At 41.1% G+C, this 260,098-nt stretch overlaps 3 protein-coding genes across 4 annotated transcripts; all 3 read left to right on the top strand.

The window, feature by feature from the left end:
- Positions 1–38,983: 38,983 nt before the first annotated feature.
- Positions 38,984–184,751, top strand: ADGRG4 (adhesion G protein-coupled receptor G4). Its single transcript, XM_027535470.1, is given in 40 exon segments — positions 38,984–39,053; positions 57,088–57,143; positions 57,146–57,704; positions 74,650–74,799; positions 75,058–75,767; positions 75,855–75,913; positions 76,175–76,721; positions 76,723–77,035; positions 77,038–77,087; positions 77,090–78,083; positions 78,086–78,130; positions 78,133–79,325; positions 79,327–79,598; positions 82,727–83,341; positions 84,478–84,577; positions 86,843–86,907; positions 88,411–88,468; positions 89,806–89,849; positions 91,529–91,692; positions 92,698–92,830; positions 94,591–94,687; positions 94,689–94,716; positions 106,950–107,052; positions 107,054–107,164; positions 109,262–109,424; positions 121,125–121,229; positions 121,231–121,260; positions 126,966–127,085; positions 128,556–128,601; positions 131,127–131,230; positions 134,311–134,432; positions 135,361–135,509; positions 135,512–135,626; positions 143,891–143,971; positions 147,305–147,585; positions 152,370–152,468; positions 153,364–153,436; positions 153,438–153,498; positions 155,850–155,930; positions 184,728–184,751. Coding segments are annotated over 40 exon segments (8,190 nt in total).
- Positions 184,752–218,227: 33,476 nt separating this feature from the next.
- On the top strand, positions 218,228–224,114 carry BRS3 (bombesin receptor subtype 3). Its single transcript, XM_027533331.1, has 3 exons — positions 218,228–218,927; positions 220,509–220,860; positions 222,344–224,114. Exons 1-3 carry the CDS (start codon positions 218,494–218,496, stop codon positions 222,755–222,757), a joined length of 1,200 nt encoding a protein of 399 aa, XP_027389132.1. The 5' UTR covers positions 218,228–218,493; the 3' UTR covers positions 222,758–224,114.
- Positions 224,115–226,468: 2,354 nt separating this feature from the next.
- On the top strand, positions 226,469–243,966 carry HTATSF1 (HIV-1 Tat specific factor 1). 2 transcript variants are annotated; one of them, XM_027533328.1, is made up of 10 exons: positions 226,469–226,933; positions 227,135–227,375; positions 228,989–229,169; positions 229,836–229,883; positions 230,364–230,518; positions 232,892–233,055; positions 234,222–234,321; positions 240,178–240,267; positions 241,029–241,166; positions 241,694–243,966. In XM_027533328.1, exons 2-10 carry the CDS (start codon positions 227,190–227,192, stop codon positions 242,951–242,953), a joined length of 2,322 nt encoding a protein of 773 aa, XP_027389129.1. In that variant the 5' UTR covers positions 226,469–226,933; positions 227,135–227,189; the 3' UTR covers positions 242,954–243,966. The 2 variants fall into 2 exon arrangements, with proteins under 2 accessions (XP_027389129.1, XP_027389131.1); XM_027533330.1 differs by lacking the exon at positions 226,469–226,933 and having other exon boundaries at positions 227,068–227,375.
- Positions 243,967–260,098: the final 16,132 nt, after the last annotated feature.

Here is a 260,098-nt window from a genome sequence, read left to right as displayed (position 1 = left end):
CCCCATAGGATAGTTCATCCATATCACACAGTCATATCTACATTTGAAAAGGAGCTAACACAGGTATTGGGAAGGTAAAGAAAGCCAGATCACACACAGGAAGTGAAATGCACAAGAATCTCCTCTCCAAAGAAAGCCAGATCACACATAGGAAGTGAAATGCACAAGAATCTCCTCTCCTTGCCACCCAAGAAGGAAAAGTTTCCCAGGGTCAGCAAAAGGACTAAACAATTCTGTCCCTAACTCTGGCTCTTCTTGAGAATCCCTTTGCAAAACTCAATTGTTTGTCACTAGGCTGATATCCTTGGGGAGTCAAAAGCTTGCACTGTAAGCCTCATTGTTTTTTCTTGGCCAGCTCACAGATCTCTTTAGAGAATATGTACTCTTAGAGACAAAAGGGCCTGACAGGGCAAAGGGGAACTTCTGTGCACATGCTTTGAGGCACGTGGGTCTGTGGGGATGCACACGTGGGCAGCCAAGAGGCGAAGCAGGCTTCCAACGGGTTGTCATCTCTCTATGCAGCTGGGCTGAAAGATTCAGTAACATAGAAAAAAACTTAAGAGTCAGCCGGACATCCAAGCGAAAAGAAAATTCTCCAGAATTTTCAAAGTGTTGGGATAGATGGAGGGTGGGGGGGAGAGGAAAGGAAAAGAGCATTATCTCTGAGGCCAAGTAAATAGAACATCTTTCCCTGCTCTCAGGAAAAACATATTCCCTTGACATTGCTTTTCTTTAGTTTCTAGATATTAGTGTCGAGGACAGATCACAGAATGTGAGAGCTGAGAAGGAACATCAAGGCCACTACACTGAGTCCTCTTATTCTCCCCTGAGGCTCAGAGAGGCTTGCTGATGCAAGTTCCCACAGCTGATGGAACCCAGGTCTCCCAGCACCCTATCTAATGAACTTTCCTCTGCACACCCGTGAAAGGCTGTCCACACAATCTTTTAGAAGAAGAAGGAAAAAAAGTGAGAATTGCTGACCCAGTGCTAGGAACAACTATGTAATCCAGCTGGAATTTGACCTATATCCTCCCAATGAAACTGAAACGGACATGGGAGGGAAACAGATGGAGATCCCGCTGAGTTATGAAAGACATACTTAAAGGATGTTGAACAACAGTTATTATTGTGAAGGAACCAGTGAACTGGCTCCTACCTGCTGCTCCACATAATTCTCACTACATCCTCACAGGAACCCTATTCTGTCTGCAACAGCAAAACCAGACAAACATTTGGGCTCAAGCCGATCTCTTGATCTCTACTCTTACCCCCACCCTCATCCCACCTCACAGAAGCATGATTCGAATTCAGGATAATCTAACTCTAGAGTTCTCTAGAGTTTTCCAAAGGTATTAGGAACCAGAACAGGAGAGAGCCACCCAAAACAGTGCCTGGTGGTCTATGCTGGGGCTTAAGGAGTGGCCAAGCATGCATGCTAAGTTGCTTCACTTGTGTCCGACTCTTTGCGACCCCAAGGACAGTAGCCCTCCAGGCTCCTCTGTCCATAGGATTCTCCAGGCAAGAACACAAGTGGGTTGCCATGCCCTTCTCCAGGGGATCTTCCTGACCCAGGGATTGAACCCATGTCTCTTATGTCTCCTGCATTGGCAGCAGGTTCTTTACCACTGAGCCACCTAGGAATCCCAAAAGAGTGGCCATATCCAGCTGTTACTTGAATCTGGAGGTGGGGATGGAGGAGATGATCAAGTACCAGCCAAGCCAGAGAGGCTTCATGGAAGAAGTGGCTTTTAAAACCAGGCTTTATAAATAGTGACTATTTATTGGATAGTAAATTCATATATGTGTTACCCTCAGAACCCTGCGCAGTGCTCTGTGGAGGGTTTGTGTTCAATTTGTTTTTGTTGTTGTCAATATTATTATGCCTGGAGATAATTCAACTGAAATATACCCAGGAGGAATTGTTCAGTCATCTGGATCTACCCAGTTCTTTTCTTTCTCTGGGAGGAGGAGCCTGGATGCCAAATTCTGGTTCCTTCTGGATGTGCCTACCCTGGGAAACTGCTGAAGAGGCTGACTTGAGAAAGAAAGTGAGAAATAAAGCACTGATTTCAATTTCAGTTCTGTAGAAATATTTGGGCAGTCTGCTTGATGGTGTTTTCATGATTAAAAATGACCCCGTGTGTGCACTTAACAGGAACATGGGCCACAGCAGGCCTGACATATGCTTTTCCCATCTCCATATGTTTCACTTATATCTTAATCCTCAGCCTGCTGGGAAAGAACTGGGTAAGATGGCACTTTGGGGACCGCTTTCAGTTGGTCTCGTGTGATTTTCTTAGCCTATGGTATTCACACATCCTCCACTGTGAGTTGGAATCTGGCCCCAGACCTGTGGAATTGCCATAGGGCTGACTGCAGGGGAAAGAAAATTCTAAATGTGAAAGGACTTTGTTCACATGTGAGTCAGGGATGTGTTTGCTCTGTTTAAAGAAGGGGGAATGATATTTGAAGCAAATTCGTTCAGGGAGAAATGCTGCCATTATATATAAACATTCGAAATTTAGTGACTGGCTGGCTACCATCTTGCCTTTTGCCCACTGTCACCTGGTCGTTCATCAGTAGAGAATCTGCCTACAATGCAGGATTCCCAGGGAAATGCAAGTTCGATCCCTAGGTTGGGAAGATCCCCTGAAAAGGGCATGGCAACCCACTCCAGTATTCTTGCCTGGAGATTCCAATGGACAGAGGAGACTGAAGGGCTACAGTCTATGGGGTTGCAAAGAGCTGGACACAACTGAAGCAACTTAACACGCATGCACGTGTGGTAAAAAGAGCATGGGCTTTGGAGCTCAAAATATCTGGGCTTGCTTCCCAGTCCTGCCACCTAAAGACTCATTGACCCTGCGCTTAGGTTTCCTCATCTGTAAAATGAGGAAACAATTGCTTAAAACTGTTTTATAAATCTTGAAATCACTTGATGTAAAGCATCAGATGTTCAGTATACAGTATGAGCTAGATATAAAGTAGTAGTAATAATAGCTAATATTAGTAATAATAACAATAGCTATAATAGTAATAACAATAGCTAAAATTTCAGAGGCACGCATTATGTGCCAGGCTTTGAGTTACGCATCTTTTCCCCACGTTGATCCACTTAGTTTGACAATAATTCTACGAGGTTAGAAGAATTATCCCCTAAAATGCCTAATACTATTAATCATGACGATATACAATACAGCTCAGATCAGGATAATCCCACACTTTCTAATCCTGCTTTTTCTCCCTCATCTGCCCTCACACCTCCCCATCCTCCTCCGCACAGAGTTTCCATTTGAGTCCAGAGCGCTGGAGTTGTCTCACCAGGTAACAGACAGGGGAATGAACATAGAAGGCCAAGAGCACAAACATTTTGCAACCCAAATGCTTTGCAGTTAGAGATAAGAGATCAAATTTTCATGCAAAGAGTACTAATTGTGTGGAACTATCTAACAAAAGGGCTTATTTGCGGGGGAGCGGGGTGGGGAACAAACATGAGGGTCATTCAGAAATCTCCTTTTAAATCAGAATACTGGAGCTTCACAGAAGGCCGAGACTCTTTGTGTTCCTGCTACCACCCTCCTTCCGTCTCCGCTTCCCTCAGCTGTTGGGGGGGGGGGCGGGGAAGCGGGGTCAAGGTAGGGCCTTTTCCCTTCAGGTGGCAAGAATCCAGCCGTCCCCTCCCCCAGACCCCTCTTCCGGTGGGGAACGCACAAGGCGGGAGCAGATACAGTCCAAACACATAGATGGCTGTCACTAGGATGCTTGTGACACTCTTCTTACAAATGGAAACGGCCTGGTTGGAAGTTAGCACTTGCAAGAAGAGAGGATCTCCCCTGAGGGTAATCTAAAGCTAAAGCAGCCTCAGATGAGAATCCGCCTCGGAAGCTCATACTCAGCCTCAGCAGTTTATCGCAAAGAGGGAAGCACATTGGCCTTGAAGGTCTAGAAGGGGTTAACCCAGTCACGTGGCTAAACACACCGCCCCGCCCACCTCCGCTGGCCGGGCAGACACCCGCGGGAAGTGCTGCCTCCGGCGTGAGAGGCTTATTTAAATGCTAACTGAAGACAAAGCAGAATCTATTTTCCCTTTGGCTTCCAGGAAGCCACAGCAGAGAATTTCAACATTTTTCCCTAACACTGTCTGAGCCTGGTCCCAAATTCTTTTCCGACTACGTCTCCCCCTCCCTGCCACTTCTGCCAAATTTCTGGGTGTGTGTGGTCGAAAAGAAGCACAGTCAGCCGGGTCCCCAGAATTCATGGAAATATGACAGAGAGTAATGTAACATTTTGTATTATGTCTAGTTTTAAAATAAAAAAAGCCCTGTTTTTCTCCAGTGACATTTTACATCACACTCCAAGACAATCTGTTGTGAAGGGACACTTTGGGGAAAGGCCAAAGATGGAAAAACTCAAACTGGGACTCTTTGGATACCTCGAAGACACTCAATATCCGGAGCTTAGAGATTTAGTCCGCTGTCCTCTCCCATCTTACAAAGGAAGCCACTTGGAGAGACTGACTTGTCCAAGGTCACACAGCTAGTAAACGGCAGAGCTCTATATGGTAAAGTTTTCAAAATGCTGTTATACACAATCCAAATTATCACCACAGCAGGGGGCATTTTTGTGTGTTGAAATTAGCTGATGAGTTGTCAGGAGGATTAAAATAACATCTGCAAAGTGGCATGCACAGTTGCTAAGGCAAATGAAATCAAAAGGTTCTATGCATTACACATTTTCTTTCCTTGATATTTATGTCCACATACATTTTGAGTTTACAGAGTTGTAATGTTTGTGTCTATATCACATCTTGATCTCTTTTTTTCACTTAACACAGACCCCATACTTACTATTTTAATGCTTAAAGAACATTCCATCTGGTCCATACTCTACTTTTTTTTTTTTTTTAACACGCTACCATTATTGAACATTTGGGTGGTTTCTAGCGTTTCACCATTATATATAGCGAGGCTTGGAACAACCTTATACAGCTTGCCACCCTCCCACCCACTGCGGTCCTTTTTAGCTGGTTTCTTTGGAAAATGTTCTCAAAAACAGAATGAGGCATATAAAGAGCTTTCAAAGCAGATTGCTCTCTAGAGAAATAGCACCAGTTTACTGTGTTTGTGTGTCATCAGTGATGGCACGCTATGGCAGTCAGAAAAAAAAAGTGGTTTAACTCTTCTGTCTGGGCATAGAAAAGGAACTTGGGAGTTCTTGGCTGAAACTTCCTAGCCTGGCCTTGCGCACTCCACCCTTCAGTCCTTGGCAGTGTTAGTGCTTTTCTGGCCTTTTCCTAACTTCCTGCTTCTGCACAGAGTCTTGGAGCAGAAGTGAGCATGCTAATACAGAAGAGGATGAACAGTTCTGTATCAGTAAGTGGCAAAAACCTAAGAAAAGCAACATACAGAAGTTGACCGCCTCAAGGGCTTCACCAAATGAAAGGTGATTCACTTGTAAATTTCCATCACGGACAAAAAGGTGATTTTGGTTTCAAAGATTAGTTGGTAAGAAAAGCCTGCCATTTCAGAGAGAAAAATCTCACTGTAGACCTATGTTGCATGTGTTTGATTTGACCATTTGGCCCAGTGGACTTGAGATATCTGTTCTGACTTCTGTCACAAATTACCAGTTATTTAACAATCACAGGTTAAATATTTTGAGTGTTAAAGACTTTGGCTTCCATGCATCATCTCATTTAATCGTCATAACTACCACGATCATCCTCCTTTTACAGATGAGGAAACTGAAGCTTAGAAAGATTACCTTGCCCAAAGTCACACACCTAGGAAGTACAAGAGCTGTGATAAGAACTCAGGTCTGATTCTAAGGTCTTTTTGTGCTTGATCTCGTCCTGCCTCTTATATTCTCATTTATGAGATGGGGACTTACCTGCCATACTTACTCCAGTGTTGTTTCAAGGATCAAATGAGAGAAAAACCCCAAAGTGCTTTGCAAAGAGTAAACAAAACATTGTATAGATGTGTAGGCATTTTATAAATGTGAGGCGTGGTCATCACTTGGATTTAATTCGGCTACTGTGATGCTCTGGGCTTCCCTGGTGGCACAGACAGTAAAGCGTCTGCCTGCAATGCGGGATACTTCGGTTTGATCCCTTTGTTGGGAAGATCCTCTGGAGAAGGAAATGGCACCCCACTCCACTACTCTTGCCTGTAAAATCCCATGGACAGAGGAGCCTGGTAGGCTACAGTCCATGGGGTCGCAGAGTCAGACACAACTGAGCGACTTCACATGGTCATGGTGATGCTCTAGGACTCTAACCTGGCACAGCTCTAGGCTTTTGGGAGAGACTCAGTCGTTTCTATTTTAAGAACAGTTTCTGGGAAGTGGGTCCCTGATTTCAGTTACACTGTGATATTTGCAAATGCAGTGCTCCCCCTCGATAGAACTATCAGGAGAAAGACTTACCGCTGCCGGTGCCATTGCTCCTGATTATGGAGTGATCCATGTTTCAAAAGTAGTTCGGTGGACTAGATGGGGTTGTGGTCCTCACCTGGTTCAGGTTTTATTGGCGTGGATGAATCATGAAGCTGGCAAGTAAGTGAAGGAGTGGCTGTGTCCCTGAGGGAGAAACCAAGAGTTAGGCACAGTTCACCTTAATACCTGAGCCAGAGACCAACCATTGAGAGGATGTTAGCCCTGAAAGAGGCTAATTGAGTTTTATTGTTTTTGTTTAAAAGGTATGCACTGTCCCTATGGGGAAAAGACAAGGAACACTGTGTAAGTCATATATTGTATTAGACTCTTATGGGAAATTGTGGAACAAGATGCCTTTGGGCATACCTGCTTGTGGCACACCTGTGTGACACACTTGCCTGTCTGTGACATGCCTCCCTGAGTGTGCTGTGCCTCCTGGTCTCTTACATACATGGTCTCTAATTCTAGTAAAACTCTACGAAGTAGATACTATTATTATGACCATATTACAGATGAGGAACTCAATCTGCCCCAGGATACACAGCTTCTAAATGAAACTAACAGCATACTGACCTCCCAAAAGAAGGAAAGAAGACCTGGGAACTGTGACTCAGGAGACTTGAGTTCTAGTTCTTAAGGTGCCACTACCTACCTGGGTGACCTCACCCAAGTCACTCCAGTTCTGTTCCATCCTCTACAAATTAAAGGATCCTACTCCCTTGTGGCTTTAGTTCTTTCCTAGCTTTACATTTTGTGTTTTTTAGAATCTGTGCCATTATTGATGATTACTTATAATTGAAATGAGACGTGTTTAGTTGCTCAGGAAAGTAGAACTATAAATACTAAGTATCAAGGTCCCAGATCCAACATATAGATAAGAGTGAGCATGGCAGAAATGACAACAGAAAAGACACTATTTGGCAAGGCTGAGTGTTGATGCCATCTAGTGGGGAAAAGGAGCATGGCTTCCAGGCAAGGCCCTCTCCTGTGCTGCTGCTGCTGCTGCTGCTAAGTCGCTTCAGTCGTGTCCGACTCTGTGCGACCCCATAGACAGCAGCCCACCAGGCTCCCCCGTCCCTGGGATTCTCCAGGCAAGAACACTGGAGTGGGTTGCCATTTCCTTCTCCAATGCAGGAAGTGAAAAGTGAAAGTGAAGTCGCTCAGTCGTGTTTGACTCTTAGCAACCCCATGGACTGCAGCCTACCAGGCTCCTCCGTCCATAGGGGAAAACCAGCAGAAATCATCCAATTGACCAGTACAAGGGATTTCACAGATATGTTAAATCTTACAAGGTTTATAAAAGTCAATTACTTTTCTTTTGACCAAATTGATATTGGAAAAATTGCTTTTCTGGGCATTATTATTAAATAGATGTGATATTGGGTGTATACTGGGTCCTTTCCCATGATCCTCTCTCTCTCTCAGTTGGAATCCCAGAACCCTAGAAGGTTTGAGAAGGAAGGAAGCATCCTCAGAGAATTTCTAGGGTAACCCATTTCATTGTACAGAAAAAATGTTTTGATCAAGGCACACAGGTAGTTGACATAAGCAGGGTGACATCAGGCTGGTCCCAGAACTCTAAAAATTGATCTGATAAAATCCACTCTCAGGAAATTAAAAGACGCTTGCTCCTTGGAAGAAAAGTTATGACCAACCTAGACAGCATATTAAAAAGCAGAGAAATTACTTTGCCAACAAAGGTCTCTCTAGTCAACGCTATGGTTTTTCCAGTAGTCATATACTGATGTGAGAGTTGGACTATAAGGAAAGCTGAGCGCCAAAGAACTGATGCTTTTGAACTGTGGTTTTGGAGAAGACTCTTGAGAGTCCCTTGGACTGCAAGTAGATCCAACCAGTCAATCCTAAAGGAAATCAGTCCTGAATATTCATTGGAAGGACTGATGCTGAAGCTGAAATTCCAATACTTTGGCCACCTGATGCGAAGAGCTGACTCATTTGAAAAGACTCTGATGCTGGGAGGGATTGGGGGCAGGAGGAGAAGGGGACGACAGAGGATGAGATGGCTGGATGGCATCACCGACTCGATGGACATGAGTTTGAGTGAATTATAGGAGTTGGTGAAGGACAGGGAGGCCTGGGGTGCTGCGATTCATGTGGTCGCAAAGAGTCGGACACAACTGACCAACTGAACTGAACTGAACTGAACTGAAATGATAGCTCCCATGCCTGGAGCAAGATTAGGAGACCTAATCAATGATATGAACAGTATGAAAAGGCAAAATGATAGGATACTGAAAGAGGAACTCCCAAGGTCAGTAGGTGCCCAATATGCTACTGGAGATCAGTGGAGAAATAACTCCAGAAAGAATGAAGGGATGGAGCCAAAGCAAAAACAATACCCAGCTGTGGATGTGACTGGTGATAGAAGCAAGGTCCAATGCTGTAAAGAGCAATATTGCATAGGAACCTGGAATGTCAGGTCCATGAATCAAGGCAAATTGGAAGTGGTCAAACAGGAGATGGCAAGAGTGAATGTCAACATTCTAGGAATCAGCGAACTGAAATGGACTGGAATGGGTGAATTTAACTCAGATGACCATTATATCTACTACTGTGGGCAGGAATCCCTCAGAAGAAATGGAGTGGCCATCATGGTCAACGAGAGTCCGAAAGGCAGTACTTGGATACAATCTCAAAAACGACAGAATGATCTCTGTTCGTTTCCAAGGCAAACCATTCAATATCACAGTAATCCAAGCCTATGCCCCAACCACCAACGCTGAAGAAGCTGAAGTTGAATGGTTCTATGAAGACCTACAAGACCTTTTAGAACTAACACCCAAAAAAGATGTCCTTTTCATTATAGGGGACTGGAATGCAAAGGTAGGAAGTCAAGAAACACCTGGGGTAACAGGCAAATTTGGCCTTAGAATACGGAATGAAGCAGGGCAAAGGCTAATAGAGTTTTGCCAAGAGAACGCACTGGTCATAGCAAACACCCTCTTCTAACAATACAGGAGAAGACTCTACATGGACATCACCAGATGGTCAACACCGAAATCAGGTTGATTATATTCTTTGCAGCCAAAGATGGAGAAGCTCTATACAGTCAGCAAAAACAAGACCAGGAGCTGACTGTGGCTCAGATCATGAGCTCCTTATGGCTAAATTCAGACTTAAATTGAAGAAAGTAGGGAAAACCACTAGACCATTCAGGTATGAACTAACTCAAATCCCTTATGATTATACAGTGGAAGTGAGAAATAGATTTAAGGGACTAGATTTGATAGACAGAGTACCTGATGAACTATGGACTGAGGTTCATGACATTGTACAGGAGACAGGGAACAAGACCATCCCCATGGAAAAGAAATGCAAAAAAGCAAAATGGCTGTCTGGGGAGGCCTTACAAATAGCTGTGAAAAGAAGAGAAGTGAAAGGCAAAGAGAAAAGGAAAGATATACGCATCTGAATGCAGAGTTCCAAAGAATAGCAAGGAGAGATAATAAAGCTTTCCTCAGCGATCAATGCAAATAGAGGGAAACAACAGAATGGGAAAGACTAGAGATCTCTTCAAGAAAATCAGAGATACCAAGGGAACATTTCATGCAAAGATGGGCTCGATAAAGGTCAGAACTGGTATGGACCTAACAGAAGCAGAAGATATTAAGAAGAGGTGGCAAGAATACACAGAAGAACTGTACAAAAAAGATCTTCACGACCCAGATAATCACGATGGTGTGATCACCCACCTAGAGCCAGACATCCTGGAATGTGAAGTCAAGTGGGCCTTAGAAAGCATCACTACGAACAAAGCTAGTGGAGGTGATGGAATTCCAGTTGAGCTATTTCAAATCCTGAAAGATGATGCTGTGAAAGTGCTGCACTCAATATGCCAGCAAAGTTGGAAAACTTAGCAGTGGCCACAGGACTGGAAAAGGTCAGTTTTCATTCCAATCCCAAAGAAAGGCAATGCCAAAGAATGCTCAAACTACCGCACAATTGCACTCATCTCACACGCTAGTAAAGTAATGCTCAAAATTCTCCAAGCTAGGCTTCAGCAGTATGTGCACCATGAACTTCCAGATGTTCAAGCTGGTTTTAGAAAAAGCAGAAGAACCAGAGATCAAATTGCAAACATCCACTGGATCATGGAAAAAGCAAGAGAGTTCCAGAAAAACATCTATTTCTGCTTTATTGACTATGCCAAAGCCTTTGACTGTGTGGATCACAATAAACTGTGGAAAATTCTGAAAGAGAGGGGAATACCAGACCACCTGACCTGCCTCTTGAGAAACCCATATGCAGGTCAGGAAGCACAGTTAGAACTGGATATGGAACAACAGACTGGTTCCAAATAGGAAAAGAGTACGTCAAGGCTGTATATTGTCACCCTGCTTATTTAACTTATATGCAGAGTACATCATGAGAAACTCTAGGCTAGAAGAAGCACAAGCTGGAATCAAGATTGCCGGGAGAAATATCGATAACCTCAGATAAGCAGATGACACCACCCTTATGGCAGAAAGTGAAGAGGAACTAGAAAGCCTCTTAATGAGAGTTAAAGAGGAGAGTCAAAAAGTTGGCTTAAAGCTCAACATTCAGAAAACGAAGATCATGGCATCTGGTCCCATCCCTTCATGCGGTATAGAGGGGGAAACAGTAGAAACAGTGTCAGACTTTATTTTTTTGGGTTCCAAAGTCACTGCAGATGGTGATTGCCACCGTGAAATTACAAGATGCTTATTCCTTGGAAGAAAAGTTATGACCAACCTAGATAGCATATTGAAAAGCAGAGACATTACTTTTCCAACAAAGGTCCATCTAGTCAAGGATATGGTTTTTCCAGTGGTCATGTATGGATGTGAGAGTTGGACTGTGAAGAAAGCTGAGAGCTAAAGAATCGATGCTTTTGAACTGTAGTGTTGGAGAAGACCCTTGAGAGTCCCTTGGACTGCAAGGAGATCCAACCAGTCCATTCTAAAGGAGATCCAACCAGTCCATTCCTTTAGAAGATCAGTCCTGGGTGTCTTTCGAAGAACTGATGCTAAAGCTGAAACTCCTAATACTTTGGCCACCTCATGTGAAGACTTGACTCATTGGAAAAGACTCTGATGCTGGGAGGGATTGGGGGCAGGAGGAGAAGGGGACAACAGAGGATGAGATGGCTGGATAGCATCACTGACTCGATGGACGTGAGTCTGAGTGAACTCCGGGAGTTGGTGATGGACAGGGAGGCCTGGCGTGCTGCGATTCATGGGGTCGCAAAGAGTAGGACAGAACTGAGTGACTGAACTGAACTGAACTGAATCAATGATATTTGCATATTTGAAGAAAGCCTGACGGTTCTGATGGGAAGGAATGGGTGTCTGACAAAAACCAGAAGGCACAGACCCTGAGTGGAGCTTTAGGCACTAGAAGGCGCTCTTACTGCAGGGAGAGAGGGAAGGCTGTCTCTCTAGGGTTCCTGCTGCTGCTGCTAAGTCACTTCAGTCATGTCCGACTCTGTGTGACCCCATAGACGGCAGCCACCAGGCTCCCCCGTCCCTGGGATTCTCCAGGCAAGAACACCTGAGTGGGTTGCCATTTCCTTCTCCAGTGCATGAAAGTGAAAAGTGAAAGTGAAGTCGCTCAGTCGTGTCCGACTCTTCGTGACCCCATGGACTGCAGCCTACCAGGCTCCTCCATCCATGGGATTTTCCAGGCAAGAGTACTGGAGTGGGGTGCCACTGCCTTCTCCCTAGGGTTCCTAGAAGCCCCCAGTGAAGGATCTCATCTTCCAGAGAGGCAGTCCCATCCTTGGGGGAGCGACCATAGCTCCCAGTGGGCTAGGTGTAATCTTACCTTTTCCGCTGCTTGCAGGAAAGAATATCAGAAGTGAGCATAAAAGCAAAGGTGGTTGCTGGATAACTTGCTTCTGCTAGAATGTATTTTTTAAAAAGTCGACTTGCAACAAACTCATAGCCCCTAATTCTAGTGGTCCACATAGTCTTGTAATTATCCTCTGCACAGTCAACCACATTTAATCATGATGATGACAACGATGATGGCTGACATCACCAAGTGTATTCATTGAGTCAGGGCCTTTGCCTTTATCGTATCATTTAGATCTGGCAAAAGCCCCATGAGGTACTAATTACGATCCTCATTTCACAACAGAGTAAGCTGACGCTCACAGAGCAGTTTACCCAGAGTCCCAAGGCTCCCCTGACTACTTCAGCCCTTAATCACAACCCTATACCACCTCTTCCGTGAGAACTTGGATAGGAGTCCCTTCTCAACACGTAGACCCCATTGTAAACGTGAGCAGAGTAATCCAGCAATTCTCTTCCGGGAATTGGTCCAGCTGCTTGGTAGGCTATTTGCCTGTAGGGGGAGAGATTACCTTGGGAAAACATTTCCTAATTTCTAACAAATTGCTTGCTGGTTGGAAGTGGAGGGGGAGATCTATGCAGGAAGATAGGTAAATAAGGGGAAGAACTTTTGATTGTCTGTTGTTCAGTTCATCAGAACAATTGCTTAACACAGACTGTTATGAACTGACTGTATAGTTAAGTGATTCAAACCTTCCTTCCTCTCTCATAAAAAGTCCCTTCAGTAATCAACAAGCATGCACAGTTATTCACGAAAAGGGATGGACTTCCTTCCAGTGTTTGTTGTCAAATATGAGCCCGTCTTCCTCCCATTAAATTATCAATTGGGTGAAGACTTTCTATGAAGAAGAATCTATCATCTATTGTCCCACCTCTTCCCACTTTTGGTCTTTTTTTTATTTGTTTTTTATGCTAAGAATAGATGCAAGAGCTTATATAACATTTTATGCTGCCTCTCTACAGTTTTTTGCTTTTAAGGCAGATAATAATAAACAAGCACATTTAGAAAAGGTCAACAGGAAACGGTTGAACACAAGCTGAGAAGGCTCTTAAAAAAGAGGAAGTGAGCTGGGGACTATAGAAACTTTGTGTCAGGAGGGTCATCAAAAAAGAAAAGGCTTTAAAAAAAGAGGCCACACCTCTTGCCTGGTCTCCACAAAGCAAGTCTAGACTATCAGCGGAATTTTCAGCTGTTTCCTGAAATAAGCCCAAGCTGCCAGTAGACTGACCACAAGTTGCCTCCAGGGCTAAAGATTGTGTCTTTTATAATCAGTAAATTCCCCCAAATTGCCTAGGCCAGTTTTGGTGTGTTTTAGATACTCAGTAAATACTTAATGAGTCAAAATGGACTTTGTAATCAGATTACAGGCTTCAAGAATCAGGGTGCTTTTATTGGTGAAACAGCAAAAGAAATAAGAAACTACAGACTTCCTTTCGGAGTATGAAGGGGAGATTATATGGTAGTAAATGCACTCATCTCCTTGTATATGAATGATAATTGTAAAAATGCAGCCAGCAGGGCATATGGAAAGTTTTTCAGGACTTCTCACAGCTGCCTTCAAATTTTGCTGTCTACTTTCACTGTACAATTCACTGAAATAATTATTTGATTAAAAAAAAAACCCATGGTGTGTGTGTTGTTTAATCCAAAGAAGCTAGTATTGAAAATAATTTTTAGGATGTGGCCAATTCTTACCACCAGAAGTCTGAAGTCACTTATATGGTGTGATGTGTGAGAAATTCTCAAAGACATCCGTTTCTCTTCCTAGGTCTCCCAAGCTTTTCTCCTCAAGCTTGTGACTGCTACCTAAAATCCTGAGCGGGGGAGGTAAAGTCTTGTCTCTGGATGACATCTGTTAAAATCATGTATTTGGGGAAAAGGGAGGAGAAACCATCTTGGAAGGGAGCAATTATTATGTGCCAGGCATAATGCTGGCAAATATGCACATGAAAAGGTGCTCAAGCCTCATTAGTCATTAGGGACATTCAGATTAAAGCCATAGTGAGATACTACTATGTACGGATCAGGATGGCTAAAACAAAAAGCAAAACTAAAAACTGATACACTCAGGGAATTCACTGGCAGTCCAGTGGTTAAGATTCCACATGCCACGTGGCCAAAAAAAAAGTCAGGATCCCTTGCCTTCTGTAACTATCCAAAAAGAAATAAATATTTAAAACTAAGCAAAACTGATACTATCAAATGCTGAGAGGGATTCAGAGTATCTGTACTGCTTGTATATTGCTGATGAGATGAGATATCTTTGAGGAAGCAGGATGAAAATGTGGAATAATTTGGTCTCTTGTCTAGAATGGAGGTTTTTGTGTTGTTGTTGGGGGCTACCATGAAGTATTGTTATAAGCAGAGGCAGCAGCTCTGAACAGCAGTGACCAAGTGTTATGTGGTGACAAAAATCATTCTTAAGGAAAATGAAGAACCCTAGAGAAAGACTAAGCTCATGATCTTAGCCTGAAGCCTGGTCCAAAGAGGGGGCATTTATTTGACTTTTTTTTTTCTATTAAAATTACATGGTCTCCAGAGGTTAGCCTAATTCAGTGCTCCCTCTAAGGAATGCATCACACTGCCTTTTAATCCTCAGGTTTATGTATGGATTTGCTGTGTCCTGAATTAGTCCCAGCACCCTAACTTCCCAGGACTGGTGAAGGTTGGAGAACATCTCTTGACAAGGGGATGCATGTGATCACAGGATTTACAGTACCTTTCACTATCAGGACTAATTACTTCCCCTCATTGATGGCTTTGGCTTTCATTTGAGCAAGAGTAGGGTACTTCCACGTCCAAGGTAAAAGAAACTCAAGTAAGACGGTAGGTGTTGCAAGAGGGCATCAGAGGGCAGACACACTGAAACCATAATCACAGAAAACTAGCCAATCTAATCACATGGACCACAGCCTTGTCTAACTCAATGAAACTAAGCCATGCCGTGTGGGGCCACCCAAGATGGGCGGGTCATGCTGGAGAGGTCTGACAGAATGTGGTCCACTGGAGAAGGGCATGGCAAACCACTTCAGTATTCTTGCCTTGAGAACCCCATGAACAGTATGAAAAGGCAAAATGATAGGATACTGAAAGAGGAACTCCCCAGGTCAGTGGTGCCCAATATGCTACTGGAGATCAGTGGAGAAATAACTCCAGAAAGAATGAAGGGATGGAGCCAAAGCAAAAACAATACCCAGCTGTGGATGTGACTGGTGATAGAAGCAAAGTCCGATGCTGTAAAGAGCAATAGTGCATAGGAACCTGGAATGTCAGGTCCATGAATCAAGGCAAATTGGAAGTGGTCAAACAGGAGATGGCAAGAGTGAATGTCGACCTTCTAGGAATCAGCGAACTAAAATGGACTGGAATGGGTGAATTTAACTCAGATGACCATTATATCTGCTACTGCAGGCAGGAATCCCTCAGAAGAAATGGAGTGGCCATCATGGTCAACAAAAGAGTAGGAAATGCAGTATTTGGATGCAATCTCAAAAACGACAGAATGATCTCTGTTCGTTTCCAAGGCAAACCATTCAATATCACAGTAATCCAAGTCTATGCCCCAACTATTAACGCTGAAGAAGCTGAAGTTGAACGGTTCTATGAAGACCTACAAGACCTTTTAGAACTAACACCCAAAAAAGATGTCCTTTTCATTATAGGGGACTAGAATGCAAAGGTAGGAAGTCAAGAAACACCTGGGGTAACAGGAAAATTTGGCCTTAGAATACGGAATGAAACAGGGCAAAGACTAATAGAGTTTTGTGAAGAGAACGCACTGGTCATAGCAAACACCCTCTTCCAACAACACAGGAGAAGACTCTACACATGGACATCACCAGATGGTCAACACTGAAATCAGATTGATTATATTCTTTGCAGCCAAAGATGGAGAAGCTCTATACAGTCAGCAAAAACAAGACTAGGAGCTGACTGTGGCTCAGATCATGAACTCATTGCAAATTCAGACTTAAATTGAAGAAAGTAGGGAAAACCACTAGACCATTCAGGTATGACCTAACTCAAATCCCTTATGATTATACAGTGGAAGTGAGAAATAGATTTAAGGGCCTAGATCTGATAGAGTACTGGATGAACTATGGACAGAGGTTTGTGACACTGTACAGGAGACAGGGATCAAGACCATCCCCATGGAATGCAAAAAAGCAAAATGGCTGTCTGAGGAGGCCTTACAAATAGCTGTGAAAAGAAGAGAAGTGAAAAGCAAAGGAGAAAAGGAAAGATATAAGCATCTGAATGCAGAGTTCCAAAGAATAGCAAGGCGAGATAATACAGCTTTCCTCAGCAATCAATGCAAAGAAATAGAGGAAAACAACAGATTGGGAAAGATTAGAGATCTCTTCAAGAAAATTAGAGGTACCAAGGGAACATTTCATGCAAAGATGGGCTCGATAAAGGACAGAACTAGTATGGACCTAACAGAAGCAGAAGATATTAAGAAGAGGCGTCAAGAATACAGAGGAGAACTGTACAAAAAAGAGCTTCACGACCCAGATAATCATGATGGTGTGATGACTCACCTAGAGCTAGACATCTTGGAATGTGAAGTCAAGTGGGCCTTAGAAAGCATCACTACGAACAAAGCTAGTGGAGGTGATGGAATTCCAGTTGAACTCTTTCAAATCCTGAAAGAGATTGCTATGAAAGTGCTGCACTCAGTATGCCAGCAAATTTGGAAAACTCTTCAGTGGCCACAGGCCTGGAAAAGATCAGTTTTCATTCCAATCCCAAAGAAAGGCAATACCAAAGAATGCTCAAACTACCACACAATTGTACTCATCTCACATGATAGTAAAGTAATGCTCAAAATTCTCCAAGCCAGGCTTCGGCAATACAGGAACCGTGAACTTCTAGATGTTCAAGCTGGTTTTAGAAAAGGCAGAGGAACCAGAGATCAAATTGCCAACATCCACTGGATCATGGAAAAAGCAAGAGAGTTCCAGAAAAACATCTATTTCTGCTTTATTGGCTATGCCAAAACCTTTGACTGTGTGGATCACAATAAACTGTGGAAAATTCTGAAAGAGATGGGAATACCAGACCACCTGACCTGCCTCTTTAGAAACCTGTATGCAGATCAGGAAGCAACCGTTAGAACTGAATATGGAACAACAGACTGGTTCCAAATAGGAAAAGAGTACGTCAAGGCTGTATATTGTCACCCTGCTTATTTAACTTATATGCAGAGTACATCATGAGAAACCCTGGGCTAGAAGAAGCACAAGCTGGAATCAAGATTGCCGGGAGAAATATCAATAACCTCAGATATGCAGACGACACCACCCTTATGGCAGAAAGTGAAGAGGAACTAAAAAGCCTCTTGATGAGAGTTAAAGAGGAGAGTCAAAAAGTTGGCTTAAAGCTCAACATTCAGAAAACGAAGATCATGGCATCTGGTCCCATCACTTCATGGGAAATAGATGGGGAAACAGTGTCAGACTTTATTTTTGGGGGCTCCAAAATCACTGTAGATGGTGACTGCAGCCATGAAATTAAAAGACGCTTACTCCTTGGAAGCAAAGTTATGACCAACTTAGATAGCATGTTGAAAAGCAGAGACATTACTTTGCCAACAAAGGTCCGTCTAGTCAAGGATATGGTTTTTCCAGTGGTCATGTATGGATGTGAGAGTTGGACTGTTAAGAAAGCTGAGTGCTGAAGAATTGATGCTTTTGAACTGTGGTGTTGGAGAAGACTCTTGAGAGTCCCTTGGACTGCAAGGAGATCCAACCAGTCCATTCTAAAGGAAATCGGTCCTGGGTGTCCTGGAATGATGCTAAAGCTGAAACTCCAGTACTTTGGCCACCTCGTGCGAGGAGTTGACTCATTGGAAAAGACCCTGATGCTGGGAGGGATTCGGGGCAGGAGGAGAAGGGGTCGACAGAGGATGAGATGGCTGGATGGCATCACTGACTCGATGGACATGAGTTTGGTTGAACTCCAGGAGTTGGTGATGGACAGGGAGGCCTGGTGTGCTGCAATTCATGGGGTCGCAAAGAGTCGGACACGACTGAGGGACTGAACTGAACTGAGGGTACTTCCCTGGTTCTGTAATTTCCCTGACAACTAAGAAGGTTGTCAAGGTTACCCACTTATCTCCACCTGACTCAAATCACCCTCCTGGCCTGGGAGCTCTGGGTAGTTTACTAGACAGATGTTGTCACAGTTGCCTGACTACCTGCCAATATGGTGAAAGCAAGCAAATAAATATGCTCTCTGCCTTTTACCTCTGGAAGGAACCTGTCCGGAGGTAATTGAAGTAGAGAGCATCAAATAATCTCAATAAATACACATTGTGTTATACAGAGCAACTAAATCAAGCTGAAGAGTACTCTGAAGTGGCGTCTGTGTTATGACATGCCTGGATTGTTCATGTGGAGATCATTTCCTTGGAATGGAAAATGGCAGATGATTGTACAATCAATGGGATTGCCATCTGGTTGATTTTATTCCAGGTACTTTGGCTGAATACCATTGATCAGAAAACAATTCATCTGACTGTGGTCATTTCTAATTGTTCTGACAGAACTGAGGACTTTTTCAGCCATGGAAACAGACTTGTTTTTGTATGGTTTTGATATTTAGGAATTTGGAACCCCTTCCCTTTATAAAGTATTCAAAAGTTCCATCCTTTTTCTAAAAATAAAACATATATCTGCATAAAGGCTGAAAGTTTATTACCTATTTATACAACGAAATCAGTAAACACTCTGAAAATGATCTTCCTTTTCACCTCAAATTTTGTATCATCTTGTGAAGTGAAGTGAAAGTCACTCAGTTGTGTCCAACTCTTTGTGACCCCATGGACTATACAGTCCATGGAATTCTCTAGGCCAGAATACTGGAGTGGGTAGCCGTTCCCTTCTCCAGTGTATCTTCCCAACCCAGGGATTGAACCCAGGTCTCCAGCATTGCAGGTGGATTCTTTACCAGCTGAGCCACAAGGGTAATATTTTGGGAGTGACTTTAATATCTATATCCTGTCTCCATCTAGAACATTCTATAACTCACAGTATCTTATAGGGGCTTGTTCAAATGAGGGGCCCTGACATTTACTGGAAGCTTTATTAGCTTCTTCTAGCTTTATGGTAAAAATCACTCTACAGAGCACCTATCTTAGCCTCGAGTTATTAAATCATTAAGGTGTGAATTAGTATCTCTCTCTCCTAGTAGACTGAGTTCTGAGAGAACAGAGACTATGTCTAATTTTGCTGACCATCAAATCTTTAGTATTTAGTGTGGTGTCTGGAGTAGGAACAGGTTCTCACTAAATATCTGTTTGTCCAGCACAGTGCCTCATGGGACCTGAGGCAGGGCTGAATGAAACAGCAGAAAGAAGCCCTAGCCTTCTCAAACTTGCTGTAGGCAAAACGCCAACCCCCAAATAGCTGAGGTAATCAATGGGATCTGGGCAGATTTCTGAGTGGGGGAATGAGGAAGGAAGCAAGTCACATGCTTAGGTTGGACTAGACTGGCCTAGACTAGGAAGCCAGGGGTATTATGTGAGTGGGGCGGTACCTGTCACACACTAGTGCCTCCCTCTAAGCCTCATCAGGGATGAGCAGGAGGCTGTTCCTCACAGCAAATAAAAGGGAAAAGGCACAAGGACTCGGAAAGCAGTCAGAGAGCATCACTACAATGGCCTAAGTAATAGTCATAAGAACTGCCATTTACCAAGCTTCAGGCAAATGCTCAATATTTTCCCAGATAGTATCTCATGTCTTCCTCTAAGAGGGATCTCATCTACGTTTCATGCTGTGGAAACTAAGGCTCAAGTTGGTCTGGAATGCAGCAGCATTCCCAAGCAAGTTCAAGTCCCTCTATGCCTGGTCTTTCTGAGTTCAGAGCCAGAACTCTGTTTGAACCACTATTCACTGGAAGAAGAATCTAGAAACACATAGAGCCTCCCGTGAGTGAGGGTGAAAGTAGCTGCCAGAGTACACTTGGGTCAGCTGCTGGAGAACCAGACAGACAGGTTTCTTGCCATGTGGGAGCAGGGTTTGGTTTGAGTAGTAACTAGGGCTGGAAGCAGGGTGTTACTGGGGAAGGACTGCTGTTGCTAAGTTGCTTCAGTCGTGTCCGACTCTGTGCGACCCCATAGACGGCAGCCCACCAGGCTCCCCTTGTCCCTGGGATTCTCCAGGCAAGGACACTGGAGTGGGTTGCCATTTCCTTCTCCAATGCATGAAAGTGGAAAGTGAAAGTGAAGTCGCTCAGTCGTGTCAGACTTTTTGCGACCCCATGGACTGTAGCCTACCAGGCTCCTCCGCCCATGGGATTTTCCAGGCAAGAGTACTGGAGTGGGGTGCCATTGCCTTCTCCCAGGGAAGGACTAGGCCAAGACAATTAAAGGAAAATATCCAGAACCTAGGAGAGCTCCCGGTTTGCTTCTCAGTGGGGTAAAGCTGGACATGGCAGTGCTACTGGCTCTCTCATTGGCTCAAAGAGTTTCCCTAGGTCAAGCAATCTATTCAGTGTGGGAACTGGGTGGCCTGAGCTGCCACTGTGCGCAGCTCATAAGTGGGAGCTCTGTGTTAAGATGGGACATGAGCCCAACTTCTAAGTTGTAGCCCTCTGAACCCGGTCCTTGCCCTGAATTCTTGAGCAATGGAAACAGCAGTGACAGCTGTGGAAACAAGCAACCTTGCTCATCTTGGCATTGAGTTATAGAGTACATCATCATTACAGAGGGAATCAGTAACATCTGTCTTTCCTGGCCCTTATTTAACTTATTCTAGTTGTGAAACCTCTCCATGTTCCCACTCTCTAACTACTGTAAATGATGCAAAAGGGGAGCAAGAGACTGAAAGAGGGAAGGAGAATTAATTTACCACTGGGTGAAATGAAAATGTACTGAAGTGTAATGGAATTTCATTAACTTTGGAAACTATGATGAATGCTGTCCAAATAATTCTTACTAATGCATAATTCACAGCTGAAAATAGAGCCAAACTCTCCTAAAAAGCACATCCACTTATGCCCCCAAATTAATTTGGTGTGTTATTCAGAATGGTTGACAGGATAAAAGATCTACTATGAAATGTAATCATCTATTAAGATTGGGAATCTATGAACCTTTCTAGTTTAGGAGAAGATGGTAGCTGATAACAAGTGGCATCTTGAGAGGCAGACACCCACAGTCCTCATTCTCATAATTTGACTCTCCCCAAAGACATCATTTTAGACATAACGAGAGAGAAGATAGGATGAGCTTTGAGATCTCCATAGCAACCATGGCCCAATTCATATATATCCCCAAAGCAAATTAAAATCAATTTCAAAAGATTCAAATGGGGTCAGGAAAAGGCCTATACCTTTTCTGACTGGAAATGCTTTTACATTATATGTTTATAGAGTATATAAATTATATAGACCATATAGTATATGCATTTACATATAACTACACAGAAAGATTTAAAAATTCCTTTCCCATTTTATGTAATAGTATCTATCCTGTTCCATAAACTCTCAACTGACATTTATCTCTTAACATCTTAAGACATAATAATCCCTTCATTAAAACTCGCTTATGCTTTTCGTATACTCAGGAGAGTGGTAATGGGAGAGAGACCTTTTCACCTTTAGATCTAACACAAACCCCCACGTGGTTGGCAAAGAGTAACTCTTATTAAGTAGGAGGGCAGTTATTGGTCCAGCTCCCACCAATGGGAATACGTAGATTCAAAGGCCAGTTGACATCTGACAATGGAGGCATCATAGCTTCCCCCCCTCCTCTATGGGTCCCTTCAGCCAATTAGAGAGAACCTTGGTCAGACACGTGCATAGTAATGTCAGCAATGGCTTCTGGAACCCTCTGAACTCCTTTCCCAAGGTAGACTGCACTAGAGGTGGAGGTATAATGAAGGAGCACTGCTTCCAAGATCATCTCTATTTGTCTTAAAGGCCAAATCTTATGATTTGGGCTGCTGGAGTGGTAAATAAGCACAGGGACTGCTGATACAGAGTATGTGACTAAGTAGGAGGCAGCTTTTGGGCCAGCTTCCACCAATGGGAGATCTTAGTTTGAGAGGTCAACAACGCTTCACATTGGAGGCTACATGGCTCCTCCCCCTCCCATAGCTCCCTTCGACCACTCAGAGAGTACCCTAGACTTGACGTTTGGGGATAATTTCTCCTACCTCTCAACTCCTTCCCATAGGGCAGGGTGCAGAGTATGGAAGTGGAGATGTCATGAAGGTAGCACTATCTTCTAAGGCCAACCCTAGTTCTTCTCAAAGATCAGAAACTATGATCTGAAATTCTAGTAAGATGCCAGCACATGGCTGCTGATAAAAAGACTGTGAAGACAAGGAGGGTAGCCATTGGGCAAGCTTCCACCAATAGGAGACCTTAGTTTGAGAGGTCTTGGAAGATTGGCCTTGGAAGATGGTTGTCCCCCAAGACACACCCACTTTCACTCTCCAGACCTAGTGCTAGGAAAAGAACGTGAAAGGGTAGCAGAAAATATTCCTGATATCACTATTCACATGTGAACACAAGGTGCTCTCTGATTGGCTGAGGGACTCAAGGGGTGTGGGGAGGAGCCTTGACACCTCCATTGTGAGGCATTGATGGCCTCTCAAACTAAGGTCTGTCAATGGTGGAAGCTGACCAATGGATGACTCTTACTTAATAGCAAACTCTGTATCAACAGCCAAGCTGCTCGATTTGATGGCAGCACCCCATGTGACAGGCTATTAGTAGAAATAGTGTTGGCCTTGGAAAGTAGTAGTCCACCTGGACACCCACTTTCATTCTCCAGACCTAGCCCTAGGAAAAGGACTTGACAGGGTAGCAGAAGCCATCCTTGACATCACTATTCATATGTCAGCACAAGGTGCCCTCTGATTGGCTAAGGAACCCACAGAGAGGGAGGGAGGAGGAGGACAGAGGAGCCATGATGCTCCCATTGTGAGGCTTTAATTGTCTCACAAACCAAAATCTCCCATTAGTGGAAGCTGGCCAATGCCTATCTCCTACTTAATCACGTGTTCATATTAGAAATCAGTGTTCTTGCTTCCCACCTCGGTGCCCATACCACAGAAACTAGCTGTACCTAGAAGTTAGTACTCCCCCATAACACTTCCATCTTCACACAGTGCTCCCTACCCCAGGGGAAGGGAGCATTGTGTGAAGATGGAGGGTTGTATTAGTCATCCCTGACATCACTGTTCACGTGTCAGCAGAAGGTGCTCCCTGATTGACTAAAAGGCCCCATGTGGGGAAGACAAATCATACCTCCATTGTGTGGCATCATGGCTCCTCCCCACTCCCTCTCCACTCCACCTCATCATGGGCCCCTCAGCCACTCAGACACATGAATAGATATGTCAGGGAATGTATCTCTTTTCTGAACAACCTTCCTTGGGGCACAAGTGCAAAAAGTAGTTATTTACTAGGGGGTCTCTGAAATCTCTCATGGCCCCATTTTCTCACCCTCCATCCTTTCACATCCCCACCCATCCTCCCCGCTGCTATTTTGTGATGTCACAGTCTCCCTAAGTTACAGTAACCAGGCAACCCTTGGTAAAGACAACTCTGCCCATTCCCATACCTAGGTGCACTCACATTGAGACACTACATTTACCTCATTATCCAATGTATTTTCTAAGGCCCATCTAAGTTTCCCCTACTTCAGAACCTTGAAAACTTTTGAGTGATGGAAAAGCAGGCATTCATTAAACTCTCTGTGTGATTTGTCGCTTGTTCTCCCTCTAGCCTCATCCATCTCCCAAGGCTCCTCCCCATCATCTTTGCTCTAGGTGCTTTACCCAGACCTAGTGTAGGTGTTAGAGCTCAACCTCGGCCTGAAATGGCTGTTAACTTCATCTCCACCCACACAAAGTCACTTATCTTTCAAAGTCCAAGTCCATTATTTCCTTTGAAGCCTACTGCTGCTGCTGCTGCTGCTGCTAAGTTGCTTCAGTCGTGTCCGACTCTGTGTGACCCCAAAGACGGCAGCCCACCAGGCTCCCCCGTCCCTGGGATTCTCCAGGCAAGAACACTGGAGTGGGTTGCCATTTCCTTCTCCAACACGTGAAAGTGAAGTCGCTCAGTCGTGCCCGACTCTTAGCGACCCCATGGACTGCAGCCCACCAGGCTCCTCCGTCCATGGGATTTTCCAGGCAAGAGTACTGGAGTGGGGTGCCATTGCCTTCTACTCTAGTTCAAATTCTGTCTTTGCTGCTGGTTTGAATTGAGACCCAGCAGCATAATTGCATCTTTACCTTGCTCCTGGACTAGATTACCTGCTTTGTCCCTTTAGTCTTTTGTGCTCTATCTTACTCGATTTAAAATTTGTTTGGATGACTCTATTGAATGAATCTTTATAAGCTGTCTCCAACTCTTCTTGCAGCAAATAGAATAAATTAATAGTAAATACAGTCTTGGAGAGTTTCACCTCGAAACCTTAGCTCTGCTGCTTCTTCCATGTACCCCATTCACTTTCTCTCCTACCTTGTTCTTTTTCAGGCAAGTCTGCTTCTGATGGGACTTGATAGATGTCAACTGCAACCCCAGGTGAGTGGATAGATGTTAGTGATTCTCTGGATGTGAGCCTAGCCACGAAGGTGGGCTTCTGATGTCTTCATCTAGGCCCTTCTCCAGAGTCTGAGCTCTCACAAGGAGTGACCCTGTATTTATACCCTGACCCTGCCCAGATTGATTGTGTGCTAATCAACTATTATGACCCGGCCTTAACTGTGATGTACGCAGACCAGGACCAGGTTATATGTGAATGTGTTTTAATGACTGAGTACTTTTCAAGGTAGAAGAAACATATTATTAGATAAGCACAAAGACTGATACAATAACTGTTAACCACAAAATGTTTTCAAGAATTCTATAGCTTCACAAGCCTAGAAGTAGGCTTGTTCATAAAGAGTGTGAACAGGTACTAGGATACTGCCTTAGCTTCTAGGCACTAATCAGAGCCCTGGGGCTTATTTCAGCCTTTGATTAGACTCCGGAGCCAAGACATATCCCACTTCCTTAAGAACTGGAACAGCAGTAGCAAAACATGTGAAAACCTTACTGAGTTTAGTTCTAAGTAAACTTTATGGTTCTCCATGCTGTAAAACCTCTTGTATTAAAAAAAATAGTGCTCACCATTTTTTAGCTTGTTACCTACTTCCTGTAAAGTGCTGTTGCTTTCCTCTTCAAATATCACTGTCCATTGCTGCAATGCTATAAGCCCAGCCTCTTTGCTTTGCTTAAAAAAAGAAACCCCATACCCTCTGTTGAAACAAAAAATCCAACAGCAAAAAAGTATCCATTGGGGCCCAGAGCAGGCTACCTCAAAATATGCTTTAATGACATATTAAATATTTTTAATAAAAGTTACTTAGACATTGTCAGTATAAGAGGGACACCCTGATGTCCTTTCTGTCTCCCCGAAAGAAGGAAATAAATCTCCTGTGAAAGGTACACATCTGCATCTGGAGGTAGGATGCTCTTAACACCAGAGGTGGGGAATTTAGGCTATCTATGGTTTGTATAAACAAACTTTGTAGCTTCTTTCATTGATTACCCCAAGCTTATACTCTGTTTAGATTCCTCTTTAACTGAGCACCCAAAATCTGTATTTCTTTGTCCTGTCAATTCCTTACAAATGTATTTCTTCTTTGTCTAAAAAGTATAAAAGCTGCCTGCTTTGGCTACTTCTTAGATCCTATTTCTATGACACTTTTGTACACACAAATTAAAATTTATTTCTTTTCCTCCTTTTAATCTGTCTTGTATCAATTTTATTATTAGTCCAGCCACAAGAATGTAAGATGGAGAGAGGGAGAAATTTCCCCCTCCCCAACACCATATACTGTAGAGAACTTCTAGAACCCTCTTTGAGTAATGTTAATATAATTGTTAATTGTTCATATATAAAAAGTAAAACAAAAGTTGACATACAGAATATACAATCACAGACTTATATTTACTTTTAGAATATAAACCTCTCATATAAATTAAATCTATTCAGGTGGCTTAATTGGTTGCCCTCACTTAGACTTACCAATTGACAAAGGATAAAAGAAAATATTTATATTGGTTGTAAGTATATGGCTTTAGGTTAATCTGACTTCAAAATGCTTTGAAACACAGAGGTTTTCTGACCTCAACAGAAACACTTGTAAAAATGGACAAATTAAAGAACTTTTAGATGCTATTAACTTAAAGAAATAGTTACAATAAAAGTGGAGCATCATTCAAAGTGCAAGGACCCAGCATCTCATGATAAAACCTTAGCTGATCATTTTCGCCACTAAATAAGCAGCTTTTACTAAGATAATTGCTCCTGTAATGACTCCGAAAGGAGAGGCCTTAATATTAATAAACTCCTCTAAGTTTGTTGTTTGCTGTTGTTTATTGTCAGATAGAAGCTTCTAATTTGGAAAAAAAATATATCTGGAAAAGTTTGAAGGCTCATTTCATAAAGACAATATTTGGTACTCTTGGTATGGCTAACCGGTTATGTCAAATTCTTTAAAATGGGTGTTAGCCAGAATTCTTCATGATATTAACCATAATAGCAGAGATAAATTTGCCATGATGTTATACTTAATATTGTTGGGTTGGGGTAATTTTAGAGGCATGTTCCCAAAACATGCTCTACCTTCTAACAACATAAACCTGGTTAAACTGTAAAGTTGGGTTGTGGACAGGAATAGAAGCTTGAAGGGCCATTTGAATACCTCCAAGTTAATTTCTACAAATATCTCCTCACGAGGCTATAAGTAGGCTTCCCAGGTGGCTCATTGGTAAAGAATCTGCCTGCAATGCGGAAGACACGGGAGACACAGGTTCGATCCCTGGGTTGGGAAGATCCCCTGGAGGAGGAAATGGCAACCCATTCTAGTAGTCTTGCCTGGGAAATCACATGGATAGAGGAGCCCGGTGGGGCTATAGTCCATGGGGTCACAAAAGAGTTTGACACAACTGAGTGACTAAACAACAGTAACAAGGCTGTGAGTATCTGGTTGTTGTTTATTTGCAGGGTGGTTAAAACGTTTTCTGGCAGAGGGTTACAGCCCTGGATTAGTTTGCTTGGGCTGCCATAATAAAGCACCACAGACTAGGTGGCGCCAACAACAGGAATTGACGGTCTCACAGTTCTGGAGGCTAGAAGTCCAAGATCAAGGTGTGGGCAGGGTTGGCTTCTTCTGGGACTGTGAGGCCTTTCTCCTTGGCTCGTGGATGGCTATCAATTTCCCTGTTTATGTGCCTGTTTCTGTGTCCAAATTTCTCTTTTTATAAGAATGCTAGTCATACCGGACTAGGGCTAACACTGATGACCTTTCAACTTAACTAACTACATCTGCAAAGATTCTACTTCCAAAAAATCACTTTCTGAAGTTCTGAGGGTTAGGACTTCAACATATGAATTTGGGTGGCACACAATTAAACATGCAGTAGGTTCTAACTGGGAAAAATAAAATCTTAATCTCATTTTTTTCCGTTGTGAGGCATTCTAACTTATGCCTGTAAGTCATAGTGAAACTCATTTTACCAACGCCATTATTAAGAAGCTCAGTAAACTTTTCCTCTTTTACCCAGAAACTTCCATTGTCCTTATCAACCAGCATCCTCATAAAAAATAGAGAGAACTAATTAGTATAAACTAGTAATGCTGTCAGAAACCCTAAATCTTGTATGACCTAAAGTAGTGCCATTAACTTTAATGTCTGTAAGGTCAATTGCCTCTGGGACCTACAAACTAGCTTATGAATTACTGAAGGTTAATGAAATAATAAGCTCTATGTGTTTGGGAATCTCACCCTCAGCCTTCAATTCTACTCTGTTAATGCAAGGGATTCAGACAATACCTCTGGCTTTATCACCTATGTGTACAGTCACATTGCCAAAATATCTAACCTGAACAGCCTTGACGTGCTCTGGCAACCAGGAGATTCATCTTCTGGAAAAGATAGTGGAGAAAAACTGCTCTTGAGCCTCAAAAGAGAAGACCTTATCAGGTACTGTTAACACATGTCACAGCTGTATGGCTCCAATATATTGATCCTTGGGTTCATGGTTCTCACCTCAAAAGATACATGTGAGTTCATCCTGATTACAAGACATCCACTCTACTTGGAGACCTGAAACTTTGGATTCTTAGGAATCCTCCAAAGTCTGTTGACTTCAGAGGTAGACAGCTTCTATCCAAGATGACAGGACAAGTTTCTGACCTCTAAGGTGAACAGCATTTGCCCCAGATGACAGAACAAGATGAATTTTCTGATTCTTCTACCTTCTTTTCTATTCCTTTCCTCTTTCACTAAACCTCCCTATTATTCTACTTGATGCCTTTTAGAACACTAATGGGACATCCCTTATCTCCATCCCATGATTTTTGTCACCCTATGTCTCCTTCTATCACTTAAGAAAAAGCAAGACTTTCTTATGTGTTTTCCCTGTAACCAGTGCTCTGAATTTAACTGACTGCGGACTCTGTTACCCCCTACCTAACTCTGCTGGCAACAATTTAATAGCTATTCCTTGAAACACTTCAGGAGGTAGATTCCCTTTTACAAGTCCCTTCTGGTACCTGTTTTCCTCACAGCGTTAACCTCAACCTTTAGTCTTATGAAAATTGGACCTTGATCTCACATCAACAAAATGTTTCTGCTGAAGTTGTTATAATCCTATCAGCAAGGCCTGGTCAATCAGGAGTAGATGCTAATATTGAGCATATTTTGATTGCAGTGGTCTGTTTGTTCTCTTCAACCTGCTTTGTGGGAAATATTTAACTCCACTAAAGAGATATGTCCACCTTGAGAGACACAAATTGGCTCACTTCTATTGTAGTAAGTGATAGTTGCAGTCCTAACATTGCATAATATAATCTGTGCTCCACTAGGGTACCACTTCTTATGTGGACGTCAGCCTTCTACCTTGAGAAGGATGCCCAGAAGCCTCGAAAGTGAGGCAAACGCAAGTCATTCAGGAGCACTTCCAAGAAGGAGAATTGATTTCCTTTCTACATCTGCACTATGAGCTGAAATTCCCATAATGAGGATAATTCAACTAGAATAGGAGTCTGAAATTTGTCTCTGCCACTAATGGAAGTTGTAACAGGTATGCTTCTGCTCTGGAGGCTCAACAAACTCATCTAAACTTATTAGCCAGAGTTGTCCTGGGCAATCACATTGCCCTTGATTTCCTCTTAGCCAGCCAAGGGGAAGTTTGTGCTAGAGCAATGTTACTTGTTATACTTATGTAAGCACTACAGGGCAAGCAGAAGAGTTTGTGACTAGGCTAAAAGAAAAAGCCACCTGCTTATCTAAAACAAACCTGACTGAATTCTGAAACATGTTTTCATTATCTGGGTTTTATATTCTAGACTTCTGACTTCAAGACCTATTACTGGTCATTGATTCTGATGATTGCTTGTGTTACAGTTGGCTGATGCAAAATACCCAAAGTCCTTTTATATTGACTTCTTATTGTGCAGTCATTTTCATATCAGAGCATGCAGCAACTCACTCTGCAGAAAGCAGGAGAGAAAAATCCCAGTCCCAGTACAGACTGTGATTTCAAAACAACTTCCCAATCTGTAGCGGGGAAATCTGGCTACCCAAGAGTAATGACCAGCAGCCTGACTTCACCTGCCTTGGGCCAAAGGAGAAAGAAAAGAAGCAGTCCCTGACAACCAGGAAATTGTCTGATGCTTACATCTGAGCCTCGGTGTTGGTATAGGTTGGACTGGTACTCACAGCTAGACCATGGTCTTCTCCTGTGAGACATAATTTTACAGAACACCAGTGTCAGATAGGGCTTTCCAGGTGGCATGAGTAGTAAAGAACCCACCTGCCAATGCAGGAGATGTAAGAGACAAGGGTTCGATCCCTGGGTTGGGAAGATCCCCTGGAGGAGGGCATGGCAACCCACTCCAGTATTCTTGCCTGGAGAATCCTGTGGACAGAGAAGCCTGGCTGGCTACAGTCCATAGGGTCGCAGAGTCGGACATGACTGAAGTGACTTGGCATGCAGTGTCAGATAAGATTACTCCAAGACTACAGTCAAGTCAGACAAAACAAGGTCACTTCATAATTTTGTCTAAGCACAAACAAAAACAAGGTCACGGTGCAACCAACACACTGCCAAACATCACCTTCTCCTCGCTAATCTCAGTGACTGCTGGTTACCCACCAATGCTAGCTTCAGCCTTTCCCAATTCTAACTTTAGCCTCACTCTAGTCAGATTTACTGAGATACCCAACGATACACTGGTTCCCGCTTTCTGACAGCACCTTATCTACAGCAAACCCTTTCTTTCATGATTTTATTTATTTTTGGCTGTGCTGGGTCTTCCGTGCTGAGCGGACTACTTTCTAGTTGTGTGCGGGGACTTCTCATTGCGGTGACTTCTATTGCAGAGCGTGGGCTCTACGGCGTGGGCTCAGTAGCTGTGGCGCACAGGCTTAGTTGCTCCACTGCCTGTGGGATCTTCCCAGATTAGGGATGGAACCCATTTTTCCTGCAGGGACAAGTGCATTCTTTACCACTGAGCCACCAGGGAAGCCTTCCTTGCTTTCTTAAACTCTCTCCAAATTACCCAACCAAAACCCAAACCCTGTAATTAGTCCTTTCTAACTCCCTCTGACTGAGACACCTTATGGTTCCTCATGGTGTGTATTCTCCTTCGTGGCAACAAGTAATAAAAGCTCAACTGCGACTGTGATCCTGGTGGCCTGTGGCTGGAGGGCATTGACATTAGAGCACTTTGATAGGGACCCAAGACCTGCTCATGAGACTCATCTCTAAGACCCTGAAGGAAGTATTTCAGAAAGCTAGATCTTTGCAGGAGGACTAACTTGAAGCATTTTACAGTTTTCCAGCTGGTTTAAAGGCTGTGATCTGACCTACTTGGATGACCGTAACTCATTGTCAGATAACAAGAGGAATAACGTTATTGCTGGGCTTCAGTAAGATTTGGAGGGCACTAAGAAAAGGGCTTCCATCTGAAGGGACTTCCCTGGTGGTCCAGTGGTTAAGAATCCACCTGCCAATGCAGGGGACATGGGTTCGATCCCTGGTCCAGGAGGATTGCACATGCCACGGAGCAACTAAACCCATACCACAACTACTGAGCCTGAGTTCTAGAGCCTGGGAGCCACAACCACTGAAGCCTGGGAGCCTAGAGCCCATGCTCTGCAACAAGAGAAGCCACTGCCAGGAGAAGCCCGTGCAGCACGGCCAGAGCAGCCCCTGCTCACTGCAACTAGAGAAAGGCCTGTGCGGCAACAAAGACCCAGTACAGCCAAAAATAAGTAAAACAATACATTAATTAAAGAAAATGAAAACAGAGTATGAACAGAGGGAATAAACAGGGAAAAACTCAACTGAATTATTTCTCCTAATTAGTCAATTACTTCCCTCTTCCCTGTGCCCCAGGCTCCTTTGAATTCTGGCCTACCCATCTTCCTAGGGTTGTCTGTGCAGGGCTGTGCTCTCCTGAAAGTCCTATTACCTCTGTTTAATCTCAAGGATTCCAGCCTTGGGGCTTCACTTGTACTATGGGGCCAGGGTCTAGTGAATCTGAGCTTCCGAAGGCCTCACACCCGAGGGCCAATCATTATAGTTGATAAATTGGGACAAAAGGAACCTGAAAAGGTGACTTTTCTCCCTTCCAGAGTCTAGAAATTTGACTGAAGGAAAGGCACTATCTCACGATGGCCTGAATGATCATTTGTACCTAGGATGGGATGCAAGTAGAGGGAATTGCTCAGGGAAGGCTACACACAGGAAAAAGATAGCTGTACTGGGGCTTCCCTGGTGGTCCAGTGGTTAAGAATCTGCCTGCCAATGCAGGGAACTTGGGTTTGATTCCCTGTCTGGGAAGATCCCATGTGCGTTGGAGCAAATAAGCCCCACAACTAGAGAGTAGCCCCCCACTCTCAGCAACTAGAGAAAAGTCCTCAGCAATCAAGACCCAGCGCGGCCAAAAATAAATATATATATATTTTTAATTGGTGTGTTGAGTCTTGAAGGATGAGTGGGAAAATCGTTAGATAATTAAATGATAATGATATTATTTGTTGAAAAATTTTGGCAGAAGAGTCACATACTCAGACTGGCACTGCAGAGAAAGAAGTCTACTCTGTCAGCACCAATGCGTCTTCCTGCTTTCTCCCTCATCCCCTTAGAGTCAATTGTTAGCACGGCATGCTGAGTGATCCTTTTAAAACATGTCAAATCATGTTATTCTTCAACTCAAAAGTCTGTCATGACCCAGATCTTGGCTTCTAGACATTATTATCCATTAAATGGAACCAGGGGTCCTAAAAGAATGGCAGACTGTAAGTCTGAGGCAGGGGAAATACAAGATAAACCTGGAGTACCTTGTACAAGAAGGTAAGAAGTTCTCAGAGAATCACAGGCATGTGTTGGAACTTCTCTGGTGGTTCAGTGGCTAAGACTCCATGTTTCCAATGCAGGGGGCCCAGGTTCCGTATCTGGTCAGGGAACTAGATCCCACATGCCACAACTAAGACCCAGAATAGCCAAATAAATAAATATCAAAAAAAAGAATCACAGGGATGTGTCAAAAGGACACAGAGCCCAGCTTGAAAGAGTTCCTACTGGCAATTTGTTCCATTTAGGACTATGTGAACATCAAAATAATAACAGATTATAAACCACTCAATAAAGTAAGAATCCATGAGTTCATACTGATAAAAATGAATGAATGAATGAATGAATATGGGAGAAGGGAAAGCTCTTCCTTTCTGTAGAAAACTTACTAATAAGTGAAGGACAAATGATGGAAATAGAAAACTGGCATTTGGCAAACATTAGGCAAAAATTAGCAATGACTGCTAAAACTATTGATTGAAGGTTTAAGGAGTGCTATACACTGAATGTTTGTGTCTCTCATTCATATGTTGAAGCCTAGTCTACAATGTGATAGTACTAGGGGGTGAGGCTTTGGGAGGTGATTGGGTCAGGAGGATGGATTCCTAATGAATTGGTTTAGTGCCCTTTTAAGAGGCCCCAGAGAGCTCCCTAATTCCTTCTGCCTTGTGAGGACACGGCAAGAATACAGCTGTCTATGAACCTGGAGGTGGGCCATCACCAGACACCAGATCTTCTGGTGCCTTGATCTTGGACTTCCCAGTCTCCAGAACTGTGAGAAATAAAGGTCTCTTGTCTATAAGTCACCCAGTCTCTGGTAATTTTTTATAGCATCTTGAGTGAACTAAGACAATGAGGAATAGGATATTTACACAGACTAAGTATAAGGAGAAGTTATGACCAACCTAGACAGCATATTCAAAAGGAGAGACATTACTTTGCCAACAAAGGCCCATCTAGTCAAGGCTATGGTTTTTCCAGTGGTCATGTATGGATGTGAGAGTTGGACTGTGAAGAAGGCTGAGCACCGAAGAATTGATGCTTTTGAACTGTGGTGTTGGAGAAGACTCTTGAGAGTCCCTTGGACTGCAAGGAGATCCAACCCCAGTCCATTCTGAAGGAGATCAGCCCTGGGATTTCTTTGGAAGGAATGATGCTAAGGCTGAAACTCCAGTACTTTGGCCACCTCATGCGAAGAGTTGACTCATTAGAAAAGACTCTGATGCTGGGAGGGATTGGGGGAAGGAGGAGAAGAGGACGACAGAGGATGAGATGGCTGGATGGCATCACTGACTTGATGGACGTGAGTCTGAGTGAACTCTGGGAGTTGGTGATGGACAGGGAGGCCTGGCGTGATGCAAGTCATGGGGTCACAAGGAGTCAGACACAACTGAGCGACTGAACTGAACTGAACTGAACTGAAGTATTTTCTTACAGATCACTTACAAATTACAAATGGAATAACTTTAACATGGAGAAATCTGTCAGACATCATCTTAACCAAGTGATCACAGTTAACATCCTCAATAATGGGACAAAATAACATCATGTGTGTCCTGTGTGATGCACTGAGAAGGACACATCACTTTTGTGCTATTCCTGCCAAAAATATATAACCTGAACTATGAGCAAAGATTATGCAAAACCAAACTGAGGGACATTCTGCACAATAGCTGCCTGTACACTTCAAAAATGTCAATGTGATTAAAGTCCAGTACAGGTTGAGGGAATATTTCCAGATTAAAGGATACTGAAAACTAATAACAGCTAAAAGCAATGTGTCATCCTAGACTGGACCCTGGATCAGAGGGCAAAACTTCAATAAAGGACATTAGTGAAACAGTTGGTTAAATATGAATATGAACTGTATGGGAGATAATAGTACATCAAGGTAAGTCTCCTAATTTCAATAAGTGTACTGTGGTTATGTAAGAACACTTTACCGCAAATAGCTAAGCTGGCCTTTTGTTAGAAATAGTATTACATGTTGTCGAGGGATGCCTACATATAAAGCAAAAGTATGAAGGTACGCACAGAAACCACTACCAGCAGGGAGTTGGTGGGATGGTAGGTAGCATTTGAGGTGTGTCTGTGTTAATCACTCAGTCATGTCTGACTCTTTGTGACGCCATGGACTGCCAGACTCCTCTGTCCATGGAATTCTCCAGGCAAGAATACTGGAGTGGGCTGCCATGCCCTTCTCCAGGGGATCCTCCTGCCCAGAGATTGAACCTGGGTCTCCTGCATTGCAGGCAGATTCTTTACCATTTGAGGTACCCGGGAAGACCCCAGTGTTTTTGGTAGCAATCAAATATAATCAAGATTGTCCTTGGAAATCCCTTAGGAAGTCACCCATTCGGATGGTTTTTCCTCCAGCATTGGACTCTTCCACTGTTTCTATATGGTTCAGCCCTGAATTCAGTAGCATGCTTGTGTTTGGGGGGCCATGTTGTATGGAAACCATCAGACTCCTAACTGGCCTGGTGGGATGCTCATTGCAGGAAAGGGAAGAGGGAATGATGACAGCCTGGACCTTCACCAGATTAAGAGTCTATTGTATTGTCCAAAACAGGGACAAAGTGTCACCAAGCTCAGCACTTTGTGTGGGAGGACACTTCAATCAGCAGAGCCATATGGCTCTCTAGACCTTCGAGTTTCCAGGAATGGATGGCTCATAACATCCTGTGATAGCTTTTTCTGGTGTTTATCAACCCCTATTGTCAATAATAACTTATTTATATTTAACTCATATCTCCCACTGCAGTTTCAATCCGTTTCCTATTACTATATAGATATGGAGAACATTCTCCTAATAACCTTCCTGAGAATGGAAGGTAGCCATGAAAGCTCTTCCTCCTCAGGTGGCATTTTTTTTCCTTGACCAAAAGGTTCCAACTTCTTTATTTTTTTTCCACATTTCATTTTCTAGTCAATTATTTCATTTGCGCTACAACCAAATAAACTAAGCCTCAGTGTTTTTCTTTGAAAAAGCAATACATGCAGATGATTAAAATCCTACGAGTACAAAAGGGGTGATTCTATACACCCCTTCTTCCCCCTTCCCCCATGGAAAACCTACAGATGATAGGTTGACTCAGCCTCTTTTTAGATGGTCTTTTCCCATTTACGGTGTGAGGTGGAAAGGAAAATGCACTGGTCTGGGAGTCAGGAGCCTCAGTTTTCATTCCTGCTCTGCCTCTCCTAAGCTCCATGACCTTAAGCAATTCATTCTACCCTGTGGACCTCAGGGTTCCGATCTTGGAAATGCAGAGGGTGGCAGGAATCATCTCTGGATGGTTGATGGGATTTAGTATTTCCATCATCCCCAAAGGTCTTCACTGACACCTCCTGGGGCAAAAGCTACCTCCTCCATCTTGAGAATGACTCCAACAAACAAGTTCTGGAAGTTTACTTCTTTTCAAGGCAATTTGAAGGCTGGATCTGCAGCGAGAGTAAACAGCTGGCTTCCCTTTACTGACAGTGTGAGATGTGAACAAGTTAATACTTCCTTGGCCTCTGCTTTCTGCTTCTAGTTCTGAACATCATTGCCCCTTCCTCCCCATTGTCTTAATAAAATGAAACGAGCTTAAGTGAACAAGTGTCTATTTAATAGATTCAGTTTACCAAAGCCATAATCAACTGGCAACTGAAGATAATCGTTACTGAAAACTGGGAAAGAGTCCTCAAATTAATGGGTTATTGCAAGTGTGTGTGATACACCTGAGAACTTTACTCCTGCTGATTTCCTGCTTGGGAGAGCAGCCCCATGACGTGCTACGAGCCACAAAAAGGGGATGTGCCCAATCAACAAGCCCCATAAAGCTAAGAGCAGAGAGGCTGATCTGATCCACAGAAGAAGGTGACTGAGGCATGGCCAGCAGATAATGAACCTCCTGCTTTGTTATTTTTATTTTTTGCTTGTCTCATTTCACATCAAATGTAGGGATTCAGAAACCAGATCTAGTCATTGGAAAAACAAACTCATCTTCTGGACTCCACAGTGACACAGGGGTGGGAGGCTAAGGGAGTCTAGTCCTCAGGTAAGTGTCTTCCTTCCTTCTTTCTCTTTCACCTTCCTTTAAATTTCTTTAAACTACAAAAGTAACAGATATTCATCATAAAAACCAAATGGCATGTAATTGTATGAGACATAAAAGTCTTTCATTTCTACCCTCTCTTCTCTCTTGCCTTTTTCTTCCTTTCCTTCATTTTTTTTTAAATTATGAAAGTAATGCAGGATCACTGTAAAGTAAATAGTACAAAATGGTATGAGGCATACAGGAAACCCCTTTCATTCCCATTCTTCCTTCCTATCTCTGTTGTCCCCTTCCTTCCTGTTTCCCCTCCCTTCCTCTCTCCCTCCCTCCTTTTCTTTCTCCTTTCCTTCATGTTTCAAAATTATGTAGGTAATGTATGCTAATTATGAAAGAATTAAGCAGTACAGAATTGTATGGTATACAGAGGAAAAATCCTCAGTCATCAGCCCCCCTCCTCCAACCCACCTTTCATGCCTAATAAACATAGAGACTTACCTTATTCCTTTTAATGACTGCATAGTATTCTGTAGTATGAATGTTCCAGCGTTTATTTATGGGGTGCGAGGTAAGTTTCTGAAATATACCTTGAAATTGTTATAAAAGTTAAGAGGAAATGCAAGGAAGGTATAAATTGGATTGTTTGCTGCTGAAAATTCCATTTTATAGATAGCAATCATATCCATTTCTATAGCACTTTATACTTTGAAAATTGCCTTTGAAATATCACCTCATTTGATCCTCTTTTGTAGCAGCTCTGGGAAATAGGCAGATTATTATCTCCATTTTTACAGATAAGGAAACTGAGGCCCAGGAAAATGAAGGAACGGCAATAAGCAATACAGTCTCAAAGCTAGTTACGGATTCTCAGTCAGATCCTCTTCCAGCACTGGAAATTTAACCTGCATTTCATCTCGCAAGTCATAAAAGATTTAGACAGCCCCTTACTTCTAAGCTTGTAGTTTAGAAAATCCATCCAAGTCATACAAATTTCCTTATTATTCTAATGAGAATAGCAGTAGCACACTTGGTAAATATGAAGAGCTTTATTAATGGCTGGTGCTCATAGCACGCCCAAGACTCATTTGGTTTCCTAATTGGCTTCTGTTACTTTAAATATAAAGTGAGTCAATTCACTCCAAACCCTGCTTAGAAGTGGAAAGAAATACAATATGTTGCCTTATTCTATAGAAAAAAATGTGAAAATCAGTGGTAAATCATTCAGAAGTGTATTTTGTTTAAAATCAGAAAATACCCACCCGTGCCTTACTGCCAAGCTTCTGTAATAGTTTCCATAGGATTTGTAGTTTTAATACCGCTTTTGGTTGGAACAAGGGGGACTTCCAGTATGTTTCCCAAATAAGCAGCTTTAGTTATGATTATTTAAGGAGAGAAGGTGGGTCAACATAAGAAAATAGTCAGGTTTCTCTAAACAGATGTGCTTTTAGAAATAGCAATGATTTGATGAGTTACTTTTGTCTATCAGATCTTGCATAATGCTTCCTCCAAAAAGTTTAGCATCATTAAAATGGCAAGTTGGGTTGAAGTTATGCGCATTAAGGTTGAATGCGCAAATGGAGGGTGGGGGTGGCTCAAGAGGGAGGGGATATATGTATACATATAGTTGATTCACTTTGTTATACAGCAGAAAATAACATTGTACAGCAACTATACTCCAATTAAAAAAAAAACAACAGTTTCTGCCATTTAAAGGAAAAAGGCTGAATACATCACCTTTTGTAATTATACATTTAATGACTGAGTTGCCCTCTGGGCTAACTGCCCCATGAAAGCAGGTATCTCTGTCTTGTCTTTCCAGCACTGTATTCCCAGTGTGTAAAACAGTATTTGACACATAGTAGGCACTCAATAAAATGTGTTAGGTGGATATGCAAATAAATCTGTCGATGGGGTGGCAGCCAAGCTGCATAACTCACAAGCATCTATATTGTGGCTGACTATGTCAGCTTTGGGTCTTCTCTAGTGGCTCAGTGGTAAAGAACTCCCTTGCCAATGCAGGAGACACAGGTTTGATTCCTGGGGCAGGATCCTTGAGAAGGAAATGGCTACCTACTCCAGTATTCTTGCCTAGGAAATCCCATAGACAGAGGAGCTTGGAGGGCTACAGTCCATGGGGTCACAAGAGTTAGACACGACTGAGCACTAAACAGCAACAATAAATGTTGTCTTTAAGCAACAGGAAAAGTCTTGTGTGGGATCCGAAGGGCAAGTATAGTCACATGCACTTGGAAATCGTTTCTTCTGACTGAGCTCAGCTTATTTCTGATTTTTCATTGCAGGTTTAAACAATGAAAGAACACATTATATATCAGAAGCTTTATGGAACCATTCTCATGTCGAGTTTTATCTTTCTCTCAGGTAAGAAAATGTATTCTTATTAACCCTTTTAATATCTCATGGACAGTAGGTTATCGAAATAAAGTATTTGAAAAATTGTTGGGTTGCCTCTTAATGGCTTCCTGTTAGTTCATATGGCTAGAGGACAAGTTGGAGCTTCAGCAAGTGAATCCACTCACTCAGGATTACCTGTGATAGATGGAGAACTGGCCTCAAGTAGATAATAGCTTGGACTACTGCTGTCTTTGACATTTCTTAATGAAACTCTGAAATGCCATTTGGGGGCCAATCAGCACTTAACTGAAGCTTTGGTTTTACTTTTAGACTGTTTTCTTTTATGCATAATGCTTTATTTAAAGCTCCCTGGAGCATTATGATATCATCTTCCTATCGCTATTATATACATATATAGCAACAATCGTAGAAAACACATGGGAAAGCTGAGGTGTGATGAAAGCTGGTCACTGATTCATGGTGAGGAACATGTATCTGATCTGGGAGGCCCAACCCTTGACTGGACTGTGATCAAAACAAAGACAGATTCTGTCTTTGTTTCTATTCTGCAGCAAATAGATGATTGAGAAAGTTGAACTGCAGTAGCTGGTAATTTGGAAACTTGAGAATGAGATCGTTTTGGAAGACTGCAATGTCATCCATGTTAAGTGAATTCAGTAAGATAACATTGCTCATTTAGCACATCAGTCTTTAGCTAAAAGGCCATACATGCCAATGAGTGACAATTCCTTGATGAAATATACTTCGGGTTTAATTGGAATGGCCCTCAGATTTGAGAGCTGATCTTCTGGAAAAATACCAAATCATCATCACCATCAGCAACAAACACTGACTGTGTGCAGGGCCTGATGGGAAACTCTGTTTCTTATAATGAAGCTTGAAATTGGATCTAGGGGTCACAGTGGCAACTCTGTCGCCTGGCCTTGACTACTTGCTAAGATGTTGACTTATCTTTTCCCAGTTTCCTCAAAGGCAGGATGTTTGTCCTGTTTCTTTATCCAAAGCATCCAGCATAGGTCTTGACACACAGCTGAGGCAGTCAGTACATATTTGTTGATTTAATAAATTAATGCAGTTTGAAATTATAAAACTTTGAACACCTGTACGGTGGTGGTGTGTGTGACACAAACTCTAAGTGGATTTTGTGTGTGTGGTGGGTAAAGAGGGATCTGGGAATAGAGGGACCTAGAAGTCTTTAGTGAAGTCATGGAAGAAAAAGTTGAAGATTAAAATGCGTTTTGTGAGGAATGTCATTGATCAATAAAAATTACAATAGATGAATTGATTTTAAGCCTTAAAATTAATGAATCAAGACAATGTTTCTTTTAGGTTCAGTTCAGTTGCTCAGTCGTGTCTGACCCTTTGCACCCCATGAACCACAGCACGCTAGGCCTCCCTGTCCATCACCAACTCCCGGAGTCCACCCAAACCCATGTCCGTTGTGTCGGTGATGCCATCGAACCATCTCATCCTCTGTTGTCCCCGTCTCCTCCTGCCCTCAATCTTTCCCAGCATCAGGGTCTTTTCAAATGACTTAGCTCTCCGCACCAGGTGGCCAAAATATTGGAGTTTCAGCTTCAACATCAGTCCCTCCAATGAACACCCAGGACTAATCTCCTTTAGGATGGACTGCTTGGATCTCCTTGCAGTCCAAGGGACTCTCAAGAGTCTTCTCCAACACCACAGTTCAAAGCATCAATTCTTCTGCACATAGCTTTCTTTATAGTTCAACTCTCACATCCATACATGACTACTGAAGAAACCATAGCCTTGACTAGATGGACCTTTGTTGGCAAAATAATGTCTCTGCTTTTCAATATGCTGTCTAGGTTGGTCATAACTTTCCTTCCAAGGAGCAAGCGTCTTTTAATTTCATGGCTGCAATCACCATCTGCAGTGATTTTGGAGCCCAGAAAAATAAAGTCAGCCACTGTTTCCCCATCTATTTGCCATGAGGTGATGGGACCGGATGCCATGATCTTAGTTTTCTGAATGTCGAGCTTTAAGCCAACTTTTTCACTCTCCTCTTTCACTTTCATCAAGAGGCTCTTTAGTTCTTCTTCACTTTCTGCCATAAGGGTGGTGTCATCTGCATATCTGAGGTGATTGATATTTCTCCCGGCAATCTTGATTCCAGCTTGTGCTTCTTCCAGCCCAGCGTTTCTCATGATGTACTCTGCATAGAAGTTAAATAAGCAGGGTGACAATATACAGCCTTGACGTACTCCTTTTCCTATTTGGAACCAGTCTGTTGTTCCATGTCCTGTTCTAACTGTTGCTTCCTGACCTGTATACAGGTTTCTCAAGAAGTAGATCAGGTGGTCTGGTATTCCCATCCTTTTCAGAATTTTTCACAGTTTATTGTGATCCACACAGTCAAAGGCTTTGGCATAGTCAATAAAGCAGAAATAGATGTCTTTCTGGAACTCTCTTGCTTTTTCAATGATCCAGCGGATGTTGGCAATTCAATGTCCAGTTCCTCTGCCTTTTCTAAAACCAGCTTGAACACCTGGAAGTTCACAGTTCACGTATTGCTGAAGCCTGGCTTGGAGAATTTTGAGCATTACTTTACTAGCGTGTGAGATGAGTGCAATTGTGCAGTAGTTTGAGCATTCTTTGTCATTACCTTTCTTTGGGATTGGAATGAAAACTGACCTTTTCCAGTCCTGTGGCCACTGCTGAGTTTTCCAACTTTGCTGGCATATTGAGTGCAGCACTTTCACAGCATCATCTTTCAGGATTTGAAATAGCTCAACTGGAATTCCATCACCTCCACTAGCTTTGTTCATAGTGATGCTTTCTAAGGCCCACCTGACTTCACATTCCAGCATGTCTGACTCTAGATGAGTGTGAGTGATCACACCTTAGTGATTATCTGGGTTGTGAAGATCTTTTTTGTATAGTTCTTCTGTGTATTCTTGCCACATCTTCTTAATATCTTCTGCTTCTGTTAGGTCCATACCATTTCTGTCCTTTATCGAGCCCATCTTTGCATGAAATGTTCCCTTGGTATCTCTAATTTTCTTGAAGAGATCTCTAGTCTTTCCCATCCTATGTTTTCCTCTATTTCTTTGTATTGATCACTGAGGAAGGCTTTCTAATCTCTCCTTGCTATTCTTTGGAACTCTGCATTCAGATGCTTATATCTTTCCTTTTCTCCTTTGCTTCTCTTCTTTTTGCAGCTATTTGTAAGGCCTCCTCAGACAGCTATTTTGCTGTTTTGCATTTCTTTTTCTTGGGGATGCTCTTGCTCTCTGTCTCCTGTACAATGTCACAAATGTCTGTCCATAGTTCATCAGGCACTCTGTGTATCAGGTCTAGTCCCTTAAATCTATTTCTCACTTCCACTGTATAGTCATAAGGGATTTGATTTAGGTCATACCTGAATGGTCTAGTGGTTTTCCCCACTTTCTTCAATTTCAGTCTGAATTTGGCAATAAGGAGTTCACAATCTGAGCCACAGTCAGCTCCCGGTCTTGTTTTTGCTGACTGTATAGAGCTTCTCCATCTTTGGCTGCAATGGATATAATCAATCTGATTTCGGTGTTGACCATCTGGTGATGTCCATGTGTAGAGTCTTCTCCTGTGTTGTTGGAAGAGGGTGTTTGCTATGACCAGTGCAGTCTCTTGGCAAAACTCTATTAGCTTTTGCCCTGCTTCATTCTGTACGCCAAGGCCAAATTTGCCTGTTACTCCAGGTGTTTCTTTTAGGTTATCCAACAATTAGTTTTCATTGTCCTTCAATTGGTGAGAAATTCATCATTTTTCCTGGAAAAAAAAATTGGTTCTTGAAACAGTCCCCATTGAACTTCAGATGAGTCTCCAGATTCCCAACTATAAGGGTCTGCGTGGGAGACAGAGTGAGGTCAAGCCTAGATCGGGCAGAAGGTGATTCAGATGCCATCATTGGATGAGGCCAGAGTACGGAGGAAAACCATGTCCATGGAAAGAATATCAAGGGTCAAGAAGAAGAAACCAAATCTGTCATAAGGCCTGAACGGTGAGAGCAGCACCAGCAAGGAGCGGGTGAAGACTGAGGTCAGGAACTGAATAGCTGCAGAATGGAGGGGAAGGGGAAAGAGAAGGGAAAGAATAAAGCATAAATAGCTGCTGGGCTCCCTGCTTTTTAAAAACAATTTTTTATTTTTTTAAAATTGGAGTATAATTGCTTTACAATGTTGTATTAGTTTGTGCTGTACAATGAAGTGAATCAGCCATAAGTATACATCTATCCCCTCCCTCCTGAACCTCCCTCCCACCATCCCCCATCCCACCCTTCTAGGTCAACACAGCTGAGCTCCCTGTGCTGTCCAGCTGTTTCCCAGTGGCTATCTATTTGCAGGGCAGGAATAGAGATGCAGACACAGGGAACGGACTCGTGGATCCCAGCTTTTACTTTTGCTCTTTAATAGCCTATTCTCAACAGAGCAATCAGAGAACTCCTTTAAGGTACTAAGTCAGTCGCTCTTTTACTCAAAATTTGTCAGTACATCTCCATCACAATTAGGATACTCTGTAATTAGCCCTAAAAAGCACTGCATGGTCTGGTTTCCCAGTGCCTCTTGGGCCTCATTTCCTACCACACTTCCTCTCTCTCACTCCAGACACACCTTCCTAGTCCTCGAGTGTGGCAGGCACAGTCCCATCTCAAGACCTTTGCACATACTATTACCCATGTCTGGGTCGCTCTTATTTCACATCTTTGTGACCCTAGCTCTTTTTTATCCCCTAGGACTAAAGTGACTCTTCTTCACAGAGGTTGTCCTTAACTATCTGATTGAATGTAGACATTCCTGACCCCCCCCCCGCCATTTTCTAGCTCATCAGCCTTTTAATTTCCTTCAGAGCACAGTTCAGAGTTCGTAATTCTTCTCTTGTTGAGTGACTGCCTCTCTCTCTCTGGAATGTTAAGGCCAGGGACCTGGTGTGGACATGTGTTCACTCTATCACTGTATTCCAATACTGCCACATGATCAGGGCTCAATGACCATCATTGTTCAGTAAATGAATGTTCCAGGATGCTTTTGGCTTTATGAATAAGAACATCTATTTTGTTGAGTGAGACATGGCCTTGGATGCAAGATTTGAAGGGACAATCTCATTACCTTTGTGAAGGTGATTCCTCTGCCTCCTATTCCAAGAACTCTTGGCAAGCCACATACATGATCTGGAGGAGAGGCCATGTTGGATAACTCTGTGACTGGACTGGTGAGAGAAATGAGGCTCAAAGTTGGGTGCTTCTATATACAGAAGATCTGTTTTTTTCATTTTTGTTTTTACATTTGTAGGGGGCAAATTTATTCATTGATGGTATAGGAATTTTTTTTCTATATGTAAAGTTCCAGGTTAGTATACCATCTGTTTTAATTAGTTAAAATTTATTGAAGTATAATTGATTTACAATATTATACTAGTTTCAGCTGTACAGCATAGTGACAATATTTTTACAGATTATAATCCACTCAAAGTTATTACAAGATAATGACTAGAATTGCCTGTGCTATGTAATATAGCCTTGTAGCTTATTTTGTACATAATAACATGTAATTCTTAATCCCCTACTCCTATATTATCCCTTCCTCCACTGCTTATTTATTTCCTATATCTGTGAGTCTGTTTTGCATATACATTCATTTGTGTTACTTTTTAGAGTCCATGTATAAATGATATCATACTGTATCTCTCTCTGTCTGACTTATTTCACTAAACATAATATTCTCTAGGTCCATCTGAGTTGCTGCAAGTGGCTGAATTTCATTCTTTTTATGGATGCATAATATTCCATTGTGTGTATATGTGTGTGTATATATAAATCTTTTAAAAATGTTAATACTTATACAAAATATTATTGTCAATAATATAAAAATATTAGTAATACCAACATTGTCAGGATACCTTTGCCTTATTAAGCTGTATCAGTATTAAGGTTCAGTTTGGAAATAGTACAATAAGTAGCACATCTTCTTTATCTGTTCATCTGTTAGCGGACACTTCGGTTCCTTCCATATTTTGGCTTTGTGAATAGTGCTACTTTGATCACTGGTGCATGTATCTTTTCTAATCAGTGTTTTCATTTTTTCCAAATATATACTAGATGGTGGAATTGCTGGGTCATATGGTAACTCTATTTTTAGTTTTTTGAGGAGCTCCACACTGTTTTCCATAGTGACTGCACCAATTTGCAATCTCACAAACAGTGTACAAGGGTTTATCTAAAGAATAGTTGGTTACTCACAAGACCAGAGAGAAGTATAGGCAGTGGATGGCAGTAGCCATCATCATGTGGATGGTTATCTATATGATGGCCACACTGATGTGGGTAATGGAGCTCCCCAGTATAAAGCGTGTATCTACTATATCTACTTAGACAGCCAAGGCTGGTCTACTAAATTTTTCAACGCTCTTGGATATTCTTTTGCAAAGATTTGTGTACTAAGAGCCAGAAGAGCCCTTTTATGAGTAATGACTTTTCCTTCATTGAGGCAGGCATGGTATACACTTGGCAGAATGTTCACCTTCAGAATTGGCAGATTCTTTACAGGATTGGTACAGCCAATGACTCTAGGGAGCCCCTTCCCTCAAATCAGCTCTGATTTCTCTCCTTCCTTGGACAGGAGGTATTGCCAGGTGGTTAGCTGGGCTTTGAGCCTTATGCAGTATTATGAGTTGAACTCTATCCCGCCCACAATTCATATGTTGAAGTCTTAACCCTCAGCACCTGAGAATGTGACCATGTTTGGAAATAGGGTCATTACAAACGTAATTAGTACATTATTAAAAAGATGAAGTTACACTGTAGTAGTATGGACCCCTAATCCAATATGACTGGTGGTCCTTATACAAAGGGGACATTTGGACACAGATAGGCACACAAGAAGAAGGCCATGTGAGGATAAAGGCAGAAATTAGGGTGATGTAGCAGAAGCCACAGAACACCCCATATTGTCCATAAACCACCAGAAACTAGGAGGCCAGAAACAGATTTTTCCCTCAGGGGCCCCATAAGGAAACGACCCTGCCTACACTTTGACCTCAGACTTCTAGCCTCCGGAACTGTGAGACAATACATTTCTGTTGTTTGTGGTTCTTTGCTTACAGCTCCCTGGCAACTTATTCCACTCAGACACTCGGTCAGGGTCTCTGGATCAGAGCTCTTGCATAAAGTAGAGGAAAGCAGGTTACTTTATAGGGGAGAAACAGAGACCAGGTCATGCCCACAGTGCCTGGCCAGGAAGGAACCCCATTTGTTCACTCCTCCTAAGATGGTGCAGAGCAGCGCTCCTGAAATCTCAGTCCCCTAACCTTTGAAACACTTTAACATTTCAAGGAGAATCTTTACCAAGAGATGACAGAAAAGCTAGTATAGAATATATCTGATGATTACTAATCCTGTCTTCAGAAAACAAAGGGATTTTGTTGAAAAAAAATCATTCTGATTATCTACCTCTTAGGGTTCTAATTTTGTGTGTGTGTGGCCACATGGCATGTAGGATCTTGCTCCCCAACCCAGGATCTAACCCGTGCCCCCTGCAGTGGAAGTGTGGATTCTCAGCCACTGGGCCACCAGGAAAGTCCCTAGAATCCTAAATTTTTTATTTACTGACTTTTACTTATTTTATTTTTGAAAATTTGTCTATCTATCTATCATCTATTTATTTTTGGCTGTGCTACTTGCAAGATCTTAATTCCTCGACCAGGGATTAAACCTGGGTCACACACAGCAGTGACAGGGCCAAGTCCTAACCACTGGTATGCCAAGGAATCCCCTCACTGACTTTTACAATGAATGTATTTGTTACTTTTGGGGTCTGATAGGGAGAGTGAACTCTCTCCTGATATTTTGCCAAAGATTTTCTAAAACAGAGGGCAGGGCGCACAAGTTCAGTTTGTAGTTCAGAATTTGTCATCCTATGCCAGATGCTTCACCCACATCGCTGATAACTTTTGCACAATGGACAGCCCTCCATCAACCCACTTGTTAGTCTCCAACTCAGTGGCCTAATACAGTGCACAACCATTATATATTCAGCATGTAGCAATAAAGGACCTACTATGTGCCAGCTGTTATGCTGGGCACTGGAAACTGGCAGTAGGGGCCAAGGCTCCAGTTATACTCCTGCCCTGAAAATCAGATAATAAAAAGCAGGAGCCTTCCGGGGGAAAGTGGCATTGTTTAATACTCAGTGAATTCAATTCTGCTTAAAAATTGCTTAAACTTGGCATCATCAGGCAAACGGCTTTGGAATTTAGCAAAAAACAAAATTACATACTGAGTAACAGACCTGGGGCATGAACTTGCTGTATCAATCTGCTAGAGTTTAAAAATGGTGCTGATAGATAAAGACATCCTGAGAAAAGAAAAATACAAATCAATATCCCATATGAATTTTAATGCAAAAATTCTTTCTTTTAATTAATTAATTTATTTTAATTGGAGGCTAATTACTTTACAATATTGTAGTGGTTTTTGCCATACATTGACTTGAATCCACCATGGGTGTACATGTGTTCCCTATCCTGAACCCTGCTCCCACCTCCCTCCCCATCTCATCCCTCAGGGTCATCCCAGTGCTCCGGCCCTGAGCACCCTGTCTCAGATGCAAAAATTCTTAACAAAATACTAACAGACAAAATCCAGTAGCATATTAAGAGGATTATCTACCCTGACCAAGTAGAATTTATGTCAGGAATGCAAAGGTGGTTCAACATATAAAAATTAATGTGTCAATACAATACACTGCATGAATAGATTGAAGGGGAAAGACACATGATCATATTAATTGATGTAGAAAAAGTATTTGACAAAATCCAACACCTTTTCATGATAAAAGGATTCAACACACTAGAAATAGGACATAACTTCCTCAACTTGTAAAGGGCATCTATGAAAACCCCATAGTGAACATCATATTTAATGGTGAAAAACTGAAAGCTTTTCCTCTAGATGAGGAACAAGACTAGAATATCCATTTTCACCACTTCTATTCAATATTATACTGGAAGTTCTAGTCAAAGTAATTGGGCAAGAAAAAGAAATAAGACATCCAAACTGGAAAGAAAAAGTAAAACTATATTCACAGATAATAAAATCTTACATAAAGAACATCCTCAGGAATAAAAAAAAAAAAAAAAGGATATTTAAGTTAGCAAACAAATTCAGCAAAGTTGCAGGATACAATATCAACATATACAAATTAGCGGTATTTCTATGCACCAGCAATGAGCATCTGAAATGAAATTAGGGAAACAATTTTGTTTACAATACTATCTAAAAGAATAAAATGCCTAGGAATAAATTTAACCAAGTAGGTGAAAGATTTCTACACTTAAACCACAAACATTGATAAAATAAAGAAGACCTAAATAAATGGAAAAGCTCCCATGTTTATAGATTTAATATTAAGATAGCAATATACCGCAAAGAGATCTCTAGATTCAATGCAAACCCTATCAAAATTCCAATGCCCTTTTTTACAAATATGGAATAACTGATGCCACAATTCATATGGAATTGCAAGGAACACTGAATAGGCAACAAACCCTTGAAAAAGAACAAAATTAGAAGACTCATACCTCCTGATTTAAAAACTAACTACAAAGCTACAATGATCAAAACAATACATTATTGGCATAAGGATAGACATGGATTAATGGAACAGAATTAGAGTCCAGAAAGAAACCCATATACGTCTGGTCAATTAATTACTTTTTCCTCATTGAATGGTCTCAAGGGTACCAAGACCATTCAATGAGGAAAAGTAATCTTCAACAAAAAGTGATGGGAAAACTGGATATATAAACATATATCCATTGTATACATAAAAATACATGTAAACACAGGTAAAAGAATGAAGTTCACACCATATAAAAAATTAACACGGATGAAAGAGCTAAATATAAGAACTACAACTATAAAATTTTTATTAGAAAGCATAGAGGTAAATCATCATGACCCTGAAGTAGATTTGACAGTAGATTTTTAGAAATGACGCCAAAAGAACAAGAACAAAAGAAAAATAGGTAAATTATACCTCATCAAAATTAAAATCTTTAGTGCATCAAAAGACATTAGCAAGAAAGTTAAAAGACAGCCTACAGAGACTTCCCTGGCAGTTCAGTGGTTTTTGTGCTGGTTCAGTTGCCCAGTTGTGTTTGACTCTTGGCAATCCCATGGACTGTAGCCCTTCAGGCTCCTCTATCCATGGAATTCTCCAGGCAAGAATACTGGAGTGGGTTGCCATGTCCTCCTCCAGGGGATCTTCCTAACCCAGGAATCAAACCTGCATCTCTTGCATCTCCTGCATTGGCAGGCAGATTCTTTACCTCTAGCACCATCTGGGAAGCCCCTGGTAGTTCTGTGGTTAGGACTCTGCAATTTTGTTGCTGGGGACATGAGTTCTATCCCTGGTTGGGGAACTAAGATCCTGCATGCCACATGGCATGGCCAAAAAAGAAAAGAAAAAGAAAAAAACAGTCTACAGAAGGGGAAATATATGCAGGTCATATATTTCAACATATTTCATAAGGTCCTAGTACACAGAATACATTAAGAGTGCTTATAACTCAACAACAAAAAGACAATCCAGTTTAAAAAATGGGCAAAGGACTTCAATAGACTTTTCACCAAAGAAGATATGTAAACAGCCAACAAACACATGAAAAGATGGTCAATATCATTAGTTGTTCAGTTCAGTTCAGTCGCTCAGTTGTGTCCGACTCTTTGCGACCCCATGAATCGCAGCACGCCAAGCCTCCCTGTCCATCACCAACTCCTGGAGTTCACTCAGACTCACGTCCATCGAGTCGGTGATGCCATCCAGCCAACTCATCCTCTGTTGTCCCCTTCTCCTGCCCCAATCCCTCCCAGCATCAGAGTCTTTTCTAATGAGTCAACTCTTCGCATGAGGTGGCCAAAGTACTGGAATTTCAGCTTTAGCACCATTCCTTTGAAAGAAATCCCAGGACTGATCTCCTTCAGAATGGACTGGTTGGATCTCCTTGTAGTCCAAGGGACTCTCAAGAGTCTTCTCCAACACCACAGTTCCAAAGCATCAATTCTTCGGTGCTCAGCTTTCTTCACAGTCCAACTCTCACATCCATACATGACCACAGGAAAAACCATAGCCTTGACTAGACGGACCTTTGTTGGCAAAGTAATGTCTCTGCTTTTGAATATGCTATCTAGGTTGGACATAACTTTCCTTCCAAGGAGTAAGCATCTTTTAATTTCATGGCTGCAGTCACCATCTGCAGTGATTTTGGAGCCCAAAAAGATAAAGTCTGACACTGTTTCCACTGTTTCCCCATCTATTTCCCATGAAGTGATGGGACCAGATGCCATGATCTTTGTTTTCTGAATGTTGAGCTTTAAGCCAACTTTTTCACTCTCCACTTTCACTTTCATCAAGAGGCTTTTTAGTTCCTCTTCACTTTCTGCCATAAGGGTGGTGTCATCTGCATATCTGAGGTTATTGATATTTCTCCTGGCAATCTTGATTCCAGCTTGTGCTTCTTCCAGCCCAGCGTATCTCATGATGTACTCTGCATAGAAGTTAAATAAGCAGGGTGACAATATACAGCCTTGACGTACTCCTTTTCCTATTTGGAACCAGTCTGTTGTTCCACGTCCAGTTCTAACTGTTGCTTCCTGACCTGCATACAGATTTCTCAAGAGGCAGGTCAGGTGGTCTGGTATTCCCAATTCTTTAGGGAAATGCAAATCAAACTCACAGTGAGATGCCATGGACACCCTGTAGGATGGCTATAATATTTCTTAAACCCCAGAAAACAATGGTCGGCAAGGAGGTAAAGAAGTTGGAACCCTCATAGATTGCTGCTGGAAAACAGTTTGGCTGTTACTCAGTAAGTTAAACATAAAATTACTCTATGACCCACTCCTAGGTATACACACAAAAGCAATGAAAACATGTTCAAGCACAACAAATAGCATGAATGTTCATAGCAGGACTATTCATAATAGCCAAAAGGTAGAAACAACCCAAATATCCATTAATGGATGAATGAATTTTTGAAATGTGGTATACCCATGCAATGGAATATTATTCAGCCATATAAAAGAATGAAGTACTGACACATGCTGTGACATGGATGAACCTTTAAGACGTTATGCTAAGTGAAATAAGCCAGACACAAAAAGGCACATTGTATGATTTCATTTGTATGAAATGTCGAGAATAAGCAAATCCACAGAGACAAAAGGCAGATTAGTGGTTGCCAGGGGCCAGGCTGAGGAGAGCGACTGCTTAATTGGTACAGGGTTTCCTTTGGGAGTGATGAAAATGTTCTGGAAATAGATAATGGAGATGTTTGTACACCATTGTGAATGTATTACATGTCACTGAATTGTATACTTTAAAATGAGTAAAATGGTGAATTTTATGTTATATATGTTTTATCAATACAGATACAGTTACTCCTGGTGGCTGTAACTTTGTCATTGAAATAAGGTTTACGATAGGGTTTTCCTAACATGGAGAACACATATGTCATAATGTTAAGTGAGGAAAGCAGGGCACCACATTTTTCACACAATATGTTCTCAGTAACATAGACCATGTATGGAACAAAGCAAATATTGTAAAATGTTTACAATGGTTGTTTCTGGTGGTGGGACTCTGGCTGACTTTGTTATCTTTTTACTTTCTAATACTTTCCATTTTTTTCTTTTAAAAACATGTACAGTATTACTTTTATAATGGGGAAAAAAAACACTTCTTTTTCTAAAATTGGAGAAACAATAAATGTAATTTAAAATAAAAGGAAACAGAGGGTAGAGGCAAAGAGACACAGAGGAGCCAAATCAAGAGAGAACACACTTCAGGGGAGCAATCATGCAATTTGAACTTGAAAATTGCCAGGGAACAGATGGCAGCATCCAAGCAGACATCTGCAGTGCATAGTTTAATCATATGCAAAAACACAAGTGGCTGTGAAGCAGGCCCTGGAGAGGCCCGGCAGAGAACGCTGGTTGGCTGGCCAAACAGAAGGACAAAGCCCCTGTCCCGCCTCATCACAGCCCGGCCTCCTTGGAGCCCTGCTTGGGGCCTGGAGGCTACAGAAAGGGCTCAGCGTGGATGCGCTTGCATGTGTGAGGGCGCGAAAGAGCTGGTGGGAGAAGAGACCTCTGATAATGATGATGGCAAACAGGGCAAACAGGGCTGACATTTATATGGGGCTTTACAGTTTACCAACTTTCTCACATATGTGACCGAAGCGTTAGTTATTGCCTAATTTGTTACTTATTGCATCTACTTTCATGACATCCCTGCAAGGTAGGTCATTATTCCTCCCGTTTTACCATGGAGGAACGAGGCATAGAGAAGTGATGTTAGTTTATTTAACATTCATATAGTGCTCACTATGTGCCAGATACTGTCTTAAAAGCTTTCACGTGGGAGAGGGATAAATTAGGAATTTAGGATTAACATGTACACACTACTATATACACACTATTATATACAGCATGCTGCTGCTGCTGCTAAGTCACTTCAGTCGTGTCCGACTCTGTGCGACCCCATAGACAGCAGCCCACCAGGCTACCCCGTCCCTGGGATTCTCCAGGCAAGAACACTGGAGTGGGTTATATACAGCATAGATAACCATGTATCACAGGAAATTATATTTAATATCTTATAATAACCTATAATGGAAAAAAAATCTGGAAAAGAATGTGTGTGTGTATATATGGGCTTCCCTGGTAGCTCAGACAGTAAAGCATCTGCCTGCAATGTGGGAGACCTGGGTTTGATCCCTGGGTCGGGAAGACCCCCTGGAGAAAGACATGGCAACCCACTCCAGTATTCTTGCCTGGAAAATTCCATGGATGGAGGAGCCTGGTAGGCTACAGTCCATGGGATCACAAAGAGTTGGATATGACTGATCAACTTCACTGGTTCACTGGTGTATATATATATATATCTGAATCCCTTTGCTGAGCACCTGAGACTAAACAACCTTGTAAATCAACTATACTTTAATAAAAAATTTTAAAATATTTAAATGCTTTTACCTGCATTCATTTCCCATGTTCATGCAGCTAGGGAAGGGTTAAAACTGGGGCCTGAATCTGGCCTTTATGGATTTCACTACACCACACTTCTGCTCAAAGTAGCTCAGATGGTAAAGATTCTGCCTGCAATGCAGGAGACCCGGCTTCGATCCCTGGGTTGGCAAGATTCCCTAGAGAAGGGAATGGCAACCCACTCCAGTATTGTTGACGGGAGAATTCCATGGACAGAGGAGCCTGGCGGGCTACAGTCCATGGGGATGCAAACAGTTGGACATGACTGAGGGACTAACACACACACAAGCAGAAGTTACCTCTATCTGCAGGACCCCAAGTATGGCCACAAGTGGTTTCTATCTATCTATCATTTATCCATACATCCACCTTTTTTCTGATTAGAAATATAATGCCTTATTTATTAAGATTGTAAACATTACTGAAATAAATAACATAGAAAGTAAAAATCCCCCTAAACCCTCAAACCTAAAGATACTCAATTCTTACCTGTTTGGTATATATTCTTTCAGATTTTTTTCTAGTGTTTGCCAGCACACACATTTTTATCTTATTTTTGAAATAGGATCTGGCACATAGATAATACTTTCTGCCATTTATGTAACTCCCATTTCACATAATAGTAAACTTTGGAAATCTCTCCACGACTCTATACATCTACTTTGTTTTATGACTCCATTGTATACAGATAACAATTAACTAGTCACTTCTTGGAGAAGGCAATGGCACCCCACTCCAGTACTCTTGCCTGGAAAATCCCATGGATGGAGGAGCCTGGTAGCTGCAGTCCATGGGGTCACGAAGAGTTGGACACGACTGAGCAACTTCACTTTCACTTTCATGCATTGGAGAAGGAAATGGCAACCCACTCCAGTGTTCTCGCCTGGAGAATCCCAGGGACGGGGGAGCCTGCTGGGCTGCCGTCTATGGGGTCGCACAGAGTTGAACACAACTGAAGCGACTTAGCAGCAGCAGTAGTTACTTCTTGATAGACAGAGATTTTCCTATTTTTTTTCTCAGTTACAAACAATGCTGCCATAAATATCCTTGTTCACTTCAGTTCAATCTCTCAGTCATGTCCGACTCTTTGCGACCCCATGGACTGCAGCATGCCAGGTCTCCCTGTCCATCAACAACTCCCGGAGCCTACTCAAACTCATGTCCATTGACTCGGTGATCCATCCAACCATCTCATCCTCTGTCGTCCCCTTCTCCTCCTGCCTTCAATCTTTCCCAGCATCAGGGTCTTTTCAAATGAGTCAGTTCTTCACATTAGGTGGCCAAAGCATTGGAGTTTCAGCTTTAGCATCAGTCTTTCCAATGAATATTCAGGACTGATTTCCTTTAGGATGGACTGGTTGGATCTCCTTACAGTCCAAGGGACTCTTAAGAGTCTTCTCCAACACCACAGTTCAAAAGCATCAATTCTTTGGCATTCAGCTTTCTTTATGGTCCAACTCTCACATCCATACATGACCACTGGAAAAACCATAGCTCTGACTAGACAGACCTTTGTTGGCAAAGTAATGTTTCTGCTTTTTATTATGCTGTCTAGACTGGTCATAGCTTTTCTTCCAAGGAGCAAGTGTCTTTTAATTTAATGGCTGCAGTAACCCTGTGCAATGATTTTGGAGCCACCCAAAATAAAATCTGTCACTGTTTCCATTGTTTCCCCATCTCTTTGCCATGAAGTGATGGGACCGGATGCCATGATCTTAGTTTTCTCAGATCATGTTGAGTTTTAAACCAACTCTTTCACTCTCCTCTTTCACTTTCATCAAGAGGCTCTTTAGTTTTTCTTCACTTTCTGCCATAAGGGTGGTGTCATCTGCATATCTGAGGTTATTGATATTTCTCCCGGCAATCTTGATTACAGCTTGTGCTTCATCTAGCCCAGCATTTCTCATGATGTACTCTGTATATAAGTTAAATAAGCAGGGTGACAATATACAGCCTTGACGTACTCCTTTTCCTATTTGGAACCAGTCTGTTGTTCCATGTCCAGTTCTAACGTTCCTTCTTGACCTGTATACAGATTTCTCAAGAGGCAGGTCAGGTGGTCTGATATTCCCATCTCTTGAAGAACTTTTCACAGTTTGTTGTGATCCGCATAGTCAAAGGCTTTGGCATAGTCAATAAAGCAGAAGTTTTTCTGGAACTCTCTTGCTTTTTTGATGATCCAGAGGATGTTGGCAAGTTGATCTCTGGTTCCTCTGCGTTTTCTAAGTCCAGCTTGAACATCTGGAAGTTTACAGTTTATGTACTGTTGAAGCCTGGCTTCGAGTATTTTGAGCATTATTTTGCTAGCATGTGAGGTGAGTGCAATCAAGCGGTAGTTTGAGCATTCTTTGGCATTGCTTCTCTTTGGGATTGGAATGAAAACTGACCTTTTTCAGCCTTGTGGCCATTGCTGAGTTTTCCAGATTTGCTAGCATATTGAGTGCAGCACTTTCACAGCATCATCTTTTAGGATTTGAAATAGCTCAACTGGAATTCCATCACTTCCACTAGCTTTGTTCATAGTGATGCTTCTTAAGGCCCACTTGATTTCGCATTCCAGGATGTCTGGCTCTAGGTGAGTGATCACAACATTGTGATTATCTGGGTCATGAAGACCTTTTTTGTATAGTTCTGGATATTCTTGCCACTTTTTCTTAATAGCTTCTGCTTCTGTTAGGTCCATACCATTTCTGTCCTTTATTCTGTCCTTCATAGATTCTGCCAAATTGCCTGCCAAAAGACTGGACCAATGCACATGTCCTTCAGTAATGTTTGAGAACACACATCATCTCACTTAATCCTCAATCAATCTTGTAAGGCTGATAGGTAGGAGACTTATTTGGTGGTGACCTTGGGTTATGCATTCATGTAACTTTGTGCTCCTAAATTCTCATTTTACTGAAGCAAACATTGACGCATTGGGAGGTTAGGTTACTTGCTCAAAGTGACCTACCTGAAGAGTGTCAGAGCTGGGATTCCAACCCAGGTCGTCTGACTCCAGAGTCAATGGTAACCAGGTCCATGGCCATCTTGAGCCTCTTAAAGCTGCTGCAGCCCTCTTAGTGAGGAAATGGTAGGAGGGAATCAGGTTGCACTCCGGGCAGTGCCACTGCACCCCTCCTGAATGCAAACAGAAGCCTTGCAGCTCCAGTGTTGTCCATACTTCAGGCCCCTGTCAGTGCCTCAGTGAGAAGACATCTCCAGAGGCAGAATAAATCAGGTAATTTGGATCAGCAAAAGGCATTGGAGAAATAAATTGCTGTTGCAATGTGAATATAATAAGGCAGTTAGGTAGATGGAAATGGTTATCTTTTGATTGTATGAGTGAGTATTACGTGCAGCAAATTTTAAGTCCAAGCTGCCTTTTCTTGGCCTGTTCCCGCCACTAGCCACACACTTCTAACTGCCCCCTCCCCCAAATTGTTCAGTTGGTGTGTGCTGTGGCCTCTGGGAACACTAATCTAACTTTTCATACTATCCCAGGCTAAATATAATTAGGAAGAAGCTCTTCTGCCAAAATAAAGTCAATGTCAAATAGAGGTGATTTTTTTTTTAATATCTACTCTTTTGGCTTATGCACACCAGTATTGACTCATAATAGTCTTGTACAATCTGGATTTGACTCTATGGCTGCTGCTGCTGCTGCTAAGTCACTTCAGTCGTGTCCGACTCTGTGCAACCCCATAGACGGCAGCCCAGCAGGCTCCCCTGTCCCTGGGATTCTCCAGGCAAGAACACTGGAGTGGGTTGCCATTTCCTTCTCCAATGCATGAAAGTGAAAAGTGAAAGGGAAGTCGCTCAGTCGTGTCCGACTCTTCTCGACCCCATGGACTGCAGCCTACCAGGCTCCAACATCCATGGGATTTTCCAGGCAACAGTACAGGAGTGGGGTGCCATTGCCTTCTCTGGACTCTATAGCTAAGGAAGATGTTAAAATTGATTTTTTTGTTACTGAAATTTCATTTGTTTTCTCTTTTCCCTTCCCCCAAATGTGGACAGATTCACTCTCACTGAAAGGAAAAAGGCTGGATTTTTATGGCAAAGCTGATACATATGGCAAAGCCTGACCAACAATATTCCTGGACTAAGTCAATTCACAGTAGGCCTTGACCTGCGATTTGTGAGTGTCAAATCAAGTGATTGGATGGCTTTCTCCTACCTTACTAATAATACTTTCCTGGGCAGAGAAGACATAGAACTTGAACTCTCAGGAGATCATCAGCAGGTAATTGTGTACAACTTTGGCAAGACCTTTCACATTCGTTACCACCTGATTCCATTTCAGTGGCACACAGTATGGTTGGTATGGAATGGTGTAAAAGGCAGATTAGAGCTATTCCTGAATAAGAAAAGGATATTGGTAATTATGGATCAACCACAAAACCTAGAGCCTAATGGGACTCTGGTTCTAGGACATTTTCTCAAGAAAGACAATGACCAGGTTCAAGGCCTGGTTCTTAGGTTCACCAGCAGCTTGTACTACTTTCAACTCTGGGACCACATCCTGGGAAATGAAGAGTTTATGAAGTGTCTGAGAAGAAATGTGTTTAATTGGGAAAAAGATGTTTGGCTCGTCAACAAGATCATTCCAACTGTTGATGTGAAACTGCGCTGCTGTGAGTAACTGATGAATGGTCTTTCTTAGCAAGGATACTGACGGTACAGAACTCTTCTGTTCGCTACTCTAAGCAACCCACTCCTCGGCTCAGGTTCTGTCTTCCTCAGAGGGGCCTAAGGTTGCCACGATTTTGTCATTTTTCTTTTAACTTAGAGCAAATATTATTTTCTGTCTTGTATTTTGATATGATTTCAAACTTACAGAAAAATCTCAAGAATAGGACAAAAAATTTCTATATATTCTCTACCCAGGTTCACTGACTGTTCCAATTTCCTCATATGTTTTATCTTTCTCCCTCTCACTCTCCTCATTTTCCCCCACTCCATACACACATTCTCTCTCACACCCACAACCACACCCACACCCACACACACACACACACATACACACAAATTATTTCTTAACAATTTGAGATTAAGTTGCAGATATAAGACTTCATTTCAATCCCTTAATATCTCAGTGTGTAATTCCCTGAAAATAAGGAAATTCTCTTACAGAACCACAGTACAGTGGTCAAAATCAAGAAGTTTTACATTGATAAAATACTAATATCTAATTCATAGTTCATATTCAAATTTATCCAATTGTCCTAATAATTTCTCGTGTTTTACTTGGTCCAGGATCCAATTCAGATCATGCATTTGATTTAGTTATGAGTCTTTATAGATTCTATCTGAAACAGATCCTTTGTCTTTCCCTGCCTTTCATGATGCCAGTTGGTCTCATTACTGCTGATGGTAACTTTAATCAATTGATTCTGATAATGACTGTTAGATTTCTCCACTGCAAAGTTACTATTTTTTTCCTTTGTAATTAAGTAATTTCCTGGGAGATATTTGGAAACTATGTCAATATCCTGTTCTTATTAAACTTTCACCCAGTAGTTTTATATCTATTGATGATTCATGCTTCAATCACTTATTATTATAATGACTACAAAATGATGATTTTTAGAACTCCATCATTTTCCCATATTTATTAGTTAATATTCTATTGTGAGGAAGAGTGTCTTCTTCTTCCACATTTACTTGTTTATTCCTCTGATTGTTTGTATGTTTATATCAGCATGAACTCATGGACTCTTAGTTTATTCAATGGGTTACAATCTGTTGCTATCATTTATTTTCATGCTCAGATTGGCCCAGATTTGGCCAGTGGGAGTCCTTCAGTCTGGCTCTTGTGTCCTTTTGACATATTCCCATTATTTTTTGAGTACTTCCTTAGCTTCTAGCACAATACTAGTGTTACAGGCTCATCTTGTACTTTTCCCACTCAGCCCAAGACTCAGCCATTTTACCAAAGAATCCCAGTCCCTTTCAGTGGGAAACAGTATTGGTATACCAATTAATTTTTCTTTTGAAAGCAGTAGTGATGTGGGAGAACCATTTAAAAGTAAACTCTTGTAAGAAAATTGGGTTTTTTGAATTACACATGTATTTCTTTCCATTTTTAAGGAGAAAATTTAAGATCATTTTTCTCTGAATGTCCCCACTTCTCAAATCCAATCTTCTCCATCATTGTCAGCAGCAGCCAAAGCGTGGGCGAAGTCATTGATAACAGCATCCAGGTAGAATTTTTTCTCATTTCCTGAAATGTTTATTTGTTCTTAGAGGAATATTATTTACTGTTATTATGGATTTGGGAGGGGGTAGAGAGGGATTCGGAGAAGGCGATGGCACCCCACTGCAGTACTCTTGCCTGGAAAACCCCATGGACGGAGGAGCCTGGTAGGCTACAGTCCATGGGGTCGCGAAGAGTTGGACACGACTAGCGACTTCCCTTTCGCTTTTCACTTTCATGCATTGGAGAAGGAAATGGCAACCCACTCCAGTGTTCTTGCCTGGAGAATCCCAGGGACGGGGGAGCCTGGTGGGCTGCCGTCTCTGGAGTCGCACAGAGTCGGACATGACTGAAGCGACTTAGCAGCAGCAGAGAGGGATTAGGGGCTATATCCATGCCTTATAGGGCTCTTACTGACTCTGGAGATAGATTCTCACCAGTGGTCTGGATGCTGTTTGAGATAATGGCAGCGGCACATTCCGGAAGCTTTCTGTATTTCTTTGAGCTCAGACTAATGCAAAGGAACAGGAGAGCTATTCCTTTGAGCTACTACCTGAAGGCATTTGGTTTTTCTCTGTTGTGAAGGCTAGAAAATGAAAGCGAAAAGTCCAGGCTGGCTCTGCTTACAAAAACTGAGCTAGGAACTAGTAGGTTAAGCCTGAACAGCTCACTCAAAGCAGTTTCAAGTAACTTTATCTTTGATGGAAGGAACCAGAAGTATGGCTCTATTAAATCCATATACTTCGTGGTGGTCTTTGAAAGCCTAATCTGGCCAGTGAATGGCAATGGTCTTTCCTACACTTTGCTGGTAAATGACTAAATCTAACTGAAGTGTTAAAGTGTTAGATGGCCCTTATTCATTTTGCTCTTTTGTACACTTTTTAATGTACAATCTATCCTCTTGTTCTCATTAAGTCCTGGTGGACATAATATACAAATAATCCAATACAATGAACAAGCAAAAGAAAACACAACCTAAAATAACAGTAAAAGGAGTAGAAAAAAAAAAAGAAAATGTTATTTTTATTATTCTGGTGTCTTCAAATGTTCTTTTCAAACCTTAGACCAGGGGTTTCTAACCTGAGGTTCAAAACAGCTTTGACGGGTGAGCAAAACCCTTGAGATGGTATGCACCATGCTAAAAATGTAAGGTGAATTTTTTTCCCCCGAGGACAGTCTGTAGTTTTCATCATATTCTAAAATAGCATAATTGCTGCCTTTTACTGAGTCCTTGCTGTGTGCCAGGCACTTTATGGATGAGGAAAGAGAGGCTCTGAGAGTTTAAATAAATTGCTGAAGGTCACCCATCAAATAAGTAGCGGAGCAGGGATTTGAACAAAGATCTGTCCTGTTGCAAAGCCATTCTTTTCACCCTCCATGGCTTGCAGGACTACCTCAAAGGAGTCTGTGGCCCCCCAAAATGTTATGAGACACTGTCTTAGAAGCTTCCTTTGAAGTGAATTGCTGCTGCTGCTGCTAACCCACCTGGTTATCAGCTACGATCACTGCCTGCTCCCCACTGAAGGAACTATAACACCACAGAATTTCTTCTACCTCCATGCTGCCGTCTGACATCTGGGAAAAAGAGGGCAATTATCTGAATAAATAGGAGTGGTTACTACATGTCTAGCTTCAGCTTTTGCCTAATAAATTGTTATTTATGTTCCATAGAAAGATTATGACCTTTCAAAAATAAATTGTAATGAGCACATTACTAGGTTATAATTCTCAATAAATCTATTTACTCATAAATTATATATGTATATATTTATATATTCATGAGAACAAGGCTTTGGGGGAACGTTTGCTGAAAACCATGAACACTACCTGAGTTTAATAAACAAGTATTCATTGTAGTTGTGGATATCTCAGAAATAAACAAGGGGTTTATTTTAATAAAGGTGTTTATTATTTAATAAGAATCAAGGCAAAGGTGCTAATCATTAGTAATTCCATTTTAGAGTAGTTTTAAAGCATCTCTTTATTTAAAAATATTATAAATGCAATCCATATTGTTGTGAATAAAATAAACTCAAATAATACAGAAGTACATAAAGTATATAGTAAAACCTACCCTGCATCCTCTCCACAGAGGTGTCATTTTTCTTTTAGAATTTTTTTCCTGTGGATTTATAATGTGTGTATGTTTGCACGGGTGTAATGTGTGTGTATAGTTTAAAAAACAAAAATAATATTCGCATATGTACACATAGTTTTACAATTAGATTTGTTTTAGCTTAATATGATGGACACATGTTTAGTAATATACCCACCTCATTTGTTTTGGGGTTTCATATTAATATATCCATTGTACTACAATTTATTTGACTAACTCACCATCAGTGGGAATTTAAATTGCTCCCAACTCTGCAGTTACAAATAACGCTACAATGAATTTTCTTGTACACACATCTTGGTATACATGGGCTTGTAATTTCATAGGACACATGATTAAAAGTACAATTTCAAGACAAAAGGATATAAACTTTTATAGTTTAAATTGATTTACCATTTTTGCTAGTTATTTTATTAATTTAACTATTCATTAAAATTTATTCAGTTTTTAAATTAAAAGTAATGACATGCATGGCTAAAATTCAAACAATGCAGAAAGATATAAAGTGAAAGTCTCCTTCCACTTCAATCCCTTAGCCCAAGTGCTTCTCCCTAAAAGTAATGATTAATTTTTTTAAATATCCTTGCAGAAACAGTTTAAAACTGTGTTTCAGTGTAAATATTCTTCATTTTTCTCTTTCACATTTGAGATCATGACCATAAGCATAGTCCTCTGTATTTTTTTTTACATTTTATAGTATATTTTGGAGATATTTCAATATCAGAAAATATAGGGCTTTCTGATTATATAGAATAGAGCTATGGTATAATTTATTCAATGAGTTCCCTTTGAAGGACTTTTAAGTTGTTTCCAGGCTTTAGATATGACAAAAGTCTAATGTATTTTTAAAAGGAATGGATGGTGACCAAAATTTCTTGAAGTGACAATTAGGGACTGATCACAAACTAAAATTCCTCTCTAGGTATGTTGAGCATAATTGTCTAATCTCAGCTCAGACACATGATCCAACAAAGATTTGTTGTGACTTGGGAATGTATGAAGGTGAGGAGTCTTCCTAAAGGTATGTAGATTAAATCACTCAGTTAATGCATTTGAAAAATCCCTTCTTGGAAAAGAATAAAGTAACATGAACTGAGTCAGTTCTGCAAAATCTACCCTGTATCAAAGCATAAAGTCGTTGTGTGCATGAAGCTGTTGATTTGCTGAGATTTATGAAATTAATCCATGGAATTCTCCAGCAAGAATACTGGAGTGTGTAGCCATTTCCTTCTCCAGAGGATCTTCCCGACCTGGGGATCGAACCCAAATCTCCTGCATTGCAGGGAGATTCTTTACTGTTTGGGCCACCAGGGAAGCCCATTAATTAATCTAATGCTCCAGCTGTTTTGAATTACTTTATGAACTAACCATTCTTAAAATATGCACTGATTGATTTTATAGTTTACATACTATCTAAGACATTTGTCTGGCCCACTATTAAGCCTTCTGTCCAATTATCAGTTCTGATAGGATGCTCTGATGGGCTCTTCTAGCTAAAATGAGATTTGGTTTTGCCCCTGTACATCAATTCTCTGTGTGATACTCATTTTTCATCATGAATGATAAGCAAGGGCTGTTTGAAGTTCGTTCAAACCTCCTTATTTGTATTCTCCTGTACAGGCTGACATTCGTCTATGGATTCAGAGATGGAAACTTCTAGCCTCTCTCTCTCTCTATTGCAGGATTCATTTTTTGTGTCCTTGCCTGGAAACTGAATACAGACACCATTTTGAAAACAATTTTTTTTTCCTCATCATCTTAAAGATGCTCATTTTGTATTTTTTCTACCCCATAGGCAGATGTGTCTGTGACAGTTTCTGGTCACCATTATCTCTCACAAATCTAATAAACACACTCTGAATTATATTTCCAGAGGTCGTGATTGAAAAAAAAATCAGATGTGAAATGTGGTCTAGAAAAATGCAAAGATTTAATATGAGGTGATATACCCAAATCACAAGCAGAATTTGGTACCTTATCAAATGTTCTACTTAATATTCTGTTGGCAGGTACATCCACAACAAAATGCCTCATGAATATTCAGCTACTCCATACCTCTGTCCTCTAGCTCCCAATGGTTACAATAATACAATTTGGTCCAAAGTGAAGGAGCAAATGGCAATTAAGTCCACAGGCCCCTATGAATTAGTATGGATTATCACCACTTTAAAATACACAGACAGCAAAACTCATGCAGGTCATTTGCACAAGTGATCTCTTGTTCACAAAAGGTGAATGAGATGAAACACGTTCGTAAGCCCTTCAAAGATGGAGGCCACTCTCCATGGCTTCTGTGGTCTCTCCAGTACAAACGGACATTCATTTACTGTTCAACTGCCTGCAGGGTGTGGACTTTTGGATTTGCTCCTTTTAATGACTTTTCACTGAGATAACTGTAGGTTCACGTGCAGCTGGAGATCCCTTGTACACTTTGCCCAGTTTCCCCCAATTGTAACGTTTTTGTAAAGCTATGACGTAACAACCGGAGTATTGACCTAGACACAATCCACTGATATTATTCAGATTTCTCTAGTTTTACCTGTACTCATTCGTGTGTGTGTGTGTGTGTGTATTAAGTTCTATACAGTTCTATCACCTGTGTTGGCTTGTGTGTCCATCAACAGTCAAGATACAGAATGGCTAATGGTTTCAACACTGCAATGATCCATCATGTTGCCCTTTTATAAACATGCCCACCTTCCTCCCTTTCCCCACATCTCTGCTTCTCGCATCCCTAACCTTTGACAACTACAAATAATCTGTCCTCTGTTTCTAAAATTTTGTCATTTCAAAAACATTAACAAATTGAATCATACAATATGTAACCTTTAAGGATTTGCTTTTTAAAAGTTTATCTATTTATTTATTTGTATTGTTGGCTGTACTGGGTCTTCATCGCTGTGCAGATTTTTCTTAGTTGTGGCAAGTGGGGGCTACTCTCTAGCCGCAGTGCCTGGGCTGCTCATTGTGGTGGCTTCTCTTGTTGCAGAGCATGGGCTCTAGAGTGCGTGGGCTTCAGTAGTTGCAGTACACAGGCTCAGGAGTTGTGGTTTGTGGGCTTTAAAGAATAGGCTCAATAGTTGTGGGACATGGGCTTAATTGCTCCACGGCATGTTGGATCTTCCCGGATCAGGGATTGAACCTGCGTCTCCTGCACTGACATGCAGATTCTTTGCCACTGAACCACCCGGGAAGCCCAGGATTGGCTTTTATTGACTTCGCATCATTCCCTGGAGAGTCATCCAGGTTGTTGTGTTTACCCATAGTTCATTTCTTTCCACTGCAAAGTGAGATTCCATGGTGTGGATATAGCACTGTTTAGCCATTCACCTGTTAAAAGGCATCTGGGATGATTCTAATTTTTTGCTATTACCAAAAAAACCTCTGCTATGAGTATTTGTGTGCAGCTTTCTGCGTGAGAATAGGTTTTTGTTTCTCTGGGATGAATGCCCCAAAGTGTAATAGTTGAACATTTCATTTTATATAAAACTGTCAGATTGTTTGCCAAAGTGGTTGTACCATGTTCTATTCTGCCAGCAGTGTATGAGTGGTCCAGTTTCTCTGCATTCTTGTTAGCATCGAGTATTGTCACTGTTTTTCAATTTTAGCCATTCTGGTAATTGTGTAGTGATGTCATATTGTGGTTTTAATTTGCATTTCCCTGATGCCTAAGAATGTTGAACCTCTTTTACTGTGATTATTTGCTATCTATATAACCTCTTCAATGAACTATTCATGTCTTTTGCCTAATTTCTCTTTTTTAAAAAATTGAAGTATAGTTAATTTACAATGTTGTGTTACTTCTAAGTGTACAGCAAAGTGATTCAGTTATACACATATATATTTTTCTACAGATTCTTTTCCATATAGGTTACTACAAGATATTGAGTATAGTTTCCTGTGCTATACAAGTCCTTATTGTTTAGCTATTTTATATGTAGTAAACCCCATGGATGGAGGAGCCTGGTGGGCTGCAGTCCATGGGGTCGCTAAGAGTCGGACATGACTGAGCGACTTCACTTTCACTTTTCACTTTCATACATTGGAGAAGGAAGTGGCAACCCACTCCAGTGTTCTTGCCTGGAGAATCCCAGGGATGGCGGGGCCTGGTGGGCTGCCGTCTATGGGGTCGCACAGAGTCGGACACGACTGAAGCGACTTAGCAGCAGCAGCAGCAGTGTATATATGTTAATCCCGGAGTACGAATTTATTTGCTCTTTTTAAATTGGATGTATTTACTGTTGAGTTTTGAGAATTCTTTATATATTTTAGTCCTTTGTTGGACATATGTTTGGCAAATCTTTTCTACTAATCTGTAGATTATTCTTTTATCCTTTTCACATGGGCTTCCACAGAGCAAAAGCTTTTAGTTTTGATGAAGTATAATTTATTATTATTCTTTTTGTGGATCATGCTTTTGGTGTCAAGTCTAAGAACGCTTTACTTTGTGTTAATTTTGTGTCCTCCAACCTTACTGAACTCACTTTTAAGTTTTAGGAGGGTTTTTTTTTTTTTTTTTAGCTTCCTTGTGATTTTCTGCATGGACAAGACAATCACTTAATCTGCAATGCCTACTATTTCTTTTCCTTTTTTACTGGAGTGCCTCTAACTTTCCATACTATTTATGTTGAATAAGAGTGGTGAGAGTTGACATCCTTGCCTATTTCGCAGTGTTAGTGGGAAGACATTCAGCCTTTCACCATTATGGTTGATGTTAGCTGTAGGTTTCTTGGTGATCTTTATCAAGTTAATAGAAACACCCTCCATTCCGAACTTGCCAAGATATTTTTTTTCATGAATGGATGTGGGATTTTGTCAAAAGATTTTTCTGCATCAATTGAACAGGTTTGCTAGCCCATTCTAATTAGTTGCTAGACTTAGGGTTTGAAAAGATCTTTAATTCCCATGAATCTTGGTTAAAAAGCTTCTGATGGGATTAGATCGACTCTGTTTGGGATATGAGTGATTATTCAAGAAATATTGTTTCAGTTCAGTTCCGTCACTCAGTTCTGTTTGACTCTTTGCGACCCCATGGACTGCAGCATGCCAGACTTCCTGTCCATCACCAACTCCCAGAGCCTACTCAGGTCCATCAAGTCGGTGATGCCATTCAACCATCTCATCATCTGTTGTCCCCTTCTCCTCCTTCCTTCAGTCTTTTCCAGCATCAGGGTCTTTTCAGATAAGTCAGTTCTTCTCATCAGGTGGCCAAAGTATTGGAGTTTCAGGTTCAGCATCAGTCCTTCCAATGAACATTCAGGACTGATTTCCTTTAGGACAGATTGGTTGGATCTCTTTGCAGTAGGACTCTCAAGACTCTTCTCAAACACCACAATTCAAAAGCATCAATTCTTCAGCACTCAGCTTTCTTTATGGTCCAACTCTCACATCCATACATGACTACTGGAAAAACCATAGCTTTGACTAGACGGACCTTTGTTGGCCAAGTAATGTCTCTGCTTTTTAATATGCTGTCTAGGTTGGTCATAGCTTTTCTTCCAAGGGGCAAGAGTCTTTTAATTTCATGGCTGCGGTCACCATCTGCAGTGATTTTGGAGCCCAAGAAAAGAAAGTCTGTCACTCCTTCCATTGTTTTCTCATCTATTTGCTATGAAGTGATAGGGCAAGAGGGCATTATCTTCATTTTCTGAACGTTAAGTTTTAAGCCAGCTTTTTCACTCTCTCTTTCACCTTCATCAAGAGGCTCTTTAGTTCCTCTTTGCTTTCTGCCATAAGGGTGGTGTCATCTGCATATCTGAGGTTATTGGTATTTCTCCCAGCAATCTTGATTCCAGCTTGTGTTTCATTCAGCCTGGCATTTCGCATGATGTACTCTGCATATAAGTTAAGCAAACAGGGTGACAGCACACAGCCTTGATGTACTCCTCTCCTAATTTGAAACCAGTCTGTTGTTCCATGTCCAGTTCTAACTGTTGCTTCTTGATCTGCATGCAGATTTCTCAGGAGACAGGTAAGGTGGTCTGGTATTTCCACCTCTTTAAGAATGTTCCACACTTTGTTGTGATCCACACAGTCAGAGGCTTTGGCATAGTCAATAAAGCAGAAGTAGATGTTTTTCAAGATGTTTGTTTAAACATAAACAACATTGTTTCAGAGCATGGCTATAATTTGGGATTCCCAATGGGTTTCAATGCCAAGGCTTGCAAGGTGTCTCCATGTTTTGGTTTAATACTGTGATGATCTCTTCTAAAGTTTGTATCTGACTGTTCTGGGTGATTGCTTTCTGTTGAGCAGTTCAGCATCTGCACAACCTGGCTTTTATTATTTAAGTTTTCCAATCCTTGATTCTTCTAGATAGAGTCCCTTCTTTCTCCAGGGTTTGTGGTTTTCTGTGTAAATTGAGGGCATGCACTTATGGGTACCAGATAACTGAAGCACCAGCGCACACAGTCTTATTTCTTCTCTACATATTTCACCTGTGAAAATCTCATCTTTTCAACACTGCACCTCTTTGGGCCTAATCTCTAAGTGAGGGGATTGAATACAATCTCCAAGGCAGTTCTAAAATTCTGTGCTTTAATTACAGAAGACTTGAGTCTTTATTAAAAACATTTCATCTGAAAGATTCAATGGGATTTGTTTGCTTAAATATACAAATCCAGGTTTTAAGTTAAAATGTGTGCATGTGTGTGTGCTCAGTTGCTCAGACTCTTTGCTAACCCACGGACTGCAGCCCACCAGGCTCCTCTGTCCATGGGATTTCCCAGGCAAGAATACTGGAGTGAATTGTCATTCCCTTCTCCAGAGGATCTTCCTGACCAAGGGACTGAACCCCTATCTCCTATGTCTCCGGCATTGGCAAGTGGATTCTTTACCACCGAGCCACCTGGGAAGCCCCTAAGTTAAAATGAAAGTTGCATTATTTCCTAAGCAATATCTGGTACTTAAAATGCCACCTGCTTGGCAATTTTGTTCAGCTCATTTGTCTTTCTTTTTCTCAATCTTTTGCTTCTTTTTGAGATGCTTACAAGAAGTGTTAATAACAATTAACATCTATAGCTCAGCCCTCTCTAGATAAAATACCATGCCTAATTCCCGTCCTCTATGTTCTAAAAGAGTTTCCTGTTACTTGTTAAGGGTTTCTGTAACAGTGTTGTTTGAATGCTGCATCAAAGAACATAACTTAGGCTTTTGTGGTATTTAGTGTATTATTGTTTTCCTAAAAGTGAATGCAGCTCAATCATAAATCATTTGTTAAGGAATGGGAATTGTGAACCCTTCTCTCAATAATTAGTGCATTCATGGGGAGTGATTAAGGCCCTGGGATGCCACACTCCTCCAGTGTGATATAAGTGACATTTTAACAGGTTTGCTAAGCCAATTGGCTGTGATAAAGCCATCTGTAAAAATGGGAGCCAAGATCCTGACAATTCTTTTACTTGCAGTTATGGTCAAATCTGAAGGCAGAAAGCTTGAAATAAATATTGTGCTGTTATAGCTTGATAGGATGTGAATCTCTGATAATTGAAATAATGTTGTAAAATTAAGTTAAAAAGCACTTCTTATACCATTTTGTTTTCTTTTTATAAATGTGTTAACTTTTCAACTGATCTATACAGTTAGTTGCAGGTTTCTGATTGTCACTCATTCTATTTGCTGATGACCACAGAATCTCAAAGAACATCCCACACACATCTCAGAATTTCTGTACATGCAAATTAAAAGCAATTTTAATGCCTGAGACAGTGAAATAAGTTAGTAGATTGTCTACCACCATAGTTATTCCTATATCATAGATGTTGTGCTTCCCAGGTAGATTCAAAATAATAATTTCCCAATGGTAAATATGCATGATTTCATTTTGGGTGATTTGAACTGCAGAAAAATTATGACTCAGTCTTGAATTTTACTATGTACCGTTTTCACTTAGATTTTCCGCCATCATTCCAAATTCCCCTTATCCAAGCCTGAAGTGGGTGTTTTCCTTCTGAATGAGGCTGCTCTCCCAATTTTCCTAGTTCTATGAATATCACCACTGTTCTCCAATTAGTTCAAAAGCAGAAGTCAAGTTCCCTGAGACTTCTCTATCTTCATTTCTTAAACCTCTTTGCTAACATATCCTGTCAATTCTTCCTTTCCAATAGCTTTAGGATTGGGATTTCCCACACTACTCTCATCTTATTCCAAACCTTCATCATTTCCACTTGTCCAGTTAGTTAGCAAATATATATTGGACATCTACCATGTGCTGGGCACTGTATTAGGCACTGAGGATGCAATGGTGAGTGAGCAAAGAAAGACGAGGTCCCTACCCATACAGTGTAGTGAGAAAGACATATATTAATAAGCACCCATGCGCACATGTAAAATTGCATCTGTGACAAGCACTATGAAGAAGAGGTATGAGGGATGTCATAAGAAGGTTGTCATAAGAGCCTAGAATAGATTGGTTTGACCCAGTCATGGAGGCAAAAGAAGGTAGGCTTCCTTGAAGAAGTGATGCATGAGCTAGATCTGGAGGATGAAGAGATGTTAATCAGATGAAGAAGGGTGGGAAGATCATTCGAAGTAGAAGAAGCAGCATATGCAATGCTTTTGTGGTGGGAGAATAATGCCAAGTATTAGAGGATTAAAATGAGGCTGATGGGTTGAAGCCCAGAAAACAAGGGAGAAATTTAGTACAAACTGAGAATGAAGAGGTAGGTAGGTAGGGACCAAACCATGCATAGTTTATTTAAGCTCTGTTAAAATTTAAAAAAAAATACTTTATTTATATATTTATTCGGCTGCCTCAGGTTTTAGTTGCGGCACGTGGGATCTTCACTGCAGCGTCTGGGATCTTTCATTGTGGTGTGTGGACTCAGTTATTGCAGTTCACGGGCTTAGCTGCTTTGCCGCATGTGGGATTTTACTTCCCCGACCAGGGATCAAACCCCCATCCCCTGCATTGCAAGGCAGATTCTTAACCACTGGACCACCAGGGAAGTCCTGACAATTTTTCTCTTTTAATCCTATAAGTAACACAAGGCCACTAAAGGGAGCTAAGTATGTGAAGGTGTGTGTGTGTGTGATACATGATCAAATTTGCATGTCAAAAAGATCATTCTGATCGTATTATGGAACAGATTGGAGGAGCACCAAGAATGAAGGCAGAATCTAGTTGGGAAGCTACTGTCATAGTCTAGGTGAGAGATTGATGGTGGCTTTGGCACAGTTGTAAGTGATAATGATGAAGAAAAAGATGGAATCTAGAGATGTTTAGCAGGTAAGATCCATAGGACAAGATTATGAATTGGCTATAGCAGATGAAAGAAAGCAAAGGAGACAGAGGGACAGAGTTTTGACTTGCACAGTGTAATGTATGATGATGTCATTCACTGAGGGAATACTAAAAGAGGACCCAGTTTGGAGAGACTTCAGATTGGGGCATATTGAGTTGAGGTGTTAATGAGATATATATGCAAGAGATGATGTCAAGTGAGCAATTGGTTATATAAGTGTGGAGTTTGGAATAGAGATCTAGTCTAGAAATATAACTTCAAGATTTATCTGTGTATTGGTGTAACTTCGAATCCAAGGGGTGAAGAAACCATAGAGTGAGAAGAAAAGAGGTGCTGGGACCGATCCTTGGGGAACCCTGATATTTAATGGCTAGGTAAAATAAAGTATGTCTGCAAAGGTGATAGCCAGAAGGAGTGGCCAGAGAAGTAGGAGAAAAACCAAGAGTGCATTATGTCTTGGAAGTCAATTAAAAGAGTATTTTAAGAGGGAGGGAGTGGTCAACATTATCAAAAGCTGTTGAAAGGTCAAGTAAGATGAGGACTGACAAAGTATTCATAGTATTTGTATTGTATTTGGATTCATAGTATTTGTCTACATGGAGGCCACTGGTGGCCTTAGTGAGGGCTGTTCAGTTGAATGATGACGGCAGAAGCCAGCTTATTGTGGGTGAAAGAATGGGTCAGGGGAACATGGATATAGCCAGTATCGATAAACTTTTTAAAGATTATTAGTTTTATTTTATTGGCTTATTATTAGTTTTATTTTATTTTATGGTTGCACTGCATGGATGCAGGATCTTAGTTCCTCAGTGCCAGTGAAATTGCTTAGTCATGTCCGACTCTTTGCAATCCCATGGACTGTAGCCTACCAGGCTCCTCCATCCATGGAATTTTCCAGGCAAGACTACTGGGGTGGGTTGCCATTTCCTTCTCCAGGGGATCTTCCCAACCTGGGGATCGAACCCAGGTCTCCCACATTGCAGGCAGATGCTTTACCATCTGAACTCAACCAAGGATCAAACTTGAGCCCTCTACAGTGAAAGCATAGAGTCTTTACCGTTGGACCGCCAGGGATGTCTGATAAACTTTTTTAAAAAAGTTTGGGTGTGACGGGGAGAAGAGTGAGAGGACAGTACCTGTAGAAGGATATAGGGGTTTTGTTTTCTTTGCAAGAGAGTGGAACGTGTTTAAAATCAGGAGGGGAAGTCAGCACAGCTAAGTTTCTGTCCGATGACTTCTATTGTTTTTTTTTATGAAGAAAGAGGCAAGGTTACTTGATAAACATGTGAGGGTAAAGTCTGAGAATGGGGAAGACTATCAATAGTTATTGCAGAGTAGGAGCATAAATTGACCAGAGAAATGTACTAGGCTGGATGCACGTGTGAAAGGCTTATTTGAGGTTGGTGATCATGAATTTATAGAAATATTAATTCACCCTCCTATATGGCTATGTCCAGCAGTGCTTGTCTGCTCAAGTGCATGTGGAGTGGATGGCTGGGTTGGTGGGAGTGAGGTGGAGAGGACGACTCTATCAGTGTTCTTAAAAGTCTCCTTGCCCTCAGTTTCTTCCCATTCCTATCCATCTTGTACACTGCCATAGAATCCATTTTCCTTAAAGACTAAGTCTAAGTGTTAGTCACTCAGGCGTGTCCAGCTCTTTGCAACCCCATGGACTGTAGCCCACCAGGATCCTCTGTCCATGGAATTCTCCAGGCAAGAATACTGGAGTGAGTTGCCATTCCCTTCTCCAGGGGATCTTCCCGACCCAGGGATTGAATCCAGGTCTCTTGCATTTCAGGCAGCTTCTTTACCATCTGAGTCACCTTTTAAAATTTACTTTTTATCAACTCAATCTCCTTGTTCAAGAATTTACATCTTTGCAAATGGTATAGTGATTAAGACTATGGATGATAAACCTCCAAGTGTGAATTTGAGCAAGTAATTCATGTGAAGATTCTGACACTCTGTTTCTTCAACTCTAAAATGTGGTTAATTGTGATATCTACCTTATAAGGTTGTTAGGTGCATTAAATGTGAGAGCAAGTAGCACAGTGCTTGGCTTGTAGTAAGTAAAGCCACTATCTTCTCTTCTCTTCTCTGTCTGCCCGCCCATCCTAGTCTGACATTCTTCTGTACCCCTATCCAACATAACTCCCTTCCAGTTAGACTGGTCCTTTCAATGCCTCTGTATTCATTGCTGTGTGAGTTTGCTTTCACTATCCAAACCCTATCATTTCTCAAAAGGCCCACATGTTCTAAAAAAAAGCTTCCTCATTAGCTTGGAGCTAGTGCACCGATTGCCCCTTGTATTGGGTTGGCCAAAAAGTTCACCTAGGTTTTCCTGTAACATCTTATGGAAAAATCCAAACGAACTTTTTGGCCAACTCATTACTTTAGAGACGTGAAACCTGAGTATATTCCATTGCTCACTTTATCATCAACTGTATTATTTCATTGTGTTTTTACTGTTTTGTTTTTAAAATATTATGTTACATTTTGTCTAAAAATTTTTCAGTAATATAAGATTTTCCAATAAAAGTGTGAGCTCTCTGAGGGAAAAAAATCATGCCATAAACTCTATACATTTCTCACAGAATCTACAATAGTATTTACAATACTTGTTCAATTTAATTGACTTGAATTGAGACATAAGATAGGCTCCAGTGGTGTTCAAAGTGAGGTGCACAATTCTAGGGAGCATACAGATAATACATTAGAGTGCAGGAAGAAAATATTGGAAAGTTTCTATTTATTTTTATCATTCTTTTGACATATTTTGACTATGTTTATAATATACATAGTATAAATTTATTATATATATACACACATTATTTGTAAATATATATACATAAATGGCATATGTTCAAGAAAATTTAAATCTTGGTGTCCCAGATCAAAACATTTTCAATCTACAGTTTTGAGACGAATATAAGCAGTTGACAAGTTAATCATTTTTGAGCACTTACTGTGCCCCAGGGGCTATGCTAAGAGTTTTTACATGCATTAACTCAATTCTCAAAACAATTAAAAAAAAATCTTTATTTATTTGGCTGTGTCGGGTCTTAGTTGTAGCATGCTCAGTCTTCGTTGCAGCATGTGGGATCTTGTTCCCTGACCAGGGATTGAACCCAGGCCCCCTGCATTGGGAGCTCTGAGTCTTATCCACTGGACCACCAGGAAAATCCCCTCAAAACAATTTTTTAAGGTCAGTGTTATTATCTCTTATTAGAAAGGAGGAAAGTGAAGCACAGAAAGGTAAACTAACTAGTCCAAGATTACATAATGAATAAATGAGGAAACCATGATTTAAAAATACATCTGTTTGAATCCAAAGCCAATCTTCTTTTTTGGAAGACTTAAAGACATAATCCAACTTCTGTAATAGATACAGGACTATTCAAAGTTATCTATTTCTTCTTAAGTGAGTTTTTATAACTTGTGTCTTTCAAGAGATTGATTCATTTCCAAAGGTAATCCTCTTAATCAGTGTGCTACCATGCATCCCTCTGTTAGGAATGCCTGTTTTTTGTTTTTTTTTTTTAATGAAGATATAATGGAATTGATGTCCTTTGACTTGTTACTTAACCAGGGCATTATGAGAACCATATATAGATTTTTGGAAAGTAGAAAATCATCTTAAGAAAAACCAGGTACATTTGACCCTTGAACAAGGGAAAGTGAGGAATGTCAACCCTCCAGAGCAGTGAAAATTCCATTACAACTTACAACTGGCCTTCTGTATCTGTTGTTTCTCTGTATCTGCTGTTCCACACCTGAGGATTCAACCAACCGTGGATTGTGAATTACTGTAGTTTATACCATTGGAAAAAAAATCCATGTGTAAGTGGACCCACACAGCTCAACCCCTGTTATTCAATGGTCAATTGTAACCACATGATTTGATTTATATCTGATACTTATTTCCTCTTAAGAATATGAAAAGCCATTATAGAGCTCTTCCTTAAAGAATCTTTTCTGACTTCTAAAGTTGAATCCAAACTAACATATGCTTTGTAACTTTCCAGTTCTTTCTGAAAATATAATAATTCAAGAAACAAGTTCCACTCTTTCACAACAAATAGACTTGACAATTCCATCCCAAGTTACTGGACTAAAACCACAAAAGACTGCATATTCTTCTACTGCTGCTGCTGCTGCTAAGTCGCTTCAGTTGTGTCCGACTCTGTGCGACCCCATAGACGGCAGTCCACCAGGCTCTCCCGTCCCTGGGATTCTCCAGGCAAGAACACTGGAGTGGGTTGCCATTTCCTTCTCCAATGCATGACAGTGAAAAGTGAAAGTGAAGTCGCTCAGTCATGTCCGACTCTTGCGACCCCATGGACTGCAGCCTACCAGGCTCCTTCATCCATGGGATTTTCCAGGCAAGAGTACTGGAGTGGGGTGCCATTGCCTTCTCTGATATTCTTCTACAGTGGTGTCTAAAAGCATGCCTGTATTTGCAACTGATTATACAACTCGACCGTATTCCAATACAACATCTCCACCACTGAAAACAATGACTGCACCGATTTTTTTTAATAAAATTTAGCCATATATCAACATGAGTCCTACGCCAATTTTTTTAAAGACTTCCATAGCTGAAACAGCTACATTTGCAGCAGACCTTTTGTCTACGTCAGCAGCCATTGCTCTGTCTACCAAGAGTACCTTCGTAGGCCCTACTACCAATTCCATGAAAATAACTAAATCCCCGTCTTCAGAGAGCACAAGGACAACCAAAATGGCTGAATCCATTGCTACTGAGACTTCTCATTCAGCGGTAGCTACTAATTTCCTGTACACATCTAGATTTACCAACAATTCAATTGTATCCAAACCTTCAGTAACTGGATCTCAGTCGGCTGTTATGAGGACAGCATCTTTATTCTCACCGATTGAGTCAAAATCCATGTCTACAACATCTTGGCCCAAACACAAATCCCCAGGTATTGGGGCACTCCCTATTGCCACAGCTAGCCAGGAGTTTCCTGCATCTACAGCTGCTAGAAGTGTACGTCAGTCCACAGTGGATCCGACTTCAACTACAGCTACTCCCGTTGGGACTGCATCAACACTGCCACCTGAGTCTGTGCTTATCTCCACAGCTGTTTCAATGGATTCTGTATTTCCTAGAAATCAGACAGCCCAGGGACGGGGGAGCCTGGTGGGCTGCCGTATATGGGGTCACACAGAGGTGGACATGACTGAAGCGACTTAGCAGCAGCAGCAGATAGCATCCATATTGGCCACAACTGATATGGAAATACCATTTTCAGTTTATTCAACTAGGTCTATTGAGATGCTGCTGCTGCTGCTGCTAAGTCACGTCAGTCGTGTCCGACTCTGTGCGACTCCATAGACAGCAGCCCACCAGGTTCCCCCGTCCCTGGGATTCTCCAGGCAAGAACACTGGAGTGGGTTGCCATTTCCTTCTCCAATGCATGAAAGTAAAAAGTGAAAGCGAAGTCGCTCAGTCGTGTCCGACTCTTAGCAGCCCCATGGACTGCAGCCCACCAGGCTCCTCCATCCATGGGATTTCCCAGGCAAGAGTACTGGAGTGGGGTGCCATTGCCTTCTCCCTATTGAGATGACACCTGTGCTAAGAACAGCTGAAATAGAATCACCATCTACAAATTTCCAGGCTGACTCTTCACCCACAGTGGAAGACGCAATATCTACCTTCATACCAAAAGAGGCCTCTTCTATGGCACTTTCTTTCAGAACATCCTCTCCATTCACCAAAGCTCAGGGTGTACAGATCGTTAGTGATGTTGAGACAACACATACAGCCTTGACTCCTGGGAAAACACTTGCACCTACAGTGGCTGAAACTATATTTTCCTCCACAATCACTGGGCCAGTATATGCATAGAATATACCCACAGGTGGTGGAAACATGCTTCCTCTGATTTCCACTAGATCAGCTTCCACATCCAAGGAATCTGAGTCTGGTCCCACATCAACAAGTGATGAAGGTGTCCATCTATTCTTCACAAATGAGATCACTTGGACTTCCAGGCCAGATCAGACCTTGTTGACATCAGTGTTCCATGGGAGTACTTCTAATACAGAGCATTAATCCACAACTACTAATATTATCATCCAACCAGAAGCATCCAGAGTGCAAGGCCACCACTATCGCTAATACTACTACAGACAGATATATAACAGTTCTATCCAAATTGACATCTCCATGGCTCACTAACTTCTCCATGGTTTCTGGAGTCACATCTGTAACCCGACTGCCTGAGTCTAAATTTAGCACCTTACTACTAAAAACCACCCCTGCATTCACAGTACTTGGAAATGAACTTCTTTCAACACCAAGGGAGACAGTTGTTCTACTTGTAGATAGAATATCTACCCTCGCTGATGTGGAACCAATTTTTTCTACTGAGGAGAGTGCTTCTGAGAACACACAGAGACAAATGGTACAATTGCATTTGGAGAGACAACAGCGCCCCCCCCCTTCCAGACTCTGCAATGATACAAAGATTCATAGCTACTGTGACAAGGAAAGAAACAACTTCCCATTATCTTGAGGGAAAATCGCCTCTAGCAGTGATGATCAAGGTTTCTCCATTTGCAACAATGCTGGAAGCAACAGATGAGTCTATTTCCCCCTTTCCTGATGCAGAGAAGCTGACTACCTGATTGGAAAATACAACAACTGCTGAGGTGAGAAAAAGTTGGTTTTCTACAAAATCAATGAAAACGACCCCTAAGAGTTCATACAATGAAACTACAGATATCTTTAATTCCACCCACATCTACATAGCACCTTGGACTTCAGAAACTCCACCTGAGGGGAATCCAGCTCCATCTCCCACTTCTGGGAGCACAAAGACTCCATCTACCTCAACCACAAGTAACACAGAGGAGGTCCATGTTTCAGAAATGTCTACTGGTCTTGGGAAAACAGCTCTCCCTTCACGGGCTCTGACAATTACCACACTTATATCTCCTGAAAAAGGGAGCATGAGTGCCCTCTCAGTATATACTCCCAGGACTGAGAAAAAGATAGTAAGCACCACCTCCGTGACTCACCCTTTCTCACACCGCCAGGACAGTTCCTTTGTAGATACCATAACTTCCGGGACAACCAGCATATCAAATCCTATAAACAATAAAACAACTTTTTTACACTTGCTTTCACCTAGGACTCAGCCTGAGGTGTCTTCAGTTGCCTCTCTCATTTCTGAAAGCACACAGACTTCCCCTGAGTCCCCATCTCCTTCCACAGCTCGACTATCTAGGGCCAATTTTATAGCTGTGTCTACTGACAGGATCACTACAGCCCTTTCTGCTTCAAATGTATCTATAGCACTTCTTGGGAAAACTTCTATGATAACGTCCATTCATATCTACTAGATGTCCTCATGGCCAGTTAGTGTCACTCCCTTCACCTCTAAAAGTGTTTTGGGCACTCCTACTGTACTAATGACTGGATTTTCTAAAACAGACATTCAGATTGTTTGAAAAGTACCTCTGTAGCCACTTCTGGGCCGGGTCTGAGATGTCCTCAATGTCAGTTAATGTCTCTGCTTTTCCACCTCCTACTGTTTCTTCTGATGCTTCCACAACAGGTGGATCATTCCATACTTCATTGTCTTCAGTTACCCCCAGGCCTTCTATGACCATGCAAACATTGTCATTAGATGTCACACCTTTGACATATGCTGGGTCTGCTTCAAAAAATGCAGTGGCTTCCATTGCTTTCACTACTTCAGAAATAACTAAAGTGTCATCCAGCATCACACCTACATCCTTTTCCTCCCCAGCAGAGCCAACTTTTCCCTCTGGGAAAACCATTCCAACCACTATCATGGCTGGGACAGTGACTCCATTCATAGGCATCCCTGTCTCTCCTCTACTCAGTTCTAAGAACACAGAAGCTATTTCTTCCATTCCAAAGACCACATTTTCATCATTTCTATCAACAACCCAACAATCATCACAAAGATATCAGAGCACCACTCTGAGCATATTCCCTGGGATTACTAACAGCTCTCTTTCAACTGTAAGCAGTGGTAAAGCAACAGCTCTCATAAGTACTCATTCCAGAACTGGTGCCCCTGAAAGTGTGCTTTCATCTACTCTGGAAAATCTCCACACTTCCTTGAACATTCAAATTTCCCCATCTTTGACTGGCTTTAAGAGCACTCCTGGATCCACAAAAAGTGTAAAAATTACCACTTATCATTCTTCAAATACAGAAAAGAAGACTTCCTCATCAGAAAATACTTCAACAGCTGAACTGACAAAAGGTGCCATGTCTGTGAATATACCTGTTTCATACCCTCCCTGGATTCCATCCGGTACAACTTCACCCTCTTCGACATCAATTCTTTTTTCACCTCAAAGTACTGAAGCCAAGTTCTCTACTCCAAAGACTTCTCTTCCTCCTATGTCCCAAAGAGTTGGATTTCCAGTTCTACAAACAAAAACCACATCTAGTTATGCCCAGTCTCTGCTTTTGACTTCCTGAAACACACCCACAGCTGAAGATTCTCAATTTTCAGCTTCTACCACTACTCATGTACCTACATCCCACAAGAAGCAAACAGAGAGTCCTTACGTTAGTCTAGAATCTTTGTCAACATTCCCAGTCTCTTAGACTGGTCTTGTACCTGGAGATGTAATGGCAATGTCATCAATTTCCGCAACAGGAACTCTTCCTACCTTGAGGATGTCTGAGAGCCCCTTCATTATCAATATCTTCAAAATCTATACCTGTTACTTTGGCTGACATTAAGCACACATTTGAGAAGACAACTACATCTGTAACTCCTGGGACCACACTCCCATCAAATATTTCAGATGCCACTTCATAATCTATCATTTCAAAGGCTGCTGCTTCACCCATGTTGACTTGGATCTTAACTAGTCTTCCTTGAGGTTCAGCCCTGGCAACTAGATCCAATACTCTTCACATTATATCTTCCTCTCCAGAAGAGATATTCAGTTCACTTCAGTTCAGTTGCTCAGTCATGTCCGACTCTCTGCGACCCCATGAATCGCAGCACGCCAGGCCTCCCTGTCCATCACCAACTCCCAGAGATCACTCAAACTCACGTCCATTGAGTTGGTGATGCCATCCAGCCATCTCATCCTCTGTCGTCCCCTTCTCCTCCTGCCCCCAATCCCTCCTAGCATCAGAGTCTTTTCCAATGAATCAACTCTTCTCATGAGGTGGCCAAAGTATTGGAGTTTCAGCTTTAGCATCATTCCTTCCAAAGAACACCCAGGACTGATCTCCTTTAGAATGGACTGGTTGGATCTCCTTGCAGTCCAAGGGACTCTCAAGAGTCTTCTCCAACACCACAGTTCAAAAGAATCAATTCTTCGGCACTCAGCTTTCTTCACAGTCCAACTCTCACATCCATACATGACCACTGGAAAAACCATAGCCTTGACTAGGTGGACCTTTGTTGGCAAAATAATGTCTCTGCTTTTCAATATGCTGTCTAGGTTGGTCATAACTTTTCTTCCAAGGAGTAAGCATCTTTTAATTTCATGGCTGCAGTCACCATCTGCAGTGATATTGGAGCCCCAAAAAATAAAGTCTGCCACTGTTTCCACTGTTTCTCCATCTATTCCCCATAAAGTGATGGGACCAGATGCCATGATCTTCCTTTTCTGAATGTTGAGCTTTAAGCCAGCTTTTTCACTCTCCTCTTTTACTTTCATCAAGAGTCTATTATTTCCTTTTCACTTTCTGCCATAAGGGTGGTATCATCTGCATATCTGAGTTTATTGATATTTCTCCTGGCAATCTTGATTCCAACTTGTGCTTCTTCCAGCCCAGCATTTTTCAAGATGTACTCTGCATATAAGTTAAATAAGCAGGGTGACAATATACAGCCTTGATGTACTCTTTTTCCTATTTGGAACCAGTCTGTTGTTCCATGTCCAGTTCTAACTGTTGCTTCCTGACCTGCATATAGGTTTCTCAAGAGGTGGTCTGGTATTCCCATCTCTTGAAGAATTTTCCACAGTTTGTTGTGATTCACACAGTCAAAGGCTTTGGCATAGTCAATAAAGCAGAAATAGATGTTTTGCTGGAACTCTCTTCCTTTTTCCATGATCCAGCAGATGTTGGCAATTTGATCTCTGGTTCCTCTGCCTTTTCTAAAACCAGCTTGAACATCAGGAAGTTCACGGTTCACGTATTGCTGAAGCCTGGCTTGGAGAATTTTGAGCATTACTTTACTAGCGTGTGAGATGAGTGCAATTGTGCAGTAGTTTGAGCATTCTTTGGCATTATCTTTCTTTGGGATTGGAAAGAAAACTGACCTTTTCCAGTCCTGTGGCCACTGCTGAGTTCTCCAAAGTTGCTGGCATATTGAGTGCAGCACTTCCACAGCATCATCTTTCAGGATTTGAAATAGCTCAACTGGAATTCCATCACCTCCACTAGCTTTGTTCGTAGTGATGCTTTCTAAGGCCCACTTGACTTCACATTCCAGGCTGTCTGGCTCTAGGTGAGTGATCATACCATCGTGATTATCTTGGTCATGAAGATCTTTTTTGTACAGTTCTTCTGTGTATTCTTGCCACCTCTTCTTAATATCTTCTGCTTCTGTTAGGTCCATACCATTTCTGTCCTTCATCGAGCCCATCTTTGCATGAAATGTTCCCTTGGTATCTCTAATTTTCTTGAAGAGATCTCTAGTCTTTCCCATTCTGTTGTTTTCTTTGCCCTGATCACTGAGGAAGGCTTTCTTATCTCTCTTTGCTATTCTTTGGAACTCTGCATTCAGATGCTTATATCTTTCCTTTTCTCCTGTGCTTTTCGCTTCTCTTCTTTTCACAGCTATTTTGTAAGGCCTCCTCAGACAGCCATTTTGCTTTTTTGCATTTCTTTTCCATGGGGATGGTCTTGATCCCTGTCTCCTGTACAATGTCACAAACCTCTGTCCATAGTTCATCAGGTACTCTATCTATCAGATCTAGTCCCTTAAATCTATTTCTCACTTCCACTGTATAATCATAAGGGATTTGATTTAGGTCATACCTGAATGGTCTAGTGGTTTTCCCTACTTTCTTCAGTTTAAGTCTGAATTTGGCAATAAGGAGTTTATGATCTGAGCCACAGTCAGCTCCCAGTCTTGTTTTTTTCTGACTGTATAGAGCTTCTCCATCTTTGGCTGCAAAGAATATAATCAATCTGATTTCGGTGTTGACCATCTGGCGATGTCCATGTGTAGAGTCTTCTCTTGTGTTGTTGGAAGAGGGTGTTTGCTATGACCAGTGTGTTCTCTTGGCAAAACTCTGTTAGCCTTTGCCCTGCTTCATTCCATATTCCAAGGCCAAATTAGCCTGTTACTCCAGGTGTTTCTTGACTTCCTACTTTTGCATTCCAGTCCCCTATAATGAAAAGGACATCTTTTTGGGGTGTTAGTTCTAAAAGGTCTTGTAGGTCTTCATAGAACCGTTCAACTTCAGCTTCTTCAGCATTGCTGGTTGGGGCATAGACTTGGATTACTGTGATTTTGAATGTTTGCCTTGGAAATGAATAGAGATCATTCTGTCGTTTTTGAGATTGCATCCAAGTACTGCATTTTGGACTCTTTTGTTGACCATGATGGCTACTCCATGTCTTCTAAGGGATTCCTGCCTGCAGTAGTAGATATAATGGTCATCTGAGTTAAATTCACCCATTCCAGTCCATTTTAGTTTGCTGATTCCTAGAAGGTCGACATTCACTCTTACCATCTCCTGTTTGCCCACTTCCAATTTTCCTTGATTCATGGACCTAACATTCCAGGTTCCTATGCAATATTGCTCTTCATAGCATCGGACCTTGCTTCTATCACCAGTCACATCCACAACTGGGTATTGTTTTTGCTTTGGCTCCATCCCTTCATTCTTTCTGGAGTTATTTCTCCACTGATCTCCAGTAGCATGTTGGGCACCTACTGACCTGGGGAGTTTCTCTTTCAGTATCCTATCATTTTGCCTTTTCATACTGTTCATGGGGTTCTCAAGGCAAGAATACTGAAGTGGTTTGCCGTGCCCTTCTCCAGTGGACCACATCTGTCAGGCCTCTCCACCATGACCTGCCCATCTTGGGTGGCCTCACAGTGCATGGCTTAGAAGAGATTTTAAAATCCTGACATTTCTGACTTCTGACATCACACCAACACACCCACACACTCACTTTACAATAGGATCTTTTGCTGGTGTAAGTGCTGTACTCGCCGAAACCACCCCTACACCTACCATGGGCGGTATCACTACGGGCTTCCCAAGTCTTTTCCCTGTGTCTATAAAAATCACAGATGACAGTCCCTACATTTCCAAATCTTCTGAAGCATTTTCCAGAATCACTGTGACTGCCAACTCCAGGACTGTGCCTCAAGCTCCATCCTTTAGCAGAATGAGTAAATCACCTCCAGTTGACCATACCCCATCTGTTGGTGCCATGTTTCTACCTAGCCCTACAACAACATCTGCATGGAGCAGAATCCCAGCTGCATCAGCACCCGCTATGTTAGTTCTTCCTAAGCCCACACAGGACTCCCTTCTAAATATAGCTGCCACTACATCCGCTGCTACTGGAGCCCTATTTCCGCTCATCTCCACTGGAGTAACACATCCTTTTACAGCAAATGTGTCCTCATCACCTTCTTCCTCTTTTGAGACAACCTGGCTGGACTCCACACCTTCCTTTTTATCTACCAAAACTTTGACTTCACCTATTGCCGTTAAGTCCATAGATACGTTCTGCAATGTATGTCGCATAATAGAATGTATGCACAATGGGATATGTGTTCTCAAAGAGAGCCAATTCTCTGAAGGCAGAAAGGGCAAAAGAAGGGTACAGGTGTTTCTTATCTCCTTCAGACAGTATCTACAGTGGGTACCTTATTCCAAACACAATTCTCTAGCCATCTTTCTTACCTTTCCTTTATTGACATATAATGCAAATGTATGACATTTTTAAGCCTCCTTTCCATCCATTTTGTTCCTAATGCTCTGACTCTGCCAGTGTGGACATGGGTCAGGAACCTTACCCCCTTCCCTATAAGAGGATTATATGGCCTTAGGTCCAACATGTTGACCACATACCAGAAAACACCAGAAGATACTCTAGCTTGCTCTTTTTGAATTCCGTTAATGCAGGTTTCAGTCTTCTCCAGTTCCCACTTCCAGCTGGCTTCTAATGCTTATCTGTGACCAGGGAGTATTTGGCTTCCAAATAATTCAAATATTGGATGTTCCTTCAACTTTTATATATAGATATAGACATACACATAGATATTTTTTTGGCCACACCAACGGCATACAGAATTTCCCCAACCAGGAGTCAAACTCATGCCCCCTGTAATGGAAACGTGGAGCTTTAACCACTGGACCACCAGGGAAATCCATTTTCTCAACTTTAATATTCTAAAATAGAAAATTTTTTAAATTGAAATTTGATAGTACAGACAAGAGAAACAAGGGAATAAAGAGAAAAGCCAGAAGCATAAAGAAGGGCATAGGAAGAAATAAACATTTGCTCAGTACAAATGAACCTGTGAGATAATGTTCAGCTTGGCCACTAAAAGGACTAGAAATCTGTTGGCCAATGAAAACTAGGATTTGGGAGGAGTTGTAGAATATCTGTCAGTTGTGCAGAAATCAAGGAACAGCCCAAAAAATTAAAGCAAAATTGCCAGGGTACATCCTGGTTTGCTTTGGTTTATGGATCCAAAAGTACTGGTTCTTGACCTTGGAGTTAAATTAAGCAGAGTTTAAGAATGAGGTTTCATTGTTTGGTTTCTTTAAAGTGAAGAGCAGTTTTGACCAGACTTGCAGATGTTAAATTTCTTGAACTAAAGGAATGAAATTGATCTCCTTATTTTTACAGTTTCCTTCTATAATATTGAAATGAGCCTCTCTGTCTTTGATGAAGAGCCAAGGATCCCTATTACCAGTGTTGGAAAAGAATTTGCAAAAAAATGGGTAAATAATCTATTGACTATTTATGCTACATCTAAAAAAAGTGAATAAATATATGTATATAAATATGTAACATCTTACAGAAAAACTTGAACTTTTTAGCCAACCCGATATATATAAAACTAGGCTTCACTTTTTTCTATGCATAATACGTTACAGCACATTGGTTTTGATTTTTCTTTTTGCTGCAAATTTATCCACTCTCTAAGCAACACCATGAAGATGTATGTGGTTTGTCTTTTATAGTGTCAATGCTGGAAAGCTTTTTATGAGGTGTTATTAATTGGTTTAGAACTGTCCATGTCTCTCCACTGATATGAATTCTTCACCTTTGCCATGTTTCCCTACTTGGGGAACCTAGGAGAGCTGTGATAACAGTGTATGCCATTGTACTTAAATATTTTTGTTTTCTGTACTTTCATTTCTTCTCTCTTTTACACAAGAAATGTTTTATTTATCCTTACATTTTTCTGATAATAAGCAGTAATACCTACTCTCTGTAAAAAATTCAGACACTAAAATCTGAAATCCAGAAAATAAATGTCCTCCCTAATATCACTTATTGTATTAACACCTCTTAACAGTTTGAAGCATTTTCTTTCAGATTTTTTCTATATATATTAACAGTGATTCATACATGTTCTTTTGCAAAAGTAGCTGGAATCATGCTAATTATGCTATTCTGCAACTTGCTTTCTTTTCACTTAACCATGTGTCTTTAGGCTCATTCATGCTAGTAAACATAGACCTACCGCAATGGCACCCCACTCCAGTACGCTTGCCTGGAACATCCCATGGACGGAGGAGCCTGATGGGCTGCAGTCCATGGGGTCGCTAAGAGTCGGACATGACTGAGTGACTTCACTTTCACTTTTCACTTTCATCCATTGGAGAAGGAAATGGCAACCCACTCCAGTGTTCTTGCCTGGAGAATCCCAGGGATGGCTGAGCCTGGCAGGCTGCCGTCTATGGGGTTGCACAGAGTTGGACACGACTGAAGCGACTTAGCAGCAGCAGCAGCAGCATACACTTTAAAACAATTTCCTTAGGAGGTTGTAATGTGGTAGCTTTAATCCAGGCATCCTTTGGAGGACATTTAGTTTGTTTCTATTTTTTTTCTCTATTTGGAAACAATGCTGACAGTAATGCTCTTGCAATAAATTTGAAGGGGGTGTACTTGAATATTTCTGTAGGATAAATTCCTAGAACTGGAATTGCTAGGTCAAAGGACATGAATATTTTACATTTTGATCACTATCATTAAGTGGCCTCCCAGATAAGTGGTACCAACTTGCACCCTCACCAACAGTAACTGATGATGTCTGTTTCCCCTCTCTCCCCATCAGCATTTATTTTCAAGTATATACAACATGATTATAAGTGCTTGAAAATGGGTTGGTATATTCATCCACCAGGCCTGCTATAACAAAACATGATGTACTAGGTGGTTTAAATGACAGACTTTTTTTCTTTTTCTTTTTAATTGAGGTATAGTTGATTTATGATACTGTGCCAATTTCACACACACAGCAAAATGATTAAATTATGTATATATTATTTTACAGATATTTATTTTCTTGCAGTTCTGGAGGTTGGAAGTCTAAGATCAAGGTGCTGGCAAGGTCGGTTTCTGGTGAGGCCTCTGTCCTTGGCTTCTCACTGTGTCCTCACACATGGCCTTTTGTGTGTGTGTACACAGAGAGATCTCTAGTGTTTCTTCCTCTTCTCAATAAGGACACTAGTCCTGTCAGATCAGGGCTCCACCCTATGACCTCATTTAGCCTTAAGTACCTTCTTAAAGGCTTCCCTGGTGGCTCAGATGGTAAAGAATCCACCTGCAATGTAGGAGACCCAGGTTCAATCCTTGGGTCCGGAAGATCCCCTGGAGAAGGGAATGGCAACCCACTCCAGTGTTGTTGCCTGGAGAATTCTATGGACAGAGGAGCCTGGTGGGCTACAGTCCATGGGGTCACAAAGAGTCAGACATGACTGAGCAACTAACACTCTGCACTTTCTCTACCTTCTCAAAGTTCTTATCTCCAAATACAGTTACATTTGTGGGTTAGAGCTTCAACACGAATCTTGCAGGGATGCAGTTCATCCCATACCAATAGGTAAAATGTAAATCAAAAAGCTGAGTGGAGCAGATGGAAATGTTAAACCAACTGAAATAATAAATGCAGCTTAACGATCACATCATCTCAGGTAACTTGGCTGGGTAAAGAAAGAGGAGCAGGAGTACTAAAACAAATGTTTTATCTTTTACAGTTGAATTCTATATTTCAAGACAGTGCATTTGTTCTTGCTAATCTGGCTGTTCAAATTAAAAGCAGGTATGTGAATGTCATCTGCTGTGGGTCTGTTCCTATCTGGAAGGTATATCCTTGGTTTTTGTTTGAGACTGCTGCATTTTGAGTTGCATCTTCCCTTCTGACTATAGATTCTCTTCAGATTGATAAAGAGGTTTGTATTGTTACTGTAAGGTATAAAGTCAATGAGAGAACAAAACAGAAAAAAGTAAATAGGGGAAGTAGTGGAATTGGACTCAGTTACCCCTAAAACCCCTCTTAGCTTTACAATGCTATGCTTCTGTGACTTAGGGAAAAAAATCATGTCTTAAAGGGATGAAAGGTTAAGGATGGCCATTGTATGAGGATTGATAAGGCCTTTTATTTTTGGATAATGCACTTTCAAGAATTAGAAATTCTAAGGGCACTTGCAATGTTTCAAGTGAGGAATGCTAGCTAGTTCCAGAATTGCCTGGGGATTTGGAGAGGTGATTGCAGTGAAATTGGCAGGTGCTGAGTACTACCCGGAAGGCCGTAACAAAGTTAACTGGTCATCTGAGGAGGATTTTCTTTGCTCTTGTCCTGCACATATACTAGTCCTCTGTTAAAGGAAAATCCCAAAGAATCCCTTTGAAAACTAAGCATGGTTCTGGTACACCATGGTTAGCTGATTTTTTAAAAAACACTGAGTGTGACTGCCTGTCTTCCATACACTGGGATTTTTGTTTCTTTTGCGTGTTCAAACATAAATGGGTTCAAGAAAGCTCACAGAAAGTAATGGAAGTAAATCCATGATAGGTTATTAAAAGAAAATTGGAAATGTCTAAAGTATACACCATTCTTTCAAAGAACTATGTCTATGATTTTTCTTTATTACAGAGGTAATATGTGGTCAATGTAAAAACTTAGAGCTTTACAGAAATATATGACATGGACAGCAAAAATCTCCAGAAAGCTGCCTTTCCCCACCTACTTTAAGAACTCTGGTTAATGGCTTATTTTATATATTTACATATTTCTCTAGATTTGTTGTCATGAGTTTACTAAGAGAATGGGACCACATTCTGTTTTACAACTTTCTTTTCTTGCCTTAGAATATATCATGTATATCCTTTCCAGCTAATACTTACAGATGTAGCTCATTTGTTTTAATGACTGCATAGAATTCTTTTGTATGGATGTGCTGTGGTGTATTTATCCAATTGGACATTTGATTTTCTTCACCTTTGTATATATATTTTTTATACACCCCTGCTGATACTATTACGGAATAGATTCCTAGAAGTGGGATCGCTGAGTCAAAGGCTTACCACCATTTTGGTATGCAAATAATGACCCAGCTCTTTTTTTTTTTTTCAGGAGGGTTGAACAGGCATTTTAGACCCAGCTCTAATTTTAAAGTGTCTCCTTAAAGCCCTAGTATTATCTGAATTTCAAGCAGGGGGATTCTACCATTCTACCCACAGTTGTCTTTCTCCTGAACTTGTTCTCTCATGTATTTGGTACTGTGGTTTATTTTCCTATAATTTTCTGGTGATTTTGGTACAGAGACATTCCTGGGGAAGAACTAACCATGGACCAATTTGTAAGTATTTTTTCAAAACAAATCCACTTGTAACCCACCCTATACCTGATTATATATAGGTAAATAGCTCTTCCATTCAAGTGCATATTATCAGGCAAGGTTCAGCTGTAATAATTGAAGGGCAAATTACATTACTTTCTTTGGGATCTGCACAAGAATCCACTAAGAAAACCAATCTCTGCATCTCTGAACTGTCTATGTGGTAAGTTTTTGAGGCACATTTTGGGGTCTATGGGAGTATGGAATGATTTGAGGATTGCAAATGATAAATGAAAGTTCTTGGTTGTAGGCATCTGGCAAAGAAACCTGTTTTTTCCAAGAGTGACACAATTATTTGCAAAATGGGCGTTCACGTAATAAATCCACTCTTGTGTGGAATTCAAGTCAATGTGACAAAACTATCTCCCATTATTTGTTCCAGTGCCTTAAAGCTTTACAATGTTAGATTCTGAAAGAATTAGTATGCACCAAGGTTTTAAGTTATTTAAATCTGAGATAAATATTTTGACTACACAAAATATAGTCAAGCCTACAGTGCATTCCAAATTATCTGCCATCACTTAAAATGATGTAAATACCTGAGTCAGAATGTAAAAATTGAAAACAGTATACATAATGTGACATAACTAAAATTCCGGAGTGGGTGGGCGCGCCGGGACGAAGCGTGGCGCCCCCGGGCAGCGCGGTCCCGGCGAGGCGGAAGCCTAGGCTGGAGGCGGGGCCAAAATAAAATAAAATAAAATAAAATAAAATTCCTCTCAAATAATAGGTGTAAAAGCCTTTGGGTGGTAATGTGGCCCCCAGAGTCAGGCTGCCTGAGTTAGACTCCCTGCTTTTCCACTTCCTGATTATGAGAACTTGGGCAACTTAATTAAACTCCCTGTGCCTCAGTTTCCTCATCTGTAAAATGGAGATAATAATATGACCATTCCTCACCAGGATGTTGGAAAGAAGGAATGGAATAACCCACATAGAGTGCTTAGTACAGGACGTAGAGCATGAAATCCTGGTAGTGTTTTATTTGTCATCACCATGTTTCGATCCAGAGTCTGAAGGCTTTGATTCTGCTGCCAGTTCTGTGACCCGTCAGCTGTGGGATACTGGGCACATCATTTAATTTCTCTGAGACTAGAAAATGGGGTACACATCTGTGCATTATCCACCCTACAGTGTTGGTGTCAGGAATAATGCATTGATGTTTGGCAGGTGCTTTGTAGATGGCAATGGGTTACATAGATATAAAGTATAATTATGATTGTAGTTGTTAACAATAGGCCTGTAGTCGATTGTGACATTTGTTTAAAGTTTTCAGTGACTATGTACTTTTTTTTTTTTTTTTTTTTTGCGTTATTTGAAACAGAGAAGGGCAAGGACTGTCTACAATTTCCCACGTACCATACAGGTAGGAGCTGAGTTTATTCAGAGCTGGTACATTTACTTTTAATTTTCTTTCCATTTAATTCTGTATGTGTAGCCTGTTGGTCAGAGCTGTCAGAGGGAGATCAAAGTACCTGCTGGTTATTTTGCAGATGCTGTAATTGGGCTCTTGCCTTCAAGAAATAAGTTGCTTTAGTTGGTCATGGCACAGCCTAGCAGCCTGCCTGCTGCCTCTTTGTAGTGAAGAGAAAATGGGGTCCAAAGTGGTCATAATTTGGGGATAGGGCAATATAGTGTTGTCATCAAAAAACTTCACGAAATACTGAGCAGGGAAATTGCAAAACAACCTGGAAAGCAGCCTCGGTCCTGTTCAGGCTCGTGGTCCAGGTCCTCCTGGAACGCTGGCTATTATTGTTGTTCTGCTTGATGCAATCCAAGAAGGACATATAGACCCAGAGGGGTGGGATGGGGGTGGGTGGGAGGGAGATTCAAGAGGGAAGGAGTGTATGTATACATAGAGCTGATTCACCTTGTTGTACAGCAGAAACTAACACAACATTATAAAGCAATTATACTCCAATAGAAAAAGAAAGAAAGAAAAAAAAGGACATATAACTACAGAAGTTTCATGGGAAGGTCATTAAAATATTCAGGGTGTGAACGGTAGAGGGTCTGCTCTACTCTTGCAGAAAGAGGAGAGGTTTAAAAAGAAAAGTCCTCTTCAAACTGAGAAGATGAAAGCCGAGAAGAGACTGGCTACCAGTGGAACGGGTAGTATGAACAAGGACTTCCCTAAATACGGATCAGCGGTGGGGATGGGGCAGGCGTGGCTTCGATTGGACATAGAGAGAAATTCTGAGTAAACACAGGCACATCTGACTTTTAAGAGCTGATAGGAAATATAAGAGAGTATTCCTCCAAAAGATGGATCTACAAACGGAAATGGAGAAAAAGCAGAGGTAAACTTGTGAGTCTGAAATGTGCTTTGTAATGGAAGATAGAGTACTGAGAATGTCTGAGGACCTCGCTATAGAGCTTGAAGTTAAGAACAGCCCTGTTCTTTCACATCATATCTTTAATGGACAGAACATTCCAAAATAAGATATTAGGTCTTTGTGACCTTGGTTAAGGCTCAGTTTCTTCATCTGCAGAATGGGGGTAATAATAGCACTACCTCATAAGGTTCTTGTGATAACATGAATTAAAACATGCAGACAAGAGCTCTACAAATGTTGGCTACTATTATTATCATCATTATTATTTTATTATAGAAACAGGCCTTCTGCAGAGCACAGTTTTCTAGACTAATTGAGCATGTGCCTATTTGCCTTATTATTGAGGTAATGATGGATAAATTAGAGACCAGAAGAGTAAAAGGTTTTCTCTGAATGCTCCATCTTCTCTATTAATTATCACAAACCCCTAGAAATTGCATAGCTAGTCAATTTCAACATAATGCAAATGTTGCTGACTGTTCTTTTAAAAATGGGTTTTGAGTTGTTTGTTTTGGATATGAGAAAATTTATCAGATGACTTCAATGTGCTATACTCCATCATTTCTGAAGATTTCCACTTAATAGCTGTAAAATGCTTGATGTTTATGGAGTACTAATTAAGTCATCTGCACAGAGTTTCAGCACCGCAGGCCAAGTTGCACTCTGTGGCCGTAACTGCAACATCTTTCTCTTTTGCTCTGCTTTTTAGCTGTCTTTGTCAGGGCATCATAAAGGCCACCTCTTTTTTAGCACCCACCAAATTGATTAGCAGGATCAAAAGTAAAATACATGGCAACTTCATGCATGGAAACTTCACACAAGATCAGTTGATATTATCAGTAAAGTCTGGACATGCTGCAATGAGAAAACTAGGTAATTTGGGTGAGTGTTTTCATACGAATCAATTCCCTTTTTTAATAAAGTTCCAAATGCATGCATAGCAAGAAGCCCTGCCTTCAGAGGGGGAGAGAAACTGTCTTTAAGTTCCTTTCCACATCCTTGGTATTCATTGTGCCCTGACAGCCTTTTTACCTGGAAGAGCTTGTAAAAAAAATCCAGAGTACCAGAGGATTTACCAGAGACCATCGACCTGCTCTGGATATTAGCAGCAGCCAGTTCATCAGTGGAGTGGGACCACTTTTTCTCTTGCTTAAATACTTAGAGAAGGAGAGGAAGGTGTTTTATGTCCTTAGAGAGGAGACTGGGATGGCTGGGCAAGGCTTGCTGACCTGCTTCTCTGGCCACCCTGATTTCTGAAATCAAACAAACCAAGTGGGTGGTCAGTAAAAACTGGGACTTTCTAACAAAAACAGCTCAGGACACATCTCCCTTTATGTGACAACACTTGGCAGCAAAACTTTGCTTTTAACATCAATATCAGAACAGAGCATCCTGATCTATACTACTTATGATGAATACATTGAATTTATTAAAACCAAGTCCAGCCCAAAGTCCATTAAGAAAGAGAAGTCAGCCTTTAGTGTCTGGTCACTGCACCCCAAACTATTAACAACTGCACTCAAGAGGAAGGCAGTCGGCAGGTGGGGACTTTCGATTTTTACTCTACATCTCTTTGTGTGGCTTGACGTTTTTCATTGCGTATGTACCGTTTTAATGAAACCAAAGCAGAAAAACTGTCCTGTCAAGTGGTAGTTTTAAAGCAAAGGACCAAATGTGAGATCTGACTGGGAGCCTTATTTTTAAAAAAAGATTCAATTTAGTGTTATTTTCAACCTGCTTTAAATCGCCTGGTAGAAAAGTTTCCCCTTTTATTTGCTGATGTTTATGTGCAGGGTAATAATGATGGGTGGTAATGGATGTTCATGAAACTTTTAAGTGCCTTTTGCCCTTTCAAATGCGCATTCATTTTCTCTGTAGAGCCTAGAAAGTGCAAAGCCGAAGAAACAGCCTCTAAATACAAAGGGACATATAAGTGGCTCTTAACCAACCCTACTGAGACAGCCCAAACTAGATGCATAAAAAATGAAGATGGAAGTGCTACTAGACTCTGGTATGCACCGGCTAAGTTCTAATTGCTAGTTGGGTACACAAAGATCTGCTTAATTGGGAGCATGTTTCCAAGTCCTTTGTCTGAGCACACCTCCTCCTTCCCTCACTAGTGCCCATCTTCCTTTCTTTCACTTTTTTGGGTCTGCTTAAGCATACACATGCCACATAATAACAACTCAGAAAAAAATTTCAAGAAGACAGAAGAGAAAAAAAAAAAAACCACCCATGATCCTACCACCTGAACACAGCTGCTTTTAGGTGGTGGTATTTTTTTTCCCACATAGCCTTTAATGCATTTTAAATTTTATGTATTGGTATTCACCCTTCTTATAGCAGTAATGTTATTTAACCTTTCACTCAGTGGTTTATCAAACATTTTCCATGCTTTACATTTATTGTCTTAATGACCTTTTCAAAAACCTGCCTCAAAAGCTACCTCATTGATGGCCCATAATAATTTACTAAATCACTCTACTATTCTTTACTTTAACATTTTCCTTTTTTCATCAGCCCCTCTTTTCTTGCTGTTTGCTACCGGTTTATGCCATTAACTTAAGTGTGCAGACGGGAGGGACAGCAGGTTTTGACAAAAATGTAAAACCTGTCTTTTGGAAGGTGACTGAGTCCTACCTCTTCTTCCCTATGCCTAGTCACTTAGTGAGTCATGCAGCTTTTATGGTCACAAACAGAGCTCACATCTGCCCTTTCCTTTCTGACCCCACTGCCACTCCCTGGGTGCCTACAATTAGAGCATTCTCCTGGCCTTCTAACTGCCCACTACCTCCCCACCCCCAGCTCTACTTCACACTGCTACCAGCATAATTTTCCTGAAGTATGGCTGCCAACATGCCGATTTCCCACTCCAGTTCTATATTGCTTTAAGGATTAAATCCAAAACCCTAAATAAAGTACTTAACACCCTCAGGCCCCTTTCCTTCCCCCACAGATGGACCGTTGCCCTTCTGGACTTGCATCTCTTTCTCTGCTTGTGCTATTTGCTCTCTTTGGTTGTGGGGAAGGGGCACTTTCTCCATCTCTGTTCTTTTAGTGCCCAGCTCAGCTCAAAAGTTACAAATAAGTTCTCCTTGCTTGGTGTTTCAATAGATTCAGTTTCATTTCTACAGTTTTTCCATTTCATATTTTGCCTAATAAATGTAGTTACATTTACAATCTCAAAGCACCAAGTTGCAAGCTCCTCAAGGAGCTGTCTTGCTTGTCTGTAGTACCTACTACCGGTCCTAGAACACAGAAGACTCCTGATAAATGGGTTAGCTGATTTGCAATGAACTGGCTTGAACTGGATCGGGCATAGTGGAGGGTGGATGATGCGGGCCAATGATCCACAGTGGGGGCTATACTGTCTTGAGTGATTGAATATGCTGAAATAAAGACCACAATTGTAACAGGAATTTTCTCTTAAAATGAGGGTAAGAGGCAAAAGTGAGGGTAGGAGTCATGTCCAGAGCGGCAAAAATCTCTGCCTTGACTCTTGGTCTAGTGGACGTGGCCCTGCCCCATGTGGGGCTCTCTTGCCTATGCTTCCTTTATGGGAACCCTAGATTCACTTGCTCCCCAAGAGCAAAGTTTTCTTCACTGTACAAACACTGGGTTCCTACCTTTGCCATCTCAGCTAGGAATCTGGCAGTAGGCTAAGGGGGGGCATGCCAAAGACATACCAGTTCCTTCACCATTCGCTTTCAAACTATTTTGACCTCATCCTCCAACGATGAAGATTCTGTTCGTCTCTCCTCTCTTTTTCAGCTCAATCAGTATCGACACTGGCAAATCTCACTGGGAAAAACCAAAGTTTAAACAATGCAAATTGCTTCAAGCGCTTCCTAATAAGATTGTGTAATATTAATCTTGCTAATATTACAATAAGTGATGGTAAGACTATTCTGCACACATTAGAGAAATAATGGATCCTCAGTTAGTTTGTCTACTTGACCTGAGGTCAGAGAGAATACAGGCAAACCTCCCATAGGAAAATCTACCTGACAACAATCCAGTTTCAGAAATGAGGTAGTTATTGGTGGTGAAAGTGGGAGTGGAGCGTGAGAAGTCAGAACTGTCAGTGATTTTTGTTTCATAGTATTTTCTATTTTATGACGTTTGGTTAGTTATTATTTTTGTTTTATTTTAATTTTTAAGAGTTTTAGTAGATAATACTTCATATAGTTCAATATTGAAAAAATTAAAAAGGATATGCTGTAAAACCTCTTCCTCCCACAGCTGACCCCAGCCACTTAGTTAGTATCCATGGAGATACCTATGCATCTATAAGGAAATGTGCACGTGTATGTATATTCTTCTTCCCTTTTTGTACACATAGTGGAAAGTGATATACATGCTGTTCTGTACCCTGCTTCTTTCTCTTAATATTATATTGCAGAAATTATCGTATTAATGTATGAAGAGCTTCCTTATTTTTTTTCACTGCATTGTATTAACACAGATATGCCCCAATTGATTTCTTTAAACTGTTGCCTATGGATGTCCATATGGATGGACATTTAACTTGATAATTACACCTTGTTTTCTAAAAAACTGCTGTAATGGATATTGTGCGCGTGTCATTTTGTGTAAGTATGGTATGCTCAAAGCATAAATTCCCAAAAGTAGAATTGCTGGGTCAATCATACCTTTTTTAAGATAAATTATTTTTATTTGCTATGCCAAAATTTTTTGAATTGATAACACTGTACTTTACATTAGCATTTCTTTTTTCTTGCTTGCTTTATTTCTTCTGGCATTTTTGAATACTGGAGTGGGTAGCCTGTCCCTTCTTCAGTGGATCTTCCTGACCCAGGGACTGAACTGGGGTCTCTTGCATTACAGGCAGATTCTTTACCAACTGAGCTATCAGGGAAGCTTTAAAATTGAAGTATAGTTAATTTGGGCTTACCTGGTGGCTCAGTGGTTAAGAAGCTGCCTGCTATGCAGGAGCTGTTGGAGACATGGGTTCGATCCCTGGGTTGGGAAGATCCCCTGTAGGAGGGCATGGCATTCCACTCCAGTATTCTTGCCTGGAGAATCCCATGGACAGAGGAGCCTGGCAGGCTACAGTCCATGGGGTCACAGAGTCGGACATGTCTGAAGCGACTTAGCATCCATGCATGTATAGTTAATTTACAATGTGTTAGTTTCAAATGTACAGGAAAGTGATTCAGTTATATGTGTGTGTATATATAAATTTTCAGATTCTTTTCCATTGTATGTTATTACAAAATATTGAGTGTAGTTCCTTGTGCTATACAGTGGGAACTTGTTGTTTATCTATTTCGTATATAGTAGTGTGTTAATCCCAAACTCCTAACTTATCCCTCCCTGCTTCCCCTTTGGTAACCATAAATTTGTTTTGTCTCTGAGTCTGTTTCTGCTTTGTAAATAAGTTCATTTCTCTCGTATTTTAGATTCCACATATGAGTGATATCATATGATATTTGTCTGTGTCTGAACTACTTAGCTTAGTATGATAACTTGTAGATCCACCCATGCTGCTGCTGATGGCATTATTTCGTTCTGTTTTATGGCTGAGTAATATCCCACATATATACACCACATCTTCTTTATCCATTCGTCTGTCAATGGATATTTACATTGCTTCCATGTATGGGTTATTGTAAATAGTGCTATGAACATTGGGGTGCATGTATCTTTTCAAATCAATCGTACTTTTCATGATATCAAAATGCTCTCTGTAATAGTTGCACCAACTTATACTCCCACTTACAAGGTGTGAAAGTGCCTGTTTCTGAACATCTTCAAATCAACACAGCATGTTATCAGATTTTTGGATATTTGTGATTTGATAAGTTAATCTCAATGTAATTAAAATTTTATGGAGATATTGACATAAAATTCAGCCATGGAATGTGTACAGTTCAGTGCTTTTTAGTGTATTCACTAGATTGTGCAACCATCACCACTAATTCTAGAACATTCTAATCACTCCTAAATGAAACGCCATACATGTTAGCAATCACTCTCCATTCCCTCTTTCCCCTAGCCCAATCTACTTTCTTTCTTCTTTTAATTTAATTTTATTGTTGTAAGAACACTTTACGTGAGACCTACTTTCCTGACAATTTTAAAATGTACAATGCATTACTATTGACGGCTGACACAATGTTTTATAGTATATATCTAGAACTTAGTCATCTTGCTTAACTGAATGTTTATGCCTGTTGATTAGTAACTACTCACTTCCCTCTTCTCTAAACCCTGGTAATCACCATTTTATTCTGTGCTTCTGTGAGTTTGACTATTTTAGATTCCACATATAAGTGAGATCATGCATACTGATCTTTGTGAGTCTTGCTTATTTCACTTAGCATTATACTCTTCTGTTTCATCCATGTTGCTGCAGATGACAGGATTTCCTTCAGCAATATGTGAACTGTGAACTTCCAGATGTTCAAGCTGGTTTTAGAAAAGGCAGAGGAACCAGAGATCAAATTGCCAACATCCGCTGAATCATGGAAAAAGCAAGAGAGTTCCAGAAAAACATTTATTTCTGCTTTACTGACTATGCCAAAGCCTTTGACTGTGTGGATCACGATAAACTGTGGAAAATTCTGAAAGAGATGGGAATACCAGACCACCTGATCTGCCTCTTGAGAAATCTGTATGCAGGTCAGGAAGCAACAGTTAGAACTGGACATGGTACAACAGACTGGTTCCAAATAGGAAAAGGAGTACGTCAAGGCTGTATATTGTCACCCTGCTTATTTAACTTATATGCAGAGTACATCCTGAGAAACACTGGGCTGGAGAAGCACAAGCTGGAATCAAGATTGCCGGGAGAAATATCAATAACCTCAGATATGCAGATGACACCACCCTTATGGCAGAAAGTGAAGAGGAACTAAAAAGCCTCTTGATGAAAGTGAAAGAGGAGAGTGAAAAAGTTGACTTAAAGCTCAACATTCAGAAAAGGAAGATCATGGCATCTTCCCATCACTTCATGGAAAATAGATGGGGAAACAGTGGAAACAGTGTCAGACTTTATTTTTTGGGGCTCCAAAATCACTGCAGATGGTGATTGCAGCCATGAAATTAAAAGACACTTACTCCTTGGAAGGAAAGTTATGACCAACCTAGAAAGCATATTGGAAAGCAGAGACAGTACTTTGCCAACAAAGGTCCGTCTAGTCAAGGCTATGGTTTTTCCAGTGGTCATGTATGGATGTGAGAGTTGGACTGTGAAGAAAGCTGAGCGCCGAAGAATTGATGCTTTTGAACTATGGTGTTGGAGAAGACTCTTGAGAGTCCCTTGGACTGCAAGGAGATCCAACCAGTCCATTCTGGAGGAGATCAGCCCTGGGATTTCTTTGGAAGGAATGATGCTAAAGCTGAAACTCCAGTACTTTGGCCACCTCATGCGAAGAGTTGACTCATTGGAAAAGACTCTGATGCTGGGAGGGATTGGAGGCAGGAGGAGAAGGGGACGACAGAGGATGAGATGGCTGGATGGCATCACCGACTCGATGGACGTGAGTCTGAGTGAACTCCGGGAGTTGGTGATGGACAGGGAGGCCTGGCGTGCTGCGATTCATGGAGTCGCAAAGAGTAGGACAGAACTGAGTGACTGAACTGAGCTGGACTGAAGGCCGCATAACATTCCATTTAATATGTATGTATACATATATACATATAATAAAATTTTATTTATTCAGTTACCTCTCTACAGACTCCTAGGTTATTCTCATATATTTGTTATTATGAATAATGCTGCAGTTAACAAGGAAGTTCAGATATCTCTTTGAGATAATAATTTTATATCCTTTGGATATATACTCACAAGTGGTATTGCTGGATCATATTGTAGTTCTATGTCTAACTTTTTATTATTTTCCACAGTGGTGCAGCAGTTTGCATTTACCTAAACAGTGTATCAGTCAGTCAGTCAGTTCAGTCGCTCCATTGTGTCTGACTCTCTGCGACCCCATGAATTGCAGCACGCCAGGCTTCCCTGTCCATCACCATCTCCTGGAGTTCACTCAGACTCACGTCCATCGAGTCAGTGATGCCATCCAGCCATCTCATCCTCTGTTGTCCCCTTCTCCTCTTGCCTCCAATCCCTCCCAGCATCAGAGTCTTTTCCAGTGAGTCAACTCTTCACATGAGGTGGCCAAAGTACTGGAGTTTCAGCTTTAGCATCATTCCTTCCAAAGAAATCCCAGGGCTGATCTCCTTCAGAATGGACTGGTTGGATCTCCTTGAAGTCCAAGGGACTCTCAAGACTCTTCTCCAACACCATAGTTCAAAAGCATCAATTCTTCAGCACTCAGCTTTCTTCACAGTCCAACTCTCACATCCATACATGACCACTGGAAAAACCATAGCCTTGACTAGACGGACCTTTGTTGGCAAAGTAATGTCTCTGCTTTTGAATATGCTATCTAGGTTGGTCATAACTTTTCTTCCAAGGAGCAAGCATCTTTTAATTTCATGGCTGCAGTCACCATCTGCAGTGATTTTGGAGCCCAAAAAGATAAAGTCTGACACTGTTTCCACTGTTTCCCCATCTATTTCCCATGAAGTGATGGGACCAGATGCCATGATCTTAGTTTTCTGAATGTTGAGCTTTAAGCCAACTTTGTAACACTCCTCTTTCACTTTCATCAAGAGGCTTTTTAGTTTCTCTTCACTTTCTGCCATAAGGGTGGTGTCATCTGCATATCTGAGGTTATTGATATTTCTCCTGGCAATCTTGATTCCAGCTTGTGCTTCTTCCAGCCCAGCGTTACAGTGTATAAGGGTACCCTTTTCTCCACACCCTTGCCAACACTTGTTATCTATTTATTTCTAATAATTACCATCTCATTGTGGTTTTGATCTGCATTTCCTTGATGACTAGTGATTGTGGGGAGCGAGCTCCGCCCCTGGCAAAGGTCATGAGGAAGGAGGCTTGGCATACGCAAAGGCGGGATCAAGCCTCAGGAGTCTCCCTGGAAATTCTCGAGCAATCTACCCCCAAAACCAGAGTCTGCCTACTTTCTGCTTTGTGCTTTCACCTACACCTCTGACTTTATGGGGGGCTGTCCCCCACTACCTCTCTCTGAAAAAAGAGTTAGCTTACAGCTCCAGTTAATAATTCCTGGGTGTGACAGTGTTTCAACCTACAAACTCCCTTGGAAGTCCTCTAGCCTGCCTGAATAGGTTTTTTCGGCCACATGTGATTGCTCAGAGCCTCCAAACTGAGAGGCATGAGATGTTCTAAACTGTCTAAATACAGATTCCTTTGAGCAGTTAAAAGATTGATTAGAAATTGTATTGGTGAAGGGATTTTCACTTGTTGGGCCAATGTTTGCTGTTAAGTCTCCATATCCCTTACCTGCTGTGTCCCTGGCAGTGTATTGATTAATATAATTGGTGTAAATAGTAGCTTTAATGTTTGTAACCTGGGACCCTTGAGTTAATTCTTTTTCTTGTTATAGCCCACCACACCTTTGCTTTGTAGGAATGCAACTTTATCTAATGCTTTTGGAGGGTGGCTCCTGACCAATCACCTTTAGAGAAAAATAAGTTTTCTGAAGAAAAGGTCTTAAAATGTTAACAGGCCTCCGGGCCAGAAGATGATGCAAATCACCTAAGCTTTTGCATATGATAAGTTTGCAGGAAGAAAGCCTGGCTTGCTGCAAGACTCTACCCCTTCCCCCATTATCCTCTATGCATAACTTAAGGTATAAAAACTACTTTGGAAAATAAAGTGCGGGCCTTGTTCACCGAAACTTGGTCTCACCATGTCATTCTTTCTCTTACCTTCTGGCTGAATTATTCAGCCTCTTTTCTCCACTGAATTTCCTCACTGAGCTATCCTTATTCTATTACTCTTTATATCCTTAATTAACGTTTAATTAAGCAGTTGTTTCCTGATCCTCGCCGACGCCGTCCCCGCTTCGAATTCCCTGGATCCACCGGGGCTGGACCCCGGCAAGTGATGTTGAGCACCTTTTCACATACCATTGGCCTTTTGTATTTCTTCTTTTGAGAAGTGTCTGCTCAAGTTCTTACCCTATTTTTAAATTCAGTTCTGTGGGATTTCTTCTACTGAGTGGTTGGAGTTATTTGTATATTTTGGAAATTAACCCCTTATCAAATACATGGTTTGCAAATATTCGCTCCCTTCTGTAGGTTGTCTTTTCACTTTATTGATTATTTCCTTTGCTGTGAGAAGCTTTTAGTTTGATGTAGTCCAACTTGCTTACTTTTGGTTTTGTCATCTTCGCTTTTGGTGTCACATCCATGAAATCATTGCCAAGATCAGTATCATGAAGATTTTATCTTATGTTTTCTTCTAGGAGTTTTAAAGTTTTAAGTCTCAAATCCACTTAGAGTTGATTTTTGTGTGTGGTATAAGATAAAGGTCCAATTTCACTCTTTTGTATGTGGATATCCAGTTTTCCATTTGCTGGAGAGACCCTCTTTGCCCATTGTATATTCTTGGCATTGTGGTTGAACATCACTGTATATTCTTGGCATCCTTGTTGAACGTCAGTTGATATATGGATTTATTTCTGGGCTTTCTATTCTATTCCATTGATTTATATGCCTGTCTTCATATGAACTTCATACTGTTTTGATTACTGTAGCTTTTTAATATATTTTTACATCAAGGAGTGCAATGCCTTTGATCTACTTTCTCAAGGTCAATTTGGCTGTTCAGATCTTTTTTGTGGTTCCATATGAATTTTAGAATTGTTTACTCTATCTCTGTAAAAAATGCCATTGGTTAGACGAGTTTGGTGAAGTCTGTTTCCCCTGCAGTGTACATCCTTTGATGCTGCTCCTTAAGATGAAGCCTTGGAGATGTACACATTTTTCTTGAGCACTAGGAATGACTGTGGCTCTAGCTGAGTTATCTCTGTTTCTCTGATTTCCCCACTAAGCTTCTGGCTGGCCTGACTCTGTTGGTATCACAGCCAGTTGTTAACATCCTAGTTGATAGTTGATTGCTCTGTCATTTTTTACAAAACCCTAGGGTATAAATGGAGAAGGCAATGGCACCCCACTCCAGTACTCTTGCCTGGAAAATCCAATGGGTGGAGGAGCCTGGTAGGCTGCAGTCCATGGGGTCACTAAGAGTCGGACACGACTGAGCGACTTCACTTTCCCTTTTCACTTTCACGCATTGGAGAAGGAAATGGCAACCCACTCCAGTGTTCTTGCCTGGAGAATCCCAGGTAAGGGGGAGCCTGGTGGGCTGCCATCTATGGGATCGCACAGAGTCGGACACGACTGAAGCGACTTAGCAGGGTATAAATTGCTCCACAGTTTGATCCAATTAAAGTCTGTGCCCTTGTTAGGAGAAGAGTATTACCAATCTTTGAGGCTTTCTTCTATCCTCCTCTGGGCAAAATATCTGTCCTATGGGGCAAGAGCTTGGGGGTGGTGATGGTGGTGAATATGCCCTTCACCAGGTACTTCACTAGGGTCTTCCCTATGCAGCAGGAGCTGTGTGTGTGAGCTTGGGCACAAGAGGGACTTATTGCTGACACTCAGCTGCTGCCCCTGCCTAGTATGGATCTTCAACAGCTCAGAGTTGGAAAGGTGGGAACTGCACATGTTCACTTGCCATCAAATCCACTCAGAATAGTTCTTCCATCTCAGGGACCTGGGGGAGATGCTAAGTGCCACTCAGCTGCCTAGCCCAGTGGAACAATTCGTTCGCAAGGCAGATCTGTGGAGGATGGGTGCAGTTCCTAGCTCAGATGCCATGGCCCGCCACTGCACTTGACAAATTTCTGTAGATTTTCTTCAATAAATGCTTGTCAGTCTGCTGTAAGCTCTCCCATCAGTCTCCGGAGACTTTGAATGATTATCTTAGCTAACTTTGACCAGCATTAGAGATCTCTCTTGTTGAAGTAAGCCTCTCCTTACTACACTATCCTGAAAGTCCTGCCTCTGCTTTTCAGTGTTTTTTAAATTATGCATAAAGTTTTCCACACATAGTTTTGGTTTATGCACATCCTGTCGAGCATTGCTCTACTGCATACAGTGGTTTCCTCCCATCATGAAGAGTTAGAAATTGAGATGTAGGCATTCCAGTACCCTGCAAAAGGGCCAGGGAAGAGCCCTGAGGCAGTGAACTTCTGAGTCTTGTCTTTTTGCAGAAGATTTAAGTTTGAGATCCTTGCCAAGGAATACCTAGAGGAATTAGAAAAGCAAGCACATCTCTGATGGTTTCTGGATCTGAAATCATGAGTCCGGGCAAGAGAGAGTGTTGCAGCTTGAAGTGAGTGGGTGACAAGATAGAAAGGTCTGTGTTTCCTGCTGGCCTCTCTCCTTTTGAGTGACACATTTTTCTTAGACATGCTAATAGAATTTTCTCTGTGGAAGAAAAAGTTAACAAACAACCGTAACAACAACAAAAGCATGGCGTTGGATTGAGATTTTTAGAAAATTAACTGTCAGAAGTCACTTTATTTAAAAAAATCTGCAGAGAAACAGAAGAGTGAGAGGGTGACTCTAATGTATATAACTGAAAAATAAACTATCAAATGTATTAGCTTTGGAGGAATCCTTCACCTTGTAAGGTAGAAGCTTAATGACAAATGAGTACACTTAAGGAAAGAAAAATGCATTCACGTTGAAACAATTTTTCTTTAGCTTTCAATCTTGCTGACAAGTGTGAGATATCTTGATTGGAGAAAACTCATAAGTTCCCCACTTAAATTCTCAATTCACAAAACTCCTTAATATCACAGGTAGAAAAACCACCCTTATTTCAAAGTTCTGTAGATTCGTCATTGTGCTGAATTTTTGTTACCTCTAGGATGTTGAGGCTGCATCACTCTCTGAAGTTGGCTAGAACTTTTCACAAAACTGTCTCCTGTCTGTGTTCATTCCACCATCAGGGTAGAAGAGTATGTGATTGATAGAGAATTATTTAATTCTCAGAATGTCAGGGAGAAGGCCTGCAAAATACAGCTGCTCCAACCCCCAACACCATGGAGAAAAGGGACAAAGGCACAAATGCTGTAGTAGGAAATGATATTGAAGAACACTAGCTTTGGAATCAAACAGGCCTGGATTAAAATTTGGGTTAGGATCTCTGTGTCTTAATTTCTTAATCTATATAAAAGACATAATATTAGTACCCAACACATAGGTTTAAGGTGATGATAAGATGAAAAGAAATGAATGTATACGGCCCTGCTATGGTATCTTGTCTCCAAAGTAGCCACCATCGATTCATTCCCTCCTTGTCAACTGAGAGTAGAATCAGAGCTAGCTTGTGACTGCTTAATCCAATAGAATTGGGCAGTAGTGACTACTGCACCATTTATGGAACTAACTTTTAAGAAGACTGGAATCTTCTCCTTCCTTTCTATTGGTACGTTCTCATCCTCTTAGAACCCAGACTCCAAAGCCCAAACAGCGGTGTGCTGGAAAATGTTTAATGGCAAGCTCTATGGGGAAAAAGTAATAAATTTGTAGCATTTGCTGATTTCTTTGCTGTAATACTCCTCCCAAGGCTGAACACAAACTACAACATATAGCACTGAACATAAAGTTGGTAAGAGATGCATGAACACAGTAGATGTGAACAATCACAAGAGCATAGATTATTAAAATGCAGTAAAATAATTAGGAAGTAATGAGTTCTGATTATCACTATTATTTGTAATATGCTTTATTTAATTGGAAGTTTATGTAATTTAACTTTTAATAATGGCTCACAAAATTCCTGAAAATGTAACAGTTGGTTCTCAATAGTTGACACAAGCTGGCTCCAGTACACCATAAACCAGATCAGCGTACCACTGAGCCTAAGCCAGCGGGAGAGGTCATGTGTAGGGAAGAGCCTCAACTGACTCAAGAGGCAACAACCTCAACTGACCAGTCCATGGTAGCCTCAACTGCCAGGCATGTGAGGGAGCCATCTTAGACTTCCAGTCCAGTCTAACCTTCAGATGACTCCAGTCCCACCTGTCATCTGACTGCACCTACATGAGAGACTCCAAATGAGAAGTGCTCACCTGAGGTTTATCAACACAGAGAACAATGAGAGAGAACAATAAACTGTTGTCTTAAGTCATTAAGTTTTGGGGTTGTTTGTTCTGCAGCAGTAGATAACTAGAACACTGGCTTATAGAAGTTGCTCAATGAATAACCGATGTTACTGTTTTCATTATTGTAATTACTGGCAGATTAATTTTAACTACTTCAAGCAATGGAGGTTATTCTACAGCTAATAAAGGAGGATTCCTTTTATTGCTTTTGCTTGGGAACTTAGAATTTTTACACAATGCATGTAATTAGTCTTGAATTTTGCTTAAAAACCATACAACCCCCAGTGAAAAGTCTGTAGTTACTTTCTACAATATATAATAGTCTCCCATTGGCCTATTGTTTACTTTCATTTGGCCACAGCAGGGAGTGCATGAAGTGAAGTCCCATCACTGAAACGCAAAGAATAATGACCCAGGGAGGCAGCTCCCATTTACAGCAAAGCCTGGACAATTTAATAAGAGCAGTAGAAACATCTGTGACTGAGAATGCTCTATTTTTCTGCCATTGCTGGACGGATTGGGGTAATGGTTAAAGAGAGACAATTGAGAGGATCTCAGTTAAGATTATTTAATTTATGTTGATAAGAATAGACTAAAGAGAGAGACAGACAGACAGAGATTAAAGCAAGAAATGAGGAAAATGGGAGAAAGAAAAAAATGGCCTTTGTAAGCTATGTTGGGGATAAAGTTGTGGGGCACTTGGGGTAGGAGAGAGAGGTTTGGAGAGATGCTGCCAACTGTGGAGGATGCAAAGAGAGAGAGAAACAGTGAGAGAAAGAGTTGGTCATTTGAAATGTAACTTGGGTTAAGTGTGTTATGAATGTAATCTCTCTCTGGAATTTTTCCCAACAGACTGTATTTTTCTTTTTAAAAGAAATTTCTCAAAAATCATTTATTGTTGGCTTTCACATTATTTTTCAATTATTTTCCATTATATTTTGGTTACTGGATTTGAATGTGAGTGTTCTAAGCTGGGAGGGCACCACAAGGGAGCCCAGCTTCATCTCTCTCTCTCTCTTTAGTTGCTAAGTCGTGTCCGATTCTTGTGAGCCCATGGACTATAGCCTGTCAGGTTCCTCTGCCCATGGGATTCTCCAGACAAGAATACTGCTTCATATAGGTTATATCAAACTTAAGCCTAGTTTTGTATTTGTCTAATAAAGCTGTTTAACAGTGGGTGATGATCCCAACAAAAAACTACTTTTAAAAAGCACTTACGAGACATGAGGACTTTTGAACACTGACTGGATATTTGATAATATTGAGTATTATTTTAAACTTTTAAAAGATATGATACTGGTATTGTGGTTCTGACAAAGTTTTTTATTTTATTATTTTTTATTTTTAATTGGAGGATAATTATAGTCCTTTGTTTTAGAGATGCATTCTGAAGTGTTCATGGATGAAATGATATGATGTCTGGGGGTTGCTTTAAAATAATCTGGGGTTGGGAGAAGGTAGGCGGAATTGTAGATAAAATAAGATTAGCTCTTCATTGACACTTGTTGAAGCTAGGTGATTCATGAGGTACACTGAGATTCATTATACTATTCTTTCTACTTTTGTGCATATTTAAAAATTTCCATAATAAAAAGTGAAGAAAAAAGTGGGTGAATTAATATCTATTGTGCTTACTCTCTAGAAAAACCTGAAGTGCTCTTTATTGTTATGTGGTCCATATTTGCTTTTGTTCTGCACGTTGCTGGTTCTTGACAGAACAACATAATCACCATCCTTGATTATGAAAGCATAGAGTGAGTGTGATATTTGAGTACAGATGGGATCTACTTAACTCAATCCAATACTCAAAAGTCTTAACTTAATTAGAATCTAATTGCAAGATAATCTTTAGTGACAAGAAAGGTTTCCCTAGGGGAGTATTTAAAAAAGGATTTAGTGAATAAAAATGTGACTTATGTGCTACTTTCTGGGACTCCATCAACTGTAGAAATTGAAGTCCAGTGTTTCCTTCACAAATTTTGCTAACTTGGTATATGTTTCCATTTTACTGCCTTTACTTTTTAAATGGAAAGACACAGACCAGCATGGCCCAAAACTAGGTAATGCAGCAGCTTTTATATTTCACTTTTCTCTCCCCAGAAAATGTGAATGATGTTGCAGAACACATTTTAAATTTAATCAATGAATCCCCTCTTCTGGATGAAGAAGAAACAAAGATTATTGTTTCGAAAGTATCTGATATTTCAGTGTGATGAGATAAGTATGAACCTAACCCAGACTATATTACAAATAATCAGTGCTGCTTTGGGAAAGCAAAACCATTCAGCATCTGATCTGCATGGAGTAAGCAATGAGTAAATACTAGTACTTTGGTAAAATAAGTTATTTCAAAATATTTACAATATATACTGTTAATTCCTTTGCATACAGGCATTGCCAGTTCTAAAGGTCAGGTAGTTATGCGTTGACTGCTTTGTGAGCACAACATGCTGGGGGTCATCCTCTTGGAATCCCAATTGCGAAAGAATGCATTCAAATTCTAACTGAACCTTAATGACAGCAACTTTCCAAATAAATAGTTACCCCAAGTCAAACGTTCAGTCTGCTTCCTGGTGTTCCCCCAATGTTCCCCATTTCTACATAATGCATCCACCCAAGGCTCAAGCAAAAAACTTGAGGACACTAATTACTTCCCTCTGTTGTGTCCCACTCTTTGTGACCCCATGGGCTACAGCACACCAGGCTTCCCTGTCCTGCACTATCTCCCAGAGTTTGCTCAAACTCATGTCCATTGAGTCAGTGACGCCATCCAACTATCTCATTCTCTGTCACCCCCTTCTCCTCCTGCCCTCAATCTTTCCGAGCATCAGGGTCTTTTCCAGTGAGTTGGCTGTTCATATCAGGTAGCCAAAGTATTGGAGCTTCAGCTTCAGCATCAGTCCTTCCAATGAATATTCAGGGTTGATTTCCTTTAGGACTGAATGGTTGGATCTCCTTGCTGAGGAAGGGACTCTAAAGAGAGTTCTCCAGCACCACAGATTGAAAGCATCAATTCTTCGGTGCTCAGCCTTCTTTATGGTTCAGCTCTCACATCCCAGGCTTCCCAGGTGCCACTAGTGGTAAAGAACCCACCTGCCAATGCAGGAGACATCAGAGACACGGGTTTGATCCCTAGGTTGGGAAGATCCCCTGGAGGAGCGCATGTCAACCCACCCCAGTATTCTTGCCTGGAGAATCCCCATGGACAGAGGAGCCTGGTGGGCTACAGTCCATAGGGTCACAAAGAGTGAGATATGACTGAAGTGACATAGCACCATCTCACATCCGTTCACAGTTACTGGAAAAACCATAGCTTTGACTATATGGACTTTTGTTGGCAAACTGATGTGTCTGCTTTTTAATATGCTGTCAAGGTTTGTCATAGCTTTCCTTCCAAGGAGCAAGCATCTTTTAATTTCATGACTACAGTCACCATCTGCAGTGATTTTGGAGCCCAAAAAAATAAAGTCTGACACTGTTTCCCCATCTATTTCCCATAAAGTAATGGAACCAGATGCCATGATCTTCGTTTTCTGAATGTTGAGTTTTAAGCCAACTTTTTCACTCTCCTCTTTCACCTTCATCAAGAGGCTTTTTAGTTCTTCTTCACTTTCTGCCATAAGGGTGGTGTCATCTGTATATTTGAGGTTATTGATATTTCTCCCGGCAATCTTGATTCCAGCTTGCGTTTCATCCAGCCCGGCATTTCCACAATTGTGTGGTAGTTTGAATGTTCTTTGGCATTGCCCTTCTTTGAGATTGGAATGAAAGCTGAACTTATCCAGTCTTGTGGCCATTTCTGAGGTTTCCAAATTTGCTGGCATATTTTTCCTAGAAACCATCTACTTCTCTCCATTGCTACCAATACTACTCTAGGCCTAGCTCCGTTTCTCTCAACTGATCTTCTACAATAACCTCTTAACTGATCTCCCAACCTTTGCTCTTGCCTCTCTGTGGTCTCTCTTCTACAGAATAATCTTTTATGCATATATCAGATCATGTTATTGTCTTGCTTTTAAAACCACTCAGTAGATTTCTGTTACATATAGACTAAAATCCAAATTTCTTGGCCTATGAGACCCTGCAGGATCTGGCTTTACATATATCAATTTCATCTAATCTTTAATACGTTCTTTTGAGATGAGTGCTCATATTATTAACTTTGCAAGTGAGGAGACTGAAGGTTGATGAGGTCATTTGATTTTCCCACACAGTTAGAAATTAGAGCAACTAAGCTTTAAATTTCAGCTGCTCTGACTTCAAAGCCTATACTCTTATCTACTAATTTCTAAGCAATATAAAGATAGTGATTAAAACTCAAAGAAAATTTTATGTAGAGGAAATTTTGTAAGGAGGATGGGTTTTACATTCAAAAACTAGGAATACTCTTCTCTACCTGTCATTCCTTGCAGAATTCTGAGGATAATTGAACATGCTGGTCACAAGATGGAGTTTCCTGGGAGCGCAGCAAATCTGACGGTGGCCAGGCTGACTTTGGCTGTCCTATGGGTGGACCACACATTTGAAGGCATGGCCTTCAGCATTCGCTCCTATGAAGAAGGCATAGAGCCTGAGGTGAGTGGAGCTCAGGGTACTGAGAGCAAATCAGCCAAACACTGCTCCAAATCTTCATTCATCTACTCCTTGGAAGGAGATGGGGTACTTTTTTAACCTTCATGGAGCCTTATGAAAATACAAATATCCCAGGGAAGATTCACGTATAACCTTTAGTAGGCCAATAGCTTGGTTGGAACAGCGTTCATGAGGTATGCAATAATACCTCTTTTGGCCCTGTGATCCCAAATCATCTCAAATGTCAGTTTATCAATAAGTACCATTTATGGTGGCTCAGTGGATACAGAATCCGCCTGCAATGGAGGAGACCTGGGATCAATCCCTGGATCCAGAAGATCCCCTGAAGAAGGAAATGGCAACCCACTCCAGTATTCTTGCCTGAGAAAGCCAGTAGACAGAGAAGCCTGGCAGATGTAGTCCATGGGGTCACAAAGAGTCGGACATGACTGAGCAACTAACACAAACCATTTATGGAGCACATACTATATGTTGGGCATTGTGCTACTATTTCATCTGCACACATAAGGAAACAGAGAAATTAAGTAATTTGCCCAAAGGCACACAGCCTAATGGCTGAGCTAGAAGTCAAATTTATGTCTGGCTGGCTTTAAAGTCTGAACCCTTTTCTCTACTCCACACAACCTCATTTGTCCACCAACCCTGGCTCAGAAAAGTTCGGGAGAGCAGTCTTTTTAAATTTATAGTTTAAAAAATTATGAAGTTTGCATATGGGGAAAGCATAAATTTGAAGTATACTTTCTCTGATTTTCGACAAATGTGTGTATCTGTGTAACTCAAACCCCTGTCAAGATATAAAACACTGCTATCACTCCTGAAAGTCCTCCTGTGGCCATTCCCGTCAATCCCTGTGACTGCTACCTCTGTTGCCTATCACTGTTCTGATTTTTTTTAACCATAGTTTTGCCTGTTCTAGAACTTTCTATAAATGAATTATATGATATGTACTGTCTTGTATAAGTCTTCTTCTATGTACTACAGTAGGATTTTTTTGAGATTCATTCTTCTGTTTTTGTAGTTTATTCATTTTATTGCTGAGTAATATTCCATTGTATGGATATATCACAGATTGTTTGTATTGTTTCTAGTTTGGGGCTATTATGTTTAGTGCTGCATTGAAGATTTAGGTAAAAGTCCTTGTGTGGATATATATTTTCATTTATCTTGAGTAAGGAGATCGGTCCTGGGTGTTCATTGGAAGGACTGATGTTGAAGCTGAAACTCCAATACTTTGGCCACCTGATGCGAAGAGCTGACTCATTTGAAAAGACCCTGATGCTGGGAAAGATTGAAGGCGGGAGGAGAAGGGGACAACAGAGGATGAGATGGTTGGATGGCATCACCGACTCAATGGGCATGAGTTTGAGTAAACTCCGGAGTTGGTGATGGACAGGGAAGCCTCGCGTGCTGCAGTCCGGGGAGACACAAAGAGTCGGACACGACTGAGCGACTGAACTGAACTGAACTGAACTGAGTAAATACCTATGAATGGAATTGCTGGTTCATAAGTTATATGTTTAAATTTGTAAAAACCAACCATACTCCTTTTTAAAGTGGTTAAGGATATGGAGCAATTTTTCATTTTTGTATTGGCCTTTTCTATATCTTTGGTAAAATATCTATTAAAATTTTTGCCCATTTTTCAGTTGGATTGTTTGTCTTCTTCTTATTGAGTTGAAAGTATTTTTTTTTACAACTTCTGGATATAAGTCAGATACATGTTTTGAAAATATTTTCTCTGTGGTTTATCTATTAGATAAGTGGTGTCTTTTGATGAGCTTAAGTTGTAATTTTGGTGAGGTATAATTCATCAGTTTTTATTTTCTTTCATGAATAACAATATATAACTTGTTTAAGAAATCTTTGCCTATCAACAGATCATGACGATTCTCTTTCCTTTAAAAGATCTATGGTTTCAGTTTTTACATTTAGGATGATAGTCCTAATTAATTGAACTTAATTTTTGCATGGTATGAGGTGTGGTATGGTGTGTGGTTTGGAATTAATTTTGTTCCATTTAGAAATCTAGTTATTCCAGCATCATTTACTGAAGATTTTCCTTTCTCCATAGATTACTTTGGCACCTTTGACAAAATATCAAATACTCATGTATGTGTAGGTCTGTTTTTTTAAAAAAAATTCTTTTTTTGACCCCACTGCATGGCTTGTGGGATCTTAGTTCCCCAGCATGGGTTCCTGGTAGTGAGAGCACAGAGTCCTAACCACTGGACTTCCATGGAATTCCTTGTGTAGGTCTATTTTTGAGCTTTCTGTTCAATTCTATTGATTTTTTGTAAAAAAGAAAAATATATATATATATATATATATATTTATATGTATCACACTATCTTTATGTCTGTAGTCTTGAATCAGGTAGTGGGAGTCCTTCAACTTTTTTTTTTTTTTTTTTCAAGATTGCTGTGGTTATTCCAGGCCTTTTGTATGCCCATGTGAATTTTCAAATGTGCTTGTCAATTTGTAGAAAAAAACCTTGCCAAGGTTATAATTGGGATTGCACAATTTTTGGAGAATTGATTTCTTAGTAATATTGGATCTTGTAATATTTATCCAGGAACATTTATTCAGGTCTATTTTAATTTCTCTCAGCAATGTTTTTTTTTTTTTTTTAACTTAATTTTTTATTTTAATTGGAGGCTAACCACTTTACAATATTGTGGTGGTTTTGGCCATACATTGACATGAATCAGCCATGAGTGCTAAATGGAGAGGTATTGCCTGTCTTTTGTTAAATTCATCCTAAGTATTTTTTCTGGTACTGTTGCAAATGGAATTTAAAAATTTTTTATTGAAGTATAGTTGAATTCAGCTCATTTCATTCACTCAGTCGTGTCCAACTCTTTGTGACCCTATGAACCACAGCACACCAGGCCTCCCTGTCCATCACCAACTCCTGGAGTTTACCCAAACTCATGTCCATTGAGTTGGTGATGCCATCCAACCATCCCATCCTTTGTCGTCCCCTTCTCCTCCTGCCTTCAATCTTTCCCAGCATCAGAGTCTTTTCAAATGAGTCAGCTCCTTGCATCAGGTGGCCAAAGTATTGGAGTTTCAGCTTCAACATCAGTCTTTGCAATGAACACTCAGGATTGATCTCCTTGAGGATGGACTGGTTGGATCTCCTTGCAGTCCAAGTGACTCTCAAGAATCTTCTCCAACACCACAGTTCAAAAGCATCAATTCTTCGGCATTCAGCTTTCTTTATAGTCCAACTCTCACATCCAATTACAATGTGTTAATTACTACTATACAGCAAAACAATTCAGTTATATCTCTTTATATATATGTACATTATTTTTCATTTCTTTTCCATTATGGTTATCACAAGATATTTAATGCAATTATCTGTGCTACACAGTAGGACCTTGTTGTTTATCCATTCTGTATATACCAATTTACATCAAATCAAACCCTCACCCAACCCCATCCCCCTTGACAACAACCAGTCTACTCTCTATGTCCATGATTCTTTGTTTGATAGATGGGTTCGTTTGTGTCATATTTTAGATTCCACATATAAGTGATATCATATGGTATTTGTCTTTCTTTTTCTGACTTAGTACAAGTGAAATTCAGAAAACGAAGTTCATGGCATCTGGTCCCATCACTTCATGGGAAATAGATGGGGAAACAGTGTCAGACTTTATTTTTGGGGGCTCCAAAATCACTGCAGATGGTGACTGCAGCCATGATATTAAAAGACGCTTACTCCTTGGAAGAAAAGTTATGACCAACCTAGATAGCATATTCAAAAGCAGAGACATTACTTTGCCAACAAAGGTCCGTCTAGTCAAGGCTATGGTTTTTCCAGTGGTCATATATGGATGTGAGAGTTGGACTGTGAAGAAAGCTGAGCACCGAAGAATTGATGCTTTTGAACTGTGGTGTTGGAGAAGACTCTTGAGAGTCCCTTGGACTTCAAGGAGATCCAACCAGTCCATTCTGAAGGAGATCAGCCCTGGGATTTCTTTGAAAGGAATGATACTGAAGCTCAAACTCCAGTACTTTGGCTACCTCATGCGAAGAGTTGACTCATTGGAAAAAACTCTGGCGCTGGGAGGGATTGGAGGCAAGAGGAGAAGGGGACGACAGAGGATGAGATGGCTGGATGGCATCACTGACTCAATGGACGTGAGTCTGAGTGAACTCCGGGATTGGTGATGGAGAGGGAGGCCTGGCGTGCTGCGATTCATGGGGTCACAAAGAGTCAGACACAACTAAGTGACTGGACTGAACTGAACAAGTGAAATTATTTTTAAATTTCATTTAAAATTAAATTTTACAATTATCTGCTGCAAGTATTTAAAAATAAAATTGAAAAAAAAATAAAAATAAAATTGATAAGCTATATCTATCACCAATCTCTCACTATCTATCCATCCATCTATCATATATATAAATTTTGTATTCTATAAACTTGCTAAACTCACTTATTAGCTGTAGTAGTTGTTTTAGAGATTATTTGGGCCTTTCTATGTAATGCCATCTGAAAATAGTGACATTAGCCATGTTTCTCATTAATCTTTATTCCTTTTTTTCCTTCTTTTGGACTTATTTTGATATTAGTACTTGCAATAAAATGTTGACTAAGTGGTGAAAGTGAATGTCTTGTCTTGATATCAGGAGAAAAGTATTCACTATTTTACTATTACTATGATATTAGCCATGTTTTTGTTTTGTTTTTTAGATACCCTTTATTTGATTAAGGAAGTTTTCTTCTGTTCCTAGTTTGCTGAAAATTTTTACTGTGAGTGGTTGTTGAATTTTGTTAAATGCTTTTTCTGTGTCTCTTGAAATCATCATTTGGCTTTTGTCCATTATCTAATATGGTAAATTACATTGATTTTAAGATGTTAAACCAATCTTTGCATTTTTGGAAGAAACCCTAGTGGTTATGATGTATTATCATTTTTATACAGTGGTATTTTCGACTTGATAATATTTTGTTAAGTATTTTAGCACTTATGTTCATGAAGGATGTAGGTTTGAAATTATTTATTTGTTTATGGCTGGACTGGGTCTTAGGGTCTACACTGACTTTTCTCCAGTTGCGGGCGCAGGCTTCTCATTGTGGTGGCTTCTCATTGCAGAGCACGGGCTCCGCAGCACAGGCTCAGTGTTGTGGCGCACAGGTTTAGTTGCTCCAAGGCATGTGCAATCTTCCCAGATCAGGGATCAAACCCACATCTTTTGCATTGGCAGGCAGATTCTTTATCACGGAGCCACTGGGGAAACTCCTGAAAGTTTTTTTCCCCCTAGTTTCTTTATTAGACTTTGGGTTGGTGTGTTGCCAACTTTATAAAACTCTTTCAGAAAGAGTTTGGGTGACACTGGTGTTATTTCTTCATTAAATGCTAGATAGCATTTCTTTATGGGAAGTATTGTGATACCAAATCCAATTTGTTGAATGGATGTAGAGCCATTCTAATGTTCTGAATCATCTCATGTCTATTTTGGTTAGTTATATTTTTCTAAGAATTTATTTCAGGTAGTTTTTCAAGTTTATTGGCAGAAGTTGTGCATAACATTCCTATTATTTCTTAACATCTTTAACATTTAAGAGTGGTCAACAAAACTTTTCTGTAGAAGGAAGATAGTAAATACTTTAGGATTTGAAAGCCATAAATGGTCTCCCTCTGCTGCACATTTTTTCTTTCCTTTGCTTGGTTCCTTTCTTCCCTTCTTCCTTCCTTCTTTCTTTTTCACACTGTTTAAAATATGAAATATAAAAGCCATATTTAGACCTACCAAATAGGCCCTTGGTGCGATTGGCCCTGCTCACCAGTTTGTCAGTCTCTGATCTATAGTGATAATCTCTTTCATTTTTGATATTGATAATTTTCTTTTCTAGTTCTTTTTTTCTTGATCAGTATAACTAGGGATATTTTCAAGTTTGTCAATCCTTTCCAAGAACCAATTTTTGGCTTTGTTAATTTTTTGTGGTAAAGAATCTGCCTGCAATGCAGGAGCCACAGGAGATGCAAGTTTCATCCCTAGGTCGGGAAGATCCCCTGGAGGAGGGCAAGGCGACCCACTCCAGTATTCTCGCTTGGAAAATCCCATGGACAGAGGAGCCTGGTGGGTTGTAGTCCATGTGGTTGCAAAGAGTCAAACATAACTGAAGTGACTTCACTCGCTCTTGCTATCTTTATTAGTAATATTTCCTTCCTTGTATTTATTGTGGGTTTACCTTGTTCTTCCTTATTTAGCTTCTTAACGTAGATCCATAGACCACTGACTTCAGACCTTTCTTCTTTTCTATTAATAATGTAGTCATAAAAAGCTATAAATATCTTTCTGTGTACTGCTTTAAGTTGTAGTCTGCAATTTTTGATACGTTGTATTTTCGTCATCAGCAGTTCAAAATATTTCCTACTTTCTTTTTTGATCCATGAATTATTCAGGAGTGTATTCTTTTGTTTATTTTTTAAAGATTTTTTTAATGTGGACCATTTTTTAAAAGCCTTCATTGAATTTGTTACAATACTGCTTCTGCTTTATGTTTTGGTTTTTTGGCCATGAGGTATGTGGGATCTTAGCTCCTCCACCAAGGATCAAACCTACACCCCCTGCATTGGAAGGCAAAGTCTTAACCACTAGACCACCAGGGAAGTCCCACGAGTGTATTCCTTAAGTCCCAAATATTTGGGATATATCTAAGATATATTATTTCTGTTGATTTCATGTTTATTTCATTTTGGTTACAGAATATATTCAGTATAACTTCAATCCATTTAAATTTATGGACATTTGATTTATATCCCAGTGTATGATCTATTTTGGTGTTTCATACACTTGAAAACCTTGGTACTTCGTGTGCACTTGAAAAAATGTGCATTCTACAGTTGTTGGATATGCTGTACTGTAAATATCAATTAGATCTCAAGGTGGTTGATAGTGTTCAGATCATTTACATCTTTACTGATTTTTTCTTAGTTGTTCGCTAGTTTAAAGGGGTGCTAAGATCTCTAACTTGGATTGTGAAATTGTGTATTTATCCCTTTAGTTGCATCAAATTTTACTCTGTTTATGAAGTGAATATACATTTATGTTGTCATGTCTTCCTGATTATACCTCTAATCCTAATCTGTTTATCATTATGAAATAGCTTTTCTTATTTCAAATAATACTTTGTCTTGTAATCTATTTAAGTGGTTTTAATATAGTCATTCTAGCTTTCTTATACTTACTGTATGTGTACATATATAATATATATTTTCAACCACTTACTTTGTATTTGTGCACTTATAGATAGCACACAGTTTGTGTTTCATTTTTTATCCATCTGAAAGTATCTGCCTTTTAATAGAGTGTGTACTTCTTTAACATTTAACATAATTTTTGATATGGTTGTATTTAGGACTACCATTTGATTTTATTTTCTATCTGTCCTTCTGGTTTTTGTTCCTTTTGATTTAATATTTTTTATAATTGAATTTTAATTTTTTCTGCCTCTTTAGTTATGTCTATTTGCATTATTTTCTTAATGGTTGCTCTAGAGATTACAGTATACATCCTTATATTTTTTGCAGTCTACTTAGAGGTACTATTGTACCATTTCATGGAAAATGTAGAAACTTTAACCATACATATCTATATACACCTTCTGTCTTTTTAAAAATGCTTTTAGGTTCATATGTTGTATTTTCATTTTTATTCAGTTCAAGAAATTTTCTCTCTCACTCTCTCTTTTTGTTTTTGTTTTTTTCTTTTTGGCTGCATGGCATGCAGGCTCTTAGTTCCCTGACCAGGGATCAAACCTGCACCCTCTGCAGCAGACACACAGAGTTTTAACCACTGGACTGCCAAGGAAGTCCCTATACCCTCTGTCTTTTATGTTACAGTTGTCATATGTGTTATTAGTAACAAGATCAGAAACACCACTAGACAGTGTTATAATCATTGCTTTAAAGGGTCTTATGAAGTTGAGAGTAAATGTAGCCTTTTATGTTTGCAAGCTCAGTCACTTCAGTTGTGTCCAACTCTTTGTGACCCTATGGACTATAGCCCACCAGGCTCCTCTGTCCATGGGATTCTCCAGGCAAGAATACTGGAGTGGGTAGCCATTCCCTTCTCCTAGAGATCTTCCTGACTCAAGGATTGAACCTGCATTGCAGGCAGATTCTTTACTGTCTGAGTCACCAGGGAAAGTGTGAAAGTTTTAGTTGCTCAGTTGTGTCTGACTCTGTGACCCCATGGAACCACCAGTCTCCTCTGTTCACGGGATTCTGCAGGCAAGAATATTGGAGTGGGTTGCCATTCCCTTCTCCAGCAGATCTTCCTGACTCAGTGCTCGAACTCGGGTCTCCTGCACTGCAGGCAAACTCTTTATCATCTGAGTCACCAGGGAAGCCCTATGCTTATCGAGATGTTTATCATTTTCAATATTCTTCATTTCTTCCTGAAGGTCTGGTGACATTTCCCTTCAATTTGAAGAAATTCACTTAGCACTTCTTGTAGTATATGGTCTAATGATAATGAATTTTCCTGGCTCTCATTTATCTGAAAATGTTTTGGTTTTTTTGGCCTTTATTCTTGAAGGGTATTTTTGCTTACTATGGAATTCTGAATTGACAGCATTTTAGATGTTGTTCCATTCTATTCTGGCCTCTATGTTCTCTGATCAGAAATCAGTAATCATTTGAATTTTGTTTCTCTATTTGTGATGTGTAATATGTCATTTTTCTCTCTTTGCTTTCAATATTTTCTCTCTCTCTCTTTTTTTTTTTTTTTTGCAGTTTGACTATTATGTGCCTAGGCATGTTTTTCTTTATATTTTTCCCATTTGAAGTTTGCTGAGTTTCTTGAATCTGTAAATTTATGTCTTTCACCAAATTTGGGGAGATTGCCTCCATTATTTTTCTAAATATTGGTTTTTCACCATTCTCTCTCTCCTCCCCTTTAGGGATTCTGATTTCATGGATGTAAGATTTTTTGATGCTGCCCCACAGGTCCCTGAGACTGTATTCATGTTTGTAATCATTTTACTATTTAGTCTTCTGATAGTATGAAGGCAATGGCACCCCACTCTAGTACTCTTGCCTGGAAAACCCCATGGACAGAGGAGCCTGGTGGGCTGCAGTCCATGGGGTCGCTAAGAGTCGGATGCGACTGAGCGACTTCACTTTCACTTTCCACTTTGATGCATTGGAGAAGGAAATGGCAACCCACTCCAGTGTTCTTGCCTGGAGAATCCCAGGGACGGGGGAGCCTGGTGGGCTGCCGTCTATGGTGTCGCACAGAGTCAGACACGACTGAAGTGACTTAGCAGCAGCAGCAGCAGTATAATTTCTATTTATTTCTCTTCAAGTTCACTGACTTCTGTCATCTTCATGTTACTACTGAGTCCACTGAGTGCAATTTTTAAAAATTTCAATATTGTATTTTTAGTTCTAAAATATCCATTTTGTTCTTTTTTGCTTCTGTTTCTCTGTTATTTACTCTTTTAGCATAATTGCAAAAATTATGTTTAAACACTTGAGCATAATTATACTAACTACTTTAAAATCTTTGTCTGCTAATTCTAACATCTGAGTAATCTCAAGATTGATTTCCATTGATTGTCTTTACTTGAAAATGGGTCATTTTCATTTTCTCTTAACATATAGGGTAACTTTGAATTATGTCCTGGCTTTTGTGAATGGTATATTTTGGAAACTCTGGATTTTTCTGTATTTCTCTGAAAAGTATTTGTTTTTGTTATACCAGACAATTAACATGGTTGGAGTCAAACTAGATTCCATCTCTTGGATGGCAGCTCAAATGTGGGTTAAATTCCTTTATCCTTAGTTGAAGTCTGTCCTATATGTATGTGGTTCCGAGGTCAGGCTCAGTTTACACTCAGAATTTTGGCTGCCCATCACTAGCTCTCTCCTTTCCAAGATCTCTTCTTGACCTCCCAAGGGGAGATGGCTGTAGTTACTTTGACCTTTGTTTTCTGGTTCTTCATGCCACAAAGACTGAAGGTTTTCTATCAGAATTTTGAGTGTCCTTCACAGTGTTTGTTTCAGGCTGCCATCTGGCTAACAGCTGTAAAAACAGCTAATTCATCTTGTGATGCCACTTTTTCCCAAGTGTCTACTCTTCTTCAGAACCTGCCTGGTTTTGTTCATTTTCCAGTGTCTTCAAGTCATTGTATTCTGTATAGTTGTTATATGTAGGAAGGCTGAGTCCATCTGGAGCTACTCAACCATACTGGAAGTAAATGTCTTCCCACTGCATTTTGTTTACATATAGGGTTTTCTATTAAAGACCCTGGTCAAGAAAAAAGCCAAGCAACCCCAATGAACTTCTTGGTACCAAAATCGCTCGCATGTTGAAGCTAAATCATCACCTCTTCATAGTACTTGATTGCTGTAGCAAAATTCATTTGTGCCAGGAGAAGAGCCATATGGCTTTTGGGCTCACAATTCATTTTCAGAAATATTACAAACTTTCATCTCCCCATGATATACCCAGCAAGATAATAGTTCCTTGAAAAGCAAAATGGATAATGGGGAAAATGTGGGTGCAGATTACATTTATGTTTGTTCAGCTTCATCCCAGCTGTGTGACCCTAGACAAGTCACTTAACCTTTCTGAGCCTTCATTTCCTGATATAATACTACATATCTTTCAGAGTCAATAGAGGGGGTTCAATGACAGGATGCATGTAAGTGTCTCATATACCCTTGTTTTTCCTGGGAAAGCCCAGGTTTGCAACTGTGGTTCCAGTGTAATTATTGATAAAGCCCTCTTTCACTCTCAAAAATATACCTGTACTTAGCAAATACTATTACCAGGGGGCGCTAGTAATAAGGAACCTATCTGCCTATGCAGGAGACATAAGAGACCTTGGGTTCAATCCCTGGGTTGGGAAGATCCCCTGGAGAAGGGAATGGCAACCCACTCCAGTCTTCTTGCCTGGAGAATCCCATGGAAAGAGGAGCCTAGCGGGCTATAGTCCTTGGGGTTGCGAAGAGTCAGACAATATGCTCGGACAAGCGACTTAATATACTCACACGCACCAATCAAATCAGCAAACTCTTCTAATAGTGAGCCTCTAATTCCTAAGGCCTAATGCCTCACTTCCCTGCCCCACTTTTTAAGAAAAGTGTTGCTCAATAAACTGTAAGACAATGCCTAATGTCACTGTGTTGGTTTTTTTTTTCTGGTTTTTTTTTTTTTCTTCCTCTCTCAGAACTGTATGGGAGAAGGTAGCCTGCTTTTGAAGACGGGCCTTTATTCCTGAGAATTATGGCAAATCACCTTATTTATCATCCCTCTTCCACCTCTACGAATACCCAGGTGGAAGCAGATCGAAGGGATAGAAATAAGGATAGGTCAAGAAAGGAAAAGTGGTGTGTGTGCATGTGCGTGTGTGTTTGTGGGTCTGTGTTTCCCCCGGGTCACATCTTGGCCTGTAATCTGAGTGTGTGCATGTATTGAGTTGGCCAAAATGTTCGTTCAGCCACAACAAAAGTTTTTCAATAACATTGTTCAAAACCCTTAAGGAGCTTTTTGGTCCACTCAGTAAAAGATTTGCATAGCTGGTGGACTAGTTCTCACCCTTCAGCCCTCTGTGTGATCCTCCAGGGCTAAGGCTGGGGTTGGGGCAGAAAGTGGGGAGGACTTCAAGCTGATGGATGATGACTCTGTTTTTTATTTCCTGTTTTTTCTTGACAGATTTCCCTAGACAAGGTCCCTCTGGGGAGAGTTTTGGCCTCCATATATTTACCTAAGTCACTGAGGGAGAGAATTCCTCTTAGCAGCTTACACACCATCTTGTTTAAATTTTTTTGGCCAAACTTCACTCTTTAAGGTAAGTTCTTGCCTCTGGTAACTGTCATGAACTGACATATGGTGACTCACTGTAATTATGAACTCTTGTTATTTTCATGATGTGCTGTTTATTCTCAAATATGCTCTCTGATTTATTCTGCAAATCTTCCAGCACAACCCCTGGCTCTCAGCATGAATCAACGTCTACTTTAATGATGTTCCTCAGTTTTTCATTTTCACAGCTTCTCAGCTTGGGAAGGGACCTTAAGGATTATCTGGTGACCAAACGGAGGCCTCAAGATGTTTCAAAACCAGAAAAGAACAGCGAGTTCTCCTGATGAAATGCCATTTCGGCTTATCTGTGCTCCCCTCCCATATCTCCCCTGTATCTTCAAAGCCAACATGCACATTTCTCAGGCCAATTTATTTGAAGCTGAGTGGTATCCAGTAGGACACTTGCGTGCAGACATCATTGCTCTTCCCCACTGCCTCCACAGAACTTTCTCTAAGGGCTTCTGTCCTCACCTGTTATTAAACAGAGAGGAAGTAGGATGTGGTTAACAGCAGGGACCCTGGGGCCGGATGCAGAATTTAAAGCTGGCTGTGCCACTGTCCACCCACGTGAACTCGTGGGCAAATTCTTCAACGCCCAGTGCCTTTGTTTCTTCCTATGTAAACAGGAGGATAGTAGTACCTCACTGGGCTGTTGAAGGATTAAAGGACTTAATACATATAAAATGCTTAGAATAGTGCCTTGTACACATTAACACCATGTAAGTGTTTGCATTGATTTTACTATTTGATTATCTTGGGGCTCTGCCTAATGAAAAGCCCATTTCTTCAGCCTGCTCTGTCCCATCTAGCCGCTGGAAAGAGAGCAATCAGAGATGGCATGATGTTGCTGATGATCACTCTTAATTGTTAGTATTTATACTCCAAGACTCAAAGAGTGCTCTGATATGAACATTTGTATCCTCTCAAAATTCTTGTGTTGAAATCTTAACCCCCAAGGTGATGTATCACCCGGTGAGTCCTTTGGGTGGTGATTATGTCATGAGGATGGGGCCCTCATGAATGGGATTGGTGCTCTTATGGAAGAAGCCTCAGAGAGTTCTCTCACCCATTCCACCATGTGAGAATACAGCAAGAAGGTGTCAACCAGAAAGCAAGCCTTCACTAGAATCCAATCATGTAGGCACCTTGGTCTTGGACTTGCAGCCTCTAGAACTGTGAAAAATAAATTTCTGTTGTTTATAAGCCATGTAATCTGGACTTTGTTATAGGAGCCCTAATAGACTAAGACACAGAGGTTAAGTAATTTTGCCCAAAGTCACACAGCTAGGAAGTGGCATAGCTAGGAATCAAATCCAGGATATCTGACTCCAAAGTTCAAGTATTTATGAGGTTCATGCATTAGTGCCTGGGTGTGCATATTTTTAAAAAAGACTATCCAAACAAATGAATTTCTAATGGTTAAATTTCCACAGTTATTTGGAGGCGGTTGTATTGAGCCAGCTTAAACATACTGCATATCAGTTCATTATAACATTATCTCCAGCTATATCTCCAGGATGCTGTTCTCCTGAATTCTGTAATTGCTCACCTCTATGTATAAATTCTATTTGTTCCTATGGGCTTAGCTCAAATTCTACCCAGGAAGTTTGCCTAAAGTTCATGAACCTCTGTTCTCTTCCTTACCCTGTGCTTGTATTCTTGTGTTACACTTCGGCCTAGTTTCTAGATTGGTATTCCCAAGGAGGTTGTGGCATGTGTCATGGCTCAGACGTATTTTATTTTCATAGCACCTATCATAGGGCTAGGTACTCAACATGCTTTCACCAGCTATATATTTATTAGGCATTTTTAATGGAGAAAAATAGCTGGACCCAGGACAAGCCAGTTAATGAACAAATAATTATAATAAAAATTAAGAATGTGATTCATAGCACTCAGACCCTTTTGGCAAGCTTGTAATTTCTGTCACCTTAGATGCCATTATTTTGGTCTTAGCTTCTCTCTTTTCTTCAGAGAGGTGTGCTTGTTTTGTAAAATAAAAGATAAACCTGTTTAGCATAAATTTCACACCTAATAAGTCATTTTTATTCACTAACACCTTCTACTGAAAAAGATTAAAGATCTTTGCCAATATTAGCCTTCAGACGTCACAGTGGCAGATGAAGAAGGATTAGAAGTAACCTACCATCAATTTCAGAACCGGAAGGGTCCTTATAATTCATTGTGTCCCATCTCCTCATTTTACCAATGAGGATATTGAGACTCAGAGAGGAGAAGGGACCTGCTGGAGGTGACACAATGTATTCATTTATTCACCCAGTTATTTATTCAACTAGCAAATATTTATTAAATTCCTACTATGTGTATTGTGTGGTGCTGTATGGGGGAGGGTTCTCACATGCAAAGGGGTGACCTGAGGCTGGGACCTGAGCCACTCATTTTGGGGGAGTAAGCACATACAAGAAATGCCACAGTTTAACTACAAACCCTCCCCCGTCCAAGTTCCAAGTCTCACAGCTCTGCTTTCACACTATTTCTTCTAACATCTTTTGGTCAAAACCTTAACTGTCATTGCAACGTATTACCTTAAGTAAAAGTGTTAGTCATTCAGTTGTGTCCAACTTTTTGAGACCCCATGGATTGTAGCCCACCAGTCTCCTCTGTCCATGGAATCCTCCAGGCAAGAATACTGGAGTGGGTTGCCATTTCCTTCTCCAGGGGATCTTCCCAACCCAGGGATCAAACCTGGGTCTCCTGCACTGCAGGCAGAATATTTACTGTCTGAGCCACCAGGGAAGCCCCATATTGTTAATAAGACACCACTCTTGGAAAACATGTGTCTCCTCTTCCACCCTTCCACTAGCGGTGGCTCTTGTGGAGAGGGCCAGAGCCCAAGGCAAGTTCAATATGGCCTAGGGGCTCCGGAAGCACAGAGCCCCAGCACCCCAGCTGCCTGGGAGCTCAGGAAAGGCCTCTGTAGGAGAGGTGTCAGCTGAGATGGAGGTCGAGTACCAGCTAGAAGATTTAAAAGGGTGAGGAGAAGGAGGAGGGCTGTTTCAGGCAGAGGAAACCGCTTCTGTAAAGCTTCAGAAGTGGAAATCGGTCCAATCAGAGCCTAGAACTAGAGGGCAGAAGAGTCAGCAAGGGTTTAGTTCCTTTCCCTGAATGGCTGCCACTTTGTAGGTCAAGGAAAGAAAGCCAGAAAGTAGGTTAATTCAGTCCCAAGTCACTATGCGTTTCCCCCTTTGGCCTTCTCACTACAGAAAACCACATCTCTTAGACTAAGTTGGGAGGGATGTTAGGTATTTGGTCCACCTTCCTTCATGTTGCCAGTGTCCCAGAAAGGGGAAGGGACTTTCAAGAAACAAGAGGGCCTGGGCTAGGACTTTTTTTTTTTTTTTGACCATCGGCCAGGACCCTTTCCTCTGGATCTTGCTGCAAACCCTCCTCTACATAAGAATTGCCCAGGGGGATTCCTCTGGGAGGGGAAGCACTGACCCACCAGGCTGGCTTTGGTTGAACAGAGCTGGTCACGAACAGAAAGTGAGTAGCTTCCTTAGGGAGCCCCAGGCTGTGTTCATAATTCCTCATTTTTCAGTGGCTTAAGGGCTCAGAAATGATTTGTTGTTCAGTTTCTCAGTCGTGTCTGACTCTGCAATCCCATGGATTGCAGCACACCAAGCTTCCCTGTCCTTCACCATCCCCCGAAGCTTGCTCAAACTCATGTCCATTAAGTCAGTGATGCCATCCAACTATCTCATCCTCTGTCATCCCCTTCTCCTCCTGCCCTCAATCTTTCCCAGGATCAGGGTCTTTTCTAATGAATCAGGTCTTCACATCAGCTGGCCAAAGTATTGGAGCTTCAGTTTCAGCATCAGTCCTTCCAATGAATATTCAGGGTTGATTTCCTTTGGGATTGACTGGTTGGATCTCCTTGCAGTCCAAGGGACTCTCAAGAGTCTTCTCCAGCACCACAGTTCAAAAGCATCAGTTCTTCAGTGTTCAGCCTTCTTTATGGTCCAACTCTCACATCCATACATGACTACAGGAAAAACCATAGCTTTGACTACATGGACCTTTATACACTGTTGAGGTTTGTCATGGCTTTTTCTTCCAAGGAGCAAGCGTCTTTAATTTCATGGCTGCAGTCACCATCTGCAGTGATTTTGGAAAATTTGAAGAAATTTGAGGGCTTGGCATCTTCTAAAAGTGGCCCAGCAGGTTCTTCATGAGACATCATCAGGGCACCCCACTTCTAGGTTTTCTTGATGAGTCCTCAGAGGCTCTGCTTCCTCTCTATCCTGTCCTGTACCCGCCTCACCTCTCATCTCTTCAGGTGAGCCCCAGAAGCAGCTCCTTCCCAGCTGCCTGGCCGCCTAGAACCTTGGCCTGTGGCACACGGGCCAAGGCCCATCTCAATGGCTCTGCATTAGCAAGCTCTGCATCTCACTGGCTGCATTTCCTTTAGACCAATGTTTATGACGCATCCCTGCTCTATCATTCACCAACTGTGTGACTTTGTCCAAGCTTTTGAGCCTTCCCAAGCCCCAGTATACCTGAAAAATGCCTACATTGTTCCAGTGAGAACTGAAGACAATGCATGTGAAACACCCTTAACAAAGTAACTGGCTCACTGTAGGTACAAGATAAAACCCCTGTTGTGTGCTAGGCCATGCAGGGGACACCAGGACACACAGTGCCTATGTTTAAGAGGTCACAGTGTCCTGGGAGGACACTGTTCCAAGCTGGATGATAATCAACCAGCTTCCATTGCCAATGAGGATGCAACAGGAAGAGGTTGTAACTAACCCATGATGAGTTGATTTTCCTTATAAGGAGTTCAGTTCAGTTCAGTCGCTCAGTCACGTTCGACTCTTTGCGACCCCATGAATTGCAGCATGCCAGGCCTCCCTGTCCATCACCAACTCCCGGAGTTCATTCAAACTCATGTCCATCGAGTCGGTGATGCCATCCAGCCATCTTATCCTCTGTCGTCCCCTTCTCCTCCTGCCCTCAATCCCTCCCAGCATCAGAGTCTTTTCCGATGAGTCAACTCTTCACATGAGGTGGCCAAAGTATTGGAGTTTCAGCTTTAGCATCAGTCCTTCCAAAGAACTCCCAGGACTGATCTCCTTTAGAATGGACTGGTTGGATCTCCTTGCAGTCCAAGGGACTCTCAAGAGTCTTCTCCAACACCACAGTTCAAAAGCACCAATGAGAGGCTCTCTCAAAGAAAGTAAGGATGGGTGAGGGTTAGAGTTGGGATAAACTGCGTCAGGTCAACCCACTCCAGTGTTCTTGCCTGGAGAATCCCAGGGACGGGGGAGCCTGGTGGGCTGCCATCTATGGGGTCACACAGAGTCAGACATGACTAAAGCGACTTAGCAGCAGCAGCAGCAGCAGCAGCAGCAGCAGCAGCAGCGTCATGTCAGAGTCTGGAAGGCACTAGCAGGCAATAGCTGAACTTTGTTCCAGGTGCAAAACCAGTGCTTATAGGATAGATATTTGGGTATATGGCTGGAAATTGGTCCAGCTGTGTATAATTTAGACCTGATGTGAAGACAGGAGATGAACTAAATTATCTCTGAAACTTCCCTCTTAGCTTGTGATTTTATTTTCCACATGTCTGTACCTAATGCGTGCAGTACTTCAGAATTCTAGACTGATGATTAACATGCCAGAAATTAGAAAGGCAGGACCTGAACTCTTCCTTGTATGTTTCATCTGCAGACCAAAAACATCACAAAAGCATTAACCACGTATGTCGTGAGTGCCAGCATTTCTGATATATCCATTCAAAACTTGGCAGACCCAGTGGTTATTACTCTGCAGCATGTTCAAAGAAACCGGGTAACATATCCATTTTCATCTCAAAATATAAGGCCTCAGAACCCCTCCCTGATTCTACTGTTAAAAATAATTGGCTACTTAACAGATGTGATTCCAAGATATAATGAAGATTGTTCCCTTCCAGGTAGCAGAGGTGTATTGTAATTGGGGACTTTAGAAATAACGCCTTAGTCCAAAGGGATAAGTAGCAGCAGGTTTCCAGTGCTGTGGCAGATTGGCAGGGGAGTGACTGGGGGCAAGTGGATCTTTTGGTTTTCCCATCACTCTAAATGATATTTAATTCCATTTATTTTTGAGAAAGTCAAACAAGTTAATTCAACATAGTGAAACATTTTTATCCTTTGAATTTCCATGAAGAGCATTAAAATATGTATTAATTATCACCAAAGAATTAAAACCATAGTCATATGGCATAACATAAGGTATATATTACTAAATGCTCAAATTTAGCCATGATATAAGAATGAACTACTACTCCGTTCTTTGATGTTAATCTATGTCCAGTGTGGAGTCTTAATAGCTTCCTTCATTGCCAATCTAAAAGACCATATGGTACAGCATATTTTTCACAGGTCTTAACTCTAGAAGGAAAAAAGGAAGAGTAGGAGAAGGAGTTCTTTTTAAAAGATACCAAATGAAATATATCTAACGGTTAAGATCTCTTAATTCTGGCTGGCGCCACAGCTCTCCAGGCATCCCCAGTAACCAATTTCTAATTGCCATCCAGCTCCTTGGAGATTGCAGGAGCTGGTGAGGCTTCAGGAATGCTCACTAGACCTGATGAGGAGGTGGATTAATCTTTTTTTATTTTTAAATTTATTTATTTTATTTTTGGCTCTGCTGGGTCTTTGTTGTGGTGTGGGCTTTTCTTTAGCTGTGGTGAGTGGGGGCCACTATCTAGTCGGTGCTTGGGCTTCTCATTGCAGTGGCTTGGTTTTGGCTCTTGGACTCTAGAGCGTAGGCTCAGTAGTTGTGGCTCATTGGCTTAGTTGCTCCACTGCATGTGGAATCTTTCTGGATCAGGGATCAAACCCGTGTCACACTGGCAGGCATATTCTTTACCCCTGAGTCACCAAGGAAGCCTGAGGCATCTGAATATTGTATCCATAAGGCTTGATCTCAGCTATGAGCCCCAAATTCCAGAATTTCACAAGTAGCACCTACTGCACATCAGAGCCACTCCAATCCTCCTCCTGGGCCTTGTACCAGGAAGACTTGGCAAATTCTCCATTTACCGAAGATATTAAAGGATATATACCAGATCACTATGAAGCAGTAACATATTGTTTTGTTACTCACTTGTAAACCCCAAGATACTTGGAGTTTATTTTAAAACCAGCTTACAAATGGTGTGTGTGTGTGTGTCTACTCTTTAAGAAAACATGAAGAAGAAAAGACTTGTGTGTAGTTGTCATTATTTGGTGACAGTCGCAAGGAAAGCTATTTGCCTCTGATTTTTCTTTTTTCTAGAATTATGATCAAGTTCGCTGTGCCTTTTGGGACTTTGGGAATAACAGTAATTTTCATAGCAAGCTTTGGCTTTCACTCTCAATGAGACTTTGTCCCTGACCCTGTTGCTATTTGGGCGTTACGTGGGAGCAAGCTGTACTGAAGCCACTGTCTTAACAGACCCTACAGGGAACTCCGAATGACCAAGATATGAATATGCTTCATATCTAATTAGGGCATGGGGGTTTCATTTTTAAAACTTTCTTTTTGAAAAAAGACTTATTTGGGAGATTAGAAAGAAAGCACATAACTCAGCAAACTGGAAGAAAGAAAGTTGGAAGACAGCAGTACAGAGCAGCCTTGAGCTGTTTGAAGAAAGCTGAGGAGTGAAGATCTGGCTCTTTATCTGAGCTTTCCCATGAGATCTGCCAGGCCTACTGTCTCCTTGTTTTCCCTCTTCTCTTCTATATTGACTGTGTGACCTTGAGTGGTCCGTTTACTCTCTAGGTGCTTCAGTCTTTTTATCTTTTCATGGAGGGGATAAGACATTCTGGTTGGTCTCTAAGGACCCTCCCTACTTGATTGAGTATGACTCTTTGGAGACCGTAAGAGAAGGAGTCATGGAAATAATGCCATTTGCAGCGACATAGATGGACTTAGAGAAGCTCTAAATGTGTGAAGTCAGACAGAGAAAGAAATATCACATGGTATCACTCATATGTGAAACCTAAAAAAAAAGGCTATAAATGAACTTACCTACAAAACAGAAATAGAGTCCCAGATGTAGAAAACAAACTTATGGTTACCAGGGGGTAAGCTGGATACATTGGGAGTTTGGGATTGGCATATACACACTGCTGCTGCTGCTAAGTCGCTTCAGTCGTGTCCGACTCTGTGCGGCCCCATAGACGGCAGCCCACCAGGCTCCCCTGTCCCTGGGATTCTCCAGGCAAGAACACTGGAGTGGGTTGCCATTTCCTTCTCCAATGCAGGAAAGTGAAAAGTGAAAGTGAAGTCGCCCAGTCGTGTCTGACTCTTCGCGACCCCATGGACTGCAGCCCATCAGGCTCCTCCGTCCATGGGATTTTCCAGACAAGAGTACTGGAGTGGGGTGCCATCGCCTTCTCTGATATACACACTACTATATATAAAATAGTTAACTAATAAGGACCTACTGTATAGCGCAGGGAATTCTACTCAATACTCTGTAATGGCCTATATGGGGAAAGAATCTAAAAAAGAGTGGATATGTGTATATGTATGTCTGATTCACTTTGCTGCACATCTGAAACTAACGGATTGTGAATCAACTATACTCTGATAAAAATTTTAAAAAAGAGAGAGAAGGGATGATGGAAAGGGATTGCTGAATGGGTTCCTCTTAAGCTTGCCATTGCCATTGGAATCTGTAAGGATGTAGCCCAATCTCAGAAAATTCCTGCACAGAAGCAATTGCTCCTGGAATGCCAGGAGTGTCTCTGGGAGCAGTCCTTCCACCTGTAGAAACTCTGTCTGGGATGTTTCCTTTTTTAGTATCCTTGAAATTCTGGGGTGGAGGAAGATAATACTACTTTCTTACAACAGAGATATCACTGTCCTTTCCTGGTCCCCTTCAAGTCGTTCACGGTAAGATTTCTGTAAAATGATAAGCTTTGTCCCCCACAGCCTCAATAAGCTGATCTGTGTGTTCATTAATATCCATTAATGGGCTTGTTCCAGGTCATATTTTGCCCCCACCCCCTGTCCATGTATCTAGAACTTCTGGAATCTCTTAGTGTTATCCTGGATGGACAAATTTTAACCACACTTAGCTGGCTGCCCTAGGAGAACCCCTCTGCTCTAGTACTACTCTAGAGGTTTAACTCTAAATGTCATCTAGTACCCAAGATCTACAAGTTCTCAAGGTATGTGGCTTAGTTCTAGAAGCCTGAGTGTGCTCAGGAGTGAGAAACTAGGCAGGTATCAAGTAGACCAGGGGCTTTAATTGGCCCTAAGGAGTTCCGAGTCTGGGTGAACTCCGAGAGTTGGTGATGGACAGGGAGGCCTGGCATGCTGTGATTCATGGGGTTGCAAAGAGTCGGACACGACTGAATGACTGATTTGAAGGAGTTCTAGACCATAATTTGACTTGAATGCAAAACACTTGAGACCATTTGAATTCTAGATTGAGCTGGTTGTTTCAAATGTTTATTCCAGTCCCATTGAGGAACCCCACGCGTCATCTGTATTCCATAGCTCAAACACTTCAAAAAGTTCTAGATCTGTTTCCTCTTTGTGCTACTTAAAAAAAAAAACAGTCCTTACTGTCACTCCAACATAGTGGCAGGACTGTTGTTCATCGTTAAAGTCTGTCCTAATCTGTAGAAGAACAGGAAAAGTGAGGACCAAAGAAGTTATGCCATTTATGAAGTCCTCCACAAGTCAGTTCTGCCTATTAGGATTAATTTAATTTCAGGCTCAATTATACTGCTATCCTGCTGTCTTAACAAACAATACTAATCATAGCACACGTTGGAAAGGTACATATAATGAAAAGTTAAACATTTCTGAGAAAAGAAAAATTGCTTTGAAATTCCCTTCTGTCACTTGCAGATAGGCAAGGTGGATGGAACTCATCAGACTGTAACGTGAAGGAAACAAATGTAAGTTACACAAACTGTCAATGTGATCACCTTACCCATTCTGGAGTCTTAATGGTGAGTTGTCTCAGTGTGTGAAGTGTTAGTCGCTCAGTCATGTTGGATTCTTTGAAACCCTATGGACTGTAGCCCACCAAGCTCCTCTGTCCATGGAATTCTCCAGGCAACGATACCAGAGTGGGTAGCCATTCTCTTCTCCAGGGGATCTTCCCAAACCAGGGATCAAAGCCAGGTCTCCTGCATTGCAGGCAGATTCCTTACTGTCAGAGCCACCAGGGAAGCCTGGTTGCCTCTTAATCACTCTTTAATAGAGTTTTGACAACTTTTATTAGATTACAGACTAGGAATATATGTATGAATTAAGTTATGGAAAAGTGGCATGCAAGTGGAAGAAAGCCGCCCACCTTGTTCATTCAAAGTAGAGCAAGTTGAAATGAATGTTTATTTTTTTTCTTGTAAAATTAATGCCAATTTCTCAAAATTCAAACTTTACAGAAAAGGTCCCTATAACCCCCCTCCAAAGAAATCACATTAACACCTTTATATATGTTCTTTCAGATTCTTTTCCTATATACATATATTAATATATCTTTTGGTTTTTTAAAAATGGGATCAAATTATACATACTGGTTTTACCACTTGCTTTTCACTTAACAATATATATTGGACACCTTTCAGGCAAATATATGTCTATCTACTTAAATTTTTAAAAAATATTTTTATGGTATTCCACTGTGTGAATTTAACACAGTGGAATTTAACCAATCTGCTACAGTAAGCATTTGAGTTGTTACTGCTTTTCTCCATTATGAATAATGCTATAGTACACATTTTTATTCATTAGATGACACCACCCTTATGGCAGAAAGTGAAGAGGAACTAAAAAGCCTCTTGATGAAAGTGAAAGAGGAGAGTGAAAAAGTTGACTTAAAGCTCAACATTCAGAAAATTAAGATTATGGCACCTGGCCCCATCACTTCATGGGAAATAGATGGGGAAACAGTGGAAACAGTGTCAGACTTTATTTTTCTGGGCTCCAAAATCACTGCAGATGGCGATTGCAGCCATGAAATTAAAAGATGCTTACTCCTTGGAAGGAAAGTTATGACCAACCTAGCAAGCATATTCAAAAGCAGAGACATTACTTTGCCAACAAAGGTCCATCTAGTCAAGGCTATGGGTTTTCCAGTGGTCATGTATGGATGTCTGAGTCGGACTGTGAAGAAAGCTGAGTGCTGAAGAATTGATGCTTTTGAACTGTGGTGTTGGAGAAGACTCTTGAGAGTCCCTTGGACTGCAAGGAGATCCAACCAGTCCATTCTAAAGGAGATCAGTCATGGGAGTTCTTTGGAAGGACTGATGCTAAAGCTGAAACTCCAATACTTTGGCCACCTCATGTGAAGAGTTGACTCATTGGAAAAGACTCTGATGCTGGGAGGGATTGGGGGCAGGAAGAGAAGGGGATGACAGAGGATGAGATGGTTGGATAGCATCACCGACTCGATGGACATGAGTTTGAATGAACTCCAGGAGTTGGTGATGGACAGGGAGGCCTGGCATGCTGCAATTCACGGGGTCGCAAAGAGTCGGACATGACTGAGCAACTGAACTGATCTGAATACTGGTGTATTTCTATAGAATAAATTGATAGAAGTAGAATTGCTTCCAATTAGAATATTAAATTTTAATAGTTATTGCCAAATTGCAGTGTAAGAAAGAAATATTTATTTTTAATACTTGCGATAGTTAACCAAGCAAGAGTTTTCTGATCAACTTGCATATCCAGGCTTAGAGCCTTGGGAGTAATTGTTAATCCTTCTCTCCTTCATTTCCTTTGGTCTTCCCTAACATCAGGACTTGATGAGTTTTCCTTCAAAATGGCTCAAATGCATTTCCTTCTTCTTTACCCACCCTTGAATGCTTTCTTAGTTCTCCTAAGTTACTGTACTGTATATATTATATACTGGTATATGAATATGTTGTGTATGAGTTGTTTCTTCTACTAATGGTAAACTCCCTGAGGGCTAAGAGTCTGTTTTATAGTTTTCTTTTTCTTTCTTTTTTTTTTTAACCATGTCTACTCAACAAATAAGAGGTAAACCCATTGATACTTATTGAACTGTAAGAATTTTGTTTACCCACCTGCAAATTGATTAGAACATTACAGCATGAGTCAAAAGCCCATGGTTCACAGTCTAGCTCTGTTACTAGCTGTCTATGTGATCTTGGTCAGGTTGTTTCACTTGTTTGGATCTTAAATTTGTCTTCTGGAATGTGAAAGATTGGAGTGGATGAGGATGTTTTAACCTTAGCGCTATTGCTATTTTTGGCCATATATTTCTTTGTCGTGCGTGCTGTTTTGTTCATTCAAGGTTGTTTAGCAGCATTCCTGGTCTCTACCCACTAGATGCCAGTAGCACCTTCTTCAGGTGAGACAACCAAAAATGTCTCCGGACATTGCCACATGACCCAGGGGAGGGGTAAAACTGTGTCCAGTTGAGAACTACCAGAGTAGACCAGCATTTGTTAACCTTTTAGGAGTCACGAAGCTCCATTGCCATCTGATGGAAAGTATGGACCGTCTTCCCAGAATATATTCAAATAATTTGAATTTCAAATATATTCAAATATATTCAAGTAATTTGCACACCATTTCAAGTCTTTTATAGTTCTCAGGTTAAGAAATTACAGGTTTATGTGATCTCTAAGGTCCACTTTGTCTTTTAATTTTATGAAAATTATTGAAGGTCTAAGGGAAAGGAACATTTTTTTGATGTTCTGTGCAATGTTTTGGAACGCTCAGTTCAGATAATAATTCACAGTGTATCTCAAATTCACATCTATTAGTTTGGTTATATTTGAAGTGTGGAACATGTTAATGACAATAAAACCAAGGACTAAATGTTCTTCCAGTGCTGTTGATGGCTCTCCATGCCCCATGCACAGTAAGTTGCACTAGGCATAATCAATGAACAACATACAGTCTTACTGTATATCCATCTACATACTCTGGTTTTATAAGAGCTTTAACAGAGATGCTGTACATCCTGGGAAGCTACTGTTAGTGGGCACTGGAAACTTTTTACCATAAACTTGCCTAGCCAAATGTATAAAATACAACACATTGCATTCCCTAGGATTTATCCAGGTCTGCAGTGGATGCAGTGAACGAACAGATATTAGTGATTATAACGTACATCGGATGTGGAATCTCCTCCATTTTCCTGGGACCTGCAATAGTGACATACCTAGCTCTTCAGTAAGTTGGTAGAGTTTTACTCTAAGTTTAATTTGGTTTGATGGATGCTCTTGGCATTGTATCCTTGTTAATTTCATGTTAATGTAACAGAAATGTTCTTATTCATCACAGTAGGCAGAGGTCACATCTTTTAGATTATGAAGTGGCCAGGTTAAAAAAAAATCAAGGCTCCTCTGAAAAAAAGATTGTAATTGAATTTTTAAAACAACAGTAGGTTTGAGATAGGAAAAGATTTCTCCAACAGGGTACAAAAACACTAAGTAGTAAAGAAAAAGTTAATCAGTTGGACTCCATTAAAATTAAGAGCTTTTTTAAATCAAAAGATACCATGAAAATAGTGAAAATGCAAGCCACAGATTAAGAGAAGATATTCACTATATATATATCTGACAAAGGACTTATACGCAGAATATATTAAAAACTACAAAGCAAAAAGCAAAAGAAAGACAATACATTAAAAATAGGCAAAAGACTTGAAAATTCTTTTCAAGTGAAAATTGAAAATTCTTGAAAAATTTCATGAAGTCAAGTGTCTGGATTTTTGAAATACCCAAGTAACTATGTGAAATGGTTCCTATAGTCATCTTGCTACTTGGTCATGTGTAGATTTAGTCTTGAGTCAGTAGAAGGAGTGATGGTGGAACTGTAGTATACAAGGAAGTCTTTCCTTCCTTTTCTTCAAAGAAGGGGACTGCTTAGCTGAGAGAAGCTGTTATTATTTCTATTACTAAAGGTCACCTTATTTGGAATATTTTGGTTCTACCTGGAAAGATGGTGGGGGACTAAAAAATTTAGTACATATAAGATAATATGAATAATTAAATTTTAATAGGCAGTTCTTTCATTCTTTTAATTATTGTACATAGAAAGCATGGCCATGCTTGATCAAAAGCAGAGACCCTGCCTCACATTGCGCCTTTTCCTTTAGCAAACTTCTAAAAGATCATCCTTCTAAAATCCTGATCAACTTGTACACAGCACTACTGATGCTAAACCTGGTATTTCTAGTCAATTCCTGATCATCATCATTTCAGAAAGCGGGCCTTTGTATCACAGCTGCTGTGGCACTTCATTATTTCTGCTCGTGTCTTTGACTTGAATGGGCCTGGAGGCAGTCCACATGTATTTTGCTCTAGTCAAAGTCTTCAACATATACATTTCCAATTATATCCTTAAATTTTGTCTGGTTGGTTGGGGTAAGTATATCTGCCATTGTCCTTGATGTCTCTGTTTCAAGCCTGTGTCTGTCTAATTCTATTATACAAGTATTAGGGACCAAACTTCTGCTATTATCATAAGTAAGGAATTAAGCATTGCCTCACTGGTTTTGGGGTGGGCATTTCTCTTTCTGTCTGTATTGCTCCGTAAATCAAGCTTTGGACCTCTATGGCGAGACACTGGTTCACATATATTTACTGAGCAGCTGCTGCTGTGCTGTGCTAAATGCTAGATCTATAGGAGTGAACCTGTCAGCTTTTATCCTTCTCTTTCTCAAGTTACAATCCCAACAAACACACATGGATACAATAGCCAACACTGAGCTGGTGTTCCATGTGCCCAACATGGTTCAAAGCATCTCATTTAATCTCAGCTTGAATCTTCAGGGCTTCCTTGGTGGCTCAGATGTGGGTTTGACCCCTGGTTGGGGAAGATCTCCTGGAGAAGGAAATGGTAACACTCTCCAGTATTCTTGCCTGGAAAATCCCATGGACAGTGGACCATGGGGTTGCAAAGATTCAGACATGACTGAGCAACTAAACAACAGCAACAACCTTTAATCTTCACAATATCTCTATGGGAAAGGTTTCATCATTATTCCCACTTAACAGATGAGGATGCTGAGGTACAAAGAGATTATGTAATTTGCCAGAATTTGCACAGCTAGTAAGCGGCAGAACTGGGGTTTGAACCAGGGAGTCTATCTCCATAGTTTGGACGTTGACCTCTAGGATGTAGTCAGATTGTTAAAGGGCCAGGGAAAACACCTGAAAGACGTGAGAGGGTGCTGGTTCAGACATACTCCGTTTCACACCACGTCTTATAACTGTCACCATTCTGCCACCCTAGAGAAGCCAGGAAGGAACTTAGCGTGAATAGTTCTCATTGGTTGCTTTCCTGTAATTCTAACTGACATGAACAGCTCAGCTATTCCCCACCCCTTGCCTATTCAAACAAGACTTAGCATTTAGAAAATGTGTTGGATCCATAGGAGATGGAAAAAGGCAAAAGGGCAAAATGGCTAGTGCAAAAAGGCAAAACAACTGTCTGAGGAGGCCCACAAAGAGCTGAGAAAAGAAGAGAAGAGAAAGGCAAAAGAGAAAAGGCAAGATATACCCCTCTGAATGCAGAGTTCCAAAGAATAGCAAGGAGAGATAAGAAAGCCTTCCTAAGTGAACAATGCAAAGAAGCAGAGGAAAACAAGAGAATGGGGAAGACTAGATCTCTCTTCAAGGAAATTAGAGATACCAAGGGTACATTTCATGCAAAGATGCGCTCAATAAAGGACAGTAATGGTATGGACCTAACAGAAGCAGAAGATATTAAGAAGAGGTGGCAAGAACATACAGAAAAGATCTTAATGACTCAGATTACCACGATGGTGTGATCACTCACCTTGAGCCAGACAATCTGGAATGTAAAGTCAACTGGGCCTTAGGATGCATCACTCCGAACAAAGCTAGTGGAGGTGATGGAATTCCAGTTGAGCTATTCCAAATCCTAAAAGATGATGCTGTGAAATATGCTGCACTCAATATGCCAGGAAATTTGGAAAACTCAATAGTGGCCACAGGACTGGAAAAGGTCAGTTTTCATTCCATTCCCAAAGAAAGGCAATGCCAAAGAATGCTCAAACTACCTCACAATTGTACTCATCTCACATGCTAGCAAAATAATGCTCAAAATTCTCCAAGCCAGGCTTCAACAATATGTGAACCAAGAACTTCCAGATGTTCAAGCTAGATTTAGAAAAGGCAGAGGAACCAGAGATCAAATTGCCAACATCTGTTGGATCATAGAAAAAGCAAGAGAATTCCAGAAATAACATCTACTCTGCTTTGTTGACTATGCCAAAGCCTTTGACTATGTGGATCACAACAAACTGTGGAAAATTCTTCAAGAGATGGGAATATCGGACCACCTTACCCACTTCCTGAGAAATCTGTATACAGGTCAAGAAGCAACAGTTAGAACTGGACATGGAAAAACAGACTGGTTCCAAATCGGGAAAGGAGCACGTCAAGACTGTATATTGTCACCCTGCTTATTTAACTTATATGCAGAGTACATCATGCAAAATGCTGGGCTGGGTGAACCACAAGTTGGAATCAAGACTGCCGGTGGAAATTATACTTCCTTAGAAATACAGAGCTTATATTGGCATCCAGAGATCTATGGTGTTTTATTATCTTTTTCAAAAGTTTATTTATTTTTTAATTGAAGGATAATTGCTTTACAGATTAATATCTTTTACTTCAGTTCAGTTCAGTTCAGTCGCTCAGTCGTGTACAACTCTTTGTAATCCCATGAACCACAGCACGCCAGGCCTCCTTGTCCATCACCAACTCCCGGAATCCACCCAAACCCATGTCCACTGAGTTGGTGATGCCATCCAACCATCTCATCCTCTGTCATCCCCTTCTCCTCCTGCCCTCAATCTTTCCCAGTATCAGGGTCTTTTCAAATGACTTAGCTCTCCACACCAGGTGGCCAAAGTACTGGAGTTTCAGCTTCAACATCAGTCCTTCCAATGAACACCCAGGACTGATCTCCTTTAGGATGGACTGGTTGGATCTCCTTGCAGTCCAAGGGACTCTCAAGAGTCTTCTCCAACACCACACTTCAAAAGCATCAATTCTTCAGCTCTCAGCTTTCCTTGTAGTCCAACTCAGACATCCATACATGACTACTGGAAAAACCATAGCCTTGACTAGCCGGACCTTTGTTGGCAAAGTAATGTCTCTGCTTTTCAATATGCTATCTAGGTTGGTCATAACTTTTCTTCCAAGGAGTAAGTGTCTTTTAATTTCATGGCTGCAATCACCATCTGCAGTGATTTTGGAGCCCAGAAAAATAAAATCAGCCACTGTTTCCACTGTTTCCCCATCTATTTGCCATGAGGTGATGGGATCAGATGCCATGATCTTAGTTTTCTGAATGTTGAGCTTTAAGCCAACTTTTTTTTTTTGGAGTTTATTTTTATTAATTTTATTTTTTTTTAATATAAATTTATTTATTTTAATTGGAGGCTAATTACTTTACAATATTGTACTGGTTTTGCCATACATCAACATGAATCCACTGTAGGTATACACGTGTTCCCCATCCTGAACTCCCCTCCCTCCTCCCTCCCTGTACCATCCCTCTGGGTCATCCCAGTGCACCAGCCCCGAGCATCCAGTATCACTAAGCCAACTTTTTCACTCTCCTCTTTCGTTTTCATCAAGAGGCTCTTTACTTCTTCTTCACTTTCTGCCATAAGGGTGGTATCATCTGCATATCTGAGGTTATTGATATTTCTCCCAGCAATCTTGATTCCAGCCTGTGCTTCTTCCAGCTCAGCGTTTTTCATGATGTACTCTGCATAGAAGTTAAATAAGCAGGGTGACAATATACAGCCTTGACGTACTCCTTTTCCTATTTGGAACCAGTCTGTTGTTCCATGTCCAGTTCTAACTGTTGCTTCCTGACCTGCATATAGGTTTCTCAAGAGGCAGGTCAGGTGGTCTGGTATTCCCATCTCTTTTAGAATTTTCCACAGTTTATTGCGATCCACACAAAGGCTTTGGCATAGTCAATAAAGCAGAAATAGATGTTTTTCTGGAATTCTCTTGCTCTTTCAGTGATCTAGAAGATGTTGGCAATTTGATCTCTGGTTCCTTTGCCTTTTCTAAAACCAGCTTGAACATCTGGAAGTTCACAGTTCATGTATTGCTGAAGCCTGGCTTGAAGAATTTTAAGCATCACTTTACTAGTGTGTGAGATGAGTGCAATTGTGCAGTAGTTTGAGCATTCTTTGGCATTGCCTTTCTTTGGGATTGGAATGAAAACTGACCTTTTCCAGTCCTGTGGCCACTGCTGAGTTTTCCAAATTTGCTGGCATATTGAGTGCAACACTTCCACAACATCATCTTTCAGGATTTGAAATAGCTCAACTGGAATTCCATCACCTCCACTAGCTTTGTTCGTAGTGATGCTTTCTAAGGCCCACTTGACTTCACATTCCAGGAAGTCTGGCTCTAGGTGAGTGATTACACCATCGTGATTATCTGGGTTGTGAAGATCTTTTTTGTACTAAGATTTTTGTAAAGAGACATAATTAGTTCCAAAGATACCAATTGTAGCATTGAATTGTTTAGTAAGTAGATTTAATACATTAGAGTTTTTCAACATTGTATTGGAAAAGGAGGAAAACACAGATGTATATATTTTAGTTTCTAGATTCTTTTTTCTACAAGAGAGAACTGTTTATTTTTGGTATCTCTTTCTTAAGTATGTGAATTTCATAAATTTTTTTTATTAATTCTAGTAGTTGATGGGAATATCTTAGATTACCTAGGCTTAAAATCATGTTAGTATAAAAATGTCTAATAATTTTCTTTTCTTATTGCTCAAAACTACAATCTTAAATAATACTTTTGATGGTTGTCACTATAAGCTTCCTGATATTAATTGAAGTGATTTTAAGTTTTGTTATTTAAAGTGATACTTCTTTTTATTACAGTAAATAATATTTGTCATATTATAATAAGGTTATTTTTGCTTATTTCTTTTTTACAAAGTTTATGGGAGGACCGCATCTATTAACATGCTGCTGCTGCTGCTGCTAAGTTGCTTCAGTCGTGCCCAACTCTGTGCGACCCCATAGACGGCAGCCCACCAGGCTCCCCTGTCCCTGGGATTCTCCAGGCAAGAACACTGGAGTGGGTTGCCATTTCCTTCTCCAATGGATGAAAGTGAAAAGTGAAAGTGAAGTCGCTCGGTCGTGTCTGACTCTTAGCGACCCCATGGATTGTAGCCTACCAGGCTCCTCCTTCCATGGGATTTTTCCAGGCGAGAGTACTGGAGTGGAGTGCCATTGCCTTCTCTGCTATTAACATGAATATTATTATTTTCCTGGGTGGTTAATTTTTTTAAACTTTTCCTCCTGTTTTATCTGTTCTGCTGGGAATTTATGAGGTTCTTTGCTTTTTTGGTAACATTTGGACTTCAGTAATTCGGCAAGAATATATCTAATGTTATGATTTTCTCATTTTTGTCTTTTCATTGCTGATCACTTTAATCTAGAGACTCCATTCTTTTTCAGCAAGTGAGATTTTCTTTGTTTACTATTGCCTCTTATTTGCTTCCATAGATTTGCAAATTGTATGCTTCTATAGCAGAAGCATGACTGAATATAGTGGGATAGACTGTTTAAAAGCAGTACAATAAATGAACTACTGTGGCTTGATGATTTAAAAATAAAAGATTGCTGGGGAGAATAGCCACAACCTTAGATATGCAGATGACACCACCCTTATGGCAGAAAGCAAACAGGATTAAAGAACCTCTTGATGAAGATGAAAGAGGAGAGTGAAAAGCTGGCTTAAAACTCAACATTCAGAAAATTAAGATCATGGTATCTGATCCCATCACTTCATGACAAATAGATGGGGAAACAATGGAAACAGTGACAGACTTTATTTTCTTGTGCTCCAAAATCACTGCAGATGGTGACTGCAGCCAAAAAATTAAAAGTTGCTTGCTCCTTGGAAGAAAAGTTATGACCAACCTCATCAGCATATTGAAAAGCAGAGTCATTACTTTGCCGACAAAGGTCTGTAGAGTCAAAAGCAATGATTTTTCCAGTAGTCATGTATGGATGTGAGAGTTGGGTCATAAAGAAAGCTGAACACTGAAGAATTGACGCTTTTGAACTGTGGTGTTGGAGAAGACTCTTGAGAGTCCCATTGACTGCAAGGTGATCCAACCAATCCATCCTAAAGGAATCAGTCCTGAATATTCATTGGAAGGACTGATGCTGAAGCTGAAACTCCAATACTTTGGCCACCTGATGTGAATAACTGACTCCTTGAAAAAGACCCTGATGCTGGGAAAGATTAAAGGCAGGAGGAGCAGGGGACGACAGAGGATGCGGTGGTTGAATGACATCACTGACTCAATGGACATGAGTTTGAGCACGCTCTGGGAGATGGTGAAGGACAGGGAAGCCTGACGTGCTGCAGTCCATGGGGTCGCAAAGAGTTGGACATGACTGAGCAGCAACAAAATAGGAGCTGTGTGTGAAGTGGGATGCATAGGATACCTGAAAAGATAGATTTTACCTTCTGCTGCCTTGTGAAGACAATAGCTTCCCAATTAGCTACTCATTTTTTTAGTGAGTTCATTAATGTAGTATGTGCTTTCTTTGGATACACAGTTAGTGCTGTTACCCATGTTAATGTGGCGAATGGAGACAGGCTAGTTTTAAACAAAGCACAATCTAAAACATGGTTCTAGTATACATTGGAACCGTCAGATGTACAAAGACAAAAATAGTCAATACTCCCCTTTATGCCTGGCAACCCTCACCTCGAGTCAACTGAAAGACTGAAAACTGTCATGGAAGAGGTTTCATGAATAATCCAGAAGGTGGATAACACACATGTAGCTAAGTGTGCAGGGGCTGGAAATAGCACCCAATCCCTGAGCGTCACTCGTTCTCGGCTTCGTCTCCTGACCCTTCTTCCTTCGCCTGTTCCTTCCATGTTGGTATTCCCTAGGGCTGGCTTCCCATCTGTTTGATCTGCACATCCCACACACACTTGCTGGGATGAAGGGGAGACAGGCAAGACTAAGGCTCGGTACTTTTATTGTGCAACTCTGTTCTGAGGGGGCAGGGTGCAAAGCCCCACACCAGGGGAGGTGATGAGAAACTGCATCATAACAGCCTTCCAGAGAGTGTGAGGTGGCAAGTAGCAGACGGCCTCAGAGTGCCTCCTCACAGGACTGCCTTGTCTTCTCGAATTCGTCTTGGGTCACATGGCATTCCACCAAAATTCAGATCAGCCATGGTTCAGGCCTTTGTCCGTTTGGCCTCTGGATCCCTGCAGTGTTGGCCAGGGAGTCTCAGAGCATTTAAATATTAGACAAATGCTGTCAACTGTAAGGAAAACAAATATTAGCCTCTGTTTATGTTTGAAGTTCTATCTTCCTAATGCGAAAGCAGCCTGTTTCAAAGGTTTTATTCCTTTATTTAAATCCCTGTCCAAGGCAGTAGATTTAGTTGTCCACATTTTTTAATAACCAGTGAAGTGAAGTGAAAGTCGCTCAGTCGTGTCCAACTCTTTGCGGCCTCATGGACTATGCAGTCCATGGAATTCTCCAGGCCAGAATACTGGAGTGGGTAGCCTTTTCCTTCTTCAGGGGATCTTCCCAACCCAGGGATCGAACCCGGGTCTCCCACATTACCAACTGGGCCCCAGGGGAAGCCCTATAATAACCAGTAGACACCTTTTTTTTTGGTCTCAATTAGCAAAGTATAATCACAGATTGGAGACTGCCCCACAAGTTTCTTCTTAAATGAAAGGCCTCCTTCCATCCCTCCCTTCAGGGTGGGATTTTTTTCAGGGTGATATTTTTTCCATCGACAGAACGCTGAGCCCTGTGCTAGGTGAGCCACAGACAGACCAGAAGGGACAGGACAGTGATGGAAATGGAGGATTTCTCAAGATTCTTGACACTCTGGGCTTTGAAACAGCTTTGGAAAGTAGCTTACAAGACCCCTAAAATGTGTGCCAGTATAATGCTCCTTCTTTAGGAGAAATACATTGTGAGAAAGAGAGAAATCATTTAAGTTTTGCAAATGTAAATGTAATTGGATTTTTTTAAACCCCATGTCTATACTCACATCACGTTTGACCACTTTGACTGAACTGATTGCTTTATTATAGTCAGGCTAAATTGACTGGTTGTTAACTGGTCGATCTAGTCAAAATGTCAAACTAGTAACGAGTGTGCAAGCAGCTCCCCTGTCAGAAAAGCACTGAAGGCTGCAGCTGATTGCCTATGCCCTTCCTTCAAGGTGACCTAGACAAAAAGGGACCAGAACTAATGGGCAGTATTGTAAGGGAGACAAATTGGCAGCTGATCATCTGAGCAGAAATGCTTGATGTGAACTTGCATTCCCATGAACGAGACACTTTCACTGCCAAGTTGATTTTTGGCACTTGTGCTACTTTTAATAACCAGTGGGTGTTGTGTTGGAGCCATTGGCATGCTGTTAAGCTTAGCAGATTGGAGAACTCCTAGAAATGTTTAACTTGGAAGAATTTACAAACATTTTGCAAACAATGGTATTTTGATGCCCGCACATCTGTGGCTCATTTAAACAGTGCCTTAGTGTACCAGCACTCACAATCATTGATCAGGAACTCTCCCTTGCTTCCTAATGGGATGCCTTTGGCTTGCTTCCCCACTCTGGGAATCCCAGCCATCATGGTGGCAATCATACTCAGTGTGAAAAAGGATCTGTATGGGACTCTGAGCTCAACAACTCCATTGTAAGTACCAGCATCTCTGCTTCTCCAATGGTGGTGGTCTCAACCATCAAGGTATGGTGAGATGTTCCTGGCCTGGGCCTTGGTCTTGAAACACTGGCTTCAGGGAGGAAATTAGCCTCAGCCTTTTTACTCTAACAAAGTAATGGGCGCACTGATATAATGGTTAGGTGTCTGAGGCATCTGGACTCCATACAACCTTGGTCAACTTACTTTACCTCTTCTTTGCATTTCCTCCTCTGGAAAATGGGCATAATAATGTTTATGCTCAGTGCTGGGTGCAGATTAAAATGATGCCATGTATATAAAGTGCTCAGCATGTGGCCTGTTCCATGGTAATATGCATCTGGCAGCGATTATTAATTAATTAGTTTATCTATTTTTAAAATTTTTTAGCTGGTAAAGAGCTCTCAAATTTATGAAATGGGAGTATGATAATGATTTAGATACAATTCAAGGAAACAGTAAAAGAAATCGACATAATAGACATCGGCAGCTGTCCTGATTAGAAAGCTCACAGAACTTAGAAGTTGGAGGAGCCACTATAAAGAAATACTGAAGTGGGTTGCAAGCCTTTTCTGTATTTCAGCCACAAAGGTCTCCTAAAGAAGACTCCAGCACTTTCCTTTGTAAATTGGCTTGGCCTTATTGTCCTGTTGTTGTACTTTCTCTTTTCTATTTTTGATATACAAGCCCAGCTCTTTGGTTCTCTCACCCACAGGTACCAGAGAATAGCCATTCAAATCACTCCACCTTTCCAGAACCTTCTTTCACAGGGCTATAGATAGTTACCATGCAGTCCTTCAGGCTGTACAACCTCACTTTATACTTCGAATCGCTTTTTACTTATCCATTCTTCATTATCTTCACTCTCTTTATCGTAGCCTCTCAAGTTCTTTTTCACTATAGATTTCCTCTCCCGCTGGATTGCAATCAAATGCACGAGGTCTTGCCCCCCAGACCTCTCCGTCTTTCATATTGAGATGACAGTTTCCAGAGGGTCAATATTGTATTACCACTGCCAGCAGATGCCTCCTAATTATAATTCCTTGTTATCCTTTCTTTCTCTCTTCCCTTTCTTCTCATCTCCTCCATCCTCGCTCCTTGCTTGTTTTGTGACTTAAAGGGTCCCCGATGTTTAATGGTGATTCTTCTTCAAAGATCAAAAGCAAAAGCAAAAGCAAAACCAGAACAAAATCCACTCCACTCTCCCTGAAAAGAACCCTTTCATATGTGAATTGGTGAGGAAAAGGCAGAGTACTCTAAGAGCTTTTTAAAAAATAATTGTATTTTGAAGAAATAGTACATGCACAATGGTATAAAATTCAAATGTACAAAAGGGTAGAGGATGAAAAGTAAAGTCCACTCCCAAAGCCCAGCTCCCCAGATGAAAACTCTATGCAACTCTTATTACCAACAATCAAATTTGTGTAGATATTCTCCTGCACACTTTGTCACCCAAATAGTAGATATACACTGCTTTGTACTTAACATGTCATGGAGATGATTCTCTATGCAAACATATAGTGCTACCTTTTTTAAAGAGTTTTCTATAGCCTTCTCTGGTGGCTCAGATGGTAAAGCGTCTGCCTACAATGTGGGAGACCTGGGTTCAATCCCTGGGTCAGGAAGATCTGGAGAAGGCAATGGCACCCCACTCCAGTACTCTTGCCTGGAAAATCCCATGAACAGAGGAACCTGGCAGGCTACAGTCCATGGGGTCGCAAAGAGTCGGACATGACTGACCACTTCACTTCACTTTACAGCCTTTTTTAAGGTTGAAGGTGATATTTGGGGAACCTTAAGTTCTGGGTTGTTTTTTTTTTTTACCACAAGATTGAACATCTTTATTATTATAAGCTACAGACATTTTGCAATAAATGCCCAATTCATTGCACTTCAGATTGGCAAATAAGCACATATAGGAATGCAGTAACAATATTTATTAAATCTAAATCTATTTAAAAAATCTATTTTATCCAAGTCTAGTTGATTTATAGTGTTGTGTTAGTTTCTGATATACAGAAAAGTGATTCAGTTACACATATATGTAACAGTTTGTATTTTGCTATTCCCAATCCATCCCTTTCCCATCCCCATCCCCATCGGCAACCACAAGCCTGGGGAACCCTAAGTATTAGATTCTACTGGGAGAGTTAAATGCATCCCTCACCCCGAATCCCATCCCACTCACACAAACACACAAAAGGCACTTGTATATGAAAGTATTCATACCAACATGAACAATATGACCACAGGGGATTTTCCTGGTTCTGGAAAAGAAGTCTCAGCTAAGTTGACACACAGTTATACTAGTAAAGCTTGTCTATGTTCAAAAATCAGAGGTAATGTCTGTAGTAACTGGCATATTATGAGATGAAGTATCTGTTCATATAAATTACTACATATTTCTTCTTTAATAGAAACTGTAGAGCCATTAATCAATCCAGTGGCCAGAGTTGCCTTTTGAAGTTTAAACCTCTAGCTGTGGTGGGAGGTCAAAAATAAACATCATATTTGAAAGCAATACAGTTAGAGCTGTCCTGTTTTTGTTGCATTTTCATTACTTCTGATGAGCTCATTACTGTTTGATATAACATTCTGAAAAGCCAGTCATTACCTATGTCCTTTCACTGTGATATTTATCACACAAAGCAGAATCTATCCTGCAAATAAAAACTCAGGTGTAAGCCACATTGGGGGGAAAGATATAATTTCATTTTCTGCTGTTGAGGAAGAAAAGAGCCTCCTAGGGAACTGGACTGAGAAGTTTCTGCATGCGTAAGGCAGAACTGTCCTCTAGGATTTCTAAATTGAGGCTGGGAAGAACCCTGGACTGAGGCTCAGGAGACTGGAGTTCTGGTCTCAGCTCTGCCCCCAGTGAGCATGAGTGAAGTCTGTCGGGTTGCTTTACACCCCAGGCCTAGGTGTTCTCACATGAAATGAAACTGACTCAGTGATCTTCAGAGTCTCATAAAAAAATAGCAGTTTAAAAACAAACAGAGTCACAGATATAGAAAACAAACTTATGGTTACCAGGAGGGAAAGAGGGGGAGGGATAAATTGTGTGTATTGACATATACACACTACTATGTATAAAATAAATAACTAATAAGAACCTACTGTAGAGCACAGGGAACTCTACTCAATACGCTGTAATGGCCTATATGGGAAAAGAATCTAAAAAAGAGTGAATATACATGTATATATACCTGATTCACTTGGATGTACAGCAGAAACTAATGCAACATTGAAAATCAACTGTACTCCAATAAAATAAGTAGGACTTTATGTTTCTCTACCTCACAATGGGCTTCTCTCCTTGGTCTCTTCCAGTTGTTGGATTAAAGATGATCCTATCTTCTCCATCTCAGTGGTGGCTTATTTTTACCTCATATTTCTCATGAATCTCTCTGTGTTCTGCACTGTTCTTGCTCAACTGAACTCCATGAAATCCCAAAACCAAAAGACTTGACAGAAGGTGATTCTACAAGACCTCAAAGGCACAACAGGCCTGACCTTCTTACGTGGTCTCACCTAGGGGTTGGCCTTTTTTGCCTGGGGACCTGTGAGGACCCTTTTCTTATATCTTTTTGCCATTTTTAACACTTTGCAAGGTAACTGTTGTTTCTCTGTACCTTCTGTGGCTCAAGCTAGACCTCCATCAAAGCTCTTACTGCTTTAGAAAATCTTACCTGTAGTCTTCAGTATTTTTTCAAAGGAGGAAAAAATAATCCAAGAGGCCTCTGCTGTCAGTGACTGACAGGAAGCCATTAGAAACATTGGCTAGATGTTAGGGCTTCATTAAATGAGCCCACTCTCTCTTACTCAGGGATGTAGAGAGCAACCCAGATAGCTAACTCAGCTCCAGCTAGCTGGCCACGTCTTTGTGGAACACTGATTGGCAGCACTTCCTACAGTATTCATTGCATCGATAGATCATGCTCCTAAGTGTACACATTCAAATCCTGTTGAACATAGAAATTACTGGGCAGTGGAAACATTGAACTGTTGACCCTATAGACTCTGGCTGCATCAGATATCCTCATATTGTGGGAAGGAACCTGGTTAGGAAGTTCTAGAGCCATAGAGGATTGAAGGTGGAAAGCAAAGAGCAGTGGGTCCTGGCAAGAAGCCAAGGTTCTGATCTTGGTTTTACTACAAACCAATCTTGAAAAAGTTACCACAGCTGGTTGAATTAGCTGATCCTAAATTAATGACTTTATAGCCCTTCACTGTCTACTTTCTGGCAAAAGGAGCAAATGATTACTGAAGTTATTAAATGGAAGACCAAGGATGCCATGAAAAGTAAAAGCTAGGGCTCTGGTTTACATATCTCTGAGTAATTGCTGCTGTTTGTTTTAATCTGATGTTGCCTAGTTAAAATTTTTGGCAAGAAGAGGCATACAGAATAATCCTGGGTGTCTCAAACTCCACCCCACACCATTATCCTCAAGATTGGCTCAGTTCATTTGGGCTTCTGGGGCAGGCTGGGAATCGACCTGGGAAGTCCATTGAGTTAGGATCTCCTTTATTGCTCTTAGGGGCTTCCCTGGTGGCTCAGAGAGTAAAGCTTCTGCCAGCAATGTGGGAGACCCGGGTTCAATACCTGGGTCGGGAAGATCCCCTGGAGAAGGAAATGGCAATCCACTCCAGCACTCTTGCCTGGAAAATCCCATGGACAGAGGAGCCTGATAGGCTACAGTCCATGGGGTCGCAAAGAGTCGGACATGAGTGAGCAACTTCACTTTCACTTTATTGCTCTTAACCCTTTTATTAGAGTAAAGGGAGCTGGTGATCCCATAGGGTGCTCAGCAAGAAAGAGTACTATGGTCAAAGAACTTTGGGGAATGCAGAAAAGTACCTCCCTCACTCTTGAAATGGCACAATGTACCTTGGCATCTACAAGCTCTGAGAAATGCTGCTGGGGGAAAAATGTTAAAACTTTGTTTCAAATTTGGCGTTTTAAAAACCTCAGAATCCTTTATCATTGTGGTTGTTAACCCCTGAGGAAACTTGGGAAATGTGAATTGCTCTGCAGTTACTTCAGGCCAGTCATTTACAAGGTGCTGCAGGGGGTGGGGGAACAATTCAGAATAAGGTATACTTTGACTGCAAGTCCTGTGGTTCAAGAAACAGTCTCATTTTAGAGCAATGAGGTGTATCAACTGAAACTTTTTGGGACTTCCCTGGCAGCCCAGTGGTTAAGACTTCACCTTTAATGCAGGGTGTGCTACTTCCATCCTTGATCAAGGAGCTAAGATCCCACATACCTCATAGCCAAACTGAAGCAATGTTGAAGCAATACTGCAACAAATTCAATAAAGACTTTAAAAATGGTCTACATCAAAAAAATCTTTAAGAAAAAAATAAAGAAACTTTCTGTTCCACTGGATTCCACCAACCAGCCAATTTAGAAAAAAAAAAAAAACTTTTACTTTCTGGCCACACCGAGTGGCATGCAGAATCTTAGTTATCTGACCAGGAATTGAACCCATGCACCCTGCATTGAAGTGTGGAGTCTTAACCACTGGACTCCCAGGGATGTCCCTTATATAGCCAATTCTGATTGGAATGTAAAGAGACACAAAGTGTGTTGTTTTTGTCCGCATGCCGTCTTTATTCCTTCTGGCAGTGGGGACAGAGATTTTAGAAGCACTGCACATCACTGTCACACGGCTTCCTTTGAGGCTGCCAGCACTTGGTCGTATCCCAGATCACTGACCGAGGCCCTGGCGATGGTTCTACATTTTACTTCCTGACTTTACCTGGCCTCCACTGAGATACCCCGGTCTCAGCAGCATGATGCTTTGAAAACGGAAGTGCCTTGCTCTAGACTGTGTACGGAGGTGGATTCAGAACCAAACGCCTGTGTGGATTTCTTCTTAAGCAGTTAACTCCAGGCTTCTCTCAGGCACACGAGCTCTGAGGAGAAACACACTCAACCTTATGGAAACAGGGATTAAAGCAAAAGCTGACGAAAGAACCGAAAGCAAAGAAGTTTAGAGCTACAAGCAGGGGAGGGGTGTTTGTAAAACAGCACATGCTCCATTCTCACGCTGGAAGGAGAGAGTCCTCTCTAAATGGGAAGCCTGGATGGGTAGATGCAGAATCCAATGAGATATCTCCTGAGGACGAAAACCAAAGCCCCACAGATCCAGCATGGACAGAGCCAGGCTGTCTCTGTCTGTCAGATAAGCTTTATGTCAATCACCAAGCCTTCCTAGTTCCTAGTCCCGCCTACAAGATAGAATGTGCCATCTTGCAGAGAGGGGGTTTTCGGATCTCGGAGTTTAAAACTCAAGTTCCATAGACATACACACACACGTACACGTCCCAAATATTCAAAACAAGAATGCAATGAAACAAATGAACAAATTAGCCATTTAAAAGACAGATGGCAAGTTTGCAAGTTTGGCTGAAGGGGGTTGCCCTGTGGTCAGGTGTGAAAAAAATGATGCTCTTGATGAGCTATTTCTGAAGGAGGGATGTACAAATAAAAATACAGGTGGCAAAAACCTGCCATCTTCCCTCATGGCTATGTGCTAGTGAGTAAGCAGATCAATCTGTTATTGGAAAGAAAAAGGGAGGCTGTCAGGCAGAGAGGGAGAGCTGGCACGCAGCTCATTGCAATTCACAGAATAACCTTTAAGTCTGAGAACTAGCTAAACTCCGTGCAGGAAATCAGAGCAGTAAGAGGGGCTGTTTGTCACTGTGGCCCCCTTATTCCTGCTGAAGTTGAAGGAGTTTTACCTGCTCTGAGACCGAGATTGGGGTGTGCTCTCATCAAGTTGCCGGACTACCTTCCAGGTGGTCACTGCTTAGCCAAAGAGTGAGTGCTGCTGGCTTCCTCACCACAGTGGTTCGGTTACAAATGGAGATAAACCCCTCAGGGGAGGTAGTGAGATTTGTCATTCTGTTTAGCCTCCAGATTGCTGCCTCCCACATGAAATCAGAGAGTCTCAGGGCTGGGGCTTGGGAAGCCACATCTTCCCATCAAGTAACAGTAAGCCTCCACCTGCAGCTTCCTAGAGACAGAAAGCCCCCCACTCCATGAAGCAGAGCATTTAATGTCCCTTTTTTCTTTCTTTCTTTTTTCTTTTTATTTATTTATGGCTGCACTGGGTCTTCATTGCTGTGCAAGTTTTCTGTAGTTGTGGTGAGCGGGAGCTACTCTCGTTAGTTGTGGTGTGCAGGCTTCTCACTGAGGTGACTTCTCTTGTTGCTTCCCTGGTGGCTCAGTGGTAAAGAATCTGCGTGCAATACAGGAGAACAGGGATTGATCAGGTTTGATCGCCGGGTCAGAAAGATGCCCTGGAGAAAAGAATGGCACCCCCCCTCCAGTACTCTTGCCTGGAGAATCCCATGGACAGAGGAGCCTGGCGGGATACAGTCCATGGGATCATGAATGAGTAGGACATGACTTAGCAACTAAACAACAACTCTTGTTGCAGAGCATGGGCTTTAGGTGCACGGGCTTCATTTAGCTGTGGCACATGACAAGCTTAGTTGCTCCTTGGCATGTGGAATGTTTCCAGATCAGGGGCTGAACCAGTGTCCCCAGCATTGCAAGGTGGATTCTTAACCACTGGCCCACCAGGGAAGCCTTTATGGTTTTATTTTTATTTATTTAAAAAATTTTAAGTCGCATATATTTATTTATTTACTTAATTTTTGGCCATGTGGCATGTGGGGACTTAGTTCCCCAACCAGGGATTGAACCCATGGCCCCTGCATTGGAAGCACAGAGTCTTAACCGCTGGACCACCAGGGAAGTCCCTTCTTTCTTTTTTTAAAATTGAAGTAATGTTGCTGTACAGTATTATTTAAGTTATGGGTGTACAATATAGTGATTCACAAGTGTTTTAAAGCTTATACTCCGTTTTACCCATTATATATTGTAATATGATTACCATTGTAGCTTCTAATCAGCTCTGAGGGTGGGGGCAGGGTGGGTAGGGAGAGAAAGACAAGGAGCCAGAGAGAGAGAGATTGTACAATGTCTTTTATAATCTAATCTTGCAAATGACGTGCCATCACTTCTGCCATATTTTATTCTGTTGGTGCAATATGGGAGGAGACTACATAAGGATGTGAATGCCAAGGTCTGGGCTACATTGAAAGCCATCTCAGAGGCTGCTTCTCACTGCACATCTGACCTCTCAAGCTCTAGGACGGACAGTAGCCCAGGAGGAAAACTATGGTTGATGTGAAATCCTGATACACTTTCTTATTATCACTGCCGTTGGGAGGGAGCTAGAAAGGTGACCTCAGAAAACTAGTAATAGCCTTGGGTTTCCTTGGGAGGAGTATTGATGGTGACAAGAGTAGGCTTGAGTCTAGGCACTGGTGACTGTGAGTGAAAGAAGCTGAAGAGACTGACCTTCTTCTCCTGACTTAGGGTTCCTCGTTTTTGTGTTCCACTGTGCAGTGAAGGAGCATGTGCGGCAGCAGTGGCTGCTTTTCTGTTATGAGTGGTTGCGACTGGATAACACTTCCGGTAAGATGCCGTTTGGGGTAGTTTTGACTTTTGCAGCTTTTCCAGACTGATGAGGTTAACTGGCCTCCTGACTTGAGTTCATACAGAGTTAGCATCCAACGGAGGCTGTTTCCTTGCCAGGAAAATGATTTGTACTTTTGTGTGGAGATGAATGAAGTCAGGTGAAGGATGTGATTTGGGCCATATTTTAACTTAGTAAGGCTTCACTTTGGGCCTAAATTCCTTGGACTGCTTGTCCTTGCTGTCACTTGAGTCTCAATTCAATTAAAAGAACATTGATTGAGTGCCTACTGTGTTCCAGGCACTGGGTCCCAGGGGCTTTCTGGCCCACAGCCAGATGTGGGAAACAAGGAGTGATGGTAGAGGAGGAGAGAACTTGTCAGCCTCCCTCAGATGGCTGGTGGGCTGCCCAGATGCACCGAAGGTCCTTCCCGCACAATGAGGGATGTAGTGGACTCTGGTGTTGCCCCTGAAAAGAGCTCCAGTCCAGGCAAACCAGTTTTTTATACATCCAAAGGCTCTTCCATCCCATTTAGGTAGCTTCTCTCAGTCTCCATGCAAAGCTCAGTTTATTGCCTTTAGGGAAGGTGGAGCTTGAACTGAAAGATTCTGTAAGCAGCACAGAGATCCTGTTCCTTTTTGCTGGGCATGTCAGTAACCTGCTGGTCCCTGTACTGGGCTCTAGGGGAAGGAGGCATCCTTGATAAATGAATTGGCTCTTCCTGTACTGCACATTATGGTTCAGACTTACTTTTCACTCTTTGAGGTACCCAGAGTGAACAGTCTGTACGTTGAGCTTTATATTTTTAAGAGGATTCTTGAGGTATAATCTACCCATTTGAAGTCTACAATTTGATGAGTTTTCCATTTTTAACTGTTTGGGGTGCCGTTTCAGATGGCAGCACCTGGTGGGCTCAATGTCAGGAAAGACCGAGGAAAATCTTTGTGCACAACTTGTTGACGTCATCTGTCAACTGCAGCTAGTTCCGTTTTGAAATCTTTAGGCTCTGCCCAAGGCACTCCTGAGAAACAAGCTCCCCAAATGGTGAGAGAAAAGGCTATGCTACCTACACTCATATTCCAGAGACACTGAGTTAGTATGAGGCCACAGATGCCGTCTTGGGAAATGATTCTTCCTCAAGATGACATGCACAGGTCCATGTGTACACCCAGGCTCACTCTGGGCCGAGAAACTGTGCATAGATGCACATACCGAACTGAGTGTGTGCAATGCAGTGGGTGGTTAGGTTAATGGAGGAGAGAAAAGACTGGAGGTAAAAAAAAATCATTCATGGGTAATTACAAATGATCTTCACACACTGTTAAAATCCAAGGGCACCTTATATGCTGTTCAGGGCAAGCCCCTACTTTACAGATGAGGGACCTTAAGCAGGAAAAGGAGAATGCTTTATGGACAGCCACTCAGCCCACCAGCAGCAGAACTGGGGCCAGAACTCAGGTCTTCTGGCTTCCAGGCTAGTCGCTCATCGCACACACTTGAGAATACAGGCTGCGCTGCACGTCACTCTTGGATGCTCACCTTCTTCCATAGGAAGCCAAGTTTCTAGGTACAGTGACTGATGTTGAGTTGGAGCTGGGTGTTAGGAGGGAAAGTGTAGTGAAAGGATTGGTCTGAAAGCCTAAGGTAAAGAGACAGGCAAACTAGAGCAAGAACTTAAGAACTTCGAGGTGGTGATGTAATGCCTTCGTGTTCTGTGCTTCCAGCTGTATCGTACTGCAGGTTGTTTTCCTTTCTTAAAGACCAAAGTAGAGTCCAGTCAACACACAGAATGCCTCTGGTGGCCTGGCTGTAGTCATTCTCCCACCATCTCAGTGCTGGTGGTGGAACATCCTCATCCATTGTAGTTTTAATTCTATTGGCTCCTTCAGCAGTTCTATTTCCAAGAGCTGCAGCCAATCTGGAAGCAGTATGATAGGTTAAAAAAAATAAAAGCACCAAATTTGGAGTCGGAAGGCTTTGGCTTAAGCCACTAACTCTGTGACCTTGGGCACATCACTTCCCTACTCAGAGTGACATTTCCTTACCTTCAACATGGTGGAGGGTGGAGTGGGGGCCAAGATGGACCATCTCCAAAGTGTCTATCAGCTTCAGGACCATGTGAAGCAACATCATTTTCCAGTTTAGGCTCATTGACTAGTGTTGGAGTCTGTCTCCATTTCTGCCTGGTGGTGCATATGAAGAAAATCTTTCCTTGGCCACAAGCATCCATCAAACTCTGGCCAGCTAACCTGAAGATATGTTGGTGCTCATATGGAGGCACTGATGAAGCATGGCATAAGGGGGGCCAAATTGTGGGAGTTCCTTGGATAGCAATAGCTGTGACTGATTGGGGAATATTTTTCTAAGAAGGTGAGTTACTGCTGGCTCCCCTGCTGCCTCTGAGGGATATTGTTTCATTAGCAAATATACAACACAAATGGACATGTTTTTCTTTGAAAGAGCAGTAGTAAATACCACATCCTGGATTGTAATGTTGTTAGACCAAGCTATAGACCTGGAGAGCCAGGTGCCTGCAGCCAGCACCGAGATGCTCGTTATTTGTGACAGTAACTCAGCCAATGGGGCAGGATGTCCAACCTCTTGGGCCACAGGTTCTAAAACTGCAATCTGGATGCTGCCATCAGACGTATGGCGGCCAAAAACTTGGTTCCATTAGCACTGAGTGAAAACTTGCGCCGTCTGTACCACTGCTGCTGCTGCTGCTAAATCGCTTCAGTCGTGTCCGACTCTGTGCGGCCCCATAGACGGCAGCCCACCAGACTCCCTCGTCCCTGGGATTCTCCAGGCAAGAACACTGGAGTGGGTTGCCATTTCCTTCTCCAATGCGTGAAAGTGAAAAGTGAAAGTGAAGTCACTCAGTCGTGTCTGACTCTTAGCGACCCCATGGACTGCAGCCTACCAGGCTCCTCTGCCCATGGGATTTTCCAGGCAAGAGGACTGGAGTGGGGTGCCATTGCCTTCTCTGCTCTGTACCACTAGGCACTCTCAAACTTGAGAAACAGCTGAACATTCAGAGCAAGAATATCAATTTCATAGGAGATACAGATAGGTGTGCTATTATTTTGTGTTGTCTCTTCCTGAAGGCCTCCAGTCTTTGCCCATGACTAGCCTCCCCTTGGTTAAGGTTACTGTGAATAACACAGCTCGTAAGTCATAATGCAGGTTGAACGGATGCACTTGTAATTGCCTAACAATGCTGTTAGGATGAATTAATTCACCCCAGATTTAGATTAAACTATCTGAGGAAAGCACCACAACTTTTACTTCCTGTCTAATTCTTCTATTCATTCCTTCAATTGATAAACATATCTTTTGATGCTACTATGTGCAAAGCCTGTAATGCCACAGCTGAAAATGCTCTTTTTTTTCCCAATGCAGACTACTTTGATGAAGATCCCAACTGTTTCTCTTCCTTGAGTTGTGAAGCTGTGTCTAATAGTGTGAGAAGAATATTACCTGAGGAAATCAAAATGAATTCCATTCACAAACAAAGATTCATAAATAAATCCCGGCAGAAATCCCACTTTCCCCCACCCCCAGATTGTGGAAAATGTTGAATTTGTAAAACCATCTGCTCCAACTTCATATTCTAAATATTATTTTGGAAGGGGCAGAATGAGATAGCATTTAGTGAATATTAAAGCTAGAATAATTCTCCTATTCATTGTAATAGTTGTTTCCTCTCTTTTGATAGAGAAGACATGAGCCTATATTAGGGGAGAACTGTCTACAGGGTTAGAGATTTTGTTTCAAAAACTCGTATGTCCACATCCTGAAAGGAAAAAAAGATCATGGTCAGAGTCCTCACTGCACTGAGAGTCAAGCAATTTTAGGTGGCCCAAGTTTCCAGGTACCCAGTTGGTCTGACATGCATGCAGGAAGGAGAGAAGAAAAGTCACAAGGTCATACCTTTTGAGGAAAAAAAAATGCTATCCTGTTGGCTTGTCATGACAAAGCATCTGAAATCCCCATTATTCAAGTTACTCTTTTGATTGGAGCCCCTTGTTAAAATGTCAACATGTTTTGTGAAAATGGTGGCTCATCAATCCAGACACCCATCAGTTCCTTAGGGGGGATGAACTCAACCAAGACAGCTCCTGAGGCACAGCAGGCTGGGTTCTGAACAAGGGAACAGAACAGGAACTGTCTGAAGCCAGTTGTTCTCCCTTGGGAGGGAAGGATAGGTCAGGGTAAGCAGGACAGTAGGGGAATAGAGGCGAGAAGACTCACTGAAATGGAGTGACCCTGAGGATGAATTTTGCCTATCTTGCTCTCTGTGGCTAAGCACAATGGGTGGCCTTCTTGATCTCATCCCAAATGCTGTCACCAAGGCTTCCCAGCCAAGACAGGTTGCTTACATTTGTCCTTAGGTATAAACAAGTAAAGAGATGAACATTCTGGAAGGATACACAAGCAACAAGTATGAGTGGTAGTCTTCAGGAAGGGGAACTGGGTATCTGGGAATCAAGGAGGAAGGGAGATTTTCTTTTCACCCTATACTTCTTTCTGTCTTTTGAATCTTGTGCTGAGAGAGTGTACTATTTCTTCAAGAAATAAATAAATGAAAATAAATAAAGGTAACTGGACTCTTCCAAGGAGGAACAAAGAGATAAATTCTTGGGTTTCAATGTCACAAACCGAGTTCCCTGTTACTCTCATGAATGTATATGGTGCAGTGGGCCATGGAGAGAACAGAGCTGAGTTCATATCGCAGCTCTTGGCAGAGATGTGACAGAGATTCCTAGATGTGAGGCTTGGGGTAGTAATATTACATTCGTCTTAGAGTTGAAGTGAGGCTTAAATGAGATGAGGGCTATACATTTTCTAGCACAGAGAAACATGATACAACTTAACCACTTTCTCTTCATATTGGTAACTCTTAGGGAAAACCACTAGACCACTCAGGTATGACCTAAATCAAATCCCTTATGATTGTACAGTGGAAGTAAGAAATAGATTTAAGGGCCTAGATCTGATAGATAGAGTGCTTGATTAACTATGGACAGAGGTTCATGACATTGTACAGGAGACAGGGGTCAAGACCATCCCCGTGGAAAAGAAATGCAAAAAAGCAAAATGGCTGTCTGGAGAGGCCTTACAAATAGCTGTGAAAAGAAGAGAAGCAAAAAGCAAAGGAGAAAAGGAAAGATATAAGCATCTGAATGCAGAGTTCCAAAGAATAGCAAGAAGAGATAAGAAAGCCTTCCTCAGCGATCAAGGCAAAGAAATAGAGGAAAACAACAGAATGGGAAAGACTAGAGATCTCTTCAAGAAAATGAGAGATACCAAGGGAACATTTCATGCAAAGATGGGCTCGATGAAGGACAGAAATGGTATGGACCTAACAGAAAGAAGCAGAAGATATTAAGAAGAGGTGGCCAGAATACACAGAAGAACTGTACAAAAAAGATCTTCACGACCCAGATAATCATGATGGTTTGATCACTCACCTAGAGCCAGACATCCTGGAATATGAAGTCAAGTGGACCTTAGAAAGCATCACTACGAACAGAGCTAGTGGAGGTGATGGAATTCCAGTTGAGCTATTTCAAATCCTGAAAGATGATGCTGTGAAGTGCTGCACTCAATATGTCAACAAATTTGGAAAACTCAGCAGTGGCCACAGGACTGGAAAAGGTCAGTTTTCATTCCAATCCCAAAGAAAGGCAATGCCAAAGAATGCTCAAACTACCGCACAATTGCACTCATCTCACATGCTAGTAAAGTAATGCTCAAAATTCTCCAAGCCAGGCTTCAGCAATATGTGAACCGTTAACTTCCAGATGTTCAAGCTGGATGTAGAAAAGGCAGAGGAACCAAAGATCAAATTGCCAACATCCGCTGGATCATGGAAAAAGGAAGAGAGTTCCAGAAAAACATCTATTTCTGCTTTATTGACTACGCCAAAGCCTTTGACTGTGTGGATCACAACAAACTGTGGAAAATTCTGAAAGAGATGGGAATACCAGACCACCTGATCTGCCTCTTGAGAAACCTATATGCAGGTCAGGAAGCAACAGTTAGTACTGGACATGGAACAACAGACTGGTTCCAAATAGGAAAAGGAGTACATCAAGGCTGTATATTGTCACCCTGCTCATTTAACTTCTATGCAGAGTACATCATGAGAAACGCTGGGCTGGAGGAAGCACAAGCTGGAATCAAGATTGCCGGGAGAAATATCAATAACCTCAGATACGCAGATGACACCACCCTTAGGGCAGGAAGTGAAGAGGAACTAAAAAGCCTCTTGATGAAGGTGAAAGAGGAGAGTGAAAAAGTTGGCTTAAAGCTCAACATTCAGAAAATGAAGATCATGGCATCTGGTTCCATCACTTCATGGGAAATAGATGGGGAAACAGTGGAAACAGTGTCAGACTTTATTTTTGGGGGCTCCAAAATCACTGCACATGGTGATTGCAGCCATGAAATTAAAAGACGTTTACTTCTTGGAAGAAAAGTTATGACCAACATAGATAGCATATTGAAAAGCAGAGACATTACGTTGCCAACAAAGGTCCGTCTAGTCAAGGCTATGGTTTTTCCCGTGGTCATGTATGGATGTGAGAGTTGGACTGTGAAGAAAGCTGAGCACCGAAGAATTGATGCTTTTGAACTGTGGTGTTGGAGAAGACTCTTGAGAGTCCCTTGGAGTGCAAGGAGATCCAACCAGTCCATTCTAAAGGAGATCAGCCCTGGGTGTTCTTTGGAAGAACTGATGCTAAAGCTAAAACTCCAGTACTTTGGCCACCTCATAGGAAGAGTTGACTCATTGGAAAAGACCCTGATGTTGGGAGGGATTAGGGGCAGGAGGAGAAGAGGATGACTGAGGATGAGATGGCTGGATGGCATCACCAACTCGATGGAGGTGAGTTTGAGTGAACTCCGGGAGATGGTGATGGATAGGGAGGCCTGGCGTGTTGCAATTCATGGGGTCACATAGAGTCGGACATGACTGAGCAATTGAACTGAGCTGAACCTACTCAGCTCTCCCTCCCGCATGGTCCAACCCACCAGGTCTACCCTCATTAAAGTTATTGTATTAGCCCCTCTAAGCAAGATTTAACACTGACTACTAAACAGACTGGAACATTGGTGCCAGTCACTGGTATAAAGCTCTTAGACCCCTGTGTCGTCCCTCTACCATCTCACATAACACAAAACTGTAGGTAGGCACTTAGGCCCCTGGATATCTGACTCAGAGTCAACCCTGTTGTCTAGGAAATGTTGTCCTCATGAAATCTCACCTCCATTGTTCCCCATAGGGCTTTATGTGTACTTTTTTTTTTTTGGTAAGGGAAGGTGAGTGAGTGAGAGATAAAGGACTGACATAAATGATGAACAATGTATCTTGAATGTTGGAAAATGTCTTTGATTTGGCAACATTAAGTCTCTTTCATTCAAAAATAGGTTTAGGGACAAGACTTGGGTATAATTAGCAAACCTATGCATATTTATGGGCTTCTCCAGTGGCTCAGCAGTAAAGAATCCACCTGCAATGCAGGAGAGATGAGTTCAATTTCTGAGTTGTGAAGATCCCCCGGAGAAAGAAATGGCAACCCACTCCAGCATTCTTGCCTGGGAAATCCCATGGACAGAGGAGCTTGGCAGGCTACAGTCCATGGGGTTGCAAAAGAGTTGGACATGACTTAGGGACTAAACAGCAACAACAAAATGCATTCTGGAAGTGCTTTGATTTGAGGGGACCATTTGGGACTGTGGAAAATACCCATGATTGTATTTATTTTCAGGGAGTAATAGGATTCTGATTGTTCTGCTCCTGCTGGGTGATGAATGTGCAGCTTGTCTCTAATGATCTGACATGCTGTCAAGAATAGAAACACCATTTTATAGAAAAGTTCATGATTCCTTTCATGACTACTCCTGCTAATTAGTAAAACATGAGTTTATGGCAAATTAGACGACACTGTAAGACTGTGGGGAAAACACTGACTAAATATCCTTCAGGTATCCTTCGGTTTACTCTTCCTAGACCCACAAAATGGCAGACACTTGCTTGAAAAAGGACTTGAGTAATTATGGGACAGAGACTCTAGAACCTTTAGGCTGTTTTCAATCAACAGTCAACCTCCAAGCATTCGTTGAGCTCTGACGAGAAGAGAAAGATTCAGACATGTAGTACTTAGGCCACTACCTCTTTACCTGGGGAGACATGATACACACATTGGAAGAGTGAATGATTAAAGCAAGGATGTGGTGAAAGAGAAGTGCATCCCCTGCAGGAAATGCTGTGCTATTGAGTCAGGCTGAGAGTGGGGTATTCTAGGTTTGGGGGTGCAGTTTGGGTAAGGCAGAACTCTGTTTCTCAATACCACAGGTAAGTGCTCTTCATTAAATATTGGTTTAAATTGAACATCAAAAAGGAAAGAAACAAATAATAAGTGTTGTGGAGAATGTAGCAAAAAGGGAATCCTGTACACTGTTGCTGGGAATGTAAATTGGTGCAACCACTAACAGAAAACAGGATGGAGGTTTCTCATAAAACTAAATATAGAGCTACCATATAACCCAGCAATCCCACTTCTGGACATATACCCAGAGAAAACCATAATCTGAAAAGTACATGCACCTCCGTGTTCACAGCAGCACTGTTTACAATGGCCAAGACATGGAAGCAACCTAAATGTCCATCAACAGAGGAATGGATAAAGAAGATGTGGTACATATATACAAGGGAATATTACTCAGCCATAAAAAGGAACAAAATAACACCACTTGCAGCAACATGGATGAACCTAGAGATTCTGATACTGAGTGAAATAAGTCAAAGAAAAATATCATATGATATCACTCATACATGGAATCTAATTTTTAAAATATGATGTAAATGAACTTATTTATAAAACAGAAACAGACTCACAGACATAGATTCATAGAAACAAGGGAGGCTTATGACATTCAGGGCCCTGTGTTGCAGGGCTTTGGTGTGAATATTGAAAAAAGATGCAAAAGAAATCAATAATAAGTGGTAACTTCAAATATTGAAAAAATTCATGTCATCTAAATGCATAAGAAAACTACAGATGTTTCCTAAACGTATGCAGTCCTATGCGAATGATTATGCAAATTAAATAAAAAGTTGGGACTGGCAAATTCCCAAGTTTTCAACATTTACTTCTGTGAACCTAGTATTCATCATAGAAACAGGGTTGATGGCTTTTGCTCACACCTCCTATCACTTAGATGGAGGGGGAGGCGAGCCTGAAGGATGTGCTACATTAACAGGGGAAAGGCACTCAGATCAGGGGACGTGCTAGATAGATGGTTAGATAGATAGATAGATAGTTTTCACCTTCAAAATGTTAGCCAGCTCATCCATCATGCTTAGTTGGTTTTGGACAGCAATGGGACTAGAAATGGAAATGAATCTGAGTTGCAGTGAATTTTGATGAAGGCCTAGTTCATGTGAGAAAGATTAAAAAAACAACCCTCAGCCCACCAATTCCCAGAAGAATAGAAAACTTTAGAGCAATTATAGGGGAAGAATAAGAACCTAGTGTAGAGGCTCCATCAAATCCTCAGACACTGGCCCTTTCAGGAGTAGAGACAGAGGGGTATACTTAATAGTGGATCAGACGTCCCCAGTTGGTGGACCTAAGAAATCAAGTTGTGAACGCTGTCGGTGAGCTGGATTGGCTTCTAGCTGCCTTCCACCCAGGAAATATTCCTCTAGGTCTTCTCCCCTTCTTGTCTTAGCCCTCATAATGGTCAGGTAATATACCTACTCCTCTGCACCTTGACTTGTTTTGATATTGCTATTGTTTTACATTTAGTAATATATCAGTATATAAAGAGCTATTTCTTTTAAGACTACGTGGTATTCCATTGTATGGCTACACCATAACTTTTTAAGCAGGTTTCTTAATGACAATTTCCAAACTTTTTCAAATTAAAAAAAATGTTGCAATACATAGTCTTGCACATGTAAAAAAAAATTGGAGGCTGCACTTGAGGATGGGGGACTGTTTTTCCTAGTATTAGGGCTAGGGGCCACACAGCTAGTGACGACTAGAAAAGAATCCCTCTCTGCTCTGCCTCCTTTTGACTGAGTCCAGAAATGTGAGAAAATAAAGGTTTCAGGGAGGTCTGACATTCTTTTAAGCTGTTTATCTGACCAAGCACTGCATGCAAGCACAGGTGCTTCCTCTGGACCCAGTCCCATGCTAAAACATCATATGAAAGTGAAGTCGCTCAGTCGTGTCTGACTCTGTGACCCCGTGGACTGTAGCCTACCTGGCTTCTCCGTCCATGGGATTCTCGGATGCAGCAATGTATAAGTCACAGTGCTACCCATAACAAACTTGGACTGTACTGGGGGGTAATAAAACATCCACACCAGAAACAAATTGTCCTCATTAACATGAGTTCTCTCTTGCTTTTTCGATGATCCAGCGGATGTTGGCAATTTGATCTCTGTTTCCTCTGCCTTTTCTACATCCAGCTTGAACGTCTGGAAGTTCAAGGTTCACGTATTGCTGAAGCCTGGCTTGGAGAATTTTGAGCATTACTTTACTAGCATGTGAGATGAGTGCAATTGTGCAGTAGTTTGAGCATGCTTTGGCATTGCTTTTCTTTGGGATTGGAATGAAAACTGACCTTTTCCAGTCCTGTGGCCACTGCTGAGTTTTCCAACTTTGCTGGCATATTGAGTGCAGCACTTTCACAGCATCATCTTTCAGGATTTGAAATAGCTCAACTGGAATTCCATCACCTCCACTAGCTTTGTTCATAGTGATGCTTCCTAAGGCCCACTTGACTTCACATTCCAGGATGTCTGGCTCTAGGTGAGTGATCACACCATCATGATTATCTTGGTCGTGAAAATCTTTTTTGTACAGTTCTTCTGTGTATTCTGGCCACCTCTTCTTAATATCTTCTGCTTCTTTCTGTTAGGTCCATACAATTTCTGTCTTTTATCAAGCCCATCTTTGCATGGAATGTTCCCTTGGTATCTCTAATTTTCTTGAGGATCTCTAGTCTTTCCCATTCTGTTGTTTTCCTCTATTTCTTTGCCTTGATCGCTGAGGAAGGCTTTCTTATCTCTTCTTGCTATTCTTTGGAACTCTGCATTCAGATGTTTATATCTTTCCTTTTCTCCTTTGCTTTTTGCTTCTCTTCTTTTCACAGCTATTTGTAAGGCCTCTCCAGACAGCCATTTTGCTTTTTTGCATTTCTTTTCCATGGGGATGGTCTTGACCCCTGTCTCCTGTACAACGTCACGAACCTCCATCTATAGTTCACCAGGCACTCTATCTATCAGATCTAGTCCCTTAAATCTATTTCCTACTTCCACTGTACAATCATAAGGAATTTGATTTAGGTCATACCTGAATGATCCAACAGCCGCTGGATCATCGAAAAAGCAAGATCATCCAAAAAAACATCTATTTCTGCTTTATTGACTATGCCAAAGCCTTTGACTGTGTGGATCACAGTAAACTGTGGAAAATTCTGATAGAGATGGGAATACCAGACCACCTGACCTGCCTCTTGAGAAACCTGTATGCAAGTCAGGAAGCAACAGTTAGAACTGGACATGGAACAACAGACTGGTTCCAAATAGGAAAAGGGGTACGTCAAGGCTGTATATTGTCACCCTGCTTATTTAACTTCTATGCAGAGTACATCATGAGATATGCTGGGCTGGAAGAAGCACAAGGTGGAATCAAGATTGTTGGGAGAAATATCAATAACCTCAGATATGCAGATGACACCACCCTTATGGCAGAAAGTGAAGAGGAACTCAAAAGCCTCTTGATGAAGGTGAAAGAGGAGAGTGAAAAAGTTGGCTTAAAGCTCAACATTCAGAAAAGAAAGATCATGGCATCTGGTCCCATCACTTCATAGGAAATAGATGGGGAAACAGTGTCAGACTTTATTTTTGGGGGCTCCAAAATCACTGCAGATGGTGACTGCAGCCATGAAATTAAAAGACGTTTACTCCTTGGAAGGAAAGTAATGACCAACCTAGATAGCATATTGAAAAGCAGAGACAGTACTTTGCCAACAAAGGTCCGTCTAGTCAAGGCTATGGTTTTTCCAGTGGTCATGTATGGATGTGAGAGTTGGACTGTGAAGAAGGATGAGTGCCGAAGAATTGATGCCTTTGAACTGTGGTGTTGGAGAAGACTCTTGAGAGTCCCTTGGACTGCAAGGAGATCCAACCAGTCCATTCTGAAGGAGATCAGCCCTGGGATTTCTTTGGAGGGAATGATGCTGAAGCTGAAACTCCAGTACTTTGGCCACCTCATGCAAAGAGCTGAGTCATTGGAAAAGACTCTGATGCTGGGAGGGATTGGGGGCAGGAGGAGAAGGGGATGACAGAGGATGAGATGGCTGGATGGCATCACTGACTCGATGCACATGAGTCTGAATAGGCTTCGGGAGTTGGTGATGGACAGGGAGGCCTGGCGTGCTGTGATTCATGGGGTCGCAAAGAGTCGGACACTACTGAGTGACTGAACTGAACTGAACACGTGTTCACTCTTCCAGCTGTGTGGTAGAGATCCTCAGGCATAATATATAGAGGTCACTTAATTACAAATCTAATTCCTCAAATATTTACTTTTTAATTAATTCATTTATTTTAATTGGAGGCTAATTACTTTACAATATTTGAGAGTCCATTAAGTTTGAGGTACTGAATGAGAGAGACACAATTCTTAGAATTGACTGTGGAGAAAGAAAACCAAATACCCAGTAAGAATACTGTGTTTGATACTCTCATACACTTAGTGGAGCTCTCAATTTATATGACTGGTGGGAGGACAAACAGATACAGCCTTTTTAGAAAACGTTTTTGTAGTTTCTAATAAAAAATTAAACAACCCTGTGACCCAGCAATTCTACTCCTAGGTATGTGCTTTAGAAAAATACAAACAAATGACCACAAAGACTTGAAAACAAATGCTCATATCCGCTTGGTATTCATAACAACAAAAACATGGAAAAGCACACAGATGCTTATCAGCACCAGGAGTAAACAAATTGTGGGAAACCCAAACATAGTCACACTACGTGACGGTGAAAAAAGAATGACCTATGGGTACACAGAACAACATGGGTAAATGTAAAAAGTATATTGAGTCAAATAAGCCAGACATAAAACTTAATATACAGTATGATTTCATGTATATGAACAGGCAAGAATAATTGATGATTATAGAAGTCAGAATAAAGGTTATCTCTGAGGGAGGGGCTATACTGGGTAGGTGCAAGAGGAAAACTTCTGGGCTGCTGAAACTGGTATATATCTTGATAGAGATGTTGGTTACACAGGAATTTACATATATAAAGATTCATTCAGCTGCACACTTAAAATACAGCATTTTATCCACTTTACTGTATGCATGCTGTCTCTCAGTTGAAAAGTAGAAGGGAAAAAGCTTTTGGAGGATATCTTAGCAGTGTCCATCCAAATATAAATGTACATGTAATTATCCCAAGAAATCCCATTTCCAGCATTTTATCCTAGCACAGAAATACAAAGATTTAAGGGCAAAGGTCTTTACTGCAACCCTGGAACAGTGAAAACTGGATATAAACTAAAGTCCAACAATATTATAATGGTTAAATTAATGTGGGCTATATATAATGTGAGATAATATGCAGCTAATAAAAAGAATGTTGCATCATTATGATTAATAATGTAAAGATATCTGTAATATATTTTATGCTAAAAAGCAAATTGCAAAACAGTACATATAGTTTGATAAAATATGTGTAAAAATAAAACTTTGTGTGTATGCATTTCCATATACATGTAGCTCAAAAAGTCTGTAAGGATATACTTGTTTAGTCGATAAGTCGTGTCCAACTCTTTTATGGCCCCATAGACTGTAGCCCACCAGGCTCCTCTCTCCATGGAATTCTCCAGGCAAGAATACTGGAGTAGGTTGCCATGCCCTCCTCCAGGGGATCTTCCCAACCCAAGGATCGAACCCCCGTCTCCTGCATAGGCAGATGGATTCTTTTCCACTGGGCCATCTGGTAAGCCCTGGATATACCCTCTTGTCCATAGTGGTTTACCTGTGGGAAGAGTGATTGGTGGGGACTTTCACTTTTTATTGTATATAATTGTGGATTTTTAAAAATATTTCCTATTTATTTCCTTATTTGGCTGCACCGGGTTTTAGTCACAGCAAACTGGGTCATCATTGTGACATGCAGGGCCTTCTGTTGTGTTGTGAGGGCTCCAGAGTGCGTGGACTTAGTTGCTCTGAAGCATGTGGGAATCTTAGCTCCCTGACCAGGGATGGAACCTGCATTCCCTGCATTGCAAGGTGGACTCCTAACCACTAGACCACGAAGGAAGTCCTACTTATGGATTGTTTTCATTTTTATGTAATTAAAGCATCTATACGTTTTGTAATTTAAAATTTTAGTAATGATAAGAATTTTTATAGTGCTTTTGAGTTTCCCTGGCTTAGCTGATTCACTCACTGAGATAGTAACAGTGGAGGTGATCAAATGGAGATTGTTGAGAAAGATAATAAATTCAGTGTTGGACATCTGATTTTGAGATGCCTGTGGATTCAGGTGGAGATGTTTAAAAAGAAATTAGATATGTAGGTCTGGAGCAGAGAGGAGCAGTTAAGTATGGAAATAGAGATTTGGGGCATATGGATGGTAATCAAAGTCACTCTAGGAATCAGTGGGAATACTGAAGGATAGAATATAGAAGATAGAATAATGGAAGCAAGGAAGCCCAGACATGAGAAATACCAAGGGTCAGACAGAAGTGGATCAGCCTGTAAAAGACATCCTGAAGGAATGGCTAGAGAGGTAGGAAGGAAACCAGAGCTATGAGGTGTCATGCAAGCCAAGAAGGGAGAGGTTCACAGCAAATAACCTAGAGACAATATGCTGGGGAGAATGGAAATATGACAAGGGAGAAATGTCTCTTCTGAATTTAGGGACAAGGAAACTTTGGTGAGACCGTGGAGGATGAGTGTGTAGGGGCACAAATGTAGCTCTTTGACACTTAAGGAAACTTATTCAATATAGAATTTTTTCAAGGGAGTCAAACTATTAAAATGATTGCCTGTACTCGACCTCCTGACTAGTTATTATTTTTCTTGTAAACATTTCACTAGTTCTTAGAGAATGGTCTCATGGGAAGGGGCTCTGATGTACTTTTTCAGTTGCTTGAGTCCACAATTAGCGGTAAATTGCCGGCAGCCATTTTGGTGAAAGATCAAGCCATAGTTCAAAAGGATGAGGCCAGTGGACGGGTTCTAAACTTACACTGATTGCTCAAAAATGCAGCTCTTCCATATGACCCAACAATTCCTTTACTAGGCATATACCAGGAGAAAACTATAATTCAAAAAGATACATGCCTAAGGCGAGCTCAGGGAGGACAGAAACCTCCCGTGGAGCAGAAGGGTAAAAGCTTGCTTGATCTTGACTGGGTTGTTTGTTTTTCTGGCATTGAGTTTCATGAGCTGCTTTTATATTTTGGAAATTAATCCTTTGTCAGTCGTTTCATTTGTTATTCTTTTCTCCCATTCTGAGGGGTGTCTTTTCACCTTGCTTCAAGTTTTCTTTGCTGTGCAAAAATTTTTAAGTTTAACCAGGTCCCACTTGTTTCCTTTATTTACAGGTCCCACTTTATTTACATTACTGTAGGAGGTGGGTCACAGAGGATGTAGCTTTGATTTATGTCATCGAGTGTTCTGCCTATGTTTTCCTCTAAGAGTTTTATAGTACCTAGTCTTATATTTCTTGCCCATCAGAACATGATCCAGTTTCCCCCTCAGTCAGTCTCTCCCATCAGGAAGCTTCCATAAGCCTCTTATCCTTCTCCACCAGAGGGCAGACAGACTGAAAACAACAATCACGGAAAACTAACCAATCTGATCACATGGACCACAGCCTTGTCTAACTCAATGAAACTACAAGCCATGTTGTGTAGGGCCACCCACGATGGACGGATCATGGTGGAGAGTTCTGACAAAACATGGTCCACTGGAGGAGGGAATGGCAAACCACTTCAGTATTCTTGCCTTGAGAACCCCATGAACAGTATGAAAAGGCAAAAATATAGGACACGCAAAGAGGAACTCCCCAGGTCAGTAGATGCCCAACACGCTACTGGAGATCAGTGGAGAAATAACTCCAGAAAGAATGAAGGGATGGAGCCAAAGCAAAAACAACACCCAGTTGTGGATGTGACTGGTCATAGAAGCAAGGTCCAATGCTGTAAAGAGCAAAATTGCATAGGAACCTGGAATGTCAGGTTCATGAATCAAGGAAAATTGGAAGTGGTCAAACAGGAGATGGCAAGAGTGAATGTTGACATTTTAGGAATCAGCGAACTAAAATGGACTGGAATGGGTGAATTTAACTCAGATGACCATTACATCTACTACTGTGGGCAAGAATCCCTAAGAAGAATAGAGTAGCCCTCATAGCCAACAAAAGGGTCTGAAGTGCAGTACTTGGATGTAGTCTCAAAAATGACAGAATGATCTCTGTTCATTTCCAAAGCAAACCACTCAATATCACAGTAATCCAAGTCTATGCCCTGACCAGTAATGCTGAAGAAACTGAAGTTGAATGGTTCTATGAAGACCTACAAGACCTTCTAGAATTAACACCCCAAAAAGATGTCCTTTTCATTATAGGGGACAGGAATGCCAAAGTAAGAAGTCAAGAAACACCTGAAGTAACAGGCAAATATGGCCTTGGAGTACAGAATGAAGCAGGGCAAAGGCTAATAGAGTTTTGCCAAGAGAATGCACTGGTCGTAGCAAACACCCTCTTCCAACAACACAAGAGAAGACCCTACACATGGACATCACCAGATGGTCAACACCAAAATCAGATTAATTATATTCTTTGTAGCCAAAGATGGAGATGCTCTATACAGTCAGCAAAAACAAGACCAAGAGCTAACTGTGGCTCAGATCATGAACTCCTAATTGCCAGATTCAGACTTAAGTTGAAAAGTAGGGAAAACCACTACACCATTCAGGTATGACCTAAATCAAATCCCTTATGACTATACAGTGGAAGTGGCAAACAGATTCAAGGGACTAGACATGATAGACAGAGTGCCTCATGAACTATGGACGGAGGTTCATGACATTGTACAGGAGGTAGGGATGAAGACCATCCCCAAGAAAAAGAAATGCAAAAAGGCAAAATGGTTGTCTGAGGAGGCCTTACAAACAGCTGTGGAAAGAAGAGAAGTGAAAGGCAAAGAGAAAAGGAAAGATATACCCATTTGAATGTAGAGTTCCAAAGAATAACAAGGAGAGATAAGAAAGCCTTCCTCAGCTACCAATACAAAGAAATAGAGGAAAACAATAGAATGGGAAAGACTAGATCTCTCTTCAAGAAAATTAGAGATACCAAGGGTACATTTCATGCAAAGATGGGCTTGATAAAGGACAGAAATGGTATGGACCTAACAGAAGCAGAAGATATTAAGAAGAGGTGGCAAGAATACTCAGAAGAACTATATAAAAATAATCTTCATGACCCAGATAATCACAACGCTGTGATCACTCACCTAGAGCCAGACATCCTGGAATGCAAAGTCAAGTAGGCTTTAGGAAACATCAGTATGAACAAAGCTAGTGGAGGTGATGGAATTCCAGTTGAGCTATTTCAAATCCTGAAAGATGATGCTGTGAAAGTGCTGCACTCAATATGCCAGCAAATTTGGAAAACTCAGCAGTGGCCACAGGACTGGAAAAGGTCAGTTTTCATTCCAGTACCAAAGAAAGTCAATGCCAAAGCATGCTTAAACGACCACACAATGCACTCATCTCACAAGCTAGCAAAATAATGCTCAAAATTCTCCAAGCCAGGCTTCAATAGTATGTGAACTGTGAGTTTCCAGATGTTCAAGCTGGATTTAGAAAAGGCAGAGGAACCAGAGATCAAACTGCCAACATCCACTGGATCATCAAAAAAGCAAGAGAATTGCAGAAAAACATCTACTTCTGCTTTTGATTATGTGGATCAAAACAAACTGTGGAAAATTCTTCAACAGATGAGAATACCAGACCACTGGACCTGCCTCTTGAGAAATCTGTATGAAGGTCAAGAAGCAACAGTTAGAACTGGACATGGAACAACAGACTGGTTCCAAATTGGGAAAGGATTACGTCAAGGCTGTATATTGTCATCCTGCTTATTTAACTCTTATGCAAAGTACATCATGAGCAATGCTGGGCTGGATGAAGCACAAGCTGGACTCAAGATTGCGGGGAGAAATATCAATAACCTCAGATATGCAGATGACACCACCCTTATGGCAGAAAGCAAAGAAGAACTAAAGAGCCTCTTGATGAAAGTGAAAGAGGAAAGTGAAAAAGTTGGCTTAAAACCCAACATGATCTGAGAAAACTAAGATCATGGCATCTGGTCCCATCACTTCATGGCAAATAGATGGGAAAACAATGGAAACAGTAACAGACTTTTTGGGGGGGCCTGCAAAATCACTGCAGATGTTGACTGCAGCCATGAAATTAAAAGATGGTTGCTTCTTGAAAGAAAAGTTATGACCAACCTAGACAGCATATTAAAAAGCAGAGACATTACTTTGCTAACAAAGGTCTGTGAGTCAAAGCTATGGTTTTTCCAGTAGTCATGTATGGATGTCAGATTTGGACCATAAAGAAAGCTGAGTGCTGAAGAATGGATGCTTTTGAACTGTGGTGTTGGAGAAGACTCTTGAGAATCCCTTGAACTGCAAGGAGATCCAACCAGTCCATCCTCAAGGAAATCAGCCCTGAATGTTCATTGGAGGGACTGATGTTGAAGCTGAAACCCCAATACTTTGGCCACCTGATGCAAAGAGCTGACTCATTTGAAAAAACCCTGATGCTGGGAAAGATCGAGGGCAGGAGGAGAAGGGGATGACAGAGGACGAGATGGTTGGATGGCATCACTGACTCAATGGACATGAGTTTGTGTAAGCTCCAGGTGTTGGTGATGGACAGGGAAGCCTGGTGTGCCGCAGTCCACGGGGTCACAAATAGTTGGACATGACTGAGCTATTGAACTGACTGACTGAGTCTTATGTTTAGGTCTTTAATCCATTTTGAGTTTATCTTTGTGTATGGGGTTAGGAAGTGTTCTAATTTCATTCTTTTACATGTAGCTGTCCAGTTTTCCCAGTGCCATTTATTGAAGAGTTCTCTTTGCCCCATTGTATATTCCTGCCTCCTTTGTGAAAAATAAGGTACCCAGAGGTGCATGGGTTTATTTCTGGGCTTTTTATCTTGTCCTATTGGTCTATATTTCTGTTTTTGTGCTAGTACCATACTGTCTTGATGACTGTAGCTTTGTAGTATAATCTGAAATCAGGCAGGTTGATCCCTCCAGCTCCATTCTTCTTCCAACATAGTAAAGGCCATATATGATAAGCCTATAGCAAACATTATTCTCAATGGTGAAAAACGGAAAGCATTTCCCTAAGATCAGGAGCAAGACAAGGATGTCCACTTTCCCCTATTATTCAACATAGTTCTGGAAGTCCTAGCTATAGCAATCAGAGAAGAAAAAGAAATAAAAGGAATCCAGATCATAAGAGATTTTTTAAAATATAGTATTAAAATCAGAAAGACTTGAACCCATTTGTGTGGTGATGAGAAGTGGCTAGTAGAAGTATAGAGATTGAAATATTGACAGGGAGATATTAAAATATTGAGAGAATACAATTTAACCCAAAGAGCATGGAAGGAGAGCATGGGATCCACAACCCAGATGGAAGGATTCCTCCTAGACAGAGATGGAGCACTCTATTATAATAAGAAGAAAGGATGGGAGTAGATGCAGGCAAATTATAGGTTTGGTAATAGGAATCGAAGGGAATTCTCATCCAGTGGCTTCTATTTTATTTCCGAGGTACAAGGTGATGTAACCTGCTGAAAGTAAGGGGAGAAGTGATAAAATCAAGAAGGTTTGAAATAGCTGCTATAGAGAACGGGAGGAAGTGCTGAGTAAGGCAACAGAAGAATTTGTTGACCTCCTTCAAGATCCACTTGAAGTCAAAGACCATGGTCTTGCATCACTGGGGGATGGGGAATGGTGTGGGTTCATCTCCTGGGAGTGAGGGTAGAGGTGAAGGGTCTACCCAATGTCAAAATCTCTGACCAACTGGGTTAATTGATTCAAACAGCTGTTCAGTGAAAGAAACCTGCTAACATAATGACTTGGCACCACAAGAACTCAGATCCTGATTACTGCCCTGGACGAAGTATTTGCATTGAGTATTTGCACTGAGGTTTTATAACCTGTTGAAGAAAAGACCTAACTAGCATTCTAGTCCAGAGAAGGCAATGGCAACCCACTCCAGTACTCTTGCCTGGAAAATCCCGTGGACGGAGGAGCCTGGTGGGCTGCAGTCCATGGGGTCTCTAGGAGTCAGACATGACTGAGCAACTTCACTTTCACTTTTCACTTTCATGCATCAGAGAAGGAAATGGCAACACACTCCAGTGTTCTTGCCTGGAGAATCCCAGGGACAGGGGAGCCTGGTGGGCTGCCGTCTATGGGGTCGCACAGAGTCGGACATGACTGAAGCGACTTAGCAGGAGCAGCAGCAGCATTCTAGTCACAGTTCAGAAGCAGCTGCCTTTCTTATTCTCACCTTCATCTACAATTCTTCTCTAAATTGGAATGCCTCTTATTGCAGCATTATTTATGGTGACAGGGAGTTGGAGGCAATCTGGCATTCATCACCCAGAGAGTGGAGCAGCAAAATGTGGTGGACACAATGTTTGGGAGTCATTTTCAGCGATTAGAAGCAAGGGATTAGATGTAAATAGAGCAGCATGTATAGATTTTGAAAATACTGATGGGTTAAAAAAAAAACAAGAAAGAATAATATGTACTGTAATACCATTTACAGAAATGAAAAAGACATTCATTGAAAATGATAATACACATTTTATAAGAATACATACCAACAAAAATAGTAAATTGATCAGAAGAGAGTGGTGGCCAATGAGGGAGGAAGGAGTGTGCGAATGAGATGTGGATATGTGCTATGCTTAGTTGCTCAGTCATGTCTGACTGTTTGTGACCCACAGACTGTAGCCTGCCAGTCCATGGGGGGCTACATGTAGTCCTCTGTCCATGCGAATTCTCCAGGTAAGAATACTGGAATGGGTTGCCATGCCCCTCTCCAGGGGATCTTCCCAACCCAGGGATCGAACCCAGGTCTCCCGCACTGCAGGCAGATTCTTTACCAGCTGAGCCACATGGGAAGATCCAAAATGTGGGGATAAGCCAGACAAATAAATTCAACAAGTCAAGAGTGTTGGTAAATGTATCATGAGCTGTGTTTGATTAGCTCAATCTTCTGCACCTAAGGCACTAACTAAATACAGAGACAAAGAAATAAATCGAAACACTTTCTAATCTCTTGAAGACTCTGTTTCAAGCAACACCTTTATCTCCAATACAGAATAATGGATATACACAGGATCAAAGCTGGGGGAGAGCATGCAAGTCATTTAGGATTGCCCCTCACCTCATCATCATCACTTATTTATGGAGGAAGAAATTGAGGCTCTGAGAAGAGAAATGAGTTGGCCAAAGTTGCACTCTCAGTTGTAAAGCTTCGATTAGACTCAAGTCTCCCAAGCCCTGTACTCCCTTCCCTGAACTCTGCATATCAGAGAACTTGATTTGTTGTTGTTGTCTGCATCTTAAATAAATTCATCTCCATCATATGGCTTCAGCGTTTTTTTCTGAATCACACAGCATGTGGGATCTTAGTTCCCTGACCAGGAATTGAACCCCTGCCCCCTGCAATGGAAGCATGGAGTCTTAACCACAGGAAAGTGGAAGTGTTAGCCACTCAGTCATGTCCAACTGTTTGTGACCCCATGGACTGTAGCCCACCAGGCTCCTCTGTCAGTGGAATTCTCCAGGCAAGAATACTGGAGTGGGCTGCCATTTCCTCCTCCAGGGGATCTTCCCGACCCAGGGATTGAACCTGGGTCTCCTGCATTGCAGGCATACTCTCTACCGCCTGAGCCACCAGGGAAGACCTTAACCGCTGGGCCACCAGGGAAATCACTCTGCTTATTTTTTTTTAATTAAAAAAATTTTTTTTAAAGATTTTTTGATGTGAACCATATTTTAAATCTTTATTGAATTTGTTACAATACTGTTTCTTTTTTTTAATGTTTTGGTTTTTTGGTCTCTAGGCATGTGAGATCTTAGCTCCCTGACTAGGGATTGAACCTGCACCCCCTGCATTGGAAGGCAAAGTCTTAACTATTGGACGGCCACCAGGGATGTTCCCCCTCTGATTATATTTAAAATTTCAAAATAAAAGCAACAAAAAGGTATACTGCCCTGCTTTGCTTACACAGGGGGAGAGTGGTTAAAGCCAGTGAAACTTAACCTGATTGCAAAAGATCTCAACAATCTTTTAAAAAATCTATGGCACGCTTTTTAAAAAACACTTTTATTGAGATATGACACACTTTTGAATACTAGAATTTTTAGCAGCAAGCTTGAAGGGCTTTTGAAAGTTTAATAAACTAGTCAATAATAATAAAGTGACTCTGGGTCTTCCCTGGTGGTCCAGTGGCTAAGACTCTGTGCTCCCAATGCAGGGGGCTCAGGTTCAACCCCTGGTCAGGGAACTAGACCCCACATGCCACAACTATGAATTCACATACCCCAACTAAAGATCCCACCTGCAATGAAGATGAAAGATTCTGCATGTTGCAAACAAGACCCGGCACAGCCAAATAAATATTTAAAATAATAATAATATAGTCTCTACTGCACTAAAACAATGCCTTACAGGGCCTGGAATAGCGTGGCTTCATTTATTCTCATGTTTATCAACACACACCAATCCTGTGTCACGGTTTTAGTAGAACAATTCACTATCCTGACCACCCTCACCTCTATGCCCATGAGGCACATGAATTTGCTGTCTTTCTGGACACTGGGGTGATGTTGTTCTGTGACATTCATTTGATGCTGTTTGATGTTGCCCTTTGCCTCTTCCTCCCTTGCAGGTTGAACTCCAATCTATTCCATATTGCATGGTCTACTCAGTACAATATTCTTTGTGACAGCCATCATCATATCATTTTCCATGTTTGGGCATGGTAAAAGTATTTCACTTTCTTGCCTCACCAGAGGGATACAGGGCACACCTGCTGAGACCCACTGCCACAGGCTATAATGGAAAGTAGTAGAATGGAGTCATTATAGTATCAGAGAGGCTGGGGTTTAAATGTCACTATGTCACCAACCCTTGGCAAGATACTTAAGCTGTTTAATGCAATCCAACAAAAAACCATGGGGCCTGCTATAGGCAAGGTTCTGTACTCAGTGCTTGAGGGTACAGTAGCAAATAAAACAGATGAAAATCCATGCCTTCCAGAACTGACATTCTAATAGCGGGGGACAGACAACAAACAATTAACATAATAAATAACTAAGTTATGTGATATATTAGAAGGTGGAAAGCGTCATGGACTAAATAAAAAGCTGGGAAGGGTACTTGGGCATTGGGTTGCTGGGGGGAGGGTGCAGGTTGTAGTATTAAATAGAGTGGTCAGGGTAAGTCTTATTGAGAAGGTGACATTTGGGCAAAGAGGTAAGGAAATTAACCATAGGGCTTCCTGTGGCAGACAGAGGTATTCCTGGCAAAATCAAGGAAAAGGGAGATGACAGTGGAGGGGGTGAGGAATGGTTGAATTCTGGATATATTCTGAAGGTGGATCCATCATGATTTCATGACTGATAGGGTATGGTGATTGAGAAAAATAAGATGTCAAAATGACTCCAAGGTTTTTGGCTTGAACAACCAGAAGGATGGAAATCTTGTCTCCATCTGCTGAAAGGTATAGTTACTGCCTCCATCAGTGAAAGGTAGAGTTTGGAGCAGGTTTCCTTCTTTCTTACTTGTTTATTGTGGGGAAAAATCAGAAACAGTGTTTTGGACACATGGAGATGTCTACTAGAAATCCTGGTGGAGGTGATATTGAGTAGGAACACAAATCTGAAGCTCGAGGGAGAAGTCTGGGAGTCGTGGCCATGAGACTAGATGAGACTACCCGAAAAGGGGGTGGAAATAGGGAAGAGCTTTAAGGACTGAGTCCAGAGGCCCCACTGCATCAGAGATAGGACATAGTCAGCAGAGACTAAGGATTAATGAAGCTGGAGGAAAAGCAAGACAGTGAGGTGTCCTGAAAGCTAAGGAAGGAAGCGTATCGAGGAGGGAGTGATTCACTGTCTTCAGTGCTGCTGGCGGGTCAAGGACGATTGTGACTGAGAATTGACCTATGGATTGGGAATGTGAAGCTTATTGGTGACTTCACTGGAGCAGGTGTTATAAATGGTGGAGACAAGAGCCTGGCTGGAGTAGCTCTAAGGAAAAATTGGAGACAGGGAGCAGAGATAACTCAATGATGTTTGCTGTGACTGGGAAGAAAGAAATGGATAGTAGATGGCAGATGATCCCTTAGCCCCCTCCTCTGTAAAAGGGATTGATAATATTGTCTATCTCTTAGCAGGGCTTCCCCAGTGGCTCAGTGGTAAAGAATCTGCCTGCAATGCAGGAACCACAGGAGACGCTGGTTTGATCCCTGGGTCTGTAAGGTCCCCTGGAGGAGGACATAGCAATGCACTCCAGTATTCTTGCCTGGAGAATCCCATGGACAGAGAAGCCCGGAGAGCTGAAGTCCATGGGGGTCACAAAGTCGGACATGACTGAAGTGATTTAGCACACACACATTTCTTAACATTAAGGACAAAATTAAAGACGATTCAATACAAATTTTTGAGTACTGTGATACAACGTGTAACATGTCTATCACAGAATCAGCACTCAATAAAAGGTAGTTATTATTATTATATTGTTTATCCATTAAACCTTATAACATTAAAATAGAATTAAAAGTATATTCCAATACCTTTTAAAATAATACAGACTTTAGTGTCCTAAACCAACAGATGAGTCTTTGTGTGGGGAAACAAACAAAAATCTTAGAATAAGTTTTGTTGTAATGCACATCAAACCACATCTCACAAGATGACCTCCAAAGAACACATTGGCTGAGTTTTCATCACATTTGTGTTCCCTAGGATGTGGTAATTATATGTAACTACCAGAGGCCTAGGAAAAAAGCTTCTTTCAAAAACACAATCTTCTCTCAAAATGGAACAAGCATCTCCATTAGCGAGCGTATTTCTTGAGTGTGACAAGGCCATAAAGTTGGCCTCCATTTTCCCTGTATATACATTATATTTTTCCTCTCTCAGCCCCTAATTGCCAAGTTAAACGTCACAGAAGTAAACTGACATCTGAGAATTTTCTCCTGTCCAAGCTAATACTCCTTCTAAAACCTTTTTAAGATAGTGAACAAACAATATTACATAAGCTACAAGTTGTGAAGCCTGAGCAGACCCGAAGAAAATTTAGCTGTGAAATAAAATAAAACTTAAAATGAAATTGAAGGACTTCCCTGGTGGTCCAGTGGTTAAGATTCTGCACTTCCACTGCAGGGGGCACGGATTTGATCCCTGGTCGAGGAATTAAGATCCCACGTGCGTGCTCATGGTGCGACCAAAAAAAAGTTAAGCTGACAAGTATGTATTAGTATACACAATAGTTAGCATGCCACATGCTAATTAGGCATAAGTGGTGAGCTATTAGCATGAGTGATTCAAATTAGTTATTCTTCTACACAGCCAAGCCTGATTACATCTTTCCTCTTGGCTAATTTTCCAGGCCCTAATATTTCTATTAATGGTGAAGATGTTCTCCAAAACATTACATTCTATTCTATTGTGCTTGTTTACTTGTTAATTCCTTTCTGTTTCCATGAAAAGGTGTTCCTTTCTAAGAAATACATTTCCATCACCTCCTGAGAGATCTATCTCCAGCGTCAAGGACCTGCTAATTAATTGATCTAACTACTTCCTCTCAGCCCATATCCTTTTCAACCTTTTGTAGTGTTCCAAAGTATTGACGACCCCTCCATGCTGAAATTATGTCTTGCCTCAGCTTCCTTGGCCCCATTCTGTCCTGGCTCTTTTCCCACAGGCATTCTCTCCTCAGTCTTCTCGTCTTATGTTGTGAATTCTCCCTACGGCTTTTGTTAGCAACAATATACTTATAGATTTCATGTCTGTATCTCTAGCCTAAACCTCTCTATTGAACTCCAGCCCTATATTTCCAATTTGCACTGAAACAAACACCTAAATGACTCCTAAACACCAAGTCAACATGCTCATGCCCCAACTCATCTTCACCCCCATCTCCCCAAATGAGAAATCTAAGAGTCTTTCTTGTGTCTTGCCAATGTCTGGCCATCCACATTCAATTTGTTCCCTAGTTCTGAAATGCCTCTGGAGTCCTTACTTCCCTCTTTTTCTCCAGGTGAACCATGAACTTGATTTGGTGTCTCTGCATCTTTTACATGAAGTCTCTCCTCCCCCTCCCAGCCCCACCAACTCTACTGGCTTCAACCGCATGGAACTACATAGCCATCCCTGAAAATCCAATCATGTCTTACATTAAAGAGGAGAGCCTAAATTACTTCTATTTCTCAAGTGTATTTCTTATATTGTAGAAAATACCATCTGTGTTCAACCTACAGTATATGCAGGCTCCAAGCCAATTATGCCGCATTACTGAATATTCAGTGCCAGGAAGCTCTGGGGCTGCTGGGCTGCGATGTGCTTTGTTGTATTAACAGGACCCAGATGAGCCCCTTTGGGTCCCTGGTTTGCTGGCCTGAGACCCCCTCCCTCTGCACTACTCTGGCAGTATTACGCAGATTATGAAAGATAGACTAATGACCAGATTTCATTCAGGGGACTACTGCCTTATTCTGTGCGGTGAAGATCTGTAAAAGGAAAATGCCCATTTTCTCACCCAAAGCAAAATGGAACCCCACGGTGAGCTGGAAAATGCCAGCCGAATTCCTAGTAGCGGCCTTTCCCCATGTCCTCCACTCAATCCATTTGGAGAGAATGGGTTTGATTGCAGTTTGCTCAGCTCATTGTCAAGGGGCATTCGGATTTGACAAAAGTGTATTTTAAGAATATCTCTGTCTCATTGTCACATTTCTCTTTCAGACAAGAAATACTAGCATAGTACAGCATTTCTTAGATCTTTCCCTTGTTTCTCTAGCCATAGCCCCTGTGCAGATCTTAACCACATTATTCCTGGGCAATTATCAGGTCTCCCCACCTCCCGTGTTAGTCTACATGATTCCTCTTTCCAAAGCCATTCCTTTATTTACCCAGTCTGCCTGTTGGTTCATCAGTCATTGAACAAGCATTCATTAACAGTTATGCCCTGGCCACTGTGCGAGGCCCTGAAATAAGGGAAGGGGAGGAAGATATAAACTAAACCAGACTCCCACAGAAGGTCCATGATTCAGTGCGGGAGAGAGACATCTCTGCCTGCAGAGACAACTTTCTCCTCTCTGTGAGTAATTTTTCGTGTTTCAACTCAACACTCAAATATCACAGGCAGACGGGTTGCTGCTCCACTGCACTTCCCCCAGCACTTTGTTTACATCTTCACTGGCAGTGCCTGCTGCAATGGATTGGATATTTTCTTTTATCTCGAGTCCGTGACCTCCTTGAGAACAGGGATTCTGAGCTTTAGATGAGTAGGGCTTAATGTATCAGAGATGGTTCAAATAAAGCCAAAGGAAGTAGCACAAGAAGAGTTCAAGTTTTCTCCACACTGAGTTCCAAGCAGAGTGCCATCTTCTTTACTCTGAGTGCCCTCTTCTGCAGCTAGACAAACCTGCTTTACAGTCCAACGAATAAGCATTGATTGTCCTGTCTCCAGCTCCAAGGGATCCTGTTCCTGGCCCGGCCCCTGTTTGTAGCCTGGTGTTTCTCAAACTCAAATGTCCACCCAAATCAGTTAGACATCTTATGATAATGCAGACTCTCAGTCAGGAAGTCTGGAAGAGGGGCCTGAGACTTTGCCTGTCTAACAAGCTCAGGTGAAACCCATGCTGCTGGTCCAAGGACCAGATTTTGAGTAGTAAAGACTCTAGCCAGCTTTCCCTATTCTTAGACTTGCTAGTTACTTAAAATGGGACCACTCCACATGGCTGTGTAGAAACGCCCAGCATAAGGCATCCAGCGGAGGAGGATAATGAGGGTTGAAAGCTAAACCATGCTCATTAGACCCTGCATCCTGGCACTAGCCACATTTGTGGACAGGAAGGGGTACCCTCCACCACTTTCTCCCTTTTTTTACTTCCCACAAAGGCTCTGTAAGCTCCGTGTGCTTCCAAGACTGCATCCATCAGAAAGAAACTTTTTTTTTTTCGAATTCACACAAAGCTGCCCTATGGTCTAGCAGCCTCGGCCATGAGTGACACCGCAGCCCACCTCACCTCACCCCTGTATCTTTTGCTCCTTTCTAACTGATCATTCAGGTTGCTGATTCTGTATACAATTTGATTTTGCTCTACTCCTTTCGTGGGTGCCCTGCATTTGTTGATAAGTGAGAAGTGACAAGATGTTAAAGAGCACTGTACTCTTCCTCACAGGACTTCATCTCTAGCCCCGGATCCTTTTTTACTCACCTCAGACAAGGCACATAAATCTTCTGAGCCTGGGTTTCATCATCTATCAAACGAGGATTGGTAAGACCTAGTGTGCTGGGTTCTATCAGTTATTGTGAGCATAAAAAGTGATAACCAAGAGGAAAGCCCTTTGTAAATTGTAAGGTTCTGTGCAAATGTTAAGGATTATTATGAAGGGGTTAGGTGGCATATCTTTAAATCCCTTTGTAATTCACAGCTCAGAAGCACAGTGCCTTGCCCTGTGTTGGAGTCAGAGCCTACTACTGGTCGACCAGCTGACTCCAGAAGAGCGCACTCTTCAGATTCTCCCTAAAAAGCCCAGCAACCTTGGCTCATGCACTGTGGGCCGGCTTAGGAAGGTGCTGTAACTGAAGTCCATCAACTTGCAGAGTCAGCAGGAAGATAACATCTTTCATGCAATCACAATGGTTTCACAAGAATTAGTCAATACAGAAACACCAAAATAAAGACACCAAATTCCAAAAAGTTGCTTTTAAACGTAATCTTTCAGTGATCATTTTTTTTTTCAGATATGGAAGGTTGACTCACTTGTTTATATGCTAAAAAGAACCCCTTATTTTGATTTCTGAATACTTTCTCTCCTAGTAGTCAAACTTATTATGGAATAAAACATTTTGATAATTGCTTTTTAATATGATGAAAGGTTGGAACCTTTTCCAATGACAAGGAAATGAGAGAATATAATGGAATGATGTCTTGTAATTTTTATAACTTCCAAATAGCAACGAGAGAGTCGTTCATTTATTCACTGAAGTTTCCTTCCAGAATCACAGAATTACTCCTACACAGCAATTAGAAGCGGGAGATGAATGTTTAAACGTTAGCTGTAACTTGTCTTTCTGGGGAGGAGGGGACTAGGTTTAAGCTGTTGGCAATGGGAAAAGTTAATTAACAAATAGAAAATGTTAGTTATTACTGCCCTATTTTCTGAGAAGGTTTTCCAAATTGAGAAGTTAAATAAACCATCACTGTAATTTTCAATGGTTTTCTTTTCAAAAAGGAGCTCAAGGTAAATAACCTAAATGATCATATTTTCAGTGTTAATATTTGTTTTAAAAACATGATTCTTTGGAGGAAGGTTTCTTATCTATCACTTGTCAAAGTCCATGACTGGATGGCTCAGTGGGAGGAGCACAGAGCACAGAGCACAGAGCCAACAATTCCACATGTTCAGAACCTTGTAGACCCCTCAACTTCCCTTCCCTCCTTCTCAAGGTCATAGCCAAACCTGCCACTGTGGGTCACCATTCACAAAGGGAATGGCTAAGAGAGTGGGAGGGTTTCAAACAGAGCCATTCTCACTCCTGGAGAAACAGAGTTGATGACTTACTCTTGGGGCCATGTTTTCTTTAGACAAAGAGAGATTTGTAGCCCCTTGTGTATTATTTCCTTGACTGCCCAGAAGGCCAGTTACTGTACCTTTAATTCTACAGTAACTAAAGGTAACTTTCTACCTTTAGGTCCCTGTCCATTCCTGTTCCTCCTTTCCTGATGGAGTTGCTGATTTTCCTTCCTATCTTTCCTTAATTTATTTATTTTTAGCCACACCATGCGTCATGTGGGATCTTACTTCCCTGACCAGGGATCAAACTTGTGTGCATTGGTAGCATGGAGTCTTAACCACTGGACCACCAGAGACGTCCCCTTATCTTTCCTTGAGCTTACTTGGGAATATGTTCTCTCTCTGTCTCTGTCTCTCTGTGTCTTTCTCTCTCTCTTACAGTAAGCCTCCTTAAATCTTCTTTAGAAGTTGGTGGCTGTTAGATTTAAGGACAGCTGACTCACTTAACAGCTTATCCCAGTGGGCAAAGTTTACTTCATCTTTTACCTTAAATCTTTGTGTGTTTTTTTTGTTTGTTTGTTTGTTCTGTTTTTGTTTTTGGTTTGGTTTTTTTTTGACACTTTTCTTCTTTGTCTCTCCTTGACATTTGTTTTCTCACCTATGTACTTCACCGGTTAGTGCTGAGAAAAGAATAACAAAAAATTAATAAGAAAGGACGTGTGTGTTAGTATCCCGTGTCTTTGAGCTCTTCTAAGAGGGTTACTGTTTTGCTGAAAGTTGTGTGCTTCTGTCAAGAGTGAAAAAGCAGAAAATGGGATTTTTGAAGATGGATTTTTATTTCTTACTGCTTTAAACCAAGAGACTAGTTGCTACCACAAAAGTTGCTCACTTTCTGTTCTCTTCAGCAATGTTTTAACTTTATATTTGTCCTAATGTAAATATACGTGACTTTCAAGCCATGTCAAGTCCTTTTGGGAAAAAGATGGCGTATAGATAAAATAGGGCGTCTTTTTTTTTTGCCTTGCCAGCTGTTTTAGTATTTTATATGCTGTGGTTTGTCTTTGGTATGCATTTATTAACTCCTCATTCATCAGTCATTCATTCATTCGATAAACACTCGTGCCAGCTCCTTTTCCAAGCCCTGAGGACACAAAGATAAACAGGACAAAGATTAAAAATTCCCTGTCCTCAAGAAACTAGGTATAAGAAAGAAATAAAACTGCTCTCATAGAGCCTACACATTAGTGAGCAATGCAGACATGTTCACAAATAACTACAATATAACACAGGATTTATGTGCTATGAAGGGTACAAGTAAACTTGAGAGCATAGAGGACGCAGCGACTAATTTTAACTTGAGGAGGATGAGGAAGGCTTCATGGAGGAGGTGACTTTTAAGTAGATCCTTGAAAGATGAATTGATTTCTGTGAGCCAAGGTGTACAAGAAAGGTATTCCAGGCTGAGGGAACAACCTCTGAGAAATCTCAGAGGTATGGAAGAACTTTCTGGGATTCATATTGTTAGGTGCGGGGAGGATGGTGACAGAGGAGCCTGGAAAGGAAGTGGGAGCACTCAGAATGACCACTCAGCACTCCTGGGCCTTCTCAACCTGCTCCCAACCTTCTTTTCATTCTGCTCTCATCCCTGTGTCCCATTTTCCACCCCACTGCTGCTGATGGCAGTATAGTGAGTATAGTGACTCCGCTAGTTTCCCTAGCTTGAGTCTCAGTTCTCACGAGTTGCAGTGGTGCTTCTGCCTCTTCCTACTCTTGGAAGCTTCGGGGAATTCCCTGTCTTAGCCTCCAGCCCTGGGAATCCAAATCCAACCACCTTTGTTCTGGTTAATTCCCCTCTCCCAGGCCAAACTTCCCTATACTCAAAAGTAGGGCCAGGGAGCAATGTGATCAGAGAGGAATTCATCTAACAGCATGGGGCTGTGAGCTGATGACTAGTTTCCTACGCAGCCTAGCTAGATGCTGGGATGGGGGAGGGGGGCTGGGGAGTTCTTGCACCAAAGATCACCCTGAGAGACAGAATAAGATTGCAAATCATTTGATATTTTAGGAAACTGAGGTTTGAAACCTCAACATTCTAAATTTACATAAGGACAAATATCACACCAGCGTGGCACCAGTGAGTGGTGCGTGGAAAAGAAAAAAGGAAAATACGGGTGATTGAGAGGAAGTAAAGATGGCCTTATTTTCACCTGAAATATAGTTATTTTCCTGGGTTTTTCAATTATATTTGGGGTGGGAGAAAGTTTGGAGAAACATTATTGATATCTTCAGGCATTTTCATGTAATAGTTTGTATTTATCCATTGTTGTTTTTCTTCACTTTCTTTTCTTTTTTTCTAGGTTAGCAGGGTGAACAGCCTGTAGTGCGGGTTTCAGTTCAGTTCAATTCAGTTCAGTTGCTCAGTCGTGTCTGACTCTTTGCGACCCCAGGAATTGCAGCACTCCAGGCCTCCCTGTCCATCACCATCTCCCGGAGTCCACTCAAACTCACGCCCATCGAGTTGGTGATGCCATCCAGCCATCTCATTCTCAGTTGTCCCCTTCTCCTCCTGCCCCCAATCCCTCCCAGCATCAGAGTCTTTTCCAATGAGTCAACTCTTCGCATGAGGTGGCCAAAGTACTGGAGTTTCAGCTTTAGCATCAGTCCTTCCAATGAACACCCAGGACTGATCTCCTTTAGGATGGACTGGTTGGATCTCCTTGCAGTCCAAGGACTCTCAAGAGTCTTCTCCAATACCACAGTTCAAAAGCATCAATTCTTTGGCGCTCAGCCTTCTTCACAGTCCAACTCTCACATCCATACATGACCACTGGAAAAACCATAGCCTTGACTAGACGGACCTTTGTTGGCAAAGTAATGTCTCTGCTTTTCAATATGCTGTCTAGGTTGGTCATAACTTTCCAATCACCATCTGCAGTGATTTTGGAGCCCCCAAAAATAAAGTCTGACACTGTTTCCCCTGTTTCCCCATCTATTTCCCATGAAGTCATGGGGCCAGATGCCATGATCTTCCTTTTCTGAATGTTGAGCTTTAAGCCAGCTTTTTCACTCTCCTCTTTCACCTTCATCAAGAGGCTTTTGAGTTCCTCTTCACTTTCTGCCATAAGGGTGGTGTCATCTGCATAACTGAGGTTATTGATATTTCTCCCGGCAATCTTGATTCCAGCTTGTGCTTCCTCCAGCCCAGCGTTTCTCATGATGTACTCTGCATATAAGTTAAATGAGCAGGGTGACAATATACAGCCTTGACATATTCCTTTTCCTATTTGGAACCAGTCTGTTGTTCCATGTCCAGTTCTAACTGTTGCTTCCTGACCTGCATATGGGTTTCTCAAGAGGCAGATCAGGTGGTCTGGTATTCCCATCTCTTTCAGAATTTTCCACAGTTTATTGTGATCCACACAGTCAAAGGCTTTGGCACAGTCAATAAAGCAGAAATAGATATTTTTCTGGAACTCTCTTGTTTTTTCGATGATCCAGCGGATGTTGGCAATTTGATCTCTGGTTCCTCTGCCTTTTCTAAAATCAGCTTGAACATCTGGAAATTCACCGTTCATGTATGGCTGAAGCCTGGCTTGGAGAATTTTGACCATTACTTTACTAGCATGTGAGATGAGTGCAATTGTGACGTAGTTTGAGCATTCTTTGGCATTGCCTATCTTTGGGATTGTAATGAAAACTGACCTTTTCCAGTCCTATGACCACTGCTGAGTTTTCCAAATTTGCTGGCATATTGAGTGCAGCACTTTCACAGCATCATCTTTCAGGATTTGAAATAGCTCAGCTGGAATTCCATCACCTCCACTAGCTCTGTTCGTAGTGATGCTTTCTAAAGCCCACTTGACTTCACATTCCAGGATGTCTGGCTCTAGGTCAGTGATCACATCATCGTGATTATCTTAGTCTTGAAGATCTTTTTTGTACAGTTCTTCTGTGTATTCTTGCCACCTCTTCTTAATATCTTCTGGTTCCTTCTATTAGGTCCATACCATTTCTGTCCTTCATCGAGCCCATCTTTGCATGAAATGTTCCCTTGGTATCTCTAATTTTCTTGAAGCGATCTCTAGTCTTTCCCATTCTGTTGTTTTCCTCTATTTCTTTGCATTGATCTCTAAGAAGGCTTTCCTATTTCTCCTTGCTATTCTTTGGATCTCTGCCTTCAGATGCTTATATCTTTCCTTTTCTCCTTTTCTTTTCACTTCTCTTCTTTTCACAGCTATTTGTAAGGCTTTCCCTAGCTCCCCAGTAGAGCTAGAAGTCTTTCTACTTTCAATCCAAGGAGTTTCCTAACACATTGGTTGGTTCAGTTAGGTATTTCTCTGCTGGAATGAATTTCTCCAGGTTTCTAGAAAGTATATAATTGCTTCTGTGAAAGGCAAAGCAGATTATCCTGCCTCAGAGCTTCATCCTGTCTGGTGGCTTTTCACTGTAACATTTAGATTGCAAATGCGACATTGTTTACCTTGTCATCTGGAATGAGAATATGTATTTTTCTTGGTCCTGAAAGTGTGTCTTGTACAAACATTATTCAGGGTCTTCGTCATCTTTTAATTCCTAGTGTCTGGCACATATTCAAGTTTGGTTAAATATTAGGTATATGTTGAAGCAATGTACCCTCCTTTAGATCTTTTGTCATATGATCACACAGAAATAGCAGGAGTCAGAGAAGTTTTCTGTAAAGGACCAAATAGTAAATATTTTGGGCTTGAATGCCACACAGTCTCTGCCATAACTACTCAACTTTGCTGCAAAAGCAGCCAGAGACAAATAAACAGGTGTCTCTGTGTTCTCATAAAACATTATTTGCAAAAACAAGTGACTGGTCTTGGGCCGTAGTTAGCCAGCTCCTGGTTTCTAGAGTAGCAAGAGATTTAGAGACCAAAATGGATAAAAGTGATGAATCTGTTACAAGCATGTACTCATATAAAATTTAAGCATTTAATTTTCATTAAACAAATGAACAGAGGTTTAAACCATGAGCAAATTCATTTGAATTCTAAGCTTTTCTATTGGATGTTGTCTGGACCTGTTTTATCCATGTTGGTAAGTGAACCAACTAGCAAAGATCAAAATAAAATTAACAAGGTACAAATTAGTATGGGGGCCACGAGTGAACTTGAGCAAACTCTGGGAGATAGTGGAGGATGGGGAAGCCTAGCGTGCTGCAGTCCTTGGGGTCACAGTCAGACATGATTTAGTGAGTAAACAACACGAGTACAGTGATTCAAAGTTGGGGTTTCTATTCTGTGGGGTTATTATGCTTGATTCTTTTTGAGAGCCAGTAGTTGTCACTATATGACTTAGAGCATGGTTGGTCAGGGGCTCAGAGGGATAGTAAAGCATGACTGGGGACTCCTGTTCATCCTCTTCCTGTTACTTCGACTCCAAAACTTGCACAACAAAGTCTCTACTCTAGCTTTTTTAAATGTGGCCAATAACAATAGGGAGAGGGGACTTATTCATTCATTTGACAACCTATTGAACATCTATTCTATGACAATGATTATGAGAATCTACAGAAGGAAGCTAAAAAGATGAAAAGATAGATGATTCCAGCCTTTACAGTGCTCCCAAGCCAGTGGGGGAGACAGAACAGCCAATAAGCAGTAACACTTGAACTAGAGAGTGATATTGTTAGTGTCATTGGAAAGCATTGACTTGACTACTCTTGGAGTTTTAAAATCATATAGTATGTTATTTGGGTACTAAAGATTTACATGGGACTTTGAGGACGTTCATACCCAGTAGTTAGTATAAGCAAAATTAATTGCTATTATAACACGTAATTTTATATGCATATGGATGAACTTTCAATCAAATCTCATCCCTAGAAACAATACACTCAGAGAAGAAAGAATTTTTCTCATTTGATTAGTTTATGAAGTAACCATTTAAAAAAATCCCAATTTGTTTGACATTTGTCTGGAAGGATAACAAACCAAAACAGACCTGAAGAAAGACAGAGTCCTTCATTGTCTCATGATCAATACTAGACTGCACAGAACAGGGCACAGAAAATAAGGAAGAAATACCCCTCATTATAAATATGTCATGACTAAATCCTATCTGACGTATTTGGCATTGGAGAATAATCGGAAATTCTATTTATGTTCCTATTTACACTTCTATTGTCAAAATTAATGATTCACTATAAGTGAGAAGTTTTGCCTATAGTCATCACCATCAGTGCCTGTGACTAAATGAAAATGTGTTTTTATTTCCACAAACCTTGATTTTCATTACAAAGTCCCAGACTCAAATTTTCCCATTCATGACCAATGGCCTAAAAAGTCTTCCCTAAATTGACAAATCCTTACCCTTCAAAATAAACATTCATTTTTGATAAGTTTTATTAACTACTGAACAGATAGAAATGTCTAGCATATGTCTAAGGAATAACAATGAAACAAACCCCGAATATCCACCATCAAGAAACGAGAAATGGATACATTTTAAAAAATTAAATTTTCCTTTGTATAAGTAATGCATTACATGCTATAAATTCAAAATTTACAAGAGGGTATACATACATTGACAATTTTATCATTTTCATTTATGTAAAGTCCTTCCTTATTCTTTTTTATGACTGCAGAGTATTCTATTTATAGATGTAATATCATTTACTTACCCAGTCACCTATTGATTTGTATTTTGCTTGTTTCTAATATGTTGCTTTTATTTTTAACATGCTGTGATGACTAACCTTGTGTGTAAATCATTTAACACATGTATGAGTATATCTGCAGAATAAATTCCTAGAAGTGAAACGCTTTGGTCAAAAGGTATATATATTTTATTTTCTGTTTTTTAAGGCATGAGTATTTTTATACAGAGAAAATGTATGCTTCTATCAGCAATGCATGAGAGCGCTTACTTCCCCACACTTTCAAGAATGAACTGTGTCATTAAGCTTTGTCAGTGTTACAGGCAGCAAAAATTATATCATGGTGTTTACATTTGCATTTCTCTTATTATTACTGAAGCTGAGCATCTTCTTTTTTTCTATATGATTCCATTTATATGAAGTTCTCCAAGAGGTGAAACTAATCCATGATGATAGAAATCAAAATAAAGGTCTGGGGCAGAGATAGACTGGAAAGAAGTATAAGAAGTATAAGATATTTTTCCAGGGCAATGAAAATATTCTTAATTTTGATAGGTGCTGGGTATGAATGCTACTTCAATTTAGAAAAAAAAAAGATAAGCACTTAAGTACTGTGCACAGTCTGGTTTGTAGCAGGTGCGTGGTAAGGACTGCTGAATGAAATGCCAGTGCCCTGAGCGATGATGATGGGCGAGGGTGGATTCGTGCTGGACTTCTCACAGGTTCCACTGCCTCCCAAGGGCAAGAACTAGCCATGACCCAGGGTTGCTCTTAGGACCCCTTTGAGCATCTTTTCATATGTCAATAGCTATTTTTATTTGCTCTTCTGTGAACTCTGTGCTCATCTTCCTCTATTTTTCTAAGGCTTGTTGGTCTTTTTTCCTATTGATTTGTGAAAGCTATTCATTTGGGGAACTTTGTTCTTTATCTAATATTAATTCTTCTCCTCAGTTCATTTATCTCTTAACTTTGTTTACGTGGTTTTGCCATACATACATTCTTTATTATTGTGTAGTCTAATGTATCCATCTTTTTTATGGTTTTGGGGTTTTCTGAGAACGTCTATATTGATAAACTCCTCTCCAAGAGTAAAAAACAACAGACACTGAAACAGAACGATAATTCTCGACTCTTCCTGCTATTGATTGTAATATTATTTTACCTGTAGCATCTCTACAACTGACCTCAGGCACTGAAATGGAATGGCTTGAGTATAAAGAATTCTGCCTGGTGACACTTCAGAAACCCAGATGCTATGGAAATCTGATCCAGTTCTGTTGTTTAAAAAAACACTCATCAATTGTCTATTATGAGTAAAACACTGCGCCAGGCAACTTGTGGGATACAAAGAGAAAAAAAAAATGGGTCTTTCCCTATAAAAGGCTTGTGATACAGTGTGGGAGATAGATTTGGTTGGAAATATGGATCATCAATGTTCTTCTTTTTAGAATTTATTTTATTGAAGTATAGTTGTTTCACAATGCTGTGTTAATTTCTGCTGTGTAGCAAAGTGATTTAGTTATACATTCTTTTTCATATTCCTCTCCATTATGATTCGTCGCAGGATATTGAATATAGTTCCCTGTGCTCTACAGTAGGACCTTGTTGTTTATCTGTCCTACATGTGATAGCTTGCATCTGCTAATCCCAGACTCCCAATCTATGCCTCCTCCATCACCACCTGCCCCTTGGCAACCACAAGTCTGTTGCCTATGTCTGTGAGTCTGCTTCTGTTTCGAAGATAAGATGATTGATACTCTTATCATGTAGAGCAGGGGTCAGTAAGCTTCATTTGTGAAGGGCCAGCTAGGAAATATTTTCAGTTTACAACTATTCAATTCTGTCTGAACCATGAGAGTATCTACGTTCCAATGAAAGTCTATTTATGGATACTGAAGTGTGAATTTCATGTAATTTTTATGTTGTGAAATATTCTATTATGTTTTACTTTTTATTCAAGCTATAAAAAAAGTAAAGTGAGTGAGTGAAGTTGCTCAGTCGTGTCCGACTCTTTGTGACACCATGGGCTATAGCCTACCATGCTCCTCCATCTGTGGGATTCTCTAGGCAAGAGTACTGGAGTGGGTTGCCATTTCCTTCTCCAGAGGACCTTCCTGACCCAGGGATTGAACCCGGGTCTCCCGCATTGTAGGCTGACGCTTTACAGTCTGAGCCACCAGGGAAGTCCTAAAAAAAGTAAAGACAAAAACACTTAGCTCAAGGACCATACAAAAACGAACGGGAGGCCATATTCGACTCACTGGTCATAGTGAAACAACCCCTGATGTAGAGGGACAACTGTGAAATTCTATACTAGGAGGAAAGATGATTTTGGGGAAACCTATCAGTTATTGAAACCCTCAAAATAACTCTATTTGGTATAAACCATTAGGTTTCCCAGATGGTGCTAGTGGTAAAGAACCCGCCTGCCAATGCAGAAGACATAAAGACACCTGTGTTCAATCCCTGGGTTGGGAAGATCCCCTGGAGGAGGGCATGGCAACCCACTGCAGTATTCTTGCCTGGAGAATCCCATGGACAGAGGAGCCTGGTGGGCTATGGTCCGTAGGAACACAAAGAGTCAGACATGACTGAAGTGACTTAGCATGCATGCTTGCATTAGTTTAAGGTATAATATAAGCTACAAGGATAGATTTTACAACACAAGGAATATAGCCAATATTTTATATTAACTATAAATGGAGTATAACAGTTAAAAATTGTGAGTCACTATAGTGTACACCTCTAACCTAGATAATGTTGTACACCAATTATAATTCAATAAAATAATAATTTTTAAAACTCTAAGTTCATCCCTTTAAGCTTTGCAAAAGGAATCTGGAAGCAATGAATGGAGAAACAGTGGATATGTGACCTGCTGCTCAGCTAAACTCTGCTTCAAGCTGGAGAGGATGGAGTTCTCTGAATCGAATTCACCGATTCCTTCCGTTAAACTGCCTTTCACCTAATATTTCTGTAAGAGAGTCTAGAAACTATGGTGATTGATGCCATAGAAACACACAGCGAGAGAGCAGGGTGATGAGCTTGTGGATTGTGGCATGGCTGAGAGGCAAAAAGCTTTTTAGCTGCCAATCTCTAGGTAAAGTAATAGAATAAAATAGAATGCAGCTAGCATCAGAGGAGCTTTGCTGTTTACAAAGCACTCTTCATGTATATTATCACCTTTAATTTTACACAAAATTCACAATAACCGTGTGAGGTCGTTATTTTGATGATTTTTACAGATGAGAATCTGACTTCTTTCTTATGGCCCTATTCTCATTGCCCTAAGCATAAGGACCAGATGTTTCTCAATATTAAAGGTAAGACCACAATTAGTAAATACGTATTTTCCTCCATTTACAATGGCGTTGCATCCCAATAAGCACATTATCAGTTTAAAAAAATCAGTAAGTCCAAATGCATTTAATGCACCTAACCTACAGAACGCCATAGCCTACTACCTTAAACATGCTCAGAACATTTATGTTAGCCTGCAGATGGGCAAAATCATCTAACACAAAGCCTCTTTGATAATAAAATTGGAGTAGTTCCTGTAATTCACTGAATTCTGGGAATTCCCTGGTATCCAGCGGTTGGAACTCTACAATTCCACAGCCGAGGGTGCGGGTTCAATTTCCGGTTGGGGAACTAAGATCCCATAAGCTACTCGAAGTGGTGCCCCCTAAAAAATAATTAAATGATTTTTTTCAAATGTATTGAATACTATCCTGAAAGTGAAAAACAGAATGGTTGGGTACAGAGTGGCTGTAAGTATATTGGTTGTTTACCCTCTTGATCATGTGGCTGAAGAGTTGTGGTGGCTGCCCCTGCTCAGCATCAGAGAGTCTCCTGCCACATATCCCTAATCTGGGAAAAGATTGAACTCCAAATTTGAAGTAAGATTTCTACTGAATGCATATCGCTTTTACACCTTTCTAAAGTTGAACCATTGTAAGTTGGGGGTCATCTGTGATGGTGAAGATGATGATAGTCAAAGCCTGCAGGTCACAGGATATCGGTTGTGTTCCAGACACTAAGGCAACTGACATATGCCTCATTTTGGAGTCATTATGGCATTGTGTTTTTCATCACACACTTTTGGAGTCAGATAGATCCATATTCAAGCCTTTGTTCTGCCACTTAAAACCCTGTGATGTGGGGCAAATTACAGAACTTCTCCAATTTTAAGTTTCCTGATCTATAAAAGGTAGGTGACATGATGCTACCTATTTCTTCTGGCTAGAGCATGAATCAAATCAGATAATGAATGTAAAATGCTTAGCACAGTAGCTCACACATACTAAGTGCTTGATAAATTGTTATTATTACTACACAGAGCTTATAATAACTCTGATGATCCTGCAAAGATGATGAAAATAATTTAATGGAATCCACACACCTGGCATTCAGACGATTAACAAAGCTTCGAAATCATTATAGACACACAGGAAGTTGCAAAAATAGTAGAAAGATCTGCACACGCTGCCCTCAGCTTCCCCCAACAGCAACATTCTTATATAACTGTAATACAATATCAAAATCAGAAAATTGACATTGGTATAATATTGTTAACTAAAGACTTTATTCATTTTCCACAATTTTTAAAACTGCATTCACTTATGTGTATATAGCTCTATGTAATTTTATCCCAAGTATAGGTTTATATAACCACTACCACAATCAAGACACAGAACTGTTTCCGTTACCACAAAGTAACTCCCTGGTGCTGTGTCTTTGCATTTGCATCTAACCCCCATCCCTCTCCAATGGCAACCACTAATCTGTTCTGCATCTCTGAAGTTTTGTCATTTTAAAGTATTGTATAAATGGAGTCATACGGTATATAATCTTTTGAGAATAATTTTTTTCACTAAGCATGATGCCATTGAGATCCATTCAAATTGTTGCATGTGTCAATAGCTCATTTCTTTATTTCTTTTTTTTTTTTTACTGTATTCCACCATATACCAGAGTTTGTGCAACCATCACTCACTGAAGAGTATTTGAATTATTTCCAGTGTTTGGCTATTGCAAGTAAAACTGCTATGAACAATAGTGAACACTTTTTGTGTGGACATAAGTTTCCATTTCTTTATCCCCAAGAGTGTGATTGCTGGGTCATATGGTAAGTATACATTTAAAATGATAAGAAATTGCCAAACTTTTTTCCAGAGTGTCTGTACCATTTTATATTCCCAGCAGTGGTACATGAGTGATATAGTTTTTCCACATCCTCACCAAGTATTATCACTAATTTTTAACTGTTCTAATAAGTGTGTAGTAACAACTCTTGGTGGTTCTAATTTGCATTTCCCCAGTAGCTAATGATATTTAACATTTGTTCCTATGCTTATTTGCCACACATCTTCTCTGTGGTGAAATATCTGCTGATGTTTTTTTACCTATTTTATGATTGGATGGATTTGTGTGTTTACTGTTGAGTTTTCAGAGTTCTTTTTATATAATGAATGCAGAGCTTTTGTTGAATATATGATTTAAGTTGTGGGTTTAATTGTGTTCCCCCCAAACTCCAGTACCTATGACAGTGAGCTTATTTGGAAATAGGATCTTTGCAGATATAATCAAGGTAAAATGAAGTCATACTGGAGGAGGACAGACCCTAATCCAATGGCTGATGTCCTCATAAAAAGAGGAAAATTTGGGCACAGACATTTAAGGAGAACACCACGTGGCAAAGGAAGCTGGAATTAGAGCAATGCATCTGCAGCCAAGGAATGACAAGGATTTGCCAGCAGCCATGAGAAATTAGGAAGAGGCAAGGAAGAATTCTTTGCTTACAGCCTTCAGAGAAAGGCTGACACCTTTCTCTGATATTTGAGTTCTGGCCTGCAGAACTGTGAGGGAACACATTTCTGCTGTTTTAAACCACCAAATTTATGATGATTTGTTATGGCAGCCTCAGGAAGTGAATCCATCTTATAAATAATTTCTCCCAGTCTCTACCTGATCTTTTCACTCTCTTAATGGATCTTGCTAGGGAAAAGTTTTAATTTTTATAATGTCTAATTTATTAATTTCAAAAAATTTTATGAATCAAGGTTTTAGCATCATGTCCTAAGAACTCTTTCTCTAGCCCTAGATATCAAAGATTTTGTCCTATGATTTCTTCTGAATTTTTAAAATTAATTTTGTTTTTATTTAAATCTGTTATCATTTGAAGTTAATTTTTGTACATGGTGTAAGGTTTAGGTTGAGGGTCATTTTGGTTTTATATATGGATGTCTAATTATTCTAGCATCCTTTATTGGAAATGCTTTTCTTTCTCTATTGGATCACTTTTGGGTCTTCATAAAAAATCAATTGAACCTATTTGCATTCATCTAGTCTAGGATCCTTATTCGATTCCATTGATCTATGAGTCTATTTTTCACACACTGTGACCCAACTATGTTTTTGATAGTCAAGATTCAAGGTTGCATAGATCTAGTGGCACATATTCAAGGAGGAACTACTGATATACTGCCTTGATTACTGTAGGCGTAGTTAAGTCTTAACATTAGGTAGGGTAATCCATTCCACTTTATCCTTTTTCAGAACTGATTGAGCTATTCTAGCTCCTTTGCCTTTCCATATATATTTTGGAATAATCTTGTCTTTAGGTATAAAACATCTTGCTGGGATTTTGACAGGAATTTCGTTTAAATCTACAGATCAATTTGGGAAGAATTGACATCTTTACTATGTTGAGTCTTCCAATCCATGAACAAGGTGTGTCTCTCCATTTATTTAAATCCTTGATTTCTTGCATCTTCATTTAAAAATTTTCAGCACAGATATCCTATACACATTTTGTTAGATTTATACTTAAGTGTTACGTTTCCTTTGGAGTGATTAAAAAATGGCTGTATTGTTAATTTCCTTCCAGATGTTTGTTGCTACTTTGGAGAAGGAAATGGCAACTCATTCTAGTATCCTTGCCTGGGAAATCCCACGGACAGAGGAGCCTGGCGGGCTACAGGCCATGGGGTCAAAGAGTTGGATACGACTGAGCGACTAACACTTTCGCTACTTTGCATAAAGTCACTGGAATAGATGCTATGAACCCAGAAATAAACAAGATACATATATTCTCAAATGTTTTTGCCAAGCAACATCTTGAGCTCAAAGTTGAAATTTTATGAAACGATGTTTATGCTGCTTCTGTTTATTCTGCTTCCCTGGTACCTCAGCTGGTAAAGAATCCTCCTGCAATGCAGGAGAGCCTGGTTCAATTCCTGAGCCAGGAAGATCAGCTGGAGAAAGGATAGGTTACCCACTCCAGTATTCTTGGGCTCCCCTATTGACTCAACTGGTAAAGAATCTGCCTGCAATGCAGGAGACCTGGGTTCAGTCCTTGGGTTGGGAAGATCCCCTGAAGAAAGGAAAGGTGACCCACTCCAGTATTCTGGCCTGGAGAATCTCATGGACTCTCAAAGAGTCGGATACGACTGAGTGACTTTCACTTTCACATGCTGCTTCTAGTTTCCTGAAGATTGAATTATTCACTCAATTAACCAGTGAGTCCCAAAGTGTTTTATGATGTGGCGTTTCCTTTAAGAAAAGCATGAGTAAGAACATTGTAGTTATAGTTCTATTGTCATAATGCTCTATCTTTAAAAGCAAAAAGAAAAGAGAACAGCCACCCATCTTGTAGTTTGATCAATGTGGTCATTTACCATTCCCCTCAACCCTACTTTTAAAGGCCCTAACTCATTCCAAGGGTCTTCAGGCCTCCCTTCTTGCTGGGTAATGATAATTTGACCTTAAGTTCTAGACTTAGTAACATCTCCAGGCCCTAATATTGGTCTCAGCCCTTGCCACACATTAGGAATCAGCTTGCGAGATTTTTATAATACAGGTTTTAGGGATTTCTCTGGCAGTCTAGTGGTTAAGAGTCTGTGCTGCCAATGCAGGGAGCACAGGTTCAGTCCCTGGTCAGGGAACTAAGATGCAGTGCGGTGCAGCCAAAATTTAAAACAGTACAGATTTTAGGGATCCAGACCAGACCAACTGATTCAGAGCCTCTGGGCCTGAGGCCTAGGCACAGGTATCTCTTAACAGCTCTTGAGATGATGCTGTGGTAGAGGGAGAACTAAGAATCAGTGTAAATCTAACCCAAACTGCTGATTATGGTTGTATAAGTCCAGTCTTTGTAGATCAAATTGTATACTTATATTTTATTAAAGTTCCACTTACTATGTTCCAGGTACTGTATTAAGCACTTTACACACATTATTTTGCTTTATCTTCATGAGGTATTTGAGGTGGCTTGAAGGATATCCGGGGAAGGAAAGTTTTAGCTTTCTTCCCATCTCCATCATATTTCTGAATAGCAACTCCAAATAATTATATGAACATAAAAGGGTTAGTTGCTTAGTCGTGTCTGACTCTTTGCAACCCCATGGACGGTAGCCTGCCATGCTCCTCTGTCCATGGAATTCTCCAGGCAAGAATACTGGAGTGAGTTGCCATTCCCTTTCTAGAGGGGATCTTCCTGACCCAGGGGTCAAACCCAGGTCCCCCGCATTGCAGGCAGATTCTTTACCATCTGAGCCATCAGGGAAGCCCAAGAAAAGGCCCAGAGAGGTCGCACAGGTGGGACCAGGGCACCAGTATTTCCCTTTCTGTTCCCACCTTCCCACAAAATACTTCCACAAGTCCCTAAACATGGCCAGCCTCTGGCCAACCAGCCTGAGCTGTCTGCCAGCCCAGCACATGAGGCAAGGATCACTACTGATGCAAAATTTTCTGCCACAAATCACCACCATACTGCTCCCTTCCACATAGCCGAAGCTGAAACATGATAGAAATGCTATGAATAATTCCAGGCACCTGCCTCTGTACAGGCAGGAACACAGCTGCTGTGGTCCAGAAAAGGGATCTCCCACACTCGCTGGTTCAAGGCCAAAATGTGTTCTCACCGATTCTGCCACACTCTAGAGGAGCAATATCAGAGTTCCCAGGCTGCATCTTCACACTGAGCCTCCCTCTCATAGGGTTAACTCTTAGGAAGGGGCACTAACGTGGACAGGGCAGCAAATTTGGCCCTGCTGTTGCCACTATATATATATATATATTTTTTTGGCCTAACACCAAATCTCCTAGTCTGGGCCATCCAGCCACATCTCCCTCCAGGCTTCCTCCCAACCATCTAGTAAGGGGAGGATGTCTCTTGATCCGTGGCCCTTCATCAGTACACAAGTGCTTCTGTTGGAAATAGATCAGACTATGGAAAAGCTGAAAAGCTGAAGCTCTTTCCAGTTCCGTTCAATCTCAGAGGACAGGGGTCTTCAGAGACCACAGGCACACGGCTTCAGAGGCTTGTGAGTGAAGCTCCAAGACCTTATAGGGTACCAACATTTCCTCCACTGTTAACTTGCTTTCTCTGGATCAGAGCTCCCTTTAATTCTCCCCTGGGGCTGTCTTCCACCCAACAAGTAAGGGGAAGCTGACTGTTGACCTATCCCCCTAATGATCAGTGCCCACCTGCTTCTATTGGAAAGAGATCCGACTCTGGGAAAATGGAAAAGCTGAAGGTGTTTCCTGGCTCCAGGCTCTGTAAAGGCACAAATCCAGCTGCCCCATCTCAGTCTAACTGACAGAGAGGAGAGGGCGGCAGAGCCCACAGTCTAGATTCAACAGGGCAGAAAGGAGAATGGAGGAGAGGGTGTGTCGAGAGGGTACTAATCCTTGGGTAAAGATCAATCAGTTTTGGAAAAGTTTGAATCCTTGTTTTCTGACTTCTGCTTTTAACCTCCTGAAAGCTGTGTTCACAAATCCTTCATCTTTATACTCTGTTGAGTCACTGCCAAAGATTCAAGGATTAGTCTTGGTTTATTAGTTTTAGAAATAAGATAGTGTCCTCTTGTCCATAGTAAATTCAGCCGAAAGAGGAAAGCATTAGCTAAATCCCTTACTCCAGGCCTGTAAAGGCTCTAACACACTTGTTTTATTTACAAGGGAGCTAAGGAATGAGAGCCCTCAGCTCATTTCTTAGGTGGTGTAGTGGTAAAGAATCCACCTACCAATGCAGGAGACACAAGAGACTTGAGTTTGATCCCTGGGTGCAGAAGGTCCCCTGAAGGAGGAAACGGCAACCCACTTCAATATTCTCACCTGGGAAATCCCATGGACAGAGGAGCCTCGCGGGCTATAGTCCATGGGGTCACAGAGTCAGACACGACTGAGTGCCTGCACACACACAAGCAATGAGGTGAGGCAGACAGCTCCATACGCCAGCCTGTGAGAAGTGGAGTCTGGACTCTAAAGGACCCTAGAGTGGCTGTGTGGGCAAATCTTGTTTCAGGCTCTTCAACTTTTCCCCCTTCCATACTTGGGACTATTGTTACCAGAAAATCTTTCGTAAGTCTTCCAAGAGATCAGCTTTGAGAGTATGTAAGTAATTTTGCTTATTGATGTGCACTCAAACATGTGGTGTGTGTGTGTGAGAGAGAGAAGTATAAAACAGTTCATTTCATTACCCTGGTGTAAATATTACTAAGACAGGCTTGTTACATACTCTTAAAGACAGGAAACATGGAGGTGTTGTGCGGAGTCTTGCTTCGGCAGCATTTTTGTCTTGCTTCGCTTAACCAGCCTCAGGTTAATCTGGGGATGTTTACTCCCCAACCTCATATCCACCATGAACCCCTACTTAGCTAAGGGCTATGAGACTCAGAGATTTGGTATCTAAGTCCAAACCCTCACCTGAATAGGCAGCCTGGAACACAGAACCTTCTCCCCACCTCACACCACTTGAAAAAGCGGGCCTGCCCAGTGCCTCTGAGGATCTGTCAGGTGTGTCTGAATTCCAAACAGGGAGGAAGAATGAGAACTTTGGTCTGTCTAACAAACTGCATGGGAAATTCAGCTCCTGGCTGAGGTGGGCTCTGGAGAGGAAAGGCCAGATGTGCCAGGAGCTCCCAAAGTCCTCGCTGCCCCTGCTGGTACCAGGGTCACATGCTCTCCCTTCCCCCAGGATGGCAGGGTCTGATCCCCTTGCTTTTCCTCTTGCCAAGTGAGGCAGGGAGCTATTTTGCACAGTGCTCTGCTGGAAAGAAAGTGGATAGTGTGGAGCAGAGGAAGAACATCTCAGAAGCAACAAAAGAAAGAAAATGTGAACTGAAGCACCGTCCTGTATTTACAAAGCCATGGTGGTCTGTCTTGCTTGTCAGGAGTTCAGGGTCTACCTTTTATTATTATTTATGTGCATCTCCAGAGCTTCAAATTATCATTATTACTCACAACTAGTAGCTCCTTTTTATGTTTATGTTTCTAGAATTGATATTTGCTTTGTCTTATGACATGGGACATTCTGTTATGCAAGTTCTCTGCACTTTACTGCTCAGTACTAAAAATGACATGGACCTGGTCCCAGGAGACGGATGTTCTCGGGGTAAGCCCTGCCCAGGAAAGTCCCTATAATCTTGTACCGGACCTTAAAGCACTTCCTCTGGCCTGTGAGAGGGGCAGTGCAGATCCTGTCACATTCTCAGACCGTGACATCCTCCTACCTCCATTCCTGGGACCTTAGGATTCTCACCTATGTATTCAGTTCCAACTCTCAGTTCATACCCCTTATGTATGGAGCTCGAGCCAGGTGTTGGGGGCTCAGCTTCAAGCTACCTTTTTCACTTTCAAGGACTCTAGAACCAGCTCCCTGGATTCAGCAACCTCTTCATATGTAAATGGGGGAGAATTTAATCAGTCAACCGAGAGCGGCAAGTGGGACCACCTTGATGTGAATAGTCGTGAAGTCCATTTCAAGAGTCAAGAGTAGGTTGCCAAAAATTTAGGGGACCAGATCAAACAAATAAAGAGAGGACTGATTCATGTATATAGGGAGACAACCCTAGAGATTCTTGGGTAGATTTAAGAAACTATTAGAATCCTTTCTAGAAAAACATGAGTGTGCATGGAGGGGAGGGGGTGTCAGTGCCATTGTAATCTGGATATTGGAAGATGAGAGACATTTTTTAGTGAGGTATCATTGATCTACAACATTATGTTAGCTTCAAGTATATAACATAATGGTTTGATATTTGGATATATTGCAAAATGATCACCACAATAACTTGAGTTAATGTCTATCACTATGCATACATTTTTTTCTTGTAATGAGAAGATTTAAGAAGACCTTATTTTTAGCATGCATGCTTATCCTACCCTGTGATTCTGGCAGCAACTCACAGATCAGTTGTGCTCCTTGAAGACGGACTGCTGTGCTCGGTAGGGCAGAGGGTGGGGCACCCAATGGAGCAGCCACAGGACTGATGGCAATATATTAATCATACTTGTTCGTGAGCACAGGGAAGACACTAGAAAAGACCTTGAAGGGTTAAAAAATTGCCACCGACTCTAGGGCAACCTAAATCCCAAACTATAGCTAAGACCCCCATCCTTAGGGGCTGCAGGAAATACTTGAGGTGCAAGACTTTACAAGAAGCTAAACATCCTGTATGACAAGTGTCTATACATGCCCGAGAAATTCAGGTGTCCTGGTGGTGTCCTTACCTCCTCTCTCTCATCATGTTCTTTGAGGACAAGCGGTTTGTTCCACTCATTTCTGTGTCTCCTCAAACAGGAGCCCTAGTCCTGGCAGAAGTCTGCAGAACAGAGTCTGGTACTGGGTGTAGCCACAGCAGTACTAACCAGAGCAAACTCGAATCCTTTGCATCACGATCCCCCAGGCAGGAAATGGCATACTCATCTCTATCCCCCAACAGCACCCAGCCTGGGACTTCCTATTTTTTTTCTCATTTTTCAGCTTTCTTGAGGTACAATTTACATACCATGAACTCACTTATTTCAAGTGTACAATTTGAGTTTTAATAAAGATGTGTGTGTGCGTGCTAAGTTGCTTCAGTTGTGCCTGACTCTGTGTAAACCTATGGACTGCTGCCCGCCAGGCTCCTCTGTCCATGGGATTCTCCAGGCAAGAATACTGCAGTGGGCTGCCATTCCCTTCTCCAGGGGATCTTCCCTACCCAGGGATCAAACCCACATCTCTTAAGTCTAACCTGCATTGACAAGCAGGTTCTTCACCACTTAGTGCCACCTGAGAAGCCCTAATAACGGTATGCCATTACACAAACATCATCACACCACATCATTACCAACACTTCCATTAGCCTCAATTTTTTCGTTGGACTCCTTAGCAGTCATCCTTGCCCCAGCCTCCAGACCCAGGCAAACACTGATGTGCCTTTTCTCATCATAACTTTGCCTTCTCTAAAAATTTCATATTAAAGAATCATACAGAATATCTGTTGTTCCCCAGTGGCAGTAGTGGTAAAGAATCTGCCTGATTATGCAGGAGACCTAAGAGACACGGGTTCAATCCCTGGGTCAGGAAGACTGGCAACCCACTCCAGTATTCTTGCCTGGAGAATCCCACGGACAGAGGAGCCTGGTGGGCTCCAGTCCATGGGGTCACAAAGAGTAGGACACGACTGAAGTGACTTAACACACACACACACACAGGATATCTAGTGTCTTTTATTGAGTATGTTTGAGATTCATCTCTGTTGTCACATACGTTAATAGTTTATTCTTATTTGGGATCAGTAGCCACTCTGAACTCATGAAAGTTAGGTGCTAATTTGTAAGAAAACTAACTCTCCCAAGTTATTCCAATCCTAGAGTAAAGGTCAAGGAGGGAATGGTCAAATGCATTTAATATACAATTTCCAATTTGTAAGAGTCACGATTTTTATGTGGGACAATTCCCACTACAGATAATAGATCATGAAAGGTTTCGTGTTGCTAACTAAATAGCTACAAAATGGTAATTTCTGTCTCATAAAAAAGTAAAATTGATAATCAATACATTGGATTTTAAAATAATATTGTTCTTTTAAATTTTCTGATTAGTATTCCACGATATGGATGTCACATTATGTTTACCTGATTGCTAACTGATGGACATTTAGTTGATTCCAACTGATGGACTGGAAACTGATGCTTCCAGTTTGATTTTATGAAAAATGCTTCCATGTACATTTGCATTCAAGTCTTTGTGTGGACATATGTTTTCATTTACTTGGGTAGATATACCTAGGAGTGGAATTGTGGGGCCATATGGTAAGAGTCTGGCCTTTATTGACTTGACACGTGATTAAGGGTATGTGAGAGAATTCTAGGAAAAAGGAGAAGGTTACTGAGAGGCAGAAATGCACTAAGAAATAAATTCATTACTTCATAATTTGTACCTCAATATTTAGTAAGCCTAGGACTTCCCTGGCAGTCTAGTGGTTAAGATTGTGCTTCCAATGCAAGGGGCACGGATTCGATCCCTGATCAGGGAATTAAGATTCCACGTGCTGTGCAGTGTGAATGAAATTATATATGTGTGTGTATGTATATATATATATATATGTATGTATGTATATGCATATGTGCATATATATGTATATACATATATATGTGTGTGTATATGTATATATATGTGTGTGTGTGTATATATATATATAGGGCTTCCCAAGGTGGCGCCAGTGGTAAAGAACCCACCTGTCAATTTAGGAGATTTAAGAAATGGGAGTTCAATCCCTGGGTCAGGAAGATCCCCTGGAGGAGGTCATGGCAATCCACTCCAGTATTCTTGCCTGGAGAATCCCATGGACAGAGGAGCCTGGCAGGCTACAGTCTATAGGGTCACAAAGAGTCAGACACGACTGAAGTGACTTAGCACACACATATGATATATATATATATGTGTGTGTGTGTGTGTGTGTGTATATATATATATATATCTGTGTGTGTATATACATATATATATATATATATATATATATATATGAAGCCTAAACATTTTGTATGATGCAAACTGCCTCCATCTATTACAATTGGAGAATTTCACACTGACCACAGCAAAGAATATGAGGCATGTGTGGGAGGACAAGTGTCATATCCTTTTGCCTTTTCAGACTGTCCATGGGGTTCTCAAGGCAAGAATACTGAAGTGGTCTGTCATTCCCTTCTCCAGTGGACCACTTTTTGTCAGAAATCTCCACCATACGCATCCATCTTGTGTGGCCCTACATGGCATGGCTCATAGTTTCATTGAGTTAGACAAGGCTGTGGCCCATGTGATCAGTTTGATTAGCTTTCTGTGATTGTGGTTTTCATTCTGTCTGCCTTCTGATGGATAAGAGGCTTGTGGAAGTTTCCTGATGGGAGAGATTGATTGTGGAGGAATCTGGGTCTTGTTCTCATAGGTGGGGCCATGCTCAGTAAATCTTTAATCCAATTTTCTGTTGATGGGCGGGGCTTTGTTCCCTCCTGTTGTTTGGCCTGAGGCCAAACTATAGTAGGGGTTCAGTTCAGTTCAGTCTCTCAGTCATGTCCGACTATTTACGACCCCATGGACTGCAGCACGCCAGGCCTCCCTATCCATCACCAACTCCCGGAGTTTACTCAAACTCATGTCCATTGAGTCACTGATGCCATCCAACCATCTCATCCTCTGCCTGTCTCCTCCTGCCTTCAGTCGTTCCCAGCATCAGGGTCTTTTCAAATGAGTCAGTTCTTCGCATCAGGTGGCCAAAGTATTGGAGCTTCAGCTTCAGCATCAGTCCTTCCAATGAATATTCAGGACTGATTTCCTTTAGGATGGACTGGTTGGATCTCCTTGCAGTCTGAGGGACTCTCAAGAGTCTTCTCCATCACCATAGCTCAAAAGCATCAATTCTTCGGTTGATGCATCAGTTTTCTTTATAGTCCAACTCACATCCATACATGACTACTGGAAAAACCATAGCCTTGATAAGACAGACCTTTGTTGGAAAAGTAATGTTTCTGCTTTTTAATATGCTGTCTAGGTTGGTCATAACTTTTCTCCCAAAGAGTAAGCGTCTTTTAATGTCATGGCTGCAGTCACCATGTGCAGTGATTTTGGGCTCCAAATGGTAGGGTCAATGGCAGTAATGGCAACCTCCTTCAAAAGGACTTATGCCCACACTGTTGTATTCAGTGCCCCTGATCCCACAGCAGGCCACTGTGGAATCACGTCTCCACCGGAGACTCCTAGACACTCTCAGGCAAGTCTGGAATCAAGATTGCCAGGAGAAATAACAATAACCTCAGATATGCAGATGACACCACCCTTATGACAGAAATCAAAGAGGAACTAAAGAGCCTCTTGATGAAAGTGAAAAAGCAGAGTGGAAAAAGCTGGCATAAAACTCAACATTCAGAAAACGAAGATCATGGCATCTGGTCCCATCACCTCATGGCAAATAGATGGGGAAACAATGGAAACCATGACAGACTTTATTTTCTTGGGCTCTAAAATCACTGCAGATGGTGACTGCAGCCAGAAAATTAAAAGACGCTTGCTCCTTGGAAGAAAAGCTATGACCAACCTAGACAGCATATTAAAAAGCAGAAACATTACTCTGCCGACAAAGGTCTATAGAGTCAAGGCTATGGTTTTTCCCATAATCAGGTATGGATGTGACAGTTGGACTATAAAGAAAGCTGAGCACTGAAGAATTGATGCTTTTGAAGTGTGGTGTTGAAGACTCTTGAGAGTCCCTTGGACGGCAAGGAGATCAAATCAGTCCATCCTAAAGGAAATTAGTCCTGAATTTTCATTGGAAGGACTGATGCTGAGGTTGAAGTTCCAATACTTTGGCCACCTGATATGAAGAATTCATTTTAAAAGACCATGATGCTGGGAAAGATTGAAGGCAGGAGGAGAAGGAGATGACAGTGGATGAGATGGTTAGATGGCATCACCAATTTGATGGACATGAATGTGAGCAAGCTCCAGGAGTTGATGATGGACAGGGAAGCCTGGCTTGCTGCAGTCCATGGGGTCACAAAGAGTCAGACATGACTGAGCGACTGAACTGACTCAGTGGACAAGTATTGTGATCAGGGCAAAGAAAGGTATCAAAATCAGAATAGCCTACATGGTTGTTCAGTTTTCAGGAGCCATTATGTTTAACCATGACAAGAATTTGCTTTAACAAAAAATTCCACTTAAAGATTCGGGTGGAATTTCTGCTCTTTGTAGAGCCTACTGTTGCATAATTTGCATTTTTTTTAACCTGGTCTCTGAAGAGGCCACTCTGAATAGTAGTCTCCCCTTGAAATATGAAATTAGAGTGATTATGTTTTGGAGCAAGAAATTATGAAGGACATCAGAGAACTCTGTGATGACAGGAATCCCTATTACGTAGATCCAAATACACCCACAAGTCAAATTTGTCCTCTTTAAGTTGATCTAACCCAGTTAATTAATAACAAAGAAATCCATCCTGTTTCCCAGCCAAAGAGCTTTAAAAAAGTGGAGAGGAGAACCTCTTGTTGGGACTTACAGACTGAGAATTCTAGTTATTCATTTTTCACTTCTCAAATATGTAGATAGAATTTGAGCTTGAGTCATAGGCCAAAAGCTAAATCATTTCATCTTTCTCCCATAGGAAGATCACCCCTAGAATACTGAGAAATTTAAGCACAGGTACCCAATGGTTCACTAGATGTGGTTTACCTGGGGCTGAGACACATCTATTTCTGCTTTATTGACTATGCCAAAGCCTTTGACAGTGTGGATCACAATAAACTGTGGAAAATTCTGAAAGAGATGGGAATACCAGACCACCTGACCTGCCTCTTGAGAAACTTATATGCAGGTCAGGAAGCAACAGTTAGAACTGGACATGGAACAACAGACTGGTTCCAAATAGGAAAAGGAGTACGTCAAGGCTGTATATTGTCATCCTGCTTATTTAACTTATACGCAGAGTACATCATGAGAAACGCTGGGTTGGAAGAAGCACACGCTGGACTCAAGATAGCCGGGAGAAATATCAGTATCCTCAGATATGCAGATGACACCATCCTTAGGGCAGAAACTGAAGAGGAACTAAAAAGCCTCTTGATGAAAGTGAAAGAGGAGAGTGAAAAAGTTGGCTTAAAGCTCAACATTCAGAAAACGAAGATCATGGCATCTGGTTCCATCACTTCATGGGAAATAGATGGGGAAACAGTGGAAACAGTGTCAGACTTTATTTTTGGGGGCTCCAAAATCACTGCAGATGGTGATTGCAGCCAGGAAATTAAAAGAAACTTACTCTTTGGAAGGAAAGTTATGACCGACCTAGATAGCATATTGAAAAGCAGAGACATTACGTTGCCAACAAAGGTCCGTCTAGTCAAGGCTATGGTTTTTCCCGTGGTCATGTATGGATGTGAGAGTTGGACTGTGAAGAAAGCTGAGCGCCAAAGAATCGATGCTTTTGAATTGTGGTGTTGGAGAAGACTCTTGAGAGTCCCTTGGACTTCAAGGAGATCCAACCAGTCCATTCTGAAGGAGATCAGTCCTGGGTGTTCTTTGGAAGGACTGATGCTAAAGCTGAAACTCCAGTACTTTGGCCACCTCATGCAAAGAGTTGATTCACTGCAAAAGACTCTGATGCTGGGAGAGATTGAGGGCAGGAGGAGAAGGGGACGACAGAGGATGAGATGGCTGGATGGCATCACCGACTCGATGGGCGTGAGTTTGAATGAACTCCGGGAGTTGGTGATGGACAGGGAAGCCTGGCATGCTGCAGTTCATGGGGTCACAAAGAGTCAGACATGACTGAACGACTTCACTTTGACTTTTTTTTCATTTATTTATTTTTTAATTGAAGGATAATTGCTTTCCAGAATTTTGTTGTTTTCCGTCAAACATCAACAAGAATCAGCCATAGGTATACATATGTTCCCTCCCATAGGGAGGAGTTTTGAAGTATCCGTCACATCACAGAATTCCTTTTTATTTTTATAAAATTTATTTTTTTTACCTTTCTTTAACTTTTTATTTTATATTGGAATATAGTTGATTAACAATGTAGTGTTAATGTTAGTTTTCAGGTGTACAGCAAAGTGATTCAGTTATACATATATACGTATCCTTTTTCAAATTCTTTCCCATTTAGGTTGTTATATAATATTGAGCACACTTCCTTGTACTCTACAGTAGGTCCTTGTTTGTTATCCATTAAAAAAATTATTTGGCTATGTCAGGTCTTAGTTGTGGCACATGGGATCTTCCGTGCGTGAAGCAGGACCTTTTCATTGTGGCACATGGATTTTTCTGTATTTTTGGCCGTGCTAGGTCTTAGCTGCTTTGTGCAGGCTTTCTCTAGTGGTGCCGAGCGGGGCTTCGCTTGTTGCAGAGCACAGGTTCTAGGCCCACGGGCTTCAGTAGTTGCAGCGAGTGGGCCCAGTAGTTGTGGCACACGGGCTTGGTTGCCTCGGGGCATGTGGGATCTTCCCGGACCAGTGATTTGAACCCGTGTCCCCTGTATTGTCAGGCAGCTTCTTATACACCGAACCACCAGGGAAGTCCAGAATTCCTCTTTCTTTAATGAAGACCCACAGAAATCTCTTTTTGATCTCAACTGGACAACTGGATTATTTTAATTTCTATCGTATTAAGTAATTCTCAGAGTGTGGTCTCCTACCAGCAGAATCAGTTATCACCAAGGAACCTGTTAGAAACACAGATGCTCAGGCTCCACCCCAGATCAATCAAATTAGAAATTCTGGACATGAGACCCAGCAATTTGTGTTTTGACATGCCTTAATGGCGAGAAGGCAATGGTACCCCACTCCAGTACTCTTGCCTGGAAAATCCCATGGACGGAGGAGCCTGGTAGGCTGCAGTCCATGGGGTCGCTAAGAGTCGGAGACGACTGAGCAACTTCACTTTCACTTTTCACTTTCATGCATTGGAGAAGGAAATGGCAACCCACTCCAGTGTTCTTGCCTGGAGAATCCCAGGGACGGGGGGGCCTGGTAGGAGGCCGTCTATGGGGTCGCAGAGTCGGACACAACTGAAGCGACTTAGCAGTAGCAGCAGTAGCAGTAATGGCGATTCTGAGGCAGACCAAAATGTGAGAGCCCCTTTCCTGTTTAACCGATGGCTGAGGACATTAGAGTCAAATTTGCAGCCTCTCTTGAGCAACTGTCTTCTAATCCCTCTCGCTGCCACTTTAGAGGTGGAGTAGATCTCTTCAGCACCCTTAGATTCCCAGTTCCATGGAGATTTTTTTAAGATTTTGCTAACATTAACTGAATTGGTGTGAAACCATGAAAGCTAACTTTAGAAGATCAGTAATTTATTTGTTCAATGTGTAAATGGCAACCCACTCCAGTATTCTTGCCAGGAGAATCCAATGGACAGAAGAGCCTGGTGGGCTACAGTCCACGGGGTTGCAAAGTGTCAGACACAACTGAGTGACTACGCAGCAAATCTACAACCAAGAAGTTGATTTTGAAAACCTTGGATGATAAGATTGACCTATTGTATACTAAAAACAAACAAAAAGGGACTTAATCATCTTGTACAGGCTAAGTGCCTTGCAACTTGAACTACAAACAATTAACTAGACATGGTTATGCTTTGTGGGTGAATTACAGGGTAAAGTTCAGTTCAGTTGCTCAGTTGTTTTCATTTCTTTGTGACCCCATGGACTGCAGCACACCAGACCTCCCAGTCCATCACCAACTCCTGGAATTTACTCAAACTCATGTCCATTGAGTCGGTGATGCCATCCAACCATCTCATCCTCTGTCATCCCCTTCTCCAACTGCCTTCAATCTTTCCCAGCATCAGGGTCTTTTCAAGTGACTCAGTTCTTTGCATCAGGTGGCCAAAGTATTGGAGATTCAGCTTCAATATCAGTCCTTCCAATGAATATTCGGGACTGATTTCCTTTAGGATTGACTGGTTGGACCTCTTTGCAGTCCAAGGGACTCTCAAGAGTCTTCTCCAACACCACACTTCAAAAGCATCAATTCTTCAGCACTCAGCTTTCTTTATGGTCCAACTCTCACATCCATACATGACTATCGGAAAAACCATAGCCTTGACTAGAGGGACCTTTGTTGGCAAAGTAATGTCTCTGCTATTTAATATACTATCTAGGTTGGTCATAACTTTTCTTCCAAGGAGTAAGTGTCTTTTTATTTCATGACTGCAATCACCATCTGCAGTGATTTTGGAGCCCAAAAAAATAAAGTCTGCCACTGTTTCCACTGTTCCCATATATTTCCCATGAAGTGATGGGACCAGATGGCATGATCTTAGTTTTCTGAATGTTGAACTTTAAGCCAACTTTTTCACTCTCCTCTTTCACTTTCATCAAGAGGCTCTTTAGTTCTTCCCTTTCTGCCATAAGGGTGGTGTCATCGGCATATCTGAGGTTATTGAAATTTCTCCTGGAAATCTTCATTTCAGCTTGTGCTTCATCCAGTCCAGCGTTTCTCATTATGTAATCTGCATATAAGTTAAATAAGCAGGATGACGATATACAGCCTTGACCTACTCCTTTCCCGATTTGCAAGCAATCTGTTGTTCCATGACCAGTTCTAACTGTTGCTTCTTGACCTGCATATAGATTTCTCAAGAGCGGATCAGGTGGTCTGGTATTCCCATCTCTTTAAGAATTTTCCACAGTTTCTTGTTATCCACACAGACAGGTCATGGTAGAGATTTCTGACAATATGTGGTCCACTGGAGAAGGGAATAGCAAACCACTTCAGTATCCTTGTCTTGAGAACCCCATGAACAGTATGAAAAGGCAAAAAGATAGGACACTGAAAGATGAACTCCCCAAGTCAGTAGATGCCCAATGAGATACTGGAGATCAGTGGAGAAATAACTCCAGAAAGAATGCAGAGATGGAACCAAAGCAAAAACAACACCCAGTTGTGCATGTGACTGGTGAAGGAAGCAAGGTCCGATGCTGTAAAGAGCAATATTGCATAGGAACCTGGAATGTTAGGTCCATGAATCAAGGTAAATTGGAAGTGGTCAAACAGGAGATGGCAAGAGTGAATGTCGACATTCTAGGAATCAGTGAACTAAGATGGCGTGGAATGGGTGAATTTAACTCAGATGACCATTATATCTACTACTGTGGGTAAGAATCCCTTAGAAGAAATGGAGTAGCCATCATAGGCAACAAAAGAGTCTGAAATGCAGTACTTGGATGCAGTCTCAAGAACGACAGAATGATCTCTGTTCGTTTCCAAGGCAAACCATTCAATACCATGGTAATCCAAGTCTATGCCCTGACCAGTAATGCTGAAGAAGCTGAAGTTGAATGGTTCTGTGAAGACCTACAAAACCTTCTAGAACTAACACCCAAAAAAGATGTCCTTTTCATTATAGGGGACTGGAATGTAAAATTAAAAAGTCAAGAAATACCTGGAGTAACAGGCAAATTTGGCCTTGGAGTATAGAATGAAGCAGGGCAAAGGCTAATAGAGTTCTGCCAAGAGAATGCACTGGTCATAGCAAACACCCTCTTCCAACAACACAAGAGAAGACTCTACACATGGACATCACCAGATGGTCAACACCGAAATCAGATTGATTATATTCTTTGTAGCCAAAGATGGAGGAGCTCTATACAGTCAGCAAAAACGAGGCTGGGAGCTGACTGTGGCTCACTTCATGAACTCTTTATTGCCAAATTCAGACTTAAATTGAAGAAAGTAGGGAAAACCACTACACCATTCAGGTATGACCTAAATCGAATCCCTAATGATTATACAGTGAAAGTGAGAAATAGATTTAAGGGACTAGATCTGATAGACAGAGTGCCTGATGAACTATGGGCAGAGGTTCATGACACTGTACAGGAGACAAGGATCAAGACCATCCTGAAGAAAAAGAAATGCAATAAAGCAAAATGGCTGTCTGAGGAGGCCTTATGAACAGCTGTGAAAAGAAGAGAAGCAAAAAGCAAAGGATAAAAGGAAAGATACACCCATCTGCATGCAGAGTTCCAAAGACTAGCAAGGAGATATAAGAAAACCTTCCTCAGCGATCAAAGCAAAGAAACAGAGGAAAACAATACAATGGGAATGACTAGAGATCTCTTCAAGGAAATTAAAGATACCAAGGGAACATTTCATGCGAAGATGGGCTCGATAAAGGACAGAAATGGTATGGACCTAACAGAAGCAGAAGATATTAAGAAGAGATGGCAAGAATACACAGAGGACCTATATAAAAATAATCTTCATGACCCAGATAATCACAATGGTGTGATCACTCACCTAGAGCCAGACATCCTGGAGTGAAAAGTCAAGCAGGCCTTAGGAAGCATCACTATGAACAAAGCTAGTGGAGGTGATGGAATTTCAGTTGAGCTATTTCAAAGATGATGCTGTGAAAGTGCTGCACTCAATATGCCAGCAAATTTGGAAACTTCAGCAGTGGCCACAGGGCTGGAAGAGGTCAGTTTTCATTCCAATCCAAAAGAAAGGCAATGCCAAAGAATGCTCAAACTACTGCACAATTGCATTCATCTCACACGCTAGTAAAGTAATGCTCCAAATTCTCCAAGCCAAACTTCAACAATACGTGAACTGTGAACTTCCAGATATTCAAGCTGGATTTAGAAAAGGCAGAGGAACCAGAGATCAAATTGCCAACATCTGTTGGATAATTGAAAAAGCAAGAGAGTTCCAGAAAAATATCTATTTCTGCTTTATTGACTATGCCAAAACCTTTGACTGTGTGGATCACAATAAACTGTGGAAAATTCTGAAAGAGATGGGAATACCAGACCACCTGACCTGCCTCTTGAGAAATCTGTATGCATGTCAGGAAGCAACAGTCAGAACTGGACATGGAACAACAGACTGGTTCCAAATAGGAAAAGGAGTACATCAAGGCTGTATATTGTCACCCTGCTTATTTAACTTACATGCAGAGTACATCATGAGAAACGCTTGGCTGGAGGAAGCACAAGCTGGAATCAAGATTGCTGGGAGAAATATCAATCACCTCAGATATGCAGATGACACCACCCTTATGGCAGAAAGGGAAGAACTAAAGAGCCTCTTGATGAAAGTGAAAAAGGAGAGTGAAAACGTTGGCTTAAAGTTCAACATTCAGAAAACAAAGATCATGGCATCTGGGCCCATCACTTCATGGGAAATATAAGGGGAAACAGTGGAAACAATGGCTGACTTTATTTTTTGGGGCTCCAAAATCACTGCAGATGGTGACTGCAACCATGGAATTAAAAGATCCTTACTCCTTGGGGAAAAGTTATGGCCAACCTAGATATTATATTAAATAGCAGAGACATTACTTTGCCAACAAAGGTCCCTCTAGACAAGGCTATGGTTTTTCCGATAGTCATGTATGGATGTGAGAGTTGGACCATAAAGAAAGCTGAGTGCTGAAGAATTGATGCTTTTGAAGTGTGGTGTTGGAGAAGACTCTTGAGAGTCCCTTGGACTGCAAGGAGGTCCAATAAGTCCATCCTAAAGGAAATCAGTCCCGAATATTCATTGGAAGGACTGATGTTGAAGCTGAAACTCCAATACTTTGGCCACCTGATGTGAAGAACTGAGTCACTTGAAAAGACCCTGATGCTGGGAAAGATTGAAGGCAGTTGGAGAAGGGGACGACAGAGGATGAGATGGTTGGACGGCGTCACCGACTCAATGGACATGAGTTTGAGTAAATTCCAGGAGTTGATAATGGACTGGGAGGCCTGGCATGCTGCAGTCCATGGGATGGCAAAGAGTCAGACATGACTGAGCAACCGAACTGAACTGAACCGAACATATTCAAAGATTTGGCATAGTCAATAAAGCATAAGTAGATGCATTTAGAGTATCTATCATGATTTGTTAGCCTGGAGATCTCTTATTCTTTAGTTAACAAAACACATGGAAAACCTAAGTCCACAATGTAAATGAGAAAATATGGCTCATGGTCAGGAGCTGAGGGGTTTTCAGCACTTGACATTGATTTTTAAACTTTCAGAATCCAGAGGGAACTTGTTTTCATGTTAGCTCTGCTACAGAATGCTTGTGTGACCTTGCATGAGATACTGTCCCCCTCTGAACCTCATTTTTGCCTCTGAAAAAAATTTAGGATTTGTTGTCATCGTGTCTAAGATCACTTCCATCTCTGATCTGCTGGAATTCTGGAATTCTAGAGAGCCCAAAAAACCAGCAGCATCCTGGACATTCTTGCTCTCTCCTGACCTCTTCAGAACAGAGGGCAGAGGAAGGAGGGAAGACACACTGGTGGCTGCAATCCGAGGCAAGTGTGCCTGAGATCTTTGGAATTCAGGTAATTTTAAAACTCACACACAAGGGTTTGTTTTTTACTAAACAGTGCTGTGCAGCCATCAGCTGAAGTGTGAATTGGGGGATACTGTTGGCTCTGTGAAATGCTATGTAGGAATCCCAAAGAGATTTTATCATTAGCTTTGTGAGAACAAGATGTGGACAATATAGAAAGCTGCTTTCTTTTGTATTTATTTATTTTTTAATAGTTGAAAAATTGCTTTACAATTTTGTGTTGGTTTTTTGCCATATAATAAGTAATATATATGTATATATAATTATGACTAATTCATGTTGTTGTATGGCAGAAACCAACACAAATATATATATATATATATATATATATACACATGCATATACACACACACGTGAAAGGGTTAGTCACTCAGTTGTGTCCAACTCTCTGTGGCCCCGTGTAGCTCACCAGGCTCCTCTGTCTATGGTAGTCTCCAGGCAAGACTACTGGAGTGGATTGCCATTCCCTTCTCCAGGGGATCTTACCGATCCAGGGATCAAATCTGGGTCTTCTGCATTGCAGGCAGATTCTTTACCATCTGAGCCACGAGATATGTCCCTTCCCTCCCAAGCCTCCCTCCATTCTCCCCATCCCACCCATCTAGGTCATCACAGAGCACCAGGCTGGGCTCCCTGCATTATTGATCAATTTCCTACTATTTCACACATGATAGTGTGTATATGCTGATGCTACTTTCTCAATTCCTCCCTTCTCGGTTCCTCACCTTCTCCAGCTGCGTCCACAAGTCCGTTCTGTACTAGGTTCATCAGTACCACTCTTCTAGACTCCTTATATTATGTTAATATACAATACTTGTTTTTCTCTTTTCACTCTGCATAAGAGGCTCTAGTTTCATCCACGTCACTACAGCTGACTTAAATTCATTCCTTTTTATAGCTGAGTAATATTCCCTTCAGAATGGGGGAAAATATCTGTAAACACAACAACTGACAAAGGGTTAAACTCCAAAATGTATAAGCAGCACATACAGCTCAATGTCAGAAAAACAAACCCAGTCAAAAAACAGGCAGAAGACCTAGACAGATATTTCTCCAAAGAAGACATACAGATGGCCGATAAACACAGGAAAAGATGCTCAATATCACTCATTATTAGAGAAATGGAAATCAAAATTACAATGAGGTATCACCTCACACCACTCAGAATGGCCATCATCAAAAAATCTAAAAACAATAAATGCAGGAGAAAATACGGAGAAAAGGGAACCCTCTAGTACTGTTGGTGGGAACGTAGACTGATATAGCCACTATGGAGAACATTTTGGAGATTCCTTAAAAAAAGCTAGGAATAAATCTGCCATGCTGCATGCTAAATCACTTCAGTCGTGTCCAACTCTTTGCAACCCCATGGACTATAGCCCACCAGGCTCCTCTGTCCATGGGATGCTCCAGGCAAGAATCTTGGAGTGGGTTGTTGCCATGACCTCCTCCAAGGGATCTCCCCAACCCAGGGATCAAATCCGGGTCTTCTATGTCTCCTGCATTGGTAGGTGGGTTCTTTACCACTAGCGCCACCTGAGAAGTCCAAATCTACCATGTGACCCAGCAATCCCACTACTGCGCATATACCTGAGAAAATTACAATTCTAAAAGACACGTCTACCCCAGTGTTCATTGCAGCAATATTTACAATAGCAAGGACAAGGAAGCAACCTAGATGTCCATCAACAGATGAATGATACAATGGAGAGCCATTTTTTGTAGAGCAGATCTTAAAGAGTGAACCCAGTGCATGAAATTACTTAAGGGTATATACATCTATGCCAAAGCCTTTGACTGTGTGGATCACAATAAACTGTGGAAAATTCTGAAAGAGAGGGGAATATCCGACCACCTGACCTGCCTCTTGAGAAACTGATATGCGGGTCAGGAAGCAACAGTTAGAACTGGACATGGAACAACAGACTGGTTCCAAATAGGAAAAGGAGTACGTCAAGGCTGTATATTGTCACCCTGTTTATTTAACTTATATGCAGAGTACATCATGAGAAATGCTGGGCTGGAAGAAGCACAAGCTGGAATCAAGATTGCCAGGAGAAATATCAATAACGTCAGATATGCAGATGACACCACCCTTATGGCAGAAAGTGAAGAGGAACTAAAAAGCCTCTTGATGAAAGTGAAAGAGGAGAGTGAAAAAGTTGGCTTAAAGTTCAACATTCAGAAAACTAAGATCATGGCATCTGGTCCCATCACTTCATGGGAAATAGATGGGGAAACAGTGGAAACAGTGTCAGACTTTATTTTTTGGGGCTCCAAAATCACTGCAGATGGTGACTGCAGCCATGAAATTAAAAGACGCTTACTCCTTGGAAGGAAAGTTATGACCAACCTAGATAGCATGTTGAAAAGCAGAGACATTACTTTGCCAACAAAGGTCCATCTAGTCAAGGCTATGGTTTTTCCAGTGGTCATGTATGGATGTGAGAGTTGGACTGTGAAGAAAGCTGAGCGCTGAAGAATTGATGCTTTTGAACTGTGGTATTGGAGAAGAATCTTGAGAGTCCCTTGGACTGCAAGGAGATCCAACCAATCCATTCTAAAGGAGATCAGTCCTGGGTGTTCTTTGGAAGGACTGATGCTAAAGCTGAAACTCCAATACTTTGGCCACCTCATGTGAAGAGTTGACTCATTGGAAAAGACTCTGATGCTGGGAGAGATTGTGGGAAGGAGGAGAAGGGGACGACAGAGGATGAGATGGCTGGATGGCATCACTGACTCGATGGACATGAGTTTGAGTGAACTCTGGGAGTTGGTGATGGACAGGGAGGCCTGGCGTGCTGCAGTTCATGGGGTCGCAAAGAGTCGGACAGGACTCAGCGACTGAACTGAACTGAACTGATATACATCAAAGTTCAGGGGTTTGGGTTTATCCAAACATCTCCCCTCCTCTTTCCCATCAAAAACAGTTATTTCACTGGGTAATTCAAGCTATGAGGATAATTTCATAAGGGGGTGGAGAATAGGTGTGGTTTAGGTTGTTCAAATTAACCAGGTAATTGATTCCATTCACCCAATTCACTTTCCCTGTAGAATTTATCATGCTTATTATTCTGTCAGTATAAAAGCAATCTTTGTTTGCTACTGCTGTTCATTGGCTAACCACATATATTACTGTCTGTCATATCACTTTCCAGACTGATTCTGATCTAGATATATTTATAAGCACCTTACTACAAAAAGTTTCTTCTAGCTGAGAGATTATCCTCTGAGTTTGATCATTTCACAGAATATTTCTGAGCAGGTAATATTATCCAATACCTTTAAACTGCTGGCCTTCCACTGTCAAACAACCCCCACCCCTCATATACACACAGAAATCACATACATTTTCTGTAACAAGGGGCATTTCTTGCTGGTACTATGAGGATTGCTTTTATTTTCTGCTTCCTTGGGTTAATGTAAACATTGTCTACATGCCCAACCTCTAGAATAGCCTGAGGCATTCCCTCACTTGAAAAGAATGATTTTCATTCTTACAAGTCCTTTTGCGTCAGAACCTTGAGTTGTATTCTCCATTGTTTTGTTTTGCAACCAGGCAGGTTCCTTTTTAACCATTTCTAAAGGGAGACACCCTAAACAACATTTACAAAAATACATGGCATTAAAACAGCAAGTCAAACAGTAAATGGTGTTTTATTAGGACATTTAGAGACAAAGCAACTGGTGGTTTGCCTGGATTTGGCATCTCTTAAAGGTTGCTTTGATATTGTGTATCAGGGCCCTCGTAATATGCAGGATTGGGAATTACCATGTGTCAGAATCAGGTGATAAGCCCAGGTCACCTGAATTATCCCTCCTTGGTTGTGACATGATTTGTTGCTTCAGCACCTCTTTGATATTAAACCTGGAGGAGTGGATTCAAGTTTGTGCTTCAGGGGACATACATGTTTATTTCCTGTAAAAGAGAGCACACTAGGCCACCTGCTGAATGCAGAAAAAAGGATGAAAATTGACAAAATCCATACAGATCTTCGTGGCTAGGTATGGAAGCGGAGTGATTCTAGTAAACAATAAGTATTATTTAATAACACCTGGGTAGTCCTAAGACTCCCCAACAGGAAAGAATAAGCAACTGCAGAGCATTTCCCATACCCCCTCCTTCTGTCATGGAAACGTCATGAAATAAAACTGTCAATAAAACTCCTCCACCTCCCACCCTCTAGTGCCAGATCAGTAAGCATTTAGCCAAGCATGCTGGGAGACACAGAACAACTGAAGGAAAGGAGTATCTGAGTGTCTTGGATTTGCCTGCCATTCTGCTCTGTTCCTCTACCATCTCATTACTAGACGTAGGCATTAGACGTGACAATCAACTACATTTGAACTGAGCAGAAGAAATATTCAAGGCATTGGCTTTAGAAGAAATGTCTCAAAGGCAGCCTCAGTCACCTAATCAGACTTTAATTTCAACCACAAATGACACAGAATTATCGAGCTCCGTCGTCCCTAATGATTCCACAAATAAAAGAAGGACCGGAGACAACTCTCCAGGAATAGAAGCATTGTGTGCCATCTATATCACTTATGCCGTGATCATTTCAGTGGGCATCCTTGGAAATGCTATTCTCATCAAAGTCTTTTTCAAGACCAAATCCATGCAAACAGTTCCCAACATTTTCATCACCAGCCTGGCTTTTGGAGATCTTTTACTTCTGCTAACTTGTGTGCCAGTCGATGCAACCCACTACCTGGCAGAGGGATGGCTGTTCGGAAGAATTGGATGTAAGGTGCTCTCTTTCATCCGGCTCACTTCTGTCGGTGTATCAGTGTTCACGTTAACAATTCTCAGTGCTGACAGGTGGGTTTCTTTTCTCAGTTCTATTTGCCAGGATGTGAAATAAGACAAAAAGAAAGGAAAGCTTGTATGTAGCGTTCACTGGCTACTCTGCTGCTTTTCTCACACTCTGTAATCGGGATGTAAGATTGGGAAATCGGGAGGCATTTTAAATAAAAGTTGATATGAGAATGTTAAAATTTCTGTGTTAGCATTAGAGGAGAGATTGAAACTGTGTGCTTCAGGGATCGTTTATTTTCTTTGAACTGTAATTGTTTGTTTGAAAGAATACCGAACGGTCTCCCCCCTCCCCTCAATTTATTAAGGCAAATTGTTCCAGGTGAAAAAGAAAAACAATTTATGCTTTATACATTAGTGCAGCCTAGTGGTGCAATATTGTCAACATTAAAACATCAGCATAGGTGTGAAATTGACTGCATATGCATTACTGTCTACCGGAAGAATGGTAAAAAAAGATACATGCATGTAATTTACTTGAAATGAATCAAATTAATTAATGGTGAAAAAACGGTGAGGCTTTTGGCTTCCTGGTAACTCAGTATAATGTCGTGACTTAATTGTATTTGTTTTTTTCTATAGGCGTTCAATGACATTCTCGTTTCCAGAGACATAAATTAATCCCGGTTGACTTTTAGAGCTGTATGAATGGAGTGTGTGAGAACCTCTGGCAGTCAGGGTGTTTGGACTCTGTTAGGATATTTTCAGCCTAAGTACTGTGTTTTTCTGTGCGCCTATTGTAGAATAATAACTATGAAAGCATAAAAAATTAAGGCTCCAAATGTTTAAGATGATGCTTTAAAAAGCCTGCAAGAAGCCGGTAAGTAATCAATGTCTGGCAGTACCAGAAGGAAAAGCTTCTTCAGATTCCAGGATCTGAGAGGAAGAAAAGCTTTCCTTGTGTCTTTTATGGAGTTTTTCTTTGACTGGTTTTATATTCTGTTTGAGGACAGATTTACTTAAAGGCTATATAGATTTTGAGGTAGATTTGTCAGAATAAGGAGGCATCTTTGCATGGGTATAGGGTTTTTTCGGTTTCACCCTTGCCTTGCCCCGAAACTACCTACAGATTGGCTTGGGCAAGAAATTAGCATTTGAACAGGGAAGAAATTAACCCTCTCCTCTTTTCAGCATAAACTCATAGAATTCTTTTCTAGTAAGGTTGATGACTGCTCACTCATGAAGAAAGGAGAATTAGATTTAATATCAGTCACTTACTTAAAATTGAAGTCTTTTAGAACACTTAAGGTAATACACAGGTAATGAATTACTCTCCATCACACACAAAATCATGCCCAAAAAATATTCATTTGCCCTAAATAGAGGATCTACAAGAAAAGCATATAAATTGCAAACCTGGACTATCTCAACAGTGAATAAAAGGAAAAAGTGATTAGCATAAATAAAAATTACTGGGATGTATTATGTGTATTGGAAATCCTAGCCAATTTCAGCTGGTTAATGTTGACTTGGTTATATACATATGGATAGGAGGTACAACTGGATGATCACTAAGGTCACTTCTAATTTTTAGATTCTGTCATTTTGATATTGATTTTGCCTTTTGCTGTGATTATATGTTTCTAGATACAAGGCAGTTGTGAAGCCCTTGGAGCGTCAGCCCCCAAATGCCATCCTGAAGACCTGTGCCAAAGCTGGCTGCATCTGGATCATGTCTATGATCATTGCTCTACCGGAGGCTATATTTTCAAATGTATATACTTTTCAAGATCCTGACAAAAACGTAACATTTAAAGTGTGTGCCTCTTACCCTGTTTCTGAGAGGCTCCTGCAAGAGATACATTCTCTGCTGTGCTTCTTAGTATTCTACATTATTCCACTTTCGATTATCTCTGTCTATTACTCTCTGATTGCTAGAACTCTTTACAAAAGCACCTTGAACATACCTACTGAGGAACAAAGCCATGCCCGCAAGCAGGTATGTATTCATCAGCACTCATGCATGTATTTAGAAGGGAAATGCCTCCTTTTGCACCTTTGGACAATAAATACAATAGCGGAATCATATTTTTGCTATGATCCTGGGCTCTGGAGTCTGTCAGACCCAGGATTTAATTCCATACCAGCTGAACAATCTTGAGCAAACTACTTAACCTCTCTGAGCCTCACTTTCCTCATGTATAAAATGAAAATGAGGACTGGATGATATATATGAAATGCTTAACATAGTTCCTACTGCACAGTAAATGTTCAGTAAATGGTAGGACTGTTATTATTAGAAAAGGGGCAGCTGAAGTTTGGGGTAAGTCAAAAAATCACCCCATAGAACAGTGAGAAACATCACACAAGGTGAGACTATAAAGTGAAGCATCTTTTGTTTTAGAAAGTGTAACAGAATGATAGAAAAACACAGGATGGTAGAACTGGCAAGAAGCCATAACATTATTCAATGCAAACCACTTACACACAGATGAGCAGACTGGGGGCAGGGGGTCTCGAGGGACCCAGCGCCAGTGGCAAGAGAACACAGTGACTCACAGTAGCTTGATTAAGGCCATTGCAAGACCCAGGTGTGCTCTGCTCTCATAAATATGAATGGAATAAAAAGAATATTGGCAAAACATTGTTCCACTTAATTAAAAAAAAAAAAAACCAACAGGATTTCTATCTTTCTTGGGTGGGAGATGATTCCATTTACCTCTTGACCAGTACATGGAGAGCTCAGTGCTTTTTTTCCAAGCTAGTCCTTTCAGTTGGTTCAACAGTGGTGCTCAGGAGGCTATAGTTGTATTCTATTTATTTATTCACTATTTTATAAAGTTGCATTTTCATGCCCACGTGAACAGTTTTCTTTGCTCTATCTGTGACTACAGGCAATGTCTGCACTTCATTTGGGTCATTTCTCTTATTAAGAGGTGTAGGTAGGATTATTTTCATATATGAAGGATGGCACATTGGTTTTTATTCCCCTGACTATATGGGGAGAATTCCTATACATTAAAAATAATTTTAGGTACAAGTTTGTCAACTTTCACAATCCCCAGAAGACTGTTCAAACTTAGTCAGCCTCTGCTGATGCAGTTAAAACAGTTTTGTACAGCATTTACTTCTTAATAAAATTAAATCTTCAATGGTTCCACAACACTCCTTGAGATAGTTAGAGACACCCTAGAGTATCTCAAAACCAGGGATAGGAGTCTGAATTAGAGCTAATCAGAGACCAACATCACAGGTTACTATGTCAATTCACTTGCTGTATTCTAGAGCCACAGGCTGCCTTCCCACACTTGCCTGCGCAAAGAGACACCAGCCTGTTAACTATAAATTTCTCAGTTAATCTAGAAAATGGCTTTTTAAAATCTCTGCCAGCTCAATGTTTTCTTTTGGGTGTGTTTTGTTTGTTTTGTCGATGGGTTCTTGGTTTTTGGTTGTTGTTGCTGTCATTTTTCTTCTCTCTATAGATTGAATCCCGGAAGCGAATTGCCAGAACAGTTCTGGTGCTGGTGGCTCTCTTTGCTCTCTGCTGGTTGCCGAATCACCTTCTGTATCTCTACCGCTCATTCACTTCTCAAAACTATACGGACTCCTCTACCGTTCACTTAATTGTCACCATCATCTCTCGGATTCTGGCTTTCAGCAATTCTTGTGTAAACCCCTTTGCTCTTTACTGGCTGAGCAATACCTTCCAGCAGCATTTTAAAGCTCAGTTATTCTGTTGCAAGGCAGGGGTGCCTGACGCTTCTGCTGCTAATACCCCTCTTGACAACCTAGCAGTGATGGGAAGGGTCCCGGGTGCTGCAAGCACTCAGATGTCCGAAATTAGTGTGTCCCTATTCACTGGCTGCAGTGTGAAGAAGGAAGATGACAGAGTCTAGCTTTTCAATTAAAAATGGTATTTTTTCCTCCCAGAGTGTCTGTTCAACCCTGAGCTATGTGTAGGTATATGGTGTCAGGACTTCAATGGCTTGTAAATTGTGGTGAAATCTTAGGAGGAAAGGATTGGACAAATCATAGTTTTCTTCAGTGTACAAGCATTAACATTACTGGGCTTTCTAAATAAAATGGAGCCCCACTAGGTATAGTGACACATTTGTCTATGTCAGAGGCCAAATAGGAAGAACACATGGCACTTAAAAACCTTCCATCACATCTCCGATGCTTATAATTTCTCATATACTCTTGTGATTTACATAAAACTGTGTTTGTGTTTATTATGTGGTGTAAATCTAGAGATTATACTTTGTATATGAAAAGGGGATCAAAGAGAGGTAAAACATCTCTTCTGCAATTTTCTTAAAAAAAATGAAGTCTTAAAAAATAAAATTTCACACAATTTGTTCTTGACTACCCTTTTCCATTAATCTCTACGCCATTGGAACTAAAGCTGTGCAATGGCAATGACAGCGTTGAGGGGTCAGTGTTAAGTAAGGATCTGGGGCTGGGTGTTTGCCTTACTAGGTCAGCACTTACTCACTTAGGCGAGTTCTGGAGTTACAACTCCCATTGACTGATAATTGGGCAAAGTTATCTTTCACAGATATTGTGAAGAACCTGTCTCCTTCATAGGCAGAATCACTGGCCATGTTTAGCGTAATTTGAGGGCTCCAAAGAAGGATCCTTGTCAAAAAGTCTGCAAGGTTGTCACTGTCTGAAATTCATCCTTTGAGAAAATTCATTTCTTTCTGGTAAGCAGTGCCCTCTCTCTAAAAAATGCAGAAGTACCACGTGAAATCCCTAACACCTGGGTGTTTAGTTGTTATCAGATCATCTTTCTGCTTGACTATCTTAAACCTGATGTGTGCCTAAGTCCTCTAATAAGTGTGACCTAATTAATCTCTGCCCTTGGAAATCAGATTGAAGGTTCTGATTTTCTATCCTCTGTTCCTACTTGCTAACGCTATAAAGTTATAATAAATATTATTTCAAAAAACTTATCAATAGATGTGTCAGTTTTAGATCTGTGGCTTCAGAAAATATTTTCTTGGGGCAAATTAAAGCCTTTAACTGTGGATAGTTAAATTTGTATTTTCAAGAACTTGATTTTGGGGTGTGCTTTTGATAGCTTTGAGCTTTCCTTAAATGGCTTGTGTAACTGTGAATTTTTGCTTAAAGACGTGGCTTGTAAAGGGGATATAATATTAACACTAGACTTTACATTTAAGCAAAATTGGTTTACTTAAAGTAGAGGTGTTAGAATTGTCTTTATATTGTTTTGAGATGGATGTTGTAATAAGTGGGAAGAAAAATAAATATGAAATAAAGTTTTCAATGACTTTGTGTAGCTTTATATTCTAAAAACAGTACTTCTAACAGAATATCACTGAGAATGCATTTTAACTCCACAGGGTATTTTCAAGTTCCCAAATTCCAAAATATTTTACTATTTTCCTTACTCTGGGTAAAAATTACACGTTTACTCTAAGAATAACATTTTAGAAATAACTTCACAAAAGTACCAGATAATAAAAGCTAAGCAAGCTTTTTAGCAGTTGATAAAACTAGAGCTTGAAGAACTTTGATTTTTTCATCCTGAGTAATCCCTAGGTAACTTAGGGATCTGATAGAAATTGATTTAATGGGGATTAAAATGCATGGCTTTGCTTTTTGTTTTGGAGGGGGTGGTCTTTAAAAACAAACAAACAAACAGATTATCCTTGTCAGAGCTAACCTTACAGGAAATCCACAGTTTGTTTCACACTGACTATTGTGTTCAGAAAAGCTACTATGGAATGTTTCTTTCTTTTTTTTTTTTTTGGACAGGCTCCCAAATTGCGGGTGGGGTGGGGGAGGACACATGCAAAATAAATTTTGTATACTTCCAATTTTACTCAGGGTCTGCCCTGACCCAAGACTTAGAATAATGGACCATAATATTTTTTTCCTGCGACAAAGCAGGAAAACAAAGTCACAAACTTAGATTAAGTCTTTGTCTTTGTCACTGAGGTTGATAGTACCACAAAACATTCCTACTGACAATAGCAAATTTGGGTTTAAATAATTTCTGCAATTATAACCATCTTAAGTCAAGGATCCATCACTTTGTCAAAAGGAGTTACTTTGATTTCCACTAAATCTTGGGATTAAAGAAAATGGGGAGAGGCAAATTCCCCAACAGAGTGATCCTGAATGGGCCATTAAAAAAAAAACAAAAAACCTCATTTGGTATAACTCAGTCATTTTCCAGAAAGACTTCCTAGGCCAGGTAGGTGACTTCTCTGGCCAGGTAGTCTCTGCTTTTGTAGATTAATTAATTTTTATACACCAAGAAGCTGGTGGCCTATTATGCCAGGAATACTGAGATCACCCTTCACAGAGAACAAGAGAAGGATGAAAAGGACAGTCAGGGAGAAGCCAGCTGACTGGGTTCTGGGTTCCTGGGTCCAGCAGCCGCTTGTATAGCCTATCTACATTCCAGTCCTGGAGTTTCAGGAGGTACCCATTATCTTTATAACAAAGGACCCACCCCCTCCCGCTTTTGCTTGTTACCTGGACTATTTCTTGCAAAAAAGTCTTGCGGGGGTGGGGTGGGAACAGGTTATAAAGAGACACTTCCAGATTAACTCAGTTACTAGGGGTTTAATTCTAGGAATCCACAAGGAAATAAAAGTAGGAGGGCCCAATGGCCAAACAGAATGCTATCATAGATACAAGCATATTTAGTTCCCAACTCCACTATAGTGGTGACTCAATGACTCTCTATCACTGCCTCAGCTTCTCCTCTCACCCATACAGAACTTGGCCACAGAAGACTACTCTGACCATGCCACATTTCCTACTCATCCCTCTTTCTGGGAGAGGCTTACTGGCTCAGTAAGTCAAACTCAGTCTAGAAAGCGGGGCTACCCTACCAAGTCACCTCACAGGCCTCCAACTGGGTCACACAGGAGCTAAACATAAACTTTTGGCCACCTGCTCAGAAGGGCCTGTGGATACAGCAGGCGCTCAGAGTCACGTGCAGCAGGGCTGCTTAGTATATTATCACCTATGCTGTGAACCTATTCAGGAATGAAATGGAAGCCCAATAACACGTTGCTGAAAACAGCTGTATACTATTTTTGGATCCTAAAAGAAATATTTAGCAAAACGTATATGCGCCTAATAAAACTCATGTTATCTATATTATAAATATGCATGCAAGTTCTATCACATGCACTTTTTTCCTAAAAAATCAAAAAACGACGTTAGTGGGGCAGTAAAGGTGGTGTGTACACTGGATGTTACAGTTTCAGATTTGTAGCTTGAGCAAGTCTGAAACATGGAGTACAAGGGACAGGCAACTGTTGCCTTTCCTTTCCAGAGTCATCTCCAGCCTGAAGAAGGCACCAGAAAGATAAAAGGACGGAGCAGAGACTCGGAGAGAAGGTTGCTCCTTCCACTCACCATTCGTTCGTTCGTTCATTCATTCACTCACCACACACGCACTATACATCAGACCCTGTACTACCAGTTCGGGCTAACCCGGCTTTCCTAGGGAAATCTTCACGAAACAAGTGAAAGACTTGTTTCCCACGCGGAGGAGGGGCCTCCGGGAGAAGGAGGCGCATCTTTCTGTCGCAGCGCGACCTGTCCCGCCTGTACCGTCCACTCCCCCAAGATGGCGGCCGCCTCGACGCCTGCTCCGGCGCCGGCCGAGTGGGAGTCTTCCCACGCCTTTGGGATACCGCCCCGCTGCGGACTCCGCGGAGCCCAACGTTTCCAAGAGGCCGCAGGCCCTGCGCTCCCCCCGGCCCCCGCGCCAGGACAGCCCTGCTGAGCATCACCGCTCGGCAGCAGCGCAGCTCCCAGAGCCCCGCCCCCGGGGCCCCACGCCGCTGGCCCGTGTCGGCTCCTATTGACGCCACTGGGGGCGTGCCGGTGCGACCCGCGACGACGCGACGCGCCAACAATGGCGACTTCGTCATCCTGAGCGGGCCTCGGTTTCCAAGTGGTTTCCAGACGTTGACGCGGGAGCCGTAGTTGCCTCAAACTCGGTCGGCGGCGGCGGCGCGCGTGCGCGCTCCCGCCTCGACCCGGATCGGGCCGCGGCGGCGAGCCCCGGAGGGGCGAATCAGGTGGGCGGTGGCGCGGCGAGGCCAGGTCCTGCGACGCGCGCGCGCGCGCGGCGGGCGGGCAGCGGGCGGAGCGGGGGGCGGTGCGGCCGGCGAGTGGCCCTGACTTCCCGGGGGCTGCTGGGGCGCCGCGGGGAGGCGGGCCGGGGGGCGGTGGGAAGCGAGCTGAGTGTGGCCAACCTCCTTTTCTCTGTTCCCCTCCAGCATCAGCTCGGCCTCTTCGCTCGACCGGACCTTGCCTCTAGCCTAAGTGGGCAACATGAGCGGCAACAACTTGGATGCGAACGACGAGTTTGATGAGCAGTTGCGAATGCAAGAATTGTACGGAGACACCAAGGACGACGACACCGAGAAAGATCCCGGTGGAGAAACCGATTCTTTCGGGCAGCAGCCGACTGACACCCCGTACGAGTGGGACCTAGACAAGAAGGCTTGGTTCCCCAAGGTAAGTCACTCGGGCGCCGCTGCACAGCGGGCCCACCTGGCCAGCCTCGCCGGGCGCTCCTTTCACGTTTTCTTTGCTGAGGTCCTGGGTTAGAGCCCCTCTGGCTAGTGACGTTTCTTTTTGTTGTGTCTGTGGCAGAACCGACGTGTAAAGGAACGGAAATCTTTAGAGAGACGTCTTCAATGTAATTTAATTCTTAAGTCCTTTTTATGCCTTATTAATTTTATCTGTGGAGGTTGCAGTTGGTTTATGTCAGTGACTTTTTTATTGCAAAGAGGAAAAACATCAAGAGCAAATTCAGTCGATGTTAATCTCAGGTAGTCTCAATCTTATTCTAAGAATTCAGATGGTTAACTGATGTGCTAGGTGCAAAAGGCAACTTCTTGAGTTGAAAAAAATTGATAAATTGGTAAAATTTTACTGATTGAACGTTGCGTCTTTTTTTTCTTCCCTACTAAAGTTGGTCCTAGACAGGTATATTTGAACCATATCACTACAGGAATATGACAGGAGGGGCACAGAACTTGGATGGAAAAGATCTGTGCGTATTTATTTAGAGTACTTGTAAATTTTTAAGCATTCTATTTCAGCTTGGAAGTAAAATGACTTTTGTTAAACTTGGTTCTGTAAACTTTTTGGTCAGAGTACCCTGTTAATCCAAGTCTCGTGGTACAGGTGGAAAACAAGGACACTTATCCCACACTGATAGATTTGCAAGCCAGTGATGCAAACCATGTCTGCATTGTGTAATTTGAGTGTTATTTTTTAATTATTTATTTAAACTATTTTCTTTCCCATTTTTTATTTGTGTGTATGTTCCAATCCCTCTGAATTGTTAAACTTAACATTTCACTTGGGTACTGGTGGTGCCAGCTAGAGTGCAGATTTGGTTTCTTCAGCCTTCTGAGTACTTCACCAGTCATCAGATAGTATAGTAATTTTTGGCTTTATCTTTTTATGTTATGGAACCCATACCACTTCAAACTTCCAAGTTTTAAATTTTCCTCATTCCTATGTGTGCCTCACATTGACTGGTATGAAGATACAACTACGTTTGTTTCATTGTGCAATTGTGCTTTTTTCTCTAAGAGCCAGGAGGATGGATGTGAGTTGGATTTGTTCTTGATTTGTTTTGACATTAAATGATAATGTGATTTGAGTATGTATACTTATGTTCATCTGTATAGTAAAAGAAAATTTGATTCTGTTGTTAGATTATTAGTTGACTGTTGGTTTTTATTCTGTTTATTGTTATCTGGTACTTCCTTTGCTATGTATATCTGTAGTCTTAGTCAAGTAGACTACAGAGATAGTAATTTACAAATGAAACAACTAGGAAAGGTGCCAACGGCACTTAAAATGCCTTTAATAGTATCTCAGACTTTTGTGTTGATAATCCAAGTACCCATGTCTTAATTTTTTTATTCTGTTTTGCACAGTTTTCTATGTAGGTGACTATTTGTCATATATGCTTTAGTTACTGTTATCCACAGAAACACTCAAATGTGACATTGTATAATTGAATATACTGTTATTTGACACAGTGTAAACTTTTCACAGTAGGAAATCATTTTTTAATTTCTGTGTGTGTGTGCACTGAACTTCTTATTTAGATCACTGAAGATTTCATTGCTACATATCAGGCCAATTACGGCTTTTCTGATGATGGTGCGTCTAGTTCTACTGCAAGTGTCCAAGATGTCAGTGCTAGGACTGCAGAAGAACCTCCGCAAAGACAACCCCCCGAACCCAGTGATCTGAAAAAGAAGGGAGAAAAGAGAAAGGCTGAATCAGGCAAGTAGATTTAGCTTGCAAAACATGAGTATAAAAGTTAAAAGTATGAGTATGTGTATATGTATTTACTTTTTGAAGAATTAGAACTTTGACAGAATCATAAGATGCGTATTTTTAATTATTATTATTATTTGGGTTCATGTGTTGGCTCTCCCACTAACGTGTAGGCATCAAGCAGATTGTTTCAATTCAGTTCAGTTCTCAGTTTCTTCCTTTGCAAAACAGAATTCTTATTAGGAGATTATTTAAAGTTCTGTTTAAATGGTTGGTTTGGGGTTTGTTTTTTTTTTTGGTACTTCCAATTAAATTAAAGAAGTCAATTTTGCTTCTGGTGGCACAGTAGATTGGAGTCAGAAGCAACCTATGCCAAGGCTTAAAGTCAGAGCAAGGGTAAGGTTTTTTTTTTAAGGTAGTATCAGATTCATAAAGAACCAAGATAAGCTAGCCATCTTTTTTCAGACAGGGCTCTGAAGTGAATTACTTGTCCAAAGATCCAAATACTTTGAAAACTAGCCAGTGATTTGATTTAGTCTGTCTTATTCTAAGGGTAAGAAAAAGTTTCTGGAAGTTTCGAGAAACTGCCGCACTGTCAGGATTTCATAATGGGACTCTTACCTTTTCTTGCATGTGTTTTTACTTGATTTTTTACTCGATTTTTATTTTTAGGATGGTTTCATGTTGAAGAAGGCAGAAATACAAATGTTTATGTGTCTGGTATGTATACCTTTTAACCACATTTAGAATAGAAAATATTTGATTTTGAGGTTTTTCCACAAAGTTATTTTTAGATTTCCATTTCTCTGAATTCTATTTTTTACCATTGTGTCATTTATTTGTTGAGCCATGTACATTTAGTGAGGAATATGTTTTTATATAAAACTTAAGAAAAAGTACGTGTATATAACTTTGCATGCCATCCTTTCTGACAGTTTTAGGTAATAACTCAGCAGTTTGCCCCTTCAGAGTCATTGATACAAGACCTAATCAAAGCATGATTTTAATGTATATTTGAATACATTAAAACATGAAATTTCTTAAAGTCTATAGATGTGAGATTTTTACACACTTTTAGAAAACCAAAATTTTGGTGCACTCATCACTCATCCAAGTTACAGATTTTGAATTAGTAGAAACTTAAGTAACCCTCACGTTTGTTATAGATGCCATTATAATTTTTTTCCCTTAACATCACAGGTTTGCCTCCAGACATTACAGTGGATGAATTTATACAGCTTATGTCGAAGTTTGGCATTATTATGAGAGATCCTCAAACAGAAGAATTTAAGGTCAAGCTTTACAAAGATAATCAAGGAAATCTTAAAGGAGATGGACTTTGCTGTTATTTGAAGGTTAGTTATGTGGTCATGTAAGTTTCTTCTATCTCCATTTTTCAGCTCAGGAACCAGGGCTATAATTTTGTATAGTTGGTAACCAAGGGTGAGGGCTATTCAAAACAGGATGGGAAGAAAACTTTGTTTCTGATTGTGCCTTTGTGTATCACACTGATAAAGTTATTTACTTGCTCTTGTAAAAAACTGTGTTGTAAAGTTATTCACTTCCTCTTGTAAGAAACTATGTTACCAAGTCAAGGTATTATGTTAGTCATAGGACAGACGTGCTTCTTTTGTCTTAATTTTACTGCAAAGATCTCTTTCAGATCAGATCAGTCGCTCAGTCGTGTCCGACTCTTTGCGACCCCATGAATCGCAGCACGCCAGGCCTCCCTGTCCATCACCAACTCCCGGAGTTCACTCAGACTCATGTCCATGAGTCAGTGATGCCATCCAGCCATCTCATCCTCTGTTGTCCCCTTCTCCTCTGGCCCCCAATCCCTCCCAGCATCAGGGTCTTTTCCAATTAGTCAACTCCTCACATGAGGTGGCCAAAGTACTGGAGTTTCAGCTTTAGCATCATTCCTTCCAAAGAAATCCCAGGGCTGATCTCCTTTAGAATGGACTGGCTGGATCTCCTTGCAGTCCACGGGACTCTCAAGAGTCTTCTCCAACACCACAGTTCAAAAGCATCAATTCTTCTTCACAGTCCAACTCTCACATCCATACATGACCACAGGAAAAAACATAGGAGTGTATGAATGTAATCAACGCAGAACACATTCAAAAAGCCACAAAGAAAAGAAAGTCTGTAACATTTTATTCCCCCATTGGAATGAGTTAGACCAGGGTTTGGCAAACTTCTGTCCACTGCCTGTCTTTGTGAATGAAGTTTTACTGTAATATTCCCACATTGTTTCGTTAATGCATTTGTCTGTACCTCTTTTCACAGTGCAACAGCAAAGTTGAGTAGTTGCAACACAGACCACATGGCCCACATAGCCTAAAATATTTACTCACCAGCCCTTTACAAAAGAAGTTTTCTGACCCCTGAATTAAACCATAAAGGAAGTGATAACTTAGGCTTAGTGCTTTGAAATATATTTTGAATGAGAGAGAAGAGAGAGTGGTATTAACAGACATTTGCAGAACTTTATGTATTCATGGTGCCGTAAATTGCACAGGGGAAAGCTCAGTGTCAAGGAAGCCATTCTTTTTGGAACACCTATCACGTTCGGAGCATGTGTTACTATGCATTATTGCAGGGTACAAAAGAAATGGGCACAATGACGGCATATTACATATGTCATGGAACCTGAAAATAAATACAAAGTGAAATCAAAGTGTTAACAGTACCAATGTCACGAGTGTGTTGCGAGTATACAGCATTTCAGTGAAATCAGAGGGGACTAAGAGTAAGCCGACAGCTTTGGGAAAGATAGGTTTTTGACCTCGTTCTTGAACATAATGGGGATCATACAAGACTATGACCATTATAGGAAGATATTTATGTAATTTTCAAATGTAAGGAGCTTGAACACTTAATAAGTTCTTCAGGGTTTACTAAAAATCTGTGAAGAGTCTCTTAGGGGGTTTCATTGGGTTTTAAAATTTTTAAAGGGAAACGTAGGGTTTTGATAAACTTTATATATAAAATTTATGAGCCATTAAATTACAAGATTACCAAACCAGTGAATTGAGTTCCAGAATAACATAGTTAATTGTTCCAGGATCCATATTCGATTGTGTGGCTGAATTCAGTGTCCTTTTGAGTTTTCCTTAGATCTTTGAATCAGTGCAGAGCTGACAACTGCCCCCTTTGTATCGGACCCAGAATCCACACACGTGTGTAATGTTCAAGCTGTCAGATAATCATCTTCCTAGTGTATCACAGACCTACATTTTAATTGATGAACAAAACAAATTAAAAGGCTGACCAAACTATTCCCAGTTTCTTGAGTCATCTAGTCTTTTAAGTAGGAAACTTCGAATTTTAAAACTGGAACGCACCTTAGAAATCACCCAAGTCCATTTGCCTCATTGTACAGATGAGAAATAGAGACTCCAAAAGGCAAAACTGCTATTCCAGTAATGGTATAACTTTAATTTTGTCAAGAACTCTGCAAAGAAGGCATTTCCATTCCCATTTTATAGATGAAGAAATTGGGGCTCAGGGAGCTTGAATAACTTGCCTAGCTTCATATAACCGGTTGGGGACAGTTGTGACTTAAATACAAGTTTCCTGATAGGCATTCTGGAGTTCTTTATTCCCATGTAGGTAGTTACATTTAAATTTTTATTTTATGTATAGTCATCATTCATCTAAAACACTCCCAAAGTTTCATTTCAGTGTGTAACTTACTGATTGTAACTTGTTTTCGCTTTACAAAGAGAGAATCTGTGGATCTGGCATTAAAACTTTTGGATGAAGATGAAATTAGAGGCTACAAATTACATGTGGAAGTGGCAAAATTTCAGTTGAAGGGAGAATATGACGCCTCAAAGAAGAAGAAGAAGTGCAAAGACTACAAGAAAAAGCTGTCTATGCAACAAAAGTTGGTGGTTTTTTTTTTCTGTTTTGAAAGATTTTGTATAAATGTTCTAGAGTATGTTTTTGGTAGTAATTGCATAGTTTTGTTCCATCAAATATGCCTACAGATTATTTTTAAAGAATTTCATTTACTATACGCCTGAAAATAACACATTATAAATCAACTATATGCCAATATGAAACAAAAATTTTTTAAACTTTTATTAGATCCTCAGAAACCTTCAATAATCTGTGTAATAGGATGTTTGGCAGTGATGGTGTTTTTCATTTTCTGGGGTGTTCATTTTTAATACAATAGGAACTTAAATAAACTAAAGCTATCTCTACATAAAATGTTGAATATCAAATTAGATAAGATGGTTTAGGTTTATATATGAGAGCCATTAGTTCATTTTTAATGTGGATGGAATCAGCGTACCAGGAGCTAAACTTTTACATTCATACTAGTTAGTAGGAGTTAGAAATTATAAGCTTTATCATTTTTCATGTATTATGTGGTTGTATATAATATATACATGTCATCAAGTTTCTATTAATTTAATGTTTTTTTGAAATATGCTGTTTTTAAGAAATGCGCCAAAATGATGAGCACTTAGATCAGGTTGAATTCTAATAAAGCTTCTAACACTATGCTTAAACTAATGGTAAAATGGTTATAAAAGCATTTAGTTGTGATGCCAATAGTTTTTATAGGAATAAAGTAGATACCTAAGCATTTTATAGACAAACCAGTAAGATTTAAGATTGTAACAGAGTAGTTTTACATATTTCAGTGCAGTTGTTTGTTCTTTGTAATTATAAAATACCTAGAAACTAATACAATTTGAACATTTCCTTGGCCTTGAAGTGTCTCTTCCTAGATAGTCATAGATACTAAATAATTACCAATTTTCCAGGAGTCTCATTGGAATGTTTGTAACCAGACAGCAGTTCTGAAAAATATACTTACTCTGGGCATTTCAGACACTGGGTCCATCTTTCACTGCCGATTGTTTTTATTTCAGAAAGCTGTGCAGTAACTGTGACTAAAATACACATTGTTGTTTTGAAATCAAATAATTATCATTATTAAGCATTCAGTAAAGGATTATATTTATAGCTTGTTTTTTTCTGTCTCCAACAAGTCTGAAATGAAATTCACAACTTGCTGTTCCTACTTTCTCGCATTAGGCAGTTGGATTGGAGACCTGAGAGACGGGCTGGCCCATCCCGAATGCGCCATGAGCGAGTTGTCATCATCAAAAACATGTTTCATCCGATGGATTTTGAGGTAGGAAGAAGTATTCTTAGGGTTAGAAACACAGATATTCTTTCTTTCAAGAGAACCCAAAGCTTGCCTCAGTGCATCTTTCTCATGTCATATCCTGCATGTTCATGAGTTGTCATGGTTGGAAAATAGAACCAAGAATCAGTTGAAGGTTTCAGATTTTCCCAGGTTTAGCCCAGTGTTCTTTTAGTCATATCCCAAGTAAACCAGGCTAATACCCATACTGTGGCCCCAAATGGCAGCTGCTATATTAAAAGTACAGTCTTGAAAAGATTTCTGTGAGTCACTTGTGGATGTTAAGTACAGTTCAGCAATACAGGCTTACTTTGGTGGGGAGGACCAGTTTCACAATTGGAAATGAAAACCTCACTTTGGTGCTAAAAGTTTGATACTTAAAAAACCTTAGGTTAGTGAACTGCTGCTGCTGCTAATGGCAGCTGCTGACTCTGTGCGACCCCATAGACGGCAGCCCACAGGCTCCTTTGTCTGGGATTCTCCAGGCAAGAATACTGGAGTGGGTTGCCATTTCCTTCCCTAATGCATGCATGCATGCTAAGTTGCTTCAGTCGTGTTCGACTCTGTGCGACCCCATGGACAGCAGCCCACCAGGCTCCTCTGTCCACGGAATTCTCCAGGCAAGAGTACTGGAGTGGGTTGCCATTTCCTTCTCCAAGTGAAATACAGTCCCTGACATTTGAGTAGTGGAGGTTGTTTTTCAGAATCTAATTTTTACAAAACCCTTTAATGGCTATTACGAGGACTTTGTAATACTTGATGTCCATGGACGATTCTAGGAACAGCAAATAAAAGTGAATAAAGGAAGAAGAGCTACTAGAGAGGTTTAAGGAATATTAGTTGCCATCAGGATACCTTGTGTTACATTCTGCATCTTGTTCTTATCTGTGTGTTTTGGCCTAGACTCATGGGATCATTCATGGAAGAACAATTCTTTATTCTCTGCCTGGATTCTGAAATTAGTGGTAACAAGTTACACATAAGAAAACAATGTTCGTAATGTAAAATTCCAGACAGTTTGCATGTGTTCTCGTTCCTACCAAAGCTGACTCTTGATCCTTTTGTGCACCGAAACAGAGTCAGAGTGGCGATATCATTTTAGCCCCCTTTAAGAGAGCTCCAGGATGGTCTGTGAAACTCCATCTCTGCAAATAGTGAGGTGATAGGGTTTACTGTGCATCTATGGAGCCTGTATCTTTTGAGGTAATCGAGAAGATACATGTGGTCTATTAGTACTGTGTGGTGTCTCTTCTGGCTCGAATCCTGAAGAATCTTGAAATATGACAGAGCCAGTTTAGACTTGCAGTGATAATGAACTATGTTTTTTGTTTTTTTTTTTTTAATGCACATAGGGACTTTCCTGGCAGTCCAATGGTTAGGACTCTGCGCTTCCACTGCTGGGGGCCCCAAGTTCAGTCCCTGGTCAGGGAGCTAAGATCCCTCAAGCTGCAAGGATGGCCAAAAGAACCCCACACATGTTCACATGCACACTAAATGCTTTTTGAAATGCTGTCCCTCCCAGCTGGGGCTTTGAAAGGCATGTATAGATGGATCATGGTATCTAGTCTACTTGGTACAACTCCAGAATTCCCTGTGATTCATCTACATTTTATTTCCTTGGCAGATAATTGTTTTTTTTTTAGTTAGGTGACCTTTTAATTTCTGTGACTGGAGACCTTAGATTCACAACATTCTATACTCCTAACACTTGAACATGAACATAAATGTATATTTAATTTATTAAGTATCTGGGCTCTTTGCAAGTTGAAGTCTGTTGAGTAATTACCTTTAACCTGTTTCTGCCTCCTGCCTTGCTCATTGAGACACTTAAGTCTAACACTTAAGTCTAGCTATCACCCTGGGCAGACTTAATTTTTCCTAGCTTAACAAATAGTCTTTCCTCCCAAAAGCCACATTTATTCTTCCTTGACTCCTACAAATTCCCTCCAGTGGACGTTTTAAAGGATAGAAATTTTATGCTTGTAAGTTCTTGATTGTTTAAAAAAGAAAATCTTTATTGGTTTAGTATAAACTTTGGAATTATAGAGCCTTTATATTAGCCGGTTTTATTTTCTTCATAGCATTTATTATCTGAAATTACTGGATCTTATCTGTTAGAATATGAGCTCCATGAGAGTCAGGGCTCTGTCTACCTGCTGTGCTGTTACATTCCCAGTGCTTAGCACACAGAAGGCCCTCAATATTTATCTGAAAAAGTGAAAAAATGAATGAAACCCCTTTTATTCACAAGGCAGAGTGTTTTCATTCACTCAATGAATACAATATTTTCTCTTTAGCATCTTTGCAAATGAAGGAAACTTTTCAGACAGCTGTGCCACAGAGGCTGGGGAGGGCAGTGATGGGGTTCAGAGTTCTTGGGCAGAGAAACCCTTGGTGCTGTCTTTGTCTGCCCATCTACCTGGGCTTGTGTGGTCTGCCGAGCTTGATGGGAGCCTGTCAGCAGTTTTTGTTTTTTTGCTCAGTGTTTTGTAGGCCTGAATGTAAAAGTGTATCAGTATAGGTCTGTCCACTGGAGTAGATTGTCCAGAATGGTAGACTATAGCCACATGTAAGTATTTCAGTTTATTGATTTTATTATTATTCTTTTTCCTGTTTGGCCATACCATGTAGCTTGTGGGATCTTAGATCTCTGACCAGGGGTTGAACCTTTTTTTAAAAAACAAACGAAGTTTTTGTGGCAACCCTTTGTGGAGCAAGCCTGTTAGCACCATCTTGCCAGTAGCATTTGCTCATTCTCTTTCTCTCTGTCACATTTTGGTAATTGTCACAGTAGTTCATACTTTTTCATTATTACTATATTTGTTATGGTGATTTGTGATCAGTAATCTTTGTTACTATGATGACTTGCTGGAGGTTCAGGTGACGGTTAGCATTTTCTAGCAGTGTTTTTTTAATTAAGGCATATCTTTTTTAGATACGATGCTTTTGTACACTTAATAGACTACAGTATAGTGTAACGTAACTGGAAAACCAAAAAAGTTCGTGTGACTTGCCTTATTGCAATATTTGCTTTATTGTGCTGGTCTGGAACTGAACCTGCAGTATCTCCAAGGTATGCCTGTATGTGTTTATTCCAAACAGTTGATTAGAGTTAGAAGCAAAATACCTAGAAATACTTTTTGGTATCAGGGAGAACAGTGAAGGCTAGTATTTTAAATGTAACTTTAGGGGGTTTTCAGTGTTTAATTCAAAGCCTTATTTAAAAAAATCATGCCTGGCAAATTTGAATACTAAGGATGGAAAACCAAAACTCAGATGCAGAGATGGTTTTCTCATTGTGTATACCAGGGCTGTTCAATAGAGGTCTAATCTGAGCCACATGTGTAACTTAAATTTTTCTAGCAGCCACAGTATAAATACAACATGAAACAGGGGAAGTAAATTTTAATAATGAATTTTATTTAACCCAATATATCCAAGTATTATAATTGTAGCATATACCATAAAAATGTTAATAAGCTGTTTCTTCCCCCCCCCCCGCCCCGTACTAAATTTTCAAAATCTGGTATTTACCTCACACCTGCAGCCCACATCAATTTGGACAAGCCACGTTTCAAGGGCTCAGTAGCCACATGGGGTTATTGGCTACTGTCTTGAATGGGTTTAGATTGGAAAGGAATGAGAAATACGGTTTATTCCTGGGAAAACAAAGCACCACCCTGGAAAAAAATGATGAGTGTCAAATGCGGAAGGTTTCAGCTTAACAGTCTGAGTTTAGTCTCAGGTCTCTTGCTTGCAAAGAGCTGTCTTTGGAAAATTTTCATGCTTAGCTAAGTTAAAAAGACACTTAACCAGGGGAAGGGGTTATTATCTTTAAGTCTCATGATACTATAGCAGTAGAGACACATTTGTTTTTCAAGCTGGTAAAAATGAAAACAGAAGTCTGGGAAGTATTTGGCTGAAATTTGATGTTCTTTTGGGAAGGACACTGAGGCTTTGATAAAGAAAGAAAGACAGGGACTTGCCTGGCGTTTCAGTGGTTGACAGTCGCCTTCCAATGCAAGGGACACTGGTTCAGTCCCTGGTTGGGGAACTGAAATCCCACATGCCGCCAGGCAACTAAGCCTGCATGCTGCAACGAAGACCTGACACAGCCAAAAATAAAAATAAAAAAGTTTTTAAAAAAGAAATAAAGATAGTAATGCATCCCTCCCTTCCCCAGTAAAACTTAATCATGCTTAAATTCGTCAAATATTTTGAAACAGTTTTTGTTTTTAATATAATCCTGATTTCCTTTGGTAAAGAAAATAGAGTTACTAGGAACAGTTTATCAAACTGAAAAAGTTTTAATCGACTGTTCATTGTGTGAAAAGACGCTGCTGGGTTCTGTGAGGTATTTCAAATTCAGTCAAGGGAGATGCCTGCTTGCAGAAAGCACCCAATCTGGTAAGAGCTACCCGCCACACACACATCTCTAGAAGCCACCCCATGGCTTTACCAAATGAGTATAGAGTTTATGCTCCATTCCCCCATTCCTCTCAGGTTTAAGAATTTTATATAAAACAAATTGGTATATTCTCCAAAGTTAGATTTTATAAGTGGGAGAAATCCAGAGTCCCGCAAGCTATAGTTTTAGAAGCCTCAGATTTATAGGATTTTTACAGTTTTAATTTTAAATTTGACTTCAGTAACTGCCTACCAGTTGTATATTTTTGCCTTTTGACAAACTTTAGGAAGGAGAAGCTACTTGTCATTTTTTGCTGTTCTCTTTAGTTGGTGAGGATTCAGATGTTTCCTAAAAAGTGTTTAGGTCTGCTTCAATAGAAATTAGTAGATAGGATACCCTTGTATATGTTTTTATGTAGTTGAAATTCAAGTTGATAATATAACTTTTTATGAACCTTTTTCATGCTTTGGAACTTGAAGAAAATTTAATTCCCACAAGAAATCTTAAATCCTTTTGTTGTTGGGGGAGGGGGACTCAAGACCACTAGAAGCAGCAGTGTTTGAGTATTCTTAATAGACTCATAGTTGCAAGAAAGCATTAGTTAAGTGTGTGTTTTTATTGTGTGGTTAACAGCAGCTCCTTATTTGTGTGTTTCAATTGCAGTGTAGTAGGAGGCAAGATGAACAGGAATCCTTATAAGGGAGGTTTACCCTATGAGTTAAAATAGAATCTCAGAAGCACAAAGAATCATTGTAGGACACAGTCAATGAAGGGCTTCCCTCATCACTCAGTTGGTAAAGAATCTGCCTGCAATGCAGGAGATCCCAGTTCAATCCCTGGGTTGGGAAGATCCCCTGGAGAAGGGAAAGGCTACCCTCTCCAGTATTCTGGCCTGGAGATTCCCATATAGTCCATGGGGTCGCAAAGAGTCGGACACGACTGAGCAACTTTCACTTCACTTCAGTCAATGAAAAGGATATATGTCTCCCCCTTGCAACATTTTGGTAAATAGGAATCTATGCAAAGCACAAAGCAAAGGTTTTTCATCTTCACAGTCATTGTGATGCTGATGCAGAACATAAGAATTATTAGTCTCTGACTTAATATGTGCCACAGGACTTCACCTGCTACAGCTGCTATTATTTGGGATTTTCACTGACATGTTCCTTCCCTCTCCTTTGCCACTGCACGTTCCCATTGCTGCCTACCATACTTGTCCATTCCCCCATCTCAAAGCCAGGCAGACCAGTAGTAGTAGCAGCAGATGTGATCGTCTTAACTTCTTTAGACTTTGACTCTTTAATTTTGTAGACTGCAGGCAAACATAGCTAATGACCTTAAGCAAAACTTTTGTTTGTTGGTTTGTCAAAGCAATAAATTTCATTCTCAGGATTTATAAAGGGGAAAACCCCTTTTAATTGAGTGTGTTTTTGTAGGATGATCCACTGGTGTTGAATGAAATCAGAGAAGACCTTCGAGTAGAGTGTTCAAAGTTTGGACAAATTAGGAAGCTCCTTCTCTTTGATGTAAGTGGCTTGAACAAATGATTCCTAAAGCAATTTTTTTCCATTTTAGTAAGTTATTACCAAATGTCAGTATGCCTCCAAGTTTTTTACATTAATGTTTTTACGTAGTAGCTCTGCTCTCTAGTGGTGGTGGTCTGTTCGCAGCATTAGCGTAATTAGATGAACATGGATTACAAGCCAAGCCTTCGATAGACTTGCTTATGCCTTGGTTATTTTCCTTTATCATCACTCTTGAGTGAGTGTATGGCCAGGTGAAAGTGTAAAAGAGTCAACATTTATTGATTGCAAACTACAGTTTATATATTTCTCTCCTTTAATCCTCCCAATCCTCTGAGATAGGTACATGCTATTTTACTTATTTTTATTTATTTACCCATTTTACAGATGAGGGAGTTGAGAGATTGAGCACCTTGCCCAAGGTCATTTCGCTGGTAAATGGCAGAGCCAGGATTTAATCCCAAGGCCGTTCAGCTTCAGAGTCCACATTCTTAACAACCATGCTATTCTGCGTCTCCTTTGACACTGTAATGAGCAGGAACATTTCCAAGTATATCATGCTTGGTGTTTGCTTGATAAAATTAGGCTGAAGAAGTAGCTAGCTGCGTGTCACTGGCTGGAGTAAATGGAAAGAAAGACTTCATACATAAAATCTTTAGCTTAAATCATCAAAAAGAATACTACTGCCCTACCTTGCCACATGTGTATATTTCTCTTTCAGTTTTCTCATTCATTCCTTCTTTTATCTTCCTTGTATTTTTTAGAGACACCCCGATGGTGTGGCCTCTGTGTCCTTTAGGGATCCAGAGGAAGCTGATTATTGTATTCAAACCCTCAATGGAAGGTGGTTTGGTGGGCGTCAAATCACTGCCCAAGCGTGGGATGGAACTACGGATTATCAGGTGAGTTCTGCAACTGTCAAGGGCACGTGAATTATTTCATTCCAACAGATACTGATCTAGCAGTTTTTCATGTAAGTTTTCAGTTATGTGTAATCTGTTTAATGTAACTGTACTTTTAAATAATCCTTTACATTGAGAGTATAGAAAGAAAAATGTTTCATTCTTTCAGTTTATAAGTCTGAAGTGTTGCACTTGCTCAGAACAGCAATGGGAAAGAAGGCATTAAGCTAAAGTGTTTCTCTTCTTTTCTGTCTTATAAAGTACAGACAGTTCAGTGATTAACTTTTTAATTGAGGAGACATTTCTACAGTGCCATGGCACTGGACATTTATTTAAACGATCTTATGGTCAGCACTAGTAAACCAAGGTATAAAGTTTGGAAAGTGAAGATAGGGAATTGCTTTCATTTCCCAGAAGTGATACCTTATAAAATCAGAGTACTGTGAGCAATGTTAGAAATGTTCCAAGACGTTGTTACTTCTTTTGGCCTAAAACATCTTTTAACAGCGGTTTCCATGTGTACACAGGTGGAGGAGACCACAAGAGAAAGGGAGGAAAGGCTGAGAGGATGGGAGGCTTTCCTCAACGCTCCTGAGGCCAACAGAGGCCTGCAGCGTTCAAATTCCATCCGTGCTCCAGAAAGGGCAGGGCCTTCTAGAGTTAGGCATTTTTCTGAGCACCCTGGCACATCTCAAGCAAATGTTCAAGCAGCCGCAACTGAAATGGCATTTGAAGAACCTATAGATGAAAAGAAGTTTGAAAAAATGGAAGATGGGGGAGAAGTTGAAGAAGCTGCTTCTGAAAAAGATGCTAAAGAAGGTGGCCCTGAAAAAGAAGCTGAAGGTCCCCAAGAAGAATCTGAAGAGAGCTGCCTTGAAAGAGAGTCTAAGGAAGGCTGTCCCAAAAGAGAGCGTGAAGAAGACTTCCCGGAGAGAGAGTCTGGAGAAGGCAGCCCTGAGAAAGAGCGTGAAGAGGGTAATCCTAACAAAGAGTCAAAAGAGACTGTCCCTGAAAGAGAATCCAAAAAGAAGAAACTCAAAACGGATCCTGACAAGAACGGCCGTGAGAAGGAGTCTGAAGAAGAAGGCCCCGGCAAGGAGTCTGAGGGGGAGGCCAGCCCCCAAAAGGTGGCTTCTGAAGATGACGACTCAGAACAAGAGTCTGAAGACTGCTCAGAAAAGCAGTTTGACGATGGCTCTGAAAAAGAGTTAGAAGAAAATGGCCTTGAGAAAGGTTTTGAAGAAGATGCCTCTGACAAGGAATTTAATGAAAACATTCCAGAAAAAGAGTTAGACGAAAATGAATCTGAAAAATCAGAATTCGAAGATGACAGCTCTGAAAAAGTGTTTGATGAAGAAGGCTCTGAGAAAGAGTTTGACGAAGAGTCAGATGAAAAGGAAGAAGAGGAAGATGCATATGAAAAGGTATTTGATGATGAATCAGATGAGAAAGAGGACGAAGAAGATGCAGAAGAAAAGGAACTTGAAGATGCTGATGAAAAGGACGAAGAAGATGATGCAGATGAAAAGGTATTTGAAGATTCAGATGGAAAAGAAGATGAGGAAGATGGAGATGTAAAGGAAGATGAAGACATAGATGAAAAGGTGTTTGAAGATGATGATTCCAACGAGAAGTTGTTTGATGATGATTCCAGCGACAAATTGTTTGAAGATTCTGATGAGAGAGGGACTGTGGGTGGTTTAGGGAATGTTAAGGAAGAAGGGCCCTTGTCCACAGGCAGCAGCTTTGTTCTCAGTAGTGATGATGATGATGACGACACTATTTAATCCCTTAAACTTGCTTTTTAGGGAGATTCCATCTCCATTTTGCCTCTGCTGCAAGGTAATTACTCGTAGTGCTACATGAACGTGTGCATAGAGGTAGGATGCCATCTGATTAATGCAGTGAAGTGTTCATGGTTACCTGTACCTAATTATTTTAAATATGTGTTCTTTGGCTGTTCAGTTCAAACTCCATAGCATAATGCAAGTTAACTTGCTCCTTGTCCTTTGTCAGATTTCTTAAGTGCATGCAAAATAATATTTTTTAAAGTATTCTGATTGAAGTTTGTGACATTCAGAAATAAAGAAAGTTGTTGATATGCAGGAACGGAAAATTGTACTTGAGTTAAATTGCATTTTTAATTCTTGCTGTTGCTTTATTCATACTAACGTTTGTTTTTTTCTTTAAGGACTTGAAAAATCCCTGTAGGTGTCTCTTTGCTTCCACTTTATGATGTTACCACTGATATCCCCATTTCCCCTCTCTAAACCAGAACATGTTACTAAAACTTATGAGGTAAAGAACTCTTCAGAGTTTTTTGCTCCCCAGTCCTCACAAGTTACTTTTTTCTACCCTCTTCCCATGAAAATTCACTCTGAAATGTGCAAAGGTGAACTTCCCAAAGTCCACAGCTTCCATTATTGAAAATACGGAGGAGATGAGAATTCTACCATTTACTGTTTGGACACCTCTAGAAGTTGATTCAAGTTTCAGGACCTTTCCCCAGAAAAATCTGTGCGTACACTACACAACCTTCTGTATCCAGTTTGGGGCAGTTCATGTGGATCTCCTGGAGTTAACTTTTGTCATGCTTATTTCAGATTTTTGTTTTTGATTTTGTTCTAGAATCGTGGTACCCAGTACTATGGAAATGTGTAGTTCCAATAAAAAAAATGTGGCTCTTTTCTTGATTGCGCTTTCCAAATTCAGTATTTATGAATTGACTTCTGATGTTGCACTTAAGAAGTTATTCTCATAAATTAGAATTAAAATAAACTGCATTGGTGCATTTTCATTATACCGTCTGTCAGTGTAATCATTACCCTCTTCAGACAGAAAAGACTTGTACTTCAAGCCAACTTTCTGAGAATTTTTTAGTTCATGTCTGGGATCTGTTAAAAATCTTCAGGCTCTTCACCAGGGACCAATCAGTGAAAGAGGTGAAGAAAGTTAAACAGAAAAATTGCAAACCAAAATAGTGTTCCTTTTAAAGATAAGCCAGAAGTATTTAAATACTTTATTTATTGTGTTTTACTACAGTTTATGGATTTCCCTTGTGGCTCAGCTGGTAAAAAATCCACCTGCAATGCGGGAGACCTGGGTTCAATCCCTGGGTTGGGAAGACGCCCTGGAGAAGGGAAAGGCTACCCACTCCAGTATTCTGGCCTGGAGAATTCCATGGATTGTACAATCCAGGGGTCACAAAGAGTCTGACAAGACTGAGTGATTTCACTTTCAGTTCACAGTTTATAGTAATTTGTTGGAGAATTGTTTTTCTAAACAAAAAGGAAAGAATGCTTTATTTTCTGTACATAATGGAACACATAACTACAATATACATTAGCTCTAAGACTGTTAGAAGGAGGCCATTTTCATTCTAACTTCTTTCCCCTGCTCATTAATTTGGTATATATCAAATACTCATACCCTTTTCACATAAACATCCTGGAAGCAAAAGTCACCAACAGCTGTAAAATGGTAAATAATTTATGAGGTGTTACTGGTGAGCAGACATTAAGAGTCATGAAGCACCTACCTGTTTTCCAAGTAATCGGGTTTTATTGGTCCTGAAAACAGAATTTATTGTTAAGCAGCAGTACATCCTGTTATCAAAAGAAAATTAAAATGTAAGGGTGAGTGGTAAGCACATCAATGCTCAACAATTCCCTGACAATTTCTAAGGAGTAGTGCTTCTTAAAACTATATATAAGTATAATGTATTCGACTCTGAGTGCACGAACCAAAAGTTGCTTCAGGAATGCCTTTGAAAGGCTTGAACACCATGGCCTCTGAACTACTTTATATAGGAACAAACTTGAAAATTCATGTTAGAAGGTTAGAATATTACTGATCTCACAAAACTATCTTTTAAATAAACAAGATGGGGGAGGATGGGATGAATTGGGAGGATAACACTGACATACATACACTGCCACGTGTAAAGTAGATAGCTAGTGGAAAGCTGCAGGGAACTGAGCTCAGTGTTCTGTGATGACCTAGAGAGGTGGGCTGGGGGTGGGGTGTGAGGGAGGTTTAAGAGAAAATATATATACGTATAACATTCACTTTGTTGTACAGCTGAAACTAACACAATATTGTAAAACAATTATACTCCAATAAAATAAGCTTTGGTTTTCAGGAGATTCTTAAAAAATTACAGATTAGGGTAATAAAAATTTGTATATCATTTTAATGCTTTTTACTAGGGATATATTGTTTACCATATTAAGATACAAGTAATTTAGACTATTGTTTTGGGGTATTTACACTCACTGTAGCATCTATTTCATTTGATTCAGTCCATTAATAAGTATAGATTGGGCCAATGTGTATCTATTAATATACTAGATGAAGTGGGACAGAAGGGGCAGTGTGAATAAAGGCAGCATTAGGCATGAACCCTCAATAGGCAGCTGTAATCTGTGTTGAGATAAGACAGTAAAAAACCAATGTGACAGTCAGGACTTCCCTGGTGGCCCAGTGGTTAAGACTCAGCTCCAAATGCAGGAGACACGGGTTTGATCCCTAGATGAGGGGACTAAGATCCCACATGCCCTGCGGTGTGGAGGAGAAAAGCGAATGTGGTAGTGATCCATCAGTACCATTTCTAGAGCCTTGCACAGTTGTTTAGTCACTAAAGTCATGTCTGACTCTTGCTCCTCTGTCCATGGGATTTTCCAGGCAAGAATACTGGAGTGGGTTGTCATTTCCTTCTCCAGGGGATCTTCTGACCCAGGGATCAAACCCACATCTCCTGCATTGGCAGGCGGATTCTTTTACTGCTGAGACACTAGCCTTGCCCTTAATAAGGGCTCAAATCAATATTTGTTGAATGAATGAATTTATTCTACGGATACACTTGCACACTCTCATTCATTCATTTGAAGAGGTTTGTTGGCTTTTCCACTACCTCATCATCATTCTTGGTGATTTTCAACATCAAAATAAATTATCCTGTTCTCCCCCTGGTCCTTCCACCTCAGCAGCCCAACTCTCCAAATTTCACATCTAGGAATCATCTTTGATTTCTCTCTCCACCTCCCACGTCCAAGCCATGTTGGCTCTAACTCCAAATATACCCAACATTTGACCCATGTCTACTTCCACCACATTTACTGCCCACAGTGCCCTGATGGGTCTCTATTAAAATGCTCCAGTCACACTTAAGTTCAAACTGCTTATTGTGGCCTGCGCACAAAGCTCTGAGTGATCTTGCCCTCGCCAGACTCATGTTCACACTGCCATCACCTTGAGTTCTTATTCCTATCCCAGGACCTCTGCACATGCCTCAGCCTGGGATGCTCTCTCCCCAGCCAATTTGGATCTCGTCCTTCAGGCTGCCTAAGTATTGTTGCTCAGTCCCTCAGTCATGTCTGACTCTTTGTGACCCTGTGCACTGCAGCTCACCAGGCTTCCCTGCCCTTCACTGTGTCCTGGAGTTTGCTCAAACTCACGTCCATTGAGTCAATGATGCCATCTAACCATCGCATCCTCTGTTGCCTCCTTCTCCTTTTGCCATAGATCTTTCCCAGCATCAGGGTCTTTCTCAGTGAGTTTGCCCTTCCCATCAGGTATCACTTGCTTAGAAATCCTGACCCTCTGTAACCCACCCTCCTCTGTCCCTTGATACTATTGTTGCTGAACCCCTTTCATAGCCACAGATTATTTGTTTACCGGCCTTCCCTATCCCCCTCCTCCCATCTGCCACCGCCGCCAGACCCAGCTGCCTGCACACTAACAGCCACAGCTTTCTCCCACATAATAGACAATCAAATATTTTTTCAGGGCTGGGAATCATAATCAAGAATGTGTTCTGTGAGAATCTCCACATTTTTAGAAAAATGTGAAGAACTTCAAGTAGGGCAACAGTTATCTGTAATGTAACACCAATGAGATAAGATTTTGAAAACACAAGGTTCATGGTTAGAGTTAATCTCTATTGGGGAACATGAAAAATTTCATTATTACAGTTTTATCACATTGTTTTTCTTCATCTTCATACAAAACTGGATTTGAATTATAGCAAAAGGCCTTGCTAAGATAGGTTAAGCATTCTGACAGTTAATCACTAGGAACTCTCACTAGGGAGCTTATGGATTCCTCATTTCTGGAAATCTTACTGGGTAGAAAGTGTCTTTTGCAAATGAACAGTGGAATATTTCCATTGTAAAATCACTTTCATCTCATTCTCTGACTTCCTGACACTCTTCTTCCCTGTCATTTTATTCTCTCTACCAGCTCTGCAGACAGCTGGAAACTTTACCAAAATGTTGTTCTTTACAACATTTACAAAGACCTAGTTCTTTACAAACTAGGTCTCTTCCGATCTGACTACGCACATCATCACCAACCAGTAGAAGTAGCTCCATCTTTAATGAAAATGAAGAAACAAGAGCCAGATTCAAATGCAAAGGCCAGTATCACTGCAAGAGGGTAGGGGTTTGGGCAAGTTGGTGGGAAGACTCTATTTCATTTCCATATATACCAATATCTCTGCTCACTGCCTTAATACCAAGATACTAAGCTTCATTTCCTGTTCCACTTCGATGTTGAAATCGCCCAGAATGATGACAGAGACAATGGTGAAGTCAAGGAACCTCTTCAAATGAATGAGTAGGAGAATTCAAGTATATCCATGGAATACAAGAACAGGTCTATAAGTCTTAGAACTTTTTATGTCTAAGTCCCATGTAATCAGGAGTTTGCTTATACAACTTTCAGAAGTACTAGTTAATCTGTTCATTCAGTGGATGGAGACTATGGCCCAAACATTGTTTTAGGTCTGAGAATACAGAAGTGAACAAGGGGAATCTGGAGGGTAGATAGACAATGCATATATTTTTAAAAGAGAAATTCAGATGGTAGATACCGGGAGCAAGTAAAACCAAGATGATGTGCTAGAGTTGATTTGGTGGGGAGAAAATTCTTTAGTGTGGTAAAGAGGGAAGGTCACTGGAAAGATGACATCTAAGCCAGTACCTGAATGATAAGAAAACCTGCCAGATGAAGAGTTGGAGAAGACAGCTCCAGGAAGAGGGAGTAATAAACAGAAAGACTCTAAAGCATGGTTTGAGAGCCAAGGAAAGGGAATGGGTTTTATTTGGAATATAATGGGAGGCCATTAGGGAGTTGATGATTTCTTTTACTTTTTTTGGACTTGGTTTTGATTTAGGTATAGTGAATTTACAATACTGTGTTAGTTTCAGGTATAGAGCAAAGTGATTGGTTCTACATATATATGTATATTCTTTTCTCCTTTTCTATTATAGTTTATTACAAGATATTGAATATAGTTCCCTGTACTATGCAGTAGGTCCTTGTTGGTTATCTATTTTATATACAATGTTGTACATCTGTTAATCCCATACTCCTAATTTACCCCCCCACCCCCCTACCCAGAGAGTTGATTTTTAAACAGAGTGTTAGTGCCACCTGATTTGTGTTTTAAAGGGATATCTTTAGAGACCTCTATTCTACGTAGAGAATGAACTAGAAGGAGGAGAGAAGAAAGGAGCCTATTTCAGTAGTCCAGGCAAGCAAAGATGGTGGTTTGGACTGGGTTGTAGCTGTGGAAGAGGTGAGAAGTGATTGGATTCAGGACATGTTTTGAGGTAGATCTAACACGGGATGAAGGTGGTAAGAAGTTTTGATTATATAAATACAGATGTTTCTATTAATGTTATAACAATGCCTCTGAAAAACTTCACATTCTGCAGAAAATGTGTGCTAAAAATAATAGGGCCGATGTTTTGGCCACCAGATGGGAAGAGCTGACTCATTAGAAAAGACCCTGATGCTGGGAAAGATTGAAGGGAGGAGGAGAAGGGGACAATAGAGGATGAGATGGTTGGTTGGTATCACTAACTCAATGAATTTGAGTTTGAGCAAACTTCAGGAGATGGTGAAGGACAGGGAGGTCCAGCATGCTGCAGTCCATAGGGTCACAGAATAGGATATGACTGAGCAACTAAATAATCAACAATGGGAAATGTAACGTTAGGGCAAACCACTCAAAACCCAAGGAACATGGTAACCAGAACATTTAAAAAGCAATACCAATTCTAATGGGCTTCCCGGTGGCTAAGATGGTAAAGAATCTGCCTACAATGCGGGAGACCAGGATTCCATCCCAGGGTCAGGAAGACACTCTGGAGAAGGGAATGGCAATCCATTCCAATATTCTTGCCTAGAGAATTCCATGGACAGAGGAGCCTGGTGGGCTACAGTCCATGGGATTGCAAAGAGTCAGACATGACTGAACGACTAACACACAAAATTCCAGTTATAGTAATAGTAGAGTTGGCCTTGATGGCATTTATGCTCTGTAGCCCAGCCAGTTAATCCTTCACAGTCTTAATCCCTGAGTCAGCTTCTTTCTCCAAGACGTGAGTTCTTGAGGGCATTCACTTCTAATAAAGACCATCCTCAGGTTTCCAGGTGGCTCTAATGATAAAGAATCCGCCTGCAATACAGGAGACAAAGGAGACACAGCTTAAATCCCTGGGTCGGGAAGATCCCCTAGAGAAGGAAATGGCAATCCATTCCAGTATTCTTGCCTGGAGAATCCCATGGACAGAAGAGCCTGGCAGGCTACAGTCCATGGGGCCAGAAAGAGTCAGACATAATTAAGCACACATACACACAATGAAATGAAATAAAATGAATCAGAACATAGTCTTCTTTGCTGTGCGTGGACTTTCTCTAGTTGCAACGAGCGGGGGCTACTCTCTGTTGCAGTGTGCAGGCTTCTCCTTGCAATGGCTTCTCTTGTTGCAGAGCAGGGGCTCTAGGTGCACGAGCTTCAGTCGTTGCAGCTTGTGGGCTCAATAGTTGTGGCACACAGGCTTAGTTGCTCCACTGCATGTAGGGTCTCCCCAGACCAGGGTTCGAACCCATGTCTCCTGCATTGGCAGGCAGATTCCTATCCACTGTACCACCAGTGAAATCCAGGGCATAGCCTTTTTATTTGTCATTTTACCATGAGAGAAATGCCTTTGCAGCATCTTCATCTGTACTCATTGCTTGGACAGATAGCTTACCACAGAAGAGACCGCAGCCTCTATGCAGAGCACTAAACCAGGCACACTAGTACTGTCTCTCTGTAGATTTCCGGCTTTTTGCTTAGGATCTTTGTACATTGCCCAGGCCTTTGTCATAGTGAGGATGTTTGCCACACATCACTTTACAATGTTAATGCACTAGAAAAACAGTGTGTTAACCAGCACAATTTCTGTGTTATCCCAATATCAGTCCCTTATTACTTATTAAGTAATTTCCAACACACAAAGACACACTGTCAGAAAGACGCTATACAAAAGAAAGCTTTTGGAGCTTTTAAGCAAAGGAGTGATGTGATCTGATTTCTGCTTCAGAAAGATCCTGCTGACTGCTGAGAGGACAAACAACCCCCCAAGAGGCTATTGCACTGGTCCAGGTGAGAGGTGATGGTGGTTCCGATTAGGAGAATAGCAGTAAAGATGGTGAGAAATGATTGCATTCATTCTGGATATAATTCTCTGGGAGAGATGATAGCATTTGCTGATAGAGTGGGGATTGAGGGCAAGAGAAGAATCAAGAATGACTTATCCAAAAGTGAAAAAGAAGTGAAGACCTTCTTAGACAAACAAAAAGTGAAGGAACTATGCTTTCAACTTTTGGAAGATAATTTCACAGGCTATGGAATTCTAGGTTGGTAGAATTTTATCCTCAGCACTAAATATTTCACTCCACTTTCTTCTTGTTTGCATGGTTTCTGAGAAATCAGATATCATTCTTATCTTTGTACCTCTTGCAGGTAAGGTGTTTTTTCCCTCTGGCTTCTTTCAGGAATTTTTCTTTATCTTAGATTTTCTGTCCTTTGAAACTAATACACCTGGATGTAGTTTTGTCAGCCTGTATTCTGCCTGGCGTTGTCTCAGCTTTCTGGATGCGTAGGTTGGTGTCTGACATTAATTTGGGGACATCATCTTTGTTTCAAATGATCCTTCAGTTCCTTTGTTTCTCCTGATATTCCCATCATGTGTGTATTATTACCCTTTTTGTAGGTGTCCCACAGTCCTTGGATATTCTGCTGGGGTTTTTTCCCACTCTTTTTTTCCTGTTTTCTGTAGAGGTTTCTACTAAGATATCCTCAAGCTCATAGGCTCTTTCCTTAGTTGTATTCAGTCTATGAATAAGCCCACCAAAGGCATCCTTCATTTCTGTTACAGAACTTTTGGTCTCTAGCATTTCTTTATGATTCTTTCTTAGAATTTCCATCTATCTACTTACTGAGCCCATCTGTTCTGACACAATGTCTACTTTATCCATAAGCACTCTTATCAACTTAGTCGTAGTCACTTTAAATTCCTGGTCTGATAATTCCAACATCTGGTTCCGATGGTTACTCTGTTTCTTCAGATTTGTGTTTTGATGTATTATTTATTATTATGTCAGTGTTTTACAGATGCCCTTTATCAAATTAAGGGAGTTCTTTTCCATTCTGAGTTTCCTGAAGTTATAAAAGCTTCAGAATGAATGTGTATGAATATGTGTTGAAATTTATTAAATTTTTTTCTGTGCTGAAAGGATCATTTAAAAACAACAAAATATGTGTTTGATCTTTTAGTATGCCTTGGAATTTTTTCATGAAATTTAGACACGATGTATGAGATGAAAGGAACTCTGATACACAGAACTTTAGTGATATGCAGATAAGGTGTTGGGAAAGAGGAGGCCTTCTACAGTCCTAGGATTAGGTCTCAGTCTTTTAGCGAACCTTTGCCTCTGGAATATGAACTCACAAGTGTTTCTCAGCTTTTTCTCCCTCCTTAGGTGGGAGAGGAAGGCTAGAGAGGGCTAGAGTTGAGTATTTCCCTTCTCTCAGGTCAGTTAGGCTCCACTAAAAACCTTAGTAGGTTAGGCTCTGGTTAACTAGTCTCTCTTGTCTCTCTTGAGGGTTCAGTTCAGTTCAGTCACTCAGTCGTGTCAGACTCTTCGCGACCCCATGAATCGCAGCACGCCAGGCCTCCCTGTCCATCACCAACTCCCGGAGTTCACTCAGACTCACGTCCATCGAGTCGGTGATGCCATCCAGCCATCTCATCCTCTGTCGTCCCCTTCTCCTCCTGCCCCCAATCCCTCCCAGCATCAGAGTCTTTTCCAATGAGTCAACTCTTTGCATGAGGTGGCCAAAGTCCTGGAGTAGTAGATCTTGTTAAAAAAAAAAAGAGTGCTCCAGTGTTTTTCAAAATGGTTCCTTTTCCCCTCCCCGTTTTGGAAGCACAAGGGAATTTTTCTCGAATATTTCCTGTGAGAACCTGGTCGAGTTCCTGGAGGTAAAACTCATAAAATGTGGACACTCACTGCTGACGAGGTCCCCTGCAGTATCTTGTCTCTCAGACTTGCCCATACTGACCCTTCAGCAATTGTTGATTACAGTTCAGGTTTTCCTGCCTGAGCACCACTTTCCTCAGTGGTTTCTGCTCCAGTAAATTGTGGTTCTCTGTATTCCTCTGTCAGTCTCTTCTATTTGGGGGCAGCAGTTTGCCCTGTGACCTCACTAGTCTTATGAATCTAAGAAGAGTTATTGATTTTTAAGTTTGTAGCTTTTTACTTATTGTTAGATTGCATTGGTGACTTTCAAGTTTCTAACAGGTCAGACCAGAACTGGAAGTGTTTTTTTTTTAATGAGCACATACACACACACACACACACACACACACACATAGTGTGTGTGACATTATGCAGATGGTATGCTGCAGAGAAATAGATGTGCAAGAGAGGAAGGGGTACTTACAGGTCGAAACACTTCAGTAGGATGTTTCAATTGGAGAGATGCAAGCAAGTTACCTGGGCAATTCAATTGCTCCATGCAAGTTATGGGGCAGATAACACATTTAGCCTTATGTTGTGACCAGCAGTTACCCACATCTAACTCCACCAGGCCAAAACACAGTTATACTTTTGCTCACTTGAGGAACTGAACTAGCTCTTAGGTGGATTGTGTAGAACTATCAGCTTAAAAGATGCCTGTTGAGCTTCGCTTGTGGCTCAGTGGTAAAGAATCTGCCTGCCAATGCAGGAGACATGAGTTCAATCTCTGACCCGGGAAGATCCCACATACTTCAGAGCAACTAAGCCCATGCATCACAACTATTGAGCCTGTGCTCTAGAATCTCTGAGCTGCAACTGCTGAGACCAGGTGCCACAACTACGGAAGCCTATGTGCCCTATAGCCGGTGCTCCACAACAAGAGAATCCCATGCAGCACAACTGGAGAGTAGCCCCCACTTGCCGCAAGCCCGCACAGCAACGAAGACCCAGCACAGCCAAAAATAAATAAACGAATTTATTTTTTCCAAAAAGTTCCTATTGAGCAGCAGTGAAGATCAGGCACAGCAGGGGTGAGCAGCCGTCCTGATCAACTCTGGCACATTTGTGAACACACCCTAGGGACTCCCAGAAATATTTGGGGGGAATGGGGGCAGACCTGGAAAGGATTTGAGAGTCCCGCAAATGTGGGTGGCCAAGGGAGCTAGTGTCATTTGGGCAGTGATGTCAGTGTGACTTCATTTGTACCCAGAGATTGATGAGGTTCTGGTCAAGTACCCCTAGGTCAGTGCTTCTTAAACTTTAATATGCAAAACCTGAAAAACTAGTCAAAACACTGGACCCCACCCCCAGAGAGTGTGATTCCCGAAGTCTGGAGTAGAGCCTGAGATTCTGCATTTCTAACAAGCTCCCGGTGCTGCTGCTGCAGCCAGTCTTAATACAAGGCTGGCCTGGAAGCAGTGGGGCCACAAAGAAACACTGATCCTGTCTCCATGGTCGGGGAGGGGGCAGGAGTCAGGAGAAGCTTCGTAAGGAAAGCATGTGAGCTGCAAAGATGCGTTAAGTCAGGCACACCAAGAATAGAAGGAGAGGGAGGGCACTTCTGGTGGTGGTGTCGGGAGAAACTAAATAGGTCACGTGGCGATCGACATTGATTGTTAACACACCTGTAATGAACATATCCACTGTGCTGCCAAGCATTACAATGAAACACTGATTTTAGATAATGCAGTCTTCATGAGGTGTTAGCTTTACTAAATAAATATGGTAGGAAACTACTTGAATAACACTTGACCATTTCTAAACTGTGTATTTAGATTATGGGAAGCAATTCACTTATAAAAGAGGAAAAGAGGGGCGACACAAATGTGTTTCATTTCCTACCATAAACTATAATAAATTTTTAAGAAATACTTTAGGTAAATATCCACTGTCTCCCCTCCCCCACACCCGCAGAATACCATTGCTTATCTAATAGCTGCAGGCTCTACCCATCTGATAAAAAGGGAATTTTTACTGTACCTCTCTGTAGATTGACATTCTTTAGTTCGCTTTAGTTTTGTTTTGTTTTTAAATTAAGCAAAGACCAACGGTTATTATCAGTCTCTCCCGAGGTTTACACAGATGAACAGTGTTCGCGTTCAAACGATCACAGTTGACCTGTAGTTATCTTGTTATAAATCAGAACACTGTGTGAAATTCCAGTTGAGTTTTAAATGCCTTTTAGTATTTCTTTAAAATATATTTCGTAAAGGAGGGATGCTGCATCATAAATCATGTACATATTTAAAATTTTGCCAAATTGCTCTCCAAAAATGTTGAGCTCACACTACCACTCAGTACAATGGTGTGTGAAAGTGTGCGGTTTCCCCATATTTTTGTGAATTACTAAATGTTGTTAATCTTTAAAATGTTTGCCAATCTGATAGTTGAAAGTGGGATCTCATTTTAATCTCTATTTCCCTAATTACTAGGGAACTGAAACATCTGTTCTCTTTTGTTGGCTCTTGATGTTTCTTCCTCTTGTATTTGCTTCTTCATATCCTTTGTCAAGTTTTCTATTGACTTACTTGGCTTTTCTCAAAGATTTGTAGTTCTTTTTCTATTCTAAATTGTAGCCATTTGTGATAAGTGCTGCAAGAAGTTTCTCTCTGTCCTTGGTCTTGTAACTCTATGTTAGTTTTAGGTATGCAGGAGTTTTCTGTGTGTCAATGGAAAAATCTTTCCCTTTATACCTCCTGAGCTTTGTGGCATGCTTGAAAGACCTCCCCCATCTCAAATGATACTTACTGTAATATATTTCCCCTATATACGTTTCTACATATTCTTTTTGTAGTTTAATAGTTTAATTTTTATGTTTCTATCTTTAACTCTTCTAGTATTTACTTTTCATAAAACATAAGAAACATTTGGAGCACAAGGAAGCTCAGTTTTCAACATAATGATGTTTGAAGTGCATATTAGAGGAGAGGTCTGGGCTAGGGATGTAAATGTGTGTCAGTTCAGTTCAGTTCAGCCGCTCAGTCATGTCCGACTCTGCGACCCCATGGACTGCAGCATGCCAGGCTTCCCTGTCCATCAACAACTCCTGGAATTTACTCAAACTCATGTCCATCGAGTCAGTGATGCCATCCAACCATCTCATCCTCTGTTGTCCCCTCTCCTCCCGCCTTCAATCTTTCCCAGCATCAGGGTCTTTTCCAATGAGTCAGCTCTTCGCATCAGGTGGCCAAAGTATTGGAGTTTCAGCTTCAGCATCAGTCCTTCCAATGAATATTCAGGACTGATTTCCTTTAGGATGGACTGATTTGATCTCCTTACAGTCCAAGGGACTCTCAAGAGTCTTTTCCAACACCACACTTCAAAAGCATCAATTCTCCTGTGCTCAGCTTTCTTTGTAGTCCAATTCTCACATCCATACATGATCACTGGAAAAACCATAGCCTTGACTAGACAGACCTTTGTTGGCAAAGCAATGTAATGTCATTGTTACATAGAAGATATTTATGACTCTGGAGGTGGGATTATCAAACAAGAGATTATAGAATCAAAGGAGAGAGCCCCAAACTAAGCAATCCCGTTGAACAAAGGAGATTGGGAAAAAAGAGGCAGTGAAGTCAGAGGAAAACAAGAAAGAGTGGTGCCATGGAAACCCAGAGGAGGATGTTTGAAGAACGCAAGTGATCAACCCTGCTAAACCCCTGTAAGAGATCAAGTAGGACAAGGACAGAGAGATGTCTCTGAATTTAGTAATGCTGAGATGATTGGTGACCTCAACAAGAGCAGATATGTTGGAGCAGTAAGAATGGACACCCCCCTGGACTGAGTTTAGGAGGGAAAGGAAAGGTAAGAAGTAGAGATAGTGATTAATCATGGACCACAAGTCTAAGAAATGTTGCTTCGAAGGAGAACAAAAGAATGGAAATGGAGATGGGTGCGGTGTTAAAAATGGGAGATACATGGGCATATCTGAATAATGATGGAAATGATCCAATAGAGATTGAGAAACTCAAGTGGGAGAGAAAGGGGATAACTGAACTTTAAGATAGGCCTCTAAGTTAATTTGTTTCCAAATGAGTAACCCGTTGTCTTGATACCATCAACTGATTCATCCATTTGTTCCCTGCTGATTTGGAACCTTAAAAAATATGAAGTACTCCTTTGTATTCCATAGTCTGTCCTACTGTTCTTCCATGATTTGGCTTCCATACTAAGACCATTTTCAAGTTATGCCCATTGTGATTGACCTGTTTTACCTCAGCAGTTGTTCTTAGCAGACTAATTTTGTTCTAGCAATGCAGTATTCTCTTGGACATCTCTCAGGATGCAAGGTAGAATTTTTAAAACATTTTCCACATGAACTTTCCCCTCAGAAGTCAATTATTTTCTTGTTCATTCTAGTGTTTCTCCATTGTGCTGTTTTTTTTCCTGAAACGTCTACTTACAGGCATTCGTATGAAGGACTGAGATGGCTGCATTTTGGTAAGCTGGTTTGTAGTCTTCAGCAGTTGTGAATCACTCTTCACCGGACAGGTTTTCTCTGGAAATGTGACGGATCTGTGCAGGTGAACAGTTAGGATGTGCCAACAGGAGGATTCCTGTTTATGAGGCATGCGTGGGGAACAGGTGGCAGTCAGAGGTGGGGAAAGTGTCTCAGTGGATATATCATGGTTTAGAGGATTTAACTGCTATTCCAACATGTCCTTTGTTCTCTATAGCCTTATGGTGGTCTACAAATTACCTGGACAATCCCCACTTATCTCTCCAACCACAGAGTCAATGCTGGGCTCCCTTTCTGTGCACAAGAAGGGCTTTATTTAGAAAGCTGCTCTCACTGGACATGGCCAGGGCTAAACACTACAGCAAGACACTGTGCAGAGTTGGAGAATGGCCCAGCCACTTTGGCAGACCTTTACCTATCTTCTCTACTTTCTGTTTCATGACTCACTCTAGCTCCTAAGCCCTGCGAATTCTGAGCTTTTCAGGGGCTCTATTTGGAAGCTTCATAATCATTTCTCCAATATCCTTCTTCCATTCCTGTGTGAGCAGGATGTGGGTTCCAGAGTATAATTTCCAGAAATTTCCTATTGTTTCTGAAAGGTCAGATAACAGTGGTTTAGTGTACAGTCCTATAGAATCGGACGGCCTGGCTCCAACAAGCTCTTAACCTCTCTGTGGCTCTGTTTACTCGTTTTTAAGTTGGATAATAATAGTGCCAACCTTGCAGAATTATTTAAGTGGTTTAATACACATGAATTGTTTAGTGCGGTAGCTGGCCCACTGGAAGTGCTGAATGTATGTGTGTGTGCTGTGCTCAGTCCTGTCTCTTTGTGACCCCATGGACTGTCACCTGCCAGGTTCCTCTGTCTATCGGATTTCCTAGGGAAGAATACTGGAGTGGGTTGCCATTTCCTTCCCCAAGGGATCTTCCTGACCCCCATCTCTTGTGTCTCCTGCCTTAGCAGGTGGATTCTTTACCACTGTGCTATTTGAATTTCACATTCCCTTGATTTACTTAGAGTAAGTATAGTTGTAAGAAATCCTAGAGATCATCTAATAGAGCACTCTCCTTTTAAAAATGGGCAAAGAAATGAGAAAGAACTTCTCCAAGGCTATAAGTCTATTTAGGGGAAGAACTTGTACAAAAGTCAAGATCTCTCGCATCTTAGTCCAATTCTTCTCTTACTGAAAATAAGCAGATAAATACTTACCATAGGTACCAAAGTTATTAACTATGTATGTCTGGGACCATGCTATGTCCCTTTTCTCCTCTGAAAACAGAACAGTCCTTCCTTGTATTTAAAGCCCATCTTTCCACCTGGATTTTGATCCCATTCTCTCCTCCTGCTTTCTCTAATATTTTCTTATTATTAACAATACCTTCTTTTGTGGTAGATTCAATCTCTTGCTCTGAACTGGATCCTTTCCACTGGTCTTTAATCATGTTGAAATCTATCCCAAGTTATCCAAGCCCTGATGCTCCCACTCCTGGATTCTGCTCTATCTTTCCACTCTCTTTCTCCTGCAAACTCCTCTTCACATTGTGGGTCCTTTCTTCTTCTCCCATCCCACTGGAGCCTGCCTCTGGCCTTATCACTCCAGCAAGCATCTCTCACTAAAATCACTTGTGACTTCCATGCTACTAAATCCAATTTTCAGGCATCAGATTCTCCCACATCTCAGCAGATGGGACCCAGGTGATGGGTTCCACCATCTTGAAACATGGTCCTCTTTGGGCTGTAGGGTCCCGACACTCATGATGTTTATCCTCTCTCCTTTGCCATTCTTTCTCTGTAATGTCTGTTGGCTCGTCACTTCCACCTGACTGGTAAAGGTTGCGGTTACATGAACATGTCTTGCTTCTTTTATTTTCCCTTATTTTTTTTAGAGTGCTTTAGTTCTTTTCTGTGTTTGAGTCTCTACTCTCCCTGGGTGAGTTAGAGTCTAAGGCTTTAATGACAGTTTATATAACATTAGCTTCCACGTTTCTGTCCCCAACTCAGACCTGTCTGCCTATGGACTACTGTCATCCTTTCTTAGACAGCTCAAAAATTCCTCAAAATCAACACGTTCAAATAGAAATCTTTGATTTCCTCTCCTAAAGAAGACACATTAGCGATATTTCATAGCTCTGAAAGGCACACTAATCAATGAAGTTATGCACCCTCCAAACCTAGGAGTTATCATCGTTGAGACCCTGTATCCAATCCAGTATCAAATTTGTTTTCTAAATACATCTTGAATCCATCCACTTCTCTCTGCTTTCACCTCAACTCCCAGATGCAGCTACCATCCTCTCTACCCTAGACCACAAAGTGATCTCTTCATGGCCACGTGCTCCCTCCATTCTTTCTTGATATTGCAGTCAGACCAAGGTTTTCAAAATGCGTGTCTGGGGACGTCCCTGGCAGTCTAGTGGTTAGGACTCTGTGCTTTCACTATCAGGGGCATGGGTTTGATTCACTTCTGACTCCCTCCCCTTCCCGATTTTCAACACACATCTCCATAAAACCATTTAATAGCTTCTTCTTCTTGGGAAAGAGATAGAGTTATTCCATAGGGCTCAAAAAGCCCTGCTGGCTCTGGCCTCTGCTTTTCCAGCTCACCTTGCAAGGCACTCCCTGCCACTGTCTCCCTACCTTTTTCCCTGTGACTCATATTTGCCAGGCCCCTCCCACCACAGGGCTGCTGAACATACTGTTTCCTCTGCGTGGACCAGTCATCTCTCCCTCTTCACGTAGTTAACTCCTTCTCAGCCTCTGGGATCTCAGCTCGAGCCTTATTTGCACAGGGAAGACGACTTGGCCTTCGCTGATGAATTCAGGCATCCTTATCACAGCCTCACCTGGCACCAGATACTGATTCATTACCTTTGCGGTCATCTATTTATTTGTGTGAATACCTGAATAATTTCTCTCCCCCCTCACTACTCACTCATTCACTTAGCAAATATTTACTGAAATCCTAGTAATACATATACCAGGCATGATTTTAGAAGGGGCGACCAACTATAAACAAAGAGCTCTGCAATATGACATCCAGAGGTGAAAAGTACCCTGAAGAAATAGGAAGGAGGAGAAGAGGACAGAGAGTATGAGAGGCTGCTGGCTTGGATAGGA

Source organism: Bos indicus x Bos taurus, chromosome X, assembly GCF_003369695.1.
Source record: "Bos indicus x Bos taurus breed Angus x Brahman F1 hybrid chromosome X, Bos_hybrid_MaternalHap_v2.0, whole genome shotgun sequence".
In the NCBI taxonomy this organism is placed as follows: domain Eukaryota; kingdom Metazoa; phylum Chordata; class Mammalia; order Artiodactyla; family Bovidae; genus Bos; species Bos indicus x Bos taurus.
The sequence above is the reverse complement of the archived record's forward strand: the minus strand, read 5'-3'. Positions and strand labels throughout refer to the sequence as shown.

Excerpts from the sequence above, each read along its gene's own strand:
- BRS3 (XM_027533331.1), top strand. The coding sequence starts at position 218,494 with ATGTCTCAAAGGCAGCCTCAGTCACCTAATCAGACTTTAATTTCAACC. Across the intron at positions 218,928-220,508 it reads ACAATTCTCAGTGCTGACAG|ATACAAGGCAGTTGTGAAGC; the intron begins GTGGGTTTCTTT and ends ATATGTTTCTAG. Across the intron at positions 220,861-222,343 it reads AAAGCCATGCCCGCAAGCAG|ATTGAATCCCGGAAGCGAAT; the intron begins GTATGTATTCAT and ends TTCTCTCTATAG.
- HTATSF1 (XM_027533328.1), top strand. The coding sequence starts at position 227,190 with ATGAGCGGCAACAACTTGGATGCGAACGACGAGTTTGATGAGCAGTTG. Across the intron at positions 233,056-234,221 it reads AAGCTGTCTATGCAACAAAA|GCAGTTGGATTGGAGACCTG; the intron begins GTTGGTGGTTTT and ends TTCTCGCATTAG. Across the intron at positions 241,167-241,693 it reads ATGGAACTACGGATTATCAG|GTGGAGGAGACCACAAGAGA; the intron begins GTGAGTTCTGCA and ends ATGTGTACACAG.